At 42.7% G+C, this 260,983-nt stretch overlaps 4 protein-coding genes and 25 gene segments (V, D, J or C); 15 read left to right on the top strand and 14 right to left on the bottom strand.

Annotated features, from left to right (window-relative positions):
• Positions 1 to 5,233: 5,233 nt before the first annotated feature.
• Positions 5,234 to 8,142, bottom strand: LOC133460865 (Ig kappa-b4 chain C region-like). The segment is given in 3 exon segments: positions 5,234 to 5,608; positions 6,293 to 6,374; positions 8,113 to 8,142. Coding segments are annotated over 3 exon segments (435 nt in total).
• Positions 8,143 to 9,166: 1,024 nt separating this feature from the next.
• On the top strand, positions 9,167 to 9,648 carry LOC133460864 (Ig kappa chain V region 3547-like). The segment is given in 2 exon segments: positions 9,167 to 9,218; positions 9,326 to 9,648. Coding segments are annotated over 2 exon segments (375 nt in total).
• A 1,454-nt stretch (positions 9,649 to 11,102) lies between these two features.
• On the bottom strand, positions 11,103 to 13,397 carry LOC133460863 (Ig kappa-b4 chain C region-like). The segment is given in 3 exon segments: positions 11,103 to 11,477; positions 12,531 to 12,612; positions 13,356 to 13,397. Coding segments are annotated over 3 exon segments (447 nt in total).
• Positions 13,398 to 22,478: 9,081 nt separating this feature from the next.
• Positions 22,479 to 22,964, top strand: LOC133461302 (Ig kappa chain V region 3547-like). The segment is given in 2 exon segments: positions 22,479 to 22,530; positions 22,638 to 22,964. Coding segments are annotated over 2 exon segments (375 nt in total).
• A 6,376-nt stretch (positions 22,965 to 29,340) lies between these two features.
• LOC133460862 (Ig kappa chain V region 3381-like) lies at positions 29,341 to 29,813 on the top strand. The segment is given in 2 exon segments: positions 29,341 to 29,392; positions 29,500 to 29,813. Coding segments are annotated over 2 exon segments (366 nt in total).
• A 1,444-nt stretch (positions 29,814 to 31,257) lies between these two features.
• On the bottom strand, positions 31,258 to 32,657 carry LOC133460861 (Ig kappa-b4 chain C region-like). The segment is given in 3 exon segments: positions 31,258 to 31,635; positions 32,285 to 32,336; positions 32,649 to 32,657. Coding segments are annotated over 3 exon segments (384 nt in total).
• Positions 32,658 to 33,907: 1,250 nt separating this feature from the next.
• Positions 33,908 to 38,895, top strand: LOC133460860 (uncharacterized). Its single transcript, XM_061741609.1, has 3 exons — positions 33,908 to 33,959; positions 34,067 to 34,385; positions 38,568 to 38,895. Exons 1-3 carry the CDS (start codon positions 33,908 to 33,910, stop codon positions 38,893 to 38,895), a joined length of 699 nt encoding a protein of 232 aa, XP_061597593.1.
• A 1,553-nt stretch (positions 38,896 to 40,448) lies between these two features.
• Positions 40,449 to 40,930, top strand: LOC133460859 (Ig kappa chain V region K16-167-like). The segment is given in 2 exon segments: positions 40,449 to 40,500; positions 40,608 to 40,930. Coding segments are annotated over 2 exon segments (375 nt in total).
• Positions 40,931 to 41,267: 337 nt separating this feature from the next.
• Positions 41,268 to 41,746, top strand: LOC133460858 (Ig kappa chain V region 3381-like). The segment is given in 2 exon segments: positions 41,268 to 41,319; positions 41,427 to 41,746. Coding segments are annotated over 2 exon segments (372 nt in total).
• A 1,997-nt stretch (positions 41,747 to 43,743) lies between these two features.
• LOC133460857 (Ig kappa-b4 chain C region-like) lies at positions 43,744 to 45,328 on the bottom strand. The segment is given in 2 exon segments: positions 43,744 to 44,121; positions 45,190 to 45,328. Coding segments are annotated over 2 exon segments (465 nt in total).
• Positions 45,329 to 46,077: 749 nt separating this feature from the next.
• On the top strand, positions 46,078 to 46,559 carry LOC133460719 (Ig kappa chain V region 3381-like). The segment is given in 2 exon segments: positions 46,078 to 46,129; positions 46,237 to 46,559. Coding segments are annotated over 2 exon segments (375 nt in total).
• A 17,450-nt stretch (positions 46,560 to 64,009) lies between these two features.
• Positions 64,010 to 69,181, bottom strand: LOC133460856 (Ig kappa-b4 chain C region-like). The segment is given in 3 exon segments: positions 64,010 to 64,386; positions 65,067 to 65,148; positions 69,173 to 69,181. Coding segments are annotated over 3 exon segments (414 nt in total).
• A 259-nt stretch (positions 69,182 to 69,440) lies between these two features.
• On the bottom strand, positions 69,441 to 126,833 carry LOC133460717 (Ig kappa chain V-III region MOPC 63-like). The segment is given in 5 exon segments: positions 69,441 to 69,874; positions 70,559 to 70,590; positions 86,431 to 86,446; positions 126,375 to 126,674; positions 126,782 to 126,833. Coding segments are annotated over 5 exon segments (723 nt in total).
• On the top strand, positions 75,535 to 76,025 carry LOC133460718 (immunoglobulin kappa variable 4-1-like). The segment is given in 2 exon segments: positions 75,535 to 75,586; positions 75,694 to 76,025. Coding segments are annotated over 2 exon segments (384 nt in total).
• On the top strand, positions 97,070 to 131,263 carry LOC133460716 (Ig kappa chain V-III region MOPC 63-like). The segment is given in 4 exon segments: positions 97,070 to 97,121; positions 97,229 to 97,543; positions 129,795 to 129,836; positions 130,890 to 131,263. Coding segments are annotated over 4 exon segments (732 nt in total).
• On the top strand, positions 102,160 to 105,193 carry LOC133460715 (uncharacterized). Its single transcript, XM_061741452.1, has one exon. The coding sequence runs from the start codon at positions 102,175 to 102,177 to the stop codon at positions 105,049 to 105,051; it is 2,877 nt and encodes a 958-aa protein (XP_061597436.1). The 5' UTR covers positions 102,160 to 102,174; the 3' UTR covers positions 105,052 to 105,193.
• Positions 131,264 to 147,243: 15,980 nt separating the features above from the next.
• Positions 147,244 to 148,371, top strand: LOC133460855 (Ig kappa-b4 chain C region-like). The segment is given in 2 exon segments: positions 147,244 to 147,382; positions 148,049 to 148,371. Coding segments are annotated over 2 exon segments (462 nt in total).
• Positions 148,372 to 166,319: 17,948 nt separating this feature from the next.
• On the bottom strand, positions 166,320 to 166,801 carry LOC133460854 (Ig kappa chain V region 3381-like). The segment is given in 2 exon segments: positions 166,320 to 166,642; positions 166,750 to 166,801. Coding segments are annotated over 2 exon segments (375 nt in total).
• Positions 166,802 to 168,043: 1,242 nt separating this feature from the next.
• Positions 168,044 to 170,738, top strand: LOC133460853 (Ig kappa-b4 chain C region-like). The segment is given in 3 exon segments: positions 168,044 to 168,076; positions 169,254 to 169,335; positions 170,369 to 170,738. Coding segments are annotated over 3 exon segments (438 nt in total).
• A 1,477-nt stretch (positions 170,739 to 172,215) lies between these two features.
• LOC133460852 (Ig kappa chain V region 3381-like) lies at positions 172,216 to 172,697 on the bottom strand. The segment is given in 2 exon segments: positions 172,216 to 172,538; positions 172,646 to 172,697. Coding segments are annotated over 2 exon segments (375 nt in total).
• Positions 172,698 to 175,398: 2,701 nt separating this feature from the next.
• Positions 175,399 to 175,880, bottom strand: LOC133460851 (Ig kappa chain V region 3381-like). The segment is given in 2 exon segments: positions 175,399 to 175,721; positions 175,829 to 175,880. Coding segments are annotated over 2 exon segments (375 nt in total).
• Positions 175,881 to 180,593: 4,713 nt separating this feature from the next.
• On the top strand, positions 180,594 to 183,411 carry LOC133460850 (Ig kappa-b4 chain C region-like). The segment is given in 3 exon segments: positions 180,594 to 180,620; positions 182,213 to 182,294; positions 182,977 to 183,411. Coding segments are annotated over 3 exon segments (432 nt in total).
• A 1,405-nt stretch (positions 183,412 to 184,816) lies between these two features.
• LOC133460849 (Ig kappa chain V region 3381-like) lies at positions 184,817 to 185,298 on the bottom strand. The segment is given in 2 exon segments: positions 184,817 to 185,139; positions 185,247 to 185,298. Coding segments are annotated over 2 exon segments (375 nt in total).
• Positions 185,299 to 185,335: 37 nt separating this feature from the next.
• On the top strand, positions 185,336 to 187,791 carry LOC133460848 (Ig kappa-b4 chain C region-like). The segment is given in 3 exon segments: positions 185,336 to 185,368; positions 186,245 to 186,326; positions 187,415 to 187,791. Coding segments are annotated over 3 exon segments (441 nt in total).
• Positions 187,792 to 198,395: 10,604 nt separating this feature from the next.
• Positions 198,396 to 198,877, bottom strand: LOC133460847 (Ig kappa chain V region 3381-like). The segment is given in 2 exon segments: positions 198,396 to 198,718; positions 198,826 to 198,877. Coding segments are annotated over 2 exon segments (375 nt in total).
• A 2,532-nt stretch (positions 198,878 to 201,409) lies between these two features.
• On the bottom strand, positions 201,410 to 201,891 carry LOC133460845 (Ig kappa chain V region 3547-like). The segment is given in 2 exon segments: positions 201,410 to 201,732; positions 201,840 to 201,891. Coding segments are annotated over 2 exon segments (375 nt in total).
• Positions 201,892 to 201,928: 37 nt separating this feature from the next.
• On the top strand, positions 201,929 to 204,487 carry LOC133460844 (Ig kappa-b4 chain C region-like). The segment is given in 3 exon segments: positions 201,929 to 201,963; positions 203,280 to 203,386; positions 204,053 to 204,487. Coding segments are annotated over 3 exon segments (465 nt in total).
• A 5,717-nt stretch (positions 204,488 to 210,204) lies between these two features.
• Positions 210,205 to 224,810, bottom strand: LOC133461301 (zinc finger protein 184-like). The gene is made up of 2 exons (XM_061742162.1): positions 224,464 to 224,810; positions 210,205 to 213,774 (listed from the first exon to the last, which is right to left on the bottom strand). Exons 1-2 carry the CDS (start codon positions 224,756 to 224,758, stop codon positions 212,768 to 212,770), a joined length of 1,302 nt encoding a protein of 433 aa, XP_061598146.1. The 5' UTR covers positions 224,759 to 224,810; the 3' UTR covers positions 210,205 to 212,767.
• A 9,656-nt stretch (positions 224,811 to 234,466) lies between these two features.
• On the bottom strand, positions 234,467 to 256,537 carry LOC133460714 (oocyte zinc finger protein XlCOF6-like). 2 transcript variants are annotated; one of them, XM_061741451.1, is made up of 5 exons: positions 256,490 to 256,534; positions 256,271 to 256,313; positions 246,868 to 247,039; positions 246,447 to 246,719; positions 234,467 to 237,282 (listed from the first exon to the last, which is right to left on the bottom strand). In XM_061741451.1, exons 2-5 carry the CDS (start codon positions 256,286 to 256,288, stop codon positions 235,442 to 235,444), a joined length of 2,304 nt encoding a protein of 767 aa, XP_061597435.1. In that variant the 5' UTR covers positions 256,289 to 256,313; positions 256,490 to 256,534; the 3' UTR covers positions 234,467 to 235,441. The 2 variants fall into 2 exon arrangements, with proteins under 2 accessions (XP_061597435.1, XP_061597434.1); XM_061741450.1 differs by having other exon boundaries at positions 256,271 to 256,537.
• Positions 256,538 to 260,983: the final 4,446 nt, after the last annotated feature.

Genomic DNA, 260,983 nt, shown 5'->3' with positions numbered 1-260,983 from the left:
AATTCAGGGTTCATTATTTTATAAATATATTCTTTATATTCTGTAAATCAGGGACTATAATGACACTAGTCAGTTTATCTGTAGCGCTTAGTATGTTTTAGATTGGGCGGAGTGATACAGCACTAGATGCTGTGTTGATGTTCTAAAATCCTACACTGTTGAGGGACATTAAAGTACAATGGAACTCAGCAGAAGTTGTCCCCGTGTTTATCCTACTCACGACCCGAAAAAGGTTTAATTTAATAAGGTAAGGCTTCACTCTACACCAGACTTAAAAGTTTAGAGCTCAAAACCCCCCAAGAGTCCCGTGATTGGGACCGCAAAACGGGACTAGTTTCTTCTGAGCGGAGTAAGATTTTGGTCTGCGCGGTCGCGGTCGGATGCGTGTTACTAGTCAACACAATAGATTCATATTAATAATCCAATATCACGATACACTTTGTCACCTCCACGACACGTTTCGTGACGTTTTTGTATCGCGAAATTTCGTGGCACAATATATTGTTACACCCCTAGCATTCTCACACAAATATTTCTAGATGCGTTAAAGCGCATATATATAGTCACATGGATTTCATGTATAGTCACATAGTTCACATAGGACTGTGGCCCAACAAAGATTCAAAGAGAAGAAACGGATAAAATATGTTCCTCAGCATGAGTCTTTCAGACCAGCCAGGAGAAAACTTGCAGTATCCATCTTGCAGTCAAGAACTGTAGCAGAGATTTTTTTTATAGGATTTTTTTAGTTATGCCAGCTGAGTTCAAAGCATGTCAGTTTCCGCAGTTTAGAGGTTATCATGTTTGCCTCACACGGGAAAAGTCCCCTGTTCGCAACTGGGTGGAAACTTGTTTGTGTTCACCTTGCCATTTTTTGGATGCGGAGAGTAACCACCCTTTGTTCACCAAGGAACGCTGACCGGCCAGACCAAACCACCTTTTTCTTCAACTACAAAGATCCATGTAAGAGGCTGTTTTGTGTCTGGGCAGAGAAACATAGTTAACACATTTTACAAGTTTAGTTTTATGTTGTGAGCCGGACTGCTGATCCCGTCACAACTGCGTTTATTAGTTTAAAGCGGCACTATGTAACTTTTCCACCTTAATATCATATTTCCAGAGTCATTGTGATGGTACATCAACTTCCAACAGGTTTAATGACACCTCTGTCATGGTCTGAGGGGTCTGTATCGCCTTCACTGGCACTATGTAACTTTGAGGAGCATGGTAGGAACCCTGCCACACTAAAAAACTACAAATCTTTACGGCTTTGACTGCTTTACGGCATACGTCACTTCCCCCTTCCTTTCTGATTCGCAGTCGAGATGAAAATGGGCAGGGCGTGGAGCGCAGAGCTCATGAGAAGCTGGTAACCCGTTGCTGTGTTGTGGCTGCAGCAGCTCCACACAACAGACGTGGGGAAAAGATCGCTAATGTTTTAACTTTTCACCGCTTTCCTGCTTGGAGGCAGAACCACGGAAGCCAAGTATCTGATATAACAGAGTAAAAGAGTGAAAGACTCGTCTGCTCGCTTGGATCGCGGCTGTAACGACCAAACATAACATTCCACACAGTAAACCACAAACACTCACACAGACTGGGTCGGATCAAAACACGGGTTTTATTCCCCACTTCGCCAGCTAAACGCAGTTGCTGGCCAGCTCTCTGCGGTGCAATTAACCCCAATCTTCAGATAAAACTAGTTTGTTGAGGAAAAAATATTAACTCTTATTTGTAGCTCCAGAGGAAAAAAATAATCTCACGAGGAAAACAAAAATGTTGCTCACGCCTCGGAGCCTCTTCAGCATAATACAGCAGTCAAAAAAAAAAGAAAAGAGAAGTAAGAGTATTACAAAACATGTACTGTATGTTGTACTATTATACAAATTTATTGAAACACATGGCGAGTCAAACATTTACCAAAGCAGCTGCCAAACACTCCTAAACAAGGTAGCCAGAGACGTGGGTTCTGCAGAACTGCGGCAGTAAATCCCTTCTAAAGAGTGGAGCTCCGACGAGGAGCTTCATTCTTTAGAAGGGATTTCATATGGATCCAGACCGTTAATAATCATTATTTTCTCCATATACCGCTCCCTGGCTTCTTTGTTTATGGTATCCCGGTAAATTCCAGTTCGTTTCCAGCAGTTTAACATCTTTTTTTTTGCGTTCCGTCTGTTCACTTGGTGAAACAGAAAAAGTCCGTCCTGTCTTCATTCGCTATCAAAACAGATGCACGCGACGGGACAGGATCTTTCCGGCAGTACGCGCTGGTGCTCATGGGAAACGTAGTGTTCTTTCTGGTAAAGCACTACCGCTTTTGTCCAAAAGATGCTGCCAAACTCAACAAAAGCTGAAAGTTACATTGTGCTGCTTTAAGTGTGTTTGTTTACTTTATTGTTTTTCTACTGTGGCATCCACGTCCAGATAAGGACACCGAGGCGCTGATTGGTCCGCCAACAGAGCCACTTCAGTGGGCGGCGAAATGCCGCCCTAAAAGGATTTAAAGGAGACATATTATGGCATTTAATGTATATTTTAAACAGGCCTTGAATGTCTTAAAAACAATCTAAAGCTTGTTTTTTCTACCTAAATCAGAAATTCAGCCTCTGGGCCATGTCTATAGTTTTACAGATAATAAAGCCTTTTTCTGTGGCTCATTTTCAGGGAGGTGGGGGCTATGATAATGAGGCTCTGCGCTGATTGGCTGCTTGAATGACGTGTAGCAGGGGAGGAGACAAAGCGTCGCTGCGTAGCAAAGCGTGTCCACGGTTCTGCGTTAAATCGACGCGTACCTACGCCGTAGGCTCTGCGTTGGTGTAACGCGGAACCATAAATCAGCCTTTAGTCACGCTCCGTATGCGGTGCCGGGGCTCCGGAGCTAAGCTAAATGCTTAGCCCATGCATAGATCATACAAATACAAATGACATAAAAAAAAGGAACTTACCGCTGACTCGTGTGCAGTTGCCGGGTCCGTGCTGTGGGATCTGATCCTTTTATAAGGGTAAATGTCGATGCAAAACCTAATTTTAACTCTCCCTCGTTGTGGAAACAGCCACCGCTTGTAAACAATGGCGGACGCTCGAGCGGCCGGCTGAGCTGGTAGTGGGCGTGGTTTCAGCAGCGGAGGAGACCGAGGGCGTGGTTTGCATTTTGGTGACGTAAAGAAAATGCACAAATCTTAACGGCTCACAGAAACCACATGACACTGGGGGACTCTGTAAGGTGGGGGGAGCAGACCTTGCAGATTTTCATGGGGTATCATCTTTTTTGTGTTGGCAGGGTGAGGGGAGACCACTTTATATATGTTAAAACAAGAAAAAACGTGTTTTTCATAATAGGTCCCCTTTAAGTTTTAAGTTTAAGTTATATATCGGTAGTTCGTTGTATTTTCATGAAATAACTACTTTTCATTTCATGTTTTGACAGAGAATTTGTCTGGGACCTGAAATAAATAGCAGATGCAGAGAGAGCAACTCGACAGAGAGCAGAAGAACTTTGTTAATAATAAAATAAAATTAAATTCAATAGATGATATGTTCATTTCAATACATTTATTAAAATCCCTTTGCATCCCTTATGTCATTTCATCAATGAATGTGGTATTACTGCTATTTGAACATTTAGAGTCATCACAAGAAAAATAACACCAGAAAAATAACTTATTTGACAATTTTCACCTGTTTCAAGTAAATTTTCACTTGAAATAAGTAGGAAAAATCTGCCAAAGGGACAAGATTTATCTTCTCATTACAAGCAATACAATCTTGTTCCACTGCCAGATTTTTACACTTATTTTAGGTGAAAATATACCTGAAACAGGTGAAAATTTAGTTTTTTTCCAGTGATGAGTCTTGTTTTAAGTGTAATGAGATTTGTTTACTAAAATTAGACATTTTAACTAGAAATAAGACAAATATTCTTGTTAAGATTGGGAGTTTTTGCAGTGCTCCATTTTACTTATCCTGTGAAGGACAGAGTCATATTGATAAGTTCAGAAAACTGATTTTTATTATTATGTTTTGATGTACTTGATATCTATCTATCTAGTAAAAACATGACGCTTCACTTTATATTCAGACAAACTAACGTGACAGCTACAACTGTTAGATTTAATCTATTAATTTAATCTATTAAACCAATTTATCTTCCTAAATGATTTATTTCAGCCAGCGGTAATTATCCACAGAGCTGCAGGTTTCTCCCCGGGACGACGCCGTGGGTTGACCCGGCGATCATGTCTGTCCCCCCGGCCGTGAGCTGCTGATGCGGCCGGACCGGCGGCTCTTTTGATTCCCGGAACATCGGATCAAATTTCTTAACAGGCGTTATTTGGATAAACTGAGCCCAAGGTGGGGATCTTAACGGTTACTTCTACGCCTGAAAAGATGTTAAAACGTAATAAAGTGGCATATTAACAGCGCTACAGCAGAAATTAAAACAGCTTCTAGTCTGCTTTTAAATCTCAGCTTTCGCTGTCGTTTTGGTGCAAAATGCATTCTGGGATACACTGTAGCATACTGCTGTGTGAACAGTCTGCCGGAGCAGCGTACTGAATCGTTCTGGAAGCTAGCAGGGGCTAGTTTGGAACTACCCCCTGATGAGTCAGGAAGTCTATCTTATGCCATCTCCGTGGATCAAGTCCTCATCTCTGCAGGGGCTGGAAGTCAAAGCCACTTCCATGGTGCTGTCCCAGCAGGGATGCAGGACGCCGGGAATTGTGTGACAATGTGTCTCAAGCAGGGGTATGAGGCGGAAGCCACCTGCAAAGCGTCGTCCCTGCAGGGGTTTCAGGAAGCTGCAATTCAGGTCGACCACGGTGCTGTCACAATGCCTCATCACAACAAACAGTCATAACCAAATAAAGCGCCTCATCAAAATAAGACAACCTAACACAATTCCCTATGATTACTCCAAACCTAAATAAGACAAACCAGGACAATCCGAAACGTGAAAAAATAACAATAAATTAGTACGAATTAGCTCCACAACTTCCCCTGTTACACCTCGTGCCTTGGCCCCTCCACTAGTGGGAATAATATAAAAATCCATTTTTTTTATTTATTGTACCAATACACAAGTGATAACTATGGATTTCATGCAAAGTACTGGACTGAAATCACCACAATGACCATAAATAACCTTGTTAATGAGTTTATTGTTTAAAGCCACCATCAATGCAACAAGAAGGAAAACATAACTGTTGAAACATTTCAGGAGAAAAATAAACAGAGAGAGAGAGAGAAGTAGAAGAGTAAAAGCAGGTTGAGAGTCCCAGGGAGTCAGGTCAGGACTGGGAGCACTGGTCTCTCCTCAGGGTCTCTGAGACTGGAGTCTGGGAGCCCTGGGTGGCCTCACAGGTCACAGAGAGCGCCTTGGTCCACTGGTCTGCAGGGAGTCTCAGGGTGCTGCTCCAGCTGTAGTGGCCGTCCTCCTGCAGCACCCCGGGGCTCCTGCTCTCCTCCCAGCTGCTGCTGCTGCTGCTGCCGTCCACCTTCCAGGACAGACTCCAGTCTGAGGGGAAGCCCTTGTTGGCCAGACACATGAGTGTGGCCGTCCCCTGCTGCAGCTCCCCACTGGACAGGACTGTCAGGGAGGGACGGACATCACCTAGGAGACACCACTCAGGTTAGAGGACAGGAACCACCAACAACACACACTGGGACACCGTAACTGAGAGGTGAGTTTTGAACTGGAAGAAGTTTCTGTCAGATGTTTTCTGCTCCATCAGTCACTCAGAAACACATTGTTTCACTTCCTTTCAGAAACCTCTCATGCAGATCAGCACAGAGAATCATGATCGTGTTTCAACTGAAATATGACAAATTAAAATAGTACCAAAACCTCAGTCTAAAACCTCCAAACTTATCATAAAAGTTTTAATCAGAAAACTAAGAAACGATAAAATGAAGTGAAACAAATGTGAAAGAAAAAGAGATTACAGGTTTTGAACATTTTGATCCGTGAATCTTATCCTGAATCTGTGCATGAAGTCTGAAATTCAAGTTATCACTGAACAACTCTTATGTTTGACATCTGATAACGTTTAGAGAAACAGTTACATTTCATTTTGTCTCAACATTAAATAGTTTAAAAATGTAATTCCACAGGAAGATTTTACTGAATATCTTAACTCGACTTCTGACTTAGACTACATGATATTGAATAAACAATAGATACCTGAAACTAAAACTACTGTTAAAATAAATAAACCTACGTTTTCAAGAGTCTAAATAAGAAATGTTGAAGGTAAGTAACAATATTTCTTTAAATTTAAACACAGTTTGAACTTACTTCCAACATCCAGTCTGGTTCCTCCACCAAACGTGTACCACAGTGATACAAACTGATGAAACCGTCGTACAAAAACCTCTGACTGCAGAGAGACACGCTCTCTGACTCTGAAACAAACAAACTCTACAAAACATGTCATTTTTTTCTATTCAATAGCTAATATAACCCAAACTCATTTTTATTTTCTATGTTACATTTTTTTAATCAAACCTTTTTCTTTTTTCCAGAAATAAACACTTTTTTGTGAAAAACTTGCCAAAATTTTTGACTCGTAAAAAAACAATTCTTATGTGTAGCAAGGTCAAACTAAAATATCAGTTGGATTTCATTCATGTGATTTATATGAAGTTTATAGTAGATGTCACGCAGGACATTTTAGAGACAAAGTAGACAAACTGAACAATCCAGTTACATAATAAAAGTGTTTAGTTGCAATTATATTCTCAGGGATTTATGCTTGAGGAGAAGAAATCTATTTACTGTGACACAGAGATGGTGAAAAGAATCATAAATATGAAAAAATGTGACTTCTTTTGAGAACTTGTGACCTATTCAGGGAGTACGACCTTTGACCTGAACAGAACTGGAATACTGTAGACTTCAGCTGATCCCTGAGACCAGATGGATGGATGGATGGATGGATGGATGGATGGATTGATGGATGGATGGATGGATGGAAGGTTGCAACAAAAGTACACACTATATTAAAAAGAACTATATATATAATATATTATATATATATATATATATATATATATATATATATCCCTACTGATTGGCCTCCTTGCTTCCTGGATGGAAGTTGTGGGCAGGTCGTCAGCTCAATTGGCCTCACCTGTGTGTTTTTGTGAGCCAGTGTATTACTAACTCTCTAGTCCTGCAGTGTCTCTTGCTGCTCCCAGACCTGGGCTTGGTTCCGGGTTTCCACCTGCCATGGGGAACTAAGTGTTCTTTCCTCCTGCGTACAACACTTGCACTCAGCATACTTCATTCACTCACACACAGCATACATGACTGACACCCTACATTTAAACCTACAGATACTTTTTGGTTTACTTTGATTAAATTTTTACTTTCATGATTTATTAATAAAATTACATTTTTTTGAATTGATACTCCATGTGTGAACTCCCTTTTTGTCACTGACTGGCCCGGTTTGTGACAATACACAAAGGCAATTTATGAACTGTAAATTAACATGAGCTTGAGTTAAAGGTGACCTATTATGGCATTTAATGTATATTTTAAACAGGCCTTGAATGTCTTAAAAACAATCTAAAGCTTGTTTTTTCTACATAAATCATAAATCCAGCCTGTGGGCCCTGTCACTAGTTTTACCGCTTCTAACCTCTTTTTCTGCGCCTCATTTTTAGGGAAGGGGGGGTATGATAATGAGGCTCTGTGCTGATTGGCTCCCTGAATGACGTGTAGCAGGGGAGGAGCATAAACCTCGCTCCGCCAGAGCAGCCCGAGCCTGTAAATTATCACAACACTGAATTTTCACAAATGGAAACTTTATTGTTAAAAAAATAAAATATGAGTTGTATATAAATAACATTTATGCACTATTTCAGCCGGATCTACCCGGCGGATGCTGAACGATGGCCCCGGAGCCACGCCGGGCGCCCGGGAGCAGCGCTGCTGGAGCAGCGCGCATCACCGCGGCTTTAACCGGGAATCTGACCGGTTCCGACCGGCCGGGACCGCAGGAACCCGCCTGGACTGGTAGCAGGGACTCCCGGGGACCGACCAGCGGAATTTCAGCCGGATCTGCCCGGCGGATGCTGCGCGCTGGCGCTGCAACCCCACGGCCGGCGCACAGGTCGCTCCGGAGCGCATCCAATGCGCATCGCCCGTTACTGGTGATCAAACCGACAGATTTGCCTGAAAATCTCGGAGGGTGAAGCTGGTCCGACCTGGGACAGACCCCCAAGGACCCAGCTCCCAAACCATCCGGGAACCTGGATGATTTAACCCGGATCCGCTCCGCCGCGGCGCCGCGTCCGACTGGCTGAAGGAAGGACCGCTCCAGAGCTGGTTGTGGGCGTGGTTTCAGCAGCGGAGGCTGAACCTATGGAAATCTGCTCCCGTCGTGACGTCACGACGGGAGCAGATTTTAATCGGCTCAAAAAAAAACACGTGACACTGGGGGACTCTGTCCGGCGGGGGTCAGAGACCTTGGAGAAATTCATGGTATTTTGTCTCCCCTGTGCTGGCAGGGTGAGGGGAGACCACTTTATACATGTTAAAACAAGAAAAAACTTGTTTTTCATAATAGGTCCCCTTTAATGCAAAAATCTGGCTAGGAGGTTTACGGGTGGAAAAGTTTGTCCAGGAGGGAAATATGATAATGACACTCTTGGCGATTTAAAACTGTCAGATAATTGAAATCTGAACATTTCAGCACGGAAGGTTTCAAATTAATTCAGAACCATTCTTTGATCGTCTCACACCTATGCACCAAATACTATAACCTCCTGCAGCAGAGAAAAGTTTAGCCATTTTCTAAAATGGCTTCATTGTATAAATGCTGAGTCAGCAATCTTTCCTACTCCCAAGAAATTAACAGATAATAAAAGAAAACATTCTGAAGAGTTAATCTGTATCAAATTTGTTTAAACATTTGTTGTAAAACTTTATACCTTCTTGATAGTGTGAACCTATTGATCTATTGATGAACATCATCATCATCATCATGAGAGTTATGAAGTCTCTGTTGGAGTCAGTGGGAACATTTCCATAGAAGCACTTTGCATCAGCAGCACCACGCTCCAGTGATCTGGGAGAGTTTATAGTCCTGACACTTGAACTCTGGATGACTGACAGCTGTCCTTCATGACAACAGAAGACACAGAAATCCTCCTCATCAAAAACATGACTCTGATCTGCGTCCTCATCTGGACTCTCCTCTGCTGCTGCTTCACAGGTAAAGTCCAGAGAATCCAACTCCTCTCCTCTATGAACATCTGTCCCTCTGAAATGAAGCTGACAAAACCATGAAGCTGTTTTCTGTTTGTGTCTCTGTTTCCTCAGAGTCCAGAGGTCAGGTCACAGTGACTCAGCCTGGATCAGTGACTTCTGCTCTGGGAGGCTCCGTCACCATCAGCTGTAAAACCAGTCACAATGTTAATGGCAACAACAATTTAGCCTGGTACCAACAGAGAGATGGAGGAACTCCTAAACTGCTCTTTTATTATGTTGGTAGTCGAGTATCAGGAACACCAAGTCGTTTTACAGATGGTGGATCAAAGTCTGACTTCACTCTGACCATCAGTGGAGTTCAGACTGAAGATGCAGCAGTTTATTACTGTCAGAGTCTTCATTACATCAACAGTCTGTATTCGTTCACACAGTGAAAAACAGTCGTACAAAAACCTCCCTCAGTCAGACTGAACTGAAACTGAACTGACTGATACACTTCACTGAACACACACACACAAGCACGCAGCCACCCACACACACACACACACACACACACACACACACACACACACACACACACAAACGCTCACAAATAATACATTTTCATCAATATATTAATGATTACGGCTTCTTATTATCTTTAATTTACTTTACTTTACTTAATTTATGATTAGAACGGTTTCTTTCATCTTTTTTTTACCAGAATGGTGAAAGAGTGTGTGAGATACCAAGCTGCCCCGCCCACTAGCTGGAACGTGGCCTTTGAGTTCCAGGTGGAAAAATAAATGACAGAAAGATGGTTTGCAGTTCAGAAAACAGCATTTCTCCTTTATATTCTGCCAACAAACAGACGTAAACAAATAAAGCGCTTCAGCAAAATAAGACAACCTAATACAATTCCCTATGATTACTCCAAACCTAAATAATACAATCCCGAAAAATCACCAATGTGAAAAATGACAATAAATTAGTACGAATTAGCTCCACAACTTCCCCTGTTACACCTCGTGTCTTGGCCCCTCCACTAGTGGGAATAATATAAAAACCCTGTCCCACTGTGGAGACACATCCATAATGGGACGTGGACAAGAGACAAACACAGAGAAGGTATCAAGGTAACTAACTGTACAAACCGGTTTATGGACACATGACACATGAAAGATGGAGGATGAAAAGTCTTTAATACAACACCATGTTGACAAAACTGAAAACAGAATCCCAACCATGACAGTGACCAGCACACATTGATGAAATAGAAGTCCAGGAGTTCATGAAGGGGAGAAGTGGACATGTTCACCTTCTCACAGAGTCATGAAAGTCTTTTTTGGAGAAGAATTAGGAAACTTATGTTTCCTATGAAAACATTTCATCTGAATTTGTCATCATTTATGACAAAGACACAACTGATTCAGACTTTTGTCTCCAATTTTGGGGTTCATGCTCAAGAAGATCAACTTTCAAGGACAACAGATTTTATTTGAAATATGTCAAGACATCAGAGAGGTGTATGGATATAAAAACTATTCATCTAATCTAAAATGAACGTTGGATTAACTTACCTCCGTCATGGCTTAATGTAAATTATGATCTTGTTTTTCCAATTAATTGTATTAAGATATAATAAGTGCAGTATATGAGCTCAGGATTTCTTTTTTTAGCAATTTCTTCAGGTATGATACAATGTAAATCTTATAACTTTATGGGTATTTATATATTTATTGTACCAACACATAAGTGATAACTATGGATTTCATGTAAAGTACTGGACTGAAATCACCACAATAACCATAAATAACCTTGTTAATGAGTTTATTGTTTAAAGCCATCATCAATGCAACAAGAAGGAAAACATAACTGTTGAAACATTTCAGGAGAAAAGAAACAGAGAGAGAGAGAGAAGTAGAAGAGTAAAAGCAGGTTGAGAGTCCCAGGGAGTCAGGTCAGGACTGGGAGCACTGGTCTCTCCTCAGGGTCTCTGAGACTGGAGTCTGGGAGCCCTGGGTGGCCTCACAGGTCACAGAGAGCGCCTTGGTCCACTGGTCTGCAGGGAGTCTCAGGGTGCTGCTCCAGCTGTAGTGGCCGTCCTCCTGCAGCACCCCGGGGCTCCTGCTCTCCTCCCAGCTGCTGCTGCTGCTGCTGCCGTCCACCTTCCAGGACAGACTCCAGTCTGAGGGGAAGCCCTTGTTGGCCAGACACATGAGTGTGGCCGTCCCCTGCTGCAGCTCCCCACTGGACAGGACTGTCAGGGAGGGACGGACATCACCTAGGAGACACCACTCAGGTTAGAGGACAGGAACCACCAACAACACACACTGGGACACCGTAACTGAGAGGTGAGTTTGGAACTGGAAGAAGTTTCTGTCAGATGTTTTCTGCTCCATCAGTCACTCAGAAACACATTGTTTCACTTCCTTTCAGAAACCTCTCATGCAGATCAGCACAGAGAATCATGATCATGTTTCAGCTGAAATATGACAAATTAAAATAGTACCAAAACCTCAGTCTAAAACCTCCAACTTATCCTAAAAGTTTTTTTTATCAGAAAACAAAGCAACGAGAAAATGAAATAAAAAAAACTGAAAGAAAAAGAGATCATAGGTTTTGAACATTTATATCTGTCAATTTTACCCTGAATCTGTGCATGAATTCTGAATTTCAAGTTATCACTGAACAACTCTTATGTTTGACATCTGATAAGTTTTAGAGAAACAATTACATTTGTTTCGTCTCAACATGAAATAGTTTAAAAATGTAATTCCACAGGATGATTTGACCGAATATCTTAACTCGACTTCTGACTTAGACAACATGATATTAAATAAAAAATAAATACCTGAAACTAAAACTACTGTTAAAATAGATAAACATAAGGTTTAAACAGTCTAAAGAAGAAATGTTGAAGGTAAGTAACAATATTCCTTTAAATTTAAACACAGTTTGAACTTACTTCCAACATCCAGTCTGGTTCCTCCACCAAACGTGAACCACAGTGATACAAACTGATGAAACCGTCGTACAAAAACCTCTGACTGCAGAGAGACACGCTCTCTGACTCTGCTACACTCAACTAAAGCTACAAACCCTGAATATTCAAACATTACAACAAATGAAACAAACATTTTAGTCCCTTTATACCAACTGGATATGTTACATTTCTTTCTAAAGTCTTAGAATAAAATTTGTATATCTTAATAAAGTAAAAAAGTCTCCAAAAGCAAAACCTAGCAGAATTACACATAACAGCTCTTTGACAGAAGAGATAAAAGGAGAATAAAACTACATCCTCAAATAAAGCATTATTTAAATATAAACTTACTTCCAACATCCAGTCTGGTTCCTCCACCAAACGTGTACCACAGTGATACAAACTGATGAAACCGTCGTACAAAAACCTCTGACTGCAGAGAGACACGCTGTCTGACTCTGAAACAAACAAACTCTACAAAACATGTCATGTTACTCTGCATTTATGAGTTGTTGTAAAACCTAAAAATGTCAGTGGACCATATAGCCAATATCATTTTTATGAGTTACGTAACATTTTAAAACTTAAAACATGTTTTAATTTTGAAAGAAAAATTTAATTTTGGAGACTGAAAAAGTGAAACAATGAGAATTAAAGAACCAAACCCTCTCAGGGAACAATTTTCCATATTTCACTACTTTTAGCAAATACTGTACATATTTGAAACTGAATAACTCAATTAGCCCTTGAATTTAATTCATTTGATTTTTATATTAAGTTGAATCGATGTCATGGAGGACACTTTACTGGGAACGCTGAAAAGTTTTACTGAAGAAATGTACTCAGCTACATTGATAAGGACATGGACTCATGTATGAGGAGAAGAGGGTTTTTTTTCTCATCTGGACTGAACACAAAGGTGATGAAGAGAATCTGAATCACAAGAAATGTAACATCTCCTGTTAGCTGGTGACACGTCCAAAGGCTTCTGTCTGTCTCCTGCACGGAGCTGTGATGGATGAGCTTCAGCAGACGTAACCTATGGTAGTAATGATTGGATATAAATATTGGACAGATGGACGCATCTGTTTTTTCATTTTTCCTAACATTGATGGACTGGTGACTTGTCCTTGGATTACTGCTGCCTTTAACCTTCCTTATTGGCCTTCAGCCAACAAGGAAAGAGAATTGCTCCAGTTTGATGAAGACCTGGATCATGTCCTTGACGCTACAGCAAGGGGAGTTGCTGACCAGAAGTTGCGGACAATGTCGGCAATGATCATCAGCATAAGCGCTGAAAGATTTGGAATAAAAGAACAGCAGCCAACCAGAGGTCTAGGGGAGCCAAACAGGCGGGAAGTGAAGATCAGCCTGCTATGGCAGGAGCTTAGACTGCTTGGTCGGCAGTTTAAGCAGGCAAAGGAGGAGGAGAAGGCCGGGCTGGCAGAGCTCCATAACATCCTGAGGAAAAAACTCACCACCCTCCGTCGAGCCGAGTGGCATAGAAGGAGGGGCATGGAGTGAGCCAGGAGACGTGCAGCTTTTATCTCCAATCCCTTTGGTTTCACCAAGAAGACCATTGGGCAGAAAAAAAGGGCCACCTTGCCTGCACTGAAGATGAGGTTAACAAGTACCTCAGTGCAAGAGAAGAAGACCTGGGGCCATGCAGGACATTGATAGCTCCCCTAGAACCCACCTCAGCATTTAACACCAAGGAGCCAACTTTGAAAGAAGTTGAGGAGGTTGTCAAGGCAGCTAGATCCAATTCAGCGTCAGGCCCCAGTGGAGTGCCATATGTTGTCTACAAGAGATGCCCCAGACTCTTGAAGTGACTATGGAGGATCTTCAAAGTCAGCTGGCGAAGAGGGAAGGTGGCCCAGCAGTGGAAGCATGCAGAGGGTGTCTAGATTCCAAAGGAGGAGAGCTCAACTACAATTGAGCAGTTCTGGATCATCTCACTCCTCAGCGTCGAGGGCGAGATATTCTTTATTATTGTTGCCCGGCGCATGACGGAGTTCCTCCTGAGGAACAGGTACATCGACACCTCTGTGCAGAAAGGGAGAGTCCCAAAGGTTCCAGGATGCATTGAGCATACAGGAGTCATCACCCAGCTGATCCGGGAGACACGCAAGGGCAAAGGAGATCCTTTGGCTCGACCTTGCCAACGCCTACGGGCAGGGCCGCCGCAAGGGGTGTGCGAACCGTGCGACTGCACGGGGCCTCGCGCTATGGGCCGTTTTTTAATTTCTCGTTTTTTTTTCCCCTTAAGTATCAACAGTCACGTTCGATTACAGACCTAAATGTGTGCTAGTCTGTGCATATCAAAATATATATTTGCAATTCATATATCATCATAAATTGTAGGCTATAATAACGATAAAATGTTCTAATTCTTAATTTACAACTGTCCTGAACGCATCGGGGCCGTGAGCCAACGCAGATTGGGTGTAAAGCCTGATTTATGGTTCTGCGTTAAATCGACGCACAGCATACGCCATAGGGTACGGCGCAGTCTACGGCGAGGTTATGCGGCGACGCGCAACCTTCGCCGTAGGCGCTGCGTTGGTGTAACGCGGTACCATAGGAGGAGTTAAGTGGTTGCTTCCTGGCCACAGACTGGGACATCTTTTTTCAGGACATGAATGACATTGACAGCATTACAGAGACTATAACCGGGTACATACATTTTTGCGTTGACACTGTAGTGCCTAAAAAGACCATCAAATTATACCCAAATAATAAGGACTACATCACGCCTGAGATTAAACACTGCCTCAAACAGAAGAAGCAAGCTTTCCGGAACAACAACAGAACTGAACTGACAGCAGTCCAAAAAGAACTCAGGAAGAAATTAAGAGAGGCACGAGAACAACATAGCCTACGCATCAGAGAAGCTTTTGCTAACAAGAACTCGAAGCAACTGTGGAACTCTATGCAAGAAATAACGAACTTGAATTCCAACAAAAGGGAAATTAACGTACTAAACGAACTGGGAAAAGCAAATGAACTCAATAGCTTTTATAAGCGGTTTGATTGTGTAACGAGTGATGGTGTTGAGGAATGCAGGGAAATGTTAACATCATGTGATCCAACAGTCAGAATTGTGATTGATCCAGATGCTGTGGCTAAAGTTTTAAAAAAATTATACACTAAGAAGGCCTGTGGGCCAGATGGCATTTCAGCTCTTCTTCTGAAATCTTTTGCTGATGAATTAACTCCAGCCTGGAGTCCCTTGTTCCAGCTGTCTGTTGACACACACACTATTCCTAAGATGTGGAAAAAAGCTGTCATTATTCCGGTTCCGAAAAAACCTTGTCCACAGGACAATAATGATTTCAGACCAATAGCGTTAACATCTACTGTGATGAAGGCACTTGAACGCATTATTGTGGGGAAGCTGAAAGGTGAAGTGCAACATCTTTTAGACCCCTGCCAATTTGCGTATAAAGATGGCCTAGGCACTGATGACGCTTTGAACACAATAACACACTTAGTTCTAAAACACCTTGAAAATCCTACTGCTTATGCAAGAGTACTGTTTATGGATTTTACATCTGCATTTAATACTATACTCCCTCACATTTTGTTAAGTAAATTAAAGCACATGGAGGTGAATCCTTACATAATCAGATGGTACTTTTCATTTCTAACAGGTAGACAGCAACAGGTGAAAGTCAACTCAACTCTCTCCGACATACAGGTTATCAATACTGGTGCTCCCCAGGGTTGCGTCAGTTCTCCTATTCTTTTTACATTATATACAAACGACTGTAGGAATCACCACTCAAACAACTACATTTTTAAGTTCTCAGATTATACGGCCATACTGAGTCTTCTGACAGGCAGCTCAGATATTTCTGTGTACAAATCAGAGATAAAAGAGACTGTACAGTGGTGTGAGGAACATAGTCTGGTTTTAAATGCTAAGAAAACAAAAGAAATTGTGTTTGACCCCAGATGCATCGGCGATCATAGCCCTGTTTTTATTGGTGAAGAGAGAGTTGAGCAGGTAACAGTATTTAAGTATTTAGGCATTTGTTTTGATTCTCATTTGCAATGGGCTCATCATGTTGAGTATATATGTTCAAGAATCAGTCAACGCCTGCATTTTCTGCGTAGGCTCAGGATCCATGGAGTTGATAAACACATAATGTTGTTGTTCTACAGAGCAACCATTGAATCTATTATCCGTTATGGCATCGCAACTTGGTTTGGTAATTTGACCGTTAAATTTAGATCACAACTCCAGAATTTGCTCAAAAGGGCGGGGAAAATAATCTGCTGCCCCCATCCACTCTCCAGGAGATTTTTTGAGCAGACAGTGATGAAGCAAGGCCAAAAAGCCATTGCTGACCCAAACCACATCCTGCATAAGGAGTATGTGCTAATGCCTTCAGGCAGAAGATTCAGGCAACCCATGTGTAAATTGAACAGGTATAAATTCTCATTTTTCCCACTATCAATTAAATTACTGAACAGTAGGAGATGAAGTGTGTGTGTGTGTGTGTGTGTGTGTGTGTGTGTGTGTGTGTGTGTGTGTGTGTGTGTGTGTGTGTGTGTGTGTGTGTGTGTGTGTGTGTGTGTGTGTGTGTGTGTGTGTGTGTGTGTGTGTGTGTGTGTGTGTGTGTGTGTGTGTGTGTGTGTGTGTGTGTGTGTGTGTGTGTGTGTGTGTGTGTGTGTGTGTGTGTGTGTGTGTGTGTGTGTGTGTGTGTGTGCGTGCGTGCGTGCGTGCGTGCGTGCGTGCGTGCGTGCGTGCGTGCGTGCGTGCGTGCGTGCGTGCGTGCGTGCGTGCGTGCGTGCGTGCGTGCGTGCGTGCGTGCGTGCGTGCGTGCGTGCGTGCGTGCGTGCGTGCGTGCGTGCGTGCGTTATCAGAATGTTGTGGTATTCTTGACCACCTGCCTATTTTAATGTGCTTTGTGTTGTTGTCAACGAGACCGCCGAGTCTATTCTGTTATAGAGCTCAGAAATGATGTTATAGACCGCTGTGTCTATCTATCTAAATAGATTGTGTAATTTTAGACCAGTTATGTTTTTTTTTTGTATTTAAACTGTATCAAAGATGGAACTGAGTCAGTCCATGACTATCTGAGTGTTCACCGCGATGTGATTGACAGCTGTCAGGCTTGTGTGTGTGTGTGTGTGTGTTCTTCTGAACAAGTTTGTGACTTTACTCTGCTTTCTGCAGCATAGGCCTATAGGCTTGCTTGGCTCAATAAAAGTGAGAGTAAATGTTGTTTGAGGGCTAGGATGAGGTGTTGTTGAACCTTAAAATGACTATCATAAGGGCCCATGGAGAATGCTCCGCCCCCTCTGTACTGAGACCCACGCTCCGCCACTGCAGGGGAAGGTGTCCAGTATTTTGCAAATTGGAGAGTTAAAATTGCGCACATAGACACCCGATCTGACCCAGAGGAGGCCTTCGCGCGCGAGGGCCTCCTCTGGCCATTTCGCACAGGGCCTCGCAAATCTCCCAGACGGCTCTGCCTACGGGTCCATTCCACACAAGCTGGTGGAAACCTCGCTTGACCGACACCACGTTCCAGGAAAGATCAAAGGAGTCATACTGGACTACTACAGCTGCTTCAGTTTGAGAGTCACTTCTGGAACAGTAACATCCACATTCAACAAACGGCTTGAGAAGGGTATTATCACAGGATGCACCATTTCTGTGATATTGTTTGCCTTGGCCATGAACATGTTGGTGAAGTCAGCAGAGGTGGAGTGCAGAGGCCCACTAACCAACTCAGGTATGTGGCAGCCCCCTATCAGAGACTTTATGGATGATCTGACAGTGACCACAACATCAGTCCCGGACTGTAGATGCGCACACACACACACACACACACACACACACACACACACACACACACACACACACACACACACACACACACACACATATAGCCACTTAGTCACATGCATATACACAAACATACACAGCCACACAAACACACACACACACACACACACACACACACACACACACGCATGATCATATACATACACACACACACACACACGTACATAGATATACACACTGGCTTGTTCACCTGCATGCTGACTCTAGTTTTTGGGGTTAGGTAGCGGTAGCGGTAGCTTAGCTCAGACTGCGATCAGATCTCAAGATTTAGGTCGATTGCTGTTGTTGTTTTGGTTGGCTCCGTGCCGGTTTCGTGTTTTGTTTGTGGTTTTTTTGTTACAGATTTCCAGTGCGTGTGCTTCCATGTGTTCCTGCTTCCTGGATTGGCAGTGGAAAAAAAATCACTGGGTTTGTATGTGTATATTTATGTATGTGTACGCATATGTATGCGTATCTATATGTATATATATTAAATATAGTAATAATGCACATGTGTATGCTTTTGGTTTCTACCGTCATGGTATCAATCATTAATATGTGTGCAGACAAGGGAAAAAAAAAAAAAAAAAAAAAAATTATAGAAATGTGATTTCTTTGAGAACTGGTGACCAATTCAGGGAGTACGACCCTTGACCTGAACAGAATTGTAATACTGTAGACTTCTGCTGATCCCTGAGACCAGATGGATGGATGGATGGATGCATGGATGGATGGATGGATGGATGGATGGATGGATGGATGGATGGATGGATGGATGGATGGATCTCTACTCCCAATTTTTCCTACTCCCATTAAAATTAACAAATATTAAAATAAAAAAAATCCCCTCCTTGAACCGCCACCTTACTGTGGTGGAGGGGTTTGTGTGCCCGAGTGATCCTAGGAGCTATGTTGTCGGGGGCACTTTCGCCCCTGGTAGGGACTCCCATGGCAAACAGGTCCTGGGTGACGGGCCAGACTAAGAGCGGTTCACAAGCCTTTCATGAAGACAAATAAAACAAGGACCGTTACGTCGCCCGGATCGGCGTCACCGGGGCCCCGCCCTGGAGCCAGGCCTGGGGTCGGGGCTCGTAGGCGAGCGCCTGGTGGCCGGGTCTTTGCCCGTGGGACCCGGCCGGGCTCAGCCCGAAACGGCGACGCGGGTCTGCCTTCCAGTAGGCCCACCACCCGCAGGAAGGACCATGGCAGGCCGGTGCATTGTGGGCTGGGTAGCAGTCGTGGCGGGGTGCCTCGACGACCCAATCCCTGGACATCAACCCTCACAGTGGGGACATGGAATGTCACCTCGCTGGGGGGGAAGGAGCCGGAGCTTGTGCGTGAGGTTGAGAGATACCGGCTAGAGATAGTCGGGCTCACCTCCACACATAGCTTGGGCTCTGGAACCCAGCTCCTTGAAGGGGGCTGGACCCTCCACTACTCTGGAGTTGCCCAGGGTGAGAGGCGGCGGGCTGGTGTGGGCTTGGTTATAGCCCCCCAGCTCAGCCGCCATGTGTTGGAGTTCACCCCGGTGAACGAGAGGGTCGCTTCCCTGCGCCTTCGGGTCGGGGATAGGTCTCTCACTGTTGTTTGTGCCTACGGGCCGAACAGCAGTGGGGAGTACCCGGCCTTCTTGGAGTCCCTGGGAGGAGTACTTGATGGTGCTCCAACTGGGGACTCCATTGTTCTACTGGGGGACTTCAACGCTCACGTGGGCAATGACAGTGATACCTGAAGAGGCGTGATTGGGAGGAACGGCCTCCCCGATCTGAACCCGAGTGGTGTTTTGTTGTTGGACTTCTGTGCGAGTCACAGTTTGTCCATCACGAACACCATGTTCAGGCATAAGGGTGTCCATCAGTGCACGTGGCACCAGGGCACCCTAGGCCGGAGGTCAATGATCGACTTTGTTGTCGTTTCATCTGACCTTCGGCCGCATGTCTTGGACACTCGGGTGAAGAGAGGGGCTGAGCTGTCAACTGATCACCACCTGGTGGTGAGTTGGATGCGCTGGCGGAGGAGGAGGTTGGACAGACCGGGCAGACCCAAACGGATTGTGAGGGTCTGTTGGGAACGTCTGGCTGAGCCCTCTGTCAGGGACATCTTCAACTCCCACCTCCGGGAGAGCTTCTCTCGGATCCCGGGGGAGGCGGGGGACATCGAGTCCGAGTGGACCATGTTCTCTGCCTCCATTGTCAACGCGGCGGCTCGAAGCTGCGGACGCAAGGTCTCCGGTGCCTGTCGTGGCAGCAATCCTAGAACCCGGTGGTGGACACCGGAAGTACAGGATGCCGTCAGACTGAAGAAGGAGTCCTACCGGGCTATGTTGGCCGGTGGGACTCCTGACGCAGTAGATAGGTACCGGCAGGCCAAGCGGGCCGCGGCTCGGGCAGTCTTGGAGGCAAAAACTCGGGTCTGGGAGGAGTTCGGGGAGGCCATGGAGGAGGACTTTCGGTCGGCCTCGAGGAAATTCTGGAGGACCGTTCGGCGCCTCAGAAGGGGGAAGCAGTACTCTGCCGGCACCATTTATGGTGCTGGTGGGGAGCTGTTGACCTCGACTGGGGACATTGTCGGACGGTGGAAGGAATACTTTGAGGATCTCCTTAACCCGACTGACATGCCTTCCACTGAGGAAGCAGAGGGTTGGGGCTCGGAGGCGTGCTCATCCATCACCCAAGCCGAGGTCACCGAGGTGGTTCGTAAGCTCCTCGGTGGCCGGGCACCGGGGGTGGATGAGATTCGCCCTGAGTACCTCAAGTCTCTGGATGTCGTAGGGCTGTCTTGGCTGACACGCCTCTGCGACATTGCATGGAGGAAGGGGACAGTACCGCTGGGGTGGCAAACCGGGGTGGTGGTCCCTCTGTTTAAAAAGGGGGACCGGAGAGTGTGTTCCAACTACAGGGGGATCACACTTCTCAGCCTCCCGGGGAAAGTCTACGCCAGGGTACTGGAGAGGAGATTACGGCCGATAGTCGAACCTCGGATTCAGGAGGAACAATGCGGTTTTCGTCCCGGTCGTGGAACACTGGACCAGCTCTATACCCTCCGCAGGGTGCTCGAGGGTTCATGGGAATTTGCCCAACCAGTCTACATGTGCTTTGTGGATCTGGAGAAGGCATTTGACCGTGTCCCTCGTGCCATTCTGTGGGGGGTGCTGAGTGAGTATGGAGTCCGGGGCCCTCTACTAAGGGCTGTCCGGTCTCTGTATGATCGAAGCAGGAGTCTGGTTCGCATTGCCGGCAGTAAGTCAGACTTGTTCCCGGTGCATGTTGGACTCCGGCAGGGCTGCCCTTTGTCACCGGTCCTGTTCATAATTTTTATGGACAGGATCTCTAGGCGCAGCCAGGGGCCGGAGGGGATCCGGTTTGGGAACCTCAGGATTTCATCTCTGCTTTTTGCAGATGATGTTGTCCTGTTGGCTTCATCAGACCGGGACCTCCAGCATGTGCTGGGGCGGTTTGCGGCCGAGTGCGACGCGGCAGGGATGAGAATCAGCACCTCCAAGACCGAGGCCATGGTTCTCGACCGGAAAAGGGTGGCATGCCTTCTCCGGGTGGGTGGAGAAGTCCTGCCTCAGGTGGAGGAGTTCAAGTATCTCGGGATCTTGTTCACGAGTGAGGGAACAATGGAGCGTGAGATTGACAGGCGGATCGGTGCAGCGTCCGCAGTAATGCGGTCGATGTACTGGACCGTCGTGGTAAAGAGGGAGCTGAGTCGAAAGGCGAAGCTCTCGATTTACCGGTCAATCTACGCCCCTACCCTCACCTATGGTCATGAACTTTGGGTAGTGACCGAAAGGACAAGATCGCGGATACAAGCGGCCGAGATGAGTTTCCTCCGCAGGGTGGCTGGACGCTCCCTTAGAGAGCTACTCCTCCACATTGAGAGGAGTCAGCTGAGGTGGCTTGGGCATCTGTACCGGATGCCTCCTGGACGCCTCCCTAGGGAGGTGTTCCAGGCATGTCCCACCGGGAGGAGACCCCGGGGAAGACCCAGGACACGCTGGAGAGACTATGTCTCTCGGCTGGCCTGGGAACGCCTCGGACTCCCCCCGGAAGAGCTGGAGGAGGTGTCTGGGGTGAGGGAAGTCTGGGCATCCCTGCTGAGGCTGCTGCCCCCGCGACCCGGGAACGGATAAAGCGGGAGAAGATGAGTGAGTGAGTGAGTGAGTAAAATAAAAATTCATTGAAGAGTTAATCTGCATCATATTTGATTATAATGATGTTGTCAAACTTGATTCCTTCTTGATAGTGTGAACCTATTGATCTATTGATGATCATCATCATCAGAGTTATGAAGTCTCTGCTGGAGTCAGTGGGAACATTTCCATAGAAGCACTTTGCATCAGCAGCACCACGCTCCAGTGATCTGGGAGAGTTTATAGTCCTGACACTTGAACTCTGGATGACTGACAGCTGTCCTTCATGACAACAGAAGACACAGAAATCCTCCTCATCAAAAACATGACTCTGATCTGCGTCCTCATCTGGACTCTCCTCTGCTGCTGCTTCACAGGTAAAGTCCAGAGAATCCAACTCCTCTCCTCTATGAACATCTGTCCCTCTGAAATGAAGCTGACAAAACCATGAAGCTGTTTTCTGTTTGTGTCTCTGTTTCCTCAGAGTCCAGCGGTCAGGTCACAGTGACTCAGCCTGGATCAGTGACTTCTGCTCTGGGAGGCTCCGTCACCATCAGCTGTAAAACCAGTCAGAATATTCGTCACCCCAACGATTTATTGTGGTACCAACAGAGAGATGGAGGAACTCCTAAACTGCTCATTTATGCTACTACCAACAGACAATCAGGAACACCAAGTCGTTTCGCAGGCAGTGGATCAAACTCTGACTTCACTCTGACCATCAGGGGAGTTCAGATTAAAGATGCAGCAGTTTATTACTGTAAGAGTATTCATCACATAAACAGTCAGGTTGTGTTCACACAGTGAAAAACAGTCGTACAAAAACCTCCCTCAGTCAGACTGAACAGAAACTGAACTGACTGATACACTTCACTAAACACACACACACACACACACACACACACACACACACACACACACACACACACACACACACACACACACACACACACACACACACACACACACACACACAACTAGGTTTCAGTTTAACTTCATGTATTTATGTATTTAAAATGTATTCCAACACTCATGTGTTCATCTTCTCTCATTTTATTCATGGTTGTTTCTACCAGATTTTCCACCAGAATGAAGACGAGTCCTTCTGGGACGGTCAGATCAGTAAAGCTTAGTAATGACCTTTGACCTCAGCTTCAGAAAGTCTTGATAGTGACATGACTCCCTAGTTAGTAGTGACTGGTTTATAACAGAGAGGTTTTACGTTCACATACACTCCTCTCCAGGCTTCATTCTGTCTTCATCTTGTGTTTCATTCTTTTATTGCAGGGTCCGTACCTACTTTTCAGAGCAAGCTAAAGACTCAGCTCTTTCAGGAGCATTTCTGCATTTAGTAAACTTCTCTGCTCATCAGATTGAGTTACATTTTTCCAACTGGACCGTCCTGTGTGTTTTCTTGCTTGTGTTGTTCTCTCAGATGTAAGTTGCTTTGGATAAAAGCGTCTGCTAGTGGACAGTAGTATTAGTATAAGTAGTATTAGTATAAACAAACTGTGTCCATATCTGCCATGTTAAACATCACACAACCAGACTTGTGGATGTTAAAAGATAAAGAAATACTATAATATAATAATAAAAATATTAATAAAATGAAGCTGCTTCTGTCACGGCTCAAAAGACAGAGAACCCAAAAGCACAACACCAAACAGAGTATCAGAGTCCAAAAGGCTTTAATCAGGTCAAACGTAGGCAGGAATCAAAAACCGGGCAGACAGGAAAATCCGGAAGACAAATCCAAAGGGGGCAGGCAAAAATCCAAAAACTGGGAATCAGGCAAAGTAGCAGGCAGGCAGGCAGAAACAGACAGACTCAGGAACGCTGGAGAGCTAGGCATGAACACTAGACAATCTGGCAGCCGACATGTGGAAGTGGGCTGGTATATAAAGGGGAACTGATGACCATGGAAACCTTTCTTTCTTTCTTTCTTTCTTTTATTGTTTATTTTGGTCATCCAAAAAACAAAAAACAATGCTACATCGGTGCAACCATCATCATCATACAGCACACATGGGGAAAACAGCAAAACCAGGGAGAAACTAAAGAGATGGCCCAAAAGATGTGACCAAAAAAGGTGTAGGCTGAAGCATGAGCTTGTGATGCCTACCCTATTATCATACAATCAATACACGCACGCACGCACGCACGCACGCACGCACGCACGCACGCACGCACGCACGCACGCACGCACGCACGCACGCACGCACAACAATAATACATCTGTTACACTATCATATATTGGTGGATGCGAAGAAGCAAACAAAAGCCCAGTAATAATACTATGAAACCACTATGAAATTTGATGTAAATGAATTAGAATATATCCGTACAGTTTGTTACAGTATTTTTTTTATACCCGTTGATAGTCTTAATTTTAAACATTCTTTTGAAGGTATGGATTGAACTACACATTCTTAAGTCCTTTTCGCAACAATTCCATAGTTTTACACCATTTACTGAAATACAATGTTCTTTTGACTTTGTTCTTGCCTTTTGGTTTTTGAACGAACCAGCATTTCTCAGTTGATATTTGTTCTCCTGGATTTGGAACAGCTCTTGGATGCTGCGTGGAAGGAGATTGTTGTGAGCTTTGAATGGGACCAATAAAGTTTGCAACTTAACTATATCCCAGAATTTGAGAGTATTTAAATTTATAAAAAGAGCGTTGGTTGGCTCATGGAACGTTTTTTTTTTTATACGTATTATTCGTTTCTGTAATACAAAAATGGGTTTTAGATGGGTCTTGTATGTGTTTCCCCACATCTCCACACAGTAAGACATGTATGGAACTACAAGGGAACAATACAAAAGGTTGAGTGACTTTGAATTTAAACATTCTTTTGATTTATTTATAATTGCAATAGTTCTACACATTTTCTTTTTGACATAATTAATGTGTGATTTCCATTTTAATTTATGATCAATGAGTGTTCCAAGGAATTTGTATTCTGTTACTCTTTCAATGGGAATATTGTTGATTTTGATAGAAATTTCTTCATTGATCTTTCGGTTTCCAAATATTAAAAGTTTGGTCTTGCTTAAATTTAGGGAAAGTTTATTGGCGTCAAACCACTTTTTCATAAAATCCATCTCCCCTTCCACTGTTCTCAGGAGCTGCTCCAGATTTGTACCATGGCAAAGCAAACTAGTGTCATCTGCAAATAGGACGCATTTAAAGAACCTTGATACATTAACAATGTCATTAATATATAGTATGAAAAGTTTGGGCCCCAGAACCGACCCTTGAGGGACTCCACATTTTATTTTCAAAAAAGCTGATTTGGTTTCCCTAATTTGTACATATTGGTAACGGTCTGCAAGGTAGCTTTTTAACCACTGGCACGCAGTCCCTCTGATTCCATATTTCTCCAATTTCTTCATCAACAATTCATGATCAACAGTGTCAAATGCTTTACTGAGGTCAATGAACACAGCTGCAGTAAGTTTGTTGTTGTCAATGGCTGTAGAGACCTGCTCTACTAAACTCATCACTGCCATTGAAGTTGATCTGTTAGTTCTGAAGCCAAATTGTTGATCACACAGAAGATTGTATTTTTCAATGTAGTTGTCAAGTCTAAGCACAAATAATTTTTCCAATATCTTGGAGAATTGTGGGAGCAGTGAAATGGGTCTATAATTAGTAAATAAGTGTCTGTCTCCGTTTTTATAAATTGGGATGACTTTGGCTATTTTCATCTGATTAGGGAATGTACCTTTTTGAAAAGATTGGTTACAAATGTGAGCAAGAGGTTTGGCTATGCAGTATATAATGTTTTTAACTAGGGCCATGTCTAACCCTAGCCAGTCAGTGGACTTTTTATTCTTAAATTTCCTCACAATGTCAATGATCTCAGTTTCATCTACATCCTTTATAAAGATTGAATGCATTGAATTGAATCTGGTAGAACCTGGTGTGGAGATGGGCGGGGAAGCACAGGTGAGGGGAATGAGTAGATTGAAACCATAAAAGTTTATTTAATCCTGCCAGTGTCTCATAACCTCCATGTCCAAGTTCAGGTCCTCTCGTTTGTTTTTGTTGGTTTATTCTGGAGATTGCAGCTCAGTGGTGGAGCCAATATTTACAGGGAACAACTACTCATACATGATTGAACACAATGCTTTTTGTCAGATTCTGATACAAGTAATCAATCGCAACGTGTTCCAACAATATTAAAATAGAAAGAATACATTTGTGAAACTTCATACAAAATTTTAAATTATTTTTCCCATACTGAGAGAAAAAAAATCTTCCACACACAGTATTTGAACAACTCCCATCAGACAAATTTTAATTTCCATGTCTAAAAACAAGTGAGTTGTAGTTTATTAATAATTAGCTGCTGCTTCTTAGTTTAATATTTGTCAGTAAATTTTCTTTCACACATAAAGTACAACAAACATGAACATTTGTGACTTTCCAACAAATACCAGACCCACTCGAGGATCATCCATGATCCGACTCCACATCTCCTGAATCTCTTCCCAGGTTCAGCCCCAGTCTGAATTTCATTTATTGTATTTTGGGAAATTGAAATGTTCCAGTTGTTTCTGGTTTCCTCGTCTCTTTTCACTGGACGATCCAAACATTATTCCTTTTTTAAATTTTCACACTAGCTTTTGTCGAAAACCATTCGATGTATTCCTTCCATCACCACTCAACAGTTTTGATACCATACAGGGTTATTCTCACAGACTCTTCAGAGAACAGGTAGTCCTTGTCTCCTGATCATCAAACGTCCTGCTTGGTTCCTGTAGCCAAGAAGTCGTCACCATGGGACTTCGAAGACTATGGACCAATGGCCCTCACATCCCACGTGATAAAGGTTCTGGAGAGACGGGTCTCAGCAACCGGAGGCCACAGCTGAAGTCGGTTCTGGATCCCTACAGTTTCCTTATTAGCTCCATCTAGGACGGGTTCGGCAACCCGCGGCTCTGATGCCTCATGCGGCCCTTTAGCGCCGCCCTAGTGGCTCCCTGGAGCTTTTTCTAAAATGTTTGAAAATGGAAATCGATGGGGGAGGGAAATATATTTTTTGTGTTAATGTGGTTTCTGTAGGAGGACAAACATGACACAAACATTCTGAACATTTTCCAATGCTGTAACAATTTGTAGAATAAATATTACATTTCAACATTTCTGTTAACAAAGATTTCAACATTAATCTCGACATTTCAACTTCTTTCACAAAATTTCAACTTTTTTCTCAACATTTGACTTTTTTCTTGACATTTCAATTTTTTTCTCGAGATTGTAAATCAACATTAATCTTGACATTTCAACTTTTTTCTCGACATTTCGAAAATCTTCCCCCAGTTATAATTAATAGACTAGAGATACATGCAGTATGTCTGGCAGCAAACACTGTCCTGAATGGTATGTGAGGTTAATCAACCTTTTTGGATTATGTTTTGTTCTTATGAAAAACAGAATCGGGTCAGCTTGAAGAGCTGACTGTGTTTTAGACAATTGCTTATCACATGTTACCAGTTACAACAGCCACTCCCTAAACTGCTCAGGGGTTTGGGCTGGTCCACAACTGTCTCATTTCAGTTAGACAATTCTGTTGGAACACCCTCAACAGAAAGGATGTCTGTTTGCTCTGCATACCATAAGATTAGTTACTCTTCAACTGAAATGTCCTGTTTATCTGTTTGTTTCCTCCCATTGTCCATCCACTGTCTACCATTGGTTGTCTTAACATAGCCGACGCCTGTCAGTTTCTCAAATAAATACCTCCTGCAAAGAAGGACCCAGCAGGCATTTGTCGAGAGTATCCGAGAGGGCCAAGTTGCTCTGTAAGCTCCGACTATGATTCCCTTCTGCGCAGAAAGCCTTGAAAATCATTTCTAACAGTCTCTGTGTCTTTCCTAAGTTATTAATTTATGTTGATGATTTAGAAACCTAACAGGTACTGCTGATGTGGTTGTGTGTCAGAGGGGCTGATCTGTGGCATTTTTTTTTAGCGATTATGTTTTAACGGGACTGTTTAGGCCACAAGGGCCCATCAAGAATGCTTCGCCCTCCCTGGGCTAAATGTCTGCAAGACCAGAGAAATCAACTTCAGGAGGAAGAAAAAGCCTGCAGATGTTACCGGCCTCAGGTCTAGGGGTGTCTGGCAGCAAACACTCTCCTGAATGGTACTGGAAGGAGAGCAGGAAACAGGTAGCTGTTGTCAGTTGCTCAAATGCAGATTTAATCTGGTCTACCATGCCCCGCACTTGAGCTTGATCCCTCCCCCCATTACCCATCCTACATCCTCCCTCTAGCGGACATAGACTGACACAAATATTTATTAGAACAGAAGAATGAGAGTAAATTAGAATAATAAATGAAATGTGTTCTCTATTTTTAAATTGGTTGAATAGCTGAATCTCCAAAATATTAGGGGATGTCTGCTTTTATAAAACTATAATTTGAGGCGCCTTTTTCAACCCTCTAAATTAACAGATTGACAATTACACGACTTAAAAAAACACGGCAGCATTTTCCAGGTAAAGATGTGGGCTGTGTTGCTCTGGTGTGGAAACATCTCTGATAAGAGGGAGAGATTTCTGATAGCAGGAATTCAAAATGTTGGATGGATGGATATTTGTTGTCTGAGATTGGTGGCTCAATCCTTTTTCAGAGCACATTTTACTTTTGTAAATCTGAACATCTGTACTTCTGAAATGTAAGGAACGTTCTTTAAGTCCAGAATGAAGTTTTAAGCTGCCACTGCATGACTTGGAAGTCTTAGAAATGTGACTAATGATAACTGCCCAGGACAGCTAAATGGATTTGATTCACAAAGTAATCTCAGAGTCTAGTAGCATCTCCTCATTACACATCAACACATGTTATTTGTGAATTTGTGTTCAATTTAAACACTCAAAAAATGTATGCTAATTCTATACACAGGGAAATCCCCAAACTTGAATTATTGACTACGTACATATTCTAAGTCACAGAATTGATAGATGATTCAGTCTCAAAATCAGAAATAATTCACAAAAATGAGATATAACAAGTCTCTGCTGGAGTCAGTGGGAACATTTCCATAGAAGCACTTTGCATCAGCAGCACCACGCTCCAGTGATCTGGGAGAGTTTATAGTCCTGACACTTGAACTCTGGATGACTGACAGCTGTCCTTCATGACAACAGAAGACACAGAAATCCTCCTCATCAAAAACATGACTCTGATCTGCGTCCTCATCTGGACTCTCCTCTGCTGCTGCTTCACAGGTAAAGTCCAGAGAATCCAACTCCTCTCCTCTATGAACATCTGTCCCTCTGAAATGAAGCTGACAAAACCATGAAGCTGTTTTCTGTTTGTGTCTCTGTTTCCTCAGAGTCCAGAGGTCAGGTCACAGTGACTCAGCCTGGATCAGTGACTTCTGCTCTGGGAGGCTCCGTCACCATCACATGTAAAACCAGTCAGGATGTTTTTAACTCCAACTATTTCGCCTGGTACCAACAGAGAGATGGAGGAACTCCTAAACTGCTATTTTATTATGTTGGTAGTCGAGAATCAGGAACACCAAGTCGTTTTACAGATGGTGGAACAAACTCTGACTTCACTCTGACCATCAGTGGAGTTCAGGCTGAAGATGCAGCAGTTTATTACTGTCAGAGTTATCACAATGATCCTATGTTCACACAGTGAAAAACAGTCGTACAAAAACCTCCCTCAGTCAGACTGAACTGAAACTGAACAGACTGATACACTTCACTGAACACACACACACACACACACACACACACACACACACACACACACACACACACACACACACACACACACACACACACACACACACACACACACACAAATACATTTTCATCAATATATTAATGATTACAGCTTTTTACAATCTTTATTTTACTTTACTATTTTATGATTTGAAGGTTTCTTTCTTCTTTTTTTACCTGAATGGTGAAAGAGTGTGTGAGATACCAAGCTGCCCCGCCCACTAGCTGGAACTTGGCCTTTGAGTTCCTTATGGAAAAATAAATGACGGAAAGATGGTTTGCAGTTCAGAAAACAGCTTTTCTCCTTTATATTCTACCAACAAACAGACGTAACTAAATAAAGCGCTTCAGCAAAATAAGACAACAATACAATTCCCTATGATTACTCCAAACTTAAATAATACAAACCAGGAAAATCACCAACGTGAAAAATAACAATAAATTAGTCTGAATTATCTCCACAACTTCCCCTGTTACACCTCGTGTCTTGGCCCCTCCACTAGTGGGAATAATATAAAAACCCTGTCCCACTGTGGAGACACATCCGTAATGGGACGTGGACAAGAGACAAACACAGAGAAGGTATCAAGGTAACTAACTGTACAAACCGGTTTATGGACACATGACACATGAAAGATGGAGGATGAAAAGTCTTTAATACAACACCATGTTGACAAAACTGAAAACAGAATCCCAACCATGACAGTGACCAGCACACATTGATGAAATAGAAGTCCAGGAGTTCATGAAGGGGAGAAGTGGACATGTTCACCTTCTCACAGAGTCATACAAGTCTTTTTTGGAGAAGACTTAGGAAACTTATGATTCCCATGAAAACATTTCATCAGAATTTGTCTTCATTTATGACAAAGACACAACGGATTCAGACTATTGTCTCCAATTTTGGGGTTCATGCTCAAGAAGATCAACTTTCAAGAACAACAGATTTTATTTGAAATATGTCAAAACATCAGAGAGGTGTATGGATATAAAAACTATTCACCTGATCTAAAATGAACGTTGGATGAACGTACGTCCGTCATGGCTGAATGTAAATTATGATCTTGTTTTTCCAATTAATTGTATTAAGATATAATAAGTGCAGTATATGAGCTCAGGATTTCTTTCTTAAGCGGTTTCTCAGGTATGATACAATTTAAATCTTATTACTTTATGGGTATTTATATATTTATTTTACCAACACATAAGTGATAACTATGGATTTCATGCAAAGTACTGGACTGAAATCACCACAATGACCATAAATAACCTTGTTAATGAGTTTATTGTTTAAAGCCATCATCAATGCAACAAGAAGGAAAACATAACTGTTGAAACATTTCAGGAGAAAAAGAAACAGAGAGAGAGAGAAGTAGAAGAGTAAAAGCAGGTTGAGAGTCCCAGGGAGTCAGGTCAGGACTGGGAGCACTGGTCTCTCCTCAGGGTCTCTGAGACTGGAGTCTGGGAGCCCTGGGTGGCCTCACAGGTCACAGAGAGCGCCTTGGTCCACTGGTCTGCAGGGAGTCTCAGGGTGCTGCTCCAGCTGTAGTGGCCGTCCTCCTGCAGCACCCCGGGGCTCCTGCTCTCCTCCCAGCTGCTGCTGCTGCTGCTGCCGTCCACCTTCCAGGACAGACTCCAGTCTGAGGGGAAGCCCTTGTTGGCCAGACACATGAGTGTGGCCGTCCCCTGCTGCAGCTCCCCACTGGACAGGACTGTCAGGGAGGGACGGACATCACCTAGGAGACACCACTCAGGTTAGAGGACAGGAACCACCAACAACACACACTGGGACACCGTAACTGAGAGGTGAGTTTTGAACTGGAAGAAGTTTCTGTCACATGTTTTCTGCTCCATCAGTCACTCAGAAACACATTGTTTCACTTCCTTTCAGAAACCTCTCATGCAGATCAGCACAGAGAACCATGACCATGTTTCAGCTGAAATATGACAAATTAAAATAGTACCAAAACCTCAGTCTACAACCTCCAACTTATCATAAAAGTTTTTATCAGAAAACTAAGCAACGATAAAAATGAAATAAAACAAAACTGAAAGAAAAGAGATCACAGTTTATGAACATTTTGATCTGTCAATTTTACCCTGAATCTGTGCATAAAGTCTGAATTTCAAATTATCACTGACCAACTTTTATGTTTAAAATCCATGTTTCCTAGAAATTAAATTGTTTCAAATTGTGATTCCACAGGAAGATGTTACTGAATATCTTAACTCCACTTCTGACTCAGATTACATGATATTAAATAAACAATAGATACCATATACTAAAACTACTGTCAAAATAAATAAACATAAGGTTTCAACAGTCTAAAAAAGAAATGTTGAAGGTAAGTAACAATATTCCTTTAAATTTAAGTTTGAACTTACTTCCAACATCCAGTCTGGTTCCTCCACCAAACGTGAACCACAGTGATACAAACTGAAGAAACCGTCGTACAAAAACCTCTGACTGCAGAGAGACACGCTCTCTGACTCTGCTACACTCAACTAAAGCTACAAACTCTGAATATTGAAAAAATTACAACAAATGAAACAAACATTTTCATCCCTTTAGACCATCATGATATGTGAAATTTAGTCTTAGAAAAAAAACTATATTTCTTATAAGTAAAAAAGTCTCCGAAAACAACACAATAAAAGTAGAAGGACACATAAGAGCTCCTTGAAAGAAGAGATAAAAGGAGAATAAAACTATGTCCTGAAATAAAGCATTATTTTAATAGAAACTTACTTCCAACATCCAGTCTGGTTCCTCCACCAAAAGTCCACCACAGTGATACAAACTGATGAAACCGTCGTACAAAAACCTCTGACTGCAGAGAGACACGCTCTCTGACTCTGAAACAAACAAACTCTACAAAACATCTCATTTTTTTCTATTCAACAACTAATATAACAAATATGTATTTATACATGTAGCACATATCCAAGCTCATTTTTTCTTTGTATGTCACATTTTGTTTCTATAAAATCTTTTTCTTTAGACAGAAATAAACTATTTTTTTGAAAGACTTCCAACATTTTGTGACTTGTAGAAACTCCAGATTCTTATGTGCAACAAAGTAAGACTCAACTATCAGTTGGATTTTATTCATGTGATTTATATGAAGTTTATAGTAGATGTCACGCAGGAAACTTTAGAGACAAAGTAGACAAACTGACAAGTCCAGTTACGTAATAAAAGTGTTTAGTTGCAATGATATTCTCAGGGATTTATGCATGAGGAGAAGAAATCTATTTACTGTGACACAGAGGGGGTGAAAAGAATCATAAATATAAAAAAGTAACTTCTTTTGAGAACTGGTGACCAATTCAGGGAGTACGACCTTTGACCTGAACAGAACTGGAATACTGTAGACTTCAGCTGATCCCTGAGACCAGATGGATGGATGGATGGATGGATGGATGGATGGATGGATGGATGGATGGATTGATGGATGGATTGATGGACGGATGGATGGATGAATGGATGGATGGATGGATGGATGGATGGATGGATGGATGGATGGATGGATGGATGGATGGATGGATGGATGGATGGATTGATGGACGGATGGATGGATGAATGGATGGATGGATGGATGGATGGATGGATGGATGGATGGATGGATGGATGGATGGATGGATGGATGGATGGATGGATGGATGGATCTCTACTCCCAATCTTTTCTACTCCCAAGAAATTAACAGATATTAAAATAAAAATGTCTTGAAGAGTTAATCTGCATCATATTTGTTTCTAATCATGTTTTCAAACTTGATACCTTCTTGATAGTGTGAACCTATTGATCTATTGATGAACATCATCATCATCAGAGTTATGAAGTCTCTGCTGGAGTCAGTGGGAACATTTCCATAGAAGCACTTTGCATCAGCAGCACCACGCTCCAGTGATCTGGGAGAGTTTATAGTCCTGACACTTGAACTCTGGATGACTGACAGCTGTCCTTCATGACAACAGAAGACACAGAAATCCTCCTCATCAAAAACATGACTCTGATCTGCGTCCTCATCTGGACTCTCCTCTGCTGCTGCTTCACAGGTAAAGTCCAGAGAATCCAACTCCTCTCCTCTATGAACATCTGTCCCTCTGAAATGAAGCTGACAAAACCATGAAGCTGTTTTCTGTTTGTGTCTCTGTTTCCTCAGAGTCCAGAGGTCAGGTCACAGTGACTCAGCCTGGATCAGTGACTTCTGCTCTGGGAGGCTCCGTCACCATCAGCTGTAAAACCAGTCAGAATGTTTATGGCTCCAACTATTTAGCCTGGTACCAACAGAGAGATGGAGGAACTCCTAAACTGCTCATTTATTATGCTACCACCAGACAATCAGGAACACCAAGTCGTTTTACAGGCAGTGGATCAAACTCTGACTTCACTCTGACCATCAGTGGAGTTCAGGCTGAAGATGCAGCAGTTTATTACTGTCAGAGTCTTCACAACATCAACAGTCAGTGGCCGTTCACACAGTGAAAAACAGTCGTACAAAAACCTCCCTCAGTCAGAATGAACAGAAACTGAACTGACTGACACACTTCACTGAACACACGCACGCACGCTCGCACGCACGCACGCACGCACGCACGCACACAAAAAAATTCAACTAGGTTTCAGGTTAACTTAATGTATTTATGTATTTAAAATGTATTCCAACACTCATGTGTTCATCTTCTCTCATTTCGTTCATGTTTGTTTCTACCAGATTTTCCACCAGAATGAAGACGAGTCCTTCTGGGACGGTTAGATCAGTAAAGCTTAGTAATGACCTTTGACCTCAGCTTCAGAAAGTCTTGATAGTGACATGACTCCCTAGTTAGTAGTGACTGGTTTATAACAGAGAGGTTTTACGTTCACATACACTCCTATCCAGGCTTCATTCTGTCTTCATCTTGTGTTTCATTCTTTTATTACAGGGTCCGTACCTACTTTACAGAGCAAGCTAAAGACTCAGCTCTTTCAGGAGCATTTCTGTATTTAGTAAACTTCTCTGCTCATCAGATTGAGTTACATTTGTCCAACTGGACCGTCCTGTGGGATTTCTTGCTTGTGTTTTTCTCTCAGTTGTAAGTTGCTTTGGATAAAAGCGTCTGTTAGTGGACAGTAGTAGTAGTAGTAGTAGTAGTAGTAGTAGTAGTAGTAGTAGTAGTAGTAGTAGTAGTAGTAGTAGTAGTAGTAGTAGTAGTATTAATATTAGTTTTAACAAACTGTGTCCATCTCTGCCGTGTTAAACATCACACAACCACCAGACTTGTGGATGTTAAAAGATAAAGAAACACTATAATACAATAATAAAAATATTAATAAAATGAAGCTGCATCTTTAATCCTGCCAGTGTCTCATAACCTCCATGTCCAAGTTCAGGTCCTCTCGTTTGTTTTTGTGGGTTTATTCTGGAGATTGCAGCTCAGTGGTGGAGCCAATATTTACAGGGAACAACTACTCATACATGATTGAACACAATGCTTTTTGTCAGATTCTGATACAAGTAATTAATCGCAACTTGTTCCAACACTATAAAAATAGAAAGAAAACATTTGTGAAACTTCATACAAAATTTGTATTTATTTTTACCGTACTGAGAGAAAAAATTCTTCCACACACTGTATTTGAGAAATTCCATGTTAATTTTCATGTCTAAACACAAGTGAGTTGTAGTTGATTCATAATTAGCTGCTCCTTCTTAGTTTAGTATTTGTCAGTAAATTTTCTTTCACACATAAAGGACAAAAAAACATTAAAATTTGTGACTAAACAACAAATACAAGACCCACTCGAGGATCATCCATGATCCGACTCCACATCTCCTGAATCTCTTCCCAGGTTCAGCCCCAGTCTGAAATTCATTTATTCTATTTTGGGAAATTGAAATGTTCCAGTTGTTTCTGGCTTCCTCGTCTTTTTTACTGGACGATCCAAACATAATTCCTTTTTTAAAGTTTCACACTAGCTTTTGTGGAGAAGTAGGGATGCTGTGATCCAACTTTTTCACTTGCGATCCGATACCGATACCACAGCCCTAGTACCGATCCGAAACCGATCCGATACCAGCGCATATTTCTATCTCTCTGTTCTGACCAATAGGTTCACTTTTTTAGTACTTATTTTGTAGTGTGGAATAATAGAAAAGGCTTGATAAAGTGACATTACTCAGAATGAGAATAACATACTTCCTGAGATGAATAGTCCACAACATTAGGTTATTATGACAAAACTTGAGCCATTTACAGGGGTGGAAAGTAACAAATTACATTTACTCACGTTACTGTAATTGAGTACTTTTTATGAGTAATTTGTAATTTTCTAAGTAGTTTTTGAAATATGTAATTTTTACTTTTACTCGAGTACATTTTGACCCAAGTATTTTAATTCGCTACATTTGAACCCCCTCACGTTACTGAGTACAAAATTTATGGTGAAAATCTTGTGGGCATTTTATTGTGGTTTATTGTGAATAGCAGGATCCTGCGGGCATTGGGCACTTTATTTTGTGTTTCAATACTTTGATTCTGGTTTTAGTGTTGTCGGTTGGACAATATGACTGAAAATAGTTTGCACTTTACAGTACAGGTTGTGACTGTCCTTTTTGTCCTGTTCTGCGGAAGTAAAAGGATCATGTTACTGAGCTCAGCTGAGCTTTTAATTTACAAGTGTGGATGTGTACTTTAATATGCCTCAAAGTTAATTAAAACAACTTGTGCTGGATTTGATTCCTCACTCTTCCTTTTTTTGCATTAAATAACTGAAAGTAACTTTTACTCAAATTACATTTTAAATGAAGTACCTTTGTACTTTTACTCGAGTAAATTTTTAGATGAGTACTTTTACTTTTACTTTGAGTAGGATTTAAGGAAAGTAAAGATACTTTTACTCAATTACAATTTTTCAGTACTTTTTCCACCTCTGGCCATTTATTAGATATTACATTTTTTTAACATAAAATAGGTAGTAGCATTAAATAAAATAAATAACATCTCCACATGAAAAAGCCAATATAAAAAAATCAAGCAAATTTAAAAACAGATTTACTAAAAGTAGGCTTTGTTTGACATTTGTTACCATAAATAAAAGTCATGACTTCCAAAGTCAGATAAATTCTACTACCAGTGGCAACCTGTGCTGCTGTGTGGTGAAAACAGAACTAGGCATAGCGTAGCAAGGCTCGAGGTGTTGAATTAAGCATTTAAATCCCACATTACTCACTACTGACAGGGGCTGGTCATCAAGCGGAATAAACTGCGCAATCTTTTCTGTAATTGCTTTTCCCTTCTTGCTGTCTCGTTGGAGTTGTTCACGCTTTTCAAATGTTTGTAACGACGTTGGTTGTTTGAGGGAGCCGCCCGAGTGCGCTGGTATCATGTAAACATTAATTTAGATAGATTTGTCCAGGACATTTCTCTTGCGGGACGGTAGAAGACATAAAATCAATGCATCTCTATTATTATGCGGGCATGAATTCTCAGAGTTTTGCGGGAACGGGCGGTGGTGGGCGTGAAAATAACACAAACGTTGCGGGCGGTAATGGTCAGAAACTCAACGGGAGTGGGCGGGAGCAGGATGAACAAAACAGTCCAGCGCAGGACTCTAGTTCGTTCATCCTTTACTTTAAAATATTTCCACACCGCTGACATTTTATGCTCTCTCTCGCGGTTGTTGTTATCACTGAGCTCCCCCTCCCCTCTCCTTTCTTCCTAGTGTGAGAAGCAAGTGCTGGATGGAAAAGCTGGAGCGGACTTTTTTGAATTGAGTGCTAGTATCGCAGTTTTCCCCTGCACTCCGATTCGATCCGATCCGTGTTTTTTGGCTGGATCGCAGCATATTTTCGATCTGCGGATCGGATTGCAGCATCCCTATCGAGAAGCATTCGATGTATTCCTTCCATCACCACTCAACAGTTTTGATAGCATACAGGGTTATTCTCACAGACTCTTCAGAGAACAGGTAGTCCTTGTCTGCTGATCATCAAACGTCCTGCTTGGTTCCTGTACCCAGGAAGTTGTCACTAGGGCTGAACGATTTTTGAAAATAATGTAATTGCAATTTTTTTCCTCAATATTGCCATTGCGATTTAATATGCGATTATTTTTTCAAGGTCCTGTTCTCATTTATTTTTCAACTACACAAGCAATAAATCAGTCTGTTTTATAATAAACAATGTCAGATTTATTTAAAGCACAGATTACAACAATAAAGAAAACAAATCTGTGGCTTTACCTCTTTAACACGTCTACACATGTCTGTACACGTCTGTTCACACAAGTGTTATGGGTCGTTCTCTCTGAATCCAATCGCACGACACCAAACCGGGTTAAACTTTAGCCAAAACAAGGCGTAGTTTAATAGAAGTGGTTAGAAAATCTTGTTTTATCACATTGCGATATTATCGCAAATGCAATTAATCGTTCAGCCCTAGTCGTGACCATGGGACCTTGAAGACTATGGACCAGTGGCCCCCACATCTCACGTGTTAAAGGTTCTGGAGAGACGGGTCTCAGCCAACGGAGGCCACAGCTGAACTCGGTTCTGGATCCCTACAGTTTCCTTATCAACTCCATCTAGGAGTTGAAGACAGTCATCTACCTGCAGCAACGAGCTCATTTGCACCTGCATGGAGGAGGAATCACTGTGAGAATCTCCTTCTTTGATTTCTGCAGTGCTTTTAACAGCATCCAGCTGCTGCTGGGTGAGAAGCTGCAGGTGATGGGTGTCAGCAGCTCGGTGATCTCCTGGAGGACTGAATACCTGACAGGCAGCACACAGTTTGTCCGTCTGGGCAGTGTTCTGTCTGATGTGGTGGTTAGTGATGCTGGAGCTCCTCAGGGGACTGTGCTTTCTCCGTTTCTCTTCACCTTGTACACCAATGACTTTCAGTCCAACACTGAGTCATGCCACCTACAGAAATTCTGGGATGACTCTGCTGTTGTCGGGCGTATAAGAGGGGGAGTACAGGGAACTGGTGGACAGATTCCTGGATTGGACTGAACTGAATCACCTGAAGCTAAATGTCTGCAAGACCAGAGAAATGGTGATCAACTTCAGCAGGAAGAAAAAGCCTGCAGATGTTACCGGCCTCAGGTCTAGGGATGTCTGGCAGCAAACACTCTCCTGAATGGTACTGGAAGGAGAGCAGGAAACAGGTAGCTGTTGTCAGTTGTTCAAATGCAGATTTAATCTGGTCTGCCACTTGAGTTTGATCCCTCCCCCCATTACCCATCCTACATCCTCCCTCTAGTGGACACAGACTGACACAATATTTATTAGATCAGAAGAATGAGAGTAAATTAGAATAATAAATGAAATGTGTTCTCTATTTTTAAATTGGTTGAATAGCTGAATCTCCAAAAAATTAGGGGTGTCTGCTTTTATAAAAGTATAATTTGAGGCGCCTTTTCTAACCCTCTAAATTAACAGATTGACAATTACAAAAACACTGGAGCTGTCACAGTCTGAGGTTGAAGTGGGTGTGTCTGGCTCCTCCCCCCCTACCTGACAACACCTGCAATAACTCTAGTGCAATCATGCCCACAGTATTTAAGCCTCAGTCTCTCTTCAGTCCATGCCAGATTGTCTTGTGTTCTCCAAACCTTCAGCCGTTTATCAAGCCAAGTGAGTTTTTCAAGTTTTTGACCTTTTCAACCTTTTTCATCCCCCAGACCACGTTTTTGTCTAAGCCCTTGCCGGCGGTACCTCTGCCTTCGCTGGCAGCTTTTTTTGAACTTTGACCCTTGCCTGCCCCTCTTCGGATTTTGCCTGATCCTTGCCTGCCTTGATTTTTTTCAATAAATCTTGAACAGTTTTCCCTTTGTCTGCAATTGTGTCCATTCCTCGTGTTCCTGACAGAAGCATTTTCCAGGTCAACATGTGGGCTGTGTTGCTCTGGTGTGGAAACCTCTCTGATAAGAGGGAGATATTTCTGATAGCAAGAATTAAACATGTTGGATGGATGGATATTTGTTGTCTGAGATTGGTGGCTCAATCCTTTTTTAGAGCACATTTTACTTTTGGAAATCTGAACATCTGTACTTCTGAAATGTAAGGAACGTTCTTTAAGTCCAGAATGAAGTTTTAAGCTGCCACCGCAGGACTTGGAAGTCTTAGAAATGTGACTAATGATAACTGCCCAGGACAGCTAAATGGATTTGATTCACAAAGTAATCTCAGAGTCTAGTAGCATCTCCTCATTACACATCAACGCATGTTATTTGTGAATTTGTGTTCAATTTAAACACTCAACATTTTAGGCAAATTCTATACACAGGAAAATCCCCAAACTTGAATTATTGACTAACATATTCTAAGTCACGGAATTGATAGATGATTCAGTCTCAAAATCAGAACTAATTCATAAAAAAGAGACATACATGTAACTAGTCTCTGCGGGAGTCAGTGGGAACATTTCCATAGAAGCACTTTGCATCAGCAGCACCACGCTCCAGTGATCTGGGAGAGTTTATAGTCCTGACACTTGAACTCTGGATGACTGACAGCTGTCCTTCATGACAACAGAAGACACAGAAATCCTCCTCATCAAAAACATGACTCTGATCTGCGTCCTCATCTGGACTCTCCTCTGCTGCTGCTTCACAGGTAAAGTCCAGAGAATCCAACTCCTCTCCTCTATGAACATCTGTCCCTCTGAAATGAAGCTGACAAAACCATGAAGCTGTTTTCTGTTTGTGTCTCTGTTTCCTCAGAGTCCAGAGGTCAGGTCACAGTGACTCAGCCTGGATCAGTGACTTCTGCTCTGGGAGGCTCCGTCACTATCAGATGTAAAACCAGTCAGAATGTTTATAACTCCAACCGTTTAGCCTGGTACCAACAGAGAGATGGAGGAACTCCTAAACTGTTATTTTATTATGTTGGTAATAGAGTATCAGGAACACCAAGTCGTTTTACAGATGGTGGATCAAACTCTGACTTCACTCTGACCATCAGTGGAGTTCAGGCTGAAGATGCAGCAGTTTATTACTGTCAGAGTCTTCACAACATCAACAATCAGTGGCCGTTCACACAGTGAAAAACAGTCGTACAAAAACCTCCCTCAGTCAGACTGAACAGAAACTGAACAGACTGATACACTTCACTGAACACACACACACACACACACACACACACACACACACACACACACACACACACACACACACACACACACACACACACGCACCCACGCATGCACACACACACACAAATTCAACTAGGTTTCAGGTTAACTTTATGTATTTATGTATTTAAAATGTATTTGTGTGTGTTCATCTTCTCTCATTTCGTTCATGTTTGTTTCTACCAGATTTTCTGACTGACAGCTGTCCTTCATGACAACAGAAGACACAGAAATCCTCCTCATCAAAAACATGACTCTGATCTGCGTCCTCATCTGGACTCTCCTCTGCTGCTGCTTCACAGGTAAAGTCCAGAGAATCCAACTCCTCTCCTCTATGAACATCTGTCCCTCTGAAATGAAGCTGACAAAACCATGAAGCTGTTTTCTGTTTGTGTCTCTGTTTCCTCAGAGTCCAGAGGTCAGGTCACAGTGACTCAGCCTGGATCAGTGACTTCTGCTCTGGGAGGCTCCGTTACTATCAGCTGTAAAACCAGTCAGGATGTTTATAGCTCCAACTATTTATTCTGGTACCAACAGACAGATGGAGGAACTCCTAAACTGCTCATTACTTATGCTACCACCAGACAATCAGGAACACCAAGTCGTTTTACAGGCAGTGGATCAAACTCTGACTTCACTCTGACCATCAGTGGAGTTCAGGCTGAAGATGCAGCAGTTTATTACTGTCAGAGTTTTCACTACATCAGTCAGAATGTGTTCACACAGTGAAAAACAGTCGTACAAAAACCTCCCTCAGTCAGACTGAACAGAAACTGAACTGACTGATACACTTCACTGAACACACACACACACACACACACACACACACACACACACACACACACACACACACGCACACACACACACACACACACGCACGCTCACAATTAATACATTTTCATCAATATATTAATGATTACGGCTTCTTACTATCTTTATTTTACTTTACCTTAGTTTATTTTATGATTCCGACGTTTCTTTTTTCTTATTTTTTTTACCTGAATGGTGAAAGAGTCTGTGAGATAGATGTAGCTTTGTGTGCATGCTCGGGAGTATGCGTATGCGCACGCAACCACACATGCACATTGCAATCATTTATTTGTAAATTTGATGGTGTATTTGTATGTATTTAGCTATTTATTTACATTTTTTTTTCTCTTCATGTGCTGCTTTTGTGAAGTTTGATTACCTTGTTTACTTATTATTTGTATTTATCACTGGTGAGAATACTTCATAAGCCCACCTTGGGTTTCTTTTTTTCCCACCTGCACTGCACTAATTATTGTATTGTCACTATTTTTTTTCGTATTGTTTTTAATATGTGCGAACAAATCAACAAACAGATACCAAGCTGCCCCGCCCACTAGCTGGAACGTGGCCTTTGAGTTCCAGGTGGAAAAATAAATGACAGAAAGATGGTTTTGTACTTCAGAAAACAGCTTTTCTCATTTATATTCTACCAACAAACAGACATAACTAAATAAAGCGACTTAAGACAACCTAATACAACCTAATACAATTCCCTATTATTACTCCAAACCTAAATAATACAAACTAGGAGAATCCCCAACGTGCAAAATGACAATAAATTAGTACAAATTAGCTCCACAAGTTCCCCTGTTCCACCTCGTGTCTTGGCCCCTCCACTAGTGGGAATAATATAAAAACCCTGTCCCACTGTGGAGACACATCCGTAATGGGACGTGGACAAGAGACAAACACAGAGAAGGTATCAAGGTAACTAACTGTACAAACCGGTTTATGGACACATGACACATGAAAGATGGAGGATGAAAAGTCTTTAATACAACACCATGTTGACAAAACTGAAAACAGAATCCCAACCATGACAGTGACCAGCACAATTTTAGATAAGGTCATTCCAGGCAGGCATTGGTTATAAAGGTGTTTTATTTGATTTCATTTCGATGTATGTATGTCTGAGAATGATGGTGATTTAGTTCTATCCTCTGTATAGATTGTGATTAAGGGAGTTGTGTCTATTACTGTTTTGTTTTGTCATGTGTAATGTATGTCTGTATGTATTAAGTGTTTATTTGTGTGTTGTTTGTATGTCGGACCCCAGGAAGAATAGCTAATGCTGTGGCTAATGCTAATGGGGATCCTAAATAAAACAAACAAACAAACAAACATTGATGAAATAGAAGTCCAGGAGTTCATGAAGGGGAGAAGTGGACATGTTCACCTTCTCACAGAGTCATAAAAGTCTTTTTTGGAGAAGACTTAGGAAACTTATGTTTCCCATGAAAACATTTCATCAGAATTTGTCTTTATTTATGACAAAGATACAACTGATTCAGACTATTGTCTCCAATTTTGAGGTTCATGCTCAAGAAGATCAACTTTCATGGACAACAGATTTTATTTGAAATATGTCAAGACATCAGAGAGGTGTATGGATATAAAAACTATTCATCTGATCTATAACTACACTGTATAAACTTCAGTATATGAGCTCAGGATTTCTTTCTTTACCAGTTTTTCAGGTATGATACAATCTAAATCTTGTTACTTTATGGGTATTTATATATTTATTGTACCAACACATAAGTAATAACTATGGATTTCATGTAAAGTACTGGACTGAAATCACCACAATGACCATAAATAACCTTGTTAATGAGTTTATTGTTTAAAGCCATCATCAATGCAAAAAGAAGGAAAGAATAACTGTTGAAACATTTCAGGAGAAAAAGAAACAGAGAGAGAGAGAGAAGTAGAAGAGTAAAAGCAGGTTGAGAGTCCCAGGGAGTCAGGTCAGGACTGGGAGCACTGGTCTCTCCTCAGGGTCTCTGAGACTGGAGTCTGGGAGCCCTGGGTGGCCTCACAGGTCACAGAGAGCGCCTTGGTCCACTGGTCTGCAGGGAGTCTCAGGGTGCTGCTCCAGCTGTAGTGGCCGTCCTCCTGCAGCACCCCGGGGCTCCTGCTCTCCTCCCAGCTGCTGCTGCTGCTGCTGCCGTCCACCTTCCAGGACAGACTCCAGTCTGAGGGGAAGCCCTTGTTGGCCAGACACATGAGTGTGGCCGTCCCCTGCTGCAGCTCCCCACTGGACAGGACTGTCAGGGAGGGGGGGACTCGGCCCACTGCAGAGTAGAAGAAATGATACAGTTAAGATGAAAAATCCACCTCAGTGTTTCACTTCCCTCTTATGTGCGTAACCGTGGTAACAGACAAGCATCACTGCTGAACCACAGCAACAGACAGGTTTCAGAACTAAAGATAAAACTGTGAGAACATTTCGTTCTTCAGATATTTTCACGTTTTTGTGGATCATTTTTAGTACATTTCTCAAAATGTACTTAAAATATCACACTACTTCTAAAAGCTCCTCTTGAAAAAATACTTTGTGTACAAAATGGGACAAAGTGTCTTTCATTTTATCAAATATCTACAGTGGCAGGAATAACTAAAACAATAACGTCTTTGCACTTTTAATGTAGCAATATTCATTATATATATACTAAAAAGCCTAATGTAGAATGAAAAATATTTTGAGTTGAATAAAAAGGGGTTGTCATATTTTCTGAGCAACATCTCTGGCAACAGATTTCACACAATCAACCCCAACATAAAGTAATTTGGAACCTTGTTGTTTTGAAAATGAAGGATGTTGTTCATTCAAAGTTCTTCTGTGTTCATTTTTAATCGTCGTCATCAAAACCCAGAGTTCACATTAGAAAATTCCTACAAAGTTATCAATGACACAGACAACATGACCCACTATTTAAATGTTTCTCTGATAGTTAATTAACTTTAATAATCCTTTAAAAGGTGTTAAGAGCATTTCTCCCTTAAATATAAATACTGTTAACCACTGAACTACATATCAAACTCATCAAATCAATGAAACTCAGAAACTTCATATTCAGATTTAACACTGAAGTCTAGATATAGTTAACATGACTAATTTAAATTAAAATTGTGTCTTCGAAACATTTTTTTCAAACTTGATAAATAAAATAATACATTTATTTCCTACAAACAAAATGTTGAACTGAAGAAGTCTTTCGAGTGTCTCAAACGTAAATGTCTCTTCAAAAATGACTTCCTGTAAAATACAACTGTATCATCGAATGTTTTAGTAACATCTATTTTTAAATAATAAGACCGCAAAAAGACTTGAGGTCATTAAATGAATCAGAAATACTTACAGTTAACTTCCAGTCTGGTTCCTCCACCGAACGGGTACCACAGTGATACAAACTGATGAAACCGTCGTACAAAAACCTCTGACTGCAGAGAGACACGCTCTCTGACTCTGAAACAAACAAACTCTACAAAACATGTCATGTTACTCTGAATTTTTAAGTTGATATAAAACCTGAAAGTGTAGGTGTATCACATATTTATGCTTACTTGGATTTTACATTTTTAAACTTAAATCATCTTTTACTTTTGAAAGAAATATTAGACTTTGGAATCTGGAGAAACAGTAGAACACTTTACATAAAAAAAACAACCGGATTTTAGGGGAATAACTTCAAGGATTGTTAGTTTTAGCAACTCTGTATTATAATTTATAACAAAGTAAGAATCAAATAGCAGTTTAATTTGATTCACTTGATTTACGTATGAACAAACTGGAGAGTCAATGGTACATTGTGGAGAGTTGACCGACTTTTGCCTGAATAGAGCTGTGATAAGTTCCGACAGAAACCTGTGAACCTGAATGGAATAAGGTGGGTATAAATGATGAATGGATGAGTGTTTACTGCACTCGAAAGCAGAACATATATTTAAAAAAATATCTGTCTTTAAAAGAAAACCTGGAGCAACTGTCTTGAAAATGTATTTTTCAAACAAGCCAGTACACATATGGATCTATTGATGATCATCATCATCATCATCATCATCATCATCATCAGAGTTATGGAGTCTCTGCTGGAGTCAGTGGGAACATTTCCATAGAAGCACTTTGCATCAGCAGCACCACGCTCCAGTGATCTGGGAGAGTTTATAGTCCTGACACTTGAACTCTGGATGACTGACAGCTGTCCTTCATGACAACAGAAGACACAGAAATCCTCCTCATCAAAAACATGACTCTGATCTGCGTCCTCATCTGGACTCTCCTCTGCTGCTGCTTCACAGGTAAAGTCCAGAGAATCCAACTCCTCTCCTCTATGAACATCTGTCCCTCTGAAATGAAGCTGACAAAACCATGAAGCTGTTTTCTGTTTGTGTCTCTGTTTCCTCAGAGTCCAGAGGTCAAGTCACAGTGACTCAGCCTGGATCAGTGACTTCTGCTCTGGGAGGCTCCGTCAGCATCAGATGTAAAACCAGTCAGAATGTTTATGTTCACAACAGCAACCAATGTTTAGCCTGGTACCAACAGAGAGATGGAGGAACTCCTAAACTGCTCATTTATTATGCTACCACCAGACAATCAGGAACACCAAGTCGTTTTACAGGCAGTGGATCAAACTCTGACTTCACTCTGACCATCAGTGGAGTTCAGGCTGAAGATGCAGCAGTTTATTACTGTCAGAGTCTTCACAGTGGTCCTGTGTTCACACAGTGAAAAACAGTCGTACAAAAACCTCCCTCAGTCAGACTGAACAGAAACTGAACTGACTGATACACTTCACTGAACACACACACACACACACACACACACACACACACACACACACACACACACACACATAAATAATACAAAAAATAAATTACAGAAAGATGGTTTGCAGTTCAGAAAACAGCTTTTCTCCTTTATATTTTACCAACAAACAGACGTAACCAAATAAAGCGCTTCATCAAAATAACACAACCTAATGCAATTCCCTATGATTACTCCAAACCTAAATAATAGAAAACCAGGAAAATCACCAATGTGCAAAATGTCAATAAATTAGTACGAATTAGCTCCACAACTTCCCCTGTTACACCTCGTGTCTTGGCCCCTCCACTAGTGGGAATAATATAAAAACCCTGTCCCACTGTGGAGACACATCCGTAATGGGACGTGGACAAGAGACAAACACAGAGAAGGTATCAAGGTAACTAACTGTGTAGAGCCTGTACCAATAGGCTATACTCAGGGCAACAGGGTTGGTTTTGTTTGGAACGCGTGCTTCAAATTGATGCAAACGCTCAGACTTAGGATCCGGGTCGGACATGCCAATCCATTTATTTCGTAATCAGCAGTAGTCAAAGCAAAAGTAATTCCAATATTTAAACTAAACATAAACTTATGACAGAACGCCACTCTCTGTCTTACACGTCTTGCACGGTTGCACGGTCAAAAACTGTTTGTCTTCCCCCTGTCGCACCTGCCTGCAATTACCACCCAGGTGGCTTATAATGGTTACCAGGACAACCACCCACCATGGCTGATTGACAGGCTAATCATGACGTAACAAAAAGGGGGTATGACAACTCATATTCAGCTAAATAAATAAAACAATAAATCAAAGTATTTTGGCTCCAACAAACTGTACAAACCGGTTTATGGACACATGACACATGAAAGATGGAGGATGAAAAGTCTTTAACACAACACCATGTTGACAAAACTGAAAACAGAATCCCAACCATGACAGTGACCAGCACACATTGATGAAATAGAAGTCCAGGAGTTCATGAAGGGGAGAAGTGGACATGTTCACCTTCTCACAGAGTCAGAAAAGTATTTTTTGGAGGAGACTTAGGAAACTTATGATTCCCATGAAAAGATTTCATCAGAATTTGTCATCATTTATGACAAAGACACAACTGATTCAGACTATTGTCTCCAATTTTGGGGTTCATGCTCAAGAAGATCAACTTTCAAAGAAAACAGATTTTATTTGAAATATGTCAAGACAGCAGAAGGGTGAATGGATATAAAAACTATTCATCTGATCTAAAATGAACGTTGGATGAACTTACCTCCGTCATGTCGGAATGTAAATTATGATTTTGCTTTTCCAATTGTATAACTTATAATAAACTGCCGTATATGAGCTCAGGATTTCTTTCTTTAGCAGTTTTTCAGGTATGATACAACGTAAATCTTATTACTTTATGGGTATTTGATATATTTATTGTACCAACACATTGATTGATTGATTGATTGATTGATTGATTAGACAATCTTTTTTAAAAAAAACATACACGAATAACTGCAATGCAGTCTCACATACATTAATGATAAATGTGATTGGGTAACGTATTGCGTCACGCATCGTGTCACTTCTTGGTGTTTGCGGTCTGTTGCCGTTGCACAACGTTTGCAGGCTCTGATCTCTTCCGGCTTTTTTGTCTAAAATTAGATTGTTTTCTGGTAAAATAGTACTAGATCTGGTAAAATTCTGTCTTTATTTCAACTCTCGCACATTTTTCCCTTCCACAACTTTCATTTTCACCAATCACCGATACATTTTCTGTCTGTTAGCCTCTGTTAGCTTCTTAGCATGGCCTCCCCTTCTCCCACTGTTTCACCTCTTTGCTGCTCAGTGTGTGAAATGTTTAGCTATTCCTCTGCCTCCTTTAGCGAAGACGGTAAGTGCTTAAAGTGTAGTTTATTTGCAAGACTGGAGGCGAGGCTCAGTCAGTTTGAGGTCCGGTTCCGCCAATTTGACCATAGTCCCGTAGACTCGTCAGCTAGCCATGCTAAAGTAGCGGCAGACCGGCCTGTAGCAGCTGAGTCATTCTATAATTAGGGGTACATTTCATATCAACCAAAAGTGACAAAATCAGTTTTCTTTTTTGATAAAAAATCTAGTTGTTTCCATAATATACACCCTAAATGTGCTAAATTCGATAATTGCCAAGCTTAAACTCTAATTACAGTTACAGTTGGTGGGTAACACAGTTGACAGGTAACACAGTTGACATTTCGGCCATTTTAGTGCATTTTGTGCTAACTGCAGACCTTGGACCTGTCACTACATGGCCTTGATCAACTCATGTTTTTATACAGTTTCTCTGTATTTTTGTAAAAATAACATGTAAAGCAAGTTCACAAGAACATGTTGATAACACACTTGACGATCAATTAACCCACTCTATGTGCACACAATAATATTGAGGAAATATTGAAGAGGAGGAGTAGAAATTTACCACACTGTCTTCAAATCTCCCTCCCTGAAGGAAGGGACATCATATCATTTTGGACATGTGACTTTAGAGCAAACCATTGCTGATTTATAGGGGTTTTTTTTCAATGGGTAACACAGTTGACAGAGATTTCTCGGACACACACAAAGTGGATGATTTAATGTACATGCATGAACCAAATAGTTTTTAAAACACCTTTCTCATATTTTAATGATTATTTTGAACAAATAATTATGGAAATTAAATACAAAAAAATGTATTTTAGTGTTAAACTGAAGAGCAAAACCTGACATTTAGCAAATCGGACAGCACAAAAACAACAAAATCCAGTATAGAATAAGCATTTTTTGAAAAATAAATGATGGAATCTGTTGACTTTTTTGTATTAAATGAAAGAGAAATGTGCCCCGATATAAAGTTGATCATTGTTTTAAGTGAATATTTAGTAAAATTGATAAATACAGCCCATGGACATGACATGTACCCCTAATTATAGAATGACTCAGCTGCTGTTAGCCGCTCCCCTGCAGCTCCCGAGCAGCCGGCCAGGCAGGGCAGCTGGGTGACGGTTCGGAGGAAGCGTAGCCCTAAAGGGCACACGGAACACCACCTGCCGCTTCATGTGTCTAACCGTTTTTCCCCACTCAGCGACACACCCTTGAGAAGCTGACCCTGGTGATTGGCGACTCCATAGTCAGGCATGTGAGGCCGACTATGGAGTCATGTGAGGCCAGAGCGGGCAACATTGAAGCAAATTTGAAGCTGCTGGCAAAGAGTAATCGTAAATTTGGTAAAGTTATCATCAATGTCGGAGCTAATGACTCCTGTCTTCGCCAGTCGGAAGTCACTAAAATTAATATTGTCTCGGTGTGTAACTACGCCAAAACGTCGCTGGCTGTCGCGGTGGTGTTCAGAAAACGACGTAGCCTTTATTGACAATTAGAAGACGTTTTGGGGAAAGCCTGGTCTGATTAGAAGAGACGGCATTCATCCCATGGTGCAGCTCTTGTCTCTAGTAATTTGGGCAGTTTTATTAGACACTCCCTCTGACAACGCAGGGTCCAGGCCAGGATGCAGAGCTGCAGTTTAAGACACTTCTCTGCTACTTCTCGAGGACCAACGCCTGCCAATACAACTGTAGGATTATATGATGTAATTGGCGACTCTAACCAGGTGCCTAGCAAAATAGAAGTGGTTGCAGTTCCCCGCCCTCCAAAAGTTCACCAGGTGCGGCGTTATAGAGTGTTAGACCCTGGCCTAGGGGAGCCAAGGGTACAACAAAAAGCAGGGGAGACGCAGTACTCAAAATACTATACATTTATTAAATAAGCAAAGGTAAATAATCAAACGAACAAATGAGTGAACAAACAAACAGATGAGGTGTGGAAGTCAGTAATCAGTAGTGTAGTGTGTGTATGCATGAGTGGAATGTATGTGGGTGCATGTTGGATGTATTAACAGAAATGATGAAAAAGGTGCATAGTGGGAGAGGGGTAGAGGAGAACTGAATACAACAGAACTCCTCTGGGGGACTGGAGAGACAGGCTTTTATACTGGGTGTCGGCCACCCGGGCCCAGGTGCCGACACTTGGCTGATTAATGCTGGCCATGATTGCTCTGCTCCCCAGTCCACTGAAAAACAAGGAAAAAAAAGGATTAGGACTGAAAAGCAAAGAGAATCTAAATAACCAATATATAAAATGCTACACCAGACCAATCAAATAACATACTACCACCATATACTATGACACAATACAATAATATAATATAACCCCATATCATATCATACCAGGGAACCGTCACACCCCCCCCCCCATAAAGACGGGGTCCCAACGGGATCACCGGAAACCTATTTACAAAAAAAAAACAAAAAACAATCCTATCTGGTGTACTGAACCTCTACTCCAAAGGCCGCCAACCACCTGTCACAGACCTCCACCCCAGCAACCGGATCCAATGAAGCATTTTTAAGGGGTGAAAGACAGAGGCAAATGGAGGACCACTGGAGATGAATAAGACTAGGACTTCAGTCATGAGGAGCCCGTGATAACGCATCGGCCACCACGTTCTCCGTCCCTTTAACATGACGAATGTCCAAGGCATAGGACTGCAGGAATAGTGACCATCGAATCAACCTCTGGTTCGGACACTGTAGAGAGTTGAGAAAAGTCAATGGATTATGATCTGTATAAATGACAACAGGGGTACTACCGCCAACCTAAACGTCAAAGTGTTGTAAAGCTAAAATCAAAGCCAATGCTTCTTTCTCAATGACTGAGTAGTTTAGCTGGTAAGAGTTGAATTTCTTGGAATAAAAGCTAACAGGCTTATCTATTCCTAGATTGTCCTCCTGCATAAGTACGGCCTCCGCCCCCACATGACTGGCATCCGTGTAGATCTTAAACGGCCTGTCCAAACGTGGAGCCGACAAAACAGGAGCGGTACACAAAAGTGATTTAGCCTGCTCAAATGCTTCCTGGCAAACTGTACCTTAGACCTAAGTAGGTTAGTGAGAGGTGCCACAACCGTTGCAAAATTCCTACAAAAACTACGATAATAACCTATCAGACCAAGGAAACGCATAAGCTCTTTCTTTGTGGTTGGAACCGGATACCGCTCAACAGCTTGAACCTTAGCCTCAACTGGACAGACTTGGCCCTGCCCAACCACCCGACCCAGGTACGTCACAGTCGCCCTCGCAAACTCACACTTTGCAAGATTGACTGTGAGCCTTGCCTCCTTCAGGCGTCTGAACAGCTCCCGAATACGCGCCAAATGAACTTCCCAGGTATCTGAATAGATTACCACGTCATCGAGGTACACTGCACACCCTGGCATGTCCCAAATTACTTGATTCATCAGGCGCTGAAATGTAGCAGGCGCATTGCGCAGTCCGAATGGCGCTTCTGAATTTTTCACCCGACCGTGCACCAACGCTGGATCAGGTGTACTCAGACCATCTTCCTCCATTTCCCGAATAGGAGGAACCACCGGAGCTGCCATGCAAACGGCATGAGCCAAGCCAACCTCTGGCTGCACACACAACACAGGTGTTTCAGAATTGTGTGCAAAATATGGCTTCAGCAAGTTCACATGGCAGAGCTGGGTTGCTTTCTTACGTTTAGGCGTTGAAATAATATAATTTAGCTCAGACCTTTTTAACCACCGTGTGTGGACCGGAAAATTTGGCTTGAAAAGGAGAAGTGACAATGGGGAGTAGGGCTAACACCTGGTCTCCCGGACTAAACTCACGGCGCTCGGTTTTAGTATCATACCACTGTTTCATCTTACCCTGAACTGCCGCTAAATTTTCTTTAGCCATCAACCCGGCTGTGTACAACCGATGACGAAAACCATTAACGTAGTCAATCAAATTTTTGGGAGGCTGTGCCTCTTCCCAATCACCAGACAATGCTGCCAAAGGGCCTCTCACTGTATGAGCAAATACAAGCTTGTTTGGACTGAAACCTGTGCTCCCCTGTGTTACCTCTCTAGTAGAAAGCATCAGCCACGGCAGACCCTCTTCCCAGTCTTTACCCATCTCCGTACAGTAGGCACGCAAGATCGCCTTTAACGTTTGGTGAAAATGCTCCAAGGCCCCCTGACTCTGTGCATGATATGCCGAGCTCAGATTGTGGCGCACCCGTAACTGTTTCAGGACCTGAGAAAACATATGTGAACAGAAATTAGAACCCCTGTCCGACTGAATGACCTGCGAAACACCAAAAATAGAGATAAATTGAGAAAGAGCCCGCACCACTGACCGCGTTGTTATAGTACGGAGAGGATAGGCAGCAGGGTAGCGAGTTGCCTGGCACATTACTGTTAACAAATACACTGCTCCAGACTTTGAGCGTGGTAGAGGACCAACACAGTCTATGATTAGATGTTCAAAAGGTTGGCTTATGGCCGGAATGGGATACAATGGAGCTGGTTTCAACTTCTGGTTAGGCTTGTCAGTTAACTGGCATGTATGACATGTTTTAACGTATGCTGCCACATCTCTCTTCATACGAGGCCAAAAGAACTGCCTAAGTAGTCTGTCATAAGTCTTTTTCACACCTGCATGTCCAGATTCATTATGCGCTACTTTTAACACTGCCTGTCGAAGTTTAGCTGGCAAGACAATTTGAAACACTGGTTCACCCACAAACCTTCCATCATGTGGCAGCCATTTTCTCACCAACACCGAGTTCTGATGAAAATACCCACAAGCACTGTCAACGATCTCATCCTCTGGTCGTATCAGCGGCACCAGCTCCTTCAGAGAGGGGTCCGTCTGCTGTTCTGCCACCAGATCTGAACGCGTTATGGATAGGGGAAAATCAGCAAGAGGTATAGAAAACTTTTCTGATATGTTAGGCTTAAGTGATTCTTTTGACTCAGATTTCCCCTTTAACTTGGCCATTGCCCGTGTCACTGCACACGCTGAGAAAACCTCTGGAAAGTCCCGTTCACTTTTATCCATACCACCAGTTATCAAAGGCACAGACGTCACCACTGCCGGTGGAGGAACCTCCGCCCACACCCGAGCACCAACCAAGTCGTTCCCCAGGATCACAGTCACCCCTGGGATTGGCAGCGCTGGGCGCACAGCAAGCCTTGCTTCCCCCTGGAATAATTCACATTTGAGCAACACTTTATGCAAGGGAACCCACAGAATGTTCATATCTATGCCACGGATAGGCACCTTGTCACCCGTGTCAGAATCCTGAGTTAAAGGCAGAATACCAGCCTGAATAAACGAGTCAAAAGCACCCGTGTCCCTCAGAATCGTTACTGGTACTTCTTCCCCATTTTGCAGCAAAGCCACAGAGCCTTTCATGATAAACGGTCGGTAAGAATCCAGAGCTGCCACTGCTGTGTCCTTATTAGGGCCGCAATTAGGTGTAGCACAAGTGGACACCGGACGTGGAGCGGCTGCGCCAGCCCCTTTTTGCTGCGAATGACCAGCCAATTGAGTCCTGGGGTTTCCATTTAACTTAAAACACTCAGATTTCCAATGGCCCCGTTTATGACAGTAATTGCAAACCTTGTCTGGCTCACGCAACTTACTACCGCCATTAACATCACTTTTAGCTTGTTCAACATGAAGAGGTTTATCTGATTGGCCACGAGATTCATTATTAGCAGTGTTGCTACTGCCCGCCTTAAACTCTCCCCGGTGCGTCAAAACATAGTCATCAGCCAGTGCTGCCGCGTCTGCTGCGTTGCGTGCCTTCTGCTCGTTTAGGTACGTTGCCACTCGAGGTGGAATAGAGTTTTTGAACTGTTCCAAAATCATCAGATCACACAACTCTTCAAAGGTTTCTACACCCGAGGAATTACGCCAGCGTGTAAAACAGGTAGTCAGATCACGTGCGAATTCTAAATGACTTTGCTTGTCATGTTTTTTCCAGAACCTAAAACGCTGGCGATACGCCTCGGGGAAGAGCTCGAAAGACTTGAGCACTGCTGCTTTGACCCGAGAATAATCTTGGCTGTCAGCCACACTCGTAGCCGAAAACACCTCTTGCGCCCTGCCAGTCAACACGCACTGCAACAACAAAGTGCGCGCAGAGTCAGGCCAATTACGAACGTCTGCCACACGTTCAAACATGGCAAAAAATGCCTCCGGATCACGCTCATTAAATTTGGGGACCACATGTAAGTTACCATTAATATCAAAACCCACTGCGGACTCTGCCGGTTCTTTAATGGACATTTCTGCAGCACCTGGAATTTTACCATCCCTTATCAGGTCCAGCCTGTTTTCCTCTACTTCCCATTTCATTTTTTTAGCCTCATGTTTCATTTTTTCAACTGACTTTTCTCCTGGTCAGCCTGCACTTGAGCTTGTAACAAAATTAACTCTTTTTGCTGTTCAAAAGTCAGACCTGTCTGCGGCATGATGAATGTAGGCACTGCCGATGCAACCTTTAATGGAGGAGGAGACACCTTCTCTGGCTCTGCCAAACCCTTCTCAAATAAATGGTGTCTCAAAATTGCTATTATGGATTCCTTAGTTTTCTTATCATTTGTATCAAGTTTAATCCTATAATGGTCTGCTATTTTAATTAATTGGTCTTTAGTGCATTGTATTAATAGGTCCTCAGATGGACAGGCAATAAATGCCTCTAAAGTTACCATCCTGGCTGCGTGCGCTTACAACTTCCTCAGCTGGTAATAATATAAAAAAAAAAAAAATACAAGTGCCCCTCTAGCCTATATAATCCCCAAGTTAAACTCCACCCGTCTTCATGCACGGTTTGCGGTAGGTACTTATGCACTGAAGGCCACCGCAAAGGCCTAGCTGATACCGAGAGGCAGGTAGGGCAACCAGAAACTGGCGACCCGCGTACACCCCTCAGCTGTGCCCCCGAGAAAGACTATGTACAGACCAAAAAGGCCTACACACAGCCGCTACAGCCGCTCTTTGCACCTAAACCACCCCTTGGCCTAGACCCAGCGAGCTATTTAACCCCGAAAACTAACCGCGCCTACTAGGGACACTCATATTAAACAAAACACAAAACCAGCTACGCAAACTGTACAATATATATCTATATATAGGCTATATTATGATAACACTTATATATATACACAGTATATGTATTTAATTAAGCAGCACCGCAACCAGAAAACCTCTCCACTAGCACAACTTAATCAAACTTAATGCAAAGTAACCAAACTTTTCAATAAATCAAATTCAAATGATCAAACAAATGACTGCATCTCCCAAAGTCCGAGTACATGCACCAGCGTGTACGCTGAAGTAAACATCGCTTAGTTTGTACTCACCGGACTGATGAATGGACAAAAGGAACCCCCGGAATGATTCCCAAATGACGTAACCGCACGTTCATTCACAAAACCACGGTGTTGATGAGCCATTAATTAAGGCAAACGAGCCATCAATCAACCGCAGCAGAGAACAATAAGTAGAACAAAAGGCAGAAGGGCGAGTCACTTGACTCTCCAAACTTACAGCCAAACTACTCCAAATTCAAAGGACTGAGCCCCCATTTGTTAGACCCTGGCCTAGGGGAGCCAAGGGTACAACAAAAAGCAGGGGAGACGCAGTACTAAAAATACTATACATTTATTAAATAAGCAAAGGTAAATAATCAAACGAACAAATGAGTGAACAAACAAACAGATGAGGTGTGGAAGTCAGTAATCAGTAGTGTAGTGTGTGTATGCATGAGTGGAATGTATGTGGGTGCATGTTGGATGTATTAACAGAAATGATGAAAAAGGTGCATAGTGGGAGAGGGGTAGAGGAGAACTGAATACAACAGAACTCCTCTGGGGGACTGGAGAGACAGGCTTTTATACTGGGTGTCGGCCACCCGGGCCCAGGTGCCGACACTTGGCTGATTAATGCTGGCCATGATTGCTCTGCTCCCCAGTCCACTGAAAAACAAGGAAAAAAAAGGATTAGGACTGAAAAGCAAAGAGAATCTAAATAACCAATATATAAAATGCTACACCAGACCAATCAAATAACATACTACCACCATATACTATGACACAATACAATAATATAATATAACCCTATATCATATCATATCATATCATACCAGGGAACCGTCACATAGAGGCGTTAACCAAAATAATCTTGTAAAAATTAAAACCAATGCACATTTGGTACCAATAAGAGACCGAAAAAGTACATGCGGACTACTAAATATACGATCGTTAAGCTCCAAGTCTCTGTTAATAAACGATATAATTACAGAGAGCATGAGTGATATTTTCTGTTTAACAGAAACATGGCTAAAGGAGGAAGAGTATGTTAGTTTGAATTAATCAACTCCGCCCGGCTACTTTAATCATCATATTCCTAAAAGCACGGGCCGAGGCGGAGGAGTCGCAGCAATTTATAACTCCACTCTTCAAACAAAATCTGAACCTAAGTGCAATTATAATACATTTGAAAGCCTCACGCTGGAAATGGAAATTTCCGAGCTGGAAATCAGAGAAGCCAGTTTTATTAGTGGTAGTTTACCGGCCCCCTGCTGGTGCTTATCTAGAGTTTCTGTCTGAATTTTCAGATTTCCTATCTGAATTATTGATCAGTACAGATAAATTCATCATAGTGGGTGACTTTAATATTCATATGGATGTTGAAAGCGATAATCTTAAATTAGCTTTCAATTCTCTTTTAGAATCAATGGCTATCTCACAAAAAGTGGATAAACCAACGCACTGTTTTAATCATACTCTGGATCTCGTTCTCACCTACGGTGTAGAAACTGATGATCTGTTGGTGTCACCTGTAAACTCCCTTTTATCCGACCATTAATTAATAACGTTTGAATTTAATATTGTCGATGTTGAAGTGCAAAATAGGAGTTATTACTTTAGCAGATGTTTGTCTGATGAAGCTATTGCAAAATTTAGGGAGGCCATTGCTCATCTTACGACAGTGCGAAATAGTGATGTAGTCAAGGCCAGTGACCTGGGTTCTACCTCTGCAGATGTTGATTTCCTTGCTAGTAACACTGCTGATTTGTTGCATTCAGCTTTAGATGAAGTTGCTCCTTTGAAAAGGAGGGTTTCCAACCATAGGAGCTTAACTCCCTGGTATAATTCAGATATCCGCATGTTGAAACAAAACGTGCGTAAAATGGAAAGGAAGTGGTACTCTTGTAAGTCTGTAGACTCTTATCGTGAATGGAAAGATATTCTAATAGTATATAAAAAAGCCATTCGCAAAGCCAGAACAGCTTATTATTCAACGTTGAAAGAGGATAACAAAAGTAACCCACATTTTCTGTTCAGCCCTGTAGCATTTGGATACTCTAGGAACTATGAGTAAACCTGCACTACGAGAACTGAGAGCTCTGCCAGGGACATAAGGCACTATCAGGTCTTGCAAATAATGAGGAGCTAAGCTGTTTTGGGCTTTATACGCAAGTAATAAAATTTTAAATTGGATTCTGAATTTTACGGGTAGCCAATGGAGCGACGCTAACACTGGAGAGACGTCGTCTCTCCTGCTGATTCCTGTCAGCACTCGGGCTGCTGCATTTTGGATTAGCTGGAGCCTATTCAGCAAATTACTTGGACATCCTGCTAATAACACATTACAGTAATCTAGTCTAGAAGATACAAACGCATGAACTAGTTTTTCTGCATCACTCTGCGAGAGGATTTTCCTAAACTTTGCAATATTACGGAGATGGAAAAACGCTATTTTACAAACCTGATTAACATATGGTTTAAACGACAAATCCTGATCGAAAACAACACCAAGGTTTCTCACAGTTGCACTGGAAGCCATCGCAACACCATCTAATCCCTTCCTAAGATGCTCTGGACCAAGAATGATAGACATCCAGACATCCAGTCCTTGATGTCCCTAAGACATGCCTGAAGTTTAACTAACGATTCTGTTTCATCCGGCTTCATAGACAAATAGAGCTGCGTATCATCAGCATAACAATGAAAGTGTATGCCGTGGTTCTGGATTATACTTCCCAATGGCTGCATGTATAAACTGAACAAGATTGGCCCTAGCACTGAACCCTGCGGAACACCATAACAGGCCCTTGACTGTTCTGAAGAAACCCTCATGTACATGAACAAACTGGAACCTGCCAGATAGATATGATTTAAACCAACGTAGAGTTGTCCCTTTAATCCCAACAACATGCTCTAAACTGTGCAGTAAAATGCCATGATCTACAGTGTCAAAAGCAGCACTGAGGTCCAGTAGAACCAGTATGGATATCCTTTATCTAAGGCCATAAGAAGGTCATTCGTGACTCGAACCAGTGCTGTCTCTGTGCTATGATGCTTTATGAACCCTGACTGAAAAACAGATCATTTCTATACAAATAGTCACATAACTGGCTTGAAACTGCCTTTTCCAGAATTTTAGATACAAATGGAAGGTTGGAAATTGGTCTATAATTAGCTAACGTGTCTGGGTCAAGAGAAGGTTTTTTAAGTAAAGGTTTAATTACTGCAACTTTGAAAACCTGTGGTACATATCCTAAACTTAGGGATAGGTTGATTTGATCCAGTATTGTCGCACCAATAAGAGAAAAAATATTTTTGAATAGTCGAGTCGGGATGGGGTCTAACATATATGTACATGTGGTTGACTTAGCTCTATTGATGAGTGAGGTCAGCTCAGGGAGGTCTATAGGATCAAAACAGTCTAGAGTCAAGTCAGATTTCTTCTCTAATTCTCGTAATTTTACTGTTAAAGAAGCTCATAAAGTCTTCAGTACTTAGAGCTGCAGGAATGCACGGCTCAACAGAGTTGTGACTCTTTGTCAGCCTGGCTACAGGGCTGAACAGAAAATGTGGGTTACTTTTGTTATCCTCTTTCAACGTTGAATAATAAGCTGTTCTGGCTTTGCGAATGGCTTTTTTATATACTATTAGAATATCTTTCCATTCACGATAAGAGTCTACAGACTTACAAGAGTACCACTTCCTTTCCATTTTACGCACGTTTTGTTTCAACATGCGGATATCTGAATTATACCAGGGAGTTAAGCTCCTATGGTTGGAAACCCTCCTTTTCAAAGGAGCAACTTCATCTAAAGCTGAATGCAACAAATCAGCAGTGTTACTAGCAAGGAAATCAACATCTGCAGAGGTAGAACCCAGGTCACTGGCCTTGACTACATCACTATTTCGCACTGTCGTAAGATGAGCAATGGCCTCCCTAAATTTTGCAATAGCTTCATCAGACAAACATCTGCTAAAATAATACCTCCTATTTTGCACTTCAACATCGACAATATTAAATTCAAACGTTATTAAGTAATGGTCAGATAAAAGGGAGTTTACAGGTGACACCAACAGATCATCAGTTTCTACACCGTAGGTGAGAACGAGATCCAGAGTATGATTAAAACAGTGCGTTGGTTTATCCACTTTTTGTGAGATAGCCATTGATTCTAAAAGAGAATTGAAAGCTAATTTAAGATTATCGCTTTCAACATCCATATGAATATTAAAGTCACCCACTATGATGAATTTATCTGTGCTGCCAGAGCGCTGCGCTCTCAACTCTCTCTGTCTGCTAACTCCTTTCTTCCTTTGAGCACTTTCCCCACACCAGGGACCGTGCCGTCCAGGACGACTGCTCCGCCAGAACCCGCCATAGAAGCTCCAGCCTTGGACCCGCGAACCCCTCCCGCAGCCCGGCGACACACACGGGACGTGAGCCGACGTTCCGAAGGAGGAACCGGCCCCCTGTGCGCAACGAGGCCGTTGTTGAGGCCGCGGTCAGGACCAGAGAGCCGGCGTGAGGCGCCGCTGCAGCAACTGTTGCCCTTTTCTTTTTGAACGAGAATTATTATCATTTTGATAATTCAATTTGATAAATAGTCCAATAGTAGATTTGGAAGGCGGGCGTTCTGCTATCAGGCACCATTACTATGGAACCAACTTCCAATCTGGGTTAAGGATTGACACCACCTCTACCTTTAAAACTAAACTTAAAACCTTTCTGTTTAGTAAAGCCTACAGTTAGTGTTTAGTAAACCTCTGTTGTGCCACACAGGTAGCTAAGCTGATCAGTTATCGAAGGCTAATGATAATTCTATTGAAGAATTATTAATAATTAATAAAGTCGACTATTTATCAAATTGAATTATCAAAATGATAATAATTCTCGTAGGGGCACCACCCCAGGGCCTTAATCCGGGGAAAAATGATAACTTAACAGCAGAAAATCCGTCTCATATGATTTGAATTATCCTGCAGAACAGCAAATCTTACTATCACTTACAGAATAACAATTGAAGGCGTGGGATCCGAGCACTAGTTCTGCTTAAACAATCAGTTTGTGACCAAATCTTGTATGAAATAACAGAAACCACTCATTAAAAATCAATCAGAATTTATTTACATACGGGTATCAAAGCAGGTGTAAATAAATACCCAAATAAACCTGATGGCACACTACTTATTATAAAACAATTAATTAACTAGAAAAACAAGAATCAATAAAAATGAAATGAAAGTTAAATGCATGGAATGAAAAAAAAAGAATCAAATGTAATAATAATAAAGATGAAAAAGAACACAATAATGATAACGTACAGTAATACGCATACAGTAATCTGATTAAACATAAGTTCAGCTTTACACCGTTCTAACTGACTGATCGCCCAAACACCACCTCACGTCTCCTCTGGATTCTGGATCTGGGCTGCGGGCTCTGTCGGTGGTGACCGGGTTCCTGCCGGGGGTTCCCGGTGTCGGAGAGTTCCGGTTCAGCTTTGATCCCACCGCCGATCGCTTCTGGCGGGGATGCTCCGATAGCGAGCGGTCCCTCAGTCTCTGTCCTGCTCCTACTTCAAAAAGAATAGGGCAACAGTTGCTGCAGCGGCGCATCACGCCGCTCTCTGGTCCTGACCGCGGCCTCAACAACGGCCTTGTTGCGCACGGGGGGCCGGTTCCTCCCTCGGAACGTCGGCTCACGTCCCGTGTGTGTCGCCGGGCTGCGGGAGGGGTTCACGGGTCCAAGGCTGGAGCTTCTACGGCGGGTTCTGGCGGAGCAGTCGTCCTGGACGGCACGGTCCCTGGTGTGGAGAAAGTGCTCAAAGGAAGAAAGGAGTTAGCAGACAGAGAGAGTTGAGAGCGCAGCGCTCTGGTATCGGATTTTACGCCCGGCCTGTTAATGCAGGCCTCCCTGCATTAACAGGCCGGGCTCCCTCCCCGCCCCAGGCTCTCGGGGAGTAGATGCGGCAGCGGCTGCACCGTTGGCAGGAACGTCCGTTCGGTCCGCTGGCTGAAGGAGAGAGAGAGAGCGCTGGGCAGGACGGGAGTTTGAGTTCCGCGGGCTGCGTGACGTCACCAGCCCCTGGCCAGTGATTGGGTGCTTCCCGCTTTTGGGCTTGGGGCCGGTTTTACTGTGAGGGACAGTCCCCCCCTTCAGGGCTCGCTTCCTGGGGGCTCCACTGCGTCTGAACCCCCCCTGGTGTCGTAACCCCAGGGAGTCTGTTCCTGGTCCCTTTGCGTTGTCTTTTCCTTTGTTCCTCCAGGTCTGGCCGGAGCCCTGCTGGGTTTGTGGGGGCTATACTGCGTCTGACCCCCCATTCTAGGTGTCGTAAACCCCCGGGGAGTCTGTTCTCTGGTCTGGAGTCATGCAGTCATAAAACTCTGGCCCCAGGACGAAACCAAAGTCTTGCTTTCACTTGGAATTCATAATCCTGAAATGTTCATATACATTTATGACAGTCCACATGATCACTGGGTGTGGTCCAACACTTCTAGCTGGTGTTGGTAAATCTGTAGGTAGTGTAAACTCTAGTGTGTTAGAGTCGCTCCTGTAGTTTCTTGTGCTGCCCCTTTTCTTCTCTTTTTTCTCTTTTGTACATGGTGCAGCATCCTCTGCCGGTGGCGAAGAGAGTCTCTGAATGCACAACACCGGAACCTGCAGCGTGGGAGTGAGAGGGGCAGGGTAACGGCCAGGGCAGGCGGGGGAGAGATTTGTCCGTCAAGACTCCTCTCCCTGGCCCTGCCCCTTCTCAACCTTTCCCCCACCCTGCACCTAACCTGTGGCTTGCTGATTAGGCCGCGTGCCTGCCTGCGGTCCCCACCCCCGGTCATCCCACTGCTGCTTCCACCTGCCTGCTGTGCTGCTGACGTCCGCGACTCCCCCAGTCTGGCCCTCGGCAGGAGGGTCCCCCCTTATGAGCCTGGTCCTGCTCAAGGTTTCTTCCCTCCTAAAGGAGAGTTTTTCCTTGCCACTGTTTGGCTTAAGGCTTTTCTCCCACTATGGGAGTTTTTACCTGCCATTGTTTATGTAATAATTGCTCGGGGGTCATGTTCTGGGTCTCTGGAAAGCGTCTAGAGACAACTTTTGTTGTAATAGACGCTATGTAAATAAAATTGAATTGAATTGAATAAAAATTCAATTGTGATGGACTGGTGACCTGTCCAGGGTGTAACCCCTGCCTCTCACCTAAAATGAGCTGGGATAGGCTCCAGCAGACCCCCGTGACCCCGCAAGGGATAAAGCGGGTAAGATAATGAATGAATGAAATGAATACAAATTATCGAGGATTAAAACACAATAAAGCCAACAGGCTTATTTCCATTGCGGTCCTCGATGTTTATAAAAATTGACGAAAAATGCAGGTGTCGACAAGTAAGATGTTTGTTTACTATTGGCTCCTCATAAGAAAACAAAACAAGACAAAACACAACTAAAAACACAGAAACATTCAGCACTAAGCAAACCACAGAAAGATAATGACAAATGTCAAGTGGACAGGTGTAATTTCAGGTGAAATTTAAAGCTACTCTCATTTGAGATCAGTTTGAGGGAGGTGGGCCGCTCATTCCAGAGACATGTTTCCGTATATGAAAAAGTGTTTTTACCGAAATTATTTTTAAAGCTCAGAGGAACGAAATTGAACAGGCTGCCTCTAGTGTTGTGGACTCTCACGGGGTTAAAAAGCTCAGCAAGATAGGGAGGCGCAGTTCTGTTTACTATTTTATGTGCAATGACCATTTTGGTCTGCGCCACCCTCTGTTTAACATTTAAGAAATGTACTAATTTTAAATGAACGTTTTCCAAATGAGTACGAGGATGTAGTTTTTAGAATGACTCTGACTAACTTATTTTGAGCGGTCTGCAAATTGTTTTTAAGACTTTACGCCAAACTAATGTACCAGAAGGTGGCAGCATAGTCAAAGTGACATAAAACTAATGCTCCAGCCAGGGTTTTTAAAGTAAAGGTGTCTAATAAATCGGCTTTCCTGGACAGGAACTTTACCCTGTCATTAATCTTGGTGAGTGCTCTGCTGGCCATGCCATCACATAAGTGATAACTATGGATTTCATGTAAAGTACTGGACTGAAATCACCACAATGACCATAAATAACCTTGTTAATGATTTTATTGTTTAAAGCCATCATCAATGCAACAAGAAGGAAAACATAACTGTTGAAACATTTCAGGAGAAAAAGAAACAGAGAGAGAGGGAAGTAGAAGAGTAAAAGCAGGTTGAGAGTCCCAGGGAGTCAGGTCAGGACTGGGAGCACTGGTCTCTCCTCAGGGTCTCTGAGACTGGAGTCTGGGAGCCCTGGGTGGCCTCACAGGTCACAGAGAGCGCCTTGGTCCACTGGTCTGCAGGGAGTCTCAGGGTGCTGCTCCAGCTGTAGTGGCCGTCCTCCTGCAGCACCCCGGGGCTCCTGCTCTCCTCCCAGCTGCTGCTGCTGCTGCTGCCGTCCACCTTCCAGGACAGACTCCAGTCTGAGGGGAAGCCCTTGTTGGCCAGACACATGAGTGTGGCCGTCCCCTGCTGCAGCTCCCCACTGGACAGGACTGTCAGGGAGGGACGGACATCACCTAGGAGACACCACTCAGGTTAGAGGACAGGAACCACCAACAACACACACTGGGACACCGTAACAGAGAGGTGAGTTTTGAACTGGAAGAAGTTTCTGTCAGATGTTTTCTGCTCCATCAGTCACTCAGAAACACATTGTTTCACTTCCTTTCAGAAACCTCTCATGCAGATCAGCACAGAGAATCATGATCATGTTTCAACTGAAATATGAGGAATTAAAATAGTACCAAAACCTCAGTCTACAACCTCCAACTTATAATACAAGTTTTAATCAGAAAACTAAGAAACGATAAAATGAAGTGAAACTAAAGTGAAAAAAAAGAGATCACAGGTTTTAAACATTTTGATCTGTCAATTTTACCCTGAATCTGTGCATGAAGTCTGAATTTCAAGTTATCACTGAACAACTCTTATGTTTGACATCTGATAACTTTTAGAGAAACAATTAAATTTAATCTTGTCTCGACATTAAATAGTTTAAAAATGTAATTCCACAGGAAGATTTTACTCAATCTTAACTCGACTTCTGACTTAGACTACATGATATCAAATAAACAATAGATACCTTATACTAAAACTACTGTTAAAATAGATAAACATAAGGTTTCAACAGTTTAAAGAAGAAATGTTGAAGGTAAGTAACAATATTCCTTTATATTTAAATACAGTTTGAACTTACTTCCAACATCCAGTCTGGTTCCTCCACCAAACGTGAACCACAGTGATACAAACTGATGAAACCGTCGTACAAAAACCTCTGACTGCAGAGAGACACGCTCTCTGACTCTGAAACAAACAAACTCTACTAAACATGTCATTTTTTCTATTCAACAGCCAACACCTCAAATATGTATTTATACATGTAGCACATATCCAAGCTCATATTTATTTTCTATGTAAAATTTTTTTTTAAATGAAATCTTTTTCTTTTGACAGAAAGAAATGCTTTTTTTTTAAACTTCCCAAAGTTTGTGACTTGTAGAAACTCCAGATTCTTTTTTGCAACAAAGTAAAACTCAAATAACAGTTGGATTTCATCAATGTGATTTCTATGAAGTTTATAGTAGATGTTACGCAGGACACTTTAGAGACAAAGTAGACAAACTGACAAGTCCAATTACATAATAAAAGTGTTAAGTTGCAATGATATTCTCAGGGATTTATGCATGAGGAGAAGAAATCTATTTACTGTGACACAGAGGTGGTGAAAAGAATCATAAATATCAAAAAATGTGATTTCTTTAGAGAACTGGGGCCTTGTTTATAAAGCTTGCTTACGCACAATACAGGGCTGAAAGATGCGCAAGCCACCTTCTACGCAAAGTCTGGGATTTAAAAAGAAAAAACTAACCGAAAAATCTGCGTATCTCTACGGCAACCCTGACCCTCTCGTAGGAACTTATTTAAGATATGGGGAACTGGTGACGCATGCGGTGAGGTGGTGAAATGCAGCCAGATTCATGTCATACTTTTAATAATGTCATCACATATCATACTTATAATAAAATAGCGCTGTTCGTGTCCCTCTGTGTGTGAAGCACAGCGTCAGTCAGGATTCTGCTGCTGCTGCAGCCGCGGTGCAGGACACGCCGGGAACCTCCTCGTCACCCACCATGACAACCGTAGAGTGACTGATGACGGAACAAATGAGGGGCTCCGTAGAGCGTTTTCAGGGGCTCTACGGAGCCCCTAAAGGGACACAGATTTTTCATGTATATAATGAGTTTTACGCGCGTGTGAAACCTTTAGGTGCGGGCGTAAGCCTAAATTATGGTTCCGCGTTAAAACGACGCAGAACCTACGCCGTAGGCTCTACGTTGGAGTGACGTGGAACCATAAATCAGCCTTGAGCAGCCCTGAGGGGAGACGGGAGGGGGGGAGGGGGAGCGGGGCTGCAGGGATCCCGTCCCGTCTTCGCACATTGTCTTGATGATTTGCAATTATAGGCTGAGCCTACCGTTAGTTTTTAAACTGTAAAAGTGGGGGGGGCGAGAACATGATTTTGAAAAGACGGGGGGACATGTCCCCCCTGTTGCGCCGGGGCACTCACAGCGTTTAGCGCAGCAACGACGTGCTGCCACTCACTCGCTTTATTTTATACTATTTATATACTTTTTCTACTTTTACTGTGACCACCAAATAATGTCGTTTTCCTGTCCTCCACCTCATCCACAACATGTCGTTCTCAGTCTCCGTGAAATTTAGTGGCACAGTGGCTCGAAACGTCTCATTCATCCGGACGCACAAACTGCGCATGCTCAGCAGGCTCATTCATATGCAAACACTACTTTGCAATGCCCATTTATGGTAGAAAGTGGGTGTGTAGGGGGCGGGGTATGAGGCGAATTCAGCTGCGCAGCCTTCCAGCTGGACTGTGATTTATAAAGCGAACATTGCGTGCCAGTGTGCATGCACGCGGTTTTATAAATCCAGATTTTTTTTTGCGCCCGCCATTTTCGGCTTTTGGGTGTACGTGCACTTTTAGTGTGGATCCTACGCACTCTTTTATAAATGAGGGCCCAGGTGACCAATTCGGGGAGCACGACCTTTGACCTGAACAGAACTGGAATACTGTAGAGTTCAGTTGATCCCTGAGACCAGATGGATGGATGGATGGATGGATGGATGGATGGATGGATGGATGGATGGATGGATGGATGGATGGATGGATGGATGGATGGATGGATGGATGGATGGGTGGATGTATGGATGGATGGATGGATGGATGGATGGATGGTTGGATGGATGGGTGGATGGATGTATGGATGTATGGATGGATGGATGGATGGATGGATGGATGGATGGATGGATGGGTGGATGTATGGATGGATGGATGGATGGATGGATGGATGGATGGATAGATGGATGGATCTCTACTCCCAATCTTTTCTACTCCCAAGAAATTAACAGATATTAAAATAAAAATGTCCTGAAGAGTTAATCTGCATCATATTAGTTTATAATGATGTTTTCAAACTTGATACTTTCTTGATAGTGTGAACCTATTGATTGATCCAGAGTTATGAAGTCTCTGCTGGAGTCAGTGGGAACATTTCCATAGAAGCACTTTGCATCAGCAGCACCACGCTCCAGTGATCTGGGAGAGTTTATAGTCCTGACACTTGAACTCTGGATGACTGACAGCTGTCCTTCATGACAACAGAAGACACAGAAATCCTCCTCATCAAAAACATGACTCTGATCTGCGTCCTCATCTGGACTCTCCTCTGCTGCTGCTTCACAGGTAAAGTCCAGAGAATCCAACTCCTCTCCTCTATGAACATCTGTCCCTCTGAAATGAAGCTGACAAAACCATGAAGCTGTTTTCTGTTTGTGTCTCTGTTTCCTCAGAGTCCAGAGGTCAGGTCACAGTGACTCAGCCTGGATCAGTGACTTCTGCTCTGGGAGGCTCCGTCACCATCAGATGTAAAACCAGTCAGAATGTTTATGTTGACAGCTTGGGCCACTATTTAGCCTGGTACCAACAGAGAGATGGAGGAACTCCTAAACTGCTCTTTTATTATGTTGGTAGTCGAGTATCAGGAACACCAAGTCGTTTTACAGATGGTGGATCAAACTCTGACTTCACTCTGACCATCAGTGGAGTTCAGACTGAAGATGCAGCAGTTTATTACTGTCAGAGTTATCACTACATCAACAGTCAGTATCTGTTCACACAGTGAAAAACAGTCGTACAAAAACCTCCCTCAGTCAGACTGAACCGAAACTGAACTGACTGATACACTTCACTGAACACACACACACACACACACACACACACACACACACACACACACACACACACACACACACACACACACACACACACACACACACACACACACACACACACACACACACACTTAATTTACTTTACTTAATTTAATTTATGATTAGAAAGGTTTCTTTTTTCTTCTTTTTTTTACCTGAATGTTGAAAGAGTGTGTGAGATACCAAGCTGCCCCGCCCACTAGCTGGAACGTGGCCTTTGAGTTCCAGGTGGAAAAATAAATGACGGAAAGATGGTTTGCAGTTCAGGAAACAGCTTTTCTCATTTATATTCTACCAACAAACAGACGTAAACAAATAAAGCGCTTCAGCAAAATAAGACAACCTAATACAATTCCCTATGATTACTCCAAACCTAAATAATACAAACCAGGAGAATCCCCAATGTGAAAAATGACAATAAATTAGCACAAATTAGCTCCACAACTTCCCCTGTTACACCTCATGTCTTGGCCCCTCCACTAGTGGGAATAATATAAAAACCCTGTCCCACTGTGGAGACACATCCGTAATGGGACGTGGACAAGAGACAAACACAGAGAAGGTATCAAGGTAACTAACTGTACAAACCGGTTTATGGACACATGACACATGAAAGATGGAGGATGAAAAGTCTTTAATACAACACCATGTTGTCAAAACTGAAAACAGAATCCCAACCATGACAGTGACCAGCACACATTGATGAAATAGAAGTCCAGGAGTTCATGAAGGGGAGAAGTGGACATGTTCACCTTCTCACAGAGTCATAAAAGTCTTTTTTGGAGAAGACTTAGGAAACTTATGATTCCCATGAAAACATTTCATCAGAATTTGTCTTCATTTATGACAAAGACACAACTGATTCAGACTATTGTCTCCAATTTTGGGGTTCATGCTCAAGAATATCAACTTTCAAGGAAAACAGATTTTATTTGAAATATATAAAGACATCAGAGAGGTGTATGGATATAAAAACTATTCATCTTATCTAAAATGAACGTTGGATGAACTTACCTCCGTCATGGTTGAGTGTGAATTATGATATTGCTTTTCCAATTAATTGTATTAGATATATTAAATTGCAGTATATGAGCTCAGGATTCCTTTCTTTAGCAGTTTTTCAGGTATGATACAATGTAAATCTCATTACTTTATGGGCATTTTTGTATTTATTGTACCAACACATAAGTGATAACTATCGATTTCATGTAAAGTACTGGACTGAAATCACCACAATGACCATAAATAACCTTGTTAATGAGTTTATTGTTTAAAGCCATCATCAATGCAACAAGAAGGAAAACATAACTGTTGAAACATTTCAGGAGAAAAAGAAACACAGAGAGAGAGAAGTAGAAGAGTAAAAGCAGGTTGAGAGTCCCAGGGAGTCAGGTCAGGACTGGGAGCACTGGTCTCTCCTCAGGGTCTCTGAGACTGGAGTCTGGGAGCCCTGGGTGGCCTCACAGGTCACAGAGAGCGCCTTGGTCCACTGGTCTGCAGGGAGTCTCAGGGTGCTGCTCCAGCTGTAGTGGCCGTCCTCCTGCAGCACCCCGGGGCTCCTGCTCTCCTCCCAGCTGCTGCTGCTGCTGCTGCCGTCCACCTTCCAGGACAGACTCCAGTCTGAGGGGAAGCCCTTGTTGGCCAGACACATGAGTGTGGCCGTCCCCTGCTGCAGCTCCCCACTGGACAGGACTGTCAGGGAGGGACGGACATCACCTAGGAGACACCACTCAGGTTAGAGGACAGGAACCACCAACAACACACACTGGGACACCGTAACTGAAAGGTGAGTTTTGAACTGGAAGAAGTTTCTGTCAGATGTTTTCTGCTCCATCAGTCACTCAGAAACACATTGTTTCACTTCCTTTCAGAAACCTCTCATGCAGATCAGCACAGAGAATCATGATCATGTTTCAACTGAAATATGACAAATTAAAATAGTACCAAAACCTCAGTCTACAACCTAAAACTTATAATAAAAGTTTTTATCGGAAAACTAAGCAACGATAAAATGAAGTGAAAGAAAACTGAAAGAAAAAGAGATCACAGGTTTTAAACATTTTGATCTGTCAATTTTACCCTGAATCTGTGCATGAATTTTGGATTTCAAGTTATCACTGAACAACTCTTATGTTTCACATCTGATAACTTTTAAATAAACAATTCAATATTTTCTGAGCATTAAATTGTTTAAAAATGTAATTCCACAAGAATATTTTACTGAATATCTTAACTCGACTTCTGACTTAATACTGATAATACCGATATTAAATAAACAACAGATAATTGAAACTAAAACTACTGTTAAAATAAATAAACATAAGGTTTCAACAGTCTAAAAAAGAAATGTTGAAGGTAAGTAACAATATTCCTTTAAATTTAAACACAGTTTGAACTTACTTCCAACATCCAGTCTGGTTCCTCCACCAAACGTGAACCACAGTGATACAAACTGATGAAACCGTCGTACAAAAACCTCTGACTGCAGAGAGACACGCTCTCTGACTCTGAAACAAACAAACTCTACAAAACATGTCATTTTTTTCTAATCAACAGCCAATACCACAAATATGTATTTATACATGTAGCACATATCCAAACTCATTTTTATTTTTCGATGCAACATTTTTTTAAATTAAAATTTCTTTTACTTTTGACAGAAACAAACACTTTTCTTGAAAAACTTCCCAAAGTTTGTGACTTGTAGAAACTCCAGATTCTTATTTGCAACAAGGTAAAACTCAAATAACAGTTGGATTTCATCAATGGCATTTATATGAAGTTTATAGTAGATGTCACGCAGGACACTTTAGAGACAAAGTAGATAAACTGAACAGTCCAGTTACATAATAAAAGTGTTTAGTTGCAATTATATTCTCAGGGATTTATGCATGAGGAGAAGAAATCTATTTTCTGTGACACAGAGATGGTGAAAAGAATCATAAATATGAAAAAATATGACTTCTTTTGACAACTTGTGACCTACTCAGGGAATACGACCTTTGACCTGAAAAGAACTGGAATAATGTAGACTTCAGCTGATCCCTGAGACCAGATGGATGGATGGATGGATGGATGGATGGATGGAAGGTAGCAACAAAAGTACACACTACATTAAAAAGAACTATATATATATATATATATATATATATATATATATATACACATACATACATATTGTGACGGCCTGCCCTTTTCCCTACTAATTGGCCATTCTGCTTCCTGGATGGAAGTTGTGGGCAGGTCGTCAGCCCAATTGGCCTCACCTGTGTGTTTTTGTGAGCCAGTGTATTACTAACTCTCTAGCCCTGCAGTGTCTCTTGCTGCTCCCAGACCTGGGCTTGGTTCCGGGTTTCCACCTGCCATGGGGAACTAAGTATTCTTTCCTCCTGCGTACAACACTTGCACTCAGCATACTTCATTCACCCACACACAGCATACATGACTGACACCCTACATTTAAACCTACAGATACTTTTTGGTTTACTTTGATTTAATTTTTACTTTAATGATTTATTAATAAAATTACATTTTTTTGAATTGATACTCCATGTGTGGACTCCCTTTTTGTCACTGACTGGCCCGGTTTGTGACAATACACAAAGGCAATTTATGAACTGTACATTAACATGAGCTTGAGTTAATGCAAAAATCCGGCTAGGAAGTTTAGGGGTCGACAATTTAGAGCAAATTACTCTGTTTGTCCAGGAGGGAAATATGATAATGACACTCTTGTCGATTTAAAACTGTCAGATAATTGAAATCTGAACATTTCAGCACGGAAGGTTTCAAATTCATCCAGATCCATTCTTTAATCATCTCAGACCTATGCACCTAATATTATAACCTCCTGAAGCAGAGAAAAGTTTAATCATCATTTTTCAAAAATGGCTTCATTGTATAAATGCTGAGTCAGCAATCTTTCCTACTCCCAAGAAATTAACAGATAATAAAATACATATTCTGAAGAGTTAATCTGTATCAAATTTGTTTAAACATATGTTGTAAAACTTTATACCTTCTTGATAGTGTGAACATATTGATCTATTGATGATCATCATCATCATCATCAGAGTTATGAAGTCTCTGCTGGAGTCAGTGGGAACATTTCCATAGAAGCACTTTGCATCAGCAGCACCACGCTCCAGTGATCTGGGAGAGTTTATAGTCCTGACACTTGAACTCTGGATGACTGACAGCTGTCCTTCATGACAACAGAAGACACAGAAATCCTCCTCATCAAAAACATGACTCTGATCTGCGTCCTCATCTGGACTCTCCTCTGCTGCTGCTTCACAGGTAAAGTCCAGAGAATCCAACTCCTCTCCTCTATGAACATCTGTCCCTCTGAAATGAAGCTGACAAAACCATGAAGCTGTTTTCTGTTTGTGTCTCTGTTTCCTCAGAGTCCAGAGGTCAGGTCACAGTGACTCAGCCTGGATCAGTGACTTCTGCTCTGGGAGGCTCCGTCACCATCCGCTGTAAAACCAGTCACAATGTTTATCTTTCTGGCAGGACTCACCTTTTAGCCTGGTACCAACAGAGAGATGGAGGAACTCCTAAACTGCTCATTTATTATGCTACCACCAGACAATCGGGAACACCAAGTCGTTTTACAGGCAGTGGATCAAACTCTGACTTCACTCTGACCATCAGTGGAGTTCAGACTGAAGATGCAGCAGTTTATTACTGTCAGAGTGCTCATCACATCAACAATCAGTGGTCGTTCACACAGTGAAAAACAGTCGTACAAAAACCTCCCTCAGTCAGACTGAACTGAAACTGAACTGACTGATACACTTCACTGAACACACACACACACACACACACACACACACACACACACACACACGAACGCACTTGAGAAGAGTTATATGCACAAAAAAACAATTGTCTTAAGTGTTGACTGCAAAGCTAAGACTCTAAAATGTCTTCATGTAAACATTTCAGCTACAGTATAATCATTATGAAAACACATTCATTGTGGATTCATTAGATTATGAACCAAATGAAGAAACTGCTGTTTATAATCCTCTAAGCAAGTCGTTCACATCAATAAATTCAGAATCACAGTGGTTTTCATCCCCAAATAGAGATCAGTAGAGAGACCGTGCCAGGACCCACTGGGATGGAAGTGACTTGTTTGACTCACATTGAGTCCGATTCTAAGCCGGTCATGCCCAACTCAATACAGAAAACCATTCTTCAAATGACCAGCAGAGTTTTGGGGGAGAAGTTTCAGGATCAGATGAAATACATTTACATGCACATAAGGGGGTCCTCAACCTGGCTGAAGTTAAGGGGTGAATCAGCAGCGAGGTCGGGGATGCAGAGACTGTTTCCACAATGTTGGGGGAGACTTTTTATACTTTCTCCAAAGTAATCCCAGTTAATAATCAGGTTATCAGATGGGAGGAAGACAAGGTAACGGGACAGAGTGGGACAAGAAGATAGAGCAGTTTCCACTACTCTGTCACCCAGGTTACATTTACAATGTACCAGTATGTGAAAGGCTGGTGGCATTCAGAGACCACCCCCCCCTGTAGGTAGTATATGTCTTCTAAACCAGCTAAAAACTGAATAAACGTCTGGGGAGCAAGTTATGGAAACACCTCTGAACTGAACATGCAGGTTTATACTGGAAAGCTGGTTTAGGAGCCTCAGAGGAGAATCAGGGTATGAGGTTCGTGCTTGAAACAAAACTAGTGTCATTTATATCTAATGTATTTTATATGCAGGTAACTCCAATGGAAAATGAATGTAGGAAAAAAAAAGTTTTAACATGGATTGATTTTAAAGAAAATTTCTGAATTATTCTCAATAAATCGATCTGTAAGATGTAAAGAACACCATTGCACTAAATATCGATTTAAATGGTTGGTAATGGAGTAAATGAGATAGAAACAATATTTATTTGGATTTTTTTTTTGGTTTCTGACACTTTAATAATAATTAATTTAATTACCCAGCCAAACTGACCCATGGACATTATTGATGTTCCTAAAAACATAACAGAAATGTTAACATGTGTGTTAAATTCAACCACTTTAGGTCTGTGTTTACTTTATATCTGACTCGTTTCCAGCTGAGCGCTCCTGCTTGGTTTCTGTAGGTGCTTTAAGAAATCTAATGTAATTATGTAAAACTGTTATTGTTGCCTCATTGGTTTCGTGGAGAGAAGCCAGACTCTTATTTTCATACATCAGTAAGGTGGTGAAATGAGGCGCGTGACCTTCCGCTGCAGGGTTGTTCAGACTATCAAGTAACCAAACTAAAGGTGACCAACACTTCATAATCATTACTATCAGTATCAGTTGAAATAGTCTTGTTCATGTACTTCAGTGGTAAAAGGGATCCCTCAGTTTACGAGTACTGGCTCTGTTTTCTAAAAAAGAAATATAATTCTTTAGGAGTCATTAATGCTTGAACAGAAGTTACATCTTCAGTTCTAATTGTTTAAACTGTAAAACACTTCCTGTATTCTTTATTTCTCAGTGTTCTTAGGATTGCTGCTCAGTCATATGCATTTATTCTCCACAGATTCAGTGCATTGCTACAGGGAAACTGTAATTGTTTGTAGTTCCTAACAGTCACCACCAGGTGGAGTTTAGTGCTTGGTGAGCACACTGGTCCCAGTAAGCAGGCAGCACAGACACATGTCCTGTTCACGAGTGACCAGTGTGGCTTTGTGTCCGTATGTTTACAGATTGACAATTACACGATTTAAAGAAACACTGCAGCATTTTCCAAATCCAGATGTGGGCTGTGTTGCTCTGGTGTGGTAACCTCTCTGATAAGAGGGAGAGAGTTCTGATAGCAGGAATTCAAAATGCTGGATGGATGGATATTTGTTGTCTGAGACTGGTTGCTCAATCCTTTATCAGAGAACATTTTACTTTTGTAAATCTTTTAAGCTGCCACTGCAGGACTTGAAAGTCTTAAAAATGTGACTAATGATAGCTGTCCAGGACAGCTAAATGGATTTTATTCACAAAGTAATCTCAGAGTCTAGTAGCATCTCCCCATTACACATCAACGCATGTTATTTGTGAATTTGTGTTCAAGTTAAATACTAAAAAAAGGTTTTAGGCAAATTCTATACACAAGATAATCCCCAAACTTGAATTATTGACTAACATATTCTAATTCACGGAATTGATAGATGATTCAGTCTCAAAATCAGAAATAATTCACAAAAAGAGAGATAACAAGTCTCTGCTGGAGTCAGTGGGAACATTTCCATAGAAGCACTTTGCATCAGCAGCACCACGCTCCAGTGATCTGGGAGAGTTTATAGTCCTGACACTTGAACTCTGGATGACTGACAGCTGTCCTTCATGACAACAGAAGACACAGAAATCCTCCTCATCAAAAACATGACTCTGATCTGCGTCCTCATCTGGACTCTCCTCTGCTGCTGCTTCACAGGTAAAGTCCAGAGAATCCAACTCCTCTCCTCTATGAACATCTGTCCCTCTGAAATGAAGCTGACAAAACCATGAAGCTGTTTTCTGTTTGTGTCTCTGTTTCCTCAGAGTCCAGAGGTCAGGTCACAGTGACTCAGCCTGGATCGGTGACTTCTGCTCTGGGAGGCTCCGTCACCATCAGATGTAAAACCAGTCAGAATGTTTATGCTGACAGCTCGGGCCAACGCTTAGCCTGGTACCAACAGAGAGATGGAGGAACTCCTAAACTGCTCATTTATTATGCTAGCACCAGACAATCAGGAACACCAACTCGTTTTACAGGCAGTGGATCAAACTCTGACTTCACTCTGACCATCAGTGGAGTTCAGGCTGAAGATGCAGCAGTTTATTACTGTCAGAGTTATCATGTCATCAACAGCAAAGACGTGTTCACACAGTGAAAAACAGTCGTACAAAAACCTCCCTCAGACTGAAAAGAAACTGAACTGACTGATACACTTCAATGAACACACACACACACACACACACACACACACACACACACACACACACACACACACACACACACACACACACACACACGCACACACGCACACACGCACTCGAGAAGAGTTATAAAAACAAAAACCTCAATCGTCTTACTGTACTGTAAGTGTTGACTGCAAAACTAAGACTTTAAAATGTCTTAATGTAAACATTTTAGCTACAGTATAATTATTATCAAAACACATTCATTGTGGATTCATTAGATTATGAACCAAATGAAGAAACTGCTGTTTATAATCCTCTAAGCAAGTCGTTCACATCAATAAATTCAGAATCCCAGTGGTTTTCATCCCCAAATAGAGATCAGTAGAGAGACCGTGCCAGGACCCACTGGGATGGAAGTGACTTGTTTGACACACATTGAGTCCGATTCTAAGCCGGTCAAGCCCAACTCAATACAGAAAACCATTCTTCATATGACCAGGGGCCTCATTTATAAAAGAGTGCATAGGATCCATACTAAAAGTGCACGTAAACCCAAAAGCCAAAAATGGCGGGCGCAAAAAAAAATCTGGATTTATAAAACCGCGTGCACGCACACTTGCACGCAATGTTCGCTTTATGAATCACAGTCCAGCTGGAAGGTTACGCAGGTGAATTTGCTTCATATCCCGCCCTCTACACGCCCACTTGATACCTTAAATGGGCAATGCAAAGTAGTATTTACATATGAATGAGCCTGCTGAGCATGCGCAGCGTCTTCCTGCAGCCTGTTTGTGCGTCAGGATGAATGAGACGTGTCGAGCCACCGTGCCACTAAATTTCACGGAGACTGAGATCGAGATGTTGTGGATGAGGTGGAGGACAGGAAAACGACATTATTTCGTGGTCACAGTAAAAGTAGAAAAAGTATATAAATAGTATAAAATAAAGCGAGTGAGTGACAGCACGCCGTTGCTGCGCTAAACGCTGTGAGTGCCCCGGCGCAATTTCCAATGGGGACAGGGGGGGCATGTCCCCCTGTCTTTTCAAAATTACGTTTTTGTCCCCCCCACTTTTACAGTTTAAAAAATAACGGTAGCCTCAGCCTGTAATTGCAAATCATCAAGACACCCTGTACGAAGGCGATGCGAGAACGGCCCGGCAGCCCCGCTCCCCCTCCTCCCCTCCCCTCTCCCCTCAGTGCTGTTCAAGGCTGATTTATGGTTCCGCGTCACACCAACGCAGAGCCTACGGCGTAGGTGCGCGTAGCCGCGTACCCTACGGCGTAGGTGTGCGTCGCCGCGTACCCTACGCCGTAGGCTCTGTGTCGTTTTAACGCAGAACCATAATTTAGGCTTACGCCCGCGCGTAAAGGTTTCCCGCGCGCGTAAAACTCATTATATATTAAAGAAAACCTGTGTCCCTTTAGGGGCTCCGTAGAGCCCCTAAACGCTCTACGGAGCCCCTCATTTGTTCTGTCCTCAGTCACTCTACAGTGTGAAGCGGTGGGTGACGAGGAGGTTCCCAGCGTGTCCTGGCACCGCGGCTCCAGCAGCACCAGAGTCCTGACTGACGATCTTAACACACAGAGGGACACGATCAGCGCTATTATATTATAAGTCTGATATGTGATGACATTATTAAGACTATGACATGAATCTGGCTTCATTTCACCACCTCACCACCTGCGTCGCCAGTTCCCCGTATCTTAAGACTGTTCCTACGGGAGGGTCAGGGTTGGCGTAGTGATACGCACATTTTTCGGTTAGTTTTTTCTTTTTAATCCTAACCTTTGCGTAGAAGGTGGCTTGCGCATCTTTCAAGCCCTGTTTTGTGCGCAAGCAAGCTTTATAAATGAGGCCCCAGGGGGAGAAGTTTCAGGATCAGATGAAATACATTTACATGCACATAAGGGGGTCCTCAACCTGGCTGAAGTTAAGGGGTGAATCAGCAGCGAGGTCGGGGATGCAGAGACTGTTTCCACAATGTTTGGGGAGACTTTTTATACTTTCTCCAAAGTAATCCCAGTTAATAATCAGGTTATGAGATGGGAGGAAGACAAGGTAACGGGACAGAGTGGGACAAGAAGATAGAGCAGTTTCCACTACTCTGTCACCCAGGTTACATTAACAATGTACCAGTATGTGAAAGGCTGGTGGCATTCAGAGGCCACCCCCCCCTGTAGGTAGTATATGTCTTCTAAACCAGCTAAAAACTGAACAAACATCTGGGGAGCAAGTTATGGAAACACCTCTGAACTGAACATGCAGGTTTATACTGGAAAGCTGGTTTAGGAGCCTCAGAGAAGAATCAGGGTATGAGGTTCGTGCTTGAAACAAAACTAATGTCATGTAGATCTAATGTGTTTTATATGCAGGTAACTCCAACGGAAAATGAATGTATAAGAAAGAAAATGTTTTTAATTATTCTGATAAAAACCGATATGTAAGATGTAAAGAACACCATTGCACTAACTATTGATTTAAATGGTTGGTAATGGAGTGAATGAAATTGAAACAATGATTATTGGGATGTTTTTTTGGGGGGGATTCTGACACTTTACAGTAATAATAATTAATTTAATTACCAAGCCAATCTGACCCATTGACATTATTGATGTTCCTAAAAACATAACAGAAAGGTTAACATGGGTGCTAACTTCAACCACTTTAGGTCTGTGTTTACTTTATATCTGACTTGTTTCCAGCTGAGCGCTCCTGCTTGGTTTCTGTAGGTGATTTGAGAAATCTAATGTAATTATGTAAAACTGATATTGTTGCCTCATTGGTTTTGTGGAGAGAACCCAGACTCTTATTTTCATACATCAGTAAGGTGGTGAAATGAGGCGCGTGACCTTCCGCTGCAGGTTTGTTCAGACTATCAAGTAACCAAACTAAAGGTGATCAACACTTCATAATCTTAACTACAACATGAGGATGGGTTGATAAAGTCTTGTTCTGGTAGTTAAGTGGAAAAAGGGAGGCTTCATAAGTTCATAAAAAAAGAAGCTACTTCTATAAAAAAAAAAATAGAATTTAAAGAGTCATTCAGGCTTGAACAGAACTTGTATCTACGGCCCTAATTTTGGTTTGCAGCCGATCAAAAATTGTTTCCCTCTCTAAGGGTTGATCTCATAAGTGTCACTTCTTTGTGACAGATGTTGTGGCTCAGACCTCTGAACTTGTGTCTCAGATCTGTTTTGGAAAACTGCTTGATTAAATACATTTTCATATTTAATTCTTCTGTTGTATTGCTTTCTTAGTGGCCATTGTACCGTTGTACTTAAGCAGCGTGGTGGATTGGCGGCTGGCGTTGTTGCCTCACGGTGGGAATGTTCCTGGTTGGACTCCCAGCAGGGGTCTTTCTGCACGAGATCTGCATGATCTCCTCATGCTTGCAGGACTGCCTTAGATGGGGCAAACAAAGCAACAAAGATATATTCACCCTCCCTCCTCTGTTCATGTCCAAACCATCTCAGTCAAGCCTTTCTCATTCTCTCCCAAACATCTATGATGTGCTTTACTTCTGATATACTCACTCCTGATCCTGTTCACCCTCATCACTCCCAAAGAGAATGTCAACATTTAAACCTCTGCTACTTCCAACTCAATATCAAAACCGTCTTGTACACCTCTCCTTTCATTGTTGCTGATACTCTTTTATCACACATCAGCTCCGATACTTTCTCCACCCGTTCCAGCCTGCTGGCACGCACTTCAAAATGTATATCTACAGACCACTAATATTGTTGCAATATTTTTTCCTGTTTAATTTCTCTCGGCCAGTATTTGGCCTAGTAGAGCAAGTGATGCCCCAGAGAAGCCAAATGCTTGAGTGAACCACTTTGATGAAAAGCTTCAGTGCTTCATCTGCCATCACTAGTGCACACGTTATCCGCGCTAGAATGTAACCCGGACATGAAAGGTAAAAGCCATTTAACCTTTTTATTTCCGGGTGTTGCTGCTTCTGCCACCAACCTGAGCGGCGAGACGCCAGTCATCTACAACAGCTGATTACGGGGCAGGGGAAGTGACGTCACCGATTCTGGTTATTTTTGTTTATTGCATTTATTTTGGGTTCTATAGACCTATGTGCTTATTTCAATTAAAGAATAAAGATGAAGGTGATTTATATTATTTTTCTATTCCTGTAAAACAGTATAGTTGACTGTATTGAAGGGGTAAGTGATGTTGATTTGATAAATATTTGCCCAAGGGGAGGGGTTTAGAATGTATAGAAGGCTGCCAAAAGAGAGTCTAATATCCATTTTCCACCAAACCGGTTCCAGGACTGGTTCTGGACCAGTGCTGAGTTTTGAGGCTAGGCTTTCTGTTTCCACGCATAAAGAACTGGCTTGGGGTTGGAAAAAGCGGTTCCAAGGTAGCACCAACTCTTTGCTGAGATAGAGGAAAGAACCGCTTATGTAAGCGGAGGGGCGGAGTTTTTAAGACCAACGGCAATAGCAAGACTTCGAGACGAGGATATTTTCAAATACAAGCGACAAATTGATATGGATACAGCAGAGCAGCAGTGGTCTGAGGAGAAGACAACCTGTCTTTTAGCGATTTGGTCCGCGGAGGGTGCTACGCGGACCAAGTTCGTCTTAGAGCAAATACGTTGTTGTTGCTTCAATTTTCGTTGCAATGCAAACGCAGCGACGTAACTGAGGTTTTCAGCAACGTAACTGACGTTTACCGTGACGTAGGGGCGTGGCTCCACTTACCACCCTGATCTATAAAGAAGCAAACCGGCACCAGCACTGGCCCAGAAGTGGAGTCTGGAGTTAAGTGAAGTAGATTTTTATTGGAAGTGTTGGTCATTGAAGTATTGGATTATTGGATAAACGCTGGGAATTGGATACTCTCATGTACAAATATGTAAATAGTGTTTTATTGTTCGTTTTCTTTGTTGTTTTGCACTTCTGAGCAGGAGTGTGGGAGCAGGGACACAATAAACCCACCAACAACAAATTGGCTTGCCGTCATTTTAATGCAGAACACGAACCCAGTCACAGATTCACAGATCAACATGCTTGAAATGTGTAGAAGAAGTTTACTTGTTTTCCAACAAAGAGTACATTTGACCAAATCCAGTGTTTAGGTTTCCAATATTTTCTTCTTCTGCTTTCAGGTTTTACAGAGCAAATTAGTCCATAATGTGATGTATTACATCTAACTTCTGTTTTTAAATCAAATCTTTTAAAATGATGATACAAAAACTTTTCGAAACTTGAGAAAAAGTGATAGTGTCTTATTTATTCAATTCAATCTACTGCTCTATAGCTACCTGTAACGCACCTTAAGAATATTCCCTTTTCAGCTGTTTTCAGACAAACATAATCATTTATGAAATAATTTCTAAAGGAGATGTATGTCAGAGGACAAGGGTTTTCAAATGAACTTCTCTTGATTAGGCCAACAAAATGGTGTTTAAAAAATAAATAGCATACAATACTTCTCCCCTCTGTGGAGTTGCCGGTGGCCTGGGTTCCGGGTTCTTCCGTGTCGGCCTCTGGTCTCGCGGGTGGCGGGGTTGCTCCCCCCCCTCTCCCACTATAGATACACTTGGAGCTTTGTTTGGTTTATTACACAGACACACACACACACACACACACACACACACACACACACACACACACACACACACACACACACACACACACACACACACACACACACACACACACACACACGCATAGACATACACACTGGCTTGTTCACCTGCATGCTTGCTCTGTAGTGTTTGGGGTTAGGTAGCGGTAGCGGTAGCTTAGCTCAGACTGCGATCAGACCTCAAGATTTGGGTCGATTGCTGTTCATGTTTTGGTCGGCTCCGTGCCGGTTTCGTGTTTTGTTTGTGGTTTTTTTGTTGCAGATTTCCAGTGCCTGACGTGTGTTTCCGTGTGTTCCTGCTTCCTGGATTGGCAGTGGATGTCGTCACCCCCACCACCCCACCCCACCACCCCACCCAAAAAAAAAAAAAAAAAAAAAAAAAAAAATTCACTGGGTTTGTAAGTGTATATTTATGTATGTGTACGCATATGTATGCGTATATATATATGTATATATATATATATTAAATATAGTAATAATGCACATATATACCCCTTTGGTTTCTACCGTCATGGTATCAATCATAATATGTGTGCAGACAAGGTAAAAAAAAATAAAATAAAAAAATAAATAAATAAATAGCAAAGGACTGTTATTAAGGAATAATTTCATTTCAGCAAACGATATACAAAGAGTGTGAAAGCTGCTGCATTTCATTATTTCTTCTTCTGTTCCTTTCGAAAAGTCTTGCCATCTGTCTGAACCCAGCGGAGTTTGAATTCTGTTAACCTGTGACTTTCCTCAAGCTCACCATGCAGCTAAATGACAAAGGATGAGAAAAAGAAAGGCTTCATCAATAACTTACACAAAATGTTCTATTTCATTTTGATCGAAAAGTCCGAGCACCCCAGTGGAAGTACTAACTGTAATTGTTTTCAGGGTCAGTTATTGTAATGTAAAGAGTCGTCATACCTGCTCCAGGATCTGCAGCTGAATGTCAGGATCAGTCAGATCAGCCTCCGACTGGAACCGCAACGTGACTCTGCTCCTTGGAACGAAGGTCTCACAGATGAACTCGAGTTCTTCGTCACAGTCAACGTTCCACCACTTTCCCGTGGTTGTGTTGAAGGCAGCACATGAGCGCATGCTTCTGCCTCTGTTATCTGGCTGGCCCTCGTTCCAATTTTTAAAGATTGTGTTGCTCCGACCAGACCAGCGAGACCAGGGATTTCTGTGGAGACCGATCCAGGAATTGTCCGACAACAGAGACTGGATTTCTTCATTCTCATCCATGCTTCTCACACTGGCAAGATCTGTGTAGTTGGCTCTACAATAGTTCTTAGCCTTGTTCCAAGTCATGATCTTTTTCACTAAAATGTACTTGGAAGGGCCCGGTTCTGGAAAAGAGATAATACCAAAGATTATGTAACTACAAATTCGAATGCCATATAAAATCCAATCAGATTTTTAGAGTTCTTAAGCAACAAACTCTCTTAAATGTAAAATGTTCTTAAACAACCTTTTGCATCATTCTTCTCTTAAATATCAGTTTGAATGAATTCTTAATAGCTCTCCAGAGTTTAATTTATTCTTGAAAAGAAAATGTGATGACTCCCGCGCATTGTGATGCACAAAGGGTTTTATATCCCTCATTAACAGAATAAATTGAAGAAAAACTGATAGGATAAAGTGATGAGTGATGCCTCCAAAGATCAGATTTTCTAATATTCAGACCCCAGATATCACATGAGCTCTTTTAGCACCGCAGGAAAAACAAGGATGGATCATTGATGCTCCTCTAAAGTTCAGAGATTCATTCTTATCCCAAGAAAAACTAGAAAGCCATTGATTCTTCAACAAAAAACAACAAAAAAACAACAGAATAACCTAAATATGCCATGGTTCAATAGCTTCTATAGCAACTTTTAGCAACAATAACATGAAGTAATCCCTTGGTTTGTGATGCTACATTGATCTCTTGGATCGTAGTTGAAGAATTTTGTAGCAGATTGATGGTTTAAAAGGGGATCATACTGATTCAGAAGCCTTGTTCATGCAGATGCAGCTTTGCAAACCTAAGGTCTGTTGCCATGTTCTTTTTGGAAACACTTTTTTTAATGCAGATCTTTCAAACATGCCTGATATCTAAAGTTTTTTATTTTTTTATTTTACTGTCATGCAGTTACTGTAATTGTTAAAAATGCTAACAGATGTCTCCAGACTGATATGAAGCTCTTGGCTATTTTTTAAGTACTCTGGGGAAACCTTGTACCTTGGGGTGAACTTGATGGGATGTCCAGCCTTCATTGTTTGGAAATGATCCTATAAATCCTCCCAACAATAACTGCTTCTATAATATCATTGCATATGTCTTTCCCCCTTTTCTGTTACCATTGTGTTAACAAAAAACTGTATTGTCCACGGCTTCTGCTTTTATAGAGGTGCTAACTGCTAGTGATCAGTTCACTCCTTTAACCTTATAACCCGGAGATCATATTTGATACATTCATTTCTGAGATCTCGTTTCGTCTCTTTTAACCCCTAAAAAATAAAGAAAAATAAAAAGATTTATAGGGTGAAATACAATAAACAAAAAAGTTATCTGTTGTTCATAATGATACAAAATATTGTATCAAAAACTTAAAAACAAAATCGAAGACGATTTTGGTTTCAATATGAAATAAAATGTTGTAATAAAAACAATAGGTTTTTCACAATATTATTTCCTGTATTCGTCAATTAAATACCAGTCAATTAGATGCAGTTAGGTTGTGCTGTCTTACACACACTGCTGTTGTATTTTGAATTAGTTTATGTTAAATAAAAAGTGTCATGGTGTAACATGGTTTTTTCCTTGGCATTTGAAGTTCTAGTAATGATTAAAGAGTAAAAGTTAATGGCTTTTGTTACCATTAAAGCAGACTGCATGACGTCGTAGTTCACACTTTCTATTACGCCAAGGCCCATGAGAGGCTATCAACACGCAGCTCTCCTTGGAGTCTTCATTGTCAGGGTCATTATTTTCCCAGTTGTTGTAATCATCATTGTTATTGAAGTTGGCATCACCCAGCGTCCACTTCCACCTGGTCAAGTCATCGTGAAGTCCGATCCACACCAATTTTCCATTGCTCTGGACTGCACGTAGCAACTTGTAGTTTTCATGTTGGTTGTCAACGGTGGCGAGATCAGCATACACCTCTCTGCAGTATCTCTGAGCTTCGGCCCACGTCTTTGGGGTCTGCACATGGTGGTATTCTCTAAACATGGTGGTTGACAGTACAGAAAGCCCTGGTGGACAAAGGAGTACTAGTCATTATAATGAATTGTGAATACATTCCTCTGAAAAAAGGCAACCGTTTAAAAACTTTGACTGGGCAGTCCCATTTATTGGAGATAATTAGGGCCCGAGCACTGACAGTGTGAAGGCCCTCTATTGTATCTGTAGGAATTGTTCTCATTCTCGTCGTTTTTATTTTTATTTTTCCAACGAAATGAGGGCCTTTTTGCCCCCTAAACTTGACCCAAAAGTCAGCTGCTCTGCAGAACTGGAGGGAAAAAAGTGCATATAGCCTTCATATATCTACATAGAGTGCACATCTTCGGTTTCCTCTTTCACCATGGATCGCACTTTGGGAAGCCTTCTTCATATTTCTGCGTTATTTCCGCATAGACAAGAGTGAGTTCGATGCTCCTTAACAAGGTTGGTCCGCAGATCAAGAGCAACCATCAGAACCGTCGGTCCCGGTGAAGCTGCAGTCTGTCTGCGGTGAACACTGACACACCGGGTCGTAGAGGATTTGGTCATAATGTTTAAACTGTGTTTTTATTATAATTATTTTGCGTTTGATCGATGTAGTAAATAAAGTAGTTCAGACCATAGGCCTACAGGTCTTCAACCATCAGTTACGTGTTTCCCATGAGCAGAGTTCAGGTAAAAACCGCAGTCAAATCAGCACATTTACATAAAGTTGAGATTCTCTCAACTTCAAATTGACACTCTGGACGCTTCCATCGCGCCGCTCCCAACGCGTCCGATGCCTCTTGCAGCGAGCTTTCATAGAAAATGAATGGCAATCGGACGCCTATGATGCTGCTTTTGGGATGAATGCACGGTTAGAAGTGAGTTTCTGCAGTGTATGGCATCGTGTTAAATATTAATCCAAGTATTTAGCCCCATCTGAGTCAAATTGAATCGTGCCATGACGTAATTGATGTCGACAAACAATAAAAATGTTGCATTTAATCACGGAAATTGTGACACCCGAGTTTTTTGTGAAATATTTAAACTGCATATTATGATTTTTAGATGTGAGAGGGTATCATGTGTTAGTCATTTAAAGCTCTTTCTAAAATGTTTGCAACTTTGTTTAGTGTAATATACATTACTGATACTGACCTGAGAAAGTGAAGAACAGCAGTTGTAGTTGTATTCTCATCCTAAAAGATATTAAAGATAGATATTATAGATAATATATTGCATCAATACATACATACATAAATGTGTATATATATATATATATATATATATATATATATATATATATATATATATATATATATATATATATATATATATATATATATATATATATATATATATATATATATATATATATCAGTTGTGCAAGTTCTCCCACTTAAAAAGATGAGAGAGGCCTGTAATTTTCGACTTTGAGCTGCTGTAACACCGCATTTCCCCTCTGGGGATCAATAAAGGACTATCTTATCTTACCTTACCTGTATTAATGGCATCTGTTTAAACTGGTTATCAGTATAAAATACAACTGTCCACAACCTCAAATAGTCACACTCCAAACTCCACTATGGCCAAGACCAAAGAGCTGTCAAAGGACATGAGAAACAAAATTGTAGACCTTCACCAGGCTGGGAAGACTGAATCTGCAATAGGTAAGCAGCTTGGTGTGAAGAAATCAACTGTGGGAGCAATTATTAGAAAATGGAAGACATACAAGACCTCTGATTATCTCCCTGGATCTGGGGCTCCACGCAAGATCTCACCCTGTGGGGTAAAAATGATCACAAGAACGGTGAGTAAAGATCCCAGAACCACACGGGGAACCTAGTGAATGACCTGCAGATAGCTCTGGACCAACGTAACAAAGGAACCATCAGTAACACTACACCACCAGGGACTCCTGCAGGGCCAGACATGTCTCCCTGCTTAAGCCAGTACATCCAGGCCCGTCTGAAGTTTGCTAGAGAGCATTTGGATGATGCAGAAGAGGATTGTGAGAATGTTATATGGACTGATGAAACCAAAATAGAACTTTTTGGTAGAAACACAACTTGTCGTGTTTGGAGGAGAAAGAACACCGTATCCCCTGTGAAGCATGAGGGTGGAAACATCATGCTTTGGGGACGTTTTTCTGTAAGGGGACAAGGACGACTGATCTGTGTAGGGAAAGAATGAATGGGGCCATGTATCGTGAGATTTTGAGTGAAAACCGCAAGGGCGTTGAAACGTGGCTGGGTCTTTCAGCAGGACAATGATCCCAAACACACCGCCCGGGCAACCAAGGAGTGGCTTCGTAAGAAACATTTCAAGGTCCTGGATTGGCCTAGCCAGTCTCCAGGAGGAATGGGCCAAAATACCAGCAACAGTTTGTGAAAACCTTAGAAAGTGTTTGATCTCTGTAATTGCCAACAAAGGGTATATAACAAAGTATTGAGATGATTTTTTTGTTATTGACCAACTTGTTATTGAAAACTTATTTTCCACTATAATTTGCAAATACATTCTTTAAAAATCAGGCATGTGTTTTCTGAATTTCTTTTTCTTTTTTTTTTTTTTTTTCATTTTGTCTCTCATAGTTGAGATATATCTGTGATGAAAATTACAGGCTTCTTTTATCTTTTTAAGAGAACTTGCACAACTGGTGTCTGACTAAATACTTGTATTACCCCACTGTATATACAAATATGATACTTTCACCTTTCACCTTTGATTTTTTTTTTACTGTTTAACGGCTATTCGGAGTGATTTCAAAATTCAGGGATTCTTCTTAGAGAACAATTATTTAAAAAAGCATAGAGCAAGAATGAACATAAGTTCAAATGAGAATACAAGTCTTACCTGAACAAGAGAAGAACAAGAGAGGTTGTTTCTAGCTGTGACCTTAGCTGGGATCTCAGCACTGAGCACTGGACAGAATTCACTTACTTTTATATGTTTCCCCTCCTCCTCTGAAGAGCTGATGCAAACCCTCACTGGAACAGGAGGTGACCACAAACAAATCAAGATGTTTCAATTGACCGTTTGACCTTAAACGTGCGCATTATGAAAATAAGGACCGAAAGACATTTAAAGCAAGTTGTTAAGCTGTAAGTGTTTTAGATTCTCAATATTTTTCAAAGCATATGTCCTGAAATGTTCCACTCATATCAGATATAGTAAGGAATTATATTTTGATTCTCCAAATGTGTCAATGACACAATGTTACATTTTAAGTGCCAGTTGTTTGGGTATTTTTTTTGTTTAGCTTGGTCTGTAGGCTAAACCCTAAACTAAAGCTAAACCCTAAACTGCAAAAAATAAATCTAAAAACAAACTCAATATTCTTAAATCTCGTAAAAAGTTCTTATTTTAAGCAAATGTATCTCTGCCAATGGGGTAAGACAATGTTCTTGACAAAACATTTTTAAACTTGCAAAATAGTCTAAAATAGTCTTCTAATTTTCTTCATCCACAGAATTTTTCCCTTCTTAGAAATTCGTTTTTTTGCAGTGTAAAGGTTGTTGTGCATGGACATCCTAATAGATCGGTAGTTTCTGAAAGGCCCAGACCAGCCTGTCTGGCACCAACAACTATGACCTAAATTGGTGTAAAATGAAAGCAAGACCTAAACCGACTTGTTGGTCCATTCATCGTTTTTTTTCCAGGTACTCTAACTGCATAAAATGTAGGGTACACGTAGCAGAACATATCTGATACAAATACTTCCATGATTTATGGTCGCATGATTTAAGTTCATGTGAGAGGGCTGAACGTAATTTCCTGCTTTTACAATAGCCAATCAGCAGAGACCCCCACCAGGTAGCCCCTCCAGGATCTAGTATATAGATTTAACATTTAGGTATAAGATGTAATATTCATATTTTTGTCAAGGCCTTTGTCAGGATGGTGTGGTGAGGAACCAGACGCAGGAGAGAGAGGGAGGCCGGAGAAAGGAGTTCTCAAAAATCAAGGATTTATTCCACCAAAGGAGGCAAAAACCAAAAAGGCTGCTTAGCAGGATAAAAACTAACAGGGATAAAAAAACTGGAGCACATGGAGGGAAGCACAGTATGGACCGACAGGGAACAAGGGAATGACAAGACCAGATAGACTCAGGGGATAACGAGACACGACGAGACATAGGTGCAGACAATCAGGGCAGATGGGACACAGGCGGGGCAAAACAGAAACTAGAAGACTGGGGGAGGGAAGTGTCAAACCCTGACAATTTTACTATTTACTATATTTCACAATGAACAAATGTTGTTGTAACTGTGCTAAAAAGTGACTTACAAAAATTCCGACCACGTTTTTTTTTTTTTTTTTTTTATATTTTTTATCCCCGATTTTTTCCCATTTTATCACCCAGTGCTCCTACCTAAGTAACAGTCCTGGGCATTGTCATCCTCTACCAACCCCGGGAGGGCCCTGCACTGAGCTCAGGTCTCCTCCTTAAAGGGGACATATTATGGCATTTAATGTATATTTTAAACATGCCTTGAATGTCTTAAAAACAATCTAAAGCTTGTTTTTTCTACCTAAATCAGAAATTCAGCCTCTGGGCCATGTCTATAGTTTTACAGATAATAAAGCCTTTTTCTGTGCTTCATTTTCAGGGCGGTGGGGGCTATGATAATGAGGCTCTGTGCTTATTGGCTGCTTGAATGACGTGTAGCAGGGGAGGAGACAAAGCGTCGCTCCGGGGAGAATAGCAGCGGCTGCGTAGCAAAGCGTGTCCACGGTTCTGCGTTAAATCGACGCGTACCTACGCCGTAGGCTCTGCGTTGGTGTAACGCGGAACCATAAATCAGCCTTTAGTCACCTCGTCTTCACACTAATTCACACAGGAAGATTGAATTTAATTCTAAACAGTTACACCACGGTTATTTACTCCAATTCCTCATCATTTCATTTCTTATGTTACAAGACAAATGAATCATGTAAAGAAATCACAACACTGAATTTTCACAAATGGCAACTTTATTGTTAAAAAAAATATATAAATAAAATGTATGCACTATTGCTGGCTCAGGAAGGACTGCGCGTCTTCTGAATGTGAACAGCTCCAGGTGCTTGGAAGATCTGAAACCACAGAAGAAAAATGTATTACGGTACTAATAGAGCCCCGAGCCCGGGGGAGCCGGCCCGCCGGAGTCGGTTCCCCCAGAGCTGGCGGGTTCGGATCTCCGGGCTCGGAGCTCCGGGTTCGGAGTTCCGAGCCCGGGGCTCCTCGAATGTCCGGTCCGTGAGCATCTCCGGCAGCTCCGTATGCGGCGCCGGGGCTCCGGAGCTCAGCTAAATACTTAGCCCATGCAAAGATCATACAAATATAAATGAGATAAAAAAAACAGAACTTATTGCTGACTCGTGTGCAGTTGCCGGGTCTGTGCTGTGGGATCTGATCTTTTTATGAGGGTAAATGTCGTTGCAAAACCTCATTTCTACTCTCCCTCGCCGTGCTGAACAATGGCGGAAGCTCGAGCGGGCGGACAGAGCTGGTTGTGGGCGTGGTTTCAGCAGCGGAGGAGACCGAGGGCGTGGTTTGCATTTTGGTGACGTAAAGAAAATGCACAAATCCAAACGGCTCACAGAAACCACATGACACTGGGGGATTCATTCGGGCGGGGGAGAGCAGACCTTGCAGATTTTCATGGGGTATCATCTTTTCTGTGTTGGCAGGGTGAAGGGAGACCACTTTATATATGTTAAAACCAGAAAAAACGTGTTTTGCATAATAGGTCCCCTTTAACCTGAGGAGTGAGCAGGCCGCATCTTTTCACCAGACAGGATGGGGCTTCTCCGACCACGTTTTTGAACATGACTTGGGGCTAAGTGTGAGGAATTGTTGCTGTTATCTTTAGCCTGAGCCGCTTTACAAACGGCGGCCACATAAATGTGCATAATTACTTCTTAATTATTTTTAACTGGAAGGAAGGTACAGCTTTTAGCCAAGTTTTTTAAACACTTGTTTAGTGCAATTAAAAATGCATTCACGCATTCACTAACATTAGTGTCTTCACCCCAAGTCTTTGGATCGTGGAAAGAAACAGAAGAACCTGCAAAAAACAGGTTTGGAATAGATTACATGTTAAAATAGGGCTTAACTTCAACCACTTTAGGTCTGTGTTCACTTTATATCTGACTCGTTTCCAGCTGAGCGCTCCTGCTTGGTTTCTGTAGGTGATTTAAGAAATCCTAATGTAATTATGTAAAACCGATATTGTTGCCTCATTGGTTTCGTGGAGAGAACCCAGACTCTTATTTTCATACATCAGTAAGGTGGTGAAATGAGGCGCATGACCTTCCGCTGCAGGTTTGTTCAGACTATCAAGTAACCAAACTAAAGGTGACTGTTAGGTTAAAAAGTCATCAACATACATTAATTAACTTAGAAAAAGACACCGGAGACTTATGGAATGATTTTCAATGGCCTTCTGCAGAAGGTTGGAGAGGAATCCTGAGAAGCTTTAGGCAACACGGCCCTTCTCTTAGCTCGTCAGAACTTCTCTCAGCTGGCTCTCTGCAGAACTGGCGCTTTTATTCAGCACGGAGGACAGGAAAAACCATATTTGGTAGATAACAGACGTTGGGGGTGAAAGACACCCAATAGTAAATAGTTGAATGGACAATAGACAGAAACAGATGGTCAAATAGATCAGATGATGGTTGAAAGGTCACACATGTGAAACTTAAACTTTAAAGAAACACAAAAGGTCAAAAGGGTCAAATGCCTCCCGGAACTAAAACAGGACCTCTTTTAGAGGTTTGAACAGATGGTTCTAAAGACAATGGGGTATTTGTTGGACATCTCAAACTCAGGAAGGGCTTCGCTGTCATCTGTTAACATGTGATAACCAACAGTCAGCTTAAAGTAAACCTCGGACAGATGTGTCCATCTGACAATGGTTCAGTTGACCAACCAGGAAGTCAGCAGTTTTAACCTCCTGAGTATCAAAGCATGTCACGATAAACAGGCAGTTTTCTGATTCTGATTCTTCACAGTTTTAAAATGAAAAACTTGGATTAATCTCACATTTCCCTCCTTTTTTATCATTTTGAAACTTCAACAGTAAACAAAAAAAAAAACACTCCAGTGTCATCATAAACATACAAGTAATGAAAACACAGAACAGTACAAAGACAGTGATAGTCGGAATCTGAATCGGAATCTCAGTGATTATGTCAGCATGACTCAGTAATGAAAAAGTCTCTTCCATTCCTCGGACTCCTCTCCTAGTTTGTTGTCGCAAGTCAGTTTGGCTAGTCATCTTCAGGCTGTGGCTGCCGAGATAGGCATCAGATGTTTTCTTCGGCGGGCAAAAGGTTGTAAAACCGCCCGACTTCCTGCACTACTCGAGCCTGGCACGTTTCTCCGCTAGCTTTCACTGCAACTGGTGAACGCAGTAGATCGTTCAGCAGCCTTTACTGCTGCCGGTGTCCTGATCTGGACAGCAAAAAGGACCCGTCCTGATGAAGTGATGACATTTCACCACTCGACTCAGGATCCGGTTACCCAGTTTCAGCAGTTCCTGCTTTAGGAGAGGGAAGAGGAAGAAAACAGCAGCGTACCAGAAGACGATTCTCATGTACAGTTCGACTAATGGCCGGCATTCAGGCCATGGCTTTCTTGAGCCTTAACTTAACAGGCCATTAGTTCGCTCCAAGAATGAAATCCATATGAACAACTTCAAATGGATAGGTCCTTTCATGTTGTATCTGCAACATGTCGGAAAGCTCCTACTAAAAAATTTTTTAAAGGGTATTTAGTATTTAATCCTCATGATGTATCATATACCCCTACTCCCTCCTGTTGAGCCATAAAAACTTCCTATGGCTCAACTTAGCCACCAGGGGGAACAACTTCCTTGGAAGCACCAGTTTGCTTCACAGCATTATTTTGCATGCCAACAGGGGTGGGGGTTTCGTGTCATCAGACCCCCTCCTTGTTGACTTCTCCCTGGAAGAGTCAGGCTGCCAGAGTCAGGCTCCCCAGATAAGTGGCCCTCCCACTTCTTGACCTTCGCACCCTGGCAAGTCTGCAGGTCTGACTCAATGATTCTCTAGGGTTGGATATCTATGTCCCTCAGAGATCCCCCCCTCCCATCACTAGATTAGATGGGGCAAAACCTTTAAAATTCTGTCTCCCACCGTAGATTAGACTACAGAATTTCTCATTGAAAAACGTTCTTATTTCAACCCAAGTAGGTTATGATCTTACTAAAGTAACACCACACAAAAACTGTCAGTGCAGCAACTCTCCTGCAACGTAAACAGTAGTCTTCAGTGAACTTATATATATATATATAAACAATAAATCATAGTCACAAAACATCGGACTTAAAGGAGCATTCTATCAAATAATGTCTTCTCAACTGTTGTTGAGCTCTATTTTCCCCAAATCAAAAGAAATGCCAGAAAATTGTCATAAAATTGTCAGAAAAATTATCTCCAGATAAATCATATAGTCTTCAGGAGATTCCTAATCTTCTGTTTGCATGCTGCAACGCAAATGCATGCTCTCTATGAAAAACTCATAGAAGTCTTAAGAAAATTGTGGGATAAATTCCCATGCGTAAACTACACATAGACAAAAACCCACTAACATTAAACACAACTTCAGATCATCTGCATGTGGGTTTGTGTATCACTGCAAATGTGTAAATTATTTCTCCTCAAACTACACTAACCAAACTCAATTGGTGCACTTCAGATGAACTCACAACCTAAATGGTAGCAACACTGATCACAAATGTACACATTTTCAGTGTGAATAGCCTAGTATGCACTCAGAGTTCTTCTTTTCTAAAAGGATTGTACAACGGGTTTGTTACTCCTGCATACAACCCTTTTTGTGTAAAATATCACTGACATACAAATGACAGTAGGCTCATGAACACACCCTTCCACTGTATTCTAAAAATATAGCGGTGCTAATTTCATTGTACAAAACCCATCCTCTGAAGCTGTCAATCATCAGTAGTGATTTCACAACAGACAGAGTAAGGACAAATGATTGATTTGTTTTACATTCATGTCACAAACAACCCAATCATTTTATCTCATGCTCGCAAATTGCAGGAATCCCATTTCCATACAATCCAAGTCAAATACAGTGTTACAAGAGTAATCTGCAAATTAAATGGTGAATTAACCCAATTTAAACATTCTATGATTCTATGCCCTCATTCAGGGCTTAGAATGATAGAACAAACTATATTTCTCCATTTTTACGTCTCCTCCATAAGGAGAGCTCACTTCACTTCACCACTGAAAACCCCCCTTTTCCAGCAAACAAAAAAGTTCTCTCCTTCAGACACAGACTGCAGCCGCTCGTAAAGCGCTGCACCTACTGCTAGAGCACGCTTTCACACACACACTCTCTCTGCAGCTTGGCCCTGTAAACTCTGCAGCTGTTTCACAAGGTCTCATGAATACACACACACAAAGACAGTGTCTCTCACATACACACACACACACACAGAGAGTCACACACAGACACAGACTTCCTCATGCTGCAGCCTGCAGCAGCCCCCACTTCTCCCAAAATCCATCCTCTCCTCACAAGTTCGCAATTTTCTTGTTTCTTCTTCTAGTCTTAAATTAGTCCATTTACTTCTTTTTAAGTTCCCAATATTATTATTTTGCAAGATTTGTCTCCATTTTCTTAAGTTTGAGGACGTCTCCCCATCAATTAAGCATCTTTTGAGATTCTTTAAGCATAAGTTTCAGCTTAACCACGCCTCTGCTATTTTTCGTCAGTTATTTTCTTTCTTAAGTTTCTCTCAGAACACAAGTTTCCTTTTTTAACAGTTTGGTTTTAGCCTGATATTTTAGTGAACAATTAAAATTTTTCCTCTCAATTTTGAAAACCCCAAACATTGAACAGACAGTTTTCCTGTCATAAACATCAGACAAACATTAGACAAACAATAGACAAGACGAACATTAAACAAAACCCATTAAAAAATCATTCCAAAGAAACCTCCTCTTGTTATTCTGTCGGGTCCGAAACCCCCGTGTTGGCCTTACGCACTGCCCCAGGCATAGTATTTTTAGAGGCCCCTATGCCTTCTTATAAAAATCGTGTCCCCGACCTGCTGCCAATCACCTCTTTCACTAACCTTCTTGTTAGCACACAGAATTTCACTCGTATTTTACACAAAAATACTTCAATACCCCAGGTATTAAGTAAGAGGAGTTTTCTCACCAGCCTCCAAGTGCTTTCCCCTGGCTGGGAAATCTCGTCGTCTGGACTCTGGAACAGCGCAGACCAAATCTGGGCCCGTTCCCTAAAGTCGGAAACGCTGTCGACAGATTTTTAGATGCCCTCCTTTGACCGTACGCCGTTCCATCGCCAGAACTTGAGATCCCGGGTTTCTCTGCACCAAAATGATAGGTTAAAAAGTCATCAACATACATTAATTAACTTAGAAAAAGACACCGGAGACTTATGGAATGATTTTCAATGGCCTTCTGCAGAAGGTTGGAGAGGAATCCTGAGAAGCTTTAGGCAACACGGCCCTTCTCTTAGCTCGTCAGAACTTCTCTCAGCTGGCTCTCTGCAGAACTGGCGCTTTTATTCAGCACGGAGGACAGGAAAAACCATATTTGGTAGATAACAGACGTTGGGGGTGAAAGACACCCAATAGTAAATAGTTGAATGGACAATAGACAGAAACAGATGGTCAAATAGATCAGATGATGGTTGAAAGGTCACACATGTGAAACTTAAACTTTAAAGAAACACAAAAGGTCAAAAGGGTCAAATGCCTCCCGGAACTAAAACAGGACCTCTTTTAGAGGTTTGAACAGATGGTTCTAAAGACAATGGGGTATTTGTTGGACATCTCAAACTCAGGAAGGGCTTCGCTGTCATCTGTTAACATGTGATAACCAACAGTCAGCTTAAAGTAAACCTCGGACAGATGTGTCCATCTGACAATGGTTCAGTTGACCAACCAGGAAGTCAGCAGTTTTAACCTCCTGAGTATCAAAGCATGTCACGATAAACAGGCAGTTTTCTGATTCTGATTCTTCACAGTTTTAAAATGAAAAACTTGGATTAATCTCACAGTGACCAACACTTCATAATCATTACTATCAGTATCAGTTGAAATAGTCTTGTTCATGTACTTCAGTGGTAAAAGGGATCCCTCAGTTCCAACGAGTAAAGGCTCTGTTTTCTAAAAAAGAAATATAATTATTTTAGAGTCATTCATGCTTGAACAGAAATTACATCTACAGTTCTAATTGTTTAAACTGTAAAACTCTTCCTGTATATTTATTTCTCAGTGTTCTTAGGATTGCTGCTCAGTCATGTGCATTTATTCTCCACAGATTCAGTGCATTGCTTCAGGGAAACTGTAATTGTTTGTAGTTCCTAACAGTCACCACCAGGTGGAGTTTAGTGCTTGGTGAGCACACTGGTCTCAGTGAGCAGGCAGCACAGACACATGTCCTGTTCACGAGTGACCAGTGTGGCTTTGTGTCGTACGTTTACAGATTGACAATTACACGACTTAAAGAAAACACTGCAGCATTTTCCAAATTCAGATGTGGGCTGTGTTGCTCTGGTGTGGTAACCTCTCTGATAAGAGGGAGAGAGTTCTGATAGCAGGAATAAAAAATACTGGATGGATGGATATTTGTTGTCTGAGATTGGTGGCTCAATCCTTTTTCAGAGCACATTTTACTTTTGTAAATCTGAACATCTGTACTTCTGAAATGTAAGGAAAGTTATTTAAGTGCAGAATGAAGTTTTAATCTGCCACTGCAGGACTTGAAAGTCTTAGAAATGTGACTAATGATAACTGCCCAGGACAGCTAAATTGATTTTATTCACAAAGTAATCTCAGAGTCCAGTAGCATCTCCTCATTACACATCAACGCATGCTATTTGTGAATTTGTGTTCAATTTAAATACTAACAAATATTTTGGGGACATTTTATACACAGGAAAACCCCCAAACTTGAATTATGTACTAGAGACATATTCTAAGTCACGGAATTGATAGATGATTCAGACTTGAAATCAGAAATAATTCACAAAATACAGAGATAACAAGTCTCTGCTGGAATCAGTGGGAACATTTCCATAGAGGCACTTTGCATCAGCAGCACCACGCTCCAGTGATCTGGGAGAGTTTATAGTCCTGACACTTGAACTCTGGATGACTGACAGCTGTCCTTCATGACAACAGAAGACACAGAAATCCTCCTCATCAAAAACATGACTCTGATCTGCGTCCTCATCTGGACTCTCCTCTGCTGCTGCTTCACAGGTAAAGTCCAGAGAATCCAACTCCTCTCCTCTATGAACATCTGTCCCTCTGAAATGAAGCTGACAAAACCATGAAGCTGTTTTCTGTTTGTGTCTCTGTTTCCTCAGAGTCCAGAGGTCAGGTCACAGTGACTCAGCCTGGATCAGTGACTTCTGCTCTGGGAGGCTCCGTCACCATCAGATGTAAAACCAGTCACAATGTTTATTTTGACATCTGGGGCCACAATTTAGCCTGGTACCAACAGAGAGATGGAGGAACTCCTAAACTGCTCTTTTATGATGCTAGCAGGAGACAATCAGGAACACCAAGTCGTTTTACAGGCAGTGGATCAAACTCTGACTTCACTCTGACCATCAGTGGAGTTCAGGCTGAAGATGCAGCAGTTTATTACTGTCAGATTGGTCACTACATCAACAGTCAGAATTTGTTCACACAGTGAAAAACAGTCGTACAAAAACCTCCCTCAGTCAGACTGAACAGAAACTGAACTGACTGATACACTTCACTGAACACACACACACACACGCACACACACACACACACACACACACACACACACACACACACACACACACACACACACACACACACACACACACACACACACACACACACACACACACACACACACACACACACACACACACGAGTACAGCATTGTTAATTAAAATCTAACAAACCTGAAGGACAAATCCTTCATAAGAAGTGGAAACAGATGCAATTTTTGTTCAACATACAGGACAGTTAAAGACTGAACCTCAACCTTGTTTTAATTTCTAAACAAATCACAGGTAAACATGTTGATTTGTTTGTTTTTTTTGCTTGTTTTTTTTTTTTTTTACCTTGTCTGCACACATATTAATGATTGATACCATGACGGTAGAAACCAAAGGTATATATATGTGCATTATTACTATATTTAATATATATACATATATATATATATACGCATACATATGCGTACACATACATAAATATACACATACAAACCCAGTGTTTTTTTTTTTTTTTGGGGGGGGGGGGGGGGGGGGGGGGGTGACGGGGTGACGACATCCACTGCCAATCCAGGAAGCAGGAACACACGGAAACACACGTCAAGCACTGGAAATCTGCAACAAAAAAAAACACAAACAAAGCACGAAACCGGCACGTAGCCGACCAAAACATGAAGGGCAATCGACCCAAATCTTGAGATCTGACCGCTTGCGAAACCCCCCCCCCCCCCCGGCGGCGGCCGAGGGGGCCCGCGGGCGAGGCCCCCACGGCGCGGAAAGAAGCAGCCAGGGATCCTGCGGCGGCGGACCGCGACCCAGGCAATCCCCGGCCACCCGGTCAGGGCCTGACACGTGGCCAGGAGGCCGTCACCCTCCAGGCCAACGACCCTCACCCGGCAGGGGGCCAGCCTGCCCGGAGAGACAGAGCCGCCCCGGCCGCCGACGTGGGCAGGCGCACCCGCCCCCACGAAAGTGGCCCTCCAAGACCAGAGGGGCGCCCCGCCGCAGAGGCAGCGGGGGGGACCGGAGACGGGCCCGGAGAGAGGGAACCCCCCAACAGGGCAACACCCGCGCAGGCCCGACAACGGAGGGCCCCAGACCCAGGCATCCCATTCATTCATCCATTCACCTATCCGATACCTATACTAATAATAAGATATACTATAATAATAATATATACTATACATAATAATACTACTACTACTACTACTAATAATACTACTACTACTACTACTAATAATAATAATAATAATAATAATAATAATAATAATAACCACCTTTGTATAATATAATATTGATAAATTATTAAGTTTTCTTGTCCTGCCAATGGAGGCTCAAATCCTCCATGGCAGGACACTTTCACACCGCATTCTCACCGACACAGACACACAATCACGCACCGTTTCCCCCTCCCCGGGGGGGTCCAGCACCGCCAGAAGGCACCCCAGGCTGCACGGCGAGCCCCGCCAGGCCCGGGTATCCCGACCCACCTATCCCAGGCCGGCGAGGGAACGCGGGTGATGTGGGAGCCCCTCCCGCCCCTGGTGTTGATTGCATGTGATTAATGCCATAAAAACAGGGAGGGGGAGGGCCAAGTATCGATTGACACCGACCCCCCCCTCCCGAACTACGTGTCATTGTCAAATGTATTTATTAAGTGTTGAATGTGCAGTGTCTACTTTGCAGTTAAAACCGTGAGGCGGGGAGTGCCGGGCCATGCGGGACAATGCCCCCCACGACCCGGACCCCTCGCCTATGTGTGTATGAATCGTGTAGGGGGGGAAGGAGGGGGAGCGGAGGCCGAAGCCAGGAAGCAGGACCAGCAAAGCCGGCCCTGATAAGACACCCGCGCCCCCCCACCGGCCATCCAGTAGACGGGGGCCGGCCCTCCGAGCCGGGCCGGGGCCCCACCGTACCTCCACGGGCGCCCCCGGCACCGCCGGAGCCCCCAGACGGAGGGGGAAAACGGTCCAACATCCCCCCATTCATACTGACAACATAAGACATAGACACCTGGGAATGGTGCCACCCCGCCGCCGCGCCCGCCCGTGCACCCCCCGGTCAGGGGAGGCCCGATCCCCGGACCCGGCCCCACCCCCCCCCGGAGCCACCCCGGCGGACACCTCGAGGGTCACGGAGTCCCCACATCCGCAGGGGCACGCGGCGCCCACCCAGCGACGGAGGACCAAGGCAGCAATGCCCCCCCAGCGCAGGGCCGGGCCCTCCGAGTGGGACCCCCACGTCCACGGCCCAGCCCCCCCCGGGAGACCCGGAGACGCCCCAGCCACAGCCCCCCGCCCGAGCCCCCCCCAGCCACCCCCCCCCACCGCCATGAGGTAACCCCCCCATAGGCCCCCAAGGCCCCCACCGGCCAGGGACAGGGCCCCACGGCCCCACCCACCGCCCCCCAGGGGCCACCAGAGGCCCACGCCCCAGACCCCCCAAGCCGACCCCCAACCCCAAGGGCTACGAGATCACCACCCCCCTGCCCCCACTAGGTAACGAAGCCAATAATCGGGGACCAGAGAGAATGCAATTCAGCCGAATGTTGTTCAGTGGAGGCAGACATTATCTCACTACTAATATGATCTGATAAAAGATTCCTAAAATGGTTGATACATAAACTGGATTTTTGTTTCCAATTTACTAGAATGGTTTTCTTTGCGATACATAAGGCAGTGAGAACCCGTTGTGTCCAATTAGGTTCTATTTGAGTGTCTCCCAGGTGACCTAATATACATACCGTGGGGCACACTGGTATTCTGTAGTTGATCCATGTGGATAAATCCTCACAAATCTCCTTCCAGAACCTCTGTACCGGTGTACAGAACCATAAAGCATGCATATAATTATCTGGGGTGTTCTCTGTGCACTGTGAACAGATATTAGAGGTGACAAAGCCCATCTGGAACATCCTTTGTCCAGTATAATGTATTCTATGAAGAACTTTGTACTGTATACTTGATCCAGGGGGTTTACGATGTCCTCCCAAGCCCATCGAACCTGTGCATATGGGGCAAAATAGAAACACCTGCTTGCCCCCTGTGTTCCAAAACAGGGACACTGGAACACATCCTGAGCAGCTGCTCCAAGGCGCTGGGTGAGGGCCGGTATCGATGGAGGCACGACCAGGTCCTCAAGTCCATCGCTGAAGCAATCAGCAAGGGGATAGAGGGAAGCCGATACACCCAAGCCACAGCTAAGGCCATCCGCTTTGTCAGGGAAGGACAAAGGCCGGAGAAAACACAGAGAAACTGCTCTACTGGTTTGCTCTGCACGGCCCGAGACTGGGTGATGACAGTTGACCTGGAAAGACAACTGAAGATTCCACCACACATCACCCAGTCAAGATTGAGACCTGACATCATATTGGTCTCAGAGGCAACAAACCAACTCGTCTTGTTGGAGCTGACGGTTCCCTGGGAGGAGAGGATGGAGGAGGCCCATGAACGAAAGAGGGAGAAGTACCAGGAGCTGGTGGAGGACTGTCGGAGAAACGGGTGGAAGACCAAGTTAATGCCAGTGGAGGTGGGCAGTCGGGGGTTTGCCAGCCACTCCCTGAGCAAAGCCTACAGCGCACTAGGCATAACGGGTGCCAACCGTAGAAGGGCCATAGGTAACAACGTGGAGGCAGCAGAAAAAGCCTCCAGATGGCTCTGGTTGAGGAGGGGGGAGCAGTGGTTGTAGTGGGGTAGCATGCCACTTGGACACAGGCCGAGACTTGATCACCTCGGCCGGGTCGCCTGGATGAGGGTGTCTGTTGCAAGACCCGAAACACCCAGTGAGTCCAGGATACAACACTGATGATGTGTCCAAGATTGTGCATCAGCAGATGTATTGTTAACTGAAACCTCTGGGAGCACCAGTGACGACCAGGAATAGACTGGGTGACGACCACGAAAAGGGTGGTGACATCTGGAGAGACAGAGGACAGCCGGAGAGACGGCAAACCGGGGTGGGGAGGGTTGGCAGCCCAAGCCACTTCTTCTGAGAGGAAGAACCCAAAGCAAGCTACAAACTCGACAAAGGAAAAATACCCCCAGGGGTGCCCGAGAGGGGGGGAGGATGAGCACCCCAACAGGACGGATTTAAGAACGACGACCCAGGACAACGGAATAACGACAATGACAGTTCAATGCATCTGCGGCAAAACCTGCAAGAACCAGCGGGGTTTAAGAATACATCAAGGCAGAATTAAATGTTTGTCAGCGGCAATGTCGGCACAACGCACAGAAGTCACTTCTGGTCAGACGCAGGAGGAGCCAGGCCCGGAGGCAACCCACAGTGCCCAGAGCCTCCTAGTGTCGCCTGTACCCACTGCTAACAATTCACATGCCACCCTAAGCCCCCAAGAATCAACAGCATCATCTCCCAACAACCCACAGAGCCTCCAGAGCCAGCAAGCTCCAACCATTACAACTGGCTCTGTGCCTTCGGCCAGACCAAGGATCCAGTGGCCCCAATCCTCAAAGAGAACCGAGTGGCAGCAGTTTGATGAGGATGTAGATCGGATCCTGGAAGTGACAGCCAAAGGGGATGTGGACCGTCGGCTTGAAACGATGACCACCCTCAGAGTTAACATCGCGGCTGAGCGCTTTGGAACAGAGGCACCCAAGCCCACGCCATTGGCCTATGCTCCAAACCACAGAGCAAGGAGAATCCAGAGTATTAGGGAAGAGCTGAAGCTGCTAAAGAGGCAGTACAAGACAGCAGGGGAAGTTGAAAGAGCTGGCCTAGCGGATCTGAGAGCAATTCTAAGGAAGCAACTCCTGACCCTGCGGAGGGCGGAGTTCCACAGGAGGAGGCGGAAAGAGAGGGCCAGGAAGAGAACCGCTTTCCTGGCCAATCCCTTCAAGTTGACCAAGCAGCTTCTTGGTCAAAAGAGGTCTGGTCGCCTTACCTGCTCCAAGGATGACATCAATGACCACCTCAAGGCCACGTTCAGTGACCCTATTAGAGAACAGCCGCTGGGCCCATGCGATGCACTGACAATGCCACCAGAGCCTACCTTGGAGTTCAACCTCAAAGAACCCTGCCTTAGCGAAGTGGAGGAAGTGGTGCGGAGAGCACGGTCAAGCTCAGCACCAGGTCCAAGCGGAGTGCCGTATAAGGCATATAAGAACTGCCCAAAGCTACGACATCGGCTTTGGAGGGCTCTGAAGGTGATATGGAGGAGAGGGAAGATCGCCCAGTCATGGAGGTATGCTGACGGAGTGTACATACCAAAAGACGAGAAGTCTCAGAACATCGACCAGTTTCGTGTCATCTCCTTGCTCAGTGTGGAGAGCAAAATCTTCTTCAGCATCGTAGCTAAGAGACTCTCCAACTTCCTGTTGAGCAATAAGTACATCGACACGTCAGTGCAAAAGGGAGGAATACCAGGAGTTCCTGGTTGCCTGGAACACACAGGCGTGGTAACCCAACTCATCAGGGAGGCGAGAGAAGGCAGAGGGGATCTTGCGGTGCTATGGCTGGATCTCACCAATGCCTATGGGTCGATACCCCACAAGCTGGTTGAAGTGGCACTGGAGAAACACCATGTTCCCCAGAAGGTGAAACACCTCATTCTGGACTACTACAGCAAGTTCAGCTTGAGAGTCTCCTCTGGCGAGATGACATCTGACTGGCACCAGCTGGAAGTTGGCAAAATTACTGGGTGCACAATCTCAGTAAGCCTCTTTGCGCTGGCAATGAACATGCTGGTCAAGGCAGCCAAACCAGAATGCAGAGGTCCCCTCAGCAAGTCTGGAGTGAGGCAACCTCCCATCAGAGCCTTCATGGATGACCTCACGGTGACAACAACAGCTGTACCAGGAGCCAGGTGGATCCTCCAGGGGTTGGAGCGCGTCATGTCGTGGGCACGCATGAGCTTCAAACCGGCAAAGTCCCGGTCCTTGGTTCTGAAGAAGGGGAAGGTCACGGACAGATTCCGCTTCAGCCTGGGAGTACATCAGATCCCATCAGTCACTGAGAGGCCAGTGAAGAGCCTTGGAAAGGTCTTCAACTGCAGCCTGAAGGATGCCGATTCCATCAAGGCAACCAGTGCTGACCTGGAAGGCTGGTTAAGGACAGTGGACAAGTCTGGGCTCCCTGGAAGATTCAAGGCCTGGGTCTACCAGCATGGGATCCTCCCAAGAATTCTCTGGCCTCTCCTCATCTACGAGGTCCCCATGACTGTGGTGGAAGGATTTGAGCAGAAGGTGAGCAGCTACCTGCGAAGGTGGCTGGGATTACCGCGCAGCCTAAGTAGCATTGGGCTGTACGGGAACACCAACAAGCTCAGGCTCCCTTTCAGTTCAGTAAGAGAGGAGTTCATCGTGGCACGGGCACGGGAACACCTGCAGTACTCTGGATCCAGAGATGCCAAAGTGTCCGGGGCAGGGATCGTTGTGAGGACAGGGAGAAAGTGGAGGGCAGCCGATGAGGTCCAGCAAGCAGAGTCACGACTGAAGCACAGGGCCATCCTGGGAACAGTGGCGCAAGGCAGAGCCGGACTGGGGAGACAACCAGCAACCCGCTTCGACCGTGCCAGCGGAAGAGAGAGGCAGAGGTTGGTGCAGGAGGAGGTGCGAGCTTCAGTCGAGGAGGAGAGAACCAGCAGAGCAGTGGCCATGCGGCAGCAGGGTGCCTGGATGAAGTGGGAGCAGGCGATGGAGCGGAGCGTCACCTGGAAGGACATCTGGCGGTGGAATCCCCAAAGGATCAAGTTCTTGATCCAGGGGGTTTACGATGTCCTCCCAAGCCCATCGAACCTGTGCATATGGGGCAAAATAGAAACACCTGCTTGCCCCCTGTGTTCCAAAACAGGGACACTGGAACACATCCTGAGCAGCTGCTCCAAGGCGCTGGGTGAGGGCCGGTATCGATGGAGGCACGACCAGGTCCTCAAGTCCATCGCTGAAGCAATCAGCAAGGGGATAGAGGGAAGCCGATACACCCAAGCCACAGCTAAGGCCATCCGCTTTGTCAGGGAAGGACAAAGGCCGGAGAAAACACAGAGAAACTGCTCTACTGGTTTGCTCTGCACGGCCCGAGACTGGGTGATGACAGTTGACCTGGAAAGACAACTGAAGATTCCACCACACATCACCCAGTCAAGATTGAGACCTGACATCATATTGGTCTCAGAGGCAACAAACCAACTCGTCTTGTTGGAGCTGACGGTTCCCTGGGAGGAGAGGATGGAGGAGGCCCATGAACGAAAGAGGGAGAAGTACCAGGAGCTGGTGGAGGACTGTCGGAGGAACGGGTGGAAGACCAAGTTAATGCCAGTGGAGGTGGGCAGTCGGGGGTTTGCCAGCCACTCCCTGAGCAAAGCCTACAGCGCACTAGGCATAACGGGTGCCAACCGTAGAAGGGCCATAGGTAACAACGTGGAGGCAGCAGAAAAAGCCTCCAGATGGCTCTGGTTGAGGAGGGGGGAGCAGTGGTTGTAGTGGGGTAGCATGCCACTTGGACACAGGCCGAGACTTGATCACCTCGGCCGGGTCGCCTGGATGAGGGTGTCTGTTGCAAGACCCGAAACACCCAGTGAGTCCAGGATACAACACTGATGATGTGTCCAAGATTGTGCATCAGCAGATGTATTGTTAACTATAAGTTGTAAGTTTGGGTTTTTAGTCATAGTAAACGTATTTAAGCATATTTGTGACCAAGAAAACTGGTCGGTATTAAGAGAGAGATCCGCCTCCCACTTGGAAATCGGGAGAGAGACTGAATCGTCCAGTTTAGACACTAACCTGTAGAGTTTTGATAACAACTTTAACGTGCTTAGATTCAATAAATCTGTTATCTTAGCGGGAAGTTGTAAGTCTAATTGGCTAATTTTGTATGTTTTATTTATTATGGCCTTAAGTTGTTGATACTCTAAAAATGTATTCCTGCTAACTCCGTATTGAACAATAAGTGTATTGAAAGGTACAAACTGTCCTCCTACAATTACGTGCTGTAAATACCGTATTCCTTGATCTCTCCATTGAACGAAGTTAACCATCTTTTTATAATTTTTCACGATGTCTGGGTTGTTCCATATGGGTGTACGGTCACATGGAAAAAGTGAAATTTTAGCTACTTTAAGAAGATTCTCATCTTTACTATTGCCTGACTGCTCTCTACATGCCAACCCCCCCCCCCCCCCCAGAAACCAGTCGTGTGCTCCTGCAACTCCGCAATGATTAGTCTGAATCAGTTGTGTCTTTGTCATAAATAATGACAAATTCTGATGAAATGTTTTCATGGTAATCATAAGTTTCCTAAGTCTTCTCCAAAAAAGACTTTTATGACTCTGTGAGAAGGCGAACATGTCCACTTCTCCCCTTCATGAACTCCTGGACTTCTATTTCATCAATGTGTGCTGGTCACTGTCATGGTTGGGATTCTGTTTTCAGTTTTGTCAACATGGTGTTGTATTAAAGACTTTTCATCCTCCATCTTTCATGTGTCATGTGTCCATAAACCGGTTTGTACAGTTAGTTACCTTGATACCTTCTCTGTGTCCTCATCTACGAGGTCCCCATGACTGTGGTGGAAGGATTTGAGCAGAAGGTGAGCAGCTACCTGCGAAGGTGGCTGGGATTACCGCGCAGCCTAAGTAGCATTGGGCTGTACGGGAACACCAACAAGCTCAGGCTCCCTTTCAGTTCAGTAAGAGAGGAGTTCATCGTGGCACGGGCACGGGAACACCTGCAGTACTCTGGATCCAGAGATGCCAAAGTGTCCGGGGCAGGGATCGTTGTGAGGACAGGGAGAAAGTGGAGGGCAGCCGATGAGGTCCAGCAAGCAGAGTCACGACTGAAGCACAGGGCCATCCTGGGAACAGTGGCGCAAGGCAGAGCCGGACTGGGGAGACAACCAGCAACCCGCTTCGACCGTGCCAGCGGAAGAGAGAGGCAGAGGTTGGTGCAGGAGGAGGTGCGAGCTTCAGTCGAGGAGGAGAGAACCAGCAGAGCAGTGGCCATGCGGCAGCAGGGTGCCTGGATGAAGTGGGAGCAGGCGATGGAGCGGAGCGTCACCTGGAAGGACATCTGGCGGTGGAATCCCCAAAGGATCAAGTTCTTGATCCAGGGGGTTTACGATGTCCTCCCAAGCCCATCGAACCTGTGCATATGGGGCAAAATAGAAACACCTGCTTGCCCCCTGTGTTCCAAAACAGGGACACTGGAACACATCCTGAGCAGCTGCTCCAAGGCGCTGGGTGAGGGCCGGTATCGATGGAGGCACGACCAGGTCCTCAAGTCCATCGCTGAAGCAATCAGCAAGGGGATAGAGGGAAGCCGATACACCCAAGCCACAGCTAAGGCCATCCGCTTTGTCAGGGAAGGACAAAGGCCGGAGAAAACACAGAGAAACTGCTCTACTGGTTTGCTCTGCACGGCCCGAGACTGGGTGATGACAGTTGACCTGGAAAGACAACTGAAGATTCCACCACACATCACCCAGTCAAGATTGAGACCTGACATCATATTGGTCTCAGAGGCAACAAACCAACTCGTCTTGTTGGAGCTGACGGTTCCCTGGGAGGAGAGGATGGAGGAGGCCCATGAACGAAAGAGGGAGAAGTACCAGGAGCTGGTGGAGGACTGTCGGAGGAACGGGTGGAAGACCAAGTTAATGCCAGTGGAGGTGGGCAGTCGGGGGTTTGCCAGCCACTCCCTGAGCAAAGCCTACAGCGCACTAGGCATAACGGGTGCCAACCGTAGAAGGGCCATAGGTAACAACGTGGAGGCAGCAGAAAAAGCCTCCAGATGGCTCTGGTTGAGGAGGGGGGAGCAGTGGTTGTAGTGGGGTAGCATGCCACTTGGACACAGGCCGAGACTTGATCACCTCGGCCGGGTCGCCTGGATGAGGGTGTCTGTTGCAAGACCCGAAACACCCAGTGAGTCCAGGATACAACACTGATGATGTGTCCAAGATTGTGCATCAGCAGATGTATTGTTAACTATAAGTTGTAAGTTTGGGTTTTTAGTCATAGTAAACGTATTTAAGCATATTTGTGACCAAGAAAACTGGTCGGTATTAAGAGAGAGATCCGCCTCCCACTTGGAAATCGGGAGAGAGACTGAATCGTCCAGTTTAGACACTAACCTGTAGAGTTTTGATAACAACTTTAACGTGCTTAGATTCAATAAATCTGTTATCTTAGCGGGAAGTTGTAAGTCTAATTGGCTAATTTTGTATGTTTTATTTATTATGGCCTTAAGTTGTTGATACTCTAAAAATGTATTCCTGCTAACTCCGTATTGAACAATAAGTGTATTGAAAGGTACAAACTGTCCTCCTACAATTACGTGCTGTAAATACCGTATTCCTTGATCTCTCCATTGAACGAAGTTAACCATCTTTTTATAATTTTTCACGATGTCTGGGTTGTTCCATATGGGTGTACGGTCACATGGAAAAAGTGAAATTTTAGCTACTTTAAGAAGATTCTCATCTTTACTATTGCCTGACTGCTCTCTACATGCCAACCCCCCCCCCCCCCAGAAACCAGTCGTGTGCTCCTGCAACTCCGCAATGATTAGTCTGAATCAGTTGTGTCTTTGTCATAAATAATGACAAATTCTGATGAAATGTTTTCATGGTAATCATAAGTTTCCTAAGTCTTCTCCAAAAAAGACTTTTATGACTCTGTGAGAAGGCGAACATGTCCACTTCTCCCCTTCATGAACTCCTGGACTTCTATTTCATCAATGTGTGCTGGTCACTGTCATGGTTGGGATTCTGTTTTCAGTTTTGTCAACATGGTGTTGTATTAAAGACTTTTCATCCTCCATCTTTCATGTGTCATGTGTCCATAAACCGGTTTGTACAGTTAGTTACCTTGATACCTTCTCTGTGTCCTCATCTACGAGGTCCCCATGACTGTGGTGGAAGGATTTGAGCAGAAGGTGAGCAGCTACCTGCGAAGGTGGCTGGGATTACCGCGCAGCCTAAGTAGCATTGGGCTGTACGGGAACACCAACAAGCTCAGGCTCCCTTTCAGTTCAGTAAGAGAGGAGTTCATCGTGGCACGGGCACGGGAACACCTGCAGTACTCTGGATCCAGAGATGCCAAAGTGTCCGGGGCAGGGATCGTTGTGAGGACAGGGAGAAAGTGGAGGGCAGCCGATGAGGTCCAGCAAGCAGAGTCACGACTGAAGCACAGGGCCATCCTGGGAACAGTGGCGCAAGGCAGAGCCGGACTGGGGAGACAACCAGCAACCCGCTTCGACCGTGCCAGCGGAAGAGAGAGGCAGAGGTTGGTGCAGGAGGAGGTGCGAGCTTCAGTCGAGGAGGAGAGAACCAGCAGAGCAGTGGCCATGCGGCAGCAGGGTGCCTGGATGAAGTGGGAGCAGGCGATGGAGCGGAGCGTCACCTGGAAGGACATCTGGCGGTGGAATCCCCAAAGGATCAAGTTCTTGATCCAGGGGGTTTACGATGTCCTCCCAAGCCCATCGAACCTGTGCATATGGGGCAAAATAGAAACACCTGCTTGCCCCCTGTGTTCCAAAACAGGGACACTGGAACACATCCTGAGCAGCTGCTCCAAGGCGCTGGGTGAGGGCCGGTATCGATGGAGGCACGACCAGGTCCTCAAGTCCATCGCTGAAGCAATCAGCAAGGGGATAGAGGGAAGCCGATACACCCAAGCCACAGCTAAGGCCATCCGCTTTGTCAGGGAAGGACAAAGGCCGGAGAAAACACAGAGAAACTGCTCTACTGGTTTGCTCTGCACGGCCCGAGACTGGGTGATGACAGTTGACCTGGAAAGACAACTGAAGATTCCACCACACATCACCCAGTCAAGATTGAGACCTGACATCATATTGGTCTCAGAGGCAACAAACCAACTCGTCTTGTTGGAGCTGACGGTTCCCTGGGAGGAGAGGATGGAGGAGGCCCATGAACGAAAGAGGGAGAAGTACCAGGAGCTGGTGGAGGACTGTCGGAGGAACGGGTGGAAGACCAAGTTAATGCCAGTGGAGGTGGGCAGTCGGGGGTTTGCCAGCCACTCCCTGAGCAAAGCCTACAGCGCACTAGGCATAACGGGTGCCAACCGTAGAAGGGCCATAGGTAACAACGTGGAGGCAGCAGAAAAAGCCTCCAGATGGCTCTGGTTGAGGAGGGGGGAGCAGTGGTTGTAGTGGGGTAGCATGCCACTTGGACACAGGCCGAGACTTGATCACCTCGGCCGGGTCGCCTGGATGAGGGTGTCTGTTGCAAGACCCGAAACACCCAGTGAGTCCAGGATACAACACTGATGATGTGTCCAAGATTGTGCATCAGCAGATGTATTGTTAACTATAAGTTGTAAGTTTGGGTTTTTAGTCATAGTAAACGTATTTAAGCATATTTGTGACCAAGAAAACTGGTCGGTATTAAGAGAGAGATCCGCCTCCCACTTGGAAATCGAGAGAGAGACTGAATCGTCCAGTTTAGACACTAACCTGTAGAGTTTTGATAACAACTTTAACGTGCTTAGATTCAATAAATCTGTTATCTTAGCGGGAAGTTGTAAGTCTAATTGGCTAATTTTGTATGTTTTATTTATTATGGCCTTAAGTTGTTGATACTCTAAAAATGTATTCCTGCTAACTCCGTATTGAACAATAAGTGTATTGAAAGGTACAAACTGTCCTCCTACAATTACGTGCTGTAAATACCGTATTCCTTGATCTCTCCATTGAACGAAGTTAACCATCTTTTTATAATTTTTCACGATGTCTGGGTTGTTCCATATGGGTGTACGGTCACATGGAAAAAGTGAAATTTTAGCTACTTTAAGAAGATTCTCATCTTTACTATTGCCTGACTGCTCTCTACATGCCAACCCCCCCCCCCCCCCCCAGAAACCAGTCGTGTGCTCCTGCAACTCCGCCTCCTAAACTGTTTCAGTATCAGTTACTGTTCAGTCTGGCTGAGGGAGGTTTTTGTACGACTGTTTTTCACTGTGTGAACGAATACTGACTGTTGATGTGGGAAATACCCACACAGTAATAAACTGCTGCATCACCAGCTTTAACCCCACTGATGGTCAGGGCGCTGTAAGTCTGCGATCCTCTGCCTGTAAAATGATCTGGAAGAGCATTGTACTCAGGTTGCTGAGATTCATAGGCTTTAGTGAAATAAAGCATTTTGGGAGATTTTCCTTCTTTATGTTGGTACCAGAATAAGCACTGAACTGGGTAACCGTAACAAACATTCTGACTGGTTTTACATGTGATGGTGACGGAGCCTCCCAGAGCAGAAGTCACTGATCCAGACTGAGTCACTGTGACCTGACCTCTGGACTCTGAGGAAACAGAGACACAAACAGAAAACAGCTTCATGGTTTTGTCAGCTTCATTTCAGAGGGACAGATGTTCATAGAGGAGAGGAGTTGGATTCTCTGGACTTTACCTGTGAAGCAGCAGCAGAGGAGAGTCCAGATGAGGACGCAGATCAGAGTCATGTTTTTGATGAGGAGGATTTCTGTGTCTTCTGTTGTCATGAAGGACAGCTGTCAGTCATCCAGAGTTCAAGTGTCAGGACTATAAACTCTCCCAGATCACTGGAGCGTGGTGCTGCTGATGCAAAGTGCTTCTATGGAAATGTTCCCACTGACTCCAGCAGAGACTTCATAACTCTGATGATGATGATGATGATCATCAATAGATCAATAGTTTCAAACTATCAAGAAGGTATCAAGTTTGAAAACATCATTATAAACTAATATGATACAGATTAACTCTTCAGGACATTTTATTTCAATGTCTGTTAATTTTTTGGGAGTAGGAAAGATTGGGAGTAGAGATCCATCCATCCATCCATCCATCCATCCATCCATCCATCCATCCATCCATCCATCCATCCATCCATCCATCCATCCATCCATCCATCCATCCATCCATCCATCCATCCATCCATCCATCCATCCATCCATCCATCCATCCATCCATCCATCCATCCATCCATCCATCCATCTGGTCTCAGGGATCAGCTGAAGTCTACAGTATTCCAGTTCTGTTCAGGTCAAAGGTCGTACTCCCTGAATCGGTCACCAATTCTCTAAAGAAGACACATTTTTTATTGTATTTATGATTCTTTTAACCACTCTGTATCACAGAAAATAGATTTCTTCTCCTCATGCATAAGTTCCTGTTAATATCATTCCAACGAAACCATTTTTATTATGTAATTGAACTTTGATATAGGCTATATGTGTATATATATATATATATATATATATATATATATATATATATATATATATATATATATATATATATATATATATATATATATATATATATATATATATATACATATACATTTTATTGGTATTAGCTGTTGAATAGAAAAAAACGACATGTTTTGTAGAGTTTGTTTGTTTCAGAGTCAGAGAGCGTGTCTCTCTGCAGTCAGAGGTTTTTGTACGACGGTTTCATCAGTTTGTATCACTGTGGTGGACTTTTGGTGGAGGAACCAGACTGGAAGTTAACTGTAAGTATTTATGATTCATTTAATGACCTCATGTCCTTTTTTCAGTTTCTATCTTACTCTATGAAAGTAGATATTCCTAAAACATTAAACAATGCAGTTGTATTTGACAGGATTGCAGTAATTTCTGAAGAGGAGACATTTACATTTTCAGACACTTGAAAGACTTCTTCAGTTCAACATTTTGTTTGTAGAAAAAAAACGTATTATTTTCTCTATCAAGTTTGAAAAAATGTTTCTAAGACAAAATTTAAATTGAACTTTTTCATGTTAACTCTATCGAAACTTCAGTGTTAAATCTGAACATGACGTTTCTGAGGTTCATTAATTTGATGAGTTTGATTTGTAGTTCATCAGTTAACAGTATTTATATTTAAGGGGGGAATGCTCTTAACACGATTTAAAGAATTATTAACGTAATTAGCTATCAGACACACATTTAAATAGTGAGTCATGTTGTTGTGTCATTGATAACTTTGTAGGACTTTACTAATGTGAACTCTGAGTTTTGATGACGACGATTAAAAATGAACTCAGAACAACTTTGAATGAACAACATCCTTCATTTTCAAAACAACAAGGTTCCACATGACTTTATGTTGGGGTTGATTGTGTGTAATCTGTTGTTAGTGATGTTCAGAAAATAAGACTAACCCTGTTTATTCAACTCAAAATATTTTTTATTCTACATTAGGTTTTTTAGTATATATATATATATATATATATATATATATATATATATATATATATATATATATATATATATAATGAATATTGCTACATTAAAAGTAAAAGACCTTCTTGTTTTAGTTATTCCTGCCACTGTAGAAAGATATTTGATAAAATGAAAAACACATTGTCAAATTTTGTACACAAAGTATTTTTTTAAAAGGAGCTTTTAAAAGTATGTCGATATTTTAAGTACATTTTGAGAAATGTACTAAAAATAAACCAAAAAAACGTGAACATATCTGTAGAATGAAATGTTCTCACAGTTTTATCTTTAGTTCTGAAACCTGTCTGTTGCTGTGGTTCAGCAGTGATGCTTGTCTGTTACCACGGTTACGCACATAAGAGAGGGAAGTGAAACACTGAGGTGGATTTTTCATCTTAACTGTAACTTTATTCTACTCTGCAGTGGGCCGAGTCCCCCCCTCCCTGACAGTCCTGTCCAGTGGGGAGCTGCAGCAGGGGACGGCCACACTCATGTGTCTGGCCAACAAGGGCTTCCCCTCAGACTGGAGTCTGTCCTGGAAGGTGGACGGCAGCAGCAGCAGCAGCAGCTGGGAGGAGAGCAGGAGCCCCGGGGTGCTGCAGGAGGACGGCCACTACAGCTGGAGCAGCACCCTGAGACTCCCTGCAGACCTGTGGACCAAGGCGCTCTCTGTGACCTGTGAGGCCACCCAGGGCTCCCAGACTCCAGTCTCAGAGACCCTGAGGAGAGACCAGTGCTCCCAGTCCTGACCTGACTCCCTGGGACTCTCAACCTGCTTTTACTCTTCTACTTCTCTCTCTCTCTGTTTCTTTTTCTCCTGAAATGTTTCAACAGTTATGTTTTCCTTCTTGTTGCATTGATGATGGCTTTAAACAATAAACTCATTAACAAGGTTATTTATGGTCATTGTGGTGATTTCAGTCCAGCACTTTACATGAAATCCATAGTTATCACTTGTGTATTGGTACAATAAATACAAAAATACCCATAAAGTAATGAGATTTATATCATACCTGAAAAACTGCTAAAGAAAGAAATCCTGAGCTCATATACTGCAGTTTAATATATCTTATACAATTAATTGGAAAAGCAAGATCCTAATTTACATTCAGCCATGACGGAGGTAAGTTCATCCAACGTTCATTATAGATCAGATGAATAGTTTTTATATCCATACACCTCTCTGATGTCTTGACATATTTCAAATAAAATCTGTTGTCCTTGAAAGTTGATCTTCTTGAGCATGAACCCCAAAATTAGACACAATAGTCTGAATCAGTTGTGTCTTTGTCATAAATAATGACAAATTCTGATGAAATGTTTTCATGGTAATCATAAGTTTCCTAAGTCTTCTCCAAAAAAGACTTTTATGACTCTGTGAGAAGGCGAACATGTCCACTTCTCCCCTTCATGAACTCCTGGACTTCTATTTCATCAATGTGTGCTGGTCACTGTCATGGTTGGGATTCTGTTTTCAGTTTTGTCAACATGGTGTTGTATTAAAGACTTTTCATCCTCCATCTTTCATGTGTCATGTGTCCATAAACCGGTTTGTACAGTTAGTTACCTTGATACCTTCTCTGTGTTTGTCAGTAGTAAGTCAGTTTGTCAGTTTGTCAAGTAAAGTAAAATAAAGATAGAAAGAAGCTGTAATCAGTAATATATTAATGAGAATGTATTATTAGTGTGTGTGTGTGTGTGTGTGTGTGTGTGTGTGTGTGTGTGTGTGTGTGTGTGTGTGTGTGTGTGTGTGTTCAGTGAAGTGTATCAGTCAGTTCAGTTTCTGTTCAGTCTGACTGAGGGAGGTTTTTGTACGACTGTTTTTCAACACAGGACCAGTGTGATAACTCTGACAATAATAAACTGCTGCATCTTCAGCCTGAACTCCACTGATGGTCAGAGTGAAGTCAGAGTTTGATCCACTGCCTGTAAAACGACTTGGTGTTTGTTTATTTGTTTATTTATTGAGATCCCCATTAGCTGCAGCAGAAACTGCAGCTATTCTTCCTGGGGTCTTAACAAGAAAATGCAATACAAAAGAAAACAACATAGAAAAAAACTTAAAAAAATAAAAACACAGAAAGAGCAAAAAGAAAAAAAATATGTATACAAAATCAAGATATCTTAAGGATCAAGACAAGAACAGAAACCAAGTCAACTATATCCTCCCCACATATACCTAATATATACCTCATATATACATTATATATACACATATATACATACACACACACATATACCCATCATATAATACTCTATCATATTCAACATTCCAAGTCAAATTCTATATTATATTCACAGACATATATATATATATATATATATATATATATATACACACACACACATACACATCCACACATACATACCTACATATGTATACACACATACATACATACACACACTCATATATATCTATTCTAAATAATAGAATATAACATATATAATATATATATAATATAACACTACTATGCAATAATACCATTATATCTCATGTACTAAAAACAATCATATTACATACACAACTATTACACACCGAAACCATTACTTGGACAGATATTTTTTAAGTAGTATTCTGAATTGATTATTGTTAGCAAGTTTTACATGATTGGGTAAAGAATTCCATTCTTTCATTCCTCTATACAGAACTGTACGTTTGATGGCATTAGATCTAACCTTAGGTATTGTAAAATTTCCAACAGTTGCATGTCTAGTGTTGTGACAGTGATTTTCTGCACTAAAAGAGAGGTTATCAAACAAATCATATGGCTTTTTTAAAACAGATATGTTTCTTATCACAATCAACAGTGAGTATATGAGTCTGTCTTTGACCAATAACCAGTTGAGTTTTTTGTGCATAGAGATTATATTTGTCCTATTGTCGCACTTGAGAATAGTGCGGGCAGCTCTGTTTTGTATAATTTGCAAAGCATTCAACATTTCACCATTAGCACTGGACCAAACTGCTGGGCAATAGTCAAGGTTTGATAGTATAAGTGATTGAATAGCTGTTTTTAAAATCCTATGATTCATATAGAATGCATGTCTTCTTACAATAAATATACCCCTCCCCATCTTTGTAATGATATTAGAAATATGTTTTTTCCATGAAAGTTTGTTGTCTACTATTACTCCCAGAAGTTTGGTTTCGTCCACTTGTTTTATGATGATGTCATTGACCTTGATATACAAAACAGGATTCTTATCAATATTATGATTTGACCCGATAATCATACAATTGGATTTTGATAAATTTAGGGCTAGCTTGTTTGCTCTGACCCATTCCGCTATACTAATTAATTTGTTATTTATAATAGTTTCTAATTCATTATTAGTCTTTGCAGAAACATATATAGTCGAGTCATCCGCGTACATCACTGTATTCACTTTTTCTAGTGCCCATGGTAAGTCATTCGTAAAGATTGTGAACAATAAAGGTCCAAGACAGCTTCCTTGAGGAACTCCACATGTTATGGTTTTGTTTTCTGAGTAGCTGCCATTAAAAAACACAGATTGCGTCCTGTTGGACAGATAACTGTAGAACCAGTTGAGTGCAGATTGCTCAAAGCCGTAACAAGCCAGTTTTTCTAATAGTATGTTATGATCTATAATGTCAAAAGCCGCTGAAAAGTCTAGAAATACAGCACCAATCATGTTTTTCATTTCAATTTCCCTCAGCCAATCATCAGACATGACCGTCAACGCCGTTGCAGTGGAGTGAGCCTTTCTATATGCATGTTGTGAAGTACTGATTATTTCATTATCTGATAAATAATTATTAATTTGTTCATACACAATTGTTTCCATCATCTTTCCAAGTATCGGTAGCAGGCTTATTGGACGACTATTTGAGCCAGAAAAAGGTAGTCTCTTATTTTTTGTTAGTGGAACTATTTTTGCTTGCTTCCAGGCAAGAGGACATGTGCCGCATGTAAAGCTTAAGTTTATGATGTGAACCAACGCTGGAGCAATGTCATCAGCAACCACCCTCAGAAGCCTGCTGTCTAGGCCATCAAGACCAGCTGGTTTGTCTTTGCCCTTTGTCAATAGTTCAATAATCTTTTCCGTGTTAACATTTACCAGTTTGAACTTAGAATTTCTATTTTTCATAATTTTATTTCTTATTAATATATGAGATATATCATTACTTTGATTAGTCATACTTTCTCTTAGATTCACTACTTTGCTTATAAAATAATCATTTAAATAGTTGGCAATGCCACTGGGCTTAGTAATAAACTCACCATCCTTTTCCAGAAAAGCTGGATTGTTTTTATCTTTCCTACCTGTCAGTTCATTTAAGACCTTCCATAGTTTTTTACTATCATTCCCCACCTCCTTTACTCGATTCTCAAAATATAATTTCTTCTTTTTCCTGTTTAGTTTGGTAACACAGTTTCTCTTTTTCTTATATAGATCCCAGTCACATTTGCTACCGGTTATAATTGCAGTTTTTTTCATTAGATCTCTCATTTTCATACCCTCTTTAATTTCATTATCTAACCAGGGTGTGATTGTATTCCTGACAGTGAACTTTTTTAATGGTGCATGTTTTTCCACCAGTGGAAAAAATAATTTATAAAATTTAGTCAGGGCTATTTCTGGATTGTTGGCTTCAAATACTTCCAGCCAGCATACTTCTTTCACCTCTTTAACAAATACCTCTTTATTAAACATACTGTATGATCTTTTCAGCACTGTTTTGGGTCCAGGTTTACCCACTCTAATATTTTTCACCATTATAACTAGATTATGATCGCTACAGCCAATGGGCAGAGACAAAATACTACTGCAAAGCTCTGGGGAATTTGTAAATATATGATCTATGCATGTGGCTGTTTTAGTACCATCTTGTTTTACACATATTCTAGTAGGTTTATTCATGACTTGAGTTAGTCCACAAGTTGTAGTGGCAATTTGCAGCTTGGTTTTTAATGGACAGTTACAGGCAAGCCAGTCAATGTTCAGATCACCCATAAAGTAAGTATCCTGACCCACCACGGTGTTATTCTCCAGCATTTCGCAGATTGTTTCTAGATATTCCTTGTTGGCACTAGGAGGTCTGTAGCAGCAACCAAGTAAAAAAGGCTTTTTGTGAGGTAAATAGGTTTGTAACCACAGTATTTCAATATTGTAATTCATCATATCCGAACGCACTTTTACTGGAACATGATCTCGAACGTAGAAAGCTACTCCCCCACCATATCTATTTCTATCCCTTCTGTAGATGTTGTAACCTTTTATCTGTAACTCGGCGTCATCAAAAGAAGCATCCAAATGAGTTTCTGAGATGGCAAGTATATGCAAGTTATGTTCAAATAGTAGTTCAGTTATTTCATTAATTTTGTTTCTGAGACTATTTATGTTAATATGAGCAATACTTAAACCATTCTTGACTTTTTTATGTTGTGACGTGATTATATTTGTCATGGGTTGTAGAAAGAGATCTTAGTTAGGAGTGCTAGTGCGAGGGTGGATAATCAACCTGTCGTGTCTGAGATAGGCAATGTCTCCTTTTTCACGTGCGGCCTTCAGTTTTGGCATCAGTTCTTTTCGTTTCAGCCTTACAGCTTCAGTATAGTCCTCATTTATGAAGATCTTGGTGCCTTTCAAGTGTTTGGCTCTTTGTAGAACCGCAGTTTTATCTTTGTAGCGCAGGAACTTAACAACAATAGATCTCGGTCTGTCTCTCATCACATCAGGTTTCCCTGTGCGGTGTGCACGTTCTACCTCAATCTCCCCTTGTAGTTGTAACTTCTGCAATAGCATGTCTTTCACTTTCACCTCTGAGTCTGTCCAGGTTTCCCCTGTGGATTCAGGTATACCATCAATGACAATGTTGTTTCTCCTAGATTGACCCTCCAGGTACTCGTGTTTGTCTAAAATGACCTGAAGGCTCTCACACAACTTCATGACGTCTGCTTGAGTTGTGTTGTGGTGCTCTGACTGTCTAGCTTGGGAGATTTTAAGTTCATCCACATCCTTCTGTGTGTACTGTATGCTTGTCTTCAAATCCTGCACATCTTTAGTTATTGTATCCAATCTAGAGTTAGTTGACTCCATGATTACCTTGACAAGGTTCTTAAAGATGTCTTGCTGCTGTTGTAAAAGAGCAGTGAACATTTCTTTCTGGTGATTTAACAGTTCATTTACCTGAGTGAGAGAAACGTTCTCCTCATCATAGTTTTTTTGTTGCTTTGGACCCATTTTCTTGGCTTGGCTTGGATGTGTTCCTGATTGTCTGGTGGTAGCATAAGTAATGAGCAGTTTAGGAGTTCCCCCATCTGTCTGTTGGTACCAGAATAAATAGTTGGAGTTATAAACATTCTGGCTGGTTTTACATCTGATGCTGACGGAGCCTCCCAGAGCAGAAGTCACTGATCCAGGCTGAGTCACTGTGACCTGACCTCTGGACTCTGAGGAAACAGAGACACAAACAGAAAACAGCTTCATGGTTTTGTCAGCTTCATTTCAGAGGGACAGATGTTCATAGAGGAGAGGAGTTGGATTCTCTGGACTTTACCTGTGAAGCAGCAGCAGAGGAGAGTCCAGATGAGGACGCAGATCAGAGTCATGTTTTTGATGAGGAGGATTTCTGTGTCTTCTGTTGTCATGAAGGACAGCTGTCAGTCATCCAGAGTTCAAGTGTCAGGACTATAAACTCTCCCAGATCACTGGAGCGTGGTGCTGCTGATGCAAAGTGCTTCTATGGAAATGTTCCCACTGACCCCAGCAGAGACTAGTTATTTCTATTTTTTTTGTGAATTATTTCTGATTTTGAGACTGAGACTGAATCATCTATCAATTCCGTGACTTAGAATATGTCTGTCCTCAATAATTTAAGTTTGGGCATTTTCCTGTTTATAGAATTTGCCTAAAATGTTCTAAGACTTCCAAGTCCTGCAGTGACAGCTTAAAACTTCATTCTGCACTTAAATAACTTTCCTTACATTTCAGAAGTACAGATGTTCAGATTTACAAAAGTAAAATGTGCTCTGAAAAAGGATTGAGCCACCAATCTCAGACAACAAATATCAATCAATCCAATATTTTTAATTCCTGCTATCAGAACTCTCTCCCTCTTATCAGAGAGATTTCCACACCAGAGCAACACAGCACACATCTGGATCTGGAAAATGCTGCAGTGTTTTTTTTTAAGTCGTGTAATTGTCAATCTTTAAATTTAGAGGGTTGGAAAAGGCGCCTCAAATGATAGTTTTATAAAAGCAGACACCCCCTAATTTTTTGGAGATTCAGCTATTCAACCAATTTAAAAATAGAGAACACATTTCATTTATTATTCTAATTTACTCTCATTGTTGTGTTCTAATAAATATTCTGTCAGTCTGTGTCCACTAGAGGGAGGATGTAGGATGGGTAATGGGGGGAGGGATCAAACTCAAGTGCGGGACGTGGCAGACCAGATTAAATCTGCATTTGAGCAACTGACAACAGCTACCTGTTTCCTGCTCTCCTTCCAGTACCATTCAGGAGAGAGTTTGCTGCCAGACACCCCTAGACCTGAGGCCGGTAACATCTGCAGGCTTTTTCTTCCTGCTGAAGTTGATCACCATTTCTCTGGTCTTGCAGACATTTAGCTTCAGGTGATTCAGTTCAGTCCAATCCAGGAATCTGTCCACCAGTTCCCTGTACTCCCCCTCTTATACGCCCGACAACACCAGAGTCATCCCAGAGTCTTCAACTCCTAGATGGAGCTGATAAGGAAACTGTAGGGATCCAGAACCGACTTCAGCTGTGGCCTCCAGTGGCTGAGACCCGTCTCTCCAGAACATTTATCACGTGGGATGTGAGGGCCATTGGTCCATAGTCTTCAAGGTCCCATAGTGACGACTTCTTGGGTACAGGAACCAAGCAGGACGTTTGATGATCAGCAGACAAGGACTACCTGTTCTCTGAAGAGTACTCAACTCAACTCAACTTTATTTATAAAGCGCTTTAAAACAACCACAGCTGAAACAAAGTGCTGTACATAAGAGGACAAACAATCAACAGCAAAAGACAATAAAAACAATTAAATAAATTAATAAAATTACATAAAACCACTAAAAACAGAGCGAGGTCTCATACTGGGTTAAAAGCCAATGAGTAAAAGTGGGTTTTGAGGTCGGTTTTAAAAGCAGACAGTGAGGAGGCCTGTCTGATGTGCAGAGGTAAAATATTCCACAACTTGGGGGCAGCAACAGAGAAGGCTCGGTCCCCTCTGAGCGTTCGTTTTTACCTCGGTACCCCGAGGAGCAGCTGGTCAGCTGACCTGAGGCACCGGGCAGGGGCGTGGGGGTGAAGAAGCCCCGAGAGGTAGGGAGGAGCAAGACCATTTAAAGATTTAAAAACAAATAAGAGAATCTTAAAATAAATTCTAAAACGCACAGGCAGCCAGTGGAGGGAGGCCAGTATGGGCGTAATATGTTCTCTCTTACGCGTTCCAGTTAGCAGACGAGCGGCAGCGTTCTGAAATAACTGGAGACGCGCAAGAGAGGACTGGCTGACTCCAAGATAAAGAGAGTTACAGTAATCAAGCCGAGACGTGATGAAGGCGTGGGTTACTGTTTCAAAGTGCTGTTGTGCTAGTAAAGGCTTCACCTTAGCCAGCTGCCTAAGGTGGAAGAAACCTGACCTAACTACCGCGCTAACTTGGCTCTCTAGTTTAAAATCACTGTCAATTTTAAAACCCAAGTTAGTCACAGAAAACTTTGCATGAACTCCCAAAGGACCCAGATCGACGGAGGAGGATGAGCAGAAGCTGCTAGGGCTAAACACAATCACCTCTGTTTTCTTTTCATTAAAATTTAAAAGGTTTAGGGCCATCCAGGCTTTGATGTCATCAAGACATGCCAGCAGGGGTTTGAGGGAGAAGGCATCACTCTTCCTAAGGGGGACATATATCTGGCAGTCATCGGCATAGCAGTGAAAATCAATACCATGCTTTGTCAAAATAGATCCTAGAGGAAGCATGTATAAAGAAAAAAGCAGGGGTCCTAAAATTGAGCCCTGTGGGACCCCGTATAAGAGCGGCGCAGGGGAGGATTCACAGACCCCAAGACTGACACACATCGTCCTGTCTGCTAAATAGGACCTAAACCAGTCCAAGGCGCTACCATCAATACCCACTAGCTGCTGTAGACGATTCAGCAGGATCTTGTGGTCTACGGTGTCGAAGGCAGCGATCAAGTCAAGCAGAACAAGTACTGCGTAGTTGCCGCTGTCATTTGCAGTTAAAATGTCATTAAAAACTTTTAAAAGGGCAGTTTCCGTGCTGTGCAACGTTTTAAAACCAGACTGAAAAACCTCCATAATGCTGTGTTCTTCAAGGAAAGTTTTTAGTTGAGCAGATACAATTTTCTCTAGGATTTTAGAGATGAAGGGCAACTTGGAGATGGGCCTGAAATTAGCTAAAACAGTGCCGTCAAGACCAGGCTTTTTCAGCAGAGGCTCCACTACTGCATGTTTAAAGCTTGCAGGGACAACACCAGATGTTAGGCTGCTATTTATGATCATCAAAATGGCCCGCCCTATAGTAGGAAAACTTCCTTAAAGAAGTGTGGGGGGACCACATCACGAGGGGAGCCTGACGGTTTAATATGGGCCACCACATCCTCTAACATTGACAACGACACTGGTTCAAAACTGTTGAACACAGCTGAGCTAAAAACAGAGACAGAGGGGTCAACGGCAGGCGGAGAAATTAGAGCTCTTGTAGAGACAATCTTATCAATAAAAAAGTGCAGAAAACTATTACACACATCGATGGATGTTTCTAAACAAACAGGCTGTGGGGCATTCAGGACAGAGTCAATTGTTCTGAAAAGAACACGAGGGTTCTTGCAGTTTTCCGTAATAATCCGTGAGTATGTGAGAATAACCCTGTATGCTATCAAAAATGTTGAGTGGTGATGGAAGGAATACATCGAATGCTTTTCGACAAAAGCTAGTGTGAAAAAGGTTTAAAAAAGGAACAATTTTTGGATCGTCCAGTAAAAAGAGACAAAGAAGTCAGAAACAACTGGAACATTTCAATTTCCCAAAATACGATAAATTAAATTCAGACTGGGGCTGAACCTGGGAAGAGATTCAGGAGATGTGGAGTCGGATCATGGATGATCCTCGAGTGGGTCTTTTATTTGTTGGATAGTCACAAGTTTGCATTTTTGTTGTCCTTTATGTGTGAAAGAAAATGTACTCATAAATACTAAACTAAGAAGTAGCAGCTAATTATTAAGCTAATTATTAATCAACTACAACTCACATGGAAATTAACATTTGTCTGATAGGAGTTGCTCAAATACTGTTTGTTTCTCTCAGTACAGGAAAAATAAATAAAAATTTCACAATTTTTTCTTTCTTTTTTAATAGTGTTGGAACAAGTTGTGATTAATTACTTGTATCAGAATCTGACAAAAAGCATTGTGTTCAATCATGTATGAGTAGTTGTTCCCTGTAAATATTGGCTCCACCACTGAGCTGCAATCTCCAGAATAAACCCACAAAAACAAACGAGAGGACCTGAACTTGGACATGGAGGTTATGAGACACTGGCAGGATTAAAGAAGCAGCTACATTTTATTAATATTTTCATTATTGTATTATAGTATTTCTTTATCTTTTAACATCCACAAGTCTGGTGGTTGTGTGATGTTTAACGAGGCAGAGATGGACACAGTTTGTTAATACTATTACTACTACTACTACTACTAATACTACTGTCATTTTGCAGAAACACAAGCAGGAAATCACACAGGAGGGTCCAGCTGGATCAGTGCTGGTCAGACTGTTGTGAGTCCAGTTGGATACAGATGCTGTCATGCCAGTGCTAGGGTTTTTTTGTTTCTTTGTTGTTGCAGTGTTCCCTTCCCACCCAACACAACAGTCGCTTTATACGTCTTAAAAGACAGCAACATACGATCATCTCCTCATAAGTGCATGCAGCCTTCTCAGTGCTGAGTCCTGCAAAGTGCTGGACAAATGTAACTCAATCTGATGAGCAGAGAAGTTTACTAAATGCAGAAATGATCCTGAAAGAGCTGAGTCTTTAGCTTGCTCTGTAAAGTAGGTACGGACCCTGTAATAAAAGAATGAAACACAAGATGAAGACAGAATGAAGCCTGGAGAGGAGTGTATGTGAACGTAAAACCTCTCTGTTATAAACCAGTCACTACTAACTAGGGAGTCATGTCACTATCAAGACTTTCTGAAGCTGAGGTCAAAGGTCATTACTAAGCTTTACTGATCTAACCGTCCCAGAATGACTCGTGTTCATTCTGGTGGAAAATCTGGTAGAAACAAACATGAACAAAATGAGAGAAGATGAACACATGAGTGTTGGAATACATTTTAAATACAAAAATACATAAAGTTAACCTGAAACCTAGTTGAATTTTTTTGTGTGTGTGTGCATGCGTGGGTGCGTTCTTCTTACTTAGTTCCCCATGGCAGGTGGAAACCCGGAACCAAGTCCAGGTCTGGGAGCAGCAAGACACTGCAGCGCTAGAGAGTTAGTAATACACTGGCTCACAAAAACACACAGGTGAGGCCAATTGGGCTGACGACCTGCCCACAACCTCAGCAGAATGGCCAATTAGGGATATATATATATATATATATATATATATATATATATATATATATATATATATATATATATATATATATGTATATATACAGGTAAAAAAAAGAAGAAAAAAGAAATGTTGGATCCTCCTCACCCCATCTGGTGCCCCGGTTGGCCAGAGGGGGCATGTGTAGCCCAGGACTGTTGCATGTTTTTGTGAGGGTAGCTCACATTGCTACCCAAGGGAACACGGGGAGAACATGCAAACTCCACACAGAAAGATCCTTTCAGCAACCCCACCACTGAATTGATGGGGGAACTAACACGCACTTCAGCAGCCACAGCGTCCCCGGCAGGAATCGAACCCAGGACCTTCTTGCTGTGAGACGGCTGCACTACCAGCTGCGCCACCGTGCCCCCAAAGTGTAGTCTTTGATTTTGGAGAGCTAGCAAGATTTGAAAGTGGCACCTCCTCTAAGCCCCGCCCCCTCCTCCCCCTCCCGTCAGCGATCCGTCCAAAGCCACGCCCCCACAAACTTTGGGGAACGCGCATTTGCAGGAGTCGAGTTTTCCAGGACATTTTGGACAGCACATTTTCAACAAAACTGCATGTCTCATTCACCTGTAAGCGAGGCCGGTTTTAGGGGGGGGCATGGGTGAGCTGTGCCCACCCAAACGTGCATCCTGCCCACCCAATCAAAGTTATGGGGATCCTTTATTTTTTAATTTTTTTATTTTTTTATAAACATAAAAAAAAAATCACAAAATATCTGTACCGTTTCTGATTGGGTGGGCACTGCGCATCATTTTTAGACACAACAATGAAAGCATACTGCAAAAGTTGTGTCTCGGCGGAGGGAACCGACGTCCCAGCAAAATGAGCACAACAGAGAAGTTCAGAACAGCACACAGAGCACACACTGAAGGCTGATTTATGGTTACACCAAACCAGAGCCTACGGCATAGGGTACGCCGTGAGGCTGATTTATCGTTCCGCGTTACACCAACGAAGAATGGTGCGCACCGCCACCCGCACCGGCGCTCTACGCCCTCGCCGGGATGGAGACGCCTCCATCCCCACGGACCCCCATACTGGGGGTCCGTGGGGATGGAGGCGTATGGGGTCCGTATGGGGTCCGTATGGGGTCCGTATGGGGTCCGTATGGGGTCCGTATGGGGTCCGTATGCGGTCCGTATGGGGTCCGTATGGGGTCCGTATGGGTGTCCGTGGAGCAGACCCCCAGTAGCGGACAACCTGCGCCGCAGAATCGCACTTTGGCTTTCTTGTTTTAGCCTTTTTAGCAGGGCGAGCCGTTACATTCGACGTGACTGCCCGACCGCGAGCCGGCAGTGAAGCCGGGAGCGGCGAGGGGCCGCGGTTGCCAGTCGGTCTGGAGGGCGTTACACTGGGACACTCTGAGCCGAGGAGGACCCGTGGGAAGCGGACACGGGGGCTGGAGGCAGGCTGGAAGCAGAGAGACGTGACGAGTGCGCGCATGGGACAGAGGGGAGCGTGGGCGGGACTTAAAATGAAGGCATCTGAGTGGTTCTTTCCCCCCTGCCAAGCCTCTGGTCCTCTGACCAATCCGTGCCATTCGGTGCGCAAAAAACAGATTGGTCAGAGTTTTTACAGGATTAAAGCTGTCAGAGAGGTCGGATATTTTTCTTTCCTTTTTCTGAACAAATTATTTAATGGCTACTCTCAGGATGGAAGGACCATTTCACCCAGTATAACAATACATGTTTTTGAACGATCACAGACTATACCTTTCATATATTAATTAAAATGTATTATTTGTGAATTTGTGCGTGTGTTTATGTTTGTGTGTGTTTGTGTGTGTGGGGGGGGTGTGTGTGTGTGTGTGTGTGTGTGTGTGTGTGTGTGTGTGTGTGTGTGTGTGTGTGTGTGTGTGTGTGTGTGTGTGTGTTCAGTGAAGTGTATCAGTCAGTTCAGTTTCTGTTCAGTCTGACTGAGGGAGGTTTTTGTACGACTGTTTTTCACTGTGTGAACACATACTGACTGTTGATGTGATGAGCACTCTGACAGTAATAAACTGCTGCATCTTCAGCCTGAACTCCACTGATGGTCAGAGTGAAGTCAGAGTTTGATCCACCATCTGTAAAACGACTTGGTGTTCCTGATACTCGACTACCAACATAATAAAAGAGCAGTTTTGGAGTTCCTCCATCTCTCTGTTGGTACCAGGCTAAATTGTTGGAGTTATAAACATTCTGGCTGGTTTTACAGCTGATGGTGACGGAGCCTCCCAGAGCAGAAGTCACTGATCCAGGCTGAGTCACTGTGACCTGACCTCTGGACTCTGAGGAAACAGAGGCACAAACAGAAAACAGCTTCATGGTTTTGTCAGCTTCATTTCAGAGGGACAGATGTTCATAGAGGAGAGGAGTTGGATTCTCTGGACTTTACCTGTGAAGCAGCAGCAGAGGAGAGTCCAGATGAGGACGCAGATCAGAGTCATGTTTTTGATGAGGAGGATTTCTGTGTCTTCTGTTGTCATGAAGGACAGCTGTCAGTCATCCAGAGTTCAAGTGTCAGGACTATAAACTCTCCCAGATCACTGGAGCGTGGTGCTGCTGATGCAAAGTGCTTCTATGGAAATGTTCCCACTGACTCCAGCAGACACTTCATAACTCTGATGATGATGATGATGATCATCGTCAATAGATCAATAGGTTCACACTATCAAGAAGGTATAAAGTTTTACAACATATGTTTAAATAAATTTGATACAGATTAACTCTTCAGAATGTTTTCTTTTATTATCTTAATAATTATTAATTAGTTAATTTCTTTGGAGTAGGAAAGATTGCTGACTCAGCATTTATACAATGAAGCCATTTTTGAACAAGATGATTAAACTTTTCTCTGCTGCAGGAGGTTATAATATTTGATGCATAGTTCTAAGATTATTAAGGAAACGGTTCTGAATGAATTTGTAACCTTCTGTGCTGAAATGTTCAGATTTCAATTATCTGACATTTTTAAATCCACAATAGTCATTATCTTATTTCCCTCCTGGACAAACAGGAGTAATTTGCTCTAAATTTTGTCGACCTCTAAAAGTCATGAAATAAAATGATAAGAAAAGAGGTAAAATAATAGAAAGCACAAATTGTTAAAAAGTAAGGGCAGTAGAGTACAGCAGGTAAACAGTGATTTGGGATGCCTCAATTTCCAGGTCTCTAACCCAGCTTTATCCGTACACCCGTCGATGGTACAGTGGAGTCGCCACACTCAGACTTTTCTGTTTTTTCCCTTTGTTAATTTCTTATTTTCTTATGCTACTTGAGCCGGTCTGGAGATATGGCACGCTATGTCCCGAGTACCAGACCCTGCCAACCTAGGGCGTAATCCTTTGGCTGGAGACACTCAAGTTATAGATCTGTGATCAGGGTGCAGATTGATTACTTCACTTTCTCACCTAGCTAGTGCCGGAAAACTTTTCTTCCACCTGCGCTCCGTGCATTCATTCCCCATGTGTCAGTGATTTTGGATGCCTCAATTCCCGGGCCTCTAACCCAGCTTTATCCGTACACCTGTCGATGCTACGGTGGAGTCGCCACACTCAGACTTTTCTGTTTCTTTTTTTTTTTTTCCTTACCTTGTCTGCACACATATTAATGGTTAATACCATGCGAGAACACACATGGAGGCGCACGTCGAGCACTGGAAATCTGCAACAAAACAAAAAAAAAAAACAGAACAGACACAAAACCGGCACGGAACCGGCAGAAACACGAACAGCAACCATCCCAAGTCTCGAGTCTCGAGATCCAATCACAATCTGAACCCGAAACACAGGCCACCAGAAACCCCACAGAGGGCGAGAAGAGGGCGGGATGAAACCCACCCCCAGCGAGCCCCCCCCCGCCTCCGGCGGGGGCCGAGGGGACCCGCGGGCGGGGCTCCCACGACTCCGGGAAGAGACAGCCAGGGATCCCACGGCGGCGGACCGCTACCCAGGCAAACCCCGGCCACCCGGTCCGGGCCGGACATGCGGCCAGGAGGCCCTCACCCTCCAGGCCAACGACCCCCACCGGGCGAGGGGCCAGCCTGCCCGGAGAAACAGAGCCACCCCGGCCGCCGATGCGGGCAGGTGCACCCGCCCATAAGAATGTGGCCCTCCAGGACCAGAGGGGCTGCAGAGGCAGCGGGGGGGACCGGAGACGGGCCGGAGAGAGGGAACCCCCCAACAGGGCGACACCCAGGGGTTAATTTGTGCCGGATCCTGCCGGAACAAGATCCGGCACCTCTTGATTTTGGCCTCCCTGCGTTCCGGGACTTATTTGGGCAGATCCGGCACCTCTCGTATTTATTTTTGTTTTGTTTTTTTTGTTTTTTTTTAATGTATAAAAAATAATAATATGCATAAATTCATTTACAGAACAAATCCCAAGCATTTCATGTTGTTTATAAAGATTTAACGTCATTTGAAAGAGTCGGAGATTTGTTGATGCAATGAAAAGATCAAGAGGGTCAGCAAACCACGCCCCTGACCAAAAAAACTTTGGAGATTTGCTGGATCTGGGGAGCCAGCAGCGAGCAACGCAAACATGTCAAAAAGACAGTTGAATTTACTGTCTTTTTTCAAAAAGAAGGAAGAGTTGCATGATTCTTCGGCGATGAGGCCAGCTGCAGCACAATCAATGTGGTCCTTGCGCCGCGGACCACATACACATGAATGGATTTGTGTCGGTTGCTGTGGATTATGTTCTCACTACAAGGAGGGGGGGGGGGGCTGTTATAGGTTAATATATATGTTGTTAAATATATGTTATATGGTTCTTTACAGTCTATGGTTAAACCTGAACATGGAACTTTATTTGCATCACAGACCTTATGCAGGTTTAGTTTAGTGCAGTAATCTGTATTTTACAGTTCTGATAAAAAGTGGAAGTGATCCCAAAAATACAGCTTTACTGTGTGTTAATTATATTATATGTAAACTTTCACACATCTTGGTTTGCTGTGTGTGGTTGTTATAAAAAGTGTATTTTGTGTTTATACTCAAGTGGGATCAGTGATACGTTAATCAAAATATGATTTTTTTATAATAAGACTATGTAAGTCGAGGGGATGGGGGGCCTACAAAACCTCTTAGCCCCAGGGCCTAACATTAGGTTAAGGCGGCTCTGCACATAGGAGTATGGAGTTTCTACAAGTAACAAACTTTAGGACGGTTTTCAAGAAAAGTGTTTGTTTCTGTGAAAAGAAAAATACGTTTTCAATTAAAACAATGTGACCTAGAAAATAAGAATGAGTTTCGATATGTGCTACATGTGTAAATACATATTTGTGGTATTAGCTGTTGAATAGAAAAAAATGACATGTTTTGTAGAGTTTGTTTGTTTCAGAGTCAGAGAGCGTGTCTCTCTGCAGTCAGAGGTTTTTGTACGACTGTTTCATCAGTTTGTATCACTGTGGTACACGTTTGGTGGAGGAACCAGACTGGATGTTGGAAGTAAGTTCATATTAAAATAATGCTTTATTTCAGGACATAGTTTTATTGTCCTTTCGTCTCTTCTTTCAAGGAGCTGTTATGTGTCCTTCTGCTAGGTTTGTTTTTGGAGACTTTTTTACTTTATTAAGATATACACATTTTATTCCAAATAGGACTTTAGAAAGAAATCTCACATATCATGTTGGTCTAAAGGGACTAAAGTGTTTGTTTCATTTGTTGTAATTTATTCAATATCAGAGTTTGTAGCTTTAGTTGAGTGTAGCAGAGTCAGAGAGCGTGTCTCTCTGCAGTCAGAGGTTTTTGTACGACGGTTTCATCAGTTTGTATCACTGTGGTTCACGTTTGGTGGAGGAACCAGACTGGATGTTGGAAGTAAGTTCAAACTGTGTTTAAATTTAAAGAAATATTGTTACTTACCTTCAACATTTCTTCTTTAAACTGTTGAAACCTTATGTTTATCTATTTTAACAGTAGTTTTAGTATAAGGTATGTATTGTTGATTTGATATAATGTAGTTTAAGTCAGAAGTCAAGTTAAGATGTTGAGTAAAATCTTCCTGTGGAATTACAATTTTAAACAATTTAATGTCCAGGAAAGATGGAATTTAATTGTTTCTCTAAAAGTTATCAGATGTCGAACATAAGAGTTGTTCAGTGATAACTTGAAATTCAGACTTCATGCACAGATTCAGGGTAAAATTGACAGATCAAAATGTTTAAAACCTCTGATCTCTTTTTTTCAGTTTTGTTTCACTTATTTTTATCGTTGCTTAGTTTTGTGATAAAAACTTTTATGATAAGTTGGAGTTTGTAGACTGAGGTTTTGGTACTATTTGAATTTGTCATATTTCAGTTGAAACATGATCATGATTCTCTGTGCTGATCTGCATGAGAGGTTTCTGAAAGGAAGTGAAACAATGTGTTTCTGAGTGACTGATGGAGCAGAAAACATCTGACAGAAACTTCTTCCAGTTCAAAACTCACCTCTCAGTTACGGTGTCCCAGTGTGTGTTGTTGGTGGTTCCTGTCCTCTAACCTGAGTGGTGTCTCCTAGGTGATGTCCGTCCCTCCCTGACAGTCCTGTCCAGTGGGGAGCTGCAGCAGGGGACGGCCACACTCATGTGTCTGGCCAACAAGGGCTTCCCCTCAGACTGGAGTCTGTCCTGGAAGGTGGACGGCAGCAGCAGCAGCAGCAGCTGGGAGGAGAGCAGGAGCCCCGGGGTGCTGCAGGAGGACGGCCACTACAGCTGGAGCAGCACCCTGAGACTCCCTGCAGACCAGTGGACCAAGGCGCTCTCTGTGACCTGTGAGGCCACCCAGGGCTCCCAGACTCCAGTCTCAGAGACCCTGAGGAGAGACCAGTGCTCCCAGTCCTGACCTGACTCCCTGGGACTCTCAACCTGCTTTTACTCTTCTACTTCTCTCTCTCTCTGTTTCTTTTTCTCCTTAAATGTTTCAACAATTATGTTTTCCTTCTTGTTGCATTGATGATGGCTTTAAACAATAAACTCATTAACAAGGTTATTTATGGTCATTGTGGTGATTTCAGTCTCTTTACATGAAATCCATAGTTATTGTGTGTTGGTACAATAAATACAAAAATACATACATAAAGTAATAAGATTTAGATTGTATTATACCTGAAAAACTGCTAAAGAAAGAAATTCTGAGCTCATATACTGCAGTTTATTATATCTAATACAATTTATTGGAAAAACAAGATCATAATTTACATTCAGCCATGATGGAGGTAAGTTCATCCAACGTTCATTATAGATCAAATGAATAGTTTTTATATCCATACACCTCTCTGATGTCTTGACATATTTCAAATAAAATCTGTTGTCCTTGAAAGTTGATCTGCTTGAGCATGAACCTCAAAATTGGAGACAATAGTATGAATCAGTTGTATCTTTGTCATAAATGATGACAAATTCTAATGAAATGTTTTCATGGGAAACATACGTTTCCTAAGTCTTCTCCAAAAAAGACTTTTATGACTCTGTGAGAAGGTGAACATGTCCACTTCTCCCCTTCATGAACTCCTGGACTTCTATTTCATCAATGTGTGCTGGTCACTGTCATGGTTGGGATTCTGTTTTCAGTTTTGTCAACATGGTGTTGTATTAAAGACTTTTCATCCTCCATCTTTCATGTGTCATGTGTCCATAAACCGGTTTGTACAGTTAGTTACCTTGATACCTTCTCTGTGTTTGTCTCTTGTCCACGTCCCATTACGGATGTGTCTCCACAGTGGGACAGGGTTTTTATATTATTCCCACTAGTGGAGGGGCCAAGACACGAGGTGTAACAGGGGAAGTTGTGGAGCTAATTCGTACTAATTTATTGTAGTTTTGCACGTTGGGGATTCTCCTGGTTTGTATTATTTAGGTTTGGAGTAATCATAGGGAATTGTATTAGGTTGTCTTATTTTGCTGAAGCGCTTTAATTAGGTATGTCTGTTTGTTGGTAGAATATAAAGGAGAAAAGATGTTTTCTGAACTGCAAACCGTCTTTCTGTCATTTATTTTTCCACCTGGAACTCAAAGGCCACGTTCCAGCTAGTGGGGGGGGGCAGCTTGGTATCTCACACACTCTTTCACCATTCAGGTAAAAAAAAGAAGAAAGAAACCTTTCTAATCATAAATTAAGTAAAGTAAATTAAAGATAATAAGAAACTGTAATCATTAATATATTGATGAAAATGTATTATTTGTGAGCGTGTGTGTGTGTGTGTGTGTGTGTGTGTGTGTGTGTGTGTGTGTGTGTGTGTGTGTGTGTGTGTGTGTGTGTGTGTGTGTGTGTGTGTGTTCAGTGAAGTGTATCAGTCAGTTCAGTTTCTGTTCAGTCTGACTGAGGGAGGTTTTTGTACGACTGTTTTTCACTGTGTGAACACACTTTTCCCGTTGGGTTCATGATAACTTTGACAGTAATAAACTGCTGCATCTTCAGCCTGAACTCCACTGATGGTCAGAGTGAAGTCAGAGTTTGATCCACTGCCTGTAAAACGACTTGGTGTTCCTGATTGCCGCTCATCAGCTCGAGAAATTAACAATTGTGGAGTTTCCCCATGTCTTTTTTGGTACCAGTGCAAGTAGTGTTTACCACTTGAAGTCCCAATATGAACTTTTGGATCAACTTTACATCTGATGGTGACGGAGCCTCCCAGAGCAGAAGTCACTGATCCAGGCTGAGTCACTGTGACCTGACCTCTGGACTCTGAGGAAACAGAGACACAAACAGAAAACAGCTTCATGGTTTTGTCAGCTTCATTTCAGAGGGACAGATGTTCATAGAGGAGAGGAGTTGGATTCTCTGGACTTTACCTGTGAAGCAGCAGCAGAGGAGAGTCCAGATGAGGACGCAGATCAGAGTCATGTTTTTGATGAGGAGGATTTCTGTGTCTTCTGTTGTCATGAAGGACAGCTGTCAGTCATCCAGAGTTCAAGTGTCAGGACTATAAACTCTCCCAGATCACTGGAGCGTGGTGCTGCTGATGCAAAGTGCTTCTATGGAAATGTTCCCACTGACTCCAGCAGAGAATTGTTATCTCTCTTTTTGTGAATTATTTCTGATTTCGAGACTGAATCATCTATCAATTCTTTGAATCAGAATATGTCTGTAGTCAATAATTAAATTTGGGGGATTTTCCTGTGTATAGAATTTGCCTAAAACTTTTTTTTAGTATTTCAATTGAACACAAATTCACAAATAACATGTGTTCACGTGTACTGAGGAGATGCTACTAGACTCTGAGATTACTTTGTGAATAAAATTAATTTAGCTGTCCTGGGAAGTTATCATTAGTCACATTTGTAAGACTTCCAAGTCCTGCAGCAGCTTAAAACTTCATTCTGGACTTAAAGAACGTTCCTTACATTTCAGAAGTACAAATGTTCAGACTATACAAAAGTAAAATGTGCTCTAAAAAAGGATTGAGCCACCAATCTCAGACAACAAATATCCATCAATCCAACATTTTTAATTCCTGCTATCAGAACTCTCTCCCTCTTATCAGAGAGGTTTCCACACCATAGCAACACAGCCCACATCTGGATCTGGAAAATGCTGCAGTGTTTTTTTTTTAAGTCGTGTAATTGTCAATCTGTTAATTTAGAGAGTTGGAAAAGGCGCCTCAAATTATAGTTTTATAAAAGCAGACACCCCCTAATTTTTTGGAGATTCAGCTATTCAACCAATTTAAAAATAGAGAACACATTTCATTCATTATTCTAATTTACTCTCATTCTTCTGTTCTAATAAATATTGTGTCAGTCTGTGTCCACTAGAGGGAGGATGTAGGATGGGTAATGGGGGGATGGATCAAGCTCAAGTGCGGGGCATGGCAGACCAGATTAAATCTGCATTTGAGCAACTGACAACAGCTACCTGTTTCCTGCTCTCCTTCCAGTACCATTCAGAAGAGTGTTTGCTGCCAGACACCCCTAGACCTGAGGCCGGTAACATCTGCAGGCTTTTTCTTCCTGCTGAAGTTGATCACCATTTCTCTGGTCTTGCAGACATTTAGCTTCAGGTGATTCAGTTCAGTCCAATCCAGGAATCTGTCCACCAGTTCCCTGTACTCCCCCTCTTATACGCCCGACAACAGCAGAGTCATCCCAGAGTTTCTGTAGGTGGCATGACTCAGTGTTGGACTGAAAGTCATTGGTGTTACAAGGTGAAGAGAAATGGAGAAAGCACAGTCCCCTGAGGAGCTCCAGCATCACTAACCACCACATCAGACAGAACACTGCCCAGACGGACAAACTGTGTGCTGCCTGTCAGGTATTCAGTCCTCCAGGAGATCACCGAGCTGCTGACACCCATCACCTGCAGCTTCTCACCCAGCAGCAGCTGGATGCTGTTAAAAGCACTGCAGGAATCAAAGAAGGAGATTATCACAGTGATTCCTCCTCCATGCAGGTGCAAATGAGCTCGTTGCTGCAGGTACATGACAGTCTTCAACTCCTAGATGGAGCTAAAAGGAAACTGTAGGGATCCAGAACCGACTTCAGCTGTGGCCTCCGGTGGCTTAGACCCGTCTCTCCAGAACCTTTATCACATGAGATGTGAGGCCACTGGTCCATAGTCTTCAAGGTCCCATAGTGACGACTTCCTGGGTACAGGAACCGAGCAGGACGTTTGATGATCAGGAGACCAGGGGTCCGTTTCACAAAGCAGGTTCAACAAACTCTGAGTCTAATCCTGAACTCTTAGTTGATCTATTCTGAGATCGGAAACTCTGAGTTTTCGGTTCCAGAACAGCGGTTTAGAGTTAATTTACTCAACTCTAAGTAGTTTCACCTGGAGTTAAGCGCGTGCGCCTATAAAAAGCCAGCATCAATTGAGCCCCTATTCGACGATTCACCATGGCAACCGGCGACAACAAAAGATCCACCCACTTTTTCTTTTTTTTTTAACTTTATTTAACATTTCAATTTACAAAATCCCTTTGAGGAAACATTAGTTTGCATCTGAACATCCACATACTTCACGCCACTGGAGTTAGAAGTGTTAATACGTGCGTATGGCGAGTATGAGAGCATAGCATTTAGATCAGGGCCGTCAATTGGGTACGACAGTCGCCACACCTCGGCTTCAGGGGGAAATGTAAACGTTTTTTTTTTAATACATTTATGGAATTACTCTGTGTCTATTTGTTTTGATTTATCCTATTACTTAATACATATAAAATAACTACAAATGCATATCAGAACAACATGATGGATTTCACTAGGTATTACCCCCCCCCCCCCCCCCCCCCAACCACGCAATTAAAAAAAAAAAAGAAAGAAGGCCAATGTTGCCCCAGCAGCAGAAGATATTAACGAGGCTGTTAGCCACTGATGGATTAATTATGCAAGTTCATTTTAAGGTAAGATATCAAATCACCCTACCCTCTTATAAATCTGTTTAAGGGAAATATTTGACTTATTTTTACTCTCTCTCTCTCTCTTTCTGTCTTCTGCTCCCTCCCTCTCCTCTTTGCATTGGACTTTAACTGTTTAAAGTTAAACTTGGATGTTCCTGTGATATTGTTGCACTGACATAGTGAATAAAGTGAACCGAATGAGTTAAATTGCGTTTGTCAGATACTTTTTCTGCTCTCTAACTGCCGCTTGCTGTCCGTGGTGCAGAAAACGGATGCGTATTGCGTAAAGGCCCATTGGCTGAATTGACGCCACTGAGGGAGAAAACCTGGTCAGAATCAGAATCAGAATCAGAATCAGCTTTATTGGCCAGGTTCGAACATTGTCCAACAAGGAATTTGACTCCGGTAATTTCGCTCTTTGGTATCAAAAAATAAATAAATAAAAATAAACAATAAACAAATAAACAATAAACAAATGTGGTATTTCTATGTACAGATCAGCAGCTGCTGTCCCGACCAGGTTAGGTTCAGAGAGCCTGTTACTACGGTAACTGACCGAGAGCTTAAGTTACCTCTCTTTGTGAAACAGGCTAGAGTTACCCCTCTCTCTCAGGTTTGATTTACCTCCCTTTGTGAAACGGAAAACTCAGAGTTTCCCTCATTTCAGGGTTAACAGACTCAGAGTTTTCACTAAACCTGCTTTGTGGAACGGACCCCAGGTCTGTTCCCTGAAGAGTCTGTGAGAATAACCCTGTATGCTATCAAAACTGTTGAGTGGTGATGGAAGGAATACATCGAATGCTTCTCGACAAATGCTAGTGTGAAACTTTAAAAAAGGAATAAAGTTTGGATCGTCCAGTGAAAAGAGACGAGGAAGCCAGAAACAACTGGAACATTTCAATTTTTTCAATTTTTTCAATTTCCCCGAAATTCAATAAATGAAATTCAGACTGGGGCTGAACCTGGGAAGAGATTCAGGAGATGTGGAGTCGGATCATGGATGATCCTCGAGTGGGTCTTGTATTTCTTGGATAGTCACAAATTTGCATGTTTGTTGTCCTTTATGTGTGAAAGAAAATGTACTGAAAAATACTAAACTAAGAAGCAGCAGCTAATTATTAATCAACTACAACTCACTTGTTCCCCTCCTTGAACCGCCACCTTACTTTGGTGGAGGGGTTTGTGTGCCCGAATGATCCTAGGAGCTATGTTGTCAGGGGCACTTACGCCCCTGGTAGGGACTCCCATGGCAAACAGGTCCTGGGTGACGGGCCAGACTAAGGGCCCGATTTACTAAAGGTTTGCGTGTGTAAAAACCTGTGCAAACTTGACAGCACCCGCAAACCAAAGTGCCAGCTGATCTACTAACAGCGTGCAAAGACGACTGCGTCTCTGAAATGCGCAAAATTGCACACGCAATCCATTTAGTACTTTTGCCCTGATGAATAATCAATATGGCGCATACCCGGCAGAAATCCTAAATACTGGGAGGGGAAGATGCAAATTGGTCCATTTACCACCCGCAATGAGATTTACCAAGCCTGAAAGTAATTGCGCGTATTGTGATTGCGTCTGTATTTAATTCCATCATGGAATGGAACATATGTGAACTATTCCCATGATATGGAATAAATAAAAATGAAATGAAATGAAATGAAATACGTTTGAAAGGAAGTTGCTAATCTGCTGCTGCTGTTATTGTGGCAAGGAGGCGACATCCAAAATCAAAGAATATGCAGAGAGAGAGTCTTTATTCTGCTGCATGCTATTTTAAAAATGGTTGCACAAGTTTTATTAAAATTTATTTTATTATTTATTAATGTGCCCCCCTCCACTCGCCCACCAGCAGGCCAAGCCTTTGTGCCAAAACTTTGTATTTTATTGATTACTTATCTTATTGAACGTGAAATCATCCTTCGTAAATTACATTTAATTAAAACCCGGGCTTATTAATCACAAAACACAGGTTAAACATCATGACCAAATCCGCTCCGACCCGGTGTCAGGATCAGCGCAGAGACTGCAGCTTCGCCTGAATTATGCTTCGCGTTAAATCGACGGCCATATGATGGTCGGTCCCGTCTGTCACACATTTACTGTCAGTGTTTGCTATATAATATATAATATTTGCAATATACTGTGGACATCTGAATAAAAACTTAACTCATAAATAGATTGAATCAAAGCGCTCTCCAGCTCTGTGTCTGATGTCTTTTTCTCCTCAGATCATGCTGAGCACCGCCGGGTCACGCAAACCCGACCAATTAAATATTAAAATCAAATTCAGTCCAGTGGCCCGTTTTTCTATTTCGTATTTTTGATCTGTGCCTAAAATTGAAATATGAAAAACCAGACGTTTTTCCGTTTTTTGTGTTACCAACTGCATTTATTCTATCGCAGGTTTTCTCCGATATTGCGTTTCTTTTGGTAATGTTTAAATTTCTTTGCTGTAGTTCATGAATGTGTTTATTTGCCTCTTCCACTAATAGCCTATCTCTAACTCCAAGGGCCCGATTTACTAAAGGTTTGCGTGTGTAAAAACCTGTGCAAACTTGACAGCACCCGCAAACCAAAGTGCCAGCTGATCTACTAACAGCGTGCAAAGACGACTGCGTCTCTGAAATGCGCAAAATTACACACGCAATTCAGTTAGTACTTTTGCCCTGATGAATAATCAATATGGGGCGTACCCGGCAGAAATCCTAAATACTGGGAGGGGAAGATGCAAATTGCTCCATTTACCACGCGCAATGAGATTTACCAAGCCTGAAAGTAATTGCGCGTACTGTGATTGCGTCTGTATTTAATACGTTCGAAAGGAAGGTGCTAATCTGCTGCTGCTGTTATTGTGGCAAGGAGGCGACATCCAAAATCAAAGAATATGCAGAGAGAGAGTCTTTATTCTGCTGCATGCTATTTTAAAAATGGTTGCACAAGTTTTATTAAAATTTATTTTATTATTTATGAATGTGCCCCCCTCCACTCGCCCACAAGCAGGCCAAGCCTTTGTGCCAAAACTTTGTATTTTATTGATTACTTATCTTATTGAACGTGAAATCATCCTTCGTAAATTACATTTAATTAAAACCCGTGCTTATTAATCACAAAACACAGGTTAAACATCATGACCAAATCCGCTCCGACCCGCTGTGTCAGGATCAGCGCAGAGACTGCAGCTTCGCCTGAATTATGCTTCTGCGTTAAATGTTTATTTGCCTCTTCCACTAATAGCCTATCTCTAACTCCAACTCGTCAAATTTCATTTTGCGCTTGTGACTTGTGACTGTGCGTTCCATCCACTCTCCATGGCGCAGATTTTGCGCTTGCAAACCTTAAGACACGCAACACCTCATTTAAATACTGCTGTTTGCACCTGTTATCAATTGCGCACGCAATCTTAGTTGATCACCCGCAAACCACACGCAAACAGCACGCGCAAACTTTTTCAGTGCACACGCAATTTAGTACTCTTTATTTAGGATCTTAGTAAATCGGGCCCTAAGAGCGGTTCACAAGCCTACCATGAGAAGAAGAAAAACAAGGACCGTTAAGTCGCCCGGATCGGCGTCACCAGGGCCCCGCCCTGGAGCCAGGCCTGGGGTTGGGGCTCGTAGGCGAGCGCCTGGTGGCCAGGTCTTTGCCCGTGGGACCCGGCCGGGCTCAGCCCGAAACGGCGACATGGGCCCGCCTTCCCGTAGGCCCACCACCCGCAGGAAGGACCATGGCAGGCCGGTGCCATGTGGACTGGGTAGCAGTCGTGGCGGGGTGCCTCGACGATCCAATCCCCGGACTGAAACCCTCACAGTGGGGACATGGAATGTCACCTCGCTGGGGGGGAAGGAGCCGGAGCTTGTGCGTGACGTTGAGAGATACCGGCTAGAGATAGTCGGGCTCACCTCCACACATAGCTTGGGCTCTGGCACCCAGCTCCTTGAAAGGGGCTGGACCCTCCACTACTCTGGAGTTGCCCAGGGTGAGAGGCGGCGGGCTGGGGTGGGCTTGGTTATAGCCCCCCAGCTCAGCCGCCATGTGTTGAAGTTCACCCCGGTGAACGAGAGGGTCGCTTCCCTGCGCCTTCGGGTCGGGGAAAGGTCTCACACTGTTGTTTGTGCCTACGGGCCGAACAGCAGTGCGGAGTACCCGGCCTTCTTGGAGTCCCTGGGAGGGGTACTTGATAGTGCTCCAACTGGGGACTCCATTGTTCTACTGGGGGACTTCAACACTCACGTGGGCAATGACAGTGATACCTGGAGAGGCGTGATTGGGAGGAACGGCCTCCCCGATCTGAACCCGAGCGGTGTTTTGTTGTTGGACTTCTGTGCTAGTCACAGTTTGTCCATAACGAACACCATGTTCAGGCATAAGGGTGTCCATCAGTGCACGTGGCACCAGGACACCCTAGGCTGGAGGTCAATGATCGACTTTGTTGTCGTTTCATCTGACCTTCGGCCGCATGTCTTGGACACTCGGGTGAAGAGAGGGGCTGAGCTGTCAACTGATCAGCACCTGGTGGTGAGTTGGGTGCGCTGGCGGAGGAGAAGGTTGGACAGACCAGGCAGGCCCAAACGGATTGTGAGGGTCTGTTGGGAACGTCTGGCCGAGCCCTCTGTCAGGGACATCTTCAACTCCCAACTCCGGGAGAGCTTCTCTCAGATCCCGGGGGAGGCGGGGGAATTTGAGTCCGAGTGGACCATGTTCTTTGCCTCCATTGTCGACGCGGCGGCTCGAAGTTGTGGTCGCAAGGTCTCCGGTGCCTGTCGTGGCAGCAATCCTAGAACCCGGTGGTGGACACGGGAAGTACACGATGCCGTCAGACTGAAGAAGGAGTCCTACCGGGCTATGTTGGCCGGTGGGACTCCGGACGCAGTAGATAGGTACCGGCAGGCCAAGCAAGCCGCGGCTCGGGCGGTCCTGGAGGCAAAAACCCGGGTCTGGGAGGAGTTCGGGGAGGCCATGGAGGAAGACTTTCGGTCGGCCTCGAGGAAATTCTGGAGGACCGTTCAGCGCCTCAGAAGGGGGAAGCAGTACTCTGCCGGCACCGTTTATGGTGCGGGTGGGGAGCTGTTGACCTCGACTGGGGACATCGTCGGACGGTGGAATACTTCGAGGATCTCCTCAACCCGACTGACATGCCTTCCACTGAGGTCCATCACCCAAGCCGAGGTCACTGAGGTAGTTCGTAAGCTCCTCAGTGGCAGGGCACCGGGGGTGGATGAGATTCGCCCTGAGTACCTCAAGTCACTGGATGTCGTAGGGCTGTCTTGGTTGACACGCCTTTGCGACATCGCATGGAGGAAGGGGACAGTACCGCTGGAGTGGCAAACCGGTGTGGTGGTCCCTCTGTTTAAAAAGGGGGGCCGGAGAGTGTGTTCCAACTACAGGGGGATCACACTTCTCAGCCTCCCGGGGAAAGTCTACGCCAGGGTACTGGAGAGGAGATTACGGCCGATAGTTGAACCTCGGATTCAGGAGGAACAATGCGGTTTTCGTCCCGGTCGCGGAACACTGGACCAGCTCTATACCCTCGGCAGGGTGCTCGAGGGTTCATGGGAATTTGCCCAACCAGTCTACATGTGCTTTGTGGATCTGGAGAAGGCATTTGACCGTGTCCCTCGTGCCATTCTGTGGGGGGTGCTCGGTGAGTATGGAGTCCGGGGCCCTCTATTAAGGGCTGTCCGGTCTCTGTATGATCGGAGCAGGAGTCTGGTTCGCATTGCCGGCAGTAAGTCAGACTTGTTCCCGGTGCATGTTGGACTCAGGCAGGGCTGCCCTTTGTCTCCGGTCCTGTTCATAATTTTTATGGACAGGATTTCTAGGCGCAGCCAGGGGCCGGAGGGGTTCCGGTTTGGGAACCTCAGGATTTCATCTCTGCTTTTTGCAGATGATGTTGTCCTGTTGGCTTCATCGGACTGGGACCTTCAGCATGTGCTGGGGCGGTTTGCGGCCAAGTGCGACGCGGCAGGGATGAGAATCAGCACCTCCAAGACCGGGGCCATGGTTCTCCACCGGGAAAGGGTGGCATGCCTTCTCCGGGTGGGTGGAGAAGTCCTGCCTCAGGTGGAGGAGTTCAAGTATCTCGGGATCTTGTTCACGAGTGAGGGAACGATGGAGCGTGAGACGGATCGGTGCAGCGTCCGCAGTTATGCGGTCGATGTACCGGACCGTCGTGGTGAAGAGGGAGCTGAGTCGAAAGGCGAAGCTCTCGATTTACCGGTCAATCTACGCACCTACCCTCACCTATGGTCATGAACTTTGGGTAGTGACCGAAAGGACAAGATCGCGGATACAAGCGGCCGAGATGAGTTTCCTCCGCAGGGTGGCTGGACGCTCCCTTAGAGATAGGGTGAGGAGTTCGGTCACCTGGGGGGAGCTCGGAGTCGAGCCGCTGCTCCTTCACATTGAGAGGAGTCAGGTGAGGTGGCTTGGGCATCTGTACCAGTTGCCTCCTGGACGCCTCCCTAGGGAGGTGTTCCAGGCATGTCCCACCGGGAGGAGACCCTGGGGAAGACCCAGGACACGCTGGAGAGACTATGGGGTAAATCCACAAAGAATAGATTGCGCCCGCAAATAGCGCTGTGAATTGCGCTGCATTATCGCCCGCAATTTGCCCTGCTTTAAGGTCCTATTCACAAAAGATTTTGCTCTAATGATATACTGGCGCAAACACGCCCATAAAGTTTTGCGGCTGAGTGCAATTTGCACTTGTCTGAGTGAGCGGAGCTGTTTCCAGTGTTCTCCGTATTTCAGCACACAGATTGGTCACTAATGAAAACTGCAGAGAGCACAATAGCCTCAACTTTCACGTATTTGTACTTCTAGTATTTCTCATGCAGATAGATAGATAGATAGATAGATAGATAGATAGATAGATAGATAGATAGATAGATAGATAGATAGATAGATAGATAGATAGATAGATAGATAGATAGATAGATAGATAGATAGATAGATAGATAGATAGATAGATAGATAGATAGATAGATAGATAGATAGATAGATAGATAGATAGATAGATAGAACCTTATTCATCCCCAAAGGGAAATTCAACCGTCCAGCAGCTCATCAAAACATGAACATAAAAACCAACCACACTTCCATTCAGACAATAAAAGCACATTCATAATATTAAAATAAACATATAAGGTTTTTAAACAAATATCATGTAAAGTGCAAACTAAAATATAGTCCAGTTGTGGCAGAGGTGAGTGTGTGAAACTGAGTTCAGGACGAGTTAAACAGTCTTATTGCTGCGGGGACGCAAGGATCTCCTGAACCGCTCCTTGCGCAGTGAGCGGAGGCTGCGGACCCGACCGCTGCAGCTGCTGCCCCTCTGTGGCTCCGGGAGGCTGTGGAGAGGGCCCCCTCTCCACCACAGATCTTAGCGGGTCCAGACTCCTGCCCAACACTGAGCCCGCTTTTTTGACCAGTTTGTTCAGTCGCCTGGTGTTTTTGATAGCAAGGCTGCCCCCCCAACACAAAGCAGCAAAAAAGAGTGCACTGGCCACCATCGTGTGGTAGAACATAGCCATCATCTCCACACATACATCAAAAGACCTCAGTGTCTGTATGACATAAGCTAATGAAATGTCAAATGTTAAGAGGCTGTGCGCATTTACGCACAAGGCACAGCACCAGTAACTTCATTAACACTGGATCGGGATCAGATCAGGATCTAATGGTAATTCATGTTCTTTGTTTTGCTACACACACCTACAGGTTAGCTGTTAAACACACACATTCTAGATTTATATGTTTATATGGTGGAATTGTTTGTTATAAAGCAGCCCCTTATGTATGGATGAATCCTGAGCTCCGTCCTGTTACTTTTATTTTTAAATCCGAGATAAGTCCACAACCCCACTTGATCTGACTGTCTACAGTCATGTCTGAATGTAGATTTCACCCTTAATATCATTCAGTATCACACAGGCTTGAATGACATTGAAGAGATAGAGAGAAACAGAGAGAGATGGGGAGTGAGGAGTTTGCGCGCAGTTTAATACACGCTTTTGAAACACGGTATTTGCTCCACTATTTTTGCGTGTGGCAAATAGTGCTCGCCTTTGTGAATTAGGTGCTTTTTGCAATGAGGCTTATTTGCATAGAAAGGGGGCAATTTTGCGCCGAATGTATGAATATTACCTAATTTGCATGCATGCAAATGGCACAGGCGCAGACTGCCACTATTTGCTTGGCAGCGCAGTTTGTGGAGCAATTCGCCCTTTGCGGGTGCTTTGTGAATTAGACGCTCTCTTTTTGTCTCATTTGCACCGGTTTAGCGGCCGCAAAAGCCGCGCAATCCTTTTGTGGATTTGGCCCTATGTCTCTCGGCTGGCCTGGAAACGCCTCGGACTCCCCCCGGAGGAGCTGGAGGAAGTGTCTGGGGTGAAGGAAGTCAGGGCATCTCTGCTGAGTCTGCTGCCCCCGCGACCCGGGAACGGACAAGCAGCGGACGATGGTTGGATGGATGGATGGAACTCACTTGTTTTTAGACATGGAAATTAACATTTGTCTGACGGGAGTTGTTCAATTACTGTGTGTGGAAGAATTGTTTTGTTTCAGTACAGTAAAAATAATTAAACATTTTGTACGAAGTTTCACAAATGTTTTCTTTCTATTTTAATAGTGTTGGAAAAAGTTGTGATTAATTACTTGTATCAGAATCTGACAAAAAGCATTGTGTTCAATCATGTATGAGTAGTTGTTCCCTGTAAATATTGGCTCCACCACTGAGCTGAAAATCTCCAGAATAAACCCACAAAAACAAACGAAAGGACCTGAACTTGGACATGGAGGTTATGAGACACTGGCAGGATTAAAGAAGCAGCTTCATTTTATTAATATTTCTATTATTGTGTTGTGGCAGGGTGGAGGAGCTGCAGGCACTCAGGTTGATTAGGGCATAGGTGGGCCCAATCAACCTCTCCACCCTGCCTGCCTTCATAAGGCATGGCTGCACAGCAGCAAGAGGTCGCTCGTCTGCTGTGAAGGAGCTGAAGCACGTGTTGGTGGCTGGTGAATAAAAAGTGGTTGTGCACTGAAACTCCGTGTCCTCTCTGTCCTGTCGGTCAGGCCCCCGTAGCACTCGCCCTGCTACATGTGTTATAGTATTTCTTTATCTATTAACCTCCACAAGTCTGGTGGTTGTGTCATGTTTAACCAGGCAGAGATGGACACAGTTTGTTTATACTAATACTACTACTACTGTCCACTAGCAGACGCTTTATCCGAAGCAACTTACATCTGAAAGAACAACACAAGCAAGAAATCACACAGGAGGGGCCAGATGGACAAATGTAACTCAATCTGATGAGCAGAGAAGTTTACTAAATGCAGAAATGCTCCTGAAAGAGCTGAGTCTTTAGCTTGCTCTGAAAAGTAGGTACGGACCCTGCAATAAAAGAATGAAACACAAGATGAAGACAGAATGAAGCCTGGATAGGAGTGTATGTGAACGTAAAACCTCTCTGTTATAAACCAGTCACTACTAACTAGGGAGTCATGTCACTATCAAGACTTTCTGAAGCTGAGGTGAAAGGTCATTACTAAGCTTTACTGATCTAACCGTCCCAGAATGACTCGTCTTCATTCTGGTGGAAAATCTGGTAGAAACAAACATGAACAAAATCACAGAAGATGAACACATGAGTGTTGGAATACATTTTAAATACATAAAGTTAACCTGAAACCTAGTTGAATTTGTGTGTGTGTGTGTGTGTGTGTGTGTGTGTGTGTGTGTGTGTGTGTGTGTGTGTGTGTGTGTGTGTGTGTGTGTGCATGCGTGGGTGCGTGCTTGTGTGTGTGTGTGTGTGTGTGTGTGTGTGTGTGTGTGTGTGTGTGTGTGTGTGTGTGTGTGTGTGTGTGTGTGTGTGTGTGTGTGTGTGTGTGTGTGTGTGTTCAGTGAAGTGTATCAGTCAGTTCAGTTTCTGTTCAGTCTGACTGAGGGAGGTTTTTGTACGACTGTTTTTCACTGTGTGAACACATACTGACTGTTGATGTAATGAGCACTCTGACAGTAATAAACTGCTGCATCTTCAGCCTGAACTCCACTGATGGTCAGAGTGAAGTCAGAGTTTGATCCACTGCCTGTAAAACGACTTGGTGTTCCTGATTGTCTGATGGTAGCATAAGTAATGAGCAGTTTAGGAGTTCCTCCATCTCTCTGTTGGTACCAGAATAAACAGTTGGAGCCAGGATAGTAAACATTCTGACTGGTTTTACATCTGATGGTGACGGAGCCTCCCAGAGCAGAAGTCACTGATCCAGGCTGAGTCACTGTGACCTGACCTCTGGACTCTGAGGAAACAGAGACACAATCAGAAAACAGCTTCATGGTTTTGTCAGCTTCATTTCAGAGGGACAGATGTTCATAGAGGAGAGGAGTTGGATTCTCTGGACTTTACCTGTGAAGCAGCAGCAGAGGAGAGTCCAGATGAGGACGCAGATCAGAGTCATGTTTTTGATGAGGAGGATTTCTGTGTCTTCTGTTGTCATGAAGGACAGCTGTCAGTCATCCAGAGTTCAAGTGTCAGGACTATAAACTCTCCCAGATCACTGGAGCGTGGTGCTGCTGATGCAAAGTGCTTCTATGGAAATGTTCCCACTGACTCCAGCAGAGACTTCATAACTCTGATGATGATGATGATGATGATGATGATGATGATGATGATGATGATGATGATGATGATGATGATGATCATCAATAGATCAATAGGTTCACGATATCAAGAAGGTATCAAGTTTGAAAACATCATTATAAACTAATATGATGCAGATTAACTCTTCAGGACATTCTTATTTCAATGTCTGTTAATTTTTTGGGAGTAGGAAAGATTGAGTGTTGAGATCCATCCATCCATCCATCCATCCATCCATCCATCCATCCATCCATCCATCCATCCATCCATCCATCCATCCATCCATCCATCCATCCATCCATCCATCCATCCATCCATCCATCCCATCCATCCATCCATCCATCCATCATCCATCCATCCATCCATCCATCCATCCATCCATCCATCTGGTCTCAGGGATCAGCTGAAGTCTACAGTATTCCAGTTCTGTTCAGGTCAAAGGTCGTACTCCCTGAATTGGTCACCAGTTCTCAAAGGAAGTCACATTTTTTATATTCATGATTCTTTTCACCATCTCTGTGTCACAGTAAATAGATTTCTTCTCCTCATGCATAAATCCCTGAGAACATCATTGCTACTAAACACTTTTATTATGTAATTGGACTTGTCAGTTTATCTACTTTGTCTCTAAAGTGTCCTGCGTGACATCTACTATAAACTTCATATAAATCACATGAATGAAATCCAACTGATAGTTGAGTTTTAGTTTGTTACACATAAGAATATGGAGTTTCTACAAGTCACAAACTTTGGGAAGTTTTTCAAGAAAAGTGTTTGTTTATGTCAAAAGAAAAAGAAGATTTAATTAAAAAAATGTTACATAGAAAATAAAAATGAGCTTGGATATGTGCTACATGTATAAATACATATTTGTTATATTAGCTGTTGAATAGAAAAAAATGACATGTTTTGTAGAGTTTGTTTGTTTCAGAGTCAGAGAGCGTGTCTCTCTGCAGTCAGAGGTTTTTGTACGACGGTTTCATCAGTTTGTATCACTGTGGTACACGTTTGGTGGAGGATCCAGACTGGAGTTTGGAAGTAAGTTCAAACTGTATTTAAATATCAATGAATATTGTTACTTACCTTCAACATTTCTTCTTTAAACTGTTGAAACCTTATATTTATTTATTTTAACAGTAGTTTTAGTTTCAGGTATCTATTGTTTATTTAATATCATGTAGTCTAAGTCAGAACTCGAGTTAAGATATTCAGCAAAATATTCTTCTGGAATTACATTTTTCAAATATTAGTGTTAGTGTTCAGAAAATATTAAATTTAATTGTTTCTCTAAAACTTATCAGATGTCAAACATAAGAGTTGTTCAGTGATAACTTGAAATTCAGACTTCATGCCCAGATTCAGGGTAAAATTGACAGATGAAAATGTTTAAAACCTGTGATCTCTTTTTCTGTCAGTTTTGTTTCACTTCATTTTATCATTGCTTAGTTTTCTGATAAAAACCTTTATGATAAGTTGCAGGTTTTGTCATTTGTCCTATTTCAGCTGAAACATGATCATGATTCTCTGTGCTGATCTGCATGAGAGGTTTCTGAAAGGAAGTGAAACAATGTGTTTCTGAGTGACTGATGGAGCAGAAAACATCTGACAGAAACTTCTTCCAGTTCAAAACTCACCTCTCAGTTACAGTGTCCCAGTGTGTGTTGTTGGTGGTTCCTGTCCTCTAACCTGAGTGGTGTCTCCTAGGTGATGTCCGTCCCTCCCTGACAGTCCTGTCCAGTGGGGAGCTGCAGCAGGGGACGGCCACACTCATGTGTCTGGCCAACAAGGGCTTCCCCTCAGACTGGAGTCTGTCCTGGAAGGTGGACGGCAGCAGCAGCAGCAGCAGCTGGGAGGAGAGCAGGAGCCCCGGGGTGCTGCAGGAGGACGGCCACTACAGCTGGAGCAGCACCCTGAGACTCCCTGCAGACCAGTGGACCAAGGCGCTCTCTGTGACCTGTGAGGCCACCCAGGGCTCCCAGACTCCAGTCTCAGAGACCCTGAGGAGAGACCAGTGCTCCCAGTCCTGACCTGACTCCCTGGGACTCTCAACCTGCTTTTACTCTTATACTTCTCTCTCTCTCTGTTTCTTTTTCTCCTGAAATGTTTCAACAGTTATGTTTTCCTTCTTGTTGCATTGATGATGGCTTTAAACAATAAACTCATTAACAAGGTTATTTATGGTCATTGTGGTGATTTCAGTCCAGTACTTTACATGAAATCCATAGTTATCACTTATGTGTTGGTACAATAAATATATAAATACCCATAAAGTAATAACATTTACATTGTATCATACCTTTAAAATGGTTAAAGAAAGAAATACTGTGCTCATATACTGCAGTTTATTATATGTTATACAATTAATTGGAAAAGTAAAATCATAATTTACATTCAGTCATGACGGAGGTAAATTCATCCAACATTCATTTTAGATCAGATGAATAGTTTTCAATTCAATTCAATTCAATTTTATTTATATAGCGTCTAATACAACAGATGTTGTCTCTAGACGCTTTCCAGAGATCCAGAACATAAACATAAACAGTTTTATATCCATACACCTCTCTGATGTCTTGACATATTTCAAATAAAATCTGTTGTCCTTGAAAGTTGATCTTCTTGAGCATGAACCCCAAAATTTGAGACAATAGTCTGAATCAATTGTGTCTTTGTCATAAATGATGACAAATTCTTTTTTTTGTGATCAAAAAATTTTCTTTATTTATCTCGTACTCACAGTACAACAAATCACAACCACAGTATGCAACAACAGTACCAGTACATAAACACAACTAAATGACGTAAGAAAAAAAATAAAATAAAAAATAAAAAATAAAGAAAAAAAAGGGGGGGGGGGTCCACGGACAACGATATGGAGTGCATGCCAAGAATCCAGGCTGGCAGCCTGCCACTCCCTATTACTATAGCGGCAACAGTCCCATAGCCATAGTTCTCCATGCCTGAACCGTTTTGGGCTGAGCCCGGTTCAAACGTGCTGTTGTGAGCTCCAAGTTTACAATGTTCCGTAGCGCTCCCAGCCAGAAAGCGGCTAAATGCAGATCATGTTCAAACCAGTGTTTCACTATAGCTTTCTTAGCTGCTGTGAAGCCTGCAAAGAGCATCCTTTTCTGTACCCGGCTGAGAGGGCAGGCCGAGTCGTCATTAAGAAGGCACAGACATGGGTCAGGAACATATTGAATATCCAGCAAGTTAGACAAAGTGGTATTAGCATGGGACCAGAGGTTAGCTGCTACCGGACATTCCCAAAACATATGGAGAAATGACCCCGGGGTGGGAGTGGCACAGAATTGGCAGTGGTAATGTGGTTGCAATTTCATTTGGTATCTCCTATAGGGTGTGGCATAGGCCCTATGAATAACTTTGAACTGAATGAGCTGATGAGCCACATATCCCGATTAGACCAAATCACATCCCAGTTCGGTTGATAACCTAGTTGTTTGAGCTCCCGGCTCCACAGAGACTCCACAGGAAGTGTTTTTTTAACCGCATTTAGTAGATGTTGATATATTCTAGAAACACATCCACGTGAATTTTGAGTGGGTTCAATCCAGCGCAACATGGGATGGGATTGGGGGGGGGATCGCCAGGGTACTCCATATGCTTTTAGGGCAGACCGCAGCTGCAGGTAAATAAAAAAGGATGATGCTGGTAATACAAATTTACCTTTCAGCTGCTGTCTCGGTTAAATACCTCCCGTTCGATTTAATTCGATCAGTTTAACCATTTCTATTGTCATTATTATTATTAATTTTTTTTTTATTATTATTATTTTTTTTTTTTTTTTTTTTTTTTTTTGTTGTCAATTATTATTATTTTTTAATATTTTTTTTTTCTCGATTATTTAAATTTTTTTGTTTTATTTATTTATTTATTTATTTATTTATTAATTTTTTTGGTTCGGGTTCTCTTCGTTCCCCCTTCCCTGCTTTGCATTACTGTCAGCGTTGCTGCTTCCACATAGGTTATCTAAAGCTCTTTGATGATAACCAGGATCTCAGCTCCTCTCAGGTATAAATCCGAGTGTGTCCGACTTCCCATGGTCTGTTGTCAGTCTAGTCTTGTCTAAGCTGGATGATAACGTAAACTGACTTTGTTACTGAACGGTAATCTCCTGGCAAACTTTTGAGCGTTATCCGGTCTCTCATGGTCTGTTGTTGGTCTAAGTTATCCCCAGCTGGGTGAGAACGTGAGCTTGCTTCGTTACTGAGCGTTAATCTGGACTATGAACTGCCGTGTGGTGTAAAGGTCAAAAGACTCATCGTATTGGACGCAATAGCCGGTTGAGGTAATAAACGGTTGACGAGAAGGAACATTAGGCAATTCTATGTTCGGTTGAATAAGAAGTACTCGCCCGGTTCCCTTCCGTCCCCGAGAACCCCCGCTTTAGACGCCACGATGAGCAGCCCGGTTACCCACACTACTTCCGGTTGCATGCACCCAGAGGCGCAAATGGTAGTAGCAAGCCTGATCGAGGCATCCAGGGAAGAACTGAGGGTTATAAATAACCATGACCTCCCGACCTGCGAAGAGAGGATAACGGAGCTCATTAGCCTTGCCAAGAAACCGTGGAAACGGGGAAAACAAACACAAGTGGCAACAAAAATACGAGTGGGAAGTGTTGGCACACTGCGAGTTGCAGGAAGAGATTGAGCGCTTGAACGGCCTGCTAAGAGAGGCCCAAGCACGAATCCAAGAAGCTGGTCGAAGCGCCTCAGAGGAGGCGAATAACTTCCATAGTTATGAACGTAACGCTGGTGATCGGATACAGGAGTTGATCTCTTTAATTAAGAATTCTCCCAGAAAAGCATTCTTCTCAGATGTGCTTAGTTGTAAAACCCAGCTCCAGTCACGTAAGCTCAGCCGCGTCGAGGACCCCCATGAACAGTCATGGGTGCTCCGTGAGAAAGCACTTAGCCTCCGTGAGAAGTTGTTAGACCTCCTTGAGCAGTCGCTTAGTCTCCGTGAGCAATCGCTGGACCTCCGGGAAAAGTCACTTGACCTCCATGAGCAGTCGCTGGACTCTTGTAACGGGTCCGATCGAAGCTCCAAGAAAATGGAGCCACGCTGGGTTGAGAACAAGCATGTGAACCGCGAGCCACGGCTCGAATCAGAAGTTAAAGTAGATCAACTCTCCGGCGTCCCGATCAATAACAATCATGTGCAGCAGTGTGATGAAAGGCGTGACCAATCTCACACTGACCCACGGCCAGCAGGGGGCCAGAGAAGGAATCCAGCAGTTAGCCTGCTTATCCTGTCTGAGCCCAGAGGGACAGCCAGTAGCCCAAACGCTACTGACACCGTTCCAGACCTTATCACTTGGGATGAAATGAAAGTGCAGCCACCCAGGTGCAAAATGAGGCAAGGGGGGTCAGACTTAAAGCGTGCCCCCCCGTTCACCTTCAGGCCCACTGCCTCGCGCGTTCAAGATGAGGTGCTCAGTCCGAAAGGCAGCCAGCCTCATAATCTGAAGGTCGTAAATCCAAATTTCCGGGAACCTTTCCCTGATGGGCAAAAACTTGTGTCAGGTGATTTAAACCCCCCCTCCGACCCTGATTTTTGCCCAGGAGAGTTGATCTACTTTAACTTCTGATTCGAGCCGTGGCTCGCGGTTCACATGCTTGTTCTCAACCCAGCGTGGCTCCATTTTCTTGGAGCTTCGAGCGGACCCGTTACAAGAGTACCTGTTCCACACAAGGCGAGAACTAATTATTCTTCTCGGCACAGGGACCAGGTGTATCAGGAACGTTCTGGTGGACCAGACGACCCTGGCCCACCACATAGACAAGGCGTGCGTCTCCGTGACCTTGAGTCCCTGGCCAGTGACATTGAACACTTTGACCCGGATGGTCCAAGGTCAAATATTGAGAATTATCTCGATGAGGTTCAGGATGGCCTCCAAGATTTACCTCATGCATCCTCTAGAGAAAAGGTAAGGCTTCTTTGGAAAACCACAGCCAGGAGCGTTCGTGTTTTCATAAGATCCCTTCCAGCTAAAACCAGAGAATGCTATGAAGCACTCCGTTAGGCTTTGCTGGAGGAGTATCTTTCTGAAACCGACTGGGCTTCAGCTACTCTGGCTGCTTCTTCAATTAAGCACCAGGAGTCAGAAACCCCCAAAGATTATTACTGGCGTCTGACAACTGCGTTTTTCCAGGGACGCAACACTCCCGGTTTGGAGAATTATCGTCATTTTAAGTCTCTATTCCTACATAACCTCTATGAAAGCGTGCGATGTAAGGTAACTCTTTACTGCAGCAGGATGAGAGATCTCAGCATGCAACAAATACGTGAATACGCCCAGCTGGCGTGAGAAACACAGAGACGTCCCACTGTAGATTCTGACAGTTGTCCACAGAGCGACAGAGATGCTGACGCCGATGCTGACGCCGATGCTGACGCCGATGCTGACGCCAGCGTACAGCCCAAGAGACGGCGCAGACGTCGTAGATCAGCAGGCCGGGGGGGTGCCATATATAACCTGTTGGCCAGAGCACTGAACGAGCTGTATGACTCGTCTGCAGCTGATTGACAACTTCTGACCCAAAAGTGAAAATCCTCCACTCCTGAAAAAGGGAGGGGCAGGGTATCTTGAAGTATTAGGGAAGTAAGACTCTACCTACTTCACATTTCTAGTTATGACACCGAATTACGTAGTCGGATAATTTATTGTTGGAAATGTTTTTCTTTTTCTTTCATGTTCATTATTATGTTATATCTCTACCTACCTCACGTGTCTAGTTATGACACCGCATTACGTAGTTGAACCATTTATTGTTTGAAATGTTTTTCTTTTCTCTTCATGTTCATTATTATGTGTTAGCCCTACCTACCTCACGTGTCCAGTTACGACACCGAACTACGTAGTCAAATCATTTAGTGTTTAGAAATGTCTTTATGTTCACTGCCATCTTCTATCTCTACCTACCTCCACTTGTTTTAGTAATAACACTGAACCACTGATGTGGTGAATCGCTTATCATTTGAATATGTCTGATGTGTGCTGTTATGATTTTAGCCTCGTATAGCATAGAGTATGTCAGTCTGCCCAGACTCGTGCCTCGATCTGCCCAGACAAAGCCTCCAACACTATGCTAACCTCTGAACTTTTAAGTACTGTACCCCTCTGCCAAACAAACTGCATCACATGGACTGGTGCACCGTTGTTAGATTCGACAACCACACCCTGCATTCCGGCCGTCGATTCGAAGGGGGGAATGTTGGGCTCAGCCCATGTGAAAATATGATGATGAATTCATCACATGTGCGATCGGAGGAACATTACACTGTCATCAAATTCCAGCAAAGCCAGACCCGGCCTCCTTCCTGAAAGCAGAGTTTATGGCCCTGCTGCTATCTTCTCGCTCAGGCCAATTTATAACCCTTGCGCCCGGCTCGAGATGGTCTGCCTACGACCCCTGCGGCCTGGCTCGATATGGCCCGCTTATGCCCAGATCAAAGACGGTCCACGAAAACAGAACTAAGGTTTATGACACCTAGAGGGGGGTCAAAACAGTGAATCAGCAGAATTTCTGCCAGGGAACAGACTCCCTGGGGTTTTATGACACCTGGGGGAGTCGGACGCACCAGAGCCCAAACACCAGGCCTCAACCGGCCGGGGGAGTGGGGGGCACTGCCTGCTGATCAGTCCCACCCTCAAGAGACTATAAAAAGGAGCAACCACCTGATGCTCTCTCTGCTTTTTTTTCGTTTCTCTGCTTTTTGCGTTTTTCCGTTGCCACTTCTCATTTTTTTGGCATCAGGCCAAAACTTGGAGTTTAGCTCCAAGTTTTCTTTTTCTTTTCCTTTTTCCTTTTTTGTCTGCCCGGCCTTTTTGCCTGCTGGCAGAGGTGCAATTTTTCCTAGCCCGACTCCCGCATCCAACCAGCGCAGCATCTGCCCCGGGCACCCTGCCAGCCGACTCCGTGGGCGCCACCGCGGTAGAAAGGTCTTTCCTGGAGCATCCCGACATTGGGGCCCGGCACCGACCGCCACAAAGGGCCACTGGAGACCGTCAGGCGCTGGTAATAAGGGTCGCCGGTCCTGCAATCCTGCCTGTGTTCCTTTTCCCTCAGAGTCGGACGGGGCGAGACGGAGTCCCCCCCCCGGGTACGCGCAAGGAGCGTTATACTGCACCCACGGGCTGGACGCAACCCCCCTCCTCCTCCTCCTCAAACAGAGCGGCTGCTCTTCCACATCTACTGCAAAGTAAGAGGCAAATTAGTGTCTGGGCAGACTTAGTAAAGTTTATTTCGGTTGTTTTGATACTGTTTATTGAGTTTATGCATTGTGTGACGTATTGATTGTATTGTACGCCTGTTTACATGAGCTTTCACCGCCGAGTGATCGGACCGCGGCTCCCGACTGTATCTCAGAGCGGGTGGGGCTTCACTCCCGACCCGGTTCTCGAGTGGGACCTGCGGCCGATCTACCGAACCGGCCGTTAGAGCTCACAAACCCCCTTTTTGGGTCCCCCCCGGCTGCGGTGTGACCACCTGCAGCCGCGCATCTGTGTGACGCGTCGGAGATCCCGCAGGCACGGCGGTGCGACGTCCGAGCGCGGTCCGCTGACCCGCTCCTCCTCCCCCCCTCTCTTCACTAAACCCGGTTGCGCGTCAGATCCACGTGGTGTTTCACCGTTGTTTTATCCGTGGTCTGCGGCGCTTTCCGTCATATTTTCCCTCACGGCTGCACTGCCGTGATCCGCCTTCCGGGAGGCGTGTTCACGTAGCGCGACGTAGCACGCCCTCCGGGCTACGTGCTCATGTACCGCGGCGTGACCCGCCCCCAGACCGCGTGACGCGCAGCGTACTCTGCTCTGACGCATACACGCACACACACACACACACACACACACACACACACACACACACACACACACACACACACACACACACACACACACAGACACACACACCAGTCTCCACCCGGAGGATCCGAAGAACCCCTCCTTTTTCCTTTATGATTTTGTGTCTCTATTTGTGTAATTGAACCATCAGAATTTATTCAAAGTGTTGTTTACCAACTGTTTGACACTAGTGTGAATAAATTTCTGATCGCAAAAAGTCGTCTCTGTTTATTCTGTGCATGTCTGCCGCCAAGGCTGGGTGACGAAGTGTGTGTTCGGATCTCACCCCCTTCAATTAATAACTGGGTATAGTAATTACTTTGAGACTGATATTCTGCTGTTAAGTTATCATTTCCCTGAATTAAGGCCCAGGGTGGTGCCCCTACGAGAATTATTATCAATTTGATAATTCAATTTGATAAATAGTCGACTTTATTAATTATTAATAATTATTAAAAATATTCATTAATAGCCTTCGATAACTGATCAGCTTAGCTACCTGAGTTGCACAACAACTCCTAGATGGAGCTGATAAGGAAACTCTAGTGATCCAGAACCGACTTCAGCTGTGGCCTCCGGTGGCTGAGACCCGTCTCTCCAGAACCTTTATCACGTGAGATGTGAGGGCCACTGGTCCATAGTCTTCGAGGTCCCATGGTGACGACTTCTTGGATACAGGAACCAAGCAGGACGTTTGATGATCAGGAGACAAGGACTACCTGTTCTCTGAAGAGTACTCAACTCAACTCAACTTTATTTATAAATCGCTTTAAAACAACCACAGCTGAAACAAAGTGCTGTACATAAGAGGACAAACAATCAACAGCAAAAGACAATAAAAACAATTAAATAAATGAATAAAATTACATAAAACCACTAAAAACAGAGCGAGGTCTCATACTGGGTTAAAAGCCAATGAGTAAAAGTGGGTTTTGAGGTCAGTTTTAAAAGCAGACAGTGAGGAGGCCTGTCTGATGTGGAGAGGTAAAATGTTCCACAACTTGGGGGCAGCAACAGAGAAGGCTCGGTCCCCTCTTAGCGTTTGTTTGGACCTCGGTACCCCGAGGAGCAGCTGGTCAGGTGACCTGAGGCACCGGGCGGGGGCGTGGGGGTGAAGAAGCTCCGAGAGGTAGGGTGGAGCAAGCCCATTTAAAGATTTAAAAACAAATAAGAGAATCTTAAAATAGATTCTAAAACGCACAGGCAGCCAGTGGAGGGAGGCCAGTATGGGCGTAATGTGTTCTCTCTTACGCGTTCCAGTTAGCAGACGAGCAGCAGCGTTCTGAACTAACTGGAGACGCGCAAGAGAGGACTGGCTGACTCCAAGATAAAGAGAGTTACAGTAATCCAGGCGAGACGTGATGAAGGCGTGGATTACTGTTTCAAAGTGCTGTTGTGCTAGTAAAGGCTTCACCTTAGCCAGCTGCCTAAGGTGGAAGAAACCTGACCTAACTACCGCGCTAACTTGACTCTCTAGTTTAAAATCACTGTCAATTTTAAAACCCAAGTTAGTCACAGAAGACTTTGCATGAACTCCCAAAGGACCCAGATTGACGGAGGAGGATGAGCAGAAGCTGCTAGGGCTAAACACAATCACTTCTGTTTTCTTGTCATTAAAATTTAAAAAGTTTAGGGCCATCCAGGCTTTGATGTCATCAAGACATGCCAGCAGGGGTTTGAGGGAGAAGGCATCGCTCTTCCTAAGGGGGACATATATCTGGCAGTCATCGGCATAACAATGAAAATCAATACCATGCTTTGTCAAAATAGATCCTAGAGGAAGCATGTATAAAGAAAAAAGCAGGGGTCCTAAAATTGAGCCCTGTGGGACCCCGTATAAGAGCGGACCCCAAGACTGACACACATTGTCCTGTCTAAATAGGACCTAAACCAGTCCAAGGCGCTACCATCAATACCCACTAGCTGCTGTAGACAATTCAGCAGGATCTTGTGGTCTACGGTGTCGAAGGCAGAGGTTAAGTCAAGCAGAACAAGTACTGCGTAGTTGCCGCTGTCATTTGCCATTAAAATGTCATTAAAAACTTTTAAAAGGGCAGTTTCCGTGCTGTGCAACGTTTTAAAACCAGACTGAAAAACCTCCATAATGCTGTGTTCATCAAGGAAAGTTTTTAGTTGAGCAGATACAATTTTCTCTAGGATTTTAGAGATGAAGGGCAACTTGGAGATGGGCCTGAAATTAGCTAAAACAGTGCTGTCAAGACCAGGCTTCTTCAGCAGAGGCTCCACTACTGCATGTTTAAAGCTTGCAGGGACAACACCAGATGTTAGGCTGCTATTTATGATCATCAAAATAGCCCGCCCTATAGTAGGAAAAACTTCCTTAAAGAAGTCGGGGGGGACCACATCACGAGGGGAGCCTGACGGTTTAATATGGGCCACCACATCCTCTAACATTAACAACGACACTGGTTCAAAACTGTTGAACACAGCTGAGCTAAAAACAGAGACAGAGGGGTCAACGGCAGGTGGAGAAATCAGAGCTCTTGTAGAGACAATCTTATCAATAAAAAAGTGCAGAAACTATTACACACATCGATGGATGTTTCTAAACAAACAGGCTGTAGGGCATTCAGGACAGAGTCAATTGTTCTGAAAAGAACACAAGGGTTCTTGCAGTTTTCCGTAACAATCCGTGAGTATGTGAGAATAACCCTGTATGCTATTGTAAGGCTGGTGTTGAGTGAAGCCTTACTTGAGTAAATTAGTCTTATTTCGGGTCGTGAGTAAGAGAAAAGACGGGGACAACGGCTTCGGAGTTCGCGTGTACTTTAATGACCCAAAAACAGAGTAGGAATTTTGAACATCCACCGGTATCACTCCGCCTTATGTAAAACATATTAATCACAACAGGTATGCTGACTAATCTAACTATAGTCCCTGATTTACATCAGAATATACCAAAATATATTTATAAAATACTGAACCATGAATTACCAAAATAAACTTAACAAAAATAAATCTCCTCTTACATTCTTCCCCCTCTTCAAATGAAATGTCCTCATTTCAACAGTTATGAAAAATAAATCTCATCTCAAAACGAACAAGAAAATAACTTAGCCGTCACTGACAGGTAACCAGAAAATTTAAATAACCATAAATAACCATTAGTGTGCACCACGACAAACATCAACCACTTTTTTTTTCTTTTTTTTTTTTTCTTTCGTTTTTTTTTTTTAAAGATATGTATGTATGTTTTTTTTTTTTTTTTTTTTTAACAAAGACCATGTCAAAACATAGTGAAAAACTCAAACAGTGTCCCACCAAATGTAAACAACAGTCCATATAAGATGCAAAACAGTCCCTTTTCCGTCAGGTGAGGGGGGGGGGCACTCACAGCAAAAGCCTCTGTGGTCTGCGAACAACCCGTCCCGAACGAGTTGTAGAGGAGCCACGTGTCTCGCCAGATACTGCTGGAGCAGCAACAGATTGTTGGTTGGGTTGTGGCAGGACATGAGAGACCCGACCTGATGGTCTCCTCAGCAGTGGAACAGAGGGACAGGCAGGGGCAACAACCTGTCCAGTCTCAGGTAGTCCGTGATGTAAGGGAAGTGAACCAGATAACGCGGTATACCTGGGAAGAGTCTCCATATGCCGTGAAACCACAGGTTTCTCCACTTGTGCTGGGGATGTAACCCCAGAGGATCTATATGGTTTTAAGCGATCATAGTGAACCACTTTGTGTCCAGCCCCAGCACGTCTCAAATCCACTAGCTCATATAAGAGCCTCCTGTCGTCTGAGGAGACAACTTTGTAAGGTCCAGTCCAGTTAGGGTCAAGTTTCTTTCTCTGTGTAGTGGGATCATCCATCCAGACGAGATCCCCACATTGATAAGGCTTGAATCTTTCAGACTTGTTGAAGTAGTACTCACGCTTGAGTCTCTGTTCCTCACGATGAGAGCGAACGGCCTGGAAAACGGTGTCAAGCCGTTTCACTAGTTCTGCACCATAGTTCTGTGGTGTTAGTGAAACTACTGGTGTGGACAGAGTCACATTAGCAGGCAGACGAGGCTCCCTGCCATGAGCCAGAAAATAAGGTGAGTAACCAGTACTTGAGTGTGGGGTGGAGTTAAAAGAGAGAACCACTGCTGGCAAATAGTGATCCCATTCACCACCATTTTGATGAATGAGTTTAGCCAACTGTTCTTTCAAAGTCCTATTAAATCTCTCCACCATCCCATTACCACGAGGGTGGTATGGTGAGGTCCTTTTCTTTTTTATGTGCAGTCTCTGACATATTGTTTGGACAATATCTGATTCATACTGTCGTCCCTGATCTGAAAAAAGTTCTTCTGGAACCCCATGTTCAGGAATGTAACGTTCACACAGTAGTTGGGCCACAGTAGCCGCTTTCTGATCTGACATAGGGAATGCACTGACATATTTTGTAAAGTGGTCTTGCACTACAAGAACATAACGGTGTCCCTGTGAAGTGGAGGGCAGCTCAGTAATATCTGTGCACACAAACTGGAATGGTCTCTCAGCCTGTATTGACTGTAAGGGAGCCCTGAGCTGTGGTACAGGTTTTCTATAAGCCTCACATGTATGACACACATAACAGAAATTGTCGATATCACCCCTCATGCTAGGCCAATAGCACATAGTCAGAGCTTTCTTGAATGTGCGATCTGCACTATAATGACCAGAGCAGGGGTTACCATGTAAAATGTTCATTGTCTCTGTGATGAGTGTTTTGGAAATAAGCCCCTGAAACACAGCTGGCAGTCCTGGTGCAGTGTGGGCTTTCCGACAGAGCAAGTCATTACACAGTACGAGTTTGGGGAACTGCCACCACAGTTTTCTCTGTATTTTACCTTTAACATGTCTGAGGTACGGACGTTCATTTTGCTGTACCCAGGTGTACACATCTGAAAGAATGGGATCAGAAAGTTGTTCAGCTAAAATGTCATTTCCCTGATTAGAGAATGTGTTTATCAACAAGTCAACATCTGTGTTAGCAGTCCAAATAACAGAACTGTCTTGCGATACACACACCTGAGCTGTTGTGCTTACCACAGATGGTGGCTGCGTTGGCATGTCCTGCAGCGCCGGAAGTGAAGAAGGTGTGTTCAGTCCAACAGGAGAAGCACGGTCGTCCCGTAGAGAAGGTGTTGTGTCTTTTAGGACCGCTGTGTCCCCCTGTGAGGGAGGGATCCGTGACATAGCATCCGCGTTTGTGTGTTTCTTTCCATCCTTGTGTATTACTGCCCACTGATATGGATCTAACTCCAAAGCCCAACGACCTCGTCGTCCTGTAGGGTCATGTGTGACATCCAGCTTCCTTAGACTGAGAAGGGGGCGGTGGTCAGTGATGATCGTGAATGGATTACAACTCAAATAGTGTCTGAAATGCCTGACTGACCAGACAATGGCCCAAAGTTCTTTGTCATATGTAGACCACTTTTTCTCTGAGCGGGTCAGAACATGACTAGCATACGCTATAACCCTTTCTTGTCCCTTTTGAACCTGAGAGAGAATTGCGCCAACTGCATAGTTAGATGCATCTGTACTCAGGATAAATGGCTGATGAAAGTTGGGAAAAGCCATTATAGGGGAGGAGATGAGTGCATCCTTTAATGTCTGAAATGCAGTGGAGCACTCTTCTGTCCATTCGAATAACACCTGTTTTTGAGTGAGTCTGTGAAGAGGATGAGCAATGGAGGCATACTTGTGCACAAAACGTCTGTAATAAGAGCACAATCCCAGAAATGCTCGAACCTCAGAGGGTGATCTTGGAACAGGCCACTCACATATGCGTTGGCAGTTGACTGGGTCCAGTGCCAGTCCATCACGTGAAACAATATGGCCCATATACTTGACTGCAGATTTGCAAAACTCACATTTCTTTGGGTTCAGCTTCAAACCTGCTTGTCTGAACCGTGTGAAAATGTCTGTCAGATTTTTAAGGTGATCATCAAAGTTGCTCCCCATACAGATTATGTCATCGAGATAAATGACACACGTCGTCCAATGGAGACCTCTCAGGACGAGCTCCATTAGTCTCTGAAACGTTGGTGGTGAGTTTTTCAGACCCATGGGCATCACTTTGAATTGGTAGAGCCCATCACCTGTTGTAAATGCTGTTTTGGGTCGGTCTGCAGGATCTAGTTCAACCTGCCAGTAACCACTTGACATGTCCATGGTAGAGAAAAACTGAGAGCCAGACAGTGCATCCAAACTATCATCGACTCTAGGGAGAGGATGCGCATCAGTTATGGTAACCGAGTTCAGCTTTCTGAAATCGACACAAAATCTGTACGTACCATCTTTTTTCTTTACCATAACTACCGGACTAGCCCAGGGGCTTGCACTGTCCTCAATCAGATCGTGAGCTTTAAGCTCTTCCACCTGACGGTGAATTTCCATTTTCATGGCAGGAGAGGTACGATAGGCTCTTTGTGAGATGGGAATGTCACGTGTGGTAGTAATTTTGTGTGTGACCAGGTTTGTCCGTCCAAAATCATGTGATCGCTGACTGAACACATCTGAGAATGAGTGTAATGTCTCTTTCAGCTTCCTATTTTGCGCACTTGTCAGGTCGGGGTTTGAAAAATCCTGTAGTTCAAATGGCTTGGATGCCACGGGTACCTGAATGTTTACATTGCAAACAGAGCTTTCCGTTACAGTGTACTCATCTTTGGTACTGCCAGAAGTGGCATGAAAAGTTCCTATCTGTGTGCCACAGTGTAACATGACTTTATCACTAGAGGGATTAGCCACTTTTACATAGATGAAACCTTGTTCAGCTGTTGCAACAGCCCATGCAAAACCAGTATATGATTGGTTTGTGTAGTGTGGTTCAAACACACCTATATAACCGTTGGGTACCAGTCCTTTAAGTGACGTGTCTAGTTTAGCAGAGATGACCATTTCTGACATGGCAGGAACTGCAACTGAGGAGGATACTGTCACCTCAGTTAGTTTAGGAACATACTGGTGTGGGCTGACCAATGGGATAACTTTGTCATCTACCAAGAGCGACATGTTTCGTGGGTTTACAATAATACCATTAGCAACCAGAAAATCCCAGCCCAAAATCAGTGGTTTAGTACAGTTCCTAACAACTTGGAGGGCATGTGTCATAGGTTTGTGGGAAATACTCAGATTTACTGTTATTGAACCAACAGAGTCAAGAGGATCACCTGTGACACCTGTGAGAGGAATAAACTGCTTTATAACCGGCTTTCTATGAAGTGAAGGTGTAGACATCCTGAACTCTTCACTGATAACTGAAATGTCTGCCCCAGTGTCAACAAAAGCATGTACAACAGTGTCCTCAATCACAACTGACACATACCTGCTTGACACGTCAACCACAGATAAACAGTCTCTGGTGACATCAGTAGGTGGGTCATCGTGGTCCTTTTGAGCCTGGTTAGAATCAGTAGCTGACAACTGGCTCTCATTGTCAACTACTGGTAGTTTCCCTGAGAAGAGTTGGTGTGTGCAGGGGAATGGAACCGTACACGTCCAAAACTTGGGGATGGTTTTGATTGTTGTCTGTCCTCTCGACAGTCAGGAGAGCGTCCACGCCTTGTGTAGTCTCTGGGTGATGGACTGTAAGCACGTGCATAATGTTCAGGTGATCCAGAGCGAGTGCGGGTATCCCGTCTGTCATACTAGTCTCTTTCATGCCGTGATGATCTGTAGTAACCATCATGAGGTGAGTATCGTTCATAGGAAGAGTCTCTGTAGGATTTCTTGTCAGAGGGATAATAACGGCTGCGACCCCTCTCACTATCAGGAGTGAGGCTCCGCTGACGAGGTCTATAGTCCGATGAACCATGTTGTGTTTGTCGTTGCTGGCGTTTCACCTCCAATTGTAACTGCTCCACCCTGTCTGTAAGTGTCTCTAGTGTTCTCTGCATTTTCTGAAGATCATCTGAGGTGGCAGAGTGAATCCCAAGAGAGGTAGAAGATACAGGAAGGTGAGTGGGCGTCATAGGAGGGACAGCAGGCGAGACTTGTGCTTGTGAAAAACACTGTAGTGTGTTTGGGCTTGAAAACATCCTGCTGGCATGATGAGCATTCTCAATCTGCACTGCAAACTTGAGAGCAGATTCCAGTGTCGTCAATCCTTGTTCATGGCAGCGCACCTGAAGATAAGGCTCAATACCAGCAATGAAGCGCCTGAATTTTTCTCCATCTTTAGCATTTTGTCCATATGTGGGAAAAGCTTCCTCCACCAGTCGGCTAATTTCAGCAGCAAACACTGGAAGCGCCTCACCAGGCAGGCGAGTGCGTGCGTTGACATAACTTTGAAATGTAGTGAGATAAGCAGTTTGTCCAAAAACAGCCTTAAGTTTGTCTTTCACTGCAGTGTAGTCAGATTTCGTACCATCAGTTAGGCTGTCCCAGTAACTAAATGCAGCACCACCCAGGCGTGCAGGCAGCAGCTTAGCCAAACTGTCATCGTCCGAGTTGGGGTTAGCTTCTACAGCCACTTCAAAACGTCTACACCATCTAGAAAAGTCCTCCTTTCCATCTCCCACGAAGACATGAGGAAAATCTTTCCAGTATTGCCACATATTAGCATGAGTGGGACCAGGTTGAAAAGGCAGTTCGTTCCCTGAGTCACTGTTACTGGTCATAGTTCTCTTTTTCTTCTCTGGCAGAGGCACAAAAATTGTAGTTACAGTTCACAATGGGCCCATATAATTTCCAAGTCTTAGCTTTTGTTGATTTAGATGGGTCCGCTTTAATGATGTTGCATTCAGAGTAACAGGTTGACAAAATTACCATGCAGTCCCATGAAAATCAGTCCACAGCAGCACATCTCCCATATGCAGCAGTTTGAAAATCCACGAAGAGCAGAAATAGTATCCACTTTGCCAGTCTCTGTTACTCACAAACACTGTCCTTTGTTCGTATCTTGGTAATTGAAAGTCCGTTTTTTTTTTTTTTTTTTTTTTTTTTTTTCGGAGTACGTGTCCTCTTTAATCCAACGTGCACTGACCGAGTCTGCAGCTCCGCGTTAGCTCGTAGCAGGAGCCGGCCACGATGCGGGACAGAAAAAAAAGAAAATCGGCGGTAGCTTGTTATCCCCGGCAAAAACTCAAACACAGCAAAGTCAGCAATCCACAAAACCCGCTGCCACCAGTGTAAGGCTGGTGTTGAGTGAAGCCTTACTTGAGTAAATTAGTCTTATTTCGGGTCGTGAGTAAGAGAAAAGACGGGGACAACGGCTTCGGAGTTCGCGTGTACTTTAATGACAAAAAAAAGAGTAGGAATTTTGAACATCCACCGGTATCACTCCGCCTTATGTAAAACATATTAATCACAACAGGTATGCTGACTAATCTAAATATAGTCCCTGATTTACATCAGAATATACCAAAATATATTTATAAAATACTGAACCATGAATTACCAAAATAAACTTAACAAAAATAAATCTCCTCTTACACTATCAAAACTGTTGAGTGGTGATGGAAGGAATACATCGACAAAAGCTTCTCGACAAAAGCTAGTGTGAAAAAGGTTTAAAAAAGGAAAAATGTTTGGATCGTCCAGTAAAAAGAGACGAGGAAACCAGAAACAACTGGAACGTTTCAATTTCCCAAAATACAATAAATGAAATTCAGACTGAGGCTGAACCTGGGAAGAGATTCAGGAGATGTGGAGTCGGATCATGGATGATCCTCGAGTGGGTCTTGTATTTGTTGGATAGTCACAAAATTGCAATTTTGTTGTCCTTTATGTGTGAAAGAAAATTTACTGATGAATACTAAACTAAGAAGCAGCAGCTAATTATTAATCAACTACAACCCACTTGTTTTTAGACATGGAAATTAACATTTGTCTGATAGGAGTTGCTCAAATACTGTGTTTGGAAGAATGTTTTTCTCTCAGTACGGGAAAAATAAATACAAATTTCACAAATTTTTTCTTTCTATTTGAATAGTGTTGGAACAAGTTTTGATTAATTACTTGTATCCGAATCTGACAAAAAGCATTGTGTTCAATCATGTATGAGTAGTTGTTCCCTGTAAATATTGGCTCCACCACTGAGCTGCAATCTCCAGAATAAACCCACAAAAACAAACGAGAGGACCTGAACTTGGACAGGGAGGTTATGAGACACTGGCACGATTAAAGAAGCAGCTTCATTTTATTAATATTTCTATTATTGTATTATAGTATTTCTTTATCTTTTAACATCCACAAGTCTGGTTGTTGTGTGATGTTTAACACGGCAGAGATGGACACAGTTTGTTAATACTAATACTACTACTACGACTACTACTAATACTACTATCATTTTGCAACAACAGAAGCAGGAAATCACACAGGAGGGTCCAGCTGGATCAGGGCTGGTCAGACTGCTGTGAGTCCAGTTGGATACAGATGCTGTCATGCCAGCGCTAGGGTTTTTTTTGTTTCTTTGTTGTTGCAGTTTTTCCTTCCCACCCAACACAACAGTCGCTTTATACGTCTTAAAAGACAGCAACATACGATCATCTCCTCATAAGTGCATGTAGCCTTCTCAGTGCTGAGTCCTGCAAAGTGCTGGACAAATGTAACTCAATCTGATGAGCAGAGAAGTTTACTAAATGCAGAAATGCTCCTGAAAGAGCTGAGTCTTTATCTTGCTCTGTAAAGTAGGTACGAACCCTGCAATAAAAGAATGAAACACAAGATGAAGACAGAATGAAGCCTGGAGAGAAGAGTATGTGAACGTAAAACCTCTCTGTTATAAACCAGTCACTACTAACTAGGGAGTCACTATCAAGACTTTCTGAAGCTGAGGTCAAAGGTCATTACTAAGCTTTACTGATCTAACCGTCCCAGAAGGACTCGTCTTCATTCTGGTGGAAAATCTGGTAGAAACAAACATGAGCAAAATGAGAGAAGATGAACACATGAGTGTTGGAATAAAGTTAACCTGAAACCAAGTTGAATTTTTTTTTCGTGTGTGTGTGTGTGTGTGTGTGTGCGTGCGTGTGTGTGTGCGTGCGTGCGTGCGTGCGTGCGTGCGTGCGTGCGTGCGTGCGTGCGTGCGTGCGTGTGTGTGTGTGTGTTCAGTGAAGTGTATCAGTCAGTTCAGTTTCTGTTCAGTCTGACTGAGGGAGGTTTTTGTACGACTGTTTTTCACTGTGTGAACGGCCACTGATTGTTGATGTAGTGATGACTCTGACAGTAATAAACTGCTGCATCTTCAGCCTGAACTCCACTGATGGTCAGAGTGAAGTCAGAGTTTGATCCACTGCCTGTAAAACGACTTGGTGTTCCTGATTGTCTGGTGCTAGTAGAATAAATGAGCAGTTTAGGAGTTCCTCCATCTCTCTGTTGGTACCAGGCTAAAGAGTTGGACCCATAAACATTGTGACTGGTTTTACATCTGATGGTGACGGAGCCTCCCAGAGCAGAAGTCACTGATCCAGGCTGAGTCACTGTGACCTGACCTCTGGACTCTGAGGAAACAGAGACACAAACAGAAAACAGCTTCATGGTTTTGTCAGCTTCATTTCAGAGGGACAGATGTTCATAGAGGAGAGGAGTTGGATTCTCTGGACTTTACCTGTGAAGCAGCAGCAGAGGAGAGTCCAGATGAGGACGCAGATCAGAGTCATGTTTTTGATGAGGAGGATTTCTGTGTCTTCTGTTGTCATGAAGGACAGCTGTCAGTCATCCAGAGTTCAAGTGTCAGGACTATAAACTCTCCCAGATCACTGGAGCGTGGTGCTGCTGATGCAAAGTGCTTCTATGGAAATGTTCCCACTGACTCCAGCAGAGACTTCATAACTCTCATGATGATGATCATCAATAGATCAATAGGTTCACACTATCAAGAAGGTATCAAGTTTGAAAACATCATTATAAACTAATATGATACAGATTAACTCTTCAGGACATTTTTGTTTTAATATCTGTTAATTTCTTGGGAGTAGGAAGGATTGAGAGTAGAGATCCATCCATCCATCCATCCATCCATCCATCCATCCATCCATCCATCCATCCATCCATCCATCCATCCATCCATCCATCCATCCATCCATCCATCCATCCATCCATCCATCCATCCATCCATCTGGTCTCAGGGATCAGCTGAACTCTACAGTATTCCAGTTCTGTTCAGGTCAAAGGTCGTACTCCCTGAATTGGTCACCAGTTCTCAAAAGTCAAATTTTTTTATATTTATGATTCTTTTCACCATCTCTGTGTCACAGTAAATAGATTTCTTCTCCTCATGCATAAATCCCTGAGAATATAATTGCAACTAAACACTTTTATTACGTAACTGGAGTTGGCCGGGTTACCCAGATCCAACCTCTCTTAAGGATTTAAGAGGGGTTCAAAGAAGGTTTCAACTAAGAGAGGACCCTAAGATACGGGTGTTTCCCAGATGACTTCTTAACACCGTTCTTTAGTTTCGCTCTTTCAGAAGCTCTTTGGAGGAGCTCTCCGGTTCTGAAACCAAATCAATCGATGCCAGGCAAATCGATCACCGATCACTATCAGCGCATTTTCACTCGCAGCACTGATACCTAACGCACTAATTCCTGCTGCCTGTGCGTTATAATGAAAAATTAAGATGATAAATATAATTCAATGACCCTTTTTCATGATGAAAACCAGACTGCAACTAAATAAGAAGTAGTCTTGGTGAGAGAATAATGAGGAAATGTATTGTTTTTATTAAATGTGAAAGATGGACGAAAGGAGAAATTAACTTAACGATCATTCAGCATATAGGACCACATTGTATTCTCCTGACTAGTAAAACAGAATCCTTCACCTCAAAAAAATATTCAGAAGTTTATTTAGCTGCTTGACCTTTTTCACTATTGCATTTATCAACGTTGTATTTGCGGATGTGTGGAGACACAGCGGGTGTGGAGACCAGTGTTGGGACTAACGTTATTTAGTAACGCGTTACAGTAACACCGTTAGTTTTGCGGTAACTAATACTCTAACGCATTACTTTTTGGTCTAAGTAGCTGAGTTACTGAGTTACCTTTTAATGAAGTAACTGTTAACGGTAACTAGTTACTATGTTTCAGTAACTAGCACAACACTGGTGGAGAGACGCAGCGCTGCTCCTCAGTGCACTAATTCCCAGTCATCACACATTTAGGTGCTCGGGCGCAGGAGGATCGGTGTCACGGCTGCCTGGACAGCCCGGTCCGACAGCACGTCCAGGGGACTGAAGTGCTGACGCACGAATGCGTTCATATAAACAGTTCTGCTTCACGCACGGCGACGTGGTTGATTTGCAGCGAGAACATGCTGTATAGCAGCCAAATTATCAAGTAAATTATATTCATGATGATCGTTTTATTTGTGCGTAATGCATAAAGCATATACAGGAACACACTTGTTCTTCCTTATTTTTCTTTTTTTTCCCTTTGCAGTCACCAATGAATGCTTAACAATATAAATCTAAAGTATAAAATAGATCAAAATTTGTGCGGGATGCATTGTTTTAATATGTCATTGCTTGGTGTGATATTGATTTGCCTGACGCGGCTGGATCTGTGAGTCTTTGTTCACTAAGATGGTTGTAAAGACTGGGTCAGCAGCATCTTTCATTTCCTTCTTAATAAAAGAGATTCTTAAGCTAAGAGCAACTCTGGGAAATGCGATTTTCTTTCACAGGCTCCTTAAGAAGGTTTGAAAGAAGTCTTTCACTGTTAAGAGCTACTTAAGTGATCTGGGAAACCGGGCCCTTGTCAGTTTGTCTACTTTGTCTCTAAAGTGTCCTGCGTGACATCTACTATATACTTCATATAAATCACATGAATGAAATCCAACTGATATTTGAGTTTTAGTTTGTTGCAAAGAAGAGTATGGAGTTTCTACAAGTCACAAACTTTCGTAAGTTTTAAAAAGGAAAAGTGTTTGTTTCTGTCAAAAGTAAAGTAAGTTTTTAATTAAAAAAATGTGACATAGAAAATAAAAATTAATTTGGATGTGTGCTACATGTATAAATACATATTTGTGTTGTTGGCTGTTGATTAGAAAAAAATGACATGTTTTGTAGAGTTTGTTTGTTTCAGAGTCAGAGAGCGTGTCTCTCTGCAGTCAGAGGTTTTTGTACGACGGTTTCATCAGTTTGTATCACTGTGGTACACGTTTGGTGGAGGAACCAGACTGGATGTTGGAAGTAAGTTTATATTAAAATAATACTTTATTTCAGGACATAGTTTTGTTATTCTCCTTTTATCTCTTCTTTCAAGGAGCTCTTATGTGTCATTCTACTTGGATTGTGTTGTTTTTGGAGACTTTTTTACTTATAAGAAATAGATTTTTTTTTTCTAAGACTAAATTTCACATATCATGATGGTCTAAAGGGACTAAAATGTTTGTTTCATTTGTTGTAATTTTTTCAATATTCAGAGTTTGTAGCTTTAGTTGAGTGTAGCAGAGTCAGAGAGCGTGTCTCTCTGCAGTCAGAGGTTTTTGTACGACGGTTTCATCAGTTTGTATCACTGTGGTACACGTTTGGTGGAGGAACCAGACTGGATGTTGGAAGTAAGTTCAACCTGTGTTTAAATATAAAAAAATATTGTTACTTATCTTCAACATTTCTTCTTTAGACTGTTGAAAACTAACAGTAGTTTTAATATAAGGTATCTATTGTTTATTTAATGTACTGTAGTGTAAGTCAGAAGTCGAGTTAAGATATTGAGTAAAATCTTACTGTGCAATTACATTTTTAAACTATTTCATGTTCAGACGAAACAAATGTAATTGTTTCTCTAAAAGTTATCAGAAGTCAAACATAAGAGTTGTTCAATGATAACTTGAAATTCCGACTACATGCACAGATTCAGGATAAAATTGACAGATCAAAATGTTCAAAAACTGTGATCTCTTTTTTTTCAGTTTTGTTTCACTTCATTTTATCGTTGCTTAGTTTTCTGATTAAAACTTTTATGATAAGTTGGAGGTTGTAGACTGAGGTTTTGGTACTATTTTAATTTGTCATATTTCAGTTGAAACATGATCATGATTCTCTGTGCTGATCTGCATGAGAGGTTTCTGAAAGGAAGTGAAACAATGTGTTTCTGAGTGACTGATGGAGCAGAAAACATCTGACAGAAACTTCTTCCAGTTCAAAACTCACCTCTCAGTTACGGTGTCCCAGTGTGTGTTGTTGGTGGTTCCTGTCCTCTAACCTGAGTGGTGTCTCCTAGGTGATGTCCATCCCTCCCTGACAGTCCTGTCCAGTGGGGAGCTGCAGCAGGGGACGGCCACACTCATGTGTCTGGCCAACAAGGGCTTCCCCTCAGACTGGAGTCTGTCCTGGAAGGTGGACGGCAGCAGCAGCAGCAGCAGCTGGGAGGAGAGCAGGAGCCCCGGGGTGCTGCAGGAGGACGGCCACTACAGCTGGAGCAGCACCCTGAGACTCCCTGCAGACCAGTGGACCAAGGCGCTCTCTGTGACCTGTGAGGCCACCCAGGGCTCCCAGACTCCAGTCTCAGAGACCCTGAGGAGAGACCAGTGCTCCCAGTCCTGACCTGACTCCCTGGGACTCTCAACCTGCTTTTACTCTTCTACTTCTCTCTCTCTGTTTCTTTTTTCTCCTGAAATGTTTCAACAGTTATGTTTTCCTTCTTGTTGCATTGATGATGGCTTTAAACAATAAACTCATTAACAAGGTTATTTATGATCATTGTGGTGATTTCAGTCCAGTACTTTACATGAAATCCATAGTTATCACTAATGTGTTGGTACAATAAATGTATAAATACCCATAAAGTAATAAGATTTAGATTGTATCCTACCTGAAAAACTGCTAAAGAAAGAATCCTGAGCTCATATACTACAGTTTATTATATTTAATACAATTAATTGGAAAAACAAGACGATAATTTACATTCAGTCATGACGGAGGTAAGTTCATCCAACGTTCATTATAGATCAGATGAATAGTTTTCATATCCACACACTTCTCTGATGTCTTGACATATTTTAAATAAAATCTGTTCTTGAAAGTTGATCTTCTTGAGCATGAACCCCAAAATTAGAGACAATAGTCTGAATTAGTTGTGTCTTTTTCATAGATAAAGACAAATTCTGATGAAATGTTTTCATGGGAATCATAAGTTTCCTAAGTCTTCTCCAAAAAAGACTTTTATGACTCTGTGAGAAGGTGAACATGTCCACTTCTCCCCTTCATGAACTCCTGGACTTCTATTTCATCAATGTGTGCTGGTCACTGTCATGGTTGGGATTCTGTTTTCAGTTTTGTCAACATGGTGTTGTATTAAAGACTTTTCATCCTCCATCTTTCATGTGTCATGTGTCCATAAACCGGTTTGTACAGTTAGTTACCTTGATACCTTCTCTGTGTTTGTCTCTTGTCCACGTCCCATTACGGATGTGTCTCCACAGTGGGACAGGGTTTTTATATTATTCCCACTAGTGGAGGGGCCAAGACACGAGGTGGAACAGGGGAAGTTGTGGAGCTAATTTGTACTAATTTATTGTAATTTTTCACGTTGGGGATTCTCCTGGTTTGTATTATTTAGGTTTGGAATAATCATAGGGAATTGTATTAGGTTGTCTTATTTTGATGAGGCGCTTTATTTAGTTATGTCTGTTTGTTGGTAGAATATAAAGGAGAAAAGTTGTTTTCTAAACTGCAAACCGTCTTTCTGTCATTTATTTTTCCACCTGGAACTCAAAGGCCACATTCCAGCTAGTGGGCGGGGCAGCTTGGTATCTCACGCACTCTTTCACCATTCAGGTAAAAAAAATAAGAAAAAAGAAATGTTGGAATCATGAATTAAAGTAAGGTAGAGTAAAATAAAGATAGTAAGAAGCTGTAATCATTAATATATTGGTGAAAATGTAGTGTGTGTGTGTGTGTGTGTGTGTGTGTGTGTGTGTGTGTGTGTGTGTGTGTGTGTGTGTGTGTGTGTGTGTGTGCGTGTGCGTGTGTGTGTGTGTGTGTGTGTGTGTGTGTGTTCAGTGAAGTGTATCAGTCAGTTCAGTTTCTGTTCAGTCTGACTGAGGGAGGTTTTTGTACGACTGTTTTTCACTGTGTGAACAACCACTGACTGTTGATGTTGTGTTGGCTCAGACAGTAATAAACTGCTGCATCTTCAGCCTGAACTCCACTGATGGTCAGAGTGAAGTCAGAGTTTGATCCACTGCCTGTAAAACGACTTGGTGTTCCTGATTGTCTGCTGGTAGCATAATAAATGAGCAGTTTAGGAGTTCCTCCATCTCTCTGTTGGTACCAGGCTAAAAAGTTGGAGCCATGAACATTCTGACTGGTTTTACATCTGATGGTGACGGAGCCTCCCAGAGCAGAAGTCACTGATCCAGGCTGAGTCACTGTGACCTGACCTCTGGACTCTGAGGAAACAGAGACACAAACAGAAAACAGCTTCATGGTTTTGTCAGCTTCATTTCAGAGGGACAGATGTTCATAGAGGAGAGGAGTTGGATTCTCTGGACTTTACCTGTGAAGCAGCAGCAGAGGAGAGTCCAGATGAGGACGCAGATCAGAGTCATGTTTTTGATGAGGAGGATTTCTGTGTCTTCTGTTGTCATGAAGGACAGCTGTCAGTCATCCAGAGTTCAAGTGTCAGGACTATAAACTCTCCCAGATCACTGGAGCGTGGTGCTGCTGATGCAAAGTGCTTCTATGGAAATGTTCCCACTGACTCCAGCAGAGACTTCATAACTCTGATGATGATGATGATCATCAATAGATCAATAGGTTCACACTATCAAGAAGGTATCAAGTTTGAAAACATGATTAGAAACAAATATGATGCAGATAAACTCTTCAGGACATTTTTATTTTAATATCTGTTAATTTCTTGGATCTAGGAAAGATTGGGAGTAGAGATCCATCCATCCATCCATCCATCCATCCATCCATCCATCCATCCATCCATCCATCCATTTATCCATCCAGGCGACTCAAATTATAGTTTTATAAAAGCAGACACCCCCTAATTTTTTTTAGATTGAGCTATTCAACCAATTTAAAAATAGAGAACACATTTCATTTAAATATTCTAATCTACTCTCATTCTTCTGATCTAATAAATATTGTGTCAGTCTGTCTCCACTAGAGGAGGATGTAGGATGGGTAATGGGGGGAGGGATCAAACTCAAGTGCGGGGCATGGCAGACCAGATTAAATCTGCATTTGAGCAACTGACAACAGCTACCTGTTTCCTGCTCTCCTTCCAGTACCATTCAGGAGAGTGTTTGCTGCCGGCCCAGACTCCCCTAGACGAGAAACGGAGAAAGCACAGTCCCCTGAGGAGCTCCAGCATCACTAACCACCACATCAGACAGAACACTGCCCAGATGGACAAACTGTGTGCTGCCTGTCAGGTATTCAGTCCTCCAGGAGATCACCGAGCTGCTGACACCCATCACCTGCAGCTTCTCACCCAGCAGCAGCTGGATGCTGTTAAAAGCACTGCAGAAATCAAAGAAGGAGATTCTCACAGTGATTCCTCCTCCATGCAGGTGCAAATGAGCTCGTTGCTGCAGGTACATGACAGTCTTCAACTCCTAGATGGAGCTGATAAGGAAACTGTAGGGATCCAGAACCGACTTCAGCTGTGGCCTCCGGTGGCTGAGACCCGTCTCTCCAGAACCTTTATCACGTGAGATGTGAGGGCCACTGGTCCAGAGTCTTCAAGGTCCCATGGTGACGACTTCTTAGGTACAGGAACCAAGCAGGACGTTTGATGATCAGGAGACAAGGACTACCTGTTCTCTGAAGAGTCTGTGAGAATAACCCTGTATGCTATCAAAACTGTTGAGTGGTGATGGAAGGAATACATTCAATGCTTCTCGACAAACGCTAGTGTGAACCTTTAGAAAAGGAATAATGTTTGGATCGTCCAGTAAAAAGAGACGAGGAAGCCAGAAACAACTGGAACATTTCAATTTTCCTGAAATACAATAAATTAAATTCAGACTGAGGTTGAACCTGGGAAGAGATTCAGGAGATGTGGAGTCGGATCATGGATGATCCTCGAGTGGGTCTTGTATTTGTTGGATAGTCACAAATTTGTATGTTTGTTGTCCTTTATGTGTGAAAGAAAATGTATTGACAAATACTAAACTAAGAAGCAGCAGCTAATTATTAATCAACTACAACTCACTTGTTTTAGACATGGAAATTAACATTTGTCTGACGGGAGTTGCTCAAATACTCTGTGTGGAAGAATTGTTTTGTCTCAGTATGGGAAAAATAAATAAAAATGTTGTATGAAGTTTCACACATTTTTTCTTTCTTTTTTAATAGTGTTGGAACAAGTTGTGATTAATTACTTGTATCAGAATCTGACAAAAAGCATTGTGTTCAATCAAGTATGAGTAGTTGTTCCCTGTAAATATTGGCTCCACCACTGAGCTGCAATCTCCAGAATAAACCCACAAAAACAAACGAGAGGACCTGAACTTGGACATGGAGGTTATGAGACACTGGCACGATTAAAGAAGCAGCTTCATTTTATTAATACTTTTATTATTGTATTATAGTATTTCTTTATCTTTTAACATACACAAGTCTGGTGGTTGTGTGATGTTTAACACGGCAGAGATGGACACAGTTTGTTAATACTATTACTACTACTACTACTAATACTACTGTCCACCAGCAGACGCTTTATCCAAAGCTACTTACATCTGAGAGAACAACACAAGCAAGAAATCACAAAGGAGGGTCCAGCTGGACAAATGTAACTCAATCTGTTGAGCAGAGACGTTTACTAAATGCAGAAATGCTCCTGAAAGAGCTGAGTCTTTAGCTTGCTCTGTAAAGTAGGTACGGACCCTGCAATAAAAGAATGAAACACAAGATGAAGACAGAATGAAGCCTGGAGAGAAGAGTATGTGAACGTAAAACCTCTCTGTTATAAACCAGTCACTACTAACTAGGGAGTCATGTCACTATCAAGACTTTCTGAAGCTGAGGTCAAAGGTCATTAATAAGCTTTACTGATCTAACCGTCCCAGAAGGACTCGTCTTCATTCTGGTGGAAAATCTGGTAGAAACAAACATAAACAAAATCAGAGAAGATGAACACATGAGTGTTGGAATACATTTTAAATACATAAATACATAAAGTTAACCTGAAACCTAGTTGAATTTTTTTGTGTGTGTGTGTGTGTTCAGTGAAGTGTATCAGTCAGTTCAGTTTCTGTTCAGTCTGACTGAGGGAGGTTTTTGTACGACTGTTTTTCACTGTGTGAACACATGCTGACTGTTGATGTAGTGAAAACTCTGACAGTAATAAACTGCTGCATCTTCAGTCTGAACTCCACTGATGGTCAGAGTGAAGTCAGAGTTTGATCCACTGCCTGTAAAACGACTTGGTGTTCCTGATTGTCTGGTGCTAATAGCATAAATGAGCAGTTTTGGAGTTCCTCCATCTCTCTGTTGGTACCAGGCTAAAGAGTTGGAGTTATAAATATTCTGACTGGTTTTACAGCTGATGGTGACGGAGCCTCCCAGAGCAGAAGTCACTGATCCAGGCTGAGTCACTGTGACCTGACCTCTGGACTCTGAGGAAACAGAGACAGAAACAGAAAACAGCTTCATGGTTTTGTCAGCTTCATTTCAGAGGGACAGATGTTCATAGAGGAGAGGAGTTGGATTCTCTGGACTTTACCTGTGAAGCAGCAGCAGAGGAGAGTCCAGATGAGGACGCAGATCAGAGTCATGTTTTTGATGAGGAGGATTTCTGTGTCTTCTGTTGTCATGAAGGACAGCTGTCAGTCATCCAGAGTTCAAGTGTCAGGACTATAAACTCTCCCAGATCACTGGAGCGTGGTGCTGCTGATGCAAAGTGCTTCTATGGAAATGTTCCCACTGACTCCAGCAGAGACTTCATAACTCTGATGATGATGATGATCATCAATAGATCAATAGGTTCACACTATCAAGAAGGTATCAAGTTTTACAACATATGTTTAAACAAATTTGATACAGATTAACTCTTCAGGATGTTTTCTTTTATCTGTTAATTTCCTGGGAGTAGGAAAGATTGCTGACTCTGCATTTATACCATGAAGTCATTTTTGAAAAATTATGATTAAGCTTTTCTCTGCTGCAGGAGGTTATAATATTTGGTGCATAGGTCTGAGATGATTAAAGAATGGATCTGAATTAATTTGAAACCTTCCGTGCTGAAATGTTTAGATTTCAATTATCTGACAGTTTTAAATCGACAAGAGTGTCATTATCATATTTCCCTCTTGGACAAATAGAGTAATTTGCTCTAAATTGTCGACCCGTAAACCTCCTAGCCGGTGTGGTGGCAAAAATTGTTGTTCAAAAGAATGTCAGGACACCTTAGCTGTCTTTCTGAAGATTTAATGGAAAGAGGAAAAACATTCAATTGAATGGAGCCACACAGTCCAACCGGTCACATGAACCGTCAGTCCTGAGTGAGCTGAATGTGTTTAAAGAAAAGTTATCTTATAGTTGGGAAGCTGGGAAACTAGACAAAACATCACCCATCACCCTGGCAACCGTGCCAGGCTCTGTGTCAAAGGAACATGACCTCGGCATAGGAATGTTTACTTGAAAACAGGCAACAGACAGTGTTATACCAAAATTTTCCATTACACCGGATTTTTGCATTAACTCAAGCTCATGTTAATGTACAGTTGATACATTGCCTTTGTGTATTGTCACAAACCGGGCCAGTCAGTGACAAAAAGGGAGTCCACACATTGAGTACCAATTCAAAAAAATTTAATTTTATTAATAAATCATTAAAGTAAAAATGTAATCAAAGTAAACCAAAAAGTACCTGTAGGTTTAAATGTAGGGTGTCAGTCATGTATGCTGTGTGTGGGTGAATGAAGTATGCTGAGTGTATGAGGGGCCGTACAAGCCATAATTCATTCTGACCCTTTCACACACATACATTCTCCTTTCACATACATATATTTTCACTCTCACACACACACATTCTCCTTTCACATACATATATTTTCACTCTCACACACACACACACACATTCTCCTTTCACATACATATATTTTCACTCTCACACACACACATAAATTCTCCTTTCACATTCATATATTTTCACTCTCACACACATACATTCTCCTTTCACATACATATATTTTCACTCTCACACACATACATTCTCCTTTCACTCTCACACACATATATTCTCCTTTCACATACATATATTTTCACTCTCACACACATACATTCTCCTTTCACTCTCACACACATATATTCTCCTTTCACATACATATATTTTCACTCTCACACACATACATTCTCCTTTCACTCTCACACACATATATTCTCCTTTCACATACGTATATACTATTCACACATATACTTTACTTTTCAACACATACATGTATTTTCACTCTCACATATATTTACACCCTAACCCTGATACAGGAAGCTCCTCCTTAAGCATGAAGTCACTCTTATTCCAGGAAACACGCCCAAGACTTGCTCATCTTATCCTAACCTGATGCTAAATAGCATCATGCATAGCAATCATGCTAATAAAAGTCATTGTGTTTTCGTATCTAGTGCAGTTTTGCATTTCAGGAGTAAGTAGCAATGAAAATGACATTCGCAATTTTTTTAATAACGTCTTACAATGTATTGAACGACTGCAAAGAGAAGCTACAGATTCTTTTGTTCGTGAGAGGCTGTATGGAGAACTTCGTGACCACTTTCAAACCTTATCTGGATTTCTGTCAATGTCAAGATTTGTTGAAGATTCAAGAAACAGAGAAGCAGTCAATACATTAGAGTCCTTGTTTCGATGTCTTCTGTTTTTGCTGACTGCTCCTGAAACCAGACAAAGAACCGACAACAGTTATGTCCTGCTGCCTCCACCTGTCATGACTGGACATCAAGGCAGACCTAGCCTGGCCACAACAGCAGCAGTAAACAGAGAAAAATAAACCAAGGCCTAAATTGTCATGCTAAGACATATGATCCGCATTTTTAGGGTTCAAAGCATTACATCTGTTAAGATGTGCTAGTAAACACATAAACAAAGATGCAGTGATACAAGTTTTTTACCCAAATCCAAGTCACAACTGATTATTTACACCACCCTGACAGGTACCAGTACATAGGTACCAGTGTACATATGTAATTACATGTCAGCCTAAAACTGTCCTCTAAGTCAGTGGTCCCCAACCTTTTCTGAACCGCGGACCGGTTTAATGTCTGACCATATTTTCACGGCCTAATCTAAAGGTGTAGTTGATAAAAACGAAATAAAATTACAAGATCAGCATTACACTGTGGTATTTTCTCTATAGTAATAATAATAATGATTTTCGAAAAAATAAAATCAAATAATGGAAATTGTAAATTACCTTTAATGTGAGTATTTTTATAAGTGTGTTGTTATGTTTTTATGTCTCATTAACTTTATTTAAAGCCAGGCTTTAATTTTATTTATTAAGGAGACCGATATTTAGTGCTTTTATTTTGAAGGTGTCTCGCCGAGACCTTGTAAACATCCGGTGCTTCGGACTTTATATCTACGGCGTAGCCTACGGCGTAGGGTGTGCGGCGACGCACACCCTACGCCGTAGGCTCTGCGTAGGTGTAACTCGGAACCATAAATCAGGCTCTAGCTGTTATTACCGAGCGAGCAGCAGCAGCTGCGTCGGTCTGTATTTAAGTTAAATGAAACTTATATGAATGTAGAAAGACTAACTATATTTTATTGTATTCCTTTATAGCTCTTACAGTGTGTTTGCAGTGTATTTATTGTACATCCAAGGAATAAAAACATGGTCAACCATCAGTTTGAGAGTCATCCATCATCAGCTACAGAAATTATTGTTTCTCTCTGTGCCGCCCGGTATCAGATGACCCCCTTTTCCTTGACCGGGAGTTCCAGTTGCCAAAGTGTTGCCGAGTCTGATATTGCAATGACTGCCGCCGTAATGCTCCAGTTTGAGCTGCTTGGCCTCCTCAAGCTTCTCAGCCAATCACAGCGCGATAAATGACCTGCCTTCCGTTTCCACTATACTCCTTCCGTTTCAACTATACTTTCATTCACATACATACATTCTTCATTCACATACATATATTCTTCTCTTACTTACATATATTCTTCATTCACATACATACATTCTTCTCTTACTTACATATATTCTTCTCTTACTTACATATATTCTTCTCTTACTTACATATATTCTTCATTCACATACATACATTCTTCTCTTACTTACATATATTCTTCTCTTACTTACATATATTCTTCATTCACATACATACATTCTTCTTTTACATACATACATTCTTCTCTTACTTACATATATTCTTCTCTTACTTACATATATTATTTATAGTTGTGCGTGAGAGCAAAATGTATGAATGTGTGTGTTAAAATATATAAATATGAGAGTGAAAATGTATGAATGTGAAAGGAGAATGTGTGTGTGTGAGAGTGAAAATATATGTATGTGAAAGGAGAATGTGTGTGTGTGAAAGGGTCAGAATGAATTATGGCTTCTACAGCCCCTCATACTGAGTGCAAGTGTTGTACGCAGGAGGAAAGAATACTTAGTTCCCCATGGCAGGTGGAAACCCGGAACCAAGCCCAGGTCTGGGAGCAGCAAGAGACACTGCAGGGCTAGAGAGTTAGGCCGTTTCCAAATTCGCATACTGTACTACTAGTATACACTGATTTGGCCAAAGTGTAGTAAATAGTATGCTGTATGTGAACAGAAGGAAATCTGCAGTGTGCGAAAAATACCCGGATGTTGTACTGATTTGGAAAAAAATCTGCAGCATGCTTCAGACCAACCTACCTCGTTTACTATATCCCAGAAAGCAATGCGGCCTCGGCCGGGCAGCGCTTTTTTCTTTTTTTTCTCAAAGCTTTATTGAGAAAACAGCTGCAATCGGACAGTGATGTGATGTGAAGGCAGAAAGGACTAATTGCACCGTGGAGAGGGAGAAGGAGGAATATAAATGTAAGTAACTTTAATGTATAACCTTTTTAATTCCATTTAGTGTAAGGACAACGATTAAAAATTGTGGGTTTTTAATAGTATGTTAGGTTTTTGTTAGTTATCTTAGCGTGCTTGCTACATAAATAAAAGTGAACTAAGTGTTATGACAACGTTATATATCGGTAGTTCGTTGTATTTTCATGAAATAACTACTTTTCATTGCTGTGTTTTGACAGAGAACTTGTCCGGGAGCTGAAATAAATAGATGCAGAGAGAGCGACTCGACAGAGAGGAGAAGAACATCTTTTAATAAAATAAAATGAAATTCAATAAACTGATATGTTCATTTCAATACATTTATTAAAATCCATTTCCATCCCTTATGTCATTTCATCAATGAATTTGGTTTTACTGCTATTTCAACATTTAAGATAAGATAATCCTTCATCGGGGAAATTTGCAAAATATGGCATGACTGGAATTGAACCCACATTCGCTGTACGAAAGTCACCTACTGAACCCGTTGAGCTATAAACTATACAGCTCTGTTCTGTCTGTGGTATATATATATATATATATATATATATATATATATATATATATATATATATATATATATATATATATATATATATATATATATATATATATATATATATATATATATATATATATATATATATATATATATATATATATATATATATATATATATATATATATCTAGTAAAAACATGAAGCTTCACTTTATATTCAGACAAACTAATGTGAGAGCTACGACTGATAGATTTCATCTATTAAACCAACATTTATTTTCCTAAATGATTTATTTCAGCCGGCGACAATTCTCCACAGGGCTGCAGTTTCTCCCCGGGACGACGCCGCGGGTTGACCCGGCGATCGCGTCTGTTCTCCGGCCGTGAGCTGCTGATGCGGCCGGACCGGCGGCTCTTCTGATCCCCGAAACATCGGATCAAATTTCTACGCCTTACTTTTACGCCTGAATGTTAAAAGATGTTAAAACTTAATAAAGTGGCATATTAACAGCGCTACAGCTGGAATTACAACAGCTTCTAGTCCAGTGTTTCTCAACCCTGGTCCTCGAGGCACCTCTATCCTGCATGTTTTAGATGCTACCCTGCTTCAGCACACCGTGATAAAAGTACCTGTGTCATCAACAGAGTTGTGCAGACCTTGGTGACAAGCTAATTAGGATCTTTAATTAGAATCAGGTGTGTTGGTGCAGGGAAACATCAAAAACATGCAGGACAGGGGCCCACGAGGACCAGGATTGAGAAGCACCGTTCTAGTCTGCTTTTAAATATCATCTTTCGCTGACGTTTTGGTGCGAAATGCATTCTGGGATACACTGTAGCACACTGCTGTGTGAACGGTCTGCTGGAGCAGCGTACTGAATCGTTCATTCAGTAGGCAGTATTCAGTGCATACTTTGCAGTATGTAGCATGTAGTGCGGTAGTGTCCGAATTCGGAAACGACCTTAGTAATACACTGGCTCACAAAAACACACAGGTGAGGCCAATTGGGCTGACGACCTGCCCACAACTTCCATCCAGGAAGCAGAATGGCCAATTAGGGATATATATATATATTTCTTTTTAATTGTTGCTACCTTCCATCCATCCATTTGGTCTCAGCTGAAGTCTACAGTATTCCAGTTCTGTTCAGGTCAAAGGTCGTATTCCCTGAATAGGTCACAAGTTCTCAAAAGAAGTCATATTTTTTCATATTTATGATTCTTTTCACCATCTCTGTGTCACAGAGATGTGACATCTACTATAAACTTCATATAAATGCCATTGATTATTTGAGTTTTACCTTGTTGCAAAAAAGAATCTGGAGTTTCTACAAGTCACAAACTTTGGGAAGTTTTTCAAGAAAAGTGTTTGTTTCTGTCAAAAGTAAAAGGAAATTTAATTTAAAAAAAATGTTGCATCGAAAGATAAAAAAGAGTTTGGATATGTGCTACATGTATAAATACATATTTGTGGTATTGGCTGTTGATTTGAAAAAAATTACATGTTTTGTAGAGTTTGTTTGTTTCAGAGTCAGAGAGCGTGTCTCTCTGCAGTCAGAGGTTTTTGTACGACAGTTTCATCAGTTTGTATCACTGTGGTACACGTTTGGTGGAGGAACCAAACTGGATGTTGGAAGTAAGTTCAAACTATATTTAAATACAAAGAAATATTGTTACTTACCTTCAACATTTCTTCTATAGACTCTTGAAACATTATATTTATTTATTTTAACAGTAGTTTTAGTATAAGGTATCTATTGTTTATTTAATATCATGTAGTCTAAGTCAGAAGTCGAGTTAAGATATTGAGTAACATCTTCCTGTGGAATTACAATTTTAAACAATTTAATGTCCAGGAAAGATGGAATTTAATTGTTTCTCTAAAGTTATCAGATGTCAAACATAAAAGTTGTTCAGTGATAACTTGAAATTCAGACTTCATGCACAGATTCAGAATGAAATTGACAGACCAAAATATTTAAAACCTGTGATCTCTTTTTCTTTCAGTTTTGTTTCACTTCATTTTATTGTTGCTTAGTTTTCTGATAAAAACTTTTATGATAAGTTGGAGGTTGTAGACTGAGGTTTTGGTACTATTTTAATTTGTCATATTTCAGTTGAAACATGATCATGATTCTCTGTGCTGATCTGCATGAGAGGTTTCTGAAAGGAAGTGAAACAATGTGTTTCTGAGTGACTGATGGAGCAGAAAACATCTGACAGAAACTTCTTCCAGTTCAAAACTCACCTCTCAGTTACGGTGTCCCAGTGTGTGTTGTTGGTGGTTCCTGTCCTCTAACCTGAGTGGTGTCTCCTAGGTGATGTCCGTCCCTCCCTGACAGTCCTGTCCAGTGGGGAGCTGCAGCAGGGGACGGCCACACTCATGTGTCTGGCCAACAAGGGCTTCCCCTCAGACTGGAGTCTGTCCTGGAAGGTGGACGGCAGCAGCAGCAGCAGCAGCTGGGAGGAGAGCAGGAGCCCCGGGGTGCTGCAGGAGGACGGCCACTACAGCTGGAGCAGCACCCTGAGACTCCCTGCAGACCAGTGGACCAAGGCGCTCTCTGTGACCTGTGAGGCCACCCAGGGCTCCCAGACTCCAGTCTCAGAGACCCTGAGGAGAGACCAGTGCTCCCAGTCCTGACCTGACTCCCTGGGACTCTCAACCTGCTTTTACTCTTCTACTTCTCTCTCTCTCTGTTTCTTTTTCTCCTGAAATGTTTCAACAGTTATGTTTTCCTTCTTGTTGCATTGATGATGGATTTAAACAATAAACTCATTAACAAGGTTATTTATGCTCATTGTGGTGATTTCAGTCCAGTACTTTACATGAAATCCATAGTTATCACTTATGTGTTGGTACAATAAATATATAAATACCCATAAAGTAATAAGATTTAGATTGTATCATACCTGAAGAACTGCTAAAGAAAGAAATCCTGAGCTCATATGCTGCAGTTATTATATCTTAATACAATTAATTGGAAAAACAAGATCATAATTTACATTCAGCCATGACGGAGTTAAGTTCATCCAACGTTCATCATAGATCAGAATAGTTTTTATATCCATACACCTCTCTGATGTCTTGACATATTTCAAATAAAATCTGTTGTCCTTGAAAGTTGATCTTCTTGAGCATGAACCCCAAAATTGGAGACAATAGTCTGAATCAGTTGTGTCTTTGTCATAAATGAAGACAAATTCTGATGAAATGTTTTCATGGGAAACATAAGTTTCCTAAATCTTCTCCAAAAAAGACTTTTATGACTCTGTGAGAAGGTGAACATGTCCACTTCTCCCCTTCATGAACTCCTGGACTTCTATTTCATCAATGTGTGCTGCTCACTGTCATGGTTGGGATTCTGTTTTCAGTTTTGTCAACATGGTGTTGTATTAAAGACTTTTCATCCTCCATCTTTCATGTGTCATGTGTCCATAAACCGGTTTGTACAGTTAGTTACCTTGATACCTTCTCTGTGTTTGTCTCTTGTCCACGTCCCATTACAGATGTGTCTCCACAGTGGGACAGGGTTTTTATATTATTCCCACTAGTGGAGGGGCCAAGACACGAGGTGTAACAGGGGAAGTTGTGGAGCTAATTCATACTAATTTATTTTTATTTTGCACGTTGGGGATTCTCCTGGTTTGTATTATTTAGGTTTGGAGTAATCATAGGGAATTGAATTAGGTTGTCTTATTTTGATGAGGCACTTTATTTGGTTACGTCTGTTAATTTGTAGAATATAAAGGAGAAAAGCTGTTTTCTGAACTGCAAACTATCTTTCCGTGATTTATTTTTCCACCTGGAACTCAAAGGCCACGTTCCAGCCAGTGGGCGGGGCAGCTTGGTATCTCACACACTCTTTCACCATTCAGGTAAAAAAATAAGAAAAAAGAAATGTTGGAATCATGAATTAAAGTAAGGTAGAGTAAAATAAAGATAGTAAGAAGCTGTAATCATTAATATATTGGTGAAAATGTATTATGTGTGTGTGTGTGTGTGTGTGTGTGTGTGTGTGTGTGTGTGTGTGTGTGTGTGTGTGTGTGTGTGTGTGTGTGTGTGTGTGTGTGTGTGTGTGTGTGTGTGTTCAGTGAAGTGTATCAGTCAGTTCAGTTTCTGTTCAGTCTGAGTGAGGGAGGTTTTTGTACGACTGTTTTTCACTGTGTGAACACATTCTGACTGTTGATGATATGAAGACTCTGACAGTAATAAACTGCTGCATCTTCAGTCTGAACTCCACTGATGGTCAGAGTGAAGTCAGAGTTTGATCCACCATCTGTAAAACGACTTGGTGTTCCTGATACTCGACTACCAACATAATAAAAGAGCAGATTAGGAGTTCCTCCATCTCTCTGTTGGTACCAGAATAAATAGCTGTTGCCAGCAACATCCTGACTGGTTTTACAGCTGATGGTGACGGAGCCTCCCAGAGCAGAAGTCACTGATCCAGGCTGAGTCACTGTGACCTGACCTCTGGACTCTGAGGAAACAGAGACACAAACAGAAAACAGCTTCATGGTTTTGTCAGCTTCATTTCAGAGGGACAGATGTTCATAGAGGAGAGGAGTTGGATTCTCTGGACTTTACCTGTGAAGCAGCAGCAGAGGAGAGTCCAGATGAGGACGCAGATCAGAGTCATGTTTTTGATGAGGAGGATTTCTGTGTCTTCTGTTGTCATGAAGGACAGCTGTCAGTCATCCAGAGTTCAAGTGTCAGGACTATAAACTCTCCCAGATCACTGGAGCGTGGTGCTGCTGATGCAAAGTGCTTCTATGGAAATGTTCCCACTGACTCCAGCAGAGACTTCATCACTCTGATGATGATGATGTTCATCAATAGATCAATAGGTTCACACTATCAAGAAGGTATCAAGTTTGAAAACATCATTATAAACTAATATGATGCAGATTAACTCTTCAGGACATTTTTATTTTAATATCTGTTAATTTATTGGGAGTAGAAAAGATTGGGAGTAGAGATCCATCCATCCATCCATCCATCCATCCATCCATCTGGTCTCAGGGATCAGCTGAAGTCTACATTATTCCAGTTCTGTTCAGGTCAAAGGTCGTACTCCCTGAATTGGTCACCAGTTCTCAAAGAAGTGACTTTTTTTACATTTATGATTCTTTTCACCACCTCTGTGTCACAGTAAATAGATTTCTTCTCCTCATGCATAAATCCCTGAGAATATCATTGCAACTAAACATTTTCATTATGTAATTGGACTTGTCAGTTTGTCTACTTTGTCTCTAAAGTGTCCTGCGTGACATCTACTATAAACGTCATATAAATCACATGAATGAAATCCAACGCATATTTTAGTTTGACCTTGTTGCACATAAGATTATGGAGTTTTTACGAGTCACAAACTTTGGGAAGTTTTTCACAAAAAAGTGTTTATTTCTGTCAAAAGAAAAAGGTTTGATTACGGTAAAAGAAAATGTGACATAGAAAATAAAATGAGTTTGGATATGTGCTACATGTATAACTCCATATTTGTTATATTAGCTGTTGAATAGAAAAATATGACATGTTTTATAGAGTTTGTTTGTTTCAGAGTCAGAGAGCGTGTCTCTCTGCAGTCAGAGGTTTTTGTACGACGGTTTCATCACTTTGTATCACTGTGGTACCCGTTCGGTGGAGGAACCAGACTGGAAGTTAACTGTAAGTATTTCTGATTCATTTAATGACCTCAAGTCTTTTTCTGTTTCTATCTTATTTTATAAAAATAGATTTTATTAAAACATTCAACAATACAGTTGTATTTGACAGGATTAAAGTAATTTTTGAAGAGGAGACATTTACATTTTGAGACACTTGAAAGACTTCTTCAGTTCAATATTTTGTTTGTAGGAAATACTTGAATTATTTCTCTATCAAGTTTGAAAAAAATGTTTCTAAGAAAAAATTTGAATTTAATTTAGTCATATTAGCTCTATCTAAACTTCAGTGTTAAATCTGAACATGAAGTTTCTGAGTTTCATTGATTTGATGAGTTTGATATGTAGTTCAGTGGTTAACAGTATTTATATTTAAGGGGGAAATGCTCTTAACACCTTTTAAAGGATTATTAAAGTTAATTAACTATCAGACACACATTTAAATAGTGAGTCATGTTGTCGGTGTCATTGATAACTTTGTAGGACTTTTCTAATGTGAACTCTGAGTTTTGATGACGATTGAAAATGAACACAAAAGAACTTTGAATGAACAACATCCTTCATTTTCAAAACAACAAGGTTCCACATGACTTTATGTCGGGGTTGATTGTGTGTAATCTGTTGTTAGAGATGTTGTTCAGAAAACAAGACAAACCCTGTTTATTCAACTCAAAATATTTTTTTATTCTACATTAGGCTTTTTAGTATATATATATAATGAATATTGCTATGTTAAAAGTGCAAAGACGTTCTTGTTTTAATTATTACTCCTATTATTGTAGAAACATATTTGATAAAATGAAAGACACATTGTCAGATTTTGTACAAAAAGTATTTTTTTAAAGGAGCTTTAAGAAGTATTTTGATATTTTAAGTACAATTTGAGAAATATACTCAAAAGAAATCACAAAATCATGAAAATATCTGAAGAATGAAATGTTCTTACAGTTTTATCTTTAGTTCTGAAACCTGTCTGTTGCTGTGGTTCAGCAGTGATGCTTGTCTGTTACCACGGTTACGCACATGAGAGAGGGAAGTGAAACACTAAGGTGGATTTCTCATCTCAACTGTATCATTTATTCTACTCTGCAGTGGGCCGAGTCCGTCCCTCCCTGACAGTCCTGTCCAGTGGGGAGCTGCAGCAGGGGACGGCCACACTCATGTGTCTGGCCAACAAGGGCTTCCCCTCAGACTGGAGTCTGTCCTGGAAGGTGGACGGCAGCAGCAGCAGCAGCAGCTGGGAGGAGAGCAGGAGCCCCGGGGTGCTGCAGGAGGACGGCCACTACAGCTGGAGCAGCACCCTGAGACTCCCTGCAGACCAGTGGACCAAGGCGCTCTCTGTGACCTGTGAGGCCACCCAGGGCTCCCAGACTCCAGTCTCAGAGACCCTGAGGAGAGACCAGTGCTCCCAGTCCTGACCTGACTCCCTGGGACTCTCAACCTGCTTTTACTCTTCTACTTCTCTCTCTCTCTGTTTCTTTTTCTCCTGAAATGTTTCAACAGTTATGTTTTCCTTCTTGTTGCATTGATGATGGCTTTAAACAATAAACTCATTAACAAGGTTATTTATGGTCATTGTGGTGATTTCAGTCCAAAACTTTACATGAAATCCATAGTTATCACTTATGTGTTGGTACAATAACTAAAAAAATACCCATAACGTAATAAGATTTACATTGTATCATACCTTAGAAACCGCTCAAGAAAGAAATCCTGAGCTCATATACTGCAGTTTATTATATCTGATACAATTAATTGGAAAAACAAGATTATAATTTACATTCAGCCATGACGGAGGTAAGTTCATCCAACGTTCATTATAGATCAGATAAATAGTTTTTATATCCATACACCTCTCTGATGTATTGCTATATTTCAAATAAAATCTGTTTTCCTTGAAAGTTGATATTCTTGACCATGAACCCCAAAATTGGAGACAATAGTCTGAATCAGTTGTGTCTTTGTCATAAATGAAGACAAATTCTTTTTTTTTTTTTTTTTTTTTTTTTTTTTTTTTTTTTTTTACCTTGTCTGCACACATATTATTGATTGATACCATGACGGTAGAAACCAAAAGTGTATATATGTGCATTATTACTATATGTAATATATACATATATATACGCACACATATGCGTACACATACATAAATATACACATACAAACCCAGTGTTTTTTTTTTTTTTTTTTTTTTTTTTTTTTTTTTTTTTGGGGGGGGGAGGGGGTGGGGGGGGGGTGGTGACGACATCCACTGCCAATCCAGGAAGCAGGAACACACGGAGACACACGTCAAGCACTGGAAATCTGCAACAAAAAAAACCACAAACAAAGCACGAAACCGGCACGGAGCCATCCAAAACACGAACAGCAATCGACCTAAATCTTGAGATCTGATCGCAGTCTGAGCTAAGCTATCGCTACCGCTACCTAAACCCAAAAACTAGAGAGCCAGCATGCAGGTGAACAAGCCAGTGTGTATGTCTATGTGTGTGTGTGTGTATGTATATGATCATGCATGTGTGTGTGTGTGTGTGTGTGTGTGTGTGTGTGTGTGTGTGTGTGTATGCGTGTGACTAAATTACTATATGTGTGTGTGTGTGTGTGTGTGTGTGTGTGTGTGTGTGTGTGTGTGCGTGTGTGTAATAAACCAAACAAAGCTCCACCTGAAGTGTATCTATAGTGGGGGAGGGGGGGGAGCAACCCCGCCACCCGTGAGACCAGAGGCCGACAAGGAAGAGCCCGGAACCCAGGCCACCGGCAACCCCACAGAGGGGAGAAGTAGGAGGGAGGCAACCCACCGCCTGCGAGGCCCCCCCCCCCACCCGGCGGCGGCCGAGGGGGCCCGCGGGCGGGGCCCCCACGGCGCGGAAAGAAGCAGCCAGGGATCCCGCGGCGGCGGACCGCGACCCAGGCAATCCCCGGCCACCCGGTCCGGGCCGGACACGCGGCCAGGAGGCCCTCACCCTTCAGGCCAGCGACCCCCACCCGGCAGGGGGCCAGCCCGCCCGGAGAGACAGAGCCGCCCCGGCCGCCGACGCGGGCAGGCGCACCCGTCCCCCACGAAAGTGGCCCTCCAAGACCAGAGGGGCGCCCCGCCGTAGAGGCAGCGGGGGGGACCGGAGAGGGGCCCGGAGAGAGGGAACCCCCCAACAAGGCGACACCCGCGCAGGCCCGACAACGGAGGGCCCCAGACCCAGGCATCCCATTCATTCATCCATTCACCTATCCGATACCTATACTAATAATAATATAATATACTATACATAATAATAATAATAATACTAATAATAATACTATACATAATAATAATAATAACCATCTTTGTATAATATAATATTGATAAATTGAAGACAAATTCTGATTAAATGTTTTCATGGGAAACATAAGTTTCCTAATTCTTCTCCAAAAAAGACTTTTATGACTCTGTGAGAAGGTGAACATGTCCACTTCTCCCCTTCATGAACTCCTGGACTTCTATTTCATCAATGTGTGCTGGTCACTGTCATGGTTGGGATTCTGTTTTCAGTTTTGTCAACATGGTGTTGTATTAAAGACTTTTCATCCTCCATCTTTCATGTGTCATGTGTCCATAAACCGGTTTGTACAGTTAGTTACCTTGATACCTTCTCTGTGTTTGTCTCTTGTCCACGTCCCATTACGGATGTGTCTCCACAGTGGGACAGGGTTTTTATATTATTCCCACTAGTGGAGGGGCCAAGGCACGAGGTGTAACAGGGGAAGTTGTGGAGCTAATTCATACTAATTTATTGTCATTTTGCATGTTGAGGATTCTCCTGGTTTGTATTATTTAGGTTTGGAGTAATCATAGGGAATTGTATTGTTGTCTTATTTTGCTGAAGCGCTTTATTTGGTTACGTGTGTTTGTTGGTAGAATATAAACGAGAAAAGCTATTTTCTGAACTGCAAACCATCTTTCTGTCATTTATTTTTCAACCTGGAACTCAAAGGCCACGTTCCAGCTAGTGGGGGGGGCAGCTTGGTATCTCACAGACTCTTTCACCGTTCAGGTAAAAAAAAGAAGAAAGAAGCCTTTCTAATCATAAATTAAGTAAAGTAAAGTAAATGAAGATAATAAGAAGCTGTAATCATTAATATATTGATGAAAATGTATTATTTGTGAGCGTGTGTGTGTGTGAGGAGGCATACATGGTTTACGAAACCAATTTTCAGGTTTACTCACCAGCATTACGAGACCAATCGGGTTATGAGACCAATTTTGATGGTCATAACATAAAACATAAAAATGTATAATGTTATAATTATTGAATAATAATAGTATAAGTCATTATGAATATATGTTTGATTACATAATACCTTGTGTTATCAGTTAATATAGTTTTTCTACTGTTATGGCCCACCCCCTGCCTTTCTGACGTAAATACATATTGGTCTCACAAGCCAGGATGGGTTTGTGAGACCAAGATGTGTTTAAAAGTGTGTGTCCGACAGCGCCCCAAAGAGGCTGTAAGAGACATGGCAAGTTATACACTTTTGCGGGAAAATACACACGATGACCCGCCATTTTAACCACACGGAATACGTGACCGGATGTCCCTGGCGGGAACTACAGCGGGCTTGCAGTGTGGACCAGCCGGGACCAGCGAGTGGCATGACTGTTGAAAAGTAAGGCTTTCATATTTTATATTTTATACATATATGACTGACAGCCTCGACGGACTTAAAGAAGCTTTGGTTTTTATAATTCATTGTATTCATGCTGTAGGGTATGGAAGCATATGAGGCCCTATATTCAAATTAAAATGCCCATCCATCCATCATCCGCCGCTTATCCATTCCCGGGTCGCGGGGCAGCAGCCTCAGCAGGGATGCGCATCCGGTACAGATGCCCAAGCCACCTCAGCTGACTCCTCTCAATGTGAAGGAGTAGCGGCTCGACTCCGGGCTCCTCCCGGGTGACCGAACTCCTCACCCTATCTCTAAGGGAGCGTCCAGCCACCCTGCGGAGGAAACTCATCTCGGCCGCTTGTATCCGCGATCTTGTCCTTTCGGTCACTACCCAAAGTTCATGACCATAGGTGAGGGTAGGTGCATAGATTGACCGGTAAATTGAGAGCTTCGCCTTTCGACTCAGCTCCTTCTTCACCACGACGGTCCGGTACATCGACCGCATAACTGCGGACGCTGCACCGATCCGTCTGTCAATCTCACGCTCCATCGTTCCCTCACTCGTGAACAAGATCCCGAGATACTTGAACTCCTCCACCTGAGGCAGGACTTCTCCACCCACCCGGAAAAGGCACGCCACCCTTTCCTGGTGGAGAACCATAGCCTCGGTCTTGGAGGTGCTGATTCTCATCCCTGCGTGTCATACTCGGCCGCAAACCGCCCCAGCACATGCTGAAGGTCCCGGTCCGATGAAGCCAACAGGACAACGTCATCCGCAAAAAGCAGAGATGAAATCCTGTGGTTCCCAAACCGGATCCCCTCCGGCCCCTGGCTGCACCTAGAAATCCTGTCCATAAAAATTATGAACAGGACCGGTGACAAAGGGCAGCCCTGCCGGAGTCCAACATGCACCGGGAACAAGTCTGACTTACTGCCGGCAATGCATTCTCCAGATCCACAAAGCACATGTAGACTGGTTGGGCAAATTCCCATGAACCCTCGAGCACCCTGCAGAGGGTGTAGAGCTGGTCCAGTGTTCCACGACCGGGACGAAAACCGCATTGTTCCTCTTGAATCCGAGGTTCAACTATCGGCCGTATTCTCCTCTCCAGTACCCTGGAGTAGACTTTCCCGGGGAGGCTGAGAAGTGTGATCCCCCTATAGTTGGAACACACTCTCCGGTCCCCCTTTTTAAACAGAAACCACCCCGGTTTGCCACTCCAGCGGCACTGTCCCCTTCCTCCATGCGATGTCGCAGAGGCGTGTCAACCAAGACAGCCCTACGACATCCAGAGACTTGAGGTACTCAGGGCGAATCTCATCCACCCCCGGTGCCCTGCCACTGAGGAGCTTACGAACTACCTCAGTGACCTCGGCTTGGGTGATGGATGAGCACACCCCAGCGTCCCCACTCTCTGCTTCCTCAGTGGAAGGCATGTCAGTCGGGTTGAGGAGATCCTCGAAGTATTCCTTCCACCGTCCGACGATGTCCCCAGTCGAGGTCAACAGCTCCCCACCCACACCATAAACGGTGCCGGCAGAGTACTGCTTCCCCCTTCTGAGGCGCCGAACGGTCCTCCAGAATTTCCTCGAGGCCGACCGAAAGTCTTCCTCCATGGCCTCCCCGAACTCCTCCCAGACCCGGTTTTTTGCCTCCAGGACTGCCCGAGCCGCGGCTCGCTTGGCCTGCCGGTACCCATCTACTGCGTCAGGAGTCCCACAGGCCAACATAGCCCGGTAGGACTCCTTCTTCAGTCTGACGGCATCCTGTACTTCCGGTGTCCACCACCGGGTTCTAGGATTGCCGCCACGACAGGCACCGGAGACCTTGCGACCACAACTTCGAACCGCCGCGTCGACAATGGAGGCAGAGAACATGGTCCACTCAGACTCAATGTCCCCCGCCTCTCCCGGGATCTGAGAGAAGCTCTCCCGGAGGTGGGAGTTGAAGATGTCCCTGACAGAGGGCTCGGCCAGACGTTCCCAACAGACCCTCACAATCCGTTTGGGTCTGCCCGGTCCGTCCAACCTCCTCTACCGCCAGCGCATCCAACTCACCACCAGGTGGTGATCTGTTGACAGCTCAGCCCCACTCTTCACCCGAGTGTCCAAGACATGCGGCCGAAGGTCAGATGAAATGACAACAAAGTCGATCATTGACCTCCGGCCTAGGGTGTCCTGGTGCCACGTGCACTGATGGACACCCTTATGCCTAAACATGGTGTTCGTTATGGACAAACTGTGACTAGCACAGAAGTCCAACAACAAAACACCGCTCGGATTCAGATCAGGGAGGCCGTTCCTCCCAATCACGCCTCTCCAGGTATCACTGTCATTGCCCACGTGAGCGTTGAAGTCCCCCAGTAGAACAATGGAGTCCCCAGTTGGAGCACCATCAAGTACTCCTCCCAGGTACCCCAAGAAGGCCGGGTACTCTGCACTGCTGTTCGGCCCGTAGGCACAAACAACAGTGAGAGACCTTTTCCCGACCCGAAGGCGCAGGGAAGCGACCCTCTCGTTCACCGGGGTGAACTCCAACACATGGCGACTGAGCTGAGGGGCTATAACCAAGCCCACACCAGCCCGCAGCCTCTCACCCTGGGCAACTCCAGAGTAGTGGAGGGTCCAGCCCCTTTCAAGGAGCTGGGTTCCAGAGCCCAACCTCACGCACAAGTTCCGGCTCTTTCCCCCCCAGCGAGGTGACATTCCATGTCCCCACTGCGAGGGTTTTGGTCCAGGGATTGGGTCGTCGGGGCACCCCGCCACGACTGCTACCAAGTCCACATGGCACCGGCCTGCCATGGTCCTTCCTGCGGGTGGTGGGCCTACGGGGAGGCGGGCCCACGTCGCCGTTTCGGGCTGACCCCGGCCGGGTCCCTCGGGCAAAGACCCGGCCACCAGGCGCTCGCCTACGAGCCCCAACCCCAGGCCTGGCTCCAGGGCGGGGCCCCGGTGACGCCGATCCGGGCGACGTTACGGTCCTTGCTTTCCTTCTTCTCATGGTAGGTTTTGTGAACCGCTCTTAGTCTGGCCCGTCACCTAGTAACCGGTTTGCCATGGGAGACCCTACCAGGGGCGTAAGTGCCTCCGACAACATAGCTCCTAGGATCACTCGGGCACACAAACCCCTCTTTTTAAAATTTTATTTTTCAAGACTGCTCATTCTTGTACTTAATTCAAATTAAAAAGAAAAAGACGTTTGAGATTTATTTTTCAAATCATGCCTCAGCAAATAGTTCCCAATATTCAATTTTAAATCTAAAATTTTAAAATTAAAATGCATTTGCAGAAATGCATTTTCATTTTAAGAATGCGGCTGCATTATTTGAGTCAAAAATAAAATTGATAAAAAAATTGATTGATTTTCAAATTTTAGATTTAAAATTGAATATTGGGAACTATTTGCTGAGGCATGATTTGAAAATTTAATCTCAAACGTCTTTTTCTTTTTAAAAAAAAATTCAGACTCCTAGCTAAAAGCGTTAGTGAACTGTGCAAGAAAAGACACAAAATAGGCCCCATTCCATTAGTCAGGAGGCTCGCAGACCTATACGTTTCTAAACCCTCCTAACCAGCCAGAACGTTTTGGAGGAAACACTGTTTCAGAAGTCATAGAAGTCTGAATTTTTTATATGTTCTTTGGGGGCATCCCCTGAACAGACAGACGTTAGTTTGGTGCAGATTGGACCTGTACTTTTCGATGGGCATCCACGGAACCAAAAGATCCTAGCAAAGGGCCTTCTGCAATGCAACATAGTCAAAAATCAGCCTCCCAGCTCAAAGCGTTAGTGAATTATTCAAAAAACACACAAAAAAGGCCCGAAAAAGGCACCACACACGTGACCTTTGGCACTTCCGAAGGTCGCACGGGTCTGGACCTCGGCACAGTGGATGAGAGTCACCTCCTGATACAGAGTCTAGAATTTCAGCCTACTAGCTCAAAGCGTTAGTGAACTATGCAAAAAAAGACGAAATAGGCTTTGCAGGGCCGGAAAGCAACACACACGGTGACCTTTGACACTTCCCAAGGTCACACAGATCTGAAACTCAGCACAGTGGATGAGAGTCACCTCCTGATGCAGAGTCTAGAATTTCAGCCTCCTAGCTCAAAGCGTTAGTGAACTGTGCAAAAAAAGACACAAAATAGGCCCCATTCCATTAGTCAGGAGGCTCGCAGACCTATACGTTTCTAAACCCTCCTAACCAGCCAGAATGTTTTGGAGGAAACACTGTTTCAGAAGTCATAGAAGTCGGAATTTTTTATATGTTCTTTGGGGGCATCCCCTGAACAGACAGACGTTAGTTTGGTGCAGATCGGACCTGTACTTTTCGATGGGCATCCACGGAACCAAAAGATCCTAGCAAAGGGCCTTCTGCAATGCAACATAGTCAAAAATCAGCCTCCCAGCTCAAAGCGTTAGTGAATTATTCAAAAAACACACAAAAAAGGCCCGAAAAAGGCACCACACACGTGACCTTTGGCACTTCCGAAGGTCGCACGGGTCTGGACCTCGGCACAGTGGATGAGAGTCACCTCCTGATACAGAGTCTAGAATTTCAGCCTACTAGCTCAAAGCGTTAGTGAACTATGCAAAAAAAGACGAAATAGGCTTTGCAGGGCCGGAAAGCAACACACGCGGTGACCTTTGACACTTCCCAAGGTCACACAGATCTGAAACTCAGCACAGTGGATGAGAGTCACCTCCTGATGCAGAGTCTAGAATTTCAGCCTCCTAGCTCAAAGCGTTAGTGAACTGTGCAAAAATAGACACGAAATAGGCCTCATAGGCAAACCTAAAACAATACATAACAAACCTCCTGTGCCTACTGAGCATTAATAACATGTCATAATCGAAGGAGAAATAATTAAAACGGATGTCCTTAACATGAACCTATTGTATTATTGAATTATCAAGGACACTTTCGTGTTTTTGTGTTTAGAAATGTTAAAGATATTAAAAGAAAACCATAACACAATGAGGAAAATACTGTGGCGAACAAGTCGTGCCCAGAGCGTGTCTCGAACCACAGTCTCCCAGACCACAGTCAACTGCACTAACCAGTCGGCCAAATGCTGATGTGTTGCCCAGGCGGGCAAGGCCTTATCTTATCTGTGGTCGTTACACTATGTTCCAAAAAGTATTGTTTTTAATGGACAAGATCCAGCATTTTACGTTGAATTCTATTGTTCAGGTTTTAAAATTCTAGCTAAATACATAAAAAAGGGAGGTGAGGTGTGAGCTTCATAACAAAACCTCTGTGCCTACTGAGCATTAATAACATGGGGTTAGCCATAGAAAGGGGCGATAATGAGGTGTGAGCTCCATAGCAAGCATTAATAACATGGGGTTAGCCATAGAAAGGGGCGATAACAGCCTCCTGCGCCTACTAGTAGGTAGAGTAGGGCCCTACTGGCCCATATCTATGGGATGATTGTTATCGTTTTGTCCTTGATTCAATGGTATGACAGCAGTCAAATCGGGTGACGGATCCCATTGACTTTGCATAGTACTATATCCGTGGTGCTCCCATTAAAACCTCAATAAAACACTGCTAAAACAGCGTTAAAAACATGCTTTTACAAACTGACAGTAACAAACAGTACCTTGCGCGACAAAAACTCATAATTCAGCCACTATAACAAAGATGTAAATGTAAATAATAATAATGTCATAATCCGTGTATATATCACGACAACGGTATCCATTGATTTGCATTCAGGGCTCCAGAGTGCGACCTATTAGGTCGCATATGCGCCCGAGTCATTGATGAGCCTGGCGGCTGAGGGGAAGATAAGCTGTAAGCCATGATCAGCAATATTAAAATAATAAAAGGCTTGGAGTGTGTCTCATTTTTGTAGGTAAATGATCAGGTATCTTATAAAAACACACAGAGGTAACACTTTACCATAAAGTCACCTTAATTAGCCTAACATTAGTTAGTACATTAACATTACTAAGCATTTATATAAATTATATTATCCAACATTTAATTTATTAACTAACTCTGAGTAGTAAACATTAATTAGCCAACTGTAGGCTATATGTGTTTCCTATACATAATGATTGTTAATTTGTAAACAGGTAATTCATGCTTAATAATTTAACTAATGTTAGCAATGAAAAATATGGTGCTACCTAATTTGTTTTGGTGCTACTAAATGAAAAGCTAGGTGGCACCAGTGCTACCTGTGAAAAAGTTAGTCTGGAGCCCTGTTCGCATTGTACAATATCCGTGGTGCTCCCATTAACACGGAATTATACCATTTCCCGTGTATATACCACGGAAAATAGTGGTGAGAGGTCGTGGGCATTTCACAGATTTTTGTGAGATCAGGTTGATGCAGAACCCTATGCACTCAAAGAGAGAAACTGGACTGGAGTAAAAAATGATGTGAGAAATCGGATCACTGCCTTAAAAAGAGAGTTTGTTCTCAGGACTGACCTGTGTGAACTAAAACTATTACTTACCTTAGTTTAGAGATTATGTTAAATTTGCTTGTGCACAAAGCCCTTCTTTCTTTTTATACAGCCAAAGATCTTGCTGAAATTGTTTCTCTGAACAGTCTCTAATTTAGTTTGTTAATTGACTGTTGTCTGCTGTCTGACTGTTGTTGATCATTTGAAAGATAGCCAAGTTTGTAGTGACCTGTAATTTTCAAGGACATTCCATTTGAGCTGTGTGGCACTTTATAATGTACATTATATCCATGCATTATGTCACTAAAATACAAGTTAACAGCATACGCAAGTCTGTTGGGTATATTATTATCTTATGCAGATTTTCATTGTGGTGCTACTATGACATATTGAGTCTACCGCTTAATCTGCATTATTCCATGGTCTGGGTGAGTACAGTATTACTCGATCAAAGATTGAATTTCATATTTCATCACAACATGCTCTCCTTACTGAACATAGCTGAATGTGCATGCAGATAATGACATTTAATGAGTCTTGACCCCAAAGGAAAGTGAGGCACCCAAAAGTGACATTTATCAGTCTGTGTATTTGTGTATAGCTGAATACCCCAAATGGGACATTAAAATTATTTTGTCCCCAATCTCAAGGTAAAAAATATTTTTGGACAAAAGATGTTTAAAACTAAAATCTCAAGTGATTTTCATAATCTGGAGACTCCAGGTCATATGTTCCACTTGCCAGTATCTCTCTAAAACATTCAGAAAGTGGTGCCCTCTAAGGGGGGGTGTGGGAAAGGTGCGCCCCCAAAGTGGACATTAGTAAGTATGTGTGTGTGTGTGTGTGTGTGTGTGTGTGTGTGTGTGTGTGTGTGTGTGTGTGTGTGTGTGTGTGTGTGTGTGTGTGTGTGTGTGTGTGTGTGTGTGTGTGTGTGTGTGTGTGTTCAGTGAAGTGTATCAGTCAGTTCAGTTTCTGTTCAGTCAGGGAGGTTTTTGTACGACTGTTTTTCACTGTGTGAACAACCACTGACTGTTGATGTTGTGAAGACTCTGACAGTAATAAACTGCTGCATCTTCAGCCTGAACTCCACTGATGGTCAGAGTGAAGTCAGAGTTTGATCCACTGCCTGTAAAACGACTTGGTGTTCCTGATTCTCTGGTACTGGTAGAATAAATGAGCAGTTTAGGAGTTCCTCCATCTCTCTGTTGGTACCAGGCTAAAATGTTGGAGCTCCAAACATTCTGACTGGTTTTACAGCTGATGGTGACGGAGCCTCCCAGAGCAGAAGTCACTGATCCAGGCTGAGTCACTGTGACCTGACCTCTGGACTCTGAGGAAACAGAGACACAATCAGAAAACAGCTTCATGGTTTTGTCAGCTTCATTTCAGAGGGACAGATGTTCATAGAGGAGAGGAGTTGGATTCTCTGGACTTTACCTGTGAAGCAGCAGCAGAGGAGAGTCCAGATGAGGACGCAGATCAGAGTCATGTTTTTGATGAGGAGGATTTCTGTGTCTTCTGTTGTCATGAAGGACAGCTGTCAGTCATCCAGAGTTCAAGTGTCAGGACTATAAACTCTCCCAGATCACTGGAGCGTGGTGCTGCTGATGCAAAGTGCTTCTATGGAAATGTTCCCACTGACTCCAGCAGAGACTTGTTATCTCTCTTTTTTGTGAATTATTTCTGATTCTAAGACTGAATCATCTATCAATTCCGTGACTTAGAATATGTTAGTCAATAATTCAAGTTTGGGGATTTTCCTGTGTATAGAATTTGCCTAAAATGTTGAGTGTTTAAATTGAACACAAATTCACAAATAACATGCGTTGATGTGTAATGAGGAGATGCTACTAGACTCTGAGATTACTTTGTGAATAAAATCCATTTAGCTGTCCTGGGAAGTTATCATTAGTCACATTTCTAAGACTTTCAAGTCCTGCAGTGGCAGCTTAAAACTTCATTCTGCGCTTATAGAACTTTCCTTACATTTCAGACGTACAGATATTCAGATTTACAAAAGTAAAATGTGCTCTGAAAAAGGATTGAGCCACCAATCTCAGACAACAAATATCCATCCAGCATTTTGAATTCCTGCCATCAGAAATCTCTACTTCTTATCAGAGAGGTTTCCACACCAGAGCAACACAGCCCACATCTTGACCTGGAAAATGCAGCAGTGTCTTTTTAAGTCGTGTAATTGTCAATCTGTAAACATACGGACACAAAGCCTCACTGGTCACTGGTGAACAGGACATGTGTCTGTGCTGCCTGCTCACTGAGACCAGTGTGCTCACCAAGCACTAAACTCCACCTGGTGGTGACTGTTAGGAACTACAAACAATTACAGTTTCCCTGAAGCAAAGCACTGAATCTGTGTAGAATAAATGCATATACTGAAGTACATGAACAAGACTATTTCAACTGATACTGATAGTAATGATTATGAAGTGTTGATCACCTTTAGTTTGGTTACTTGATAGTCTGAACAAACCTGCAGCGGAAGGTCGCGCGCCTCATTTCACCACCTTACTGATGTATGAAAATAAGAGTCTGGGTTCTCTCCACGAAACCAATGAGGCAACAATATCGGTTTTACATAATTACATTTCTTAAATCACCTACAGAAACCAACCAGGAGCGCTCAGCTGGAAACAAGTCAGATATAAAGTAAACACAGACCTAAAGTGGTTGAAGTTAGCACCCATGTTAATCTTTCTGTTATGTTTTTAGGAACATCAATAATGTCCATGGGTCTGTTTGGCTGGGTAATTAAATTAATTATTATTAAAGTGTCAGAAACCGAAAAGAAAAATCCAAATAAATATTGTTTATATCTCATTTACTCCATTACCAACCATTTAAATCAATATTTAGTGCAATTTTCCTTAAAAAAAAGTTCCTTCAAAAAAATCCATGTCAAAACCTTTTTTTTTCCTACATTCATTTTCCATTGGAGTTACCTGCATATAAAACAAATTAGATCTACATAACATTAGTTTTGTTTCAAGCACGAACCTCGTACTCTGATTCTTCTCTGAGGCTCCTAAACCAGCTTTCCAGTATAAACCTGCATGTTCAGTTCAGAGGTGTTTCCATAACTTGCTCCCCAGATGTTTATTCAGTTTTTAGCTGGTTTAGAAGACATATACTACCTACAGGGGGGGGTGGCCTCTGAATGCCACCAGCCTTTCACATACTGGTACATTGTAAATGTAACCTGGGTGACAGAGTAGTGGAAACTGCTCTATCTTCTTGTCCCACACTGTCCCGTTACCTTGTCTTCCTCCCATCTGATAACCTGACTATTAACTTGGATTACTTTGGAGAAAGTATAAAAAGTCTCCCCAAACATTGTGGAAACAGTCTCTGCATCCCCGACCTCGCTGCTGATTCACCCCTTAACTTCAGCCAGGTTGAGGACCCCCTTATGTGCATGTACATGTATTTCATCTGATCCTGAAACTTCTCCCCCAAAACTCTCCTGGTCATTTGAAGAATGGTTTTCTGTATTGAGTTGGGCATGACCGGCTTAGAATCGGACTCAATGTGAGTCAAACAAGTCACTTCCATCCCAGTGCGTCCTGGCACGGTCTCTCTACTGATCTCTATTTGGGGATGAAAACCACTGGGATTCTGAATTTATTGATGTGAACGACTTGCTTAGAGGATTATAAACAGCAGTTTCTTCATTTGGTTCATAATCTAATGAATCCACAATGAATGTGTTTTGATAATAATTACAGCTAAAATGTTTACATTAAGACATTTTAGAGTCTTAGTTTTGCCGTCAACCCTTAAGACGAGTGAGTTTTTGTTTTTATAACTCTTCTCAAGTGCATATGCGCGTGTGTGTGTGTGTGTGTGTGTGTGTGTGTGTGTGTGTGTGTGTGTGTGTGTGTGTGTGTGTGTGTGTGTGTGTGTGTGTGTGTGTGTGTGTGTGTGTGTGTGTGTTCAGTGAAGTGTATCAGTCAGTTCAGTTTCTGTTCAGTCTGACTGAGGGAGGTTTTTGTACGACTGTTTTTCACTGTGTGAACACACTTTTCCCGTTGGGTTCATGATAACTCTGACAGTAATAAACTGCTGCATCTTCAGCCTGAACTCCACTGATGGTCAGAGTGAAGTCAGACTTTGATCCACTGCCTGTAAAACGACTTGGTGTTCCTGATTGTCTGGTGGTAGCATAATAAATGAGCAGTTTAGGAGTTCCTCCATCTCTCTGTTGGTACCAGAATAAATAGCTGTTGCCAGCAACATCCTGACTGGTTTTACAGCTGATGGTGACGGAGCCTCCCAGAGCAGAAGTCACTGATCCAGGCTGAGTCACTGTGTACTGACCTCTGGACTCTGAGGAAACAGAGACACAAACAGAAAACAGCTTCATGGTTTTGTCAGCTTCATTTCAGAGGGACAGATGTTCATAGAGGAGAGGAGTTGGATTCTCTGGACTTTACCTGTGAAGCAGCAGCAGAGGAGAGTCCAGATGAGGACGCAGATCAGAGTCATGTTTTTGATGAGGAGGATTTCTGTGTCTTCTGTTGTCATGAAGGACAGCTGTCAGTCATCCAGAGTTCAAGTGTCAGGACTATAAACTCTCTCAGATCACTGGAGCGTGGTGCTGCTGATGCAAAGTGCTTCTATGGAAATGTTCCCACTGACTCCAGCAGAGACTTCATAACTCTGATGATGACGATGATCATCAATAGATCCATATGTTCACACTATCAAGAAGGTTTGAAGTTTGAAAACATAATTATAAACAAATATGATGCAGATTAACTCTTCAGGACATTTTTATTTTAATATCTGTTAATTTCTTTGGAGTAGAAAAGATTGGGAATAGAGATCCATCCATACATCCATCCATCTGGTCTCAGGGATTAGCTGAAGTTTACAGTATTCCAGTTCTGTTCAGGTCAAAGGTCGTAATCCCTGAATTGGTCACCAGTTCTCTAAGGAAATCACATTTTTTAATATTTATGATTCTTTTCTGTCATGGTCAGAGGTTTTTTTACTGTGATACTGACTCCTGTCATCTAGATCCTGCCACCCTCATCAGCCTCATTCCCTTCACCTGTGCTTCCCCGGCCCAGCTCCACACCTGGTTTCCCTCATCAGTTTCCCCTTCATATACCGGCCCATTTCCTCATACCAGTTGCCAGATCGTCGAGTGTAGTTGCCTTGCTTTCCAGCCACGGATCCTGTTCATGTCCTGTTCTGTTTCTGCCTGCCTGCCTGCCTGCCTGCCTGCCTGCCTGCCTGCCTGCCTGCCTGCCTGCCTACCTGCCTGTGACCCTGCCTGATTCCCGTTTATGGATTTTTGCCTGCCCCTTTTGGTTTTGTTTGCCTGATCTGCCAGACTACCCGGTTTGACCCATGCCTGCCTTTGACTAAGATTAAAACCTCTTGGACTCTGATTCTGCCTGGTGTTGTGCATTTGGGTTCTCTGTCCTGTCCGAGCCGCGACATTTTCACCACCTCTGTGTCACAGAAAATAGATTTCTTCTCCTCATGCATAAATCTCTGGGAATATCATTGCAACTAAACATTTTTACTATGTAATTGGACTTGTCAGTTTGTCTACTTTGTCTCTAAAGTTTCCTGCGTGACATCTACTATAAACTTCATATAAATCACATGAATGAAATCCAACTGATATTTTAGTTTGACCTTGCTACACACAAGAACATGGAGTTTTTACGAGTCACAAACTTTGGGAAGTTTTTCACAAAAAAGTGTTTATTTCTGTCAAAAGAAAAAGGTTTGATTAAAAAAAATGTGACATAGAAAATAAAAATGAATTTGGATATGTGCTACATGTATAAATAGATATTTGTGGTATTGGCTGTTGAATAGAAAAAAATGACATGTTTTGTGGAATTTGTTTGTTTCAGAGTCAGAGAGCGTGTCTCTCTGCAGTCAGAGGTTTTTGTACGACGGTTTCATCAGTTTGTATCACTGTGGTTCACGTTTGGTGGAGGAACCAGACTGGAGTTTGGAAGTAAGTTCAAACTGTGTTTAAATTTAAAGGAATATTGTTACTTACCTTCAACAATTCTTTTTTAGACACTTGAAACCTTATGTTTATTTATTTTAACAGTAGTTTTAGTTTCAGGTATCTATTGTTTATTTAATATCATGTAGTCTAAGTCAGAAGTCGAGTTAAGATATTCAGTAAAATCTTCCTATGGAATTACATTTTTAAACTATTTTATGTTCGGACAAGATTTAATTGTTTCTCTAAAAGTTGTCAGATGTCAAACATAAGAGTTGTTCAGTGATAACTTGAAATTCCGACTTCATGCACAGATTCAGGATAAAATTGACAGATTAAAATGTTTAAAAACTGTGATCTCTTTTTTTTCACTTCATTTTATCGTTTCTTAGTTTTCTGTTAAAAACTTTTATGATAAGTTGGAGGTTGTAGACTGAGGTTTTGGTACTATTTTAATTTGTCATATTTCAGCTGAAACATGATCATGATTCTCTGGGCTGATCTGCATGAGAGGTTTCTGAAAGGAAGTGAAACAATGTGTTTCTGAGTGACTGATGGAGCAGAAAACATCTGACAGAAACTTCTTCCAGTTCAAAACTCACCTCTCAGTTACGGTGTCCCAGTGTGTGTTGTTGGTGGTTCCTGTCCTCTAACCTGAGTGGTGTCTCCTAGGTGATGTCCGTCCCTCCCTGACAGTCCTGTCCAGTGGGGAGCTGCAGCAGGGGACGGCCACACTCATGTGTCTGGCCAACAAGGGCTTCCCCTCAGACTGGAGTCTGTCCTGGAAGGTGGACGGCAGCAGCAGCAGCAGCAGCTGGGAGGAGAGCAGGAGCCCCGGGGTGCTGCAGGAGGACGGCCACTACAGCTGGAGCAGCACCCTGAGACTCCCTGCAGACCAGTGGACCAAGGCGCTCTCTGTGACCTGTGAGGCCACCCAGGGCTCCCAGACTCCAGTCTCAGAGACCCTGAGGAGAGACCAGTGCTCCCAGTCCTGACCTGACTCCCTGGGACTCTCAACCTGCTTTTACTCTTCTACTTCTCTCTCTCTCTGTTTCTTTTTCTCCTGAAATGTTTCAACAGTTGTGTTTTCCTTCTTGTTGCATTTGTGATGGCTTTAAACAATAAACTCATTAACAAGGTTATTTATGGTCATTGTGGTGATTTCAGTCCAGTACTTTACATGAAATCCATAGTTATCACTTATGTGTTGGTACAGGGTTCTTCTTACCTTCCGTCTGACAGTTAGAAAAAATACAGAGAGCCATGCGTAAACACAATATCAACACACCGGTCAAACCACACACAAAACTCAGACAACTGTTAGTGCACCCAACTGACATAATAGATCACAACAAAGAATGCAACGTAATATATGAAATCCCCTGTCAATCATGTAATAAAACGTACATCGGAGAAACGGGAAGAAGTTTCAACACGAGGAGAAAAGAACATCAAAAGGAATTCGAGAAAGAGATGGAAAAAATTCAAACAAGAGCAATAAAAGAGAAGGCATTGCAAGAGACCCACAAGTCAGCCATAACAGACCATTGTAAAAGTGAAAATCATATCATGAACTGGGACAAACCCAGAGTCATCCGCACGGAGGACAAAAGACACCAGCGCTGGATTTTGGAGGCCATAGAAATAAGGAAACAAGGACAACAAACGATGAACAGGGACTAGGGAGCGTACATGCTCTCTCACACATGGACCAGCATCTTGGAGTAGCGGGAGGACAGGGGGGGCGTGGCCTACCAGCGGGGGGCGTGGCCTACCAGCGGGAGGCGTGGCCGACCTGTCAAACCCGGCAGGTCGGCCACGCCCTCATAGTAAAAACAGCTGATAAGGACGTTGTCACTTCCTATCACGTGACACTCTGAGGAAGGCGCAAAAACCGCCAAAACTATCACCCAGAAGGTAACATGTCGGAACTTTGTCTGGAAAAAAGAAACCTTAGGATATTATAAACTAATATCCAACAGGCGCACAATTCCATCGTGCGCCGCCGGTGTATCCGAAGTCAATAACAGTTTTCTAAACTGACTCAATAAAGCTGATTCTGGTTCTGATTCTGAATATGATGCAGATTAACTCTTCAGGACATTTTTCTTTTAAAGTTATAGTATGCAATGTTTGGGAGCTAGCAAAAGTTGAAAGTGGCACCTCCTCTAAGCCCCACCCCCTCCTCCCCCTCCCAGCTTAAATCATGTAAAAACTCTAACAAATCCGTTCGGTCCGAATGAAACGGATTGGTCCAGGACCAGAGGCTTGGCAGGGGGGGAAAAAACCAATCAGATGCCTTCATGCCGCCCGCGCCCCGTAGGGTACGCCGTAGCCGTGGCTCGAGAGCCTGCAGCGCACGGCCAGCCGCTCTCCGCTCTCTGCTCTCCACTCTCGCCGGGATGGAGACGCCGGTGGGCAGGATGCACGTTTGGGTGGGCACAAACCCACCCCCCCTGCCCCTCCCTAAAACCGGCCTCGCTTACAGGTGAATGAGACATGGGGTAGTTTTGTTGAAAATGTGCTGTCCACGTTTCCCCCTCCGTCTGGGAGCTCCGGCGGCGCCGGGGGCGCCCTTGGAGGTACGGTGGGGCCCTGGCCCGGCTCGGGGGGCCGGCCCCCGTCTACTGGACGGCCGGTGGGGGGACGCGGGTGTCTTACCAGGGCTGGCTTTGCTGGTCCTGCTTCCTGGCTTCGGCCTCCGCTCCCCCTCTTTCCCCCCCTACACGATTCATACGTACATAGGCGAAGGGCGGGGGGTCCGGGTCGTGGGGGGCACTGTCCCGCGGGGCCCGGCACTCCCCGCCTCACGGTTTTAACAGCAAAATAGACACTGCACATTCAACACTTAATAAATACATTTGACAAGGACACGTAGTTCGGGAGGGGGGGGGGGTCGGTGTCAATCGATACTTGGCCCTCCCCCCTCCCTGTTTTTATGGCATTAATCACACGCACTCAACACCAGGGGCGGGAGGGGGTCCCACATCACCCGCGTTCCCTCACCGGCCTGGGACAGGTGGGTCGGGTTACCCGGGCCTGGCGGGGCCCGCCGTGCAGCCTGGGGTGCCTTCTGGCGGTGCTGGACCCCCCCGGGGAGGGGGAAACGGTGCGTGATTGTATGTCTGTGTCGGTGAGAATGCGGTATGGAAGGGTCCTGCCATGGAGGATTTGAGCCTCCATTGGCAGGACATCAAAACTTAATAATTTATGAATATTATATTATACAAAGATGGTTATTATTATTATTAGTATTATTATTATTATTATTATTATTATTAGTATTATTATTATGTATAGTATATTATATTATTATTAGTATAGGTATCTGATAGGTGAATGGATGAATGAATGGGATGCCTGGGTCTGGGGCCCTCCGTTGTCGGGCCTGCACGGGTGTCGCCTTGTTGGGGGGTTCCCTCTCTCCGGGCCCGTCTCCGGTCCCCCCCGCTGCCTCTGCGGCGGGGCGCCCCTCTGGTCTTGGAGGGCCACTTTCGTGGGGGACGGGTGCGCCTGCCCGCGTCGGCGGCCGGGGCGGCTCTGTCTCTCCGGGCAGGCTGGCCCCCTGCCGGGTGGGGGTCGTTGGCCTGAAGGGTGAGGGCCTCCTGGCCGCGTGTCCGGCCCGGACCGGGTGGCTGGGGATTGCCTGGGTCGCGGTCCGCCGCCGCGGGATCCCTGGCTGCTTCTTCCCGCGCCGTGGGGGCCCCGCCCGCGGGCCCCCTCGGCCGCCGCCGGGGGGGGGGGGCCTCGCAGGCGGTGGGTTGCCTCCTCCTACTTCTCCCCTCTGTGGGGTCTTCCGCGTCGGCCTCTGGTCTCGCGGGTGGCGGGGTTGCTCCCCCCCCTCCCCCACTATAGATACACTTCAGGTGGAGCTTTGTTTGGTTTATTACACACACACACACACACACACACACACACACACACACACACACACACACACACACACACACACACACACACACACACACACACACACACACACACACACACACACACACACACACAGTCACTTAGTCACATGCATTTACACACACACACACACACACGCATGATCATATACATACACACACACACACACACACATAGATATACACACTGGCTTGTTCACCTGCATGCTGGCTCTCTAGTTTTTGGGTTTAGGTAGCGGTAGCGATAGCTTAGCTGAGACTGCGATCAGATCTCAAGATTTAGGTCGATTGCTGTTATTGTTTTGGTTGGCTCCGTGCCGGTTTCGTGCTTTGTTTGTGGTTTTTTGTTGCAGATTTCCCGTGCTTGACGTGTGTCTCCGTGTGTTCCTGCTTCCTGGATTGGCAGTGGAGGTCGTCCCCCCCCCCCCCCCCCCAAAAAAAAAAAAAAAAAAAAAAAAAAAAACACTGGGTTTGTATGTGTATATTTATGTATGTGTATGCATATGTGTGCGTATATATATGTATATATATTAAATATAGTAATAATGCACACATATACACTTTTGGTTTCTACCGTCATGGTATCAATCAATAATGTGTGCAGACAAGGTAAAAAAAAAAAGAAAAAAAGAAAATGTGCTGTCCAAAATGTCCTGGAAAACTCGACTCCTGCAAATGCGCGTTCCCCAAAGTTTGTGGGGGCGTGGCTTTGGACAGAGCGCTGACGGGAGTGGGAGGAGGGGGCGGGGCTTAGAGGTGGTGCCACTTTCAAATCTTCCTAGCTCTCCAAAATCATGGATAATACCTTTAATATCTGTTCATTTCTTGGGAGTAGAAACGATTGAGAGTAGAGATCCATCCATCCATCCATCCATCCATCCATCCATCCATCCATCCATCCATCCATCCATCCATCCATCCATCCATCCATCCATCCATCCATCCATCCATCCATCCATCTGGTCTCAGGGATCAGCTGAAGTCTACAGTATTCCAGTTCTGTTCAGGTCAAAGGTCGTACTCCCTGAATTGGTCACCAGGGGCCTCATGTACTAAGAGTGCGTGGATTTCAACTTGAATCCGTGCTTGGAATTAACAAGAACGCAAAAATTCATATGTACAAAACTGTGCGTACGCCCAAATCCACGCAGGTTTCTCTGTACATCCCAATCAGCGTGGATTTGAGCGCACATGCGCGGGAGCACAACACTCCGCCCCATCTCCTCCCTCAAATATATGTTTGAATATGATAAAGAAGATAATTATCCATTAAAAACCGCTCATCCTAACAAGAAATGTGCAAAAACAGGTAAAACATATATATAAAAAAAATCGGCTGAGCTGGAATAAATAATTCATTTTGGAGCATTTCTTCCGATTTCAGCTGGTGTCGGACTCCAGTCCTCGAGGGCCGGTGTCCCTGCAGGTTTTAGATGTTTCCCTGCTTCATTGCACCATGATACACGTGACTGTGTCATCAACAGAACTATCCAGACTTTGATGACAAGCTGGTGACGATGATTAATTAGAATCAGGTGTGTTAAAGCAGTGAAACATCTAAAACATGCAGGACACCGGTCCTTCTGGGATTCAGTTTGACACCTACATGGTGTTCTTTGCTTTGTGTTGCGTTCGGTGAAGAGTTGTGGTTTTATTATGATCGTACGGGTTTGTGAATGTTTATGGGCAGCGTTAGTGAATCATTACACTCTGCTTTTCTTGTTTGTATTTTAAGAACCGACACCAGAATTTTTGGTGGATGAAAAACGGCTCCTCGTTCTGCTTTATTGTCATGCATATTATATACTAACGGATTAAGACCAATGTACACGTTTATTGAGTCTTACACATTATGGATGTCCGCGATCACCTCTCTCATAAGTATAACAATGTGAATAATAAACATTTATATTTAAAACATGAAGCATCACGATCTGATTCCTCTGCTGCAGAAATAAAGACAATTTGTGCCGACGGGATTATCAAAAAAAAATAGTCCCATCTCTCCTGACGTTAGTTCTGCATGTGGTCTTTTCCTCGGCTTTTTTTTTTTTTAGGAGAAATTCTGTTCAATGCACTCTACCATATCTGTTGAGTCCTGCGCGTGAGGCCGATGTAGCTGCTCAGTCCATAGAGTTCACCTTTGAAGTTTCTGACAGCCATAAAACTCTCCTAAAAAGTCATTGAATTGTTTTTTAGACCAAAAAAAAAAAAAAAAAAAGGTGCGTCCTGACCCTGCGACGATGCGCATTACTTTGAGAAAAAAAAAGAATTGTTTTTTAGACACTGTCTGAAAGTGCACGGCCGCACTTTTATCCTTGCACCAGTCTTCAGAGCACCTCACTGCCCACCTGGTCTGTTTACCTGTATTGGCCTCACTTCTCTCCTTCTCCAGTTGGTCAACCTCCCCAGATGTAGCTCTGCATGTCGTCTTTTGCTCGTCTGTTTTTTCAGAGACAGGAACTCTTCAATCCATTCATCCATCGTTAGCCCTCCCAGGAGATCAAAGTTTAACGTCAACATGCCTAATTAATTGTTAACGAAAATAAAAAATAAACTTTAACACCAGCTACTTTTTGCTACCTGATGTAACCGTCAAAAATCTGTACCAGTTGGTTGTTGTCATGGAAACATTGTTGCTTCCCTGACGCAGAATGATCAGCTGTCATAAGGCTTTAGAACAGAAGCCGTGGTATATGCTGATTATGCAGTTAACAACCAATCAGATTGCAGTATTTCACCTTTCCGTTTTATAATATACCATAATAAATTAATTAAATTGTAGTATTTGACAAAAATTGAGTCCCACAGAACTAAGACCACAGGCCAGTCATTTTCAACAACGAACACTGTGTGCACCACCTGTCAGGAAGTGTGGAGGAGTAGGACACAGATGCAGGAGGCAGAAGTTCCACAAATACTGATTTATTTACTTAAACAGAACCAAAAACGCTGCTTAGCAGGATGCAAAAAACCCAAACATGAACATGACAAGATCCAAAACAAAAACCAAACTGTGACACTCACAAACAAACTCTGTTCAATGTTCAGTTCATGTCTACAAAAAAAAATATAACTACTTACAATGGTATTTTCTCTTACTGTTCATGTTGCTTAGTGGGACTTTTGGCATTCCTTGCCCTCAACAATCATTTTCAAGTCTGGTTTATAGTCAGTTGTTGCTGCTTGAAGCAATTCCTTCACATGTGTGTCTGTCAGAACAGAGCGATGCTTTGATTTCACATGTTTCAGGGTAGAAAAAACAGACTTGCAGACGTATGTTGACCCAAACATTGATAGTATTCTAAGCGCAGCCAGTTTGACATTTGGGTATTTTTCCATTGGTACATTTTTCCAGAAATGAATGGCCCCCTCTCTCAACGCAGGTTTCAGTTGATCCTCTTCACACAGTTCGATTATCTCCAACTCAGCCGCAGCCTCATCTGTGACCAGCGGGGTTTTCAAACAGTCCGTCTCCGCAATAAACGGGTCCACGAGGAACGTGATCTGTGGCCTTTTCTGTTGAAAATCACGGAACTGGATCACAAAGCTTTCATGCAGGTTTTCAACCAGGGTTGCATATCTGGCTGATTGCTTATTCAGGACAGCGCTGGTGAATTGCCCGCTGGTTTTTAGCAGAGTGGGAAAATGCGTGAAATCTGTCTTCTGAATGTGCGTCTTGAACAGCTTCAATTTGTTGGCAAATGCAAACACACTTTGCACCAGGTCCGGCAGTATTTTTGACTTACCCTGCAGGGTCAGGTTCAGTCTGTCCAAGTGACACAGCATGTCCCCCAAAAAAGCCAGATCCATGATCCGCTGAGAGCTCGGGATAGTGCTTGTCCTTCTCTTCCATAAACAGTTTCACGGCATCCATAAGCTCAAAGAAGCGAGAAAGCACCTTGCCTTTTGACAGCCACCTCACAGTACAGTGGAGCGGCAGATCACCTGGAAGCCCTTGGTCCAGCTCAGCAAGGAGATTCTTGAATTGTCTGTTATTAAGCGCGTGTGTGCGGATGTAGTTGACGATTTCAATCACAGGCTTCATGACATTGTCTAAATTCAGTGATTTAGACACCAGTTGCTCCATGTGGACGATGCAGTGGAAATTCCAAAACTCTGGAAATGTTTCGTCAGCTTTGCACAGCCCCACAAGCCCGTTCACGGATCCGATCATAGCTGGCGCTCCATCTGTGGCTATTGCAGTTAATTTTGGTATTGGCAGATTTGCTTTCACAAATGCATCCATCATTGTTTCTTTCATATCTATGCCACGGGTTCTGTCTTTTAATGGCACAATATCAAGGAGTTCTTCTTTGATCACACAGTTTTTTGACACAGATCGCACAAATATTGCCAGAGGCTTGTCTTGTACGTCACAACACTCATCCAATGCGACACTAAAATACTCGCAGGCTTGAAGGTCTGAGTGCAGCTGTGATTCGATAGCCATGTTAATGTCAGATATTCTGTGTTCAACCGTGTGCCGGGACAGTTGGATGTCTGATACCATTCGTTTTAGTTTGTCGTTTTCAGGAGACAAGATTTCAATACTCACTTTCACTGAGGCATGTTTTGACAAACTCCCCTTCATTGTATGCCTTTTTTGCCCGTGCGATGTTCCAAGCAAGTGTATATGATGCAAGCGTTACGTTCTTTAAGTGCTTCGTAAATTTTTGGAACAACTGTGTCTGCTTTTCATTTTGACCTTTCAAAGTGACCAACTTGTGCTTGCGAAGTTCAGTACCCTTTGGAAATTCCCGGTCGATGTTAGCATGGAATGAACTGAAGTGCCGCTGAAGATTTGAAGCCTTGTAATGCGCTAATGATGCCTGACATATAAGGCAGAATGGCTTGCCATTACGTTCAATAAAAAAAAAAAAAGTCTCCCACTCGGTTAAAAAAGTCCTGTGTTCATCTTTATACTTTCGTTTGGCCATGCATTTTTTCCCTGCCATTTTGAGAGTGTATTTATTTTATTTTCAAATTAGCAAATCCAAATTCAACCCGAGCGCGCACGCGCTCGTATAGCTCAACGGTGTTGTGACGTACAAGACAAGCCTCAACTGGCAATATTTGTGCGATCTGTGTCAAAAGACTGTGTGATAAAAGAAGATTAAAAGACAGAACCCGTGGCATAGAGATATGAAAGAAACCATGATGGATGCATTTGTGAAAGCAAATCTGCCAGTATTGAAATTAACTACAATAGCCACAGACGGGCCGAAAGCTACGAGCGTATACTGTAGCTCAACGGGCGCAGGTTGGCCACCCCAAGTCTAGAGTTTGGTTCTAGGTTTTGTCATTCCCACAATTGTGGTGACGAATTTATAAGAGCCACTTGAAGCTTTTATGGCAGAAAATGCAGCTGAAGGGCTTTTCTCCAGCGTGAGTCCGGATGTGACTTTTCATGCACTCCATGTTCCTGAAACTTATTCCACACATAGGACAGATATATAGCGCCGCTCAACCTTGTTGCCTAACGCAGGGTCCACAGAGCAGTTTGAATCTGTCCAAGCTTCTCCCATTCACCATCACTGACATCAGTGTCTGAGGAGTTTGAGGTTGGATGTTGATGTGGCGGTAGACCTGGTTCTGGTTCCTTCACTGAGCCCATGTTCTCTTCAGCCTTGATGTAAAGAAGCTGTGAGGCCTGAGGTGTTTCATCGGCTTCTTCAACCTTTACAGGAACTTGACAGAATGTGAAATTGACTATTTCCTTTTCCTCTTGTTCCTCTTTAACATGTAAAGGCTCTGCAGTCTCCTGCTTCACCTTGTTCTGTACTTCCGTTTGAAGCGCTGTGTGTCGGCTCAGATCTCCTTTGTGTATAGTGGACGCCAGTGTCTTCTGCTCTTGCCAACATTTTCTGAGTTCAGTTTGAACCTTGTTGTCAGGACAGCTAGGTGGTTTAGTGTAACTATTACACCCAGGTTTTTTTTGTCCCTCGTAATTGGGACCATCAGTTTTAACAGAAGTTGTAATGGCACTTAATGAGACACAGTTATGGCTTCTGATTTGTGACGGCCACCTGAACCTTTTGTTACAGTTGTCACACGAAAAAGGTCTCATTCCAGTGTGAATGAGATTGTGATATCTTAAACTATTTCTTGACGCAAATTCCTTTCTTCCTTCCATCCTTCTGTCTTTCTTTGATTTGTGAATTTTCAAATGGTAAGACAGACCTATTAATTGAGCAAACCTTTCACCACACATGGAGCAAGTGTAATGCGTTTCTCCTAAATCACTCTCTGCATTTGCAGTGAGTTTTTCATCCTTTGACATGTTCTGTCCGCCTTGTTCAAGAGAGTCTGAAAGCTTTTCAGCAGCAAGTGTTAAATCATCATCTGAATCCAATCCTTCACAGTCACATCCTTTATCTTCTTCTTGCATCTCTTTGCTGAGTGTCTCCTCTGGAATCATACTGGAGCTCCTCCCCAGATGCTTATTAGAAACCTCTTCTTTATTAGGAAACAGCTGCTGGATGTCTGCAGGAAACAATATACAACAAACGCAAAAATAGGTTAATATTTCACACATTTTTTTTTCAATATTTAATTTGAACTTTGTTTTACATGCATGCATGCATGCATACATAATATAACTTATTCAGACTCAGCTAAGCCTATCGACAGTATATCACAATAGAAAGAAATGCTTGATGTAAATTCTCCTAGGATGGTACAAAAAAAACATTTATGATGATTGGGGTTTTATCACAAACCAATGGGTCACGTGAGTTTTTTTTTTTACAGTCTACATTAACAATGAGGTAGTAAAAGAAGAAATGATCTCAACAGATCACTGTTTCAAACTGATATCACCGCTACCAACTTGTGCTTGCGAAGTTCAGTACCCTTTGGAAATTCCTGATCGATGTTAGCATGGAATGAACTGAAGTGCCGCTGAAGATTTGAAGCCTTGTAATGCGCCAATGATGCCTGACATATAAGGCAGAATGGCTTGCCATTACGTTCAATAAAAAAAAAAAAAACTCTCCCACGCCCCTTCTGTTGTTCAGTACTGGTCCAATCTTTTCAATGGACTGAACTGGATCCTGGATGGAACCTCATATACAAATGTTTAGTTACAAATAAAGTGAGAGAAGTATCTTACAAACTAATTTATAGACATTACCCTGCCAAACATTATTAATATATTAGGGAAATGTCACACAAAGCTAAATTTAGTCAGTGACTGCGTTTCCATGCATCAATAACCCTTTTAAAACCAGAATATTGGCAATAACCCGAATTTGCACGGCCATGTAAACACCAATAACCCCTTTGAATAACCCGAATTTGCTCATATTCTGGTTTTTAAAAACCCGAATATGAGCCCTGGGTTACTCCTTTTAAAACCTGAATATTCAGTCATGTAAACGCAAAATGGAATATCCCCATCAAACGGAACAGGAATTTGTTTTCTGCGCATGCTCTGTTCACAAGGAATCCTGGTCTTTTGAGTCCAGGAAGTTCTTATAAACACGGAGAAACCAAGACCAGGAGGAGACTAATCACTTCATAAATGTAATGAAGGATATGAACATTTCTGCATTTGTAGACGGTAGAAAGTACCGGGATAGCCAGATTTAAAAGAAGGTGAGCGAAAAGTTGCGCAAAGCAGCATTTGTTTTGAATTTGGATACAAGAAGAAGAAGCGGAAATGACGGGAATTGCGTCATCACGTTCTCCGTGTGTCGCTGGTTTGATCCAGATATCCCAAATGATTAATTACCATGTAAAACGGAATATTCTGAATGTTTCAGTAACCGGAATATTAGCAATAACCCGAATTTTTGGCTGCATGTAAACGTAGTCACTCTAACCCTGTTTTGTGGCATTCCAAAAGGAAACGGAACAGCACATGCAAACTATCTGTAATAAGAAAGCTGTGAAAACATAATTTGTGCTCTTTATTCTCTGTATTTATTTAACAGCTCCTACACCCTGGCTGTTGTTAATTTATTTGTTGGAAGTTACATTAATAATAACTGCTATAGCTGCCTTAATAAGCCAGAAATGGTAATTTATTATATTTTTATTTTATTGGTTTTCTAAAAAATAATATGCACCGTGTGTGTTTCTTTTGAGCAACCTTGTATCTGTGTGTGTGTATGTCCTTCAGTACTGCAGTACCTGCTGTAGCCTGCAGGGGCAGCAGAGCCTCCTAGTTGGTGCTGGGCACTTATGGCCCTTTTCCACTAGTACCTACTCAGCTCGGTTCTACCCGCCACGCCCCCGTCTTGCGCTTTTCCACTACGAGCTGAGGCGAGCTGAGCCGCGCCAAGCAGATACTTTTTCTGTAACCATTCTGTCGAGGTTCTAACCGGGCTGAGCCGGCACTATTTCTGACGTCACCACCCTCCGCGCCACTGATTGGTCGGGGGGCCGTCAGACGTTTGAATCAGGAAGCGGGAGTCAGCGCGAGAGCGACTCGCAGCGATTTTATTATAAACCGCAAAACGTCTGTTTGTTGATCCAACTCTGAGGTGCAGATCTTCATAAACTTGGTGCTGACGAGAGAATTAAAAAAGGGATGTAGACGTAGTGCTGCTCGGTTTCACGGTATATCACGTTATTTTTTTTTTTTTCATGCACAACTGGGTGTTAACCACATTTTCTAATGATTTGGAAAGGAATTGCTGCAGTAAATTGGCTTAGAATGACCTATTTTACTGTCATGAGGAGGAAATATTGTAGATAAACATTAATGTCCACACTAGTATAAATACAGGTTTGCATGGCCTCATGTGTGCCTGGCGCTAGGACCCCGCGGACGCATGGTGTGTCGTGGGGCTGTGTTTTCTCATGCTTCCCTGCAGCGTCACATACAAACACACGTACCTGGCAGAAAGATTTCTTTATATCATGTTGTGATAGAAAATTATCATTGATTTATTTTTTTTTAGGCCTGGCGGGGGGTCTCGTTGGCCTGGCCGGCCCATACAGTGGTAGGGGAAACACTGTCCAGCGGAGCTACGTTCCGCCGCGCGGCGTTCCCAATGTTGTGTGCGCTACTGTACATACTCACCGGTATTACGGTATATGAAAAATTCATATCATAAGAAAAATAAACACCGGTATTCGGTATGGACCGGTATACCGCCCAGCACTATGTATACGGGCTGTTTTCTTCTCAGCAGCTCCAGCTGATTTCTGATCAGCGCCGACATGAACAAAGGTGTTGCGCAATCGAGTACGTCACAGCAGCTTCACCCCAACCTGCCCACTTCTCCCCTGGGGGGGGGAACAAACGAGAACAAAGCAGGTGGAGGTGGTACGAGCCATCCCGAGCCGAGCCGAGCTGAGCAGATACTAGTGGAAAAGCGCCAATTGAGTGCTCCTGATGAGCCAAGCTCATTCTGAGCTTCAGTGGTGATAGCAGCTCTTCTTGTGCTAAACAAGAGTTGCCTTAAAATAAACACAACTTAACTATCCTAAAAACATGGTAGAAGGCTTACACGGTACGTTGTTGTTGTCTTTGTTTGTATACATTTATTTAATTTCATTGTTTGTTTATAAATGTGAAGATTTAATTCCACGTGTTCAAATATATATTATTTGTTTATGTTTGCAGTTTTTCACGTTGTCTGTTGGAAAATAAATACCTTCAGATGCAGTGGCGGCTGGTGATAAATACTTTTGGGGGCGGCGCACTGGCGGGTGGGGATTACAACACAACTATAAACTCTACTTGAACATACATTTTTTTGTTATTTCTTATTACATATCACTACATATACATATACTACATATACAGTACATGTAGCATATTTTACATAAACATATTTAAAATTTAAAAAGTAACAAAATAACATATTTTAACCATTTTTCAGATTTTTTTCAGTTATTGTATAGATATATTGATAGATATTAATAATAATGTTATTCTGTTATTTGAAAAATGTAAAATTTGTTTTGTTGATCAGAAAATATGTTTCTCTATTCTTCTTATTTTTGTGAGGGGGGATATATATTGTTTTTCGACACTACCTTGTTCTCTATAGCTGATATAACATGAATTACTCCTATGTGGGATCAATAAAGTTCTTATTTTTGCCATCTAAGAAAATTAAATATATTATATTTGGTGCCTAACTGTTTCCCAAGTATATTAGTGCATGTGTGAATGAATAAATGAGACGTAAAACGTACATTTCTTTGTAGAAAGGCGCTTTATGAAGATAAGTCAATTTACTTGTATTAGTTTACAGCGCAGTCTTGCCACATCCAATATGGCGGCGACGTTGACGTATCGCAGCAGCTCCATGGAAGGAGGAGGAGACATGTCTATGGAAAAAGTTGGGGGTCAATCCAAGATGGCGACGTGAGCGCTTGCATTTTCGGGAGCTGCCCACCTCAATCCGTATAAAACGAGTGAAACACGACTATATTGAGCTTTTTCTGTTGGCAAATATTAGAACAACGTTGTACGCTTTGTGCTGTAGTAACAATTTACTGTTTACCGCCGACTTTCTTTAGTTTTTTACAAGTTACCGCCAACTGCTGAAACACGCTAAGCTAACAACATTGTTAGCCACATTAGCGGCATGGAACCGAAGTATGCACCGGAGAACGCGCTTGTGACCAACATGCACGACTACTGCTTGCTAAACCAGCCCGTCCTGGCTGTTGCGGAAGCGGACCTTCCTCCCCTGCCCATCTCACCGACGAAGCCACCGCCACTGAAGATAAGTAAGCATCCTCGTGCAACAGACGGAGATAACACGAATATTGTGCAGCAAATATCAGTGATGTTTAACACCAGAATTGATGCTCTGGAGAAAAATTTTGAGAAGCTAATAACTGACAACTCATTGAAGATAGAGGGTCTCAAGAAGACAGTTGACTTTGCCTGTGCCGAAATCCGTGAGGTAAAAGGGAAAGTTACACATGTCGAGGGACGTATCGGAGTGGTGGAGAAGAAAAGTGATGGAGCAGCGGCTGGCTGAGCTCGAAAGCTATTCACGGGGATGGAACCTGCGACTCTACGGGGTGCCTGAGAAGAAGAACCAAAACGTCCGTGAAGAGGTGATACTGATCTGCCAGGCCGTTTTACCTGACAACAAAACCAAGTTTCCTGACGTCATCGACACTGTGCATCGTCTGGGCCAGCTGAAAAATGATGAGTCCAGGCCTCGAGGAATTATCCTCCAGTTCACATTGCGAATCCACCGGGATGCAGTTTGGAAAGCTGCAAAAAAGTCCACCTTCCTCCAGAGCAACAAGCTGCGTTTTGCTGAGGATCTGTCTCCGATCATCAGAGAGCGAAGGAGGCAGCTCTGGCCGCTGGTGGCGAAGGCACGCGAGCAAGGAAAGACTGCTTATTTCTTCGGAGGACGAGCCTTTGCCGACGGGACTGAACTGGCACTGGCTACCTAAGATTTCTGTGGTGATCTCCACTGACGGTAACTGTTGCTGAACTCTCATGTTACTGAGATTTATTGGATACACTATACAATGTGTCACATATTAATAACTGAACTCTGCTGAGTAACCCAAGTGCTGAACTTGTTTATTTTTTCTCTCTTTTTCCTCTCTATCGAGATGGCTTTTAACCCTTTCCTTGAAAAGGAGTTTTTTGTTTAAGACTGAAAAGCACAATGAATGCTGTTTAAGTATGTCATTTTTGTGACAAAGACTATATCCCTAACTATACTGATATATCTTTTTTATTTTTCTACTTATGTCACTATTCTGATGAGTATTAGTTTGGTATGCAGGCATAGTTTATTTGACAGTGAATATCAGTTATAGGTTAATGTTTACTTTATTTAGTTTCTCAACCTGGGTTATTTTGCACTATTTTTAAGCACACTATTACTCAGGGTTATATTCATATGTAGAGCAACAACTTACCTCTAATTAGGGTTGCAAAATTCCGGGAATTTTCAAAGTTGGAAACTTTCCATGGGAATTAACGGGAATATATGGGAATTAATGGGAATATATGGGAATTAACGGGAATAAATACGACATTTACAGAATTGAAGGTTGGCCCTTAACAGGGAACTTAAATATAGTTGGGGGAAATATATTGTAGCATAGTCTTGGCTAAAACAACCAGATTTAATGCAAGTACACTCCTCAATCACATGCACACAGCACATTGCTTACTGCAGGGCTATTGAGGCCACGCCCCCTACAGGCACTGTGCATTTTTCCATCACATGCACAGGTGATTTCTTGAAGCCTGGAGGCCACACATTTGAGCTCAAAGCACAAGACTATTGAAGCCACACATTTGAGCCCACGGACTATATAAAGTCAAGTAAGTTTTGATAATATTATGGGGTAAATATATTTGATCTATAATGGTATTAATGTTTAACTTGCATTACTTTTTGATTTCGTGGGGGAGTGGGGTGAGTTAGTATTTACTCAACATTCATGTTTTTGTTGTTCATTAAAATAATTGTTCATACAAGAATAAAAACTAAAGTTCTACTCAAATAAATCTGTTGAAATGTCATGTTTTTGTATTATCTTGCATGGATATCTGCTTATGACAAAATAAATATTTACATTTATGTTTGGATATGATACAGTTTGTTTAAATTACCCCCAATTTCCAGTTAATTCCCATAAATTCCCATAAATTCCCATAAATTCCCGATAATTCCCGATAATTCCCATAATTCCCATGGAAAGTTTCCAATTTGGAATATTTCCAAAATTCCCCAGCTTAACTTCCCATGGAAAGTTTCCGGAAAGTTTCCGGAAATTTACCGGAAATTTTCCACCCCTTTGCAACCCTACCTCTAATTAAGTCCCCTCAGCTCAATGTTACTTTTCCTTAAAAATTTCTTCTATTTGACAGCTGAACAACTACTGAAATTATCTGCCCACGGATAACTAAAATATTTAACTAGTTTCATAGCTGTGTTCCACTATTTCACTTTATATAGATGTTATAAGTGTGCAGCTCCTGACAGCAGGACTGTTTCTCTAGCGCACTACAACTTAAATCTTGTTCCTATTTGTGTCTTTATTGTTATTAATACGTCTTTGTCTATTATTACTCTCAATGCCAGGGGGTTAAGAAATATTATAAAGCGTAAAGCTATTTTTTTGTTTGCTAAACAACACAGAATTGATTTTTGCTTTATTCAACAGTCACACTCGGTTACCGATGATGCAAGGTTATGGAAGGCTCAGTGGGGGAATGACTTAAGGCTCAGTTATGCTTCTGCGTCAAAATGGCGCCGTGCCTACGGCGTGTGGTTTGGATCGACGCAGAGGACACGCCGTCACCTGCGCCGTCTCTGACGTGCACCTCCTGAAAATTGTAACTACGCGTCGAGGAGACGCCGACGACACGCAGACCGAGAGGGCTGTGATTGGTTCGTTTGAAAGCGAAGCATTTCCGGTTTCCGGTTTGAAGCAGTATTGAACTTCCAGGGCTCTTTTCTTCGTTTATATGTGATTTTTTTTGTTTTTGTTTTTTGCACAATAGTTGTCCTTATTTCTTTGATTTACTGTGACCGGAAAAAGTTGGATAAACCATTCAGAAAAAGATCGCTAACTAGTGGCCGCGGGGGGTACTGCACCGCGACCAAACGGAGAGACGGAGAAGTCAGAAGGGTTCAGCACGGCGTCACGGCTGCGGCGTGTGCTCTGCGTTGGTGTGACGCAGAACCATAACTGAGCCTTTATGGCTAGCGCATGGATCTGAACATTCTGCTGGGGTCACCACACTCAAACATTCATTTTCAGGAACTATTTTACATTCTGTCTGTGATAAAGCAGGACATTTCATTTTACAAGTAATTAATACTGACAACTTGAATGTGATAGTTATTAATGTGTATGGGTATCTGAGAACGATAGAAATCTTAGAATATCCAGGGCTTCAGACTGCGACCAAATGCTCGCATTTTGCGACCAAAATTTGAGTATGTGCGAAATCTTTATTCTACCCAAATTGGTTTAATAATAATATCATTTTGGTCAACCAGTTAATCAATGATAATGGACTATTATTGAATTAATCTGAATTTCTTAACAAATTTAGCTTCCCTGTTACCCCAAAGCAGTTTGCTACAGTCCTAGATGCTATTCCTTCTGGAATTCTGCTTCTTTTAAAAAGTGGGCGGAAAGACCAGCCTGCTTACCAAGTCTGGACCCCAAGAAAACTTCAGTGGGCAAAGTTTGTCTAGTTACATCCACAAGAAGTAACAATCGTAATATACGTTCCCTGTTTCGAAATGATATAACCACCACCCCTTATATTATTGCTTACTGGTCTGGTTTTGGTGATGAATTGGAAGAACATCTGGACTCTTCCATACAAATACCTTCTTACAAATAAAGTGAGGGAAATCTCTTTTAAAATGTTACATAAGTATTACCCTGCTAATCATTATCTTCTTAAATTCAAAAGAGATATTTGTGTTGACTGTTCGTTGTGTGAAATGTCCCCTAAAACATTGGTACACCTGTTTTGGATGTCCCTACACTAACAAATTCTGGAAAGATGTATCCCGATTTATTATAGATAAAATTGACTCTGACTTCACTCTGTATTGGAAAAATGTATTGTTTGGTTTCATCAGTAATGAAAGAAACAAATCTAAATAATCTTTTGTAATCAATTTAATAATTATTCTTGCAAAGTTTCATATTCATAAATCCAAATTCAGTCATTCAAAACCCCTTTTTTTAATTTTTGAGAATGAAACCAAACAATACTTGAGTTCCATCTCTGTCTCAAATAACAAAAAAGCTGTCAAAACTGTTAATTTATGCTCTCTATTTAATGTGTTTGTTTAAAAATCCCCCTGGCTCCTGTGTTGTTGTACTTTTATGTATTAATGACTGTTTTGTATGCCTGTCTGTTTATGTTTTTTGTAATATGAGAACTATTCAATAAAGCTTGTAATAAAAAAAAAAAAAAAAAAAAAAAAAAGGAGTGACAGATACAGTCGCGCGTCTACACTGTCAGGGGTGTGACTTTGATTGACAGCTCATGAATCAATCAGATTGGATGAAGAATGACAGAAAACATGCTGATTGGCCACGGGTGCAGAGAGTCTTTGAGTAACCATTTAGAGACCAGCATGAAGTCACATGGAAGAAAAGTTTAAGAACATGCAATACACACTCATTTGGCCGGCGCCCCTCGCCAAAACCTATGTATTTCAGTCTGCACAAAAACAACTCTGAATAAACCCAGTGTGGGATGGGAAGGCTTGGAAAATTAAGTCAGACACATTTTATGAGTGCACAGATGTGATAGTTACTTTTTATTACGTAATTTATGTGTACTGTGTCTATATTTTTTTTTTTTCCATGTAATTTTAATGGCGCCCCCTATTGACAAGCCGCCCCTTTTCAGATGTCAGTGGAGCGTTGTCTATATCTACCGTTTAAGAAGCTTTAGGAGAAGTAATAACTGCCTTTGTATTGTTGTAGTTCTTTAAATAAAGTTTTATTGAGGAAAAAAAATAAACAATGGAGGTATTTATAGTGGCTGAGCTGACTGCCAAGCTAAAGGAACACCTTACCTCCCTGTATATGACAATTAAAGGCTGTAAATAACACTACGTTTCCCATGAGCACCAGCGCGTACTGCCGGAAAACTCCTGTCCCGTCGCGTGCATTTGTTTTGAGAGAAGACGGGACGCTTTTCTGTTTCACCAAGTGAACAGACGGAACGCAAAAAAAAAGATGTTAAACTGCTGGAAAGGAACTGGAATTTACCGGGATACCTTAAACAAGGAAGCCAGGGAGCGGTATATCGAGAAAATAATGATTATTAACGGTCTGGATCCATATGAAATCCCTACCTCGTCGGAGCTCCACTCTTTAGAAGGATTTACTGCCGCAGTTCTGCAGAACCACCGTCTCCGGCTACCTTGTTTAGGAGTGTTTGGCAGCTGCTTTAGTAAATGTTTGACTCGCCATGTGTTTCAATAAATTAGTATAATAGTACAACATACAGTACATGTTTTGTATCCCTCTTACTTCTCTTTTCTTTTTTTTTGACTGCTATATTATGGTGAAGAGGCTCCGAGGCGTGAGCAATATTTTTGTTTTCCTCGTGAGATTATTTTTTTCCTCTGCAGCTACAAATAAGAGTTAATATTTTTTCCTCAACAAACTAGTTTTATCTGAAGATTGGGGTTAATTGCACCGCAGAGAGCTGGCCAGCAACTGCGTTTAGCTGGCGAAGTGGGGAATAAAACCCGTGTTTTGATCCGGTCTGTGTGAGTGTTTGTGGTTTAAGGCTGATTTATGGTTCTGCGTTAAATCGACGCAGAGCCTACGGCGTAGAGTACGCGGCGACACGCACCGTACGTTGCGCGTCGCCACGTACCCTACGCCGTAGGTCTGCGTCGATTTAACGCAGAACCATAATTCAGGCTTTACTGTGTGGAAGGTTTGGTCGTTACAGCCGCGATCCAAGCGAGCCGACGACTCTTTCACTCTTTTACTTTGTTATATCAGATACTTGGCCTCTGTGGTTCTGCCTCAGAGTAGGAAACCGGTGAAAAGTTAAACCATTAGGATCTTTTACCCACGTCTGTTGTGTGTGGAGCTGCTGCAGCCACAACGCAGCAACGGGTTACCAGCTTCTGCGGAGCTACGCTCCAAGCCCCGCCCATTTTCGTCTCGACTGCGAATCGGGAAGGAGGGGGAAGTGACGTATGCCGTAAAGCAGTAAAAGTCGTAAAGATTTGTAGTTTTTTAGTGTGGCAGGGTTCCTACCATGCTCCTCAAAGTTACATAGTGCCAGTGAAGGTGATACAGACTCCCTCAGACCATGACAGAGGTGTCATTAAACCTGTTGGAAGTTGATGTACCATCACAATGACTCTGGAAATATGATATTAAGGTGGAAAAGTTACGTAGTGTCGCTTTAATATTACTTGTTATTTTGTATTGCACCAAATCACCACAACAAATTCCTTGTGTAAATATTGTGCCACTGGCAGAGTTTTCTACTTACTTTAAGTGAAAATTTACTTTAAACAGGTGAAAATGGTCAAATAAGTTATTTTTCTGGTGTTATTTTTCCGGTGATGACTCTAAATGTTGAAATAGCAGTAAAACCACATTCATTGATGAAATGACATAAGGGATGGAAAGGAGGGATGGCAGTTTTACAGGGGGGATGTTATCCCCCCTCATCCCCCCTCAACTCCAGTACTGGCTGTAACTTCAGGAACTCACCTGCTCTTTCCAACATGACTGTGGGACTGAAGAGGGAGTTGAGCAGGCGGTGCTGCGGGCAGACCTGCAGCACCTGCTGCTCCGACCGCAGCAGCCTCTCCTCGTACTCCACCACCGTCCTCTCGAACACGCGGAGGATTTCCTCCACGGTGGTCGTGAGCACCTCGTTGAGCAGCAGTCTCATCTTCCCGCAGTCGGCCCCGTCCTCCAGCCGCAGCAGGACGGTCTCAGTGGCCTGCTTGATCCGCTCGTACGCCGACAGCTGCAGAGCCTTCATCGCAGTCACGTTGTCCATATAAGCATCAATGTTAGGGGGGAAACAAAATCAATAAAACATCCGTGTTAGGCAGGGCTATACCGGATATGAATGGGCTAAAAAGCCGCTTCCCGTTCTTCACCTTTCAGAATAAAAGTCGACGCGAGTTACTTGGGAGTACTGAAAGTTTTTTTTTTTTTTTTTTTTTTTTTACAAACTTTATTCAACATTTTCAAAAATACAAAATTCCTTTGAGGAAACATTAGTTTGCAATTGAAACATAAATTCACAACACACAAGCGAAATGTAATTTTAAATTTTTTCCAATATAAACTTCTAAATTTAAATAAAAAGAAAATAAATAAAATAAATTTAAATAATCACAAAATAAAATAATCACAGGGGTTGACATTTCAACAAAAATGTATAAGCGTAGCAAAAATGTAACTTAAAGAACAAGAGACTCTAACATGGTTTCATATAAATCTTGTATAAACTGATTATCTTTTGAAAGTACCTTAATGGATGTTATATAACTTTTTATTTCGTTTTTAAAACATACTAGGGAGGGTTTGCTGTTTTTCCATTTATTTTTATGAATATGATATTTACCCAAAATTAGAATTATGTTCACCATCTTGGATACCTTCTTTGGTAGACCATCCATATAAATTATGACCTGAAACTTGCTGAACATACAGTCGTTGATCCCAATCTTTAACCACCGATAAACATCTTGCCAAAAAAGCTTTGTGAATGAACAAGAAAAAAATAAGTGTTCAATTGTTTCGTGTTCTGTTTTACAGAATATACAAGGGTCTACGTCAAAATTGAACCTTCTCCTTAGGGTTTCAGCGGCAGAATAAATATTGTTTATTATTTTAAACTGAATTTATTTTGCTTTGGGTGAAATTGGCCATTTAAGGTAGCTGCTGTATGTCTTTGTTAACGTTACTTCAATTTCTGTTATCTTTATTTTTGTTGATTTTTTGATATCATTGAATAGCTTTTCTTTAAATACATTTCCAAGTACTTTGTTATTACATTTTCTTTCACCCAATTTCAATTCACCGACTTTTAAATCAGGCAGTTTGACAATAACACTTGAGTATGTAAGAATATTTTTTATCATGAAATTCAAGGGAAGTGGAATAGCTCTACAGATTTTATTGAATTCTCTATAAGAGCAATTTAAACTAAACTTTTCTATAAATGTATTAAATTCCAATAAATTGCCATTTGCATCCAACAAGTCAGTAACATATAGGACTTTCTTATCATACCATTCTTGTTTAAATAAGGTCTTCCTGTTAATAGTGATGGTTCTATTATTCCACAAGGTGGAGCTGTGCGGTGTGAAATTGTGGGTGAACATCATTTTCCAGTAGAGCAGTACTTGTTTGTGGAAATTAGACAATTTGATTGGCAGTTTCGTTATTTCAAAGTCACATCTCAACAGAAATTCTAATCCTCCAACATTTTGGAAAATATATTTTGGTATGTGGAACCATATGGACTCAGGTTGAGCCAAGTAAGCTTTTATCCAATTCACTTTAATTACACCAATCATGGATTCAAAATCAGCAGCTTTCAATCCACCATTTTTATAGTCTTTAACCATCACAGATTTCTTAAGGTAGTGGGTCTTATTTTTCCAGATGAAATTAAAAATGACAGAATTTACCTTTTTAATCATTTGAGGAGGAACATAAAGAGATTGACAAGGATATACTAGTTTTGATATGCCTTCTGCTTTTGTCAGTAGGATTCTTCCGAGAATAGAGAGATCTCTCATAAGCCAGTGGTTGAGAGATTTTTTCATACCATCTATTTTCTCTTCTATGTTTTGTTTTTCTCTCTTATTTCTGTCTTTAGACATTGTTAAACCCAGGTATTTTAATTCCGTTTTAACAGGGATGGAGCTTATATTTATCTCAGCACAAGGATGAAGAGGTAGTATTTCACATTTTTTCACATTTAAGCACAGACCTGAAGCTTTAGAAAAGATTGATATTATATTTAGGGCTTTTTCAATTATAGATTTATCCTTTAGAAAGATTACTGTGTCGTCTGCAAATTGACTTATTCTATATTCATAATCAAAAATGGTAATTCCTTTAATTTGAGGGTGATTTACAATTAGATATGCTAGCATTTGTGTACATAAAATAAATAATTTGGGCGAAATAGGACAGCCTTGTCTAATTCCACATAAGATATTAATTTTTGGTGTCATTCCAGGGTTGAGGGAGATATAGCTGTAGATATCATTGTAAAACATTTTAATAACCTTGCAGAACCCTTTTCCAAATCCGAATTTATTGAGCACTGTAAACATAAAATCATGTTCCACGGTGTCGAATGCTTTGAAAAAATCTATGAAAAGCACTAAACTATCTGATTGAATAAATGACTGGTAATCAATCATATCCAGAATCAGTCGAATATGGTTGTGAATATATCTTCCCTTTATAAAAGCTGATTGATATTCTTCTACAAGTTTTCCAAGTATTACCTTTAGGCGATTTGCATAAACTAAAGCAAGTAATTTGTAATCGTTGCATAGTAAGGTTATTGGTCTCCAGTTGTCTAGCATCAACAGATCTTTTTTGGGTTTTGGTAACAAAGTTATTAAACCTGTTTTCATAGTTGGGGACAAACATCCTTTCTGAATACATTCCAAAAAAGCTCTAAATATTAACTCTTTAATGTCCGCCCAGAAATGTTTTAAGAATTCAGTTGTTAAACCGTCAATCCCTGGTGATTTACCGTTTTTCATTTGTTTTAATGCAATTTCAACTTCTGTTATATTTAATCCATCTTCAAGTATATGTTTGTCTTCTATATCCAGCTTTTTGATGTCCTCATCGATGCTGTCAAATAAAATGTTACAATCTGAATTATTAAATTTTGATTTATATAGGTTACAATAAAAGAGACAAATTTCATCCTGGATTAATTTCTGATCTTCTGATATAATGTCATTTGTCATAAGCTTACTTATTTTTCTCTTAGTCTGTCTTTGTTTTTCCAGTCCAAAAAAATATGCTGAACTCTTTTCCCCCTTTTCCATCCATCTAGCTCTTGATCTAATATAAGCTCCATTTGCCTTTGCTGTATACATGTCGTCTAACTGGGTCTGTAGTGACTTTAATTCAGTAATGTTGTCTAAGGATAATTGTGTATTATTTGTTAATGAATTAATTTTGTCGAATAGAATCTTCTGCTTTTGTTTCCTTAAATGTGACAGTTTTTTACCAGTATCAATTGCAATTTGTTTGGCCTTAAACTTGAACCATTCCCATTTACTAACATCGCACATGTCTAAATTTTCAACCTCCATGATAAGAGACTTCACTTGATCACAAAATCCAACATTCTGTAGTAAATCATTGTTAAACTTCCAAATATTTGGAGAATTCTGATGTTGCTTAGATGTTAATAAAGTTAGACTAATCATGCAATGGTCTGTGAGCGGAGCGGCTGAAATTTCACAATTTGAGATATCATTGCATAGCTCACCTGAAATCAACCAGTAATCTAGTCTTGAACATTGACCGTTTCCTGCAGAGTTATACCATGTATATTGAACAGATGTTGGATTTGATGTCCTCCAATAATCAATTACCCGTGTTGTTGTACATAAAGTCAATATAGTGTCACTATATACAGGTTGAGAGTTTCTGTGAGGTATTCTGTCTAGCCATGAATCCGGGGCTATATTATGGTCTCCACCCAATATCACTCTATCTGAAGTATATGTTGTTTTCCATTCATTTATACGTTGACTTAATTCTGCATAGAAATTTACATTCATTGCTTTGTTGTTATAGCCGTAAACACATATTAAGATATAGCGTTTGTCATTTATCTCCACTACCACCATTACCCAGTGACCTTCAGAATCCTCTTTATGATCAATTATACTGCCTGGAAATCTATTGAATAATACCATGACTCCTGCTGAGTGTGATGTTCCATGTGCAAAAAAAACAGAATCCCCCCAATGAATTTTCCAAAATTTTTCATCAGTCGTAGCAGAATGGGTCTCCTGTAGGAAAACACATTGTGATTTTTGATCCTTACAATACAAAAAAACGGCTTTACGCTTTGTGCTATTTTTCAACCCCCTAACATTCAATGACATAAAAGAAATTATGATTGTTTCAAAATGCGCTTAACTTCGTTTTTCCCATGCAGGAATGAACATGTTGTCCTTAATAACATTATATAAAAAAAAACAACTTTAGAATTTAAATCATTAAACCACTTTGAACAGTTAGATCAGTTAAACTTTCACCTGGTAAGATTCCTACTTACAGTATATGCATAACAAGTACCTGAGAGTTGCTTCTGTAAACATAAATATATCTTACCAAGTTTCTAAGTTCCTGTTGGTAGAAGCATTTGTAAACTTAACTAAAGTATTTGCTTACTACGCAGCTGTTACGGGTAAACTCTGCGTCCATCAATGAGAGCAAAACCTTCTCTTAACGAAGCCTTCTTCCCGTTTCGTCTGGCTTCTTGCACCTTGGGCCACAGCTTTGCACGAGCCTCACGATCTTCTTTTGAGAAATCCTCCTTGAACTGAATGTTCATCTCTTTACAGACTCTTGCCTCTCTTGATCTCCTCCATATTTCATCTCGAACAGTTCGCAGGGCAAATTGGATGATTACAGGTCTGGGCATCTTGTTGGTAGCTGCATCATCCCTCCTCCCCAAACGGTGCACTGTGTCTACTGACTCTCGAAGTTTCTCCACTGATACTGGGATTACTCGTGTAAGGATGCCGATCATAGTCTCTCTTGTGTCCTCTTTGTCTTTTTCGGGAAGTCCCATCAGTCTGAGATCCCACCTTCTCTTATATCTGGCTTGCTCCAAACACATCTCCTTCAGTGAAACATTTTCTTTTCTCAGCAGCATCATTTCTTCTTTCATTTTGCCAATTTCTTCCTTATTTTCTCTCACTGCTTGTGAGTTTGCTTCCATTCGACTTTCAAAGGTTTTCAGCCGGGAGTACTGGAGTTGAGGGGGGATGAGGGGGGATGGCATCCCCCCTGAAATAAAAATGGTCCAAATCATCCCCCCTGTAAAACTGCCATCCCCCCTTTCCATCCCTTATGTTATTTCATCAGTGAATGTGGTTTTACTGCTATTTCAACATTTAGAGACATCACCAGAAAAATAACTTATATGACAATTTTCACCTGTTTCAGGTACATTTTCACTTGAAATAAGTAGGAAAATCTGCCAGTGGGACAAGATTTATCTTCTTATTACAAGCAAATAAATCTTGTTCCACTGGCAGATTTTTGTATTTATTTCAAGTGAAAATCTACTAGGAACAGTTGAAAAATTGTTGTTTTTTCTAGTGATGAGTCTTGTTTTAAGTGTAATGAGATTTTTTTACTAAAATGAGACATTTTAACTAGAAATAAGACAAATATTCTTGTTAAGATTGTGAGTTTTTGCAGTGATCCATTTTACTTATCCTGTGAAGGACAGAATCATATTGATAAGTTCAGAAAACTGTTTTTTATTGTTGTGTTTTGATGTATGTGATGTAAGCCCAGTGGATATTTAAAGCTTACAGAAGGCTGCATTTAACTGCTGCTATGTCATTCCTGCAGTATTTCTGCAGGTGTTTTGGTCAGTGCTATTATTTTTAATATATCATATTATTTGTAATCAGCACAAATTATCTGTCCCCATATGATAAAATCCACCACCCCCCCTGATTTTTTTTTTTACAACTCGAGTACTGGGTATAGGTTACTGTAACTGTATCATACCTATCAAGTTTTGGATTTAAAAGGGCCACTCGCTGTCCAACCAGCCCAACCGAGGTCCAGTATTACATTTTAAGACAGGTTTACAAGATATTTAAAATATCTACCTGCCAATCACTTACAAACTACAATCATGTGCTCTTTATGTACCTTTGTTGACACTGAAATTCTGTGTACTTCCTATGTATGTGTGGCAGGGTGGAGAAGCAGCAATCACACAGGTGATGGGTCACAGGTGTGTGCCATCAACCTCTCCACCCTGCCTGCCTTGATAATTCAATTCAATTCAATTTTATTTATATAGCGTCTAATACAACAGATGTTATCTCTAGACGCTTTCCAGAGATCCAGGCAGGCGGAAGCAGCAACAGCAGACATCCACGTAGGCAGGTGGAAGCAGCAACGGGATGACCGGGGATGGGGGGGGGGGGGGGGGGGTCTTGTATCCGCGATCTTGTCCTTTCGGTCACTACCCAAAGTTCATGACCATAGGTGAGGGTAGGTGCGTAGATTGACCGGTAAATCGAGAGCTTCGCCTTTCGACTCAGCTCCTTCTTCACCACGACGCTATGATGGCTGAGAGGCTGAATTTCTAATTTATTTAGCAAAAACAATCAAAATCTTTTTTTGAAGACATTCAAGGCCTGTTTAAAATAGGTATTAGATGCCATAATAGGTCCCCTTTAAGGTACTGCACACACATTTGCTGTCGACACTGAAGCACTCAGGTTATGTTTGATAAACGTAGGAGGTTGATCCAAGTGCAGTGATGTCTCTCCAGGTCTGCAGGGGGCAGAGAGGACACCGCTGAGCTGAGCTGAGCCAGCTGATACCGCAGGATGAAGAGATTAACATCTCCTTATCTCAAACGGCTCAGCCATTTTATCTGATTATACAACTGATTCACTTTTTAAAAACACAAACAACTTTGCTCTTTGCAGCTGTAAACCTTCATTAACACCATCTTGAACAGTTTGTGAATTTTGGCAGTTTCTTTTTCTTTCGTCTTCATCGTTTTTTTTTTTTTTTGCCTGTTAGTTCACATAAACCTGTTCATCCTAACACATTGTTTGCATGGTTTTGGAATAATGATATGGGTCAAATTCCAGGTAAAGCATCTCTACCCTGTGCAACCTGGACAGACGGTCAATAAAGTGGTCCTGGGATGGACTGGCAAACAGTTTAACCCTGAAATAGTTTAACCTGCAAACTCCACACAGAAAGGGCCAGCCTTGGTAACCTGGTATCGGGGTGCTTCCAGTGGCGCCGGAAGTGGGGGGGCCAGGGGGCCATTGGACCCCCCACTTTCCCCCCCTCTCACATTCTTTTTAAAGCCTGAATTGTGGTTCCGCGTTAAATCGACACAGAGCAGAGCCTACGGCGTAGGGTCTGCGTTGGTGTAACGTGGAACCATAAATCAGCCTTAACATCCCTGACGTCCACAACTTCTTCGGAGCCCGGCCCTTCAGCCCCAGAACCAGCGCAGCGGCAGCCAGAAGAACCCACAGTAGCAGCTCTGTGCCCCGAGACTGTGGAAACCCCCGGCACTGAACAGAAACAGTCTAGTGCTGGCTCTGACTGCGTGGAAAATTGTTGCCGTGATTGTTGTTGCACACCGCCACACACCCGAACGCACGCACGCACGCACGCACGCACGCACGCACGCAAGCACGCACGCACGCACGCACGCACGCACGCACTTGTTGGCCCCTGCACTTCTGAAATGAATCCGGCGGCCCTGGGTGCCTCACAGATTTAAGCATGCCATTCAATTAAGACTATTAGATACATGCAATTCCACATGCACTGCTGTGCAAACAGCTAAAAATTCTTTTTTATGATCAAAGTCTTTTTATCATTATAACAGGACCATACAGTCAAACAGAAAAGAGAAACAAAAACAAAACCAAAAACAACAAGAAAAATAACCCCCAAAAACCAGACATGAAAAAAATTAAATAAATAAGATATATTGCCAGATAATCATCTACGGAGCCCCTAAAGGGACACGGATTATTATTTTTTTATATAATGAGTTTTACGCGCGCGCGTAAAACCTTTAAGTGAGCACGTAAAGTTGTTTACGTGAGCACGTAAAACGTTTATGCACTCACTAAAACGTTTCACGCGCTCTCGCAAAACTTATAAGTGAGCGCCTAAAAGTTGTTCTACATGAGCACGTAAAAACAAGTACATGGGAGTTTTGCTGGAACAGGAGACCCTCCAGTTGTGCCCTGCTCTGTTTATGAATGGAAATGACATTACAGGATTTAGCTGAGCTATAGTTTAACCTGGGACTCCATTATAAGGACATTACCACTTTGCTTGCAAGTAAACAACTTTACGTGCTCACTTAAAGGTTTTACGCGCGTGCGTAAAGGTTTCACGCGCACGTGTAAAACTCATTATAAAAATTTAAAAAATCTGTGTCCCTTTAGGGGCTCCGTAATCATCAGACACAGGGCCAATATAAATGAAAATGAATGAAAACCTTGACATTATATTATCAGCATCCATACCCTGCACAAAGTTCAGGAAAGGCTGCCAGATTCTCTATAAGGTCTCAGTGGATCCTGGACAGTTACCTGATCTTTTCCAGTTTGAGATGAGCCATGACTTCCCTGATCCAGTGATAAGATGATGGTGGAGCAGAGTCTTTCCATTTAAACTAAATCTCCTAGCCAGGAGGGAACAAAAGGCCATCATGTTGGTTTCCCGCCGCATAGAGGAGAGTCCACAGGAGCCAAACAGAGCAATATATGGTGACGGCACGATCGTTTTCCCACATATCTTGGAAAAAGACTCAAAGATGCTCTGTCAAAATGAATAAAGTTTAGGACAAGTCCAAAACATGTGCAGAAGAGTAGCAGGTGCCCGGCTGCATCTATCACATGTGGGATCTATATCAGCATTGATCTTTGAAAGCTTGACCTTAGACCAGTGTAAACCATTAACAATTTTGAACTGGATGACAGCAAACCTTAGACATATAGAGGATGAGAAAATATTCAAAATGATTTTCTGCCAGGTTTCTTCTGGGATTGCCTCATCAAAGTCAGTCTCCCACTTACTTCTAAGGAGGTTTAAAGCTGTCTGATTGTGGGTGTTGAGGTGATCATAAATCAGACCGATAGCCCGCTTTGTGGTTGATTTCCAAGTAAAAACTGTATCTAACAGAGAATTGGGAGGGGACATTGGGAAGCAATCTGAGTTTGAGGTTACAAAGTTCCGGAGCTGCAGATACCTATAGAAATGCGATCTGGGGATATTGTACGTCTGCACCAACTGCTCGAAAGAGGAAAAAGTGCCATTAGTGTACAGATCAGACAGTGAGATCAAACCTCTTCTACACCAAACATCAAAAGACTCCTCCATCACTGATGGGGTAAACATGGGTTTTTTTTGCAATCGGTGCAGCCTGCGGTATGTCCTTAAGGGAGAAGGATCTTCTAAATTGATTCAAAATCTTAATAAGAGTGTACAATAACTGGGTTAGAAGGGAAGTGAGAGAGAGAAACAGCTAAAAAATCTGAATGAATTAAATTTATTTTCTTTATGCACCAGTATTACATTAATTACAGTCTTGATGCATTTGATGGAACTGCCTAATTATCTATCTGCTACTTCTCTCATGGCCTGCCATAAGATGACACTGGATATGTTATTCACTGAAAAAGGTGTTTTTGCTGTTTAGAGAAGATTGTTCTACATTTATTTTAAATAACTTTTTAATAATATGTCGGAGGAGCTCCAGATGCTGTCAATACTGAATTGGCAACTTATAGTACTTTGAACCTGATTGATAAAGATGGACTTCATTCGGGAATACTAAACATTGAGTGTGATTAATACTTAGAGGTGGAACAAAGAACTTTTTTTTTTTTTTTTATTAGTTCATGACTGAATTTTTACAAAAACAAATGAAAAAAAATGCAATTTACAATCAATCATTTTGGGTATCGTAATATTGTTGGATAGACAGCTGAATAAATATTTACAAAAAATACTGTAATGATTTCAGAGGTTTTGGATTCAAATTCTCGATGCAACATAACACATTTCACTTGAATATGTTTCTACAGTTTCAGGTAATGAGTGGTGGGATGATTTATAAATTCTGCATTCTGCAAATTGTTTTTCAAAGTAATAAAAAAATGCTTTGACCTGATGATTATAAAAGACAAATACGGTAAGCATGTTTACACCGAAAGACATTGACATTATTTTATAGATTTATTTATAATGCACATTTAATAAAGACATACATCCAAAGAGCTTGAAGTATAAAAGCCATTGGATGAGGAAAAAAAACTAGGCCACAGAAATGGCCGGTAATAGAAAGAAGCATTTCTCTGAGGTTTTCAGTAAACATAAATCTGCTTAAGTGTGCTTCTGTGCAACAGTTTTTCATATTATCCAACATAAAGTGACTGAAACAACTGTTTAAATGAAAACAGAGTAGACCGATATGAGAAAATACATCTCAAAAATTTGAATACAAGCAAAGATAATTTAATGGGAAAAATTTAACCCAATCTGCTAAAGCATTCAATGAAGATCTCATGAAAAATAAGGTAAGTGGACTATTTTTTGCAGATCCATCACATACAATTCAGATTCAAAAAATATTTCAACTACAGGTTGAAATGTAACAAAATAGATAAAAAGCCAACGGGGGTGAATACTTTTGCAACCCCCTGTAGGTTGGAGGTTTTTTTTGTTAAAATTTTCATTATTCATTTTTAAGCAGTGGACGCGATAACAACAACCCTTCTCTGCATCTTGAGCCACAGCAGGTTAATATGGGGCAACTTTCTATTTCAAATGCACAGATCTAACATTAAGAAGAATAAATGACCACTTCCAGCATTTAGGGAAAATACCATCAACAAATGAAACAACTCATCCAACCAATCTATGAATATTAACCATTTCAGCTGTATGACGTGTGGCGTTTCAGATTTATGCCAGTGTTTTCTTCGTACATTTGTTCATGCGAGGACTCGCCAACACACTTGTGGTATTTAAGCTCTGTGTACCAAGCAAAGCTCTTCTTGCACACATCACAACTGTACTTCCGTTCTGCAGTGTGGAGAGTCATGTGAGACTGCAGGCTTGCCTTATTAGTATACTTTTTATCACAAATTTGGCAACTGAAAGGTTTCTCTCCTGTGTGAGTTCTCATGTGAACCTTGAGATTTGAACTGGAAGTAGATTTATGACCACATACAGAACAAAAATACTTTTCTGTATGCTGTTTCATGTGAATCTTCAAATAAGAGCTGTACCGAAATGCTTTACTGCACTGAATACAGCTATATGGCTTCAAGTCAGTTACATATTTCACTCCAACTTCTGAAACCTCCTGTTTCAATGAGTTTAAACTTGTTTGTGGTTTTCTGTCATCTTTCCAAAAGTCGCTATCAACACTGTCATCACTCTCAGGATGCAGAGACTCTGATGGCCTGTTATCAGAACAGCTAAACGGGTTTCTGCCAGAATCGCTTTCAGAGTGGGAACCTGACTGTGGTTTCCTTTTCTGTTTCCAACAGTCGCTGTCGTCCGTGTCAGGGTCAGAGGAAGAGGAATCTGAAGTCGTGCCATTCTTATCTGGGTCTGGTTCTTCAACGCAATTTCTGTTCTCTTCAGTCTGACTGTGAAGCTCAGAGGGCTGAGGCTTCTCTTCTTCATCTTCAGTCTTCACAGTGAAAGAAATAACTGAGAATTCGGTGATCTCATTTTCTTCAGGTTCCTCTTTAATGTGTGGAGGCTCCGGGTCCTCCTGCTTCACCTCCTTCTGTAGCTCTGTATGACTCGGACCCTCTCCGTCTGTCAACTGTTGTATGTTTGACTTCGTTTCACTCTCAAACATTTCATACTTTCCAACAGAGGTAAAATCAGACTGAGGCTCTTTGGTTTCTTCCCAAAAGTCCTGCTCTTCAGTTTTAAAAGGTACAGTCTCCACATCGGTCTCTGCCTTTAAACCCGTATCTGGGTTTGATTTGAGCGATTCGGGTCCTGAACAGTCCTCTCCATCAGCTGCCGTTTCCATCTGTCCATTCTCCTGGCTGTGAGAAAACTCTGACGACTGATGAATGGGCTTGTGTTTAGACAACAGATAATACGTATAAAATTCAGCAGCACAAATTCTACACCTGAATACTTTTTTCTTTTTCTTATGCACTTCCATATGTTTTGTCAGATGTCTCCTCCAGGCAAAGTCTTTACCACAAACTGAACAGGTAAACTGTGTTTGTCTTGTGTGGATCCTCATGTGCTGAATTAAAGAGTCTCGGTCAGAACAACATGCGCTACAAACTGAACACCTGAATGTGTCTCCCCTTGTGTGACACCTGAGGTGAACATTTAAATCTTCACAGCTAGAAAATGCTTCGCTGCACTGAGAACAGTTAACCTGTTTACTGGTCTGATCGTCAGCTTGGCTTTGATGATCCTGAGAAGTCTCAACAGCACACAGATGACTCCGGAGCTCCGACTCCAAACCGAACGTTCTCTTACAAATGATGCAGCTGAGCAGCTTTTCTCCAGTATGCACAGACGTGTGTAAAGTCAGTAGTCCCCCCGTTACAAATTTTTTCTCACAAAAGAAGCAACTAAAAAGTTTGTCATCGGTGTGATTTCCCGATTCATTGACAGATAATTCTTTTTTCGGGCTGTTTCTTCCTGACTGCAGTGGATTAGTCCATTTACAGATGTCGTTGCTTTTGTTGGCTGCTATATTAGAGGCCCCGTCTTCCAACTGCTGCTGGAAATCTGAAAAACACAAACATTATGAGGAAGAGAGTTCATGTTTGCATCAGTGTCAGTACACCGCTAAGAATTTTGGGCTGAACGGCTGGAGATGGTGGTAGTGCAGTTTTTAGTGTATAAACATTCAGGGTTCTCACTCTGTCCTGGAAATTATTTTCCAGGACATTTTAAGCCAATATTTTAATTAAAGGTGATCCTCTTCCCTGTGGTCTCTGTGATTGGAAATTAATGATGTTAAGTGTACTTGAAAATTCATTGCACGGCACAGCGTCCACGTCACACACAGCGGGCCTGGCCGCAAAGATATACATAATAAAGGCGAATTGACGAATACCTCATTTAACTTCAAAACCATTTGATGTTTCAAACTGCAAAAAAAAAATTGAACTATTAATATCTTGTTTAAAAGGAGCTGTATGTAAGAGCAATAATAAAACGAATCATAAAATGACCCCGATATGTCAACAGACATTTAAAAATCATGTTCATTTCAAATACTTATGTCACTGACAACAGCACTCAAGCCAGGATATTCCAGTTTAAAAAGAGGAGTTGCAGCCCTCAACTGATGTTTATGTTGTCATTTTTTGTTTTGGCCTGAAGCTCCACCCTCCACCTATCTCCCAATCACCAAGTCAGTATTGTTTCTGAAGCTCCACCTATCTCCCAATCACCAAGTCAGTATTGTTTCTGAAGCTCCACCCTCCACCTATCTCCCAATCACCAAGTCAGTATTGTTTCTGAAGCTCCACCCTCCACCTATCTCCCAATCACCAAGTCAGTATTGTTTCTGAAGCGCCACCCTCCACCTATCTCCCAATCACCAAGTCAGTATTGTTTCTGAAGCTCCACCCTCCACCTATCTCCCAATCACCAAGTCAGTATTGTTTCTGAAGCTCCACCCTCCACCTATCTCCCAATCACAAAGTCAGTATTGTTTCTGAAGCTCCACCCTCTACCTATCTCCCAACAACCAAGTCAGTATTGTTTCGGCATCCGGGTTGCCAGCTCGGCTCTAATTATGGCAGCCATGGCAGCCTACGTTCCTGCTGCATTCTGCAGCCGACCTGGCAACCTCTGGTCAGGGGGAGGAGGGGGAGGGTACACGCCGCTCAACAATATTTTGAAAGTGACTGCAGTACCAGTTTTGGACATTTCCTACAGACGGCTCCTTTAACATTTCCATTACGCTACAGAACCTTTCCCCAAAAACATATCCCAGTGTTTTTTTCTATAATGAAGTGATGTTCAACCATGTCAAAAGCTTTGTAAAAGTCAATCTGCCCTTAATCTGTCAGCAATCACGTGTGTAAGCAATTTGTAATCATTGGCTGCGTCCGAAATTCCATCCTTCCACCCTAATGAGTAGCAAAATCAGTATGCAAGATTTTTTAGTGCGTCCGAAACATTAGTACGTACACAATAGTCTGCTCTATCCATACTCATTCTGGAGAAAAGTATTAGTGTGGATTGATGGACACTAGCTAAGCAGAATGCAGCGGCATTTGGTTGCTAAGTGCTAAGTTGCTAAGTGATACGTATATGTCATAAGTATAATATTAAGTATAATAATATTATTATATAATATTAATATTATAATCTTCGTATATAATAATATTATATAATGTAATCTTGTTTCGGCCAGGATAAACGGGAAAGAGTGGAGCAGCGCTGCTACTGCTGCTGTTACCATGGTAACAGCTGCTACTGCTGCTGTTACCATGGTAACATCTGCTACTGCTGCTGTGACACGTCACTTCCTCCCAACGGCAGGAAGTGATGTGTGCGCTCTTAATAGTATGTCAGAATTATTGCACACTACTGATATTTACTCAAAAGTGTGCCGAACTTAAGTATACTTTTTAGTATGGCATTTCAGACGCACCGATTGTTCATGATCAAGCAAAACAAAAGGAACCATGTACGATCACAACTGTTCAAAAAATGTCATTTTTCACCTGAATATGACTTAATCTGTCCCTTGGCAATCAGGGGATAGAGTTGCCATCTTTTGTTGACTTACACTGAACTTCAAAATTACATATTGCATGGTGTAGTTGAAGTATTTATGGATGTTTTAATGTTTTTTCAATAATGTGTTAATAGTTTGAATAATTGCATCTAAAAGGGAGAGAATGCCATTCATCTAAATGACCAAATCTGTTGTTAAAGTAAGTAATTAAGAAGTCTGTAAGAAATGGCCAAAACTGGTACTGCAGTCACTTTCAAAATATTGTTGAGCGGCGTGTACCCTCCCCCTCCTCCCCCCGACCAGAGGTTGCCAGGTAGGCTGCAGAATGCAGCAGGAACGTAGGCTGCCATGGCTGCGATAATTAGAGCCGAGCTGGCAACCCGGATGCCGAAACAATACTGACTTGGTGATTGGGAGATAGGTGGAGGGTGGAGCTTCAGAAACAATACTGACTTGGTGATTGGGAGATAGGTGGAGGGTGGAGCTTCAGAAACAATACTGACTTGGTGATTGGGAGATAGGTGGAGGGTGGAGCTTCAGGCCAAAACAAAAAATGACAACATAAACATCAGTTGAGGGCTGCAACTCCTCTTTTTAAACTGGAATATCCTGGCTTGAGTGCTGTTGTCAGTGACATAAGTATTTGAAATGAACATGATTTTTAAATGTCTGTTGACATATCAGGGTCATTTTATGATTCGTTTTATTATTGCTCTTACATACAGCTCCTTTAAAGACTTAAGATATGAAAAAATATCTTTCAAAAGTTGAGTTTTTTTTTTTTTTTTTTCAAACGTCAACCCACGTCCGCTTGAACTGTGACGCAGTTTCCTGTAAAGATCCCCTGATCTAGAGTCCTGTAGAGACTATATAGAGCAGGGATATTCAATTGGCGGCCCGCGGGCCACATGCGGCCCGCCAGGAGCTTTTATGTGGCCCCTGGTCATATTTCAAAAAAGGGGTTGTTTGTTGAAAAAAATATATATATGGGTCATTCCAGAATTGGAGGACATTTGACGTCCCACCCATGAAATTTCAAATAAACTGTGTACAAAATACATAATCATCAAGTTTTTGTGTAAGTTTTACTAGTCCTTAGACCAAATCTAAATCATCTGGGAGAAACAATGTTTTGAAAATATTTTTAAAAATACCAAATAAGTTTGGAGTACCCCCTAATATGCCATTTCCCCTTGTCCCAGCCCCTTGGTGACCAAATTGAATATCAGATAAAACTGTTAAAATTACATTTAAATCTACTTTCTTTTGTATTTGTTTGTCCATAGATGTCTCTTGTAGATGTGGAAAGCAATTTTTTTATCAAAAAAATATTTTAAATAAGTATTATTACGAATGGAATCTGTGTCCCACACTTTGGCTGCAATCCTGTTACCTTAAGCTTTTTAGCATGGTAGAAGAAGAAGAAAGGTGTGTGTCACATGACACATTGGAAATTACATCATCAAACACTTTACCTTCAGCATGGGTAGAGCACAGGTATGTCCTCTCTTCTATTTTTCATATTTTTATAACATTGTCAGCCTTGCTTGGATGTCTCAATCTACCACCAAGAACCCTGTTACGCATATTTCCAGTATAATATGAATACTTTAAAAAAGGTTTTTACTTATTTACTTATGTAAGAGTGTTCTCTTGGTAAATGCTAACAGTTAGCTAAATAGCTAGCTTCATCTTTTGAGAAAAAGCTAACATTAGCATGGATTTGCAACCCTGTTAGTGGCAACCCTGTTACTGTGAGGGGCAACCCTGTTGCTGTCATTAGAGTAACAGGATTGCAACTCCTCAGTTTACTCAGAATTCAAAACCATTATTCATGGTCCAAATAAATATTTTACAAATAGTAAACTAATTGAGTTTAGTCTACATATTTTAAACAATTCAATTGTATTATTTTATTTTTCTTTCAGAGTGATGGTCCACCCCTCAGCGCTGCTGAAAAGCAAAGGCGCTATCGCGCTAGGCGTGATGCTGATCCAGAGAAGAGACAGCAATATTTAGAAAAAGAGAAACAGAAATGGAAGGAAGACTTAAAAACAGGGAAGAAGCTATTGCAAAAAGACCGCACGGAGAGAGCACAGCGTGCCCAGCGAAAGAGATGGAAAGAGGCACATGAGAGGTGCAACGCAAGGAAGAAGACGCTCAAAGCATTGAACACCCCTCCTATGAGCCCTGCATCTCCAGTCACACCAGAAAACCCATTGAGGGCCCAATTGCCAGATTCTAGCTCCACCTCTCAATCTGGGACTTCAATGTTAGGGTACAATAAAGTAAATGAGGAATGCATGTTATTGTAAGCACATTCTGCTAATAGTTGCAATGTTCAATTTGCAACATGTAAACATGTTTTTCTGGCCGTTGAGGGATGATCTCCATTGGTATCCATTTGAGGATATGCTGACAATAATTCCTCCACCAGAGAAGGTCAACTCCCGCCACTTGGCCATTGCAAGCGAAATATGGAATACTCTGGTCAGCCATGAAAAGTAAATCTGAAAATGAGGTGGCAGAAGTTAGCCAAGTGTTAATGTGGATCTGTTGAAAAGCTGTCTGTTTTTGTTTGCAAGTTGAGATAATTGCTGTGGGACGTTCTACCATGACCCCAATGTTTACAGTGCCAATGCACCAATGTGCCAATGTACAGAATGTGTACCATTTGTTGTTGTTTCCAGTTTTGCACTTTTTTCCGCACTTTTTTGGGGGGCTAGAAAAACAAATGTTATATTATTTCATGAGAAAAAGAAAATTCAAAGAATTAAAAACATTCAAAGAATATCTTTGTTGTCTTGAGCATTTACTTTACACATGTATTTAATGATCTATGCTGAAAAATAATGTAGATAGCAAACCAGTTACTTAACCACAACCCTGTTACACTAATTTCAACCCTGTTACCATATAATTTTAATCAAAAATAATAATAAATGGCTTTCTCAGCTTACAAGGGTTTGACCTTTTGTCATTTAAGCTCTTTAACCAACAATATGCATGAAGTTGTAGAGCAAATATCTTAAAATACATACTGATATTAGTAAAGTGAAACATGTCCTTATTGAAAAGTTGAGTACAATAATTCAATTCAATTCAATTTTATTTATATAGCGTCTAATACAACAGAGCTGTCTCTAGACGCTTTACAGAGACCCATACCCAGAACATGACCCCCGAGCAGTTATTACATAAACAATGGCAGGTAAAAACTCCCCTAGTGGGAGAAAAACCTTAAGCCAAACAGTGGCAAGGAAAAACTCCCCTTTAGGAGGAAGAAACCTGGACCAGGACCAGGCTCATAAGGGGGGACCCTCCTGCCGAGGGCCAGACTGGTGGGTCAGGGACGGCAACAGCACAGCAGGCAGGTGGAAGCAGCAACGGGATGACCAGGGGTGGGGACCGCAGGCCAGCACACAGCTCCCGAAGCTCCGGCCCAATCAGCAAGTCCCAGGTTGGGGTGCAGGGTCGGGGAAAGACTTGTGCTCCGTAATGCAAGCTACAAGCCACCCACGACCACCTGCAGGACAAAAGAGAGAAAAGGGAGGAGAAGGGGGGGCCAGCAACGAGATGACCACGGGTGGGGACCGCAGGCCAGCACGCAGCTCCCGAAGCTCCGGCCCAATCAGCAAGTCCCAGGTTGGGGTGCAGGGTCAGGGAAAGACTTGTGCTCTGTAATGCAAGCTACAAGCCACCCACGACCACCTGCAGGACAAAAGAGAGAAAAGGGAGGAGAAGGGGGGGCCAGCAACGGGATGACCAGGGGTGGGGACCGCAGGCCAGCACGCAGCTCCCGAAGCTCCGGCCCAATCAGCAAGTCCCAGTTTGGGGTGCAGGGTCAGGGAAAGACTTGTGCTCCGTAATGCAAGCTACAAGCCACCCACGACCACCTGCAGGTTCCGGTGTCCGGCAAAGGATGCTGCAACATGGACAAAAGAGAGAAAAGGGAGGAGAAGGGGGGGCCGGCACAAGAAACTACAGGAGCGACTCTGACACACTAAAGTTTACACTACCTAGAGATTTACCAACACCAGCTAGAGGTTTACTAAACACTAACTATAGGCTTTACTAAACAGAAATGTTTTAAGTTTAGTTTTAAAGGTGGAGGTGGTGTCAGCCTCCTTAACCCAGATTGGAAGTTGGTTCCATAGTAATGGTGCCTGATAGCAGAACGCCCGCCCTCCAAATCTACATTTAGATACTCTAGGAACTACGAGTAAACCTGCACTCTGAGAACGGAGAGCTTAGATAGATTTTGAAAGTTTTTTAAATGAATTTAAATCAACTCATATCTGAAATCTAATAGTTATTTAGAGAGAATGTTACTTATTTCACCTAATGGTAAAGGAATTATATCTATTTATTTAAATTGTGATACTTTTTCAGGTCCCTGGCTGTTGGTAACAGGGTTGCGCCAATTATAGCAAACAATAAATTTAACATTTAATAAAAAATGTGTCTTTAATGTCTGAGCTGAGCCAATCAAGATTTTGATAGTTTATTACCTAGTATTGATGTGTACATAACTGAAAATGGTAAAATATCAAGTTTTTTTTCCCAAAATTCTAAAGCCCAAATGTCCTCCAATTCTGGAATGACCCCTATATATTTTTTTATTTTTTATTTTTTTTAAATAGTGATGCATTATTATTAACCTCCGTTGTACAGAGGACTTGTTGACATCATTAGGCTTCTAGGATTGGCCTGACATTTTTTTCATTTGAATAAGTGAGGACTTTGCATTTCAGATGGAACTTCTAAGCTTCCTATAATTTCATGTGATTGTTTTGTTTTGCTGATATAATGCACAGATGTGTCATTAATAAAGGAGCTTATGGTTAATATTTTAGTTGCTTATTTATAACATCAAACTGGCTACTATGGACTGAAATGCTTGTGCCCAATGCTTAATATAAATTCAAATAAGGAAATCTTGGTGGAAAGTGGTACTTTGTCATTATGGCGTGTTTTATTAAAAGTAGGTCAATATCAACTTCATTAAGTTTGCACAATGCATGGTTTCAAAATGAACTTGCATTCAAAATAATATTTCTTTATTTGAATATTATATTTAACATTCACAATGACTATATCTAGAGACAATTAATACATAATTCATATGTAAACTAGATATATTCAAATGTATAATACAAATGTATTATATATATACACATAAGTCTTTGTCTTTGAGTGCAAAATACATTTTGAAAACAAAATTTTCAAATTGTGCGGCCCTCTCCATACAGTCCTTTTGCAGATGTGGCCCCCGGCCGAATCTAGTTGAATACCCCTGATATAGAGACTATAGGACTCTACCCTGATCTGAGTGAACCATCCTTCATACTGGCGGGCAGGAACAATAGTATACGGCTGCAGACCCGGAGGCAGCAGATCTGAGCAGCAGATCTGAACCGCAGTTCTAGACGTCACAGAGCCCGCTACTGGATGACTGTAGAACTGCAACTATTAGAACTGCACTGCAACTAAATCAGCGTTCCACCTTAATAAATATATGAAGATTTAATTGATAATGAGGCATGGAGCTTAAATATGAAGATTTAGTTGATAATGAGGCTCAATATATGAAGATTTAATTGATAATGAGGATGGCGCTTATAATTAAAGAACTTACTTCCAGGGTAAACGGCAGGGATTCGTAGCTCATTCAGCACTATTTCAGATGTCATTTGTAGAGCATACGCCTTTACTGGTAGGCTCTTTATTTGTGGCAAGAGATTTAGATCATAGGCAGCACCAGTAGGTGCAGTTAAGACTGTTATCAAATTATGGTGAAATTTTAAATTATTTCTTTAAATCATGAATGAGGCAATATAAAAAAAATTAGTCTTTACTTGTTTTTAGCCTAATGACAATAAATATATATTTAAACACTGAGCAACCATAAACATCATAGATAATGTCGTGATTGAGGCTTGGTATTTTACCATGTCTCCGCAGGACTGTTATATGCACAGAATTATAAAGGTGTTGCAATTGCGTGAATATGAATAGAGACTGGGACAGAGAAGATGACAACTGTCTTGCCACTGACAGAGAGGACTAAGATGTGGCGTTTACAGAGGTGGACAGAGTACTCGACCCCAGTACTTGAGTAAGAGTACAAATACTACTGGTCAAAATTTACTCCGTTACAAGTAAAAGTAGCTCAGTCAAAATATTACTCGAGTAAGAGTAGAAAAGTACTTGCTTTTAAAAGGTACTTAAGTTATACTTCTTCCCACCCCTTTTCGGACATGCAAGTGAAATTACTGTGCTGTTTTTTTGTTTTATTTTGTTTTGTTTTGTAAAATTGTCTTGATCGGCCATTTTGTATTATTATTTCTGTTTTACTTGTTCATATTTACGTTATATATAATTTGCATGTTCGGAATAAATCACTAAGTATCCAAAAGTAAATGCTTTTAAATTTACTTTAAGTAAAAGTAAGAGTAAGAGTAAATTTCTTATTTTCCACATCAGTAAATTACTATATTTTTTCTAAATTAATTGTTGCGGCTCTGTCTTGACAAACGCAGGCTACTTTGGCGGTATCGTTTTGAGGAGGCTTGACGTATTTCCGCTTTACGTACATCCCAGTGGAGAGCGTGCACTGTGATAGGTCTCCTCCTTTGACAAAAACAGCTTGTGTCCAATAGGTTTTTAGGGAAGAAGAAAAAAGAGCAGACCTGAAAGTGACGAGTACTTTTCAGCCTTCCTAGAAATTTACTCGAGTAAAAGTAAAAATATTTGTCTTGGAAATGTATTCAAGTAAGAGTAATAAGTACCAAAGAAATCTAATACTCAAGTAAAGTACAAATCCTCTGGATATGTACTTAAGTACAGTACTCAAGTAAATTTACTCCGTTACTGTCCACCACTGGGCGTTTAGTAGGATATATTACCCCCAAAACTTGAACAGCATTGATCAAACCCACTACAACATAGTGTATTTGGGTGTCAAGTCATCACTTTTGTTGTAGTAATTGTTAAAAAAAAGAAATAAAAACACTTTGATATACTGAAATGGTAAGTATGGTAGTATTAAGTCCAAAATTCCCAAACAGAACATATTTAACATTTATTTAACAATATAACTTGGGGTAAACAATTAGAAATAAAAACACTTTGATATACTGAAATGGTAAGTATGGTAGTATTAAGTCCAAAGTTCCCAAACAGAACAATATACCATGTGGGGCGGTGGTGGTTGGTGCCTGGGGGGTGGTGGTGGTTGGTGCCAGGGGGGTGGTGGTGGTTGGTGCCTGGGGGGTGGTGGTGGTGGTTGGTGCCAGGGAGGTGGTGGTGGTGGTTGGTGGGACTGTAGGGTTGGAACCTGGTTTCTTCTTGCACCAATGTATATGTTTAATAAAATCGTCTTTCCGTATTATTGTTGAACTGCAGTATGGACAGTGATAATGCAGCTGCGGCCGACATCCCAGTCCACATCTGTGAATGGTGTATTCTTAAACATAAGCACATAGATATAAATATTATTATATAATCAGTTTTCCATTACAAATTGTCACTTAAAAATACAAATCCTGCATCAACAATGAAGTTCCAGCATGCACTACATGCACACACACAGGGAGAATGTTTTCAAACTTTACCTTCATGGCTAACAGCTCTGTTAAAATGAAGATCCATGTGTATCTGACATTTGTTCAACGGGGAGGGGTAGTAAACTGGAGGGCTGCAGAATGGACAGTGGTAGTTATTGCAGCATGATGTGCATCTGTGAAGTTGGGGCAAGGCCCTTCCTTTCTGGATTGTTATGTGTACCTAAAAAAGAGTGTTCAATTAGTCCAAGTTAATATTTTTACACTGTTTTACAGACAAAACTGGGCCAAAGCCTAATAACGGACAAATATACATTTTCCTCTTATGCACTGGATTAGCTAAATTTCTGTCCACAAAATATCTAAATATAGGCTATATAGTGATATAAATGTGAATAGTTATATAAACACACATAATGTATAATATGAATAAAAAGATAAGTTAAGATATTCCTTCAATTGTCCCACAATGGGGAAATCCACAGTTACAGCAGCAACTGCACAGTTGATTGAAGAGTAGCAATAACAAACAATATATGAACAATGAATTATTGGGACGAAAAAAATAACAACCCTAACAATAATAGTAAAAATATATAATCAATATAATAACCATGACATTATTTACAAGATTAATCTTGGTAATGATTGGTAATATACCAGAGATCATGTTCTTATTGCACATAATAAATGAAAAAAAAAAAAAAAAAAAAATTATATATATTGTAGCGACCCTGCAGTAATGTTCAGTTATGTTAGTAATGTTGTCATGTTCAGATGTTCTGTTTAATGTTAAGCCTGTGGGTAGAGAACAGGTAGGGGCGGGGTAAGCACGGGAGTTGTGAGTGTGAGTGTGCACATGCGTAGAGTGGCTGAGCGGCGCCCGTTAGGAGGCGCGTCAGTTGAACAGCTGATTGAGTAAACTCAGCGGGGTTTTTATTGTTTTGGCGTGGTTACGGCCATCAGTAACCCATTTCTGTGACAGATAATAAATCTGTTAAACTGGTTTACGCTTCCTCATCCTTCTGATACATCCTGATCGCTACATTTGGTGTCAGAAGTTAAACAACGGATTTTCCTCCACCCTGCTCTGCCAACGTCAGCTCTTCCTCGCCAGTTAAACGTAATGGCAGCACGTCAGGAACGATCCGGAGCTCGCCAGAAGGTCAAACAGGAGGGGATGGACGGTGTATGGCGTGATTATGACAATGCCCCAGAACGTTTGTCTCGCCTTAGACAGACAGCCATAGAGCTGGCTGCTGCTGCCGGTTTCGACTCACCCAGCGCGGGGCGGCGCTCCAGCAGGGGAGCTCCTGCCGAAAGTGACGTGGTGCCGGATGTAACCAAGGATGGTGGCGCCCATTATAACCAGTTCCAGGTGAAAACACCAAAATACAATGGTAAAGCGGACTGGGAAGCCTTCCAGGCTCAATTTGAACTGTTGGCTCAGGCTGTGGGCTGGTCTGAGGACAAAAAGGCACTCCAGCTAGCTCTGTGCCTTACAGAAGAAGCCTTATCCTGTTTGCTCCTACTCAGCCCATCCGAGAGGGCGGACTATGGGGCCTTGGTTGGGGCTCTGAAGCGGCGGTTTGGTCAGTGCAGCCAGCCTGGTGTGCTGCGTTCAGAGCTGTCAAGCAGACAGAGACAGCCAGGGGAGCCGCTCCGCATATTGGCTAATGACATTGAAACCCTGGCACGGAGAGCATACGCCCACATGTCTCCTGAGGTGCAGAGCGAGCTGGCCAGGGACCAGTTCATCCGAGCCATAACCCCAAGAGAGCTGCGCATCCAGACTCAACTGGCACACCCCCGCTCTCTGCAGGAAGCACTGGAGCTGGCATTGGAGAGAGAGGTCGTTGGAGGAGCAGTAGAGGGCGGCCACCCAGAGAGCAACCCTGTTGTGAGGACGGCGATGCAGGGAGACCCAGGACAAGAGAAACCAGCATGGGCGGCCGAGTTGACTGAACTGATCCGTGCTGTGTCTCTACAATCAACACAGAGCGGCACCCGCCCTCGCCGGGGCCCCCTTGTGTGTTGGCTGTGTGGCCAGGCTGGCCATATAAGCGTGAGGTGCCCCAGGCGTGCTGATATTCAGGGAAATGCCCCCGGGTCTGTGTAAATGGGACGACACAGACCCCCACCCCGGTGTCCCACCCTCCCTTGATTTCATTGGACGGAGCCCAGCCGCACGGACGGGGGAGCGGGGCTCCACTCCCCCCAGAAGCAGATGACATCGCTGAGTCTGTGAGGGTCGTTGGTTGGACTCACATGGGGGATTTCTGCCATGTTCCAGTCACCCTGGCAGGGGCTCCATGTACGGCCCTTGTCGACACCGGCTCCACAGCTACATTAATGAGACCGGACGTGGTTCCAGCAGGGACACAGTTGACACCCACTCTTGTGAAGCTGCGAACAGTGACTGGTGGGTTAGCCCCCATGCTTGGGAAAGGGGTTGTGGCTATACGGGTGGGGGGGCTGTCAGTGTCTTTTAGGGTGTGGGTTGCAGAAGTACAGGATCCCTGTATATTAGGACTGGACTTCCTGAGGGCTGCTCGCTGTGTGCTAGATCTGGGGAAGAACACACTGGCCTTTCCAGGGGGTCCCACAGTTGAAATGGTGCACCCCACGCTAGCCACGTCACCACACCCACCAACCTCGAGAGTGGCTGAAACACACCCCCCGCTCCAAATCCCCCCTCCTGCAGCAATGCCCCCCAACACCAATGCTACCCCCAGCTCCGCCCCGAGCCTCACCCCCACTCAACAACCCACAGCTGGGAGTCTGGGAGTGGACAGACTGGCAGCAGTGAGGGAGGTGTGGAAACGCAGCTGTGATAGCTTGGAATCTGAGCAGCAGGAGGAGCTGTGGCAGGTATTGTGGGAGTTTAAGGACATTTTTGCTTTGACGGAAGAGGAGGTGGGCCTGACACACTTGGTGCAGCACGAAATTGACACAGGCGATGCACGGCCCATCAAAACACGCCCCCGCCGCCTCCCCCTGGCCCATCAGACAGCAGCAGACAGTGCTATTGATGAGATGTTGTCAACCGGCATCATTGAACCCTCTGACAGCCCCTGGGCCTCGGGGGTTGTGATGGTAAATAAGAAAAGGAGTCCAAAGATGAGATTCTGCGTGGACTACAGACCGCTGAATAGTGTGACCAAGAAAGACTCATACCCGCTGCCCCGCATCGACGAGTGTCTGGACTTAGTGTCCGGCTCGTCCTGGTTCTCCTCCCTAGACCTGCGCAGCGGGTATTGGCAGGTGCCCCTCAGTCCTGAAGCTAGACCAAAGACAGCTTTTTGCACTGGACGGGGGCTGTGGCAGTTTCGAGTTCTCTGCTTCGGCCTGTGCAACGCCCCGGCCACGTTTGAACGGCTAATGGAAAAAGTGCTGGCCGACGTCCCCCGACAGAAGTGCCTGGTCTACCTGGACGATATCCTGGTCCACGGGAGCTCCTTCCAAGCGGCCTTAGGAGCTCTGCGACAGGTTCTACAGAGGATAGCAGCAGCGGGGCTGAAGCTCCACCCCGACAAGTGCTGCTTCATGAGGAGAGAGTTGGAGTTCTTGGGACACAGAGTCGGAGGAGAAGGCATCAGCACCTTGGAGGACAAGGTGCGGGCAGTAAAGGACTGGCCAGGCCCCACTAATCTACGGGAGCTGAAGAGTTTCCTTGGACTTGCGTCTTAATACAGGCGGTTCGTGCGCGGCTTCTCCTGTATAGCCGCACCCCTGTTCTGCCTGCAACGGAAAGACTGTGATTTTGCCTGGACTCTTGAGTGCGAGCTGGCCTTCAGCTCTTTGAAGAAGGCCTTGACGGAGTCTCCCATCCTCACCCCCCCAGACCTCAACCTACCGTTTGTCCTGGACACAGATGCCAGTGATGTTGGGATGGGGGCAGTGTTGAGTCAGGTGGGGTCAGAGGGGGAGAAAGTGGTGGCGTACTTCAGCAAAACCTTCAACAAGGCGGAACGGCGCTATTGTGTGACACGCAGAGAGTTGCTTGCAATCGTGAGAGCAGTCAGCCACTTCAGGTATTACTTGTGCGGCCTGCCCTTCACGGTGCGGACTGACCACGCAGCCCTCCAGTGGTTGATGTCTTTCAAGGAGCCTGAGGGGCAGATTGCACGCTGGTTGGAGGAGCTGGCGCCATACGTCTTCACAGTGGAGCACAGGGCTGGGGCTCGCCATACCAATGCTGACGCCATGTCCCGGCGTCCCTGTGCTCCCAGCGGCTGCTGGTACTGCGAAAAGAGAGAGGATCGGGAGAAAGAGCTCCGGGCAGGGGAGGAGCAAGATCACACACACCATGGGGCCGGGCCGGTCTGCAGAGAGACGCAGGTTATTGACCCAACTGACTGGAGAGCGCAGCAGGAACAGGATGCTGATCTACACCCGGTGCTGAGGTGGGTGGAGTCAGGACAAAAGCCACTGTGGAATGAGGTCGCTGGGTGCTCGCCTGCCACCAAAGGACTGTTTTCAAAGTTTGAGGCTCTCCGGCTGATGGATGGAGTGCTTCAGAGAGCCTGGAAAGAGACTGCTACAGGGGAGGAGAGGTGGCAGGTGGTGGTCCCCAGAGCTCTGAGGGAATCAGTGCTTAGAGCCTCTCATGGAACCACGGGAGCAGGACACTTTGGCATCTCTAAAACCCTGCGTCGACTCCGCCAGAGTTTCTACTGGGGCCAGCTCAGGAGGGATGTTGAGGACTTTTGCCGTCGCTGTGACCTTTGTACAGCGCACAAAGGTCCCACTGATCAGTCACGTGCCCAACTTCAACAGCTGTCAGTGGGGGCCCCGATGGAGAGGGTGGCAGTGGACATAATGGGCCCGTTCCCACGTACAGAAAAGGGGAACCGTTATGTCCTGGCCGCTATGGACTATTTTACAAAATGGCCAGAGGCATATGCTATACCCGACCAGGAGGCGGTGACCGTGGCAGATGCTCTGGTGGAGGGCATGTTTGCCAGATTCGGAGCGGCTGAGGTCATCCACAGTGACCAAGGTAGAAACTTCGAATCTAGAGTGTTCACTGCTATGTGTGACCGGCTGGGCATGCAAAAGACACGGACTACTCCTCTCCATCCGCAGAGTGATGGACTGGTCGAGCGTTTCAACAGGACTCTGGCAAAACAACTCGCTATCCTCACCGCGGAGCATCAGCGTGATTGGGACATGCACCTCCCTCTCGTCCTATGGGCCTACAGATCGGCTGTGCAGGATTCCACCTCATGCACACCAGCCCTGCTCATGTTGGGGCGAGAGCTAAGGACACCAGCAGAAATGGCTCTTGGCAGACCCCCAGACACACCGACAGTCCCACCGGGACCGGAATACGCCAGGAGGCTCCAAGATTGGATGGAGTCAGCACATGCTTTTGCCCGTGACCAGTTACAGAAGGCTGGCATGAGACAGAAAAGAAATTACGATACAAGAGCTAGAGGGGGGGACTTCAAGGTCAGGGACTTGGTGTGGGTGTATAGTCCAAGAAGAAAGAAGGGCCGGTGCCCTAAGTTGGACTGTCACTGGGTGGGCCCCTGTGAGGTATTGGAGAAGCTGGGAGAGGTGGTCTACAGGGTCCAGCTGCCACCTAGAGGGAGACGGGTGGTCCTCCACAGAGACAGGCTGGCCCCATACAGAGGTGATGCACGCCCACGTCAGCGCCTCAACCCCCCTACACCTTCTCAGAGAAACCAGGCAGTCACACCCCCGGATTCAGTGACTGTGTCCCCCTCTGATTCCCCACACTCTCCCCCACCCACAAACTCACCCCCTGCTCTTAGGCAGGATGTTCCCAGACTGCAGGTGCAGCCGCGTGAGTTCACCCCAAGGCGGCCTCAGAGAATGAGAAGAGCCCCGGGCCACCTCAGAGACTTTTTATGCCACCCCTCGGGGCGAGGGACTTAGTAAATCTGTTAAACTGGTTTACGCTTCCTCATCCTTCTGATACATCCTGATCGCTACAATATATATATATATATATATATATATATATATATATATATATATATATATATATATATATATATATATATATATATATATATATATATATATATATAAATAGGACCTTCATGCTTTTCTCATGTAATCCACATCACAAGTAAAACATTTTAGCCTACGCACTTTTCTGACTATCGTGGCAAATAGAGTCATTAACGTTAATTTCTCTGTCAAATTTAACTTAACAATATAGAGAGAGTCGCAATCTACGTCATCACCTGGCGAGCCGCCATGCTGGACGAACCATTAGCAGCTCTTCAGACCACTGCGCACCGCGTACAGACGTGCTCCCTCTTCGTCGTGTTTTACGTGAAATCGTTACTTTACATTATTCTGTAAACCCTGGTAGCCTGTTGCTGTGTTGTAGCAGCAGCAGCTCCTCACATAACAGACGTGGGGGAAAAAAATCGCTAATGGTTTAACTTTTCAGCGGTTCCTGCTCGGAGGCAGAACCTCCGAACATCTGAGATAACAAACAGTCGTCGGCTCGCTTGGCTGTAAGACGACCAAATATAACCTTCCACATTATCCCGATGTCAATGAGAGTCTTCTCCCTGCATTTTCATTCTGGTAAGTTAAAGATGCTGTATGATTATCTTTTTATACATTGCCTCTCCTTCAACTGTAACACCACACACACACATAGCAGCGCGCACACAAACACACGTAAGGCTAACACTATGCATTACATAGATGTAACACTCATAATCATGACATGTAAGAAATCATAAAGTCATTACAGGTGCCTTGTCATGATTATGAGTGCCACATCTATGTTATGCACATCCATTCAAATAAGTGTTCCTATCATAACATAACATAACATAACATAACATTAAGGTTCTATATTTTTTCAAGACTTATGTTTTGGGATGATAATTTTGATTGTGTTACCAGGAAAACCAGCAAATGAAATGTACAGCTCCCACCCAGACTGAGGCCCATCTCTCAACCTGGGCCACACTAAGATAAATGTCACATCGACTGCACGCTATGAGAGAAGGGAAGGAGAAAACGGCGGAGGACTGACAGTACACCTGCGATGGATGAGACAGTTATGGATGACCTTCTTCCAGCAGGTAAGCCTTACAGAGCCAGCAGATACAAGACCATATCTTGTTTTTGTTGCAGCTGTATGTGGCACATTTAGCTCTAACGATTTCCTTCAGAATAAACTATATCTTATCTGATCCACAGTGGAGACACCAGCACCAGTAGACGATGGAGCTGACCAGAGACCGCTGACAGAATGTGACTTCTGTCATCGTCGGCAGGATGAAATCAAGCGGCTGCTGGAAGAGAACAGGGCCCTGAAACGGGAGCTCGGTCAGAGGAAAATGGGTGAACATTTCCTGAAGGATGACATCAACAAAGTGAAGTACTACACTGGACTTCCACACCTCGAAGTTGTCATGGGTGTTCTAGCCTGTGTTGCAAAAATGAGTGATGCTAAAACCCACACTGAAATAAATGTGTCTGAAATACAGCCATAAGTGTCTGTCGCATCCATACCCACAATCTTCACAATAAACATACTTAAATGCATATGTCTTATAAACAAGGAGAAATAACAGTTTGATGTGCAAAAACAAGAAGTGTTTATTTGAAAGTATTGCAACCTGAGAACACAGAACCTAGTGCAATTTGAATGCTTAAAAAAATTGTTACAATTTAAAAAATGGAGGTAGTGCAATTTCTTATATTGCAATAATAAATATACATGTTACATATAAATGCTTTCAATACCAAAATTAAATAGGTATCTATACAATAACATATTGAAAACAACAACATATTGCAAGAATGGATACAAGTAAACAATGGAGTGCAATTATTTCAATAATAATAGTATATATCCATGTTTCTTATAAATAAATAGGTATCAATACTATATATATATTTATATAATATACAGTATTTCTTATTGTCTTTGAATAAACTGTGTGACTACAGGTATCAGTTGTAAACATACTGTACATCTAAAAATATTGAAAACAACATATTGCAAGAATGACAAGTTGTCCAGTGTGGCTTGGGGCTTGTGCCTGCTGGCTGGCGTCCGTAGGCCAGGCATGGGAGTGTTGTCATCGATGGCTCGGTCCGGAGCAATCCTCTCAATCAGCTCTCCTAAGAGGAGACAAATGAACATACATTAGTTCATTTGTCATAAAACTGTAGAAAGCAGCAGTAATACTAAAGTAACACTTTACTGTTTATATATATATATATATATATATATATATATATATATATATATATATATATATATATATATATATATGGTAGTCTTGAAAATGTCACGACAGAGAAGGACAGCACTTCATTGTGTATCATTCTATGCAGGAAACCAAACATTGTAGTGGCCACTCACTAGCAGGACTGTGTATATACATGACCTATAAATGACATTTATGTATATGACAGTAAAGTATAACGTCTGAATATTAGTTTATATAGCTTAACTACACTTTTGTAACACCTAGTTACGAGCACACGTGTGCATGCTGCACTAACAGTTGCTAGAATGGAGCGCAGCTTACCTTTGACTGGCCTTATGATCTCAAGCTCCTGCACCATCCATTAGTGAACTGCACATGAGACTCCAACGACTTATAGCAACGGAACTGCTCTGAAGTGTAGCCGCTCACACCGCAAACAAGGTAGGCGAAGACGTCGGTCGTGCAGAACGTTGGCAGTAATGCCGCGTTCCATTTGTCCTCGGAAGTGGGGATTTCCCAGTTCCCAGTTAGATTTTTCAACTGGAACGCCCCTCGAAGTGGGATTTCCCACTGGGAAAGTGGGAGAGTCTTCACCACCCCCGAGTTCACATTCCAAGATGGCTGCCCCGGTTGTAAACAGTAGAAGAGAGTTCTGTAATAATTCGTAGCACTTCATTCTAGTTTTGGTCACACTAAATCAGTCGTATACAAGTATTGTTTGGCTTATATATGCTGCTATAGTGTAATTTACATTTTTCATGTGGTATATGCGAACTACAATCTTGTTTTCCTACTTTGTAACTGGAACGCTGATAACTCGGCTGTGACGTCATTCCCAGTTCCGACTTCCGAGGTAAATGGAACGCAGCATCAATCCTCGTCGGAGCAGGGATTTCGTATGGATCCAAACTGTTAATTAAAACAATTTTTTCCAAATACCGGTCCCTGGCTTCCTTGATTAAGGTATCCCGGTAAATACCACTTCTTTTCTGAGATTTTAACTTTTTTTTTTTTGCTCTCCGTGCAACAACACTGCTACCACTCTGCTACTACACTGGTACTGCGGTGGTTTGTTTACATTCTCGTTCGTCCAGCATGGCCGCCGCGACTCTCTCTATAGTTTGTGGATCATGTTAGGCATTTCACTGATTGATTAAATCACTTTTGCAGATCACTTAAGTGCCAATATATCTTGAAAAGAATACACAAAAAATGTGATTCACGGTAATACTCACACTCCGGTCGTCATCCATCTTGAGAAAAGGAGAAAAGAGCACGCTGCCGGAAAAAAACGAGAAGTCTCAATCTGAACTGTTGATTTAGTTGCAGTTATAAAGTAATCCAGTAGGGGGCTCTGTGACGTCTAGAACTGCGGTTCAGATCTGCTGCTCAGATCTGCTGCCTCCGGGTCTGCAGCCATACCCATAGACATATATAAAGGCTAGATGACTCACGGCGGAGTCTCCAGCGCATGGATGTATTGCTCCAGCGTCGTTCACCCGCGGCCATCTTGCCACAAGAGACTCTCTGGTGCGCATGCGTGCGCTATAGTTGTTGCTGTAGGAGGGGGAGTGGTCTGTACAGACAAAAATACTCATAACTTGCTGAAATCTTGACGGATTTACAAACGGATTGGTTCATCATAAACGTCATTAACGTGGGTATAATTCGGGATGCTTGGACATGTTGAAATTGTATCTCTTCGTTGCGAAAAACGACCTAATCATGCAGCATATACAATAGTTGTGTATCACCACTAACTAACGTTACCTGCCCAAGTTATCAAGGGTGACCACCAGTACTCAAGTTGTAAAAAAAAAAAAATCAGGGGGGATGGTGGATTTTATCATATGGGGACAGATAATTTGTGCTGATCACAAATAATATAATATATTACAAATAATAGCAGTGACCAAAACACCTGCAGAAATACTGCAGGAATGACATAGCAGCAGTTAAATGCAGCCTTCTGTAAGCTTTAAATATCCACTGGGCTTACATCAAATACATCAAAACACAACAATAAAAAACACTTTTCTGAACTTATCAATATGACTCTGTCCTTCACAGGATAAGTAAAATGGATCACTGCAAAAACTCTAAATCTTAACAAGAATATTTGTCTTATTTCTAGTTAAAATGTCTCATTTTAGTAAAAAAATCTTATTGCACTTAATGGATAGAGGTGTGTATATATATATATATATATATATATATATATATATATATATATATATATATATATATATATATATATATATATATATATATATAGACACACATATGTAATGTAATGTCATGACGTAAATACATCATAATGTAATAATATATTAATATGTTATGTCATATGAATACATGTTATATGGTAATAATATGTGTATGTATATATATATATATATATATATATATATATATATATATATATATATATATATATATATATATATATATATATATATATATATATATATATATATATATGTTATATGGTAATAATATATATATGTTATAATGTAACTATAAATATTACTAAGAATACTATAGAAATATTGATTAAATATGAAAACCATGTCATGGCTATCTGTTTCTGGTTATTTTCGTATAAAAGTACGTTTTTCAATGTTTATAATTATTCACAAGTATGCAGTGTCATAACTACATCTCTGACGTTCATGACAAACCAAACTGTTTGAAAATCTGTTGAGAATTGAGCAAGTTAAGGCTGTTTAAGCAGTACATGCTCCATTGAACACAATGTTATTCTGAGCGAGCTCTCCTGTGGCAAGATGGCCGCCGTGTGACGACGTCGCTCTCCATTGGCAGCAGCGCGGACGAGTCATCTAGCCTTTATATATGTCTATGGCCATACCCTTCTCGCCCTCGCGGCCCACACGTACAAAACTGAATTTTTTTTGGCGGCCCACTAGATGGCGCCCTATGGTTAAGAATCACTGGTCTATTCTACCCCACAATATAGTTTAACTTGACCACAATTCACTGGACACTGGACAACTTCCTCATCTAACGATGAGGCAGTTGCAACCCCCTGAGTTCAGAAGTCTTTGACCTCTATCTGAGCAAATTCCTTCATCTAGTAAATGTTTTATACAATAAAAAAAAGAAACTGCAATTTTCAAGTAAGATATATGCTTCATTTTTGTTTGGCTGTAATGTTTCCTGTATGGACTACAAGATAAGAAGGACCCTGAATGTCCAGAAAGACGCCACCACCCCCCAACTTCTGGCAGACAGCACAGCAAAGCTTCTGGTTGCCACTCCACAGTGGGTGTAGGAGTGTGTGAGTGTGTGTGGGACTGTTTTCCATCCTGCTCCCCTCAGAGATGAGCCTCTGAACCCTGGGATGCTGTAGTCATGTCCAGCGTGGCTGCAGCCACCAATAGCCAGAAAGGACACATTCTCCTGTGATCAGCTGCTGGTTAACAAAATAAAAGCCTCTTACCAGGACACACTCCAAGGCTCGATTCAGTGCTTCACTTAAGATGTTAAATTTATCTTATACCTGCACTTTAAAGCTAATGATCTGTTTCCAAGGCATTGTTTAAAGTGTAGATTATTATTGAAAGCTCAGTAGGAAAAAAAAATATATAAAATTCAGCCTCAATGAGGATTTTTCTCTTAGTTCAGGTTTTAATTATGTCTGATAACATCCCTTGTCTGACCGTATTGTTAAAGTTGGACTCATTCCATGAAATATCTGTGACATAATATTAACATTAAAGGAAATTTACATCTCATCAATCAGTGCTTTAAATTTTTCCAGAAATAAAAAAAGTTTTCTAACTAAAGTGAACTCCTTGTTTATCAGTGGTCCCTAAAAAAAAGAAAAAAAACTTCTCTTTGAGTGTTTTGTTATTCCCTTTAATGGAACAACATGAGAAGCCTGAGGAGGCTTAAACCCATTAAACTGAGGCTCCAACCTTGAGCGTCCATTCAGTCCATTACAGACACAGAAACTCTTGTTCAAGGAGAAAATAAAAAAAGGCAAAAAAAGGGCTATTTTGGTTTCACACAGATCCCATCATAGAAGCAATGCCAGAAGCTTTACCCATTAACAACGTCTGCAATTAAATAATGTCTATCAATCTTTGTTTCAGGCTGGATGACGACCTGAGTAAAGTAAAAGTAACTTTTACCATAAAGAGCTGTATGTTGTATGTGAGAGCTGTATGTTTTTTGTAGTAGTTCCTGCTGCGTTCACATGAATTGATCATATATCATTGATAAAGCACAGTGCAAGCAATGAAGGGAATTCAAAATGTTCACACAATAACAGTAACAGTATTCAAAATAACAGTATTAAACAGTTTGGAGACAGGAGGGAAAAAAATGCCTCGAAGAAAACAAGGCAACATTTCAAAACAAAGATGATCTGAATATTAATACCTCTATTAATACCTCTCAAGAAGTATTATATTTAGTATTCTTATATTTGCTATATGCAGTTATTACAGCCATATTATTCTGGCAAAATGTATTTTATTCCCCTCAATGCAATTGGCACCCATCTACTTACCAGATTATCAGGATAAGATGTTGCACCCTTACATACACACACACACACACACACACACACACACACACACACACACACACACACACACACACACACACACACACACACACACACACATCACATGCAGAGTGTCCTGATACTTTCCAATAGAGCCAGTTTCAGCACTTCAGGTAGGAATGTGGTTTCAATATTAACTTACTGTAAATATGAAATAAATATCAGTACACGTCATTTTTTATTTTAAACTACATTAGAAAGTTTATATTAATTAGAGCCCTTTTTAAAAAACAACAAAAATGTTTTCCACGAATATGAATTTATCTTATAACATGTTTGCATCTCCTTTTTTTCCCTTTTTTTGCACAATGATACTTGTGTAGTTTTCATACCTTTTTTGTTAACAGTCATAACAGTAAGTGATGTTCTCACCAGGATGTTCCAGCACCTCCTCTACTCTATACGTCACTGACCAGTGCAGGGAATCAATCATCATTCCAATCCCCAAAAACGTCCCTGCTCTGTAGCTGTGCCACTGGTCTGTAGCTAAAGGACTACAGACCAGTGGCACTAACATCTGTGCTGTGCAAATGTCTGGAGAGGATGGTCTGTGACCAGTGTTGGGCAAGTTACATCCAAAATATAATACATTATATATTACTAGTTACTGTCATTTGAAAGTAATTAGTTACATTACAATATTACTATATCTGAATTGTAATGCGTTACACTACTTGTGTATTACTTTTGAGTTACTTTCAACAAAATAGCAAAAAAAGATAAATCTTGTCCCACTGGCAGATTTTTCTACTTATTTCAAGTGAAAATTTACTTGAAACAGGTGAAAATTGTCAAATAAGTTATTTTTCTGGTGTTATTTTTCTGGTGATGACTCTAAATGTTGAAATAGCTGTAAAACCACATTCATTGATGAAATGACATAAGGGATGGAAAGGAGGGGTGGCAGTTTTACAGGGGGGGGTGATTTGGACCGTTTTTATTTCAGGGGGGATGATTTGGACCGTTTTTATTTCAGGGATGATTTGGACCGTTTTTATTTCAGGGGGGATGATTTGGACCGTTTTTATTTCAGGGGGGGATGATTTGGACTGTTTTTATTTCAGGGGGGATTATTTGGACTGTTTTTATTTCAGGGGGGATGATTTGGACCGTTTTTATTTCAGGGGGGATGATTTGGACTGTTTTTATTTCAGGGGGGGATGATTTGGACCGTTTTTATTTCAGGGGGGGGGTGATTTGGACCGTTTTAATTTCAGGGGGGATGATTTGGACTGTTTTTATTTCAGGGGGGATGATTTGGACTGTTTTAATTTCAGGGGGGATGATTTGGACTGTTTTTATTTCAGGGGGGATGATTTGGACCGTTTTTATTTCAGGGGGGGGTGATTTGGACCGT

The sequence above is a fragment of the Cololabis saira genome, chromosome 15 (genome assembly GCF_033807715.1).
Source record: "Cololabis saira isolate AMF1-May2022 chromosome 15, fColSai1.1, whole genome shotgun sequence".
In the NCBI taxonomy this organism is placed as follows: Eukaryota; Metazoa; Chordata; class Actinopteri; order Beloniformes; family Belonidae; genus Cololabis; species Cololabis saira.
Note: the sequence above shows the minus strand (reverse complement) of the source record. Positions and strands in the feature narration are given on the sequence as shown.

Excerpts from the sequence above, each read along its gene's own strand:
- LOC133460860 (XM_061741609.1), top strand. The coding sequence starts at position 33,908 with ATGACTCTGATCTGCGTCCTCATCTGGACTCTCCTCTGCTGCTGCTTC. Across the intron at positions 33,960-34,066 it reads CCTCTGCTGCTGCTTCACAG|AGTCCAGAGGTCAGGTCACA; the intron begins GTAAAGTCCAGA and ends CTGTTTCCTCAG. Across the intron at positions 34,386-38,567 it reads AGTCAGTGGCCGTTCACACA|TGCTTTTAACAGCATCCAGC; the intron begins GTGAAAAACAGT and ends TGATTTCTGCAG.
- LOC133460715 (XM_061741452.1), top strand. The coding sequence starts at position 102,175 with ATGACCACCCTCAGAGTTAACATCGCGGCTGAGCGCTTTGGAACAGAG.
- LOC133461301 (XM_061742162.1), bottom strand. The coding sequence starts at position 224,758 with ATGGACAACGTGACTGCGATGAAGGCTCTGCAGCTGTCGGCGTACGAG. Across the intron at positions 213,775-224,463 it reads AGTCATGTTGGAAAGAGCAG|ACATCCAGCAGCTGTTTCCT; the intron begins GTGAGTTCCTGA and ends TGTTTCCTGCAG.
- LOC133460714 (XM_061741450.1), bottom strand. Across the intron at positions 246,720-246,867 it reads CAGAGCTGTTAGCCATGAAG|AATACACCATTCACAGATGT; the intron begins GTAAAGTTTGAA and ends CTTATGTTTAAG. Across the intron at positions 237,283-246,446 it reads AACCACCACCGCCCCACATG|ATTTCCAGCAGCAGTTGGAA; the intron begins GTATATTGTTCT and ends TGTGTTTTTCAG.